This window comes from Rissa tridactyla, chromosome W (assembly GCF_028500815.1).
Source record: "Rissa tridactyla isolate bRisTri1 chromosome W, bRisTri1.patW.cur.20221130, whole genome shotgun sequence".
Classification (NCBI taxonomy): domain Eukaryota; kingdom Metazoa; phylum Chordata; class Aves; order Charadriiformes; family Laridae; genus Rissa; species Rissa tridactyla.
In genome coordinates, this window is record NC_071496.1 from 11,867,141 (window position 1) to 12,155,498 (window position 288,358).

General features: G+C 42.3%; 1 protein-coding gene and 1 pseudogene across 1 annotated transcript; both read left to right on the top strand.

Annotated features, from left to right (window-relative positions):
• Positions 1–6,513: 6,513 nt before the first annotated feature.
• LOC128902115 (GTP-binding protein Rit2-like) lies at positions 6,514–179,308 on the top strand. The gene is made up of 6 exons (XM_054184505.1): positions 6,514–6,616; positions 33,058–33,114; positions 69,895–69,968; positions 88,245–88,372; positions 88,723–88,786; positions 179,081–179,308. Exons 1-6 carry the CDS (start codon positions 6,514–6,516, stop codon positions 179,306–179,308), a joined length of 654 nt encoding a protein of 217 aa, XP_054040480.1.
• Positions 179,309–200,140: 20,832 nt separating this feature from the next.
• LOC128901888 (uncharacterized) lies at positions 200,141–204,109 on the top strand (annotated as a pseudogene).
• Positions 204,110–288,358: the final 84,249 nt, after the last annotated feature.

Below are 288,358 nucleotides of genomic sequence, written 5' to 3' on the forward strand. Positions count from 1 at the left end.
TGTGACACACTGAGTCAATTTACAAATGACTAAATTGGAGAACAGAAAAAGGATGAGGATTACCTAAGGAAATCAGGGGGCCTGTAGCAGATGGGTGATTGAACCATTTTGTATTTGTAGTAGGATTCTGAATTACAAAAATACAGAGCTGCTTCTGTAGTGTGTTGGAGGTCCCTTAGCAATATGATTCAGAGATGCTCAGCATATTTAAGAATGAATATGTTAAGTCTGTTAATGTAAAATTTGAGTTTAAAATTTTTTAAGTCCCCTAGCAATTACTTTATTATGCTAGCTTTACTCAGAATTGATTAAGTTAAGCTAGTGTGCCAAATGCATTTTTTCTCAGGAGCAGATTGGATTAGTTCTCAAGTGCTGTGCAATGATTTCTGCATTAGCGCTCTTTCTTGTCATAGCAGCACTTCAGCAATTCAGCAAGGTGGGCTTATATGCCTTTTTTATGAGGGATACTTTTTACATTTCCTCTCTCTGCTGTGCCTAATATGTAAACATAAGGGACAAAAGAGTGGTCAGTGTTTCCATAATGGCATGGCCCTCAGTGGACTCACGCATAGTCACTTATTATTAAAGGGTTCACATACCTTTAAACCCATCACTTACTGGAGCACAAATCAGTCAAGATTTGCATTTTGCTTGCTATTCAAGTTTTTAAACTTATGAGCTCCCTGCCTAATGACAAGAATATTTATCCAGGTTAATTGATAAAATCTCAACATAAAGTGCTCTAGGAAACAATTTCAGAACATTTACATGTTGTATTAACATCTCATTATTTTATTCAACACCCCCAGAGCAAGCGGGGATGTAGGCTGAATGAAATGTATTTTCTAATGGTATTTTCTCTAGAAAAAGCTCATCTACTCATCTACTTCTCTTCTAACATACCTATCTCTATGTTGTCTTTTGCTTAACACCTAAGCATCCTTAAAGATCTAAGCTATTTCAATATTAACCATCAAAATATGAATTCAAACAAAGCAGTTGCTAGATTTTGAATACTGAATGCTTTCAGTTGATTGATGTATTTTAGAGTAAGTTTGAATAACAAATTAAAAAAATTAAAAAAAAATCAGCAGATTTGCTGTATGGTCATAAGCAATATGTAAACAGCAATAGAGTCCAAATTTGTTAAATAAATGATTCATTATAGGCTAGTACCCCAAGCTTTTTTCCCACCTTTGCAGTTGCTCTTGTTTACCTGAGGAGTTTTCTATGAATTTACATCATGATAAATGTGTCCTTAAAGCAGGGAAACAAAGAGATAAAATAGACAGTTGAAATTTGTTGTGGAATAAGTCACTCATTGTAAAAACTCTAGTATCTCAGGTTCGATTATTGTATTTTGTACTGTTTCTTCCTGTTGTCTGTAAAGCATTTACCCTGGTGATTTTTTTTTCTTATACTAAGTGTTTCAAACTGGGTCATTTCAAATCATCTCAGTATTAATTCTGTTGGCAGCAGACTGAAAGCAAAACCTTGTACTTTTATGCTCAGGTAGGAGAAGGAAGACTAATTGATGTTATCATAAATGGGATTAAAGCTAAATACTGAATTGAATGAAATTAGGGCAGAGTAGGTTGATTGTCAACAGGAAGTTATGAAAACCAATTAGAACAAGTCCTGCATTATAAATGGGAATGCAGTATCACCTTTTTAGGCTCTGGACAAGTCTCTGTGAAAGTTAGGAGGATATGTTTGTCCAAGTGTTTATATAATGTAATAATACTTATTAAACTGTTGAAGTTTAATAAACATGAATTTGTCTTTAAAGCAGATATTTTAAATGGTTAATCTTCATTCAACAGATAAAAAAAATTAATTCCACTTTTGCAGACATAAAACCACCATCTTCTTTTTTCTAGATTTTCTTAAAAGATGAGGAAGTGGCTTTCCATTTATTTCTGTCTTATTCTGCCTCCTGCTCTAACATAATTCCCTTTTGTAGCCGCTTCCATTTCTAATATTCCTTCCCTGCTTTCCAGCTCTAAACAAAAGAAACAAATTACTTGCCACTTTTCTCTGGAAAACACCAACTGGAAAAAAAATGACTAATTCTTATCTATTACTTATACATAATTTTCACTAATCTTTTTTGGAATATTTTGTTTATCTTGTCTTTTGAGTCATGCCCACAACCACTCATTCTCCTGACGTTTTAATGTCAGCCAATTGTTACTGACAGCTATGGGGGTTAAAAGCTCATGAGGAGGAGGTTGCTGTGTTGATGGGAGATTACCAGGAAAACCCATCTGTTCTAAGTAGTGGGTTTTGTGACATTATTAGTTTTGTCTAATGTATCAATACTGAGCACTTGAGAATGATTTTAATGAATGGAATTCTAATCACAACAGGGATTTACTGACCTACCTGACACTTTTTGCTGAAGTTCAATATTTAGACATCACATTATTACGTTCATAATTTCCTGTTTAAGTCCTATTTTATGCTCTGACAACCAAATCCTTCTGAATTCTGAGGTTTGCATCCAGGCATCAATACAGACACCCAGCCCTGACAGTACAAAGCTGCTCGCAGCATGGTTATTACAGAAATCCTGTAGGACAACAGTAGCAGATCCTGATTTTGGAGGAGTTCTCAGAGCACAGTGGCTCTCCCTCTGCTCTCTTTTTCTGTGTAGATGAAAACAGACTGTCATACTTTGATTCTTCTACTTGGTGTGAGTCTTGAGTATTTCTTAAGCAGGAGGTGGTGACTTTCATAGTCTGAAATGGATCTTGTATAACTTTGTATTTAAATTCTTTTTCATTACAAGTTCATTTCTACTGCCCAAAACATCAAGTGGCAAGAAGTTCCTTAAGTCAGCCATGACTCCTTGTGGTGGTTCAACCCACCCCCCCCGCTTCAGGCCACTCAGTACTTGGCATGATCTCCCTCCCAACCTGGGCTGCAGAACAACACAATGGACAAGAACGTAACATAATGGTCTAACACGAAAGAAAAGGTAAAGAGCAACAGACCAGAACACAATAGTGTGCCTAGTCCCCATGGCTCCTGCCATTTGAAGATAATAACTATAATCGATCACTCTTGACCTCCTGACACCATATGGATCTTGGCCACAGAGTGGGGGGAATATCAGGACCCCAAGATCTAGCAAGCTCTGGGATTGCATAACTATCGTCCAAGTCAGGCTGGAGTGGAAAAGTACCTGACAAAAGTCAATTGTTTCGGATCCTATAAGTAGCAATTCTAGTAAAGACCCTTTGAGCTCTTTTGGATTGCAGCAGGCTGTGGCCAGTAACTCCCCTGAGTTGAGATACCTCTCAGGCTGACACCTTGAGGCCAGGGCAGGAGAAGACCCTTCTCAAGCCTCAACTATCACCCATTGAGGAATGCCGATGCATCGTGTTTACCCTAAATCTGAGAAAGGGAAACTTTAACTATAGGTTACTCTCTCTCATCCACCTCTCCACCTGTATGTTGTGAGATACACATTAGCTTTATGGATGTGGATGCTCTTCTGTCCATCCATGCATGTGTAGGACCTAAAAGCGACACCTTTCAACTCACTAGCATTGCCTGCTATTAAGAAATTCCCAATCAGAGACCTGTATGTGTGTGTGTACGCTTATATGCTTTGCTTAGATATAAATATATATATGTATTAATCTGGTATTTGTACCTCTACTCATACATACTACAATATGTATTGATTCGGGATACCTTCTAGTAAGTTAGTGTGAATCTTGCCATCTTTGAATCTGTAACTAAGTTGCTGTTCAATTATTTTGTTTACTCACTTTGTAAACCCCTAAATCAGTTACTGATTAAGTGCTGCTAAAATTCAACCTCTCAATCTACCTTACATCATTAATAAATTTTGAATAGCTGCTAAATCATAACTGTGTCAAATATTTTAATCCGCAACACTCCTGTAAGTACTTTGGTTTCTGAACCCGGCTCCTGTCTGTTTCATCTGATGTTTCCTAATTTTTGTATTAGGAGGGAAAATGAGTATTCATGTTCTGTTCACCTTCTCCATTCTAATTATAATTCTGTTATCATACCTATGTGTCTCTTCTCTTTAATTGTGTATTTTCTTAGCCCATTACACCTTTCATACATGTGCCCTTCTATACCTTTTCCTCTTCTTCCTAACTTTCTTTAAATCATGTCCTTAATCAGGATATGATTATTTTTTTCTTTCCCTTTCAACTTTTAATTCTGTATTCCTGTGTAATGATGTATGTTTACTCACTGTGAAATAATTGGAGGAGCGGACAGACAGAGGTGTCTGACTTCCAAGATACTTTACTAGTTGCCTCTCCTGCTTCTGTTTCCCTGTCTCCTTGTAAGAGACAACTTGTAATTTCCCCTAAACAAAGAGTGAGAGAAGCAGCCTGAGGGAAGCATAGCTCTTGTCTCCCCACCCAAATCATGCTACACGTCACCTGGCAGGGGGGAGAAACCTGAGATGAAACTGCCCCATAGCAGTGGTGTGGGTGGTACAGATAGGGTGAACATAAAAGGGGAAAATAAGTGCCCCTAGGGAGATTTTACAGAGAGGAGGGCTTCTACAAGCTTCTACAGAAGACCCCCATTGGCTGGACAACACTGGAACCAGGACTGATGATCTCTTTATCTCTCTGTCTCGCTCTGTCTCTCCTTCTCTATCTCTCTGTTTCTTTTTCTTTTCTCTTTTCTTTTAAAGTTGTTAAGTAATGCAAGGCATACACCATAATTCATTGTATATCTGTTGTTAAGTACTGCTTGCCATAATTTCTTGTATATCTGTTGCTAAGTAACACAAGGCATACTGTACTGCTTGCCATAATTTGTTATATATCTAACCAATTATTGTGGACCTAGTTAAGACATATAGTAATCACTGTGGGAATTTAAGAAATGTTTGTATACGGACCTTGAGAGTTGTCTCACCTTAGTCAGCACCGCTGGGGATTTGCGAATCTAAGTCACTCACCCCCCTTCTTTTCTGAGTGAGTGGGGCGTGACGCTCCTTAATAGTTCCACCTGTCATGAAAGTCCAGCACTTTTCAAAGGAGAGCAAGTTTTTGCTTTCCACCCCTTTTGCAGTAGATGCTTATTGACCCTCAAAAATATTGCATTACAATTAAAGCTGGGCAAGTGTCTTATTATTTATCACAGTGTCGTGGTTTAGCCTCAGATGGCAAAGAACTACGCCACCGCTCTCTCAACCCCCCCCACCGCCATGGGGAGAATCGGAAGAAAAAGGCAAAACTCGTGGGTTGAGACAAAGGCAGTTTAACAGAACAGCAAAGGGAACAGGAAAAACAATAACACGGATAGAGGAATGTACAAACATGATTACGGTAGCACCGCTCACCGACCGGACCCGGGATGCCCCAGCCCGGTCCAAAGCGGCGACTTCCTGCTCCTGCTCCCGGCTACAGACTGGGCATGGCTCACATACAATAGAATACCTGTATCCCTGCTAGAGCCTGGGGAAAATCAACCCTATCCCCACCGGAACCAGGACACACATTCTTTAAATATGCTACATCTATTAAGGACAACATCAAAAATCAATGAAGAGCTGCAGTTTTTTGTTGTAAGTTTTCACTGAATAATTCTAATGGGAGATTTTCACACTGGATTTCATTCACAAATTTTTTGCTTTATTTTTTTTTTTTTATTTATTTGGGCTAACCAGGTTGGTTAGGTAAATCACTTGATATTAGTATGAAATACTTATAACAATTTGTTTTTATTCTTTGCTTACATGGACATTTTCTGGATTAATAGATCTTTCCCCCTCCCTTCAGTCCCAATCTCCTGAAATTGTGTGTGAGAAAAAAGAAAAACAACAAACAAACCTTTTTTTCAAAAGGTTTATTTCTGTAAATAATTGATGCAAACTGAACTAAAAGAGAATTGATCTGGGAGCAAACCTAACCTTAGAAAACTTCTCTCCTTTGCAGTAAGCTTCATGAGAAACAGAGACTCTTAAAAGTTGCTGCTTATTTCACTTCTAATAGTATTTAATGTAAATCTAGCAAACTTGATGAACATAGGATGAATATTTAACTCCAAGGTGGCAAGGAGGTTGTCTGTTCTGTTTTATTATTTAAGATTCAAGAAAGTGCTACATGGAATAAAAAGCATCATAATTAAGAAATGTGATCCATTTTCTTTTTCTGGAGGTTCTGCTCAATTTGATTCCAATGACACAGCAACACCCAGAGGTACCAGGGCTCTTGAGCCTCACAAAACTGCTTCTGTCCAGGAAGAGAAACACAGAGAATGATACAGAGCTGGGAGGGGGCAGAGAGATATTTTTATTGGAAGCTGTTAAAGTGGTTGCTATGAGACCTCCTCCAGCTAACACAGGCACAGCAGTGAGTGTGAGGCTGATAAATCATACCTCTTGCATTATACCTTTCCTTTCTGCTTTTTTTTCCTAATACAACTTTTATAGTTGTTTAAGATCAGAGAAAGCACCTGCCAGTTGATTTTTTTTCTTCTCTTTTGCTCCCTTCTTCTGCCTCGCGCAAGATGGAGCTAGAAAATGAAATGATCAGCTCCTCCAGTAATTCTTCAGCAGGCTACAGAGAGTACAAGGTGGTGATGCTAGGAGCAGGGGGAGTTGGCAAAAGCGGTAAGTTTGAGCAACAGCATTTTTGGGGAGAAGGGGTGAATGGGGAGTGTGGATGTAGCTTGTTTGCCTGCTGGTCCTTGTGCACAGGCAGAAATGGAACTAACCGTAAAGTCAGCTGTACAGTGGAAAGTGTGGAGGATGCCTACAGTGACTCTGTTTTCTTCCCCACATCTTCTTTTGACTTTTTTGATGAGTGTCGTTATGGCTCAGCTGGTGTTAGTCTCCTCTCCTGTCCGGACAGTTACAGAATGTGTGTTTGAGTCTCACTCCAGGAGATAAGGTAGATTTGCAGCATATTTTAATATTACTGTCTAGCGCTGACAAGATACATTAGTGTCTGACAATGGTATCTCTTCAGAGGAGTCATTATTTTCTCTGGACAATGTTTTCTTTTTCCCAGATATTATCACCTTTGATTTATTCTCACTGACGCTAGCATTCTCTGTTCTTAAAATGACTTTGCTGAATACGCAGTGTTTGTCTCAGAAGCCAGTGTATTGAGCTAGCCATACAACAAGCATTTGATTACATCTTCTGGAAATCCAAAAGAAAAAGAGAAGAAGAAAACAAACAACAAAAAAAAAGGATAATATAGCATATTTTTAAGACTAATTCATCAAAACAAAAGATATTACAAACTATACCATATTCACAGTATAACTGAATCATAACAGCCAAATTTTATATACACATTGAGGAAATTTTAGAGTTCCCATTTACTAATAGATAAGAGTTTTAAAGCATAAATGAAGTTTATTCAAATCTCCTTGTTTAGAAAATATTAGCTGTTGATTTCATGAGAATAAAGCCTTCAAATCTGTGGATTACACAAGGTAACGATACATCTCCAAAGCTGAGGATCACATAATTACTCAAGAAGAATTGGGTGTTTGTGTGGTCTAGAGAAATAAAAATAAGATGAAGTGGGTAGTTATGACATTCAGTGGGGTTTAAAGAAAAACCTTCTGTTGTTTTCACAAAAGTGAAACTTCTGGGGGAAAAAACAGCAACTGAGAATTAAGAGCCTAGAAGAAAGGAGGTGGGCTGTTCATCATTTACTGTCTATGAACTTCCAATGTGGAATGGGCATGAAATATTTCAGTAGAATCCCAAGAGATAGTCCAACTGATAGAATTCTTATAGAGATAAGGAAAAATTGATGTCATTCCACAAATCATGAATTCATTTTGACTGTTGTATAGGCAGGATTACTTTACACTGGATTAAATGCAGAAAAAGGCCCGAATGACTACTTTCATTCTCCAAGATGAGCTCTGCTTTCCCCTAATGACCTAGATTTGCTGTCCAGGAAATCATGAATTTAACCATAAAACAGTGTCAGAGTAGAATAAGGATGAGAGATTAAAAAAAGTTCAATTTCCAATTTAGAGTTTGACAGATAAGTAATATATGGGATGCTGTATTGATAATATCCTGGTTTCTTTCCCCTTCTTCTCCCTCCTCCTCCTCTTTTTAAATCATGATAAAAGCAGTAACAGCTGGGATTAAGTTGCTGAGTGGGAAACCTTTTTTGGATTAAAGCCTTTCCATTCCTCATTTAGTTCAATATTAAATAATTCAGGTTTGGAAAGAATTTTCCTAAAGAACCAAGCTGCAGAAATGTTAGAAGATTTCTTTTTGCCCTGGACGTAGTTCACTTCTAGAGATCCCCTGGGCATTTTGACCTTCTGTTTCCCAGCCTCTTCTGCTCTCTTACTGTGCCACTTCATATTGTGTGTATGGATGTCTTTGCATTGAAAATTGCATGCTCATTACAAGGGGCTGAGGGTGGTGATTGTATGCATGGACAGGGAGGAATGAGGAAAAGGACACCAACAGTGGATGTTCTTTTGATGTTGGTGTTTATAGAATATTTCCTTTGGATTGTCAGGCTTGTCTCTTCAGTTCTGTGCTCCAAGGTGGGAGACAATCCAGGAGGACAGCCAACCTCCTGTTATTTGGGCTATTCAGTGTAGTAGAGATTTCACAAGAATTGTTAATAGAAGATGTGCCTCTGTACTTGGCACTGGTGAGGCCTCACCTCGAGTACTGTGTTCAGTTCTGGGCCCTTCTGTACAAGAGGGACATTGAAGTGCTGGAGCGTGTCCAGAGGAGAGCTACCAGGCTGGTGAGGGGTCTGGAGACCAGGTCATATGAGGAGAGGCTGAGGGAGCTGGGCATGTGTAGCTTGGAGAAGAGGAGGCTGAGGGGAGACCTCATTGCCCTCTACAACTACCTGAAAGGAGGTTGGAGAGAGGTGGGTGTTGGCCTCTTCTCCCAGGTGAATAATGACAGGCCCAGAGGAAATGGTCTGAAGTTGCGGCAGGGGAGGTTTAGATTAGATATTAGGAAGAATTACTTTACTGAAAGAGTGGTCGGGCACTGGAACAGCCTGCCCAGGGAGGTGGTTGAGTCACCGTCCCTAGAGGTATTTAAGAAACGTCTAGATTTGGCACTTCAGGGCATGCTCTATTGGCAGAGATTGTAGGTTGGTTGTTTGTGGTGGTTTGTGGGTTGGGTTTTATTTGTTTTGTTTTTGGTGTGTGTATGGTTGGACTTGATGATCTCAAAGGTCCTTTCCAACCATGAAGATTCTATGATTCTATAAGATAAACTCGGCACATCCAAGTCTGATACCCACCACATTCAGAGTAATGATGTATAAACTGCAAATGATTTAAGAATTGTTACTTAAGGGTCCTCACATTTCAAAATCAGTGCCAGAAAAAAAACAAAAAACAACAAACAACCAAAAAAAACCACCTCTGCCAATATTTTATAGGAGGAAAAAACACCATCCCAAATCCCAGAGTTGGGAACAAATAGGAAATAGTGGTGTTTAATTAAAATGTACAAAGCTATATGTAAATTTCTCTGGTAATTTCTGTAACATAATTGTAGATTATAGATTCCCTAGAATGAGTTATCCCTTCTAAGACTTCTGAAAATAGAACTATTTTTGTTTTCAGAGCAATATGGTAATTTATTACTTTGTGTAGGTTGTGTCTGACATCAAGAACAGCTATACATTCTGCTGCAAGTTCAGAACAAAATTAGGCTAGAACCAAGAATTAAACTGAAATGAAATAAAACAAAATAAAAGTAAAATTTTCTACTGACTCTCATTTGATTATAGTCCATACCGAAATTACACATTTCTAATGATAGTTAAATTTTCATTAAAAAAAATATTTTGACACTCAGTCTTCTCTGGTTTGATGGCAAATCTCAGGTCAGCTCAGTACCGTTCAAACCTACCTCAAGTTGCCTGATGTAGGGTTTAAACCCTAAGAATCTTAGAGGTTTTGCTTACAAATACCTTCAGAGATCTGCATCTGGACAGTGAACCTAGTACTCTCATGGTCCCTAGTCTGATGCAGTTCAGACCTCTGCGTTTAGCTCTGTTTTTCAGTGTTACAAAAAATATACACAAAAGAGCCTCTAAATCCTGAGACCATGCATTGATGGCTTATATTTAGCAAACTAATTACACTAATAACAATATTTAACTGTAGCACATTCTCCAAAACATTAGCAATAATTAACTGAGGGATTGCACAGTGACTACCAAAAAGAACAAACAAATTGATGTACCTGTGCAACTGAATAAAGTAGAAAACCTCTGTCTAATGAAAAATTGTTATTATCTAGGAATCCTTCAAATGCTGATCAGATTGCATCATAATCTGACTTGGCTGAATGAAAATGTTATTCTAGTTTGTTTGTTTGTTTTTTCCCCTAATGCTAAAGTTGATATATTTAAGGGTGAAGATGATCTACTGTTATTCCCGGTAAATGGAATTATGTGTTTATCCATAGAATGGGTATATCATAGATGCAAAGTGAATTTCATGCTACCTGTCCTGTGAAATTTGGATTTCACAGGAGTAGAGGAATTTTTTTAAAAATTCAAAAACTAATGAATATTCATTGCTAGTAAGTTCTTTTTTTAATGTTAGAGATAATGTGCATTTTTCAAGATTTCTTTCTCAGACTGATTGCTATTTATTTGTTGCCACCTTAAAAAAAAATGAAGAGATTGTCAAATAATTACCCCAAGATTTTTGTAAAACTAATATATTTTTACTTTTAATATACAGATTTGGGAAACATTTAGATACATATTTCCAGTCTTTAATCATAAAAAATAAAAAAGAGGAGAAGAAAAGGAATTAAGAAAAGATTCTCTTAGGGTTGTTAGAGGAAGAGTATGCAGAAACATATTTCTCAGCCTGATCTGGTTAGGGGATGCATGCTTACCCAATGATTTCCTTTCTTTTTTTTTTTGCCAGCTTTGCACAAGTGCCATGTTTCTACAAATACAGATGACTCATCCAATTAATTTCAGGATCATGTGTACAAGTGTCATGGTTTTGGCCAAATTGGCCAATGACCAGCAACAGATGCTCTCCCCCCACCTCTCGCACACAGAGAGGAGAGGAAAGGTAGAGAGATTTACAAGTTTAGAAGGAACTAAACTACTTGAATGAAATATTAATAATATAAAAGAAATAATGAAACACATACAGTACATACAAAACCATATCAAGCTCCCAAGCATGACATCACTGGCAGGCACTGGGGAAGTCCCAGACTGGACTCAGCGATGGGTGGGAACTGGATTCCAAAGCTGGAGTTCGGAACACATGGATCGAGATCAAAGGCAGATGAACAGACAGGGTCCTCCTCAGACATCGGCCATTGAAGAAAAAGAGCTGTCCCTTTGATCCCTCAGCTTTTATACTGAGCATAGGGCAGATGGGATGGAATACCCCTGTTGGTCAATTGTGGGTCACCTGTCCTGTCCGCTCCTCCCTGCGGGTGGGACCCCTCTACGCTTTTCTGTTTCCGACCCTCCAACGGGGCAAATAACAACCAAGGTCAGCTAATTTAAACAAAATTATTAAACAAAATAAGAAGATTAGCTGACCTTGGTTGTTATAGCAATAAGTCTAAGCAAGAGCCTCTCTGCATACCATTCCTTGTCACTAACTGTAAACATTGGTCTTATCACTCTGAGAACAAACTGTTTTCTGCACAATATGCTGTTAATTTCAGAGAGTTAGAAGAGGCCTAGCTAAGACGTAAAATTACTGAACAGAAAGTTGGTTCTGTTTTACCTCAAACCAGGACAACAAAATAAGTTCCAAAATGTGTGAAAACAGCAATGGTTTTTGTGATGTGGGAATTTCTGTACTAGGAATTAGATTAAATCCCCAATTTTCTTTTATTTATGTGATCAACTGCTTTTTTTTTGACTGGTTTTACCTCTTATTCTGTCTAGATAAAGCAAATTCTGTGCCTACTCATTTCAAGCATGTCCTCATAACAGGAGTCCCCAGTAAATAGAGATAGCACCATGGAGTGTGTACTGGAGAACTGGCTCACTCCAGCTGTTTCTTAATCCTTTGGAGATAAATTACCATATGATCCAGGCTACACTGGAAAAGGATGAAGAACAAAAGTAGAGATTACACTGGCATCAAAAGAGCTGAGGTTTAAAAGTACCATTTAGGTCTGCTGATGCTGTTCTTACACCATCACAAGGCTCACTATTGTAGAACACACTTCATACATCAATCAAACAACTTCTCATTAGGAAGCTGAGGAAGTATGGGCTAGACGAGGTGACAGTGAGGTGGATCGAGAGCTGGCTGAGTGACAGAACTCAGAGGGTTGTGATCAGCGGCACAGAGTCCAGTTGGAGGCCTGTAACGAGTGGTGTCCCTCAGGGGTCAATACTTGGACCAATTTTGTTCAATATATTCATTAATGACCTAGATGAGGGGACAGAGTGTATCCTCAGCAAGTTTGCTGATGATACCAAGCTGGGAGGGGTGGCCGACACTCCAGAGGGCCGTGCTGCCATCCAGCGTGACCTGGACAGGCTGGAGAGCTGGGCAGAGAAGAACCTACTGAGGTTCAACAAAAGCAAGTGTAGGGTCCTGCACCTGGGAAAGAAGAATGCTAAGCACCAGTATAGGTTAGGGGCGGACATGCTGGGAAGCAGCTCTGAGGAGAAGGACCTGGGGGTCCTGGTAGACAGCAAATTATCCATGAGCCAGCAGTGTGCCCTTGTCGCCAAGAAGGCCAATGGCATCCTGGGCTGCATAGTGAAGACTGTGGCCAGTAGGTCGAAGGAGGTCATTCTCCCCCTCTACTCTGCACTGGTGAGGCCACAACTGGAGTACTGTGTCCAGTTTTGGGCTCCCCAGTTCAAGAGAGACAGGGAACTACTGGAGCGAGTCCAGCGTAGGGCAACCAAGATGATTATGGGACTGGAGCACCTCCCTTATGAGGAAAGGCTGAAAGAGCTGGGACTCTTTAGCCTGGAGAAGAGAAGGTTGAGGGGGGACCTGATTAATGTTTACAAGTATCTCAAGGGCGGGTTTAAGGAGGACGGAGCCAGACTCTTTTCAATGGTTCCCAGCGACAGGACAAGGGGCAATGGGTACAAGTTGGAACATAGGAAGTTCTCTTCAAATACATGGAAAAACTTCTTTACGGTGAGGGTGACAGAGCACTGGAACAGGTTGCCCAGGGAGGTTGTGGAGTCCCCTTCTCTGGAGATTTTCAAGACCCGCCTGGATGCAGCCCTGAGGGATGTGGTTTAGGCAACCCTGCTCTAGCAGGAGAGTTGGACTAGATGATCTCTAGAGGTCCCTTCCAACTCTGAAGATTCCGTGATTCCATGATTCTCAGTAGGGCTTTTTCGGGGGGGGGGGGGTGGGGGGGGGTGGGGGGTGTTCAGTGGGGTTTTGGTTTGTTTTTTGTTTTTCCCCAGTCTGTTTTCAGGTACAGCTATGCTTCCCTAAATGCCTAGTGAATGGATCAAGAGAAAGAGTCTGGCCTTCTACTGTCTTCTGAGCCAAACTGATAGCCAGAATGAAGGTGGAGGATTAAGTTGCTGCTCAGTGTGAGTTAAGGTGAAAAAAGTAGCCTTTCAAGTGTCTGAGCATGCTGTGGATTACAGTTAAGGCAAACCAAATTTCTTTTTTCCCCCCCAAAGTCAATATAAGCACAGCTTTTAGTGTCTAATGTGGTGCTCCTTCTCCTGTGACTGCAAATACCCATCTTTTTTTAACTGGAATAGAAATTGAGATAACCGATTAATAAAGACACACATCTGCATCCCTCTGAAAAGAAATGTTTGTTCCCTCGTCATCCTCTGTCTGAAAAAGAAAGGTAATTTGTATTTTTAAGGCCAAATATAAGACCTTATGAATTTCAGAGAAATAATTAATTATACTCATTCAAATGAAGAAAAAGAATTTAAAAAATGGGAAGGAAGAAAGGATATCTATTTGTTGATCAGAGAAAAACATCCTTGCTTGGTAATTATTCTGAAAGCTTAAGGGTATCGATCAGTCAAAATGACATATAAATTCCCTTGGTCACTTCATAGTAATGACTGTAACCTGACGTTTAAGTGTCAGTGCAAAGCTGGGAAAGGAAGAGGAGACAGCAAAATACTAACAGTGGTACAGCCCAAAAGACATAGTAATACTTCTTGACAATTCTGTATCCATGGAGAAAAAGTGCTAACTGAACATTGTAAGCCACCAGCTAAGTTTGTCACGTCTGAGATGCTGTAAACTGAATTACAGTCATAGTTCTTAGCCTTGTTTCAGATTTTTACTCAGAATGTTCAAAACCAAAACCAAATATTGTCAAATTCTTCATTGCTTCAGTTCAGCAGAACTGTAGCTTCTTAAATCATGCAGAATGCCAGGCGGGCTGTAAAATTTCCCCTTCTCTAAAATTTAGCCTGGAAATTTCTTAAATATAAATGATGTCTGGAGAGAGGAAGATTTTCCCTCAGTTGAGGAGGACCGGGTCAGAGACCACTTGGCCAATCTGGACATTCACAAGTCCATGGGCCCTGATGGGATGCACCCGCGAGTGCTGAGAGAGCTGGCAGATGTTATTGCTAGACCACTCTCCAACAAGGCTGTATCTCTGACACCATTCCTGATTCTCTTGTGATTCCTGTCTTATCACAGAATCTTCAGAGTTGGAAGGGACCTCTAGAGATCATCTAGTCCACCTCCCCTGCTAAAGCAGGATTGCCTAGAGCACATTACTCAGGACTGCATCCAGGCGGGTCTCGAAAGTCTCCAGAGAAGGGGACTCCACAACCTCCCTGGGCGGCCTGTTCCAGTGCTCTGTCACCCTCACCGTAAAGAAGTTTTTTCTCATATTTGATCGGAACTTCCTATGTTCCAGCTTGTGCCCGTTACCCCTCGTCCTGTCACTGGGAACCATTGAAAAGAGCCTGGCTCCATCCTCCTTAAACCCACCCTTTAGGTACTTGTATGCCATAATAAGGTCTCCCCTCAGCCTTCTCTTCTCCAGGCTAAAGAGTCCCAGCTCTTTCAGCCTTTCCTCATAAGGGAGATGCTCCAGTCCCTCAATCATCTTAGTTGCCCTTCGCTGGACTCGCTTCAGCAGTTCCCTGTCTCTCTTGAACTGGGGAGCCCAGAGCTGGACGCAGTATTCCAGTTGTGGCCTCACCAGTGCAGAGTAGAGGGGCAGAATGACCTCCTTCGACCTACTGGCCACAGTCTTCCCTATGCAGCCCAGGATTCCATTGGCCTTTTTGGCAACAAGGGCACACTGCTGGCTCATGGATAATTTGCTGTCTACCAGGACCCCCAGATCCTTCTCCTCAGAACTACTTCCCAGCAGGTCCACCCCTAACCTATACTGGTGTTTGGCATTCTTCCTTCCCAGGTGCAGGACCCTACACTTGCTTTTGTTGAACCTCATTAGGTTCTTCTCTGCCCAGCTCTCCAGCCTGTCCAGGTCACCCTGGATGGCAGCACGGCCCTCCGGAGTGTCAGCCACCCCTCCCAGCTTGGTATCATCAGCAAACTTGCTGAGGATACACTCTGTCCCCTCATCCAGGTCATTAATGAATATACGGAACAAAATTGGACCGAGTATTGACCCCTGAGGGACACCACTGTTTACAGGCCTCCAACTGGACTCTGTGCCACTGATCACAACCCTCTGAGTTCTGTCACTCAGCCAGCTCTCAATCCACCTCACCATCACCTCATCTAGCCCATACTTCCTCAGCTTCCTAAGGAGGATGTTATGGGAGACAGTGTCAAAAGCCTTGCTAAAGTCAAGGTAGATGACATCTACGGCTCTCCCCTCATCCAGCCAACCCGTTATAACATCATAGAAAGCTATCAGATTGGTCAAGCATGATTTACCCTTGGTAAATCCATGTTGACCACTTCCAATGACTTCCTGTTCCTCAACGTGTTTGGAGATGACATCCAGAATGAGTCGCTCCATTACCTTCCCAGGGACAGAGGTGAGGCTAACCAGTCTGTAGTTCCCTGGGTCCTCCTCCTTGCCTTTTTTGAAGATTGGAGTGATGTCAGCCTTCCTCCAGTCCTCAGGCACCTCTCCTGTTCCCCATGACCTTGCAAAGACAATGGAGAGTGGTCTAGCAATAACATCTGCCAGCTCTCTCAGCACTCGCGGGTGCATCCCATCAGGGCCCATGGACTTGTGAATGTCCAGATTGGCCAAGTGGTCTCTGACCCGGTCCTCCTCAACTGAGGGAAAATCTTCCTCTCTCCAGACCTTCCCCCTTGCCTCCAGGGTATGGGATTCGTGAGAGGCAGCTTTGGCAGTGAAGACCGAAGAAAAGAAGGCATTCAGTAGCTCTGCCTTCTCTGTGTCTTCCACCACTAGGGCACCCGTCTCATTCATCAGTGGGCCTACATTTTCCCTAGTCTTCCTTTTTCTGTTGATATACTGGAAAAATCTCTTCTTATTGTCTTTAACTGCAGTGGCCAGGCTGAGTTCTGATTGAGCTTTGGCCCTTCTAATCTTCCCCCTGCATAGCTTTGTTATATCTTGATAATCCTCATAAGTTGCCAACCCCCTTTTCCAGAGAATGTAAGCTTTCCTTTTTTTCCTGAGGTCCAGCCAAAGCTCTCTATTTAGCCAGGCTGGTCTACTTCCCCGTCGGCTCGTTTTTCGGGACACGGGGATGGCCTTCTCCCGTGCTTCTAAGAGCACCTGCTTGAAGTATGACCAGCCTTCCTGGGCACCTTTGCTCTTCAACACTGCCTCCCAAGGGACACTCTCAACCATGCTCCTAAACAGGCTAAAGTCTGCCCTTCGGAAATCCGAGGTGGTAGTTCTGCTGGCTCCCTGCCTTGCCTCTCCAAGAATTGAAAATTCTACCATTTCATGGTCACTGTGCCCAAGACGACCTCCAACCTTTACATCCCCCACAAGACCTTCTCTGTTAACAAACAGTAGGTCCAGTAGGGCACTTCCCCTAGTTGGTTCCTTCACCAGCTGCGTTAGGAAGTTGTCTTCCACACACTCCAGGAACTTCCGGGACTGTTCCCTCTCTGCTGTGTTATATTTCCAGCGGACATCTGGGAAGTTGAAGTCCCCCACAAGAACAAGGGCAAATGATTGTGAGACCTCTGCCAGCTGCTTATAGAATACTTCATCAGATTCTGCATCCTGGTTGGGGGGTCTATAACAAACTCCCACCACGATGTCTGCCTTGTTGGCCTTCCCCTTAATTCTTATCCATACACACTCAACACTGTCATTCACACTGTTAAGTTCCAGACATTCAAAACTCTCCCTAACATAGAGGGCCACCCCGCCACCTCTCCTTCCTTGCCTATCCCTTCTGAAAAGTTGGTAGCCATCGATTACCGCACTCCACTTGTGCGTGTCTTCCCACCACGTTTCTGTGATGGCACCTATATCATAGTTTCCTTGCTGAACAATGGCCTCCAGCTCGTCCTGCTTATTCCCCATGCTGCGTGCATTAGTGTAGATGCACTTCAGCTGGGCTAACTGTCCTGCTACTTCCTTGGGGGGACAAGACCTAATTCGCACCTGATCATGCTCGGACACTTCTGTAGTTCCCAAATTATCACTACCCCTCATGTCTTTGCTACCACACAAATCACCATCCCCCACCATCACTGAGACAGATTGCAAGACCTTGCTAACACTTGTACCCAGAAGCACTGGTATGCTGCTCCCAGGCACCACTTTTGTAGTCCTGGTTTCATCCCCATCCCCCTTCAAACCTAGTTTAAAGCCCTATGAATGAGCCCTGCTAATTCTTGTCCCAGTCTCTTTCTTCCCCTTCGGGTTAGGCTTCCCCCACCTGTTGCCAGCATGCCTGGTTTCCTGTAGATCAGCCCATGATCAAAAAAGCCAAAGTCCTGCGGGATGCACTAGTCTCAGAGCCAGGAGTTAATTTGCTGGCTCCTCCTATTTATCACCTCATCAACCCCTGCAACTAGTGGGATAGAGGAGAACACTATTTGTGCTCCCAATCCCTTAACCAGCTGCCCCAGGGCCCTGAAGTCATTCTTCATTGCCCTCAGACTTCTGGTACCTACCTCATCACCACCTACCTGAAATATCAGTAGTGGGTAGTAATCTGATGTCTGAACCAGGGAAGGGAGTTTTCTCCATATGTCCTTAATTCTGGCCAATTCCATATGATATGGAATATCTCTATAGTCAGTTTGTATCAGCTGTGTCTCCTCCCAGTTTCTTGCCTACCCCTAGCCTGCTCACTGGGGGCAGAGTGGAAAAAATAAAAAGCCTTGCTGCTGTGCAAGCACTGTTCAGCAGCATGAGAGACTGGAACCTCAAAATAATCATCTCAAAGCTTGCTTAAGCTTCTGCAAACTGGCTTGCAGGCCAACAAGAAGCTTGCTTGTATCTATTTAGCCCCTTCTGCAGACCATTCTTCTGCTTATCAGTCACCACCCAAGATTGCTATCAGCTGAAAAGGATGTAGATCTTTGACTATCAGAGTGGTCAGACCCTGTTTTCTCTGGGGCCTGCCTGGACCTGTCTTGTTAGCCCCAAACTTGCTGAGCCAAGTGCTGCCCAAGCAGCGGGGGGCAGGAAAAGCTTATACAGTGACCATGTTGAATGACAATTAGCTGGGCAAAGGCCACTGTCACACTGATTGGTCAAGCTACAGACTGACTTGGACTATAATTGGTGCAGTTGACCCACCACAATTTGAGAATCGGGACTGAGATCTCCACCACCATCAACCATGGATCAATGGGATGCTTCTGAAATTCTAGGGGACCCCCGAGACATCATCGGGCCTCTGGTGGTGACTATACTCTTGCTGTGTTCTGTAATACTGATTCTCCTTTCCTCTACTTCCACCTTTACTCTATCTCTCATCTCAGTGACTATTGCTGGGGAATAACAATAAACCTGCAGTGAGCGGTATCTGACCTTGTTTGTGTCTTAATCTCATGCTTGGAAATCATTGCGAACCTCTCTGGGGCCCAATGTAGTCAAACCAGGACATAACAAGCAGTAGCCAAAACATTGGTGTATTGTCAGCACTGGTTTAGTCACAGATCAAAAAACATAGCACCATACAGGCTGCCATGAAGAAAATTTACTCCATCCCAGCCAGACCCAGTACAGCAATTCATAGTCTGAAAAGGAGTAAAGGAGATTTAATTTTTCTTTGTAGTTTGTGTCTGTGACAACATGTTTACATCATATTAGCTGCATGTTGGTACTGCCATGCTCTTGTGTTTTGCGGAGTTGCTGCTGGAGGCCACAAAGCCAGTGGGGGCCATCATTATTTTCCTTCTCTCTTCTCCTTGTTTATAATTTTGCTGTTGAAAAACTATCTGTTGTTTCTTTGTTTCCTCCCTTTTTTTAGAAACATCTTAGTTGGAATAACTACAGATGGGCGTCTTGGTGTCATGGAGGTGTTTCTGCTGTATGCCTTGCACAAGTAAGGCTTACTTGTAGGCCATCTCTGTAGTATACACAGTGGTTCAGAAATATTTGCAGTCCAGCTGCAGTCCAGTCACATGTTCCTGGGGAGCACCAGCATTTAATCCATCTGAGCCTTACAGTTAGGTGCTAAGGTACTTGCAGAGTTCTTGTAGCTTTTTCACACAAGAGGAAATTTATGGCATGCTACTTCTTTTTTGCAGTTGAAATGAGGAATGCCATATTTATGGCATCATTAAATCATCATTAGCAAAACGTGGGTCAGTATCCCTAACATTTGGTGACACTACTAAAATATCTATAGTTCCAAGGACACTTAAATCAATTTGAAATGTCTTTCCTGGAAGGAATCTGTTGTAGCCCATAGTGCAGGTCAGAACTGGCCAGTATTGCAGTCATCCTCCACACCAGGTCTTCAATTCTATCTCAGGATTCTCCATGCTGCACAGTATTTGGAAATCGGTCTGGGAAGCCAAACTGCTTTTGAAGTCTAAGACCATTCAATTTATCTGTTCTAATAAAGCTCAGTAACGCTGAGCCAATATCAACCACATAGAGAAATCAGACACAGTGCACCACAGCTGAGACAGTGGAATGGGTCAGCAGCAGTCTCCCAGGCAATTTTGGTGCCATGCAGGATAGACACTAGAGCAGGACAGCAGTGCTGCCTTCCCACTGCAGCTCTAGTCTTCTCTGTGATACTGGCTGCACTTCTCAATGCCCAGGTGGTATTTTTCAAAGTGTGATAGTTTCTTGGCCTGGTCAGGATTCTTGGCAAATCTTTATATCTGCTCTGTGGCAGGGAATGGCCAGTTCTGAATGGTGATTCCCAAAGATCATTGGCACGTACTTAACAATCCCAGTAGTCAGTATCAAAGTATGCAGTGAACAAAATAACTGAAGTGCCAGTTATTAAAGGCAGGTGAGGTTTTGTCCTTCCTTCTTTCAGTTAAGTTAATTTGACAGACATAAATGCAGTAAAATAAAAAAAATGTATTTTCTTCACTATTTCATCTGATCTAATGTAGTGCTTATGTTATTGTGGCAGCTGATGCATGTGCTAGTGGAAGTCAGAAAGATATTGCAAGCATAATACATGAGTAAATGTAAATATCTGTAAAGGCCTTTTTGGTCTAAGTTTCCTAATGCTCTGACACTGGAACATGGGGCCATGTTGCTACTGATTAATGGCAAAAACTAAGCCTTTTATCTGATTTCCATATTTTATACTGTGTTTTATGGTCTAGTGTACACCCCATCTCTCTGCTTCTGTTTCCCATCTGTAAAAAGAGACCAGAGATATTTGCCTTCCTTTGTAGGTAATAAGCTTTCTGACAGTCAAATGCAGAATACTTTTCAAAAGCTATTAAATGATATATCTTAGTAGATTCTTAAGCCACAAGTGTTGTTCCAAAGCGGGGTCGTTTACCCGGTGTGCAGATGCCAATATACACACAAAGTAGAGGTATTATCTATTTATTTCATTTCTGCAGAGATGGGTGCTAGGTGGTAATCCACAAAGCTAGCACACTGGCCTACAAACTCTTAGGAATATTTATACGGTTCAAAACACAGAAATACACACCCTTAATTATAATTCTTGGTTAGTACCTTACCTTAACAATTTCTATTGGTTAGTACAGTCTCTCACTTTCGTTTAAAGTTATAAGGTCCTTTAATTGATGTGCGCATGCTCCAGCACCATGGGGGGGTAGTCTAATTCAGTCTCCAATTGAGTTGGTGGTCGTGATATCCCACTGCCACCTTTACTTTTCCCCCAGTTACTGCAAATCTTTGTTGACTTTATGCCTTATCCAGCAGCTGTCTGGTTTTCATCCGGTTTTGGTGCCTCCTGTGGTGAGATGTTCCTTATCATCAACCTTCTGTTCTTCAAGGGTATATTCATTAGTAAGGCATTTATTGTTTATACCAAGTGTCTGGTTTCACAGGGCCTTGTGACCTTTTTACAGCTCTTTATTCTTACTTAATGAGAGATTCTACCTTCTAAAATATATTTTACCTTTTTAAAAGTACATTCTACCTTCTTAAAATACATCACAAGGAGTCATCATGTGCAGCATAGTTCTGTGACTGGTACCAGGTGACAAGTTCTTTGAATTTTATCCAGTAATTTCTTTAGAGTCCATGTCATCTCAATAAGCAATGTCACAACTAGACACAATGATTCAAGGAAAGAGAGTCTATAACACATTTTGGTAAACTAAGCAATCAGTGAAATTAGTGTATGTCTCTTCAAACAGAAAAGGAACCGTGAATGCCTACTTGCTACAACTACTGAATTATTGAGCAGATGAGGAGGCACAGCCAGTTTCTTTGCCATGTTTTGGGCAGGGCCCAGTACTATTCCTCTTAGAGAATTTTTCCCAAATTGAAACTCCAAAAGACAAACAATAGTTTATTTTAAACCTTGATAGACCTAAATATGAAAGGCCTAATTAGGTGTTAAAGATTGAGGCAGCTCTGAGATTTCCCATAAAGAAGCATGCAGGAAATTCTGTGGGGAGAAATTTAGGTTACAGTGCTAAAATTCATCTTGCCTAATTTCAGCTTCTAAAAATGTTATCTAAGTCTAGATATGTAGGGTATCTCTACAGTTGATGGAGCGAGGTGCACAATCCTAGAGATATTTAATGCCTTCTATTGTTTGAGAGAAGCCTAGATGACTGGGCAACTAGGATGACTAGTTGCCAAACGATAAGTGGGAATAGCCAGAATTGAAATGGCAGGGTAACATGGCAGGGTTGGCAGGGTAACATGGGAAAAAGTACTGGAGGGATGAGGGGCCCAAGAGAGCTGGTTAGTATTCAAGGATCACCTCCTCCAAGCTCAGGAATGGTGCATCCCAAGAATGAGGAAGTCAGGCAAAAAAGCCAGGAGGCCTGCGTGGATTAACAAAGAGCTCCTGGACAAGCTCAAAAGCAAAAAGGAGGCCTACAGAGGGTGGAAGCAAGGACGGGTTGACTGGATGGAATACAGAGAAACTGTCCGAGCGACCAGGAACCAGATTAAGCAAGCTAAAGCCCAGATAGAATTAAGTCTGGCTAGGGGCATCAAGGATAACAAGAAAAAGTTCTATAAGTACGTCAGTGATAAAGGCAAGACTAGGGAAGATGCGGGCCCTCACAGAAAGGAGACAGGAGACCTGGTCACCCAGGATATGGAGAAGGCTGAGGTGCTGAATGACTTTTTTGCCTCGGTCTTCACCGGCAAGGGCTCTGACCACACCACCCAAGTTGCAGGATGCAAAGGCAGGGGCTCTGAGAATGAAGAACCACCCACTGTAGGAGAAGATCAGGTTCGGGACCACCTGAGGAACCTGAAGGTACATAAGTCCATGGGACCAGATGAAATCCATCCACAGGTCCCGAGGGAGCTGGCAGATGAAGTCACCAAGCCGCTTTCCATTATATTTGAAAAGTCGTGGCAGTCTGGTGAAGTTCCCGCTGACTGGAAAAGGGGAAACATAACCCCCCTTTTCAAAAAGGGAAAAAAGGATGACCCGGGGAACTATAGACCAGTCAGTCTCACCTCTGTGCCAGGCAAGATCATGGAGCAGATCCTCCTGGAATCTCTGCTAAGGCACATGGAAAATAAGGAGGTGATTGGTGACAGCCAACATAGCTTCACCAAGGGCAAATCGTGCCTGACAAATTTGGTGACCTTCTATGATGTTGCCACAGCATTGGTAGATAAGGGGAGAGCAACTGATGTCATCTACAAACGCTTATGCAAAGCGTTTGACACTGTCCCGCACAACATCCTGGTCTCTAAATTGGAAAAGCATGGATTTGATGGATGGACCACTTGGTGGATAAGGAACTGGCTAGATGGCCGCACTCAAAGGGTTGCAGTCAATGGCTCCATGTCCACATGGAAACCGGTGATGAGTGACCTTCCTTAGGGGTCAGTACTGGGACCAGTGCTTTTTTTAACATCTTTGTCGGTGACATGGACACCAAGCTGTGTGGTATGGTCAACACACTGGAGAGAAAGGATGCCATCCAGAGGGACCTTGACAGGCTTGAGAGGTGGGCCCATGCAAACCTCATGAAGTTCAACCAGGCCAAGTTCATGGTCCTGCACCTGGATCATGGCAATCCCAGGCACAAATAGAGGTTGGGCGGAGAATGGCTGGAAAGTAGCCCTGAGGAGAAGGACTTGGGGGTGCTGGTGGATGAGAAGCTCAACATGAGCAGGCAATGCGTACTTGCAGCCCAGAAAGCCAACCGCATCCTGGGCTGCATCAAAAGAAGCATGGCCAGCAGGTCGAGGGAGGTGATTCTGCCCCTCTACTCTGCTCTGGTGAGACCCCCCACCTGGAGTACTGTGTCCAGCTTTGGAGTCCTCAGCACAAGAAGGAGATGGACCTGTTGGATTGGGTCCAGAGGAGGGCCACGAAGATGATCAGAGGGCTGGAGCACCTATGCTATGAGGACAGGCTGAGAGAGTTGGGGTTGTTCAGCCTGGAGAAGAGAAGGCTCCAGGGAGACATTATAGTGGCCTTCAAGTACCTAAAGGGGGCCTACAGGAGAGATGGGGAGGGACTCTTTATCAGGGAGTGTAATGACAGGACACGGGGTAATGGCCTCAAACTGAAAGAGGGTAGATTTAGATTGGATATTAGGAAGAAATTCTTTACTGTGAGGGTGGAGAGGCACTGGAACAGGTTGCCCAGGGAAGTTGTCAATGCCCCATCCCTGGAAGTGTTCAAGGCCAGGCTGGATGGGGCTTTGAGCAACCTGGTCTAGTGGGAGGTGTCCCTGCCCATGGCAGGGGGGTTGGAACTAGATGATCTTTAAGGTCCCTTCCAACCCAAAACACTCTGTGATTCTGTTAAGTCAACATTCTGATTTCCAGACATGAACATTTGAAAAGATCATACATTTTATAAGACGATACCTGTAGTCTTGTGGGTTTGAAACCATCAGAAAGACCAGAACTGTTCAAACTATACAGTACTTCAGAGACAAAACAGTAGTAATAAAGTGCTTGTCTAGTTGCTGAAATAGTCTAACTTTGATATTGTAACATTTTTATGTATTTATTTATACACAAACATGTTATCAAAAGAATAAAATCAGGTATGTTCTGAGGGGAAATAACTGGACTCCAGATGATCCAATGTGAATCAACAGGAGCCGTTTATTAAGCACAGATCATCATCTTTTCTACCCTGTGTTGTAGCTGTACACGCGATTCGCTTATTTCTGATTAGCTAGTTACACTGTCCACGCGCTGTGCATGCAGTTTGTTCACACATCAGATTAGTTACAAGAATTCTCATAGTAAATTGCTTAGTCATTTCACAACATGTTTTCTACCTTCTCAGTTCCCGTTTTTCCCATGTACTAATTCCATCTTCTACCACCTGTTTTGCTCTTAATCTAATCTCTCATAGTAGGGAGGCTGGCTCACATGACCATTTTCTCTCAGATGCATTCCTACAATGTTCAACATGCCCTGGCCATTTTTTTAGAAAGTTATTTAATTTTACAGGTTGACAGAGGCAAGGATGTCTCTTAAGATTTTAGCATATTTATCACTTTTTCTTTTCTGTGACGGTCTCTTCCTATGGTGCATTCTTTGTTAATATGATCTACTGTTCTTTTTTTAGACTGTAAAGCTTCTTTGCCACCTTTACCATTTTTATATTTTTTTAAGCCCATCTTCTATGCTGTTGTCTTTGAAACCTCAGTGTTTATAAAAACACAAGTTAAAGATCCACTGGAATAGTGGATCTAAACTAAAGTGAACCAACCATATGGAACCACAGATCTCTGAGTTGCAACTACTGTGATCATTTTGTTAGACTGTTTAAAATGTAGGATTTTGTGATGAGGATAAAGATTCTTTTGGAAATGGATTAATATATGATCATACACAGCACCCAGAAGAGTATGAATATGTGAAGGTTCTTGGGTGAATAAAGAGGGATGGGAAGCTCAGGATGAGATATTCACATCAGGGATACTATTACCATAAAGAATATTGTGTAAGGTCACAATGTACTCTCCAGCCTTGAAAAATATGTATAGGACTACTTTCAAAGCTGTTGGTATAAGTTAAATTTAGAACAAATTAGTAGGACAGTGGGATTCTGCTCTACCTGCTCTCACAACCACATGGCTATTGAAGCATTTTTTTTGTTGGTCTGTGGGCCCACACAAACATATCTATTTTAAAAAGCTGATACCTTGTTTACGTGAAAATTAATATTGCTGCACTGATCAAAAGGATGCTTTACAATGAATAATATAATAAGAATAGAATAATAATATAACCTCAGCCTTTTTCTAAGCATGGCATTTCCTACTGGGAGGTAAAAAAATATTATTAGGAAGAGAGTAGGAATTATATTGAAAGTATCAGACAGGACTAAGATTATTATTCATAGAAAACATATATATTTCAGTGTCAGCATAGGTATCATGTATACTTTTCCATATAACATTAGATAAGCATAGTTGGAAACAACTAAAAATTAAATACAGCATCTGAACCCCTTTTTTATTCTGAAAACACAAGAGAACTTACAAGTTACATACTCATGCATATCAGGCTTACATTTATTCAGATGAGGCAATCTGCACTTGCTTAGCCACAGATGGATATAAAGAAGGTACTATTCATCTGGAACAATGATCCTTTTACTTATCATATTTTCCATGTGATGTACATGTCCCATTTAAGTGGAATGATCTTCACAGTGTTATAAAATATTCATTAAAAATTTTCAGGCAACTTGCAATTCAAAATGTTTCACAATATTTGCTATGGATTAAAAGGTTTTTGTTTTTTTTTTTTTCTTTTTTTTACCATTTTTTAACTGACTCTGCTTTTTTATGGTACTGAGCTGTGTTTCAGTACCAATTACCTCTGAAGCAGCTCTAACTCCTTCATATGCTGCCAAGATTTCTTTCTCAGTTGGAGTATAGTTGGCTTCAGATCCTCTGTATCCCCGACTCCAAAATACCAGGGGTCGACCTTGAGTCTCCCCTGGTGCTTTCTGCCAGAGGCTCCAAGCAGGGCCATTGTCCCCGGCTGCACACTAGAGCACATTTTTAATGTCCTGTCCTGTTCAGACTGGTCCAAGGGCTACTGCATGCACAATCTCTTGTTTCATTTGCTCAAAGGCTTATCGTTGCTCAGGACCCCACGTAAACTCATTTTTCTTTCGAGTCCCTTCATAGAGAGGTTTCACAATCTGACTATAACCTGGAATATGCATTCTCCAGAAACCCACAACACCTAAGAAGGCCTCTGTTTCCTTTTTGTTAGTAGGTGGGGACATAGATGTTATTTTGTTAATCACATCCAGTGGGATCTGATGACGCCCACCTTGCCACTTAATTCCCAAGAACTGGATGTCTCATGCAGGTCCCTTGACCTTACCTCTTTTTACAGCAAAACCTGCTTTCAAAAGAATCTTGATTATCTTCTTAGCTTTCTTGAAAACTGCTGCTGCTGTGTTACCCCACACAATGATGACATCAATGTATTGCAGGTGTTCTGGAGCTCCACCCTTCTCCAGTGCAGTCTGGATCAGTCCATGGCAAAGAGTAGGGCTGTGCTTCCACCCCTGGGGCAGTCCATTCCAGGTGTACTGGATGCCTCTCCAGGTGAAAGCAAACTGTGGCCTGCATTCTGCTGCTAAAGGAATAGAGAAGAATGCATGAGCAATGTCAATGGTAGCATACCACTGGGCTGCCTTTGACTCCAGTTCATGCTGCAGTTCTAGCATGTCTGGCACAGCAGCACTCAGTGGTGGTGTGACCTCATTCAGGCCACGATAGCCTACTGTTAATCTCCAGTCTCCATCAGACTTTCACACTGGCCATATAGGGCTGTTAAAAGGTGAGTGAGTCTTGCTGATCACTCCTTGGGTCTCCAGCTGACAAATCAGGTTCTGGATGGGAATCAGGGAGTCTCAGTTGGTGCAATACTGTCATTGATGCATTGTGGCAGTAGCAATTGGCACCTGCTGTTCTTTAACCTTCAGCAGTCCCACCACAGAAGGGTCATCTGAAAGGCCAGGTAAGGTAGACAGCTGTGTAATATCCTCAGTCTCTACAGCTGCTATACCAAAAGCGCACCAATACCCTTTCAGGTCTTTGAAATACCCTCTCTTGAGGAAGTCTATTCCAAGGATGCACGGAGCATCTGGGCCAGTCACAATTGGGTGCTTCTCCCATTTCTTCCCATTTAGGCTCACTTCAGCCTCCAGTACAGTCAGTTCTTGAGACCTACCTGTCACTCCAGAAATAGTGACAGATTCTGTCCCTTTATGATTTGATGGCAATAGGGTACACTGTGCACCAGTGTCCACTAGGGCTGTATATTTTTGTGTCTCTGATGTGTCAGGCCATCGAATCCACACAGTCCAATAAACTCTGTTGTCCCTCTCCTCCTCCTGGCTGGAGGCAGGGCACCTCTAATGTTTGTAATTAGCTGATGAGTTTCTACCTGGACCAGAGAACCACCCCCTGCGGACTGGAGCAGCAGTCCTCCTGGAATAATTTGTGCTTCTATCTGCTTTACATTGCAACTCACTTACTCGTGCCTGTAGGGCTGAGGTAGGTTTTTTATCCCACTTACTCGTGTCCTCTCCATAGTCACAGAGGCAAAACCACAGGATATCTCATAGTGTGTTCTGTTTCCTCTGAGTCGGTCTCGCAGGAGGGGCTCTTCTCCTAATGGGGTCCGCACAGGGGAAGAATAAGATCTCTCCTCCATCCTAGATAGTTTATCAAACAGTTTATCAAACAGTTTCTCATTTTTCTCAATCATTTTATCAGTTAATCTTTCCACAGCTGCTACAGTGAGGGGATGAGAGAGACTGTCTTCATACTGTCGCATTCTGCTAGCCACTTCATTTACAGTTAGTGAATCATCATCACCTCCTCCCCAGATCAGTACTGTATGGGAATACATTGGTGGTGCACTCTGTACAAACTTTCGCAACATAGGTCGTCTACATGGCATTTCATCAGGATCTACATTCACTTCCCAGTCACCATAAATCACCTCTTTCACAGCCATTTCTCTCAGATACTTAATACCCTTCTCTATGCTGGTCCATTTAATCAGGCGGCATTCAACATCATCCTTAAAAGGATATCTGCCTTTTACGGCTGATATGAGTCGCCTCCCGAGACTGAGAGTCTGTGATTTTTTTCCCCAAGAGCTTTATCTATACCACCCTCTCCGGCCAGGTTTCCTAACTGCCTGGCTTTGCTACCATCTAACTCCATGCTATCAGCCCCATTATCCCAGCATCGGAGCAACCAGGAGACAAGTGTCTCACCATCATTCCGGGTAAAATCCTTTCTCGTATTTCGCAGATCCTTCATAGAGAAGGATTTGATGATTACCTCTGTATCTGATTCCTCCTCCTGTGCTGACGCAGGAGCCTCTCCCCTATCGTCTTTAGAAGAACTCTTTCCTCGATCTTCATCAGAAGAGTCCTCCCCCCTGCTATCTGGCCTTACTTGGTCTTTGTCACAAGGGACAGAGGAACTTACTGACCTCTTCTTTTTCCTTCTGGTCACCGGGGCAGCTTGTACTGGTTCCAAAGGAGTTCGAGTAGTGTCAGTGCGTATTGTACTACACCTACTGCACCAAGATTTAAAGAAAAACCACCCCTGCAACGCATGCAGGAAAATCGACACCAAAAACATGATTTTAGGAATGTAACTGTCATTCACGATACCCAAAGGAGATCCCTCTCCTGGCTCTGATGGTGACAATTTGACATAAGAAGTAAAGAGCGAAGTAAACATATCCATGGTAAAATTCAAAGTATAATTAGTATAAGTAGTAACAATCCATTACATAATGCCCAAGGTATGAAGGTAAAGAAGCTATACATTCAACCACAGCCTGGATCAGAATTAAACACAGCAGCAAAATAGCACGTTTGAACCACCGCATACAGACAGAAAGAGCAAGCAAGCAATACAGCACATAAGCCAGCTAAGCATTGTTGTATCAATTAACTTTAACAATTAACTTTAAAGAAATCCCTACAAAGAGACGATAAAATAATCTGTTTAGCAACGACATGATGTGAGCTGTCTGTATCAATCTCTGAGCAAGCTGGAATTCAAACTATTCAGACCATCTATCAGAACTCTGGTAGTGCCACAGTTGGGCCACAATCGTGCCCCATGTTGCGCACCAATAATTCTGTCGTGGTTTTGGCCGGATTGGCCGATCAGAATGACAGATGGCCCTCCCCCCCCATCTCTCCTCAGAGAGGAGAGGAAGAGATAAGGAGATTTACGAGTTTAGAAAAAAGAACTAAACTACTTCAATGAAAATAATAATAAATAAGGAAATTATAAATAATAGTAGAATAATAAAAATTAAAGAAAAAAGTATACAGTATATACAAAAACGTATCCAGCTCCCAGGATGATGATCGTGTCACCAGCAGGCACAGGAAAAGTCCCAGACTGGAGTCAGCGATGGACAGGAGCTGAATTCTGGAACTAGAGTCAGGAATGCTCGGATCGGGATCAAAGGCAGATGAACAGACAGGGTCCTCCTCAGACGTCGGCCACTGAAGAAAGAGCGAGCCAGAGCCCCCTTTGCCCCTTTGATCCCTCAGCTTTTATACTGAGAGTGTGATGCATATGGGATGGAATACCCTGTTGGTCAGTTTTGGGTCACCTGTCCCGTCTGCTCCTCCCTGCAGGTGGGACCCCTCTACGCTTCTCCGCTTCCGACCCTCTAACGGGGCAAGCAGCGAAGTCAGCTGACCTTGGTTGTTATAGCAACAAGTATAAGCAAGAGCCTCTGTGCATACCATTCCTTGGTATAATCAAGTCTTATCACTCTGAGGGTGAACAGTTTCTGAACAATATGCTGTGAATTTCAGACTTTAGTCAGTTAGAAGAGGCCCAGCTAAAAAGTAAAATTACAAATCAGAAAATTGGTTCTGTTTTACCTCAAACCAGGACACCCTAGCCAGCTGACTGTAAGATGGTTTCATTTCATTATGTAGAGTGCTTCTGTGAACACCTTTCGCAAATTCTGTACCTCTCCCAATTCATTTTATATATACCCAAATCAGCTCATGTAGAGCTCTGGACTAAGACATACATGTCAGGCATATACAAGTCAGTATTGTTGCGCTTGACATTACAAGACATAAGTTCCTCTTCTGATCTGCCTCTAAAGCACTGTGTGCAGCCTAGGTTCCTGTGAAGGTTTTAATGATGCATATTCACACACAGACAGTGGTCTGGGAGATATTTTGCATGTTACAGTAGAAAATCAGTAGGATGCTTCCAAATTATTTCAGTCCTCTTACACCCTGTGAATTTAATGAGGATATAAATGATGTATTGATTTGGGGATGTCTCAGGAGAGAGGAAAAATGTTTACCATAAGTTATGGGTGTCCTCTGAGAATTTCCGTTTCGGCTGTAACAACAGATTTTGTGACACAGGCATAGCTCCAAAAGGAAACAGAATGAGATCAGATACAGAGTAGTTTGTGTTAAAAAAAAAAGCTTGGCAAGAAAAAGCAGCAGGTAGTGAAACAAATTGAATTAATTTGTGTTACAGGCCCTCAGAAAGCTCAAAATGTGTAGGCATAAACCATATGCACAGCATCTCTGCTAGCTGCCTCTGCTTCTCAGAGAAAACTAGGCAGATCACATTAGGCATCAATTTATTCTTCATAAACCACTAACGGTTATCAGATGGAGGTGCCTAAAAATCTGTTGTGATTAAAAAAACAGATGTCCTGGAAATTAAAGTGTCCAAACATACACAGTACTTAAAAGTAATGCATCTAACAACAGATAATATAGAAGACATGAGTGTCACTGCACGTAGATTTATTCCCTGATAATATATATAGACTGAATGAGGATTTTTAACACAGTTACCCTCTCTGAGTTACTATGAATTTATTATGCTGCTTCTTAACATTTATATTTGTCTACACTAAAGATGCAATAATGTATTAACATGGTAATAAATGTTTAATGCTTCTTGTCTGTATCATTTTGTAAAACTATCTCCTTAACCCCCTGATTCTTAGAAGTATAAGGAGGATAAACATTAAACTAAAACAATACTGCTTTAAAAATGGGTGTATTTATGTGCGGAATTTTTAAAATGTCACATTTCTTGTTCATAACCTCTGATTTTGAAGGTAACTGAGGTGTTCAAGACAAAAGGCAGAATCTCATGTTTGGTTTAACATGTTGTGACTGAGAGTTATCATTCAGTTATCATTACTTTTTTGAAACAAATGGCCACATAACATCTATAGTGGAATGCAGGCGTTAAAAATATGAAAAAATAAAATAATGAAATTGGCTTAAAAATCAAGCAATACTTTAAAAATATCTTTTAGGTCTTTTTTTTTTCCTTCTGTTCAATTGGAATTCACCTGTTTCACTTTTGGAGGTCTTTTCTTCTCAGCTCTCAGTGTTAGGTAGATTCCTCTACTTTTCAAATGAGCTGAGATTCAAACTCCTGAGCAAAGACATCAAAGATAACATAACTTCCCATGTTGTTCTGACGACTGATGGTGTTAGTGTGAACATTGGATGCCCAAATCTACTTTCACGGTTGTTCAAAGCCTATGAACTTCAGATGGCATGTTGGAAACTTATGGTTGAACAGGAGATTAATACTTCTGTCTTTCTACATAAACTGGAATTTCACAGAATCACAGAATGATAGGGGTTGGAAGGGACCTCTGGAGGTCATCTAGTCCAACCCCCCTGCCAGAGCAGGGTCACCTAGAGCAGGTTACACAGGAATGCATCCAGGCAGGTTTTGAATGTCTCCAGAGACGGAGACTCCACCACCTCTCTGGGCAGCCTGTTCCAGTGCTCTGCCACCCTCAAAGTAAAGTTCCTCCTCATGTTGAGATGGAACTTCCTATGTTCAAGTTTGTGCCCGTTTCATCTTGTCCTGTCCCTGGGCACCACTGAAAAGAGCCTGGCCCCATCCTCCTGACACCCACCCTTTAAGTATTTATAAGCATTGATTTCATTTCCAGAGCACCACCTGTTCCAAATGATGGAAATCAATTTTCCTGAAGACTAATGTAACTTTCCTAAAATTTCTGAAAGCAAGCTATATTCAGCCATACAGTCTGTTCAGAAGAAACCAAGCTCTAGGTGGTGAACAGCATTTGTCTGCTGCATCAAGTTTAATGAGTTAGGTATTCCTAAAATGCACCAGAAATCAAATCAGGTACTGCAGTTAGTGGCATTTTGTAACATCATGAAAACTTTTATTAATCAGCTTTGTAAATTATATTTTATGTTTTCTTCATGTCAATTTTTATCTGTGGACAATATCGTGTTAACAGTGTTTACCAAGTGTTAAAAAGATGTAAGATTTTAATACAGCAATTGATAAAATACAGTTTAAAAAGGTAGAAATCAAGACAAATGAAGAAGTTTAATTCATATTTTTTCCATTTATCGGTTCTTGATTATCACTGTAATGCCAATGCATTCTTGCAGCTGTAGACATGACCAACTTTTGATTCACTTTCTAAGATGATACTTGGACGAGTGAATTCTCTACATGTTCTTTTCCCTGTTGTCATTTAAAGACAGTAATATCATTGTTTTTTCTTCCCTCTGCCTTTCTCCTCTCCAGCAATGACAATGCAGTTCATAAGCCATCGGTTCCCTGATTATCATGATCCAACTATAGGTGAGTAGAGGCTATTCTCCCTTCATCTCTTTCAATCTCTGCTTATTCAAGATTGCCGTACAGTGAGAAGCTGCTCCTAAATAGCACTTAGATAGAAGCAAGATTTGTCAACTTTAGATTAAACCTTAATTTTGTGATGACAGTTAAATTAGTCATGGTCATACCATAGCTATTTTTTCCTGAAATACTTTGTACAAAATTTTTCAACAAATTTGTGGCTTCATGCTCTTTAACTATTAACAGCTGTGCAATTATAACCACAGAAACCAAAAATCTTACAAGATAGAAAGCAATCTTTCAAAATACTAAAATAATGTAAAAACTCCATTTTGGAGTATGTTTTTAAAAGTTTTGTTATTTTAGTACTCTTTTCCACTTTTAAACCCTTAGTTGACCTCTAGAAAAATCAAGTGCCTACTGAATTTAATATACCAGAGTTGTGCTCTGGGATCACATACTCTGCTAACTCCATTTGGTTTACCTGCATTATAAACCTAAGTAATCAGAAATATTCACATGTATCTGCAATACACTGAAAGTCATCATCTTCAGATGCTGACCATTGCATGACTATATGGCTGGAGTACAATGAGACAGTGAGCTGGAAGAGAGATCTGCAATGAATTCTGGTTGACTGAACTGAATTTCTATTTCTAAAACAGTTAATTCAAAAAGGCTTTGGTAAAAATTGTGTCTCATTAAAACATTTCAAATGTTTTCCCCCCTTCTAAGCTGGGTACAAATTTGGAAGATATTTACAGGGTATAAACCCAAGTAATGTAATGCCTTGAACAGCCCTGGATTCCTGTTGTTGCATTGGGTATCATCTACTGATATCCTGCTGGGCACCTGGTGGACATCAGGTTGAGCATGAGCCGGCAATGTGCCTTTGCAGCAAAGGAGGCTCATGGTATCCTGAGCTGCATTAGGAGGAGTGTTGACAGGAGGTTGAGGGAGGTGATCCTTCCCCTCTACTCAGTACTTTTGAGGCCCCACCTGGAATACCGTGTCCAGTTCTGGGCTCCCCAGTACAGGAGAGCATTGGCATAGGTTGCCCAGAGAGGTTGTGGAGTCTCCATCTTTGGAGATACTCAAAACTGTATAGTCATAGTCCTGGGCAGCCTGTTCTGGGCAGCCTGTTCTAGGCAGCCCTGCTAGAGCAGAAGTTTGGACCAGATGACCTCCAGAGGTCCTTGACAACCTCAACCATTCTATGACTCTATGATGTCAAGAATGGTTGTCAAAAAGACTAGTTTTTTTCTTGCTGTTGAACATCTTTTGGGCAGTACTATATTAATATGAATGAATGCAGTAAAAGATGTATGTCACATTGAGGTAGAAATCAGCACAACTGAATGTTTATTCATTTAAGGATTGCTTTATTAGTTAGCTTTACTTATACTAAAAAGCCCTTGCATTTATAGGGACTATCCATATGTAATATTTAGTTATACCTAGGAGATGGCAGAATCTGGGCCTCATAAGTGGCAGGCACTAAAAATATTAATATTTACAAAGATTGCTTTGGGAAAAAAAATAGTTTTTTCCAACCCCCTCAGCCAAAACATTTTTTTGTTATCTTTTCAAATTTTATCTTTAAATTTTCAAATATTTCAAACTCAGGTTTAACCTCTATAAAATGACTGCATTGCTAAGTAGAGCAGCTAATGGTAGTATTTCTTTTGATTTGTTATTTCTATAGTATCCCACATTTCCTGGATATTAACTCCTGGCAAATGGTGGTATTTTAATGATAAGAAAACCCCCATGTATAAACTCTTCATGCCATTAGTAATTTTATAACCATTAAAAATATTACAAAATAAAAATGAGATCTGTCAACTCTAAAGAAAGTAAAACTACTATGGAATTGCTACAAATTGTTGCACTCAGGAAAAAAATAATCATTAGATCTAATTGGAAAAGAGGAGCATTAGTAGTTACTGACACCATTAAGTTATGTACATACACCCATCTTTATTATTAGCTAGCCACCTGCCATCTGTATTTATCCATATATTGTATCTTGTCATAATCCTAACTTATTGGTCTCTAGACACTACCATAACATGAATAATAGATAATCATAAAGAGAAGGAAAGCTTATGATGCATTATAAGTACATACTGCAGGAATGCATAGAGGACCTAATCAAGATTAAGGTCTCCTTGAGTAAGAGACAGCTTCTACTCAGTAAAACCAACGCTCTAAATAGGAGAAGAGAGAGGGAGACAGAGAACAGAGACATGAAATATTGAATTCAAACTCACACAGATGGCTAGAGGCAGAACTAGAAGTATGACTGTTGAGTTTTATTTGTTCAGCACTTCTGTCTCTCAGAACATGCTGAGGACATCCTGAGAAAGGCTTATTTCTATTCATGCTCTAAAACATGTAGCAGAGTACAATCTTGGGCTAAGTATGTATGTTTCCTCTTGGATAAATATGTGGTATGAACCCTCAAAATTGGACATAAAACCAAAAAACAAATAGAAGGAATCATTTGTTATCTGACCTGTAATAACAAACAAATATATTTAAAAATCTCAGTACACTGAAAAAGTGTATACTGTTGAGATTGCTATTACTACTTTTGAGACCCTGGTTTCAAATCACAGAATTAATCTCTGCTTTTTTTGTACATCCACTGGTAGGCATATTTAAACTATTTTCCATCAGTCTAATAAAATATTATTCAGAGAATTTTCTGGACTATCAGAATGAAAGGTGATCCAGAATGAGCATATCCAGGGCCAAGGCTGTGCTGATACCAGGAGTTGCCAGAGGGGAGGTTATTCCTTGAAGGTTGCAAGGAGTAAGCCACAAATAGATGGTTTGTGTCCCAGGGAAGTTATCATGTTGGGGTAGAACAGTGATCTATCTAGCCACAGTTTTGTTTCTCAAAGTAACCCATCAGCGGACGATGAGGAAAGAAAAAAACAGGCCACACATGAAATATACCTTTACTCTGGCAGAGTGGCAAAGCACAAAATTGAATGTAGCTTTTCAGCTATGTCTGAGATCACTGCTCTCTCTGCATCTCAATATGTAGCCTTTCTTTTATGTCATACATTTTAGGCCATTTTCATTCCTCAGAAATTTGTATCCTGTTTATGGGACTCATGAGCTGTCACACAGAATCACAGAAACATAGGGTTGGAAGGTACCTCTGGAGATCATCTAGTCCAATCCCACCTGCCAGAGCAGGGTCACCTAGAGCAGGTTGCAAAGGAACATGTACAGGCAGGTTGTGAATGTCTCCAGAGATGGAGACTCCACCACCTCTCTGGGCAGCCTGTTCCAGTGCTCTGCCACCCTCAAAGTAAAGAAGGTGGAACGTCCTATGTTCAAGTTTGTGCCCGTTACCTCTTGTCCTGTGGCTGGGCACCACTGAAAAGAGCCTGGCCCCACCCTCCTGACACCCACCCTTTAAGTATTTATAAGTGTTGATAAGATCCCCCCTCAGCCGTCTTTTTTCCAGACTGAAGAGACCCAAATCCCTCAGCCTTTCTTCATAAGAGAGGTGTTCCAGTCCCCTAATCATCTTCATAGCCCTTTGCTGTACCCTCTCCAGCAGTTCCCTGTCCTTCTTGAACCAGGGAGCCCAGAACTGGACACAGGACTCCAGGTGTGGCCTCACCAGGGCAGAGTAGAGGGGGAGGATGACTTCCCTCGACCTGCTGGCCACACTCTTCTTGATGCACCCCAGGAGGCCATTGGCCTTCTTGGCCACAAGGGCACATTGCTGCCTCATGGTCATCCTGTTGTCCACCAGGACTCCCAGGTGTCTTTCCACAGAGCTGCTCTCCAGCAGGTCAGCCCCCAACCTGTACTGGTGCATGGGGTTATTCCTCCCCAGGTGCAGCACCCTACACTTGCCCTTATTGAATTTCATAAGGTTTCTCTCCAGCCTGTCCAGGTCTCTCTGTATGGCGGCACAGCCTTCTGGTGTGTCGGCCACTCCTCCCAGTTTTGTGTCATCAGCAAACGTGCTGAGGGTGCACTCCATCCCTTCATCCAGGTCATTGATGAATATATTGAACAGGACTGGACCCAGTACTGACCCCTGGGGAACACCACTCATCACTGACCTCCAACTAGACTCTGTGCCTGTAATCACGACCCTCTGAGCTCTGTCTTTCAACCAGTTTTCAATGCACCTTACTGTCCATTCATCTAGCCCACACTTCCTAAGCTTCCCTATGAGGATGCTGTGGGAGATGGTGTTGAAAGCCTTGCTGAAGTCAAGGCAGACACATCTACTGCCTTCCCCTCATCTATCCATCCAGTCATGCCATCGCAGAAGGCTATATCAGATTAGTCAGACATGATTTCCCCTTGGTGAATCCGTGTTGGCTACTTCCGATAGCTTTCTTTTCCTTCACGTGCTTTGAGATGATGCCCAGAACGAGCTGTTCCTTCTCTGGGCACACTGACCTCAGATTTTAGTGTGCTCCTCTGGAAATAATGTATTCTGCCTACCTGTGGTTTTATTCATCTTTGGACATTTAAAATAAAAACAATTTCTGTAGGTGTCACTGAGAGGATGATATTCTCTGGAAATAAAAAAAGTTCTATGATGTGTTTGAATAATAATCCACGGATTTCCAGTGTTAACCAACCTGTTGAGTCTACTGCGTTCCAGTTGAGCTTTAAGATAAGGTCTATTGTTTCTTTTGCTTTACATGGATATAAGAATCTAATAAATACCTACATATTTTTCCTAATGTTCTTGCACTAGCTACTCTATTCTCTTTGTTTTCTATGGTGTGAGATTGTCCACTTTGTCCATTTTAACTTTTCATTGTCCACTTTAAGCATTGACATGGGAATGGAATAATAATTTCATATGGTTTTCATTTCTGTAGATTCTTGTGAAATATATTTGCTTCTAGAAGACAGGGGACAATAAACCATTCCCAAAGCACATGAGCATAGGACTGATATAATCTGGTTGATATTCTAGTTGAAAAGCAGAATCAAACCACATACAGTACATACAAAGGGTCCACAAAACCATCTTGTATGATCAGTTAGGAACACATAAAAAACCTGAAACAAGGAATGTACAATAGTTTTTGCTTTGATTTAAAAATAAATGGCTGCCTATTTGTTTTCATTTCATAAAAGCCCGATTATTTTTAATCTTAAGAAATATCTGAAGTTTGATACTTTTGGTATAATGAACACATTTTATACCCATGGGCAATTGACTTCTGAAGATTTTTAGAAGATTTTTTTTATCTCCTGATTTTATTTTTATTTTGTATTTCATCTGTAAACTGATAAGACAGTGAGCTTTAAGGGGAGTCTAAAGATGAGAATGTATTTCTCTTTTTTCTTGTCCAACATGATGCTATGGTGAAAATTCCTTACTGTTACTGACCAGAGAATACAGGGCAGTCCATTCACTTTAATATGATGCCAAATGTGCTTCCCCTTCCCACTTCTGCTTCCCTCCAAACACACAGTTAGGAATTTATCCTAAACATTGTGCAGTAATAATCATGTAGCTTTAAAAATGCAGAGGTATTATTTTTCCCTTTTTTGTGACAGTCCCTAGGAAGACAGATATTCCCTATCATTCCTTTTCATTGTGGTTTGACATTATGTTGTGGAGGAATGGCTGAGTGAGAAGGGACATGACCTGATTGCGATGAACAATCCAGCCTTTCACATGAGCCTTGAGGAGAAGCCTGTTTAACTATAGGCCCGAACGTGACCGTGAACTCTCCTTGAAATTCTTCAAGGAGCAGAAGTAACAAGGTGGTAAATAAGATAAGAGAAACCACATCTGTGAATAGAGAAAGTTGTGCTACATAGCAAGGGGTGGACACAGGACGTGTACCAATGAAATAATTGCCTTAATCACATAAACATAGGTTGTAAACCAATCACATATCTGTTGCTAACGCTTGTTCTTATTGCCTGTCTATATATACTCTGTGAAAACTTGAATAAAGGGAGAACGATCATACTCATATTGAGACTCCATCATTACTCCGGGTCCGTCTCCCACTCCAACATCTGGTAGCAGAGGATGGTTCAGTGCAACTGAGTTCTCCGAGACTGCGGTAAGCAGCTAGAGGAGGGGAGTGGGAAACTTCGGCTGGGAGACGTGCTGCTTAGGCGCATCAGCGGGAGCAGACAACGGCGTGAGGTCGCTCCTCACCTCCCAGGCGCAGCTATGGAAACAGAAGCTGCGGCCACACTACTCGCTGGGATCCTCTCTAAGAGAGGGATTGAAACACCAGCGAAACAGTTGCTCAAACTGATTAAATTGGGACAAAGGTGGGGTCACTTTTCTGACACACATATGTTGTTTTCGGTCTCGGAATGGCGGGAATTTGGAGGGACAATGCGGTATAAAATAATTGAAGGAGATGAAAAAGATGAAAAAGAAATAAAAGCCGTCCGTGGGCTATGGAATACAGTGTTAGAGACTTTGAAAGCCATGAAAGCGGAGCGGGAAGTAGCCTGTGCAGCAGCTCAAATGTTAAGTACAGGAGCCGCTGTTACACCACCTACAAGTAAGCCTGGACCTATTGCGCAGCTTTTCAGTCTGCCCGCTGTCAAAGGAATGACTGGGACAGTCTGTCAATCTGTGGCGGAGATTCGAGCGAGAGAGATTCCGGGTCCGACCGAGAGAGGGAAGGACTTGTTGCCTGACCCTTTGCAAAGCGCGGGGAAAGAGGAAGTGGCTGCGGCGAAGCCAGAGTCAAACAATAACCATCATACGGAAGTGCCGCCAACAAAAACTCCAGTAGGGGAGGAGGTAAAAGCCACATCTGACCTCATCGATCTGGGAGGAGCGACGTGCAGACCTCCGTCTGCAGCACCGCCCCTGTCAATTTCAACAACTCCGCCTGCGGCGCCGCCTCTCCGGTCGCCTCTCCCGGCGACTCTGGCCCCCTTGTATCCACCGTTGCCCTCGTCTACTGAATCGTCTAGGCCGCCGACTCCACCTGCTGGCAGGAATAGGACATCGGCACCCAACGCCACAGATGGACTGTTACAGTCGGTGCTACAGCGGCTTGAGAAGTTAGAAACAACTATTAAACCAACAAATAATAGACCTTCCTGGTTAATGAACCCTACAGTGCCTCCAAGAACCACGCGATGGAGTGGTATCATTAGAGACGCTATACTAGAAGGACAATGGGGGGCAGCTGCTAGCTTGGGCAGTGCTCCACCGCTTGCCTGTCCTGTTGTGCATGCTAATGGCACGGGAAAGTGGGAACCACATGATTGGAAAATCCTGCAGCAAGCACGTACCACCATTTCAACCTATAGAGTAAAATCTGAAGCTACCCGACAGATTGTTAGCTGGATTTTTTCGGTTGACCTGATGTGTCCATATGATTGTCGTAATCTGATGAGACTGTTACTTACTCCAACACAATTCCTGCTGTGGGAGTCGTCCTGGCAACAGCGAGCTATGAATGAAGCTGCTTGTCGGCAGGGAGAAGGCGACCCTCTGAGAGGAGTAACAGCCGATATGTTTACAGGAGCTGGACCGTATGGCAATTTGGATGTACAATTGACGTTCCTGGCAAACCTGCTGCAGCGATCTGCGCAGCTAGCTCTGGAAGCCTTTCTCGGCCTACCCAGATCTGCCAGCCCATCATTTAGTATGATGATGCAAGGAACTACCGAAAAATATAGTCATTTTGTTGACCGGTTGTGGGACGCTGTCATGAATCATCCCGATTTAGATGATAATAACAAACAGTAAATGTTTAAAATATTGGCCTTTGACAATGCCAATAAAACGACCAGGCAAATTTTAGCCAGTCTGCCTAAAGGAGCAGGCGTTGAAGAAATGTTGATGAGAGTAGAAAGAGCTGAAGCTCAGCGGCAGAGTTCTACGGTTGCCGCCGCCGTGCAAGGAGCTGTCCGAGAAATTGTGCAGCCTTTGGCCGCAGTCGTACAAAAGAAGTCATTGAGGTCATCCGGTGGACCCTTCCGCGGGAACTGTTACCGTTGTGGGGAGTCCAGCCACGTTAAACGTCACTGCCGCAAAGTCGTATGGTGCGATAAGTGTCAAAAGACCACTCATGTCACAAGAGCCTGTACGGGAAACTGGAAAGCGAGCACGGAGAGCGGCCGCGTGCAGACACAAATAAACCCTCAGAATGAAAAAAAGGTTTTCTTCAACAACACCAACCAGCAACCCGAGGGAGTATGGGGATCGACGTGGAAACTACAGTAGATGTTACTCTTATCGACTCTAAAGTTCAAAAAGTTCCCAGTAACGCAATGGGGCCTTTATTTCACCAGACCAGTGCTATTGGGGGGCTGTTACTGGGTCGATCATCAGCAGGAATAAAAGGACTGATTGTATTGCCTGGCGTAATCGATGCTGACTACACAGGTCGCATTTACGTTATGGTTTATACTGTTTGTCCTCCCTTGTTCATTCCTAAAGGTAGCCGAATTGCTCAAATAATTGCCATTGATAATCCATTAGGCTATCCTTCAGAATCAGAACTTTATCGTGGTGATCGAGGTTTTGGATCTACGGGACCTGCTGTCTGCTTTACCACACAGATGAACCAGCGTCCCGAGATAGAGATAACCATCTCACAAAATGGCCAAGCTAAAGAGATTCTTGCCATGCTAGATACAGGAACTGATGTTACAATTATAAGTCGAGATATATGGCCAGTAGGTTGGTCTGTAGAACTGCCAACGTCATCTATTAATGGCATTGGAGGGCACTCCACACCCTGGATCAGCAAACAGCCAATACAGTTGAAATTCCCGGAAGGTCAACAAGTAAGCCTGAAAGTTTATGTGCTACCGTTGCCAGGGACATTGGATGCCTTGATCGGTCGTGATGTATTAAGTCAGATTGGAGCAGTGTTGACAACGAACCATTTTCCATCATGGGCACTGGTGAGCAGTCGCCCAACCCACCGTTGACTTGTATTTCCGATGCACCCGTGTGGGTTGACCAGTGGCCCATGACAGAAGAGCGACTGCAAATCGCCAGACAACTAATTGCTGAGCAGCTTGCAGCTGGTCATATTAAACCCTCGGTTAGCCCTTGGGATACACCCATTTTTGTAATCCCAAAGAAGAGTGGAAAATGGTGACTTTTACATGATCTACGCAAAGTTAATGCGCAAATGCAGACTATGGGTGCATTACAGCCTGGGATGCCATCTCCAAGCATGCTGCCAAATGGCTGGCACATTTTGATAGTAGATTTAAAAGACTGTTTCTTCACCATTCCTTTGCATCCTCAAGACACGCAGCGATTTGCCTTCTCAGTACCAGCAGTTAACAAAGCGTCACCTGTAGACCGTTATGAATGGATTGTATTGCCACAAGGGATGAAGAATTCACCTACCCTATGTCAACTTTATGTGGCATGGGCGTTGCAGCCACTGCGGAGCCAGTGGCCAGAGACAATCATCTATCATTATATGGATGACATTCTCTGTTGTCAAAAAGAGCCCTTTACTGATGAGTCTTTATGGCAGCTCACTGACATATTGTCAAAAAAAGGACTTGTTATTGCCCCTGAAAAGGTGCAGCGTACGGCTCCTTGGAAATATCTTGGTTGGTCTATCATAGACTCTAAAATTCGACCTCAAAAGACGGAAATAGCTACCCAGTTGCGCACCTTAACTGATGTCCAGACACTGCTAGGAGATGTTCAATGGGTGCGGAACTGCGTAGGCATCTCAAACACCAATATTGCCCCCTTGACAGAATTGCTGAGAGGCAATCATCCAGCGGATAGCGTCATTTTAACACCGGTGCAACAAGCAGCGCTACAACGCATCGCGCAAAAGCTGCAATCGACATGGTCGTCTCGGCGCCTCTTACTGTTGGCTATATCCTTACTCATATGTAATACCAAAGAGTCACCATATGCCGTCATTTGTCAGTGGCAAAACAGAAAGGAGGACGTGAATCCTCCCGCTGCCTCTGTGGGTGATGCCACTGACAAATGTGAAGGAAAGAGAACAAAAGAGGATATGTTCCATGTTTTGGAATGGGTATTTCTAGGGGTACAACCAAAAACGAGTATTCAAACGAGAACTGAAGCAATAGGGGAACTGATACGGAAGGGTCAATCCCGAATTATAGAAATCAGTGGTAAAGAACCAGAGGACATTAGCATACCTGTCAACGCCGGACACTTAGAATGGTGGCTGCGCAATGACATTACCATACAAGAGGCCTTGTTAGGATATAGCGGGAGAGTTCATTCACAACAGCCCCAGGGAAAGCTATGGCAAGTTTTAAAAAGAAATCAGTGGATAGAAAAACCTAAAGTACGGGGAGACCCACTGTCCGATGGTATCACTGTATATACAGATGCAGGTAAACGCTTGCGGCGTGCAGCCTGTGTTTGACAGGAAAAAGATCAATGGTGTCAGCATATCATTAACGGAGACACCCGAGATTCCCTTCAAACATTGGAACTAACCGCGGTAGTTTGGGCCTTGAATAACTGGCTGAACGTTCCCTTGAATGTGGTAACAGACTCTTTATATGTGGCTGGAGTAGTGCCACGCCTGGAAGATGCTCTACTCAGAGAAACCGCTAATCATCGACTGGGGAGTTTATTTATCCAGATGAGATCTGTCCTTGACCAACGAACAGCCGCCTGTTGTGTTGTACACATTTGTAGCCATCAGTTGAATTTAGGATTAGGCCAGGGCAACCAACTTGCTGATAGCCTGGTTAGTTCCGCTTGCCATGTGCCTCCAACGGATAAATTCCAGCAGGCTAGGCAAAGTCATGAGAATTTTCACCAGAATGCTAAAGGGTTAAAAAGACAGTTTAATTTAACAAACAATGAGGCTCGAGGCATCATTCAAGCTTGTCCAAAATGCGGGAACCATGGTCCAGGGATAGGGGTAGGAGTGAACCCAAAAGGGCTGAAAGCCTTAGAGTTATGGCAGATGGATGTTACGCACATATCAGAATTTGGTCGTTTGAGGTATGTGCATGTGACCATTGATACTTTTTCAAAAATGGTTTGGGCAACTGCATTACCCGGGGAAAAGGCGCATCACATATGTAAACATCTGCTTACCTGCTTTGCAGTATTGGGTGTACCTGAGCGCATTAAGACTGACAACGGACCTGCTTATGTTAGCCAAAAGGTTAGGGCGTTTTTGCAAAGATGGGGGGTCGAGCATACAACGGGAATCCCGCACTCACCTACAGGACAAGGGTTAGTGGAACGCATGCATCAGGTATTGAAAGACTATTTAGATAGACAAAAGGGAATGGAAACGGATGCCCAACAAAGGTTACATCGCGTGCTCTTTACATTGAACTTTCTCTGTCTCATGGGTGATAGGGAAGAGTCACCAGTGGTAGTTCATCACCAGAATCTTAAATTCAACAGTGCAACAATAATCCCACAACTTAAAGTAATGTATAGAGACCCAGCTTCTGGAGTCTGGATGGGACCTGTCCCAGTTATATTTAATGGTCGAGGTTATATGTGTGTTTCCACAGATCACGGTCCAGTGTGGGTGCCCAGTCGGTCCGTAAAACCTGCTCTGACTCAACAGGATCCACCTGACAACCAAGATGCTCAAGATCCTGATCCTAGGGATGATGACCCCGACGGTAATAACTCTCCACAAGATTGAACCCAGGGAAAACACGTGGGTTACCTGGGCGAACAGAACAGGGCAACAAGCTTTTTGCTTATCGCTTGCTTCTGCTACAGAGCCTTTTAGAACATGCTTGATAGGAATACCCAGCTTTAAGGTAGAAGAATTTCGCTCCTATAGTACCAATAATTGTAGTGCCTCCTCAAGCGTTAGTCAGTGTAGCGCCAAACTTGTTGGTGGCTTGAATGTTACATTGCCCTGGGACCCCCAAGAGTTGGATCTGTTAGGGTCTATGAGAATTGGCAATACCTCAAAAAATTGGACTCAAACTTGTATATTTTTTGGAGGACCTGGCGTCAAGGGTTTGAATGCTTTTCGAACATTAGATTGGACAGGATGGACAAATGTTACGTCTAAGGCACACTATTATGACTATCAAAATCGAAATTCCTTTTGCGGCACGAATGATACAAGCAGAGATGGCCTGGGAGCCTATGGGGCTGAAATGAAACGACCAATGCCCCTCTGGAACAATGGCACCCCAAAAGCTCTGCCACCAAATGTGTTCTTAATATGTGGTGACCGAGCATGGCAGGGAATTCCGAAAAACGTGGTGGGTGGTCCATGCTATTTTGGTAAACTAACACTATTAGCCCCAAATATAAATTGGTGGAAGAACGTAACCAAGGATTCCCATTCCAGACGCCTAAAGCGCAATGTTATGGGTCTCACACCGAATTGCAATGATGAAATAACCTTACTTAGCGCTACTGAAAGAGTGTTTTTATCTTTATTTGTGCCTGGAGTAGCGGCAGGCAGGGCCTTAAAGGACGTAGGACGGTTGGCTTGTTGGGCTGAGAAACAAGCGAATGTCACCACGGAGATTATAGAGAATTTGTTGGAAGATCAAAATAGCATGCACCATGCAATTTTGCAAAATAGAGCAGCAATCGATTTTTTGTTATTAGCCCAAGGGCATGGTTGTGAAGATTTTGAAGGTATGTGCTGTATGAATCTGTCTGATCATAGCGAATCAATTCACAAACAGTTGCAGTGGCTAAAAGAACATGCAAACAAGATTCGTCAAAGTCATAACTTTCTAGATGAGTGGCTAACTAATTTGTTTGGAAGGATGCCACCATGGCTATTAGGATTGCTTGTTGAAGGCTTGCGCATTATACTAGTTCTTGTAATCATAGGTTTGTGTTTATGTATAGTCCTTTCGTGTATTAAGAGAGCTATGTTAAAAGTAGTAAACCAAGCCTGGATTGTTCAAAAACAAGAAGGGGGAATTGTGGAGGAATGGCTGAGTGAGAAGGGACATGACCTGATTGCGATGAACAATCCAGCCTTTCACATGAGCCTTGAGGAGAAGCCTGTCTAACTATAGGCCCGAATGTGACCGTGAACTCTCCTTGAAATTCTTCAAGGAGCAGAAGTAACAAGGCGGTAAACAAGATAAGAGAAACCACATCTCTGAATAGAGAAAGAAAGTTGTGCTACATAGCAAGGGGTGGACACAGGACGTGTACCAATGAAATAATTGCCTTAATCACATAAACATAGGTTGTAAACCAATCACATATCTGTTGCTAACGCTTGTTCTTATTGCCTGTCTATATATACTCTGTGAAAACTTGAATAAAGAGAGAACGATCATACTCATATTGAGACTCCATCGTTACTCCGGGTCCGTCTCCCACTCCAACATTATGTTACCAGTGCATTAGAGTTTGCTATAGTGACTCATATCTCTAGTAATATAGTAGAAATATACAATTCAAATATAATGGTGCTTTGTACTTACAACATTTTTCTCTTATCCACTGACATTTATCAAATATTACAGGAGATCTTGATCACAGAAAGCTGCTGCTACAGTAAAGTGATGCAGAATTTTTGATAAAATGATATTTCAGTTACACAGAATCAAAGAATCACAGAATGGTTCGGGCTGGAAGGGACCTTAAAGATCATCTAGTTCCAACCCCCCTGCCATGGGCAGGGACACCTCCCCATAGACCAGGCTGCTCAAAGCCCCATCCAGCCTGGCCTTGAACACATACAGGGAAGGGGCATCCACAGCTTCCCTGGGCAACCTGTTCCAGTGCCTCTCCACCCTCACAGTAAAGAATTTCTTCCTAATATCCAATCTAAATCTACCCTCTTTCAGTTTGAGGCCATTACCCCGTGTCCTGTCATTACACTCCCTGATAAAGAGTCCCTCCCCATCCCTCCTGTAGGCCACCTTTAGGTACTTGAAGGCCACTATAATGTCTCCCTGGAGCCTTCTCTTCTCCAGGCTGAACAACCCCAACTCTCTCAGCCTGTCCTCATAGCATAGGTGCTCCAGCCCTCTGATCATCTTCGTGGCCCTCCTCTGGACCCAATCCAACAGGTCCATGTCCTTCTTGTGCTGAGGACTCCAAAGCTGGACACAGTACTCCAGGTGGGGGGTCTCACCAGAGCAGAGTAGAGGGGCAGAATCACCTCCCTCGACCTGCTGGCCATGCTTCTTTTGATGCAGCCCAGGATGCGGTTGGCTTTCTGGGCTGCAAGTACGCATTGCCTGCTCATGTTGAGCTTCTCATCCACCAGCACCCCCAAGTCCTTCTCCTCAGGGCTACTTTCCAGCCATTCTCCGCCCAACCTCTATTTGTGCCTGGGATTGCCATGATCCAGGTGCAGGACCATGAACTTGGCCTGGTTGAACTTCATGAGGTTTGCATGGGCCCACCTCTCAAGCCTGTCAAGGTCCCTCTGGATGGCATCCTTTCTCTCCAGTGTGTTGACCATACCACACAGCTTGGTGTCCATGTCACCGACAAAGATGTTAAAAAAAGCACTGGTCCCAGTACTGACCCCTAAGGAAGGTCACTCATCACCGGTTTCCATGTGGACATGGAGCCATTGACTGCAACCCTTTGAGTGCGGCCATCTAGCCAGTTCCTTATCCACCAAGTGGTCCATCCATCAAATCCATGCTTTTCCAATTTAGAGACCAGGATGTTGTGCGGGACAGTGTCAAACGCTTTGCATAAGCGTTTGTAGATGACATCAGTTGCTCTCCCCTTATCTACCAATGCTGTGGCAACATCATAGAAGGTCACCAAATTTGTCAGGCACGATTTGCCCTTGGTGAAGCTATGTTGGCTGTCACCAATCACCTCCTTATTTTCCATGTGACTTAGCAGAGATTCCAGGAGGATCTGCTCCATGATCTTGCCTGGCACAGAGGTGAGACTGACTGGTCTATAGTTCCCCGGGTCATCCTTTTTTCCCTTTTTGAAAAGGGGGGTTATGTTTCCCCTTTTCCAGTCAGCGGGAACTTCACCAGACTGCCACGACTTTTCAAATATAATGGAAAGCGGCTTGGTGACTTCATCTGCCAGCTCCCTCGGGACCTGTGGATGGATTTCATCTGGTCCCATGGACTTATGTACCTTCAGGTTCCTCAGGTGGTCCCGAACCTGATCTTCTCCTACAGTGGGCGGTTCTTCATTCTCAGAGCCCCTGCCTTTGCATCCTGCAACTTGGGTGGTGTGGTCAGAGCCCTTGCCGGTGAAGACCGAGGCAAAAAAGTCATTCAGCACCTCAGCCTTCTCCATATCCTGGGTGACCAGGTCTCCTGTCTGCTTCCGGAGAGGGCCCGCATCTTCCCTAGTCTTGCCTTTATCCCTGACGTACTTATAGAACTTTTTCTTGTTATCCTTGATGCCCCTAGCCAGACTTAATTCTATCTGGGCTTTAGCTTGCTTAATCTGGTTCCTGGTCGCTCGGACAGTTTCTCTGTATTCCATCCAGTCAACTCGTCCTTGCTTCTACCCTCTGTAGGCCTCCTTTTTGCTTTTGAGCTTGTCCAGGAGCTCTTTGTTAATCCACGCAGGCCTCCTGGCTTTTTTGCCTGACTTCCTCATTCTTGGGATGCACCATTCCTGAGCTTGGAGGAGGTGATCCTTGAATACTAACCAGCTCTCTTGGGCCCCTCTTCCCTCCAGTACTTTTTCCCATGTTACCCTGCCAAGCAGGTCCCTCAAGGGGCCAAAGTCTGCTCTCGTGGGTAGTGAGCTTGCTGCATGCCCTCCTCGCTGCCTGAAGGATCTTGAATTCTACCATTTCATGATCTCTGCAGCCGAGGCTACCCTTGAGCTTGACACTCGCCACCAGCCCCTCCTTGTTGGCAAGGACAAGGTCCAGCATAGTTCCTCTCCTCGTTGGCTCCTCTACCAGTTGCTGCATTATGTGATACATGTGCTCATAGATTTGAATGTCATACATACATGTATTTCAAATGTGCTAATTTTGATCCTAAAAAGCTATGCAAATAGATTTAGAATTCTTTACGTGTTTTTCTTTCTGTGTTTATAATTTATAGAAGGCATACCTATACTTTTGGATAATTTACTGGATTTCATGATGGATAGTCCAACACTTTTTTAAGTCCAAGACTTTTAAAAAGACTAATATGGATTTATTTGAGGGAAGAGGCTTTTTGTTCTGTGGTTTGTGGTTTCTTTTGTGTAACTGGTGCATTTTTGTTCCAATAGGAATTTATTCAGATAAGTCCTCTGTACAGTGTGGATCAGACATATGGTGTCAAAGTAAATAATCACATCTTCTGATGTATGAAACTGTCTTTTATTTTAGCTAGTTGTCTTAGTTTGGAAAAGCTGATAAGATCTTGAAAACCTGAAAGTGAACAAGTCCATGGGACCTGATGGGATACACCCACGGGTACTGAAGGAATTGGCGGATGAGGTTGCTAAACTGCTCTCTATTATATTCCAAAAGTCATGGCAGTCTGGTGAGGTCCCCACTGACTGGAAAAGGGGAAACATAATCCCCATTTTCAAAAAGGGAAAGAAGGAGGAACCAGGGAACTATAGGCCAGTCAGTCTCACCTCTGTGCCTGGTAAGATTATGGAGCAGATCTTCCTGGAGGCACTGCTGAGGCAGAAGAATAACAAAGAGGCATTTGGGTACAATCAACACGGCTTCACCAAGGGCAAATCGTGCCTGACAAACCTGGTGGCCTTCTATGAGAAGGTCACAACATCAATAGACAATGGGAGAGCAACTGACGTCATTTACCTGGACCTGAGCAAAGCCTTTGACACTGTCCCGCATGACATCCTGGTCTTCAAGCTGATAAAATATGGCTTTGATGGACTGACAATTCAGTGGATAAAGAACTGGCCGCACCCAAAGAGTGGCTGTCAATGGGTCCATGTCCAAGTGGAGGCCAGTGACAAGTGGAGTCCCTCAAGGATCAGTACTGGGATGGGTCTCGTTTAACATCTTCGTCAGTGACATGGACAGTGGCATAGAGTGCACCCTCAGCAAGTTTGCCGATGACACCAAGCTGTGTGGGGTGGCTGACACGCTGGAGGGAAGGGATGCCATCCAGAGCGACCTTGACAGGCTGGAGAGGTGGGCCCATGCCAACCTCATGAAGTTCAACAAGGCCAAGTGCAAGGTCCTCCATCTGGGTCGGGGCAATCCCAAGCACCGATATAGGCTGGGCAGTGACTGGCTTGAGAGCAGCCCTGAAGAAAAGGACTTGGGGGTGCTGGTGGACGAGAGGCTCAACATGAGCCATCAGTGTGCACTAGCAGCCCAGAAGGCCAATCGTATCCTGGGCTGCATCAGGAGAAGCGTGGCCAGCAGGTCGAGGGAGGTGATTCTCCCCCTCTACTCCACTCTCATGAGACCCCACCTGGAGTACTGCGTCCAGTTCTGGAGCCCGTACTACAAGAGAGATATGGACGTGCTGGAACATGTCCAGAGAAGGGCCATGAGGATGATCAGAGGGCTGGAGCACCTCTCCTATGAGGACAGGCTGAGGGAGTTGGGGTTGTTCAGTCTGGAGAAAAGAAGGCTCCGAGGAGACCTTATGGTGGCCTACCAGTATCTTAAGGGGGCCTACAAGAAAGTAGGTGAGGGACTTTTTAGGATGTCGGGTAATGGTAGGACTAGAGGGTATGGATTAAAACTAGAGATGGGTCGATTCAGACTGGACGTTAGGAAGTTGTTCTTCACCATGAGGGTGGTGAGACACTGGAACAGGTTGCCCAGAGAGGTGGTGGAAGCCCCATCCCTGGAAGTTTTTAAGGCCAGGCTGGATGGGGCTCTGAGCAACCTGATCTAGTGGGAGGTGTCCCTGCCCATGGCAGGGGGGTTGGAACTAGATGATCTTTAAGGTCCCTTCCAACCCAAACCATTGTATGATTCTATGATTCTACGATCTTGAGAAATTCAAACTGCAGAATTTATATACAGATATAAATAAATGTGCATACACATAAATACAGAAATAGATGTGTCAGTATTTGTTTAAAATATAGAGTAAACCTTGATTAACAAGTTAAATTCTACCTGCAGTGCTAATTTTAATGCTGTCACTTTGAGTTTAATGCCACTTCAAGATAAAGCAGGAATAATGACTGTATTTTAGGCTTTCTTCAAACATTGCAGTTCAGAATTTTGAGAAAGAAACACAATATTTTTGTAAGTAAATGGGGAGGGGAAGGACGAAATTCTTTTAGTATTAGACCGTATGTGGGCAAAATTTCAGAGGTTATCACTTCATGAAAATGAAATTATTTCAGCACACATTTAATATTTAATTGTAGTCAACAATAGGAACAAGTTCCAAGTGGTTGTGGATGTTATAATTTTCTGGAACAAATGGATAAGAGCAATTTACACTCTGTACAGTCTTTGGCAATATCACAGAGAGTTAATGCAAGTAGAGTGGCATAGTATAGCAAACTGGACAGCCTCCAAGATGCTCATTAGCCATGTGACTAATCTTAAAATGAATACATAATGCAAATGAGATGTGAAAGCACCTTCCTGTTTTGATATCACTGCATGAGATTGTGTCAAATGAGCAGTTGAGGGCATTAAGGTTGTGTCAATGTCACACTTCAACTGAAGTGAGTGTGGGATGGGAGGCACTAAAATGCATTAAGCACATGAATTTCCATGAGGTTTGCTAACAAAGTAATGCATTCACCAATGCATCAAATAAAATACATTTAAACTCATCTTTAATAAAATGGTGGAAATGCGTATGTGAATTTGAGAAAAAAGATAAAATGTGACTGAGAACATTCTTAGGTTATATAATGCATACCAAAAAATATCTGTGTGATAAAGAATATTATATCTGTTTTCAAGGTACAAAAATGAAAACGGATAAAGCAAGGGAAATGTGAACTCATTAGTAATGACAGAGTGAAAGAAGACAAAGATGGCACACATCAGATCAGGTGAAGGATATCTTGCCACAAAAGTACTATTCAAATTCATTTTTAGGGTACAAAAAGTTTCTAGATCATTTCTACAGTTATCTAAGATGTGTATATGTGTATACTCCATCCCTAATTTCATTCTCATTCTCATTTTTCCATAGCAGGCAAAATATTTAGATTGGACTGAACAAGCCACAACTGGATTTGAGCACCAAAATTATTGGGTTTTGAAAAATTAATATGACTGAAAGCTAAATAGTCACCACTGCCTTTCATTCATCATTCCCCATACATTTAGTAGCCTTATCTGAGACTAAATAAACAACTCATATAAAATGATCTGGAAACAATCACAGAATGATAGGGGTTGGAAGGGACCTCTGGAGATCATCTAGTCCAACCCCCCTGCCAGAGCAGGGTCACCTAGAGCAGGTTGCACAGGAATGTGTCCAGGCGGGTTTTGAATGTCTCCAGAGATGGAGACTCCACCACCTCTCTGGGCAGCCTGTTCCAGTGCTCTGCCACCCTCAAAGTAAAGAAGTGCCTCCTCATGTTTAGGTGGAACTTCCTATGCTCAAGTTCGTGCCCGTTACCTCTTGTCCTGTGGCTGGGCACCACTGAAAAGAGCCTGGCCCCACCCTCCTGACACCCACCCTTTAAGTATTCATAAGCATTGATAAGATCCCCTCTCAGCTGTCTTTTTTCCAGACTGAAGAGACCCAAGTCCCTCAGCCTTTTATCCTAAGAGAGGTGTTCCAATCCCCTAATCATCTTGGTAGCCCTTTGTTGTACCCTCTCCAGCAGTTCCCTGTCCTTCTTGAACTGGATAGCCCAGAACTGGACACAGTACTCCAGGTGTGGCCTCACCAGGGCAGAGTAGAGGGGGAAGATAACCTTGCTGAGGGTGCACTCTATCCCTTCATCCAGGTCATTGATGAATATGTTGAACAGGACTGGACCCAGTACTGACCCCTGGGGAACACCACTCATCACTGACCTCCAACTAGACTCTGTGCCCCTAATCACGACCCTCTGAGCTCTGTCTTTCAAGCAGTTTTCTATCCACCCCACTGTCCATTCATCTAACCCACACTTCCTAAGCTTCCCTATGAGGATGCTGTCGGAGACAGTGGCAAACGCCTTGCTGAAGTCAAGGTAGACAACATTCACTGCCCTCCCCTCATCTATCCATCCAGTCATGCCATCGTAGAAGGCTATCAGATTAGTCAGATATCAGTCAGATTATCAGATTCCCCTTGGTGAATCCATGTTGACTACTTGCGATAGCTTTCTTTTCCTCCACATGCCTTGAGATGATGCCCAGAACGAGCTGTTTCATCATCTTTCCAGGGATGGAGGTGAGGCTGACCAGCCTGCAGTTTCCTGGGTCTTCCTTCTTGCCCTTTTTGAAGGCTGGAGTGACATTGGCCTTCCCCCAGTCCTCAGGCACCTCTCCTGTTCTCCAGGACCTTTCAAAGATGACGGAGAGTGGCCCAGCAATGACTTCCACCAGCTCCCTCAGCACTTTCGGGTGCATCCCATTGGGACCCATGGACTTGTGGATATCCAGTTGACCTAATTGATCTCTCGCTTGATCCTCCTCAACCAAGGGGAAGTCTTCCTTCATCCAGACTTTCCCTGTTACTTTCTCCAAAGTCTGGGACTCCTGAGGGGTGGCCTGAGCAGTAAAGACTGAAGCAAAGAAGGCATTCAGTAATTCTGCCTTCTCTGCATCCTGTCTCACTATGGCTCCTTTCTCATTCAACAGCGGGCCCACAATTTCTCTAGTTTTCCTTTTGCCTCCAATATACTTGAAGAAACCCTTCCTGTCGAGCTTGACATCCTGATACAATTTGTCTCCAAAGACTGTCTCCAAGGGTATTCAGACAGATTGTGTAGTCATAGCTAAATTGCCTATGTTTGTGTTCCATATTCAACATCATTTAAAATGAGAAATGGAGAATATATAAGAATAATGCTGTATGAATTTGAACCATAATCTTAAACCTGTGTTTTATTATTAGTTTTCATTTTTCTATCTGTTGGTATTATCTGCATCATACATCACATTAAGAGGTTAATACTTTCGGTATAAAGCATTTTAATTTACGTACATGAAGAAGAGCAAACAGAGATTATACCTACTATGTTGGGACTAAGCCTTAGATTCAGACACCTAAATTAAAATGTCTACACATGAGTTGTGTATCTATGTTCCAGTTCTGTGGGATCCAAGGAGATTTAGGAGTGGAGATTTAGGTCTTTGCTCATTTCCCTTATCATAGGTTTTGAGAGCCATTTGAGATGTCCTTCAGTACCCTGCTTGGATTCAGGTTCCTGATCCAGAATGCTGTGGATCTCCCACAGGTCATAGAATCATAGAATCATAGAATTGCTGAGGTTGGAAGGGACCTTTAAGATCATCAAGTCCAACCTCTAACCTACCCTGACAAAAGCCACTTCTAAACCATGTCCCTAAGTGCCCCATCTACCCCTTTCTTAAACACCTCCAGGGATGGTGAATCCACCACCTCCCTGGGCAGCCTATTCCAATGTTTAATAACCCTTTCAGTGAAAAAATGTTTCCTAATATCCAATCTAAACCTCCCCTGACGTAACTTGAACCCATTTCCTCTCGTCCTATCACTTGTCATCAGGGAGAAGAGGTCAGCCCCCATCTCTCTACAACCTCCTTTCAGGTAGTTGTAGAGGGTGATAAGGTCTCCCCTCAGCCTCCTCTTCTCCAGGCTAAACAACCCCAGCTCCCTCAGTCGTTCTTCATAAGGTTTGTCCTCCAGACCCCTCACCAGCTTCATTGCCCTTCTCTGGACATGCTCCAACACCTCAATGTCCCTCTTGTACAGAGGGGCCCAAAACTGAATGCAGTACTCGAGGTGGGGCCTCACCAGTGCCGAGTACAGGGGGACCATCACTTCCCTAGTCCGGCTCACCACACTATTCCTGATACAGGCTAGGATGCTGTTGGCCTTCTTGGCCACCTGGGCACACTGCTGGCTCATATTCAGCCGGCTGTCCACCAACACTCCCAGGTCCTTTTCTGCCGGGCTGCTTTCCAGCCACTCTGCCCCAATCCTGTAGCGCTGCATGGGGTTGTTGTGACCCAAGTGCAGGACCCGGCACTTGGCCTTGTTGAACCTCATACCATTGGTCTCAGCCCATTGGTCCAGCCTGTCCAGATCCCTCTGCAGAGCCAACCTACCCTCAAGCAGATCAACACGCCCACCTAGTTTAGTGTCATCTGCGAACTTACTGAGGGTGCATTCGATCCCTTCATCCAGATCATTGATAAAGATATTAAAGAGAACCGGCCCCAGCACCGAGCCCTGGGGGACACCACTTGTGACCGGACACCAACTGGATTTAACTCCATTTACCACCACTCTCTGTGCACGGCCATCCAGCCAGTTTTTTACCCAGCGAAGAGTACACCTGTCCAGGCCATGAGCAGCCAGTTTCTCCAGGAGAATGCTGTGGGAAACAGTGTCAAAAGCTTTGCAAAAATCCAGGTAGATAACATCCACAGCCTTTCCCTCATCCACTAAGTGGGTCACCTTATCATAGAAGGATATTAGGTTTGATAGGCATGACCTGCCCTTCACGAACCCATGCTGACTGGGCCTGATCACCCTGTTCTCCTGCATGTGCCGTGTAATGGCACTGAGGAGGATCTGTTCCATGACCTTCCCAGGCACCGAGGTCAGACTGACTGGCCTGTAGTTCCCCGGATCCTCCTTCCGGCCCTTCTTGTGGATGGGTATCACATTTGCTAACCTCCAGTCAGCTGGGACCTCCCCAGTTGTCCAGGACTGCTCATAAATGATGCAAAGTGGCCTGGCGAGCACTTCCGCCAGCTCTTTCAATACCCTTGGGTGGATCCCATCCGGCCCCATAGATTTGTGCACCTCCAGGTGCTGAAGCAGGTCCCTCACCATTTCCCTTTGGATTACAGGGGCTTCATTCTGCTCCCCATCCCTGTCTTCTAGCTCAGGGGTCTGGGTACTCAGGGAACAACTGGTCCTACTGCTGAAGACTGAGGCAAAGACTGCATTAAGTACCTCAGCCTTTTCCTCATCCTTGGTCACTATGTTGCCGGCCCCATCTACTAGAGGACAGAGATAATCCTTAGTCCTCTTCTTATTGCTAATATATTTATAGAAACTTTTTTTGTTGTCCTTGACAACAGAAGCCAGGTTTAGTTCTAGCTGGGCTTTGGCCCTCCTGATTTTTTCCCCTACATAGCTTCACTACCTCTTTGTAGTCCTCTTGAGTGGCCTGCCCTTCCTTCCAGAGGCCATAGATCCTCTTTTTTTCCCTAAGTTGCAACACTAGCTCCCTGTTTAGCCAGGCCGGTCTTTTTCCCCGACGGCTTGTCTTCCGGCACATGGGGACAGCCTGCTCCTGCGCCTTTAAGACTTCCTTCTTGAAAATCATCCAGGCTTCCTGGGCTCCTTTGCCCTGGAGGACTGCCTCCCAGGGGACTTTGTCAACCAGGCTCCTGAAAAGCCCAAAGTCCGCCCTCCGGAAGTCCAAGGTAGCAGTTCTGCTGACCCCTCTCCTTGCTTCTCGCAGAATCGAAAACTCTATCATTTCATGGTCACTGTTCCCGAGACAGCCTCCAACTTTCACATCCCCCACAAGACCTTCCCTGTTTACAAACAACAGATCCAGCAGGGCACCTTCCCTAGTTGGCTCTCTCACTAGCTGTGTCAGGAAGTTATCCCCAGTACATTCCAGGAACCTTCTAGACTGTTCCCTCCCTGCTGTATTGTATTCCCAGCAGATGTCCGGCAAATTGAAGTCCCCCGTGAGGACAAGAGCTCGCGATCTTGAGACTTCTCCCAGCCATTTATAGAATATTTCATCTGCCTCCTCATCCTGATTGGGCGGTCTATAACAGACTCCTACTACGATATCTGCCTTGTTAGCCCTGCCCCTGATTCTTACCCATAAACACTCAGTCTCATTATCACCATCATTTAGTTCAAAGCATTCATAACACTCCCTGACATACAGGGCCACACCCCCGCCTCTCCTTGCTTGCCTATCCTTCCTGAAGAGCCTATAGGCATCCATGGCAGCACTATAGCTATGTGAGTCATCCCACCACGTTTCTGTGATGGCGACTACATCATAATTATCCTGCTGCACAATGGCTTCCAGCTCCTCCTGTTTGTTGCCCATGCTACGTGCATTAGTGTATAAGCACTTCAGCTGGGCTATAGGTCCTTTCTCCTTTTTACTGGCGGGAGCCGAAATTCTGCCACCCCCAGACTTATTCCTAAGGAGCCTGGTTACGCCCCCTATCTTTTCCAAGTCTAGTGCCAGCATGCCACCTTCAGGCTTTTTGCTAGCAAGCTTGGATCTATCCCCATCCCCCTTCGAATCTAGTTTAAAGCCCTGTCAATGAGCCCCGCCAACTCCTGCCCTAAAACCCTTTTCCCCCTCTGAGACAGGCTTTTGCCGTCTGTTGCCAGCAGGCCTGGCGTCCTGAAAAGCAGCCCATAATCAAAGAACCCAAAGTCCTGCCGATGACACCAGTCTCTGAGCCAGGCATTGAACAGCTGGCATTTCCTATTAATCTTCTCATCAATCCTCGCAACTGTTGGGATAGAAGCAAACACTACTTGTGCCCCTGTGGATGTGACACAGGACCTATGGGGCACCAGATCCCATCTAGTCCAGTTAAGGAAAGCCAGAAAAAATTACCAAGAGCATAAAAAGTAGCAAGAGTCATGTGGGCAACTGAATAGGGTCTATACTTCCATTAAGTGTAAGGGGATTTTAGATACCTACCTTGCATGTAGACACATATCTTGTAGTTGTCTAAATGTAGGTGCCTGAGTCTGAATTGCAATGCCTTCCCTGACAGCTCATCAGAACAAGGGCCTTCACAGATCATGATGATATCTCTCAGAGTGTCTGGATAGATGTCCTGCAGTGAAGGGAGGAAAATGCAGAGTGGGGCTCACTATGCAGAATCCTTCTTAAGGTGGCAACAGAAAGGAGAGCATTGGCACATGTCTAGCAGCATGGGTGCTCCCACTGTAAGATTAAAAAAAACCCCATGAATAGAAAAGGAGGGAGTAGTATTAAGAAATTAAGAATGCAAGAAGTGCCTAAATGCTCAGTTAGTTTAGATTTCAATGAGGCAACAAAATACCTTCTGCTTAGTCTTGCTATTATATCCTGCCATGAAGGGAAATAGAAATAATTTGAAGCCATAGACAACGGAGACTGGAAAATCATAGCAGATATTTCTCTCTATGATGGAAACAATTTGATTTTTAAAAAAATATAATCCCATTTCTCTTAGAAAGAATTTTTTTAAAAGGTGGTAGTTTCCCTCTAAAGAGCAGATTAATGACAGTTGGATCATTTCTCAACATTTCAGTCTGAGCTATATCCTCTAACTTGGATGCATTTTCAGCTCAAGATGAGCTTTGATTCTTTGCCCCTTCCTCTGTTGAGAATGTCAGTATTTTCCTCATTAATGAAACAGTCTGGCCCCATTCTACATACGCTGTGTTACTCAGATTCATGATCTCTAGCTCTGCTGTTAAACTTACTTTCTTGGGGACTTTGCTTTGATAAGCCAATTATTCAGTCCTAAACAGTTTGCAGACTTCATGTAAGAAATAACCAAAGCAAACAATTACATTTCCCTGTCCACACTCAAGATGAATCACATGTGAAATCCTGAACACACACTTAATGTCTGCTACTGTTTTGTCACATTCATATTTTCTTACAAATGCAACTCATCATGCAATTATTTGAGGGCTGTTTACACCATGTGACAGCTCGATGTCACTTAGCATTTTCAGAGACTTGGGAAACAGTGCTTAATCTAGTAATTTTCCTTTGCTAATATCTCCGATATAAACAATAACAGACCAGCAAATGCAGTCTATGTCTTTCTAGGGAGTAGGTTACCCAGACAGCTTTTCCTGCAGTTGTTATTTTCTCCCTATCATTTCACCTAACACCTGCTGAAAGGTTGGAGGTTAATCAGAACACCTTGATGAGCATTTAGGCGTGCAGTTTAGTCTTGGAAATGCAGTTGTCTGTGTCCACCACTCATGCCCTTAGAAAATGTAACATAGCAGCTATGTTAGCAGATTCACTTCAGCCACAGTGGTACCAGACAGTAGCTCCAGTTGTGAGTCTCTGCAGCGCGCTGTGAGGTCTCAGGGAAGGAAATAATGTATAGAGGAGACTTGGTGTAGAGATATCTAATTTCTTTACCTTAAATCACAAACAAGGAATGATGCATGAACTATCACTTGGTAGGAACAGACTTTGGAGGCTCTGCAGCAGACTGTAGTTTTGTGACATGAGATGAGCCAAATCTAACAGCTCATTTGTGTGGAAAAGGAGAAGTCCCACTCTTCGTCTCTACCTTTCTCCCAGCCTTATTGGCTCTCTGGCACTCATCGAACAATTTTTCAAGCTGATTCAACAGTAGTCCAGAAGAAAAGTAAGCCACCCCAACACAGAATAGTTGTCTACCAGGTTAGTGAGTTTAATCACTTTAGTAAAAACAATTCAGCAAGCTCAAAAAGTGGCAAAAGAGATAGCATAGAAGCACCTATGTGGAAATGAGAGTATAAGCGGGGACGAAAGAGGAGAAAAGAGATTCTTTTATTTCTGGGATAGGCAAGATGTGAAAACTGAGTCAACCATCTCATGCAGAGTCATTCTCAAACACCAGCCCTTGAGCCAAAATTCCTTCCTAAGTTAACCTCTGTTATCAAAGACAATAGGGATAATTACCTGTGCCAAAAATGTAGATGGATTCAAAAATCATTTAGGTAAACTACTGGAGGAAAAAAAAAATCCATCAAGGGCTGTTAAAACCAAAGATTCTCCTTCCAGTTCAAAAAGGCCCTTGAGGTGCAAATAACTGGAAGCTGAGAGAATACGCCAAGCAAAAATCATTGCATGGGATTCCCTGGACTATTGGTCACTCTCCAAAAGAGGAAAATGGATTAGATGGACTGTCAATCTTCTATGGCTCTACTTCTTATATTTTCGTTTGAAACATTTACCTAATCTGAATGACCTTAATTGATAGTCTGGCCAGTGATCTGACTTCCCTTTCTCCCCTGTTTCAGAAAGCAAGCAAACAGATGAACAACTCTATTTCTCAAACATCTCTGCCCAACATCTGCCTACCGTGGCTGGAACAGGAGAGAAAAGTGTTTCTCCTGCATGTTGCCATGAGAGATCTATGCTGCATGTTCACATGCTAAAAAGCACTGAACTCCCTTAACTGTTAATGGTTCATACTTATTATTTTCTATACTCCATTAACAATTTGTGTTAGAAGTAATATATATTCCTGCCGTGGACATCTTCTCTTCTCCACTGAATAAAGTATTAGTGGAGGATCAAAGCATGGCATATAACCCTTCTATTTCTACTAGAAACCTGAGTTTAATTGTATATATGCTAAACATATAGAGAAGAAAAATAACCACAAACTGTATAGAAGTATAACCTTGTGGTTGCTATTCTTAAGCACTAATTAGCCAGATTAATATTTAGGAAGGGAAAAAGGGCTTTTTTTAAAACTGTGACAATCTCAAAACATTTCTGTAGTATATTTTTAAATAATAGTAATATTACTAATAATGATAATAATGAAACAATTTATTATAATTCTTTCATAATGATATCTACCATATTTGTAATCTAGAAAGAGTCGGCCAAGAATAGAAACCATTGTTAAAATATTTTTGTCTGTTCTACACAAAATAGGCTATTTATTTTTTTCATATCAGCTTCATACAGGCAAAAGACCTCTATCTCAGCAACTGGTGTTTTTGATTTGACTCAATCTGACAATCCTCACCTCCCCCTGCTTTGATTCACCGAGTCTCTAATTGACCCATCTAATAAACTGAAGTGGCAAAAGTAGTTGAAGAGTGCTGCTGCTTATCACAGAAGAGCTTATTCTCAGAGCTGAGCTCTTCAGGCAGAGGCCTACAGTGATACTCCAAACATTGACCTATCATAGAAAATTGGGACAACATCTCTGTCTTAGGTTCTTAGCTACTGTAGGGTTTTTAGTAGAGTTTCATATACACGCTTTCATCGGATTGAGACACTGATATAACCTGGGGAATTCAGCTCCTAGTCTATAGATTCTGACTGGGTAGAGTGTGAGCAAAGTGTCCATCTGGCTGGTGACATTAAGGCGGGAGATTTTATACATTTATCCAGAACTATAAACCACAGTGATGTTACATGCAGGTTGTGGTCTCTAACTCATAACATAAACGTACTGAAGTTCTAGAGCATGACTCATCTCACCTAACATGGTTGTGATCATAGGTATCACAACCCACATACAGTGATGGTAATTATGATTAAGATCATGAACGTAGAAGGAGCTGAAGTGAGTACTTGCAACCCCATGAACAGGGTCAACAGTGGAAAACTTGCTTACCTATTCCCTGTATATCATGACTTGTAAAAATATCCCTTAAATGATTTTTGAAATTGGAAGAGGCACTCATGCTATGGTTTCCTTGAGGTGGATGATTTATCATGCTCCATTCAAAATTCTTCATCACAGGACAAATGTCTCCATTAACCTTTCTTTCAAGGAAGCCAGGAGCCATCTACACCTTACTAAATCCAAGGCACCGTCCATGCTAATGGCCATGCAGATGTCAACTTGTTAATTACTCCCCCTGAAATGACAAGAAGTTAATTTGTAGCTGTCAGATCCTCCCACTCAGTAGCACAATCATGGACTTCAGAGAGTAGTGAAATTGCTACCTGCTATTCTTGTTCCCCAAGATAAGGGTACTTGGACTCCTGTTAATTATCATGTTTTGATTAAACAGGAGTACTTTGCTTACTTTGTTCATATGCATCTTTGAAGTAAATGACATTTTTCTGGAAGCAGAGAAAGCAATGATATGCCTTTATTAAATATTAGTAGCATTATCTATATTGCAAGTGGTTTCTAACAGAAAAGCAAATGCTACAGCAAAGTTTTGCCTAGGTATCTTCATCCCTGATTTGCAAAAATGTGAACATTTGTAAGAAATGGAATTTTCTCTTCAAGAGCTGGTTCTGAGAAAAATATATGTCACTCAAATAGTCTTACTCACATGGGTGGGACACTACAAGCAAAATTTAGCCTGTTTGAAGGATTGTAGTACAAGGTCTGAAGAAGAGCTGAGTGAGTTTTCTGGGCAGCAAGTCATATCCTTTATAATTGTTTATATAAATTTAGCCACATCTGTGCATGCTTGCAAATTAAAAGCACAAAATGGTGGCTTTATTGACAACAACATTTGCGTCATAACTGATAGTTACTGCACTGGGCCAAATTATTCACATAGACTTTGTCAGTCTTATCCAAATCTCTGCTGTATCCCAGCCTCTCTGCAGAAGCCCATCATTTATAGGAGGTGACTATTCTACATCCAGGTGAATCCTACATTTCACAATGTGTTGTACATTGTGCTTTGTCTCCTCGATGAATACATGTAGATGAAAACCTCTCCCATGCAACACTGCAACAAAATCACTCTTAATTTTGGTTCTTCTTGAAAGCCACCCAGGCCATTGTCTCCTTTCCAACTATTTTTTTAGTAAACATCACGATAATGAGGATCCAAAGGGAAAAGACAAACCAGATTTAACTGACTCAAAGTTCAATTCACTCAGATTTCTGTTCACACAAAACCTTTTAGAGTACAGATAATGCTTCTTTTTTGTGCCTACAACAGACTAAGTGAGATTAAGTTGCTTTTGCTTCCCCTGCTTTTCAGCAGAGAATGAAAGGGTACCACAGTAATGAAACTTCAAGCTGACATTGAGAAAGAGGTACTGGTACATATCTATAAGTATCTATAGAGGGGGGAAGGAGACAGAAAGTGCAATGGATAACCCATTTCCCAATTTGGAAGGCACTGAGTGCATTTCAGGTCATTGAGAAAGCTGCCATGTAAGTACCCAATGCTAAAAATCAATCAGGCTCCTTCAGCAGCTGTGTGTTATCAGTCTTGCCCTGCAGAGCACAGATCTGAAACATTAGGCAGCCCAACAAGAAGGAGAAACTTAATTTGAGAGCAGCTGTTTTAAGACAGATACATAATGGCATTAAAAGAGGAGCACTGTGGTAAGGTGAGAACCAAACAGAATACTCATTAGGCTGAGGAAGCTTTTGGTTTTATTATTGTAACTAGAAGCAGACAGAGTACGGTCAATAGCAGCCAGAGCCTAAGTTAAAGGAGTGAGATGAGAGTATGACAATGAAGATGGCTCAGTTAAAAACTACTAATAAGAAATAGTCAGGCTGCATGGGACTTACTGGGCCTAAACTCAAATCTTTATTATACTGCAATGATTTTGGATGTTCAACAGGTAATTTAGGCCCTGCCCCCCTCCAGGTATTTGGGCACCACTTTTCACTGATGGTAGCAGAATTAAGTGTAGAGGTTTATTTGAGGATCTGGGCATAGTCCAGTTATGCTTCTGCTTTCCACTGAAGATATTAGCGCTGCTTATTTCAGGAGGACAAAATCAACTAAAAGTTATGAGGTGTTCTTCTGTTCTTTTTTTTTCAGGCTTACAGAATAGAAGTAATTTGTATTTCTATTTGCATTTTTACCCCTTGAAATAATGAATTATTTTATGAACACTGAAGGATTTGTTTTTATGTGCTGCTGGAAATGCAGGAACCTCTAAAACAGAACATGGCAGTTATTTAAGAACATGTCATAATGCTGAACAAAGACTAAATAAAGGAAACAAAGAATTGCATCTTCAATTGAAATTAATGAGGGGAGTTGAAATGTACAACAGTAATATGCATTTGAATTTAGCAAAGCCATTTAAAAACAATGTTACAGAATCTTTTCTGATGACATATGTGGCCAAGACCTTGGTTTAATATCTTATCTGAAAATATGTTTATGGTAATTTGAATGCTAAAAGGAAAACTGAAAGATAGAAAGTGCTGTGTTTCTCATCATACAACTGAATGTATAATGAATAAATGTATGAATTCCTTTTACGATAAGTACTTAACATGACTAATGATTTGTTTTTTCTCAGATTATTTTAATTTTCTCAAGGCCTACACTATAATCTTTTTATAAGAATAAGGCTAGAAGAGAGGTACTATCTACAGTAAATGCTGCATTACTTACCTGCTTCTCTTTCATAGAAACAGCAGAGAGGTTCAAAGTGTGTGGTTATTGAAGAAAGAGTTTCTATCTGTAGGTTTGGAAATGTAGCGGTCATTTTTTCTCTGTTCAGCAAACCATCATCAAGACTCTTCTGCCTGGAATGATGTTTGTTATCAACACTTGTATAGGTGGGAGCAGGCAACTTGTATTGTTAAAACTGAGCAAAACCTGAAAGACCTGACAAAGCTGAACAAATGATAATATAATGGCAAATGCAGTTCAATGTTGAGAAAGAAAAAGCAGCAGCACTGGAAAGAATAATCTGAAGTATTGTTAATTGCTGATATAATGTAGAATTATGTAACACTAGGCAGAACTGGAAATGGGATATTTAAGTATCCTATCTACTAGTCTAGTACTAATTTTCCTACTTGCCTTATTTTAAAGGAAACTGCTATCTACATGAGTATTCACAGAATACAAGGCAATCAAATCTGTCAGTTCTAGTCTTCTAAGCCATTCATTGCTTATCATGTGTGCATAGTTCATAGGAAGGCAACCTCTGTGACTTGATGTCCTTGTCTGCAAAATGCTGATAGCAATGCTCACCCAAATTATAAAACACTCATACTCAAGGAGAATAATTATATGCTAAGGGAAATTGTAAAACCAATATATTTTGATGGGCAATTTCTATGACGTATATTTTTATCTCAAATGGAAGTTTATGTGCGTTAGTTAGTACAGTGATTTAAGCCCCTGTTCATCCACTCTCTTTTTATTTAAAAATTCCTTGTTGTACATAGAAATAGCACCCATCCAGCCAAACACCCATCCTACATTCAGGAGTGTGAAAAATAGTGAAGGTATTGCTGGCTTTTGCCATAATAACAAGGCTATAAATCTTTGACTTATAAGGATAACTAACCTTTAGTAAATTAGGAAACATGAGAAACCTCAAAGATAACAACTAACAGCAACTATGAAGAAAAACATCATGAAGAAAAACATCCGAGAGAAACAAAAGAGAACTTCTCCAAAAGACCCCACAAGTGATTAACAGAAGGAAACAGATGCATAGGAGAAGGGAGTTGATGATAATCGATCCTACCAGAAGGAAACAGATGCATGGGAAAAGGGAGCTGATCCTACCAGAAGGAAACAGATGCATGGGAAAAGGGAACTGAAGATCATCGATCCTCAGAAACAATTGTCAGAAGGAAACACACAAATAGAAGAGAAAAAGGACTAATAATAATCAATCATCATAAACAATTACTCTGTCTAAAATAGTGAATACATATGCAATATTGAATGTATATAAGACATAAGACATGGTTGAAGTGTTAGCTGGTGTGCCTCTGACTTGAGTCATGCACCCAGCGCTGTGCTTTTGCTTTATTGACTTTGTCCCTATAATAAAATAAGTGCCATTTCTGTTTAAGGGATCTGGCTATTTATTACAAGGAGCATCTCTGGATTAAAATGCGTGTGTAGCAGATAATCTAAGCACACCATGAGCTGGGTCTCCTGCTGTCTCTTTGGCACACAGGGAGAACAAGAAGAGGCAGAATTCCACGTGTGGCTGACTGAGCTTGGACTTTCTTCTGATGTTTTGGCACCTCCTTAGCCAAATAAAATATATTTTGGCTCATCAATATATGTGAGAATCTGATTGGTTTTAACTGCAATTGATGGTGTGTAAGACAGAGAAGAGGAGAGACTATTTATTTAGAAGGAATATAAGCAGAATTAACAAATGGAAGAAAGAAGCAGCTGACACATTTCAGGGACTGTAACGTGTCTGTGATGCAGATGAAAAGCCCATTCCAACTCCCCTTTAAATTGTATACCATCCAAATCTATTTGTCATGAAGCAGTTTCATAGCTGAAAATGTGCTTTGATATATTTTTTATGAATCTAGCTTCTCCAGTGATAAGATAACTGATTGCAACACAGCCTTGCATTAATTATTGTACTTCTGTCTGCAGAATGATGTCCTATAAAAAGGAAAGGTGAAAAAAGAGGATGTATTCATTTTACAAAAAAAATGCCAGGTAACGAAATGTTTAAGGAATATTTTTTTCTTTACTTTCATAATACTGCAAAGGACAATCAAACAATTTAAAAAAGTTTAAAAGTGCCTTTTAAAAAAACATTTTTTTCTTGGTTTAAATGAGATATTCAGTAAAGGAGGAAAGACTTAATAATAAAAAAGAATAGGTGCCATTCAGAAAACAGTTGGAGCTGTATTTTGTTTTTTCCCACCCTGGAAAACAGTAAACAGTCAATAATAATTCAAGCCAAGTAGTATAATTTTTTAAGATGAAATTTTAATCTATTTTCATTTTTATATTTAATGTTTGTAGGAAATAAAATTATTAAAGAAGCACATATTCTATATGGAAAAAAATAGAGAATAATTCTCTTTAAAAATTAAGTTTTATGAGGTATTTTAACTATCCAGTTCATATATTCATGTAGTGTGTAGATTGTAAGGATGCAGGAGTTTTTATTTAATTATTCTCTTTAGTACTTACAAAATGCTAATTCTTGCAGTCTGTGTTAGCATCATGGTTACATCTCACAGCAATATCAACAAACTCCATCCACAATTTTTTCTTATAATACCCTATATTTCTACTGCTTTTTACTTAAACAAAAAGCTGGGACCTTACAGTTAGCCTCACAGAGGAAGACTAATACTGAACTTAATATAAGATATATACTTATTGTCTGATTTATTGTCTGATGTCTAATTATTATTCTCATCTCTTTTTGGTGCCTTACCTTAATGTTTTACTGAAATGGCAGCCAGAGTTTGGCCTTTTAATAAATATCAGTTCTTAGAGCTGTAGGATGTAAAATCCAGATACACGTGGCTTAGCAGCTCCCAATTAACTTTTTGTTGTGGTTTAGCCTCAGACAGCAACAAAGAACCACGAGGCCGCTCTCTCAACCCCCCCACTGCCGTGGGGAGAATTGGAAGAAAAAGGCAAAACTCGTGGGTTGAGACAAAGGCAGTTTAACAGAACAGCAAAGGGAATAGGAAAACAAGAACAGTAACACTGATAGAGAAGTGTACAAACGCGATTACGGTACCACTGCTCACCAACAGGACACAAGCTCGACTTCCTGCCCCCTCCCCTGGCCAGCTCCCAGCTATATACTAGGCATGATGGTATGGAATACCGGTGTCCCTGCCAGCTCCTTGGGAAAATTAACCCCATCCCCACTGGAACCAAGACACTTTCAAGGGAGCATTATATTAGTATTATAAATTTATTAGGTGAAAGACAATGTAATGTGCTCAACCATTGTAAGTAGTGTAAATATACCAGACAGCATTTGTAATAATGTGAATAATTTTTAAAGAGAGATTAGACAGTGAGTTTGCTAGTACTCATGATGAAAACTTTCCTGCTTTGTTTTATATATACAGTCAGATGCTATGTCAGTGGAATATCTTCACTTCTGTAACTTCATGTAAACAGCATGTTCCTCTCAGATCTCAGGGGTTTTGTTTCTTTAATGTGACCGTAATGTGTACTATGGTGCCTGGACTAAAAAAGACTAGCCACATAGTCCCTTTTGAAATCTTTTTAGAAGCATTTGAAGACTCCAGGGTTTCTGCTTAGCATTATAGCTACTAATAAAGCAAAAAATATGTTAACTGAGTCCAAGATACAGACATATCCAACTCTTAATCTCTAGGAGGTTGTTTCTTTCCAGGTTAATGTCTGTGCCCCATAGTCCAACTGAATAAAACAAAGATGTTTGTCTATGAAATCCCTCGCTCAGCTCTATTTCCATTACTTCCTGAGATGAAATCCCAGTTTAAAAGTATTAATTGTAAACCAGAACTAAATGGTACAGCTCTTCTGCTCTTAGCTTGTCTTCTCAGTCCATACAACATGAGATGGGAAACATGGTTTTCAGTTTATGCATCTTTCTTCTATATCCTGCACTGGAAAAATTCATGGTCCTAGTAGTCCATGAGATCAGTGAATACACAGGATAAATGTTAAGATAGTGTCTCTCAGAAGACTGGTTGTACTTGAGCATTAAGAAGCTGATAGGTCATAAGTGGGTGCTATGATCTGGTCTCTGGTATGAAGGTGTTGGCTTAAGATAGCAATTCCCTTGATAAGTGTGGGCTTTAGGACTTCCTCTTAAATGAGTGCCTTAAGAAAAGTAGACATTAATCTCCCATCTATTTTCCATTCACATACAGGTTGAAAATACCTCTGCTTATCCTACCCCAGTTAAGGATATTTTTAAACTTTTCTAAATTATCTGTACTATCCTGCTTATTCAGGATAATCTAAGGATTTCTTATTCAGCAATACCAAAAGAGAGATGTATTGACTGAAACATATGCTGGTTGGAATGCTCTGGCTTTCTCAGCAAGGCAATGTATCATACAGTTAATTAAGCCTCTGGGTCACCCTAATATCAATGGGACTAGGTATTTGTTTAAAGCAAGGCATGTGCCTAAGTAATTTGCTGAACTGAGGCCTAAAAGAAGCAGGAGAGTCATGGAAATTACTGTATGCGATTATGTTATTAAAGATAGCCTGCCACTGACTGCGCAAGAGTGGGCTGAGTTAAGGCCATCCAGAATCCTTCATATCTGAATGCTTTAGTTTTTCCTTTGTGTAGGTGGAAACCAGATTTTTACATGCCTTTATAAAGCGTCATATGATGCAAGATATAAAGGGTACAAATTGGACCGTCTTGAGAATTACAGCTACCTGCAGTATAATCCCAATATTATCTCAATAATCATTGAAAGCCTAGTCCTGAGGGTCTCTGTCAGCCAGGGCTTGCAGGATTGAGTCTTTGTACAGGGCTTTATGATGATTAATGACACTTCTCAAATGCATTAAATGCACTTGTCTTCACACCTCAATGCACAGCCAAAGCATAACATCGGTCACCAAAAGCACTCGGGCTGCTATGCATTATTATTTAATTAAACAACACAGATAATTTCCAAGACTGTTTCAAGTATAAACATGGCCTGGTATCTAAGCTCTGTTTAACCTTAGGAAGAAAGTACAAATGTTGAGGGGAATGAAATTGAAATGTGAGGAAAACAATTTATGCAAATAGTAGTTCACCTTTTTTGGTTTTCTCCTTCCAAATTTAGGTTGACAAAATCATGAGCTAAGGGAATGGTCCACCAAGCACAGTTTTTTCCTCCTCCACCCCCAGCCATGATGAGTGTGAGGACACTGATTACAGCATTTATTTTAAAAAATCCATTTGTATCCTCTCCGGAGATATACAGAGGTCTAATTAATTGCTCTGACATATCTGAGACAGAAGCCCTCTTCAGCCACAGGGAGACTTTCCCAGTAATTTAGACAATCTTCAGCTTGAAACTATTTGCTGGAAAAACTCTATGGAAGTGTGATTGTGGTAAGTAAAAACCACTCTGCTGCATAGCACCAGCACAACACCTCTGAAGCTTTGTGACTTAAACACCACCTGTGGTCTGTGCTATCCTTTTAAAAGGAGGCAAATTTACTTCTTTAATATTTTGAGGTAGTGTAATAGAAAAGACTAGATCGCTTCCTTTTGCTAATACTCTGCAGTGATGGTAGGATTGCAGAAAGTGTCTTTTTTGACTCAAAAGCAAGCAAAGTTAGGTCAGACTGGAGAGCTTTTGAAAAGCCTACTCCAAACTAGCAAAGCTATTTCATTTTCCATTCTCTGAGCCACTCCCATGCTTAGTCGTACTGCACTGTGTTTTTCAGAGGATGCCTATAAAACTCAAGTCCGAACTGATGACGAACCAGCCTATTTGGACATTCTAGACACTGCTGGACAGGTGAGTAGTTTCCCAATGTGAACTATTCAATCAGAGATAAACCCAAAGATTTTAACCTCAGATATATGGATCACAGAGCTAGAAGCCAAGCTTCCCTATTCAAACATAAAGGGAGCAGTAGCAGAATAACACTGAGTAATTAACAAAGGAGAAGATTAAAGGAGTGCTTCAGTGGTATAGCGTAACTTCAAAATCTGACCAGAAGAGACAGACAAAAAATCTGACCAGAAGAGACAGACAAATTTAATCATGTAGAAGATAAAAAGCTGTTTGTTCCTTTTTCTCTTGTATGCAGAAACATCTATCACCATCATGGAATGAATAAATAATATTGTTGGTTTGTCTTACATGTTTATCATTCCTGCTTTTCTATATATTACAGGAATCTTCTGATCTACTTGTAGATCAAGTATTTTGTTACCATTCTTCTCCTTCCCACATTATATTTAAACATCAAATACTCACCCATAGGGAAAAGATCTTAATGCCAAAAGTAACACATAGTGTACATATAATGTGTATATGCATGTGTGAGCATCAGTCAGGGAATTAAGTTTCACATACGGTAAGGCAAAAGGAGGAGTTAAATGCAAGAATTTCTTCTACCTGACTCAGTTCGTTCCCTTTCCATCTTAAAATGTTTTTAGTGTTTAATCAAAATCTTGCAGCTGGTTGATCTTTTCCTGAGGTATGCATCAGGTTCTGTTTGAATGCTTTGATAGTTTCATATTTCCATAGTGTATGTGCACCTTGTACAGGAATGAGTCAGTCAACAAGGATGGCAGATCCTTAAAACAAACAAACCAAAAAAGATTTAGGAAGTATAAGCCTGGAAACCTTGATCTCGGCTTCCCAAACATCTGAAAGCACCTTAGCTGGGCACTGCAAATGGTGGGAAAAGCAGTCTGCTGCCAGGAATTAGAATGGCATCAAGTTATACAAGTTGAATGTAGTTCAGGGGGATTGTGGCATGAGTTTTACATGTGAATGAAATATAGGCCAATTTCAAAGTGAACTCAACCCAGTTTCAGGAATCAAAAGATGCCCTGAATTATTCTTCCTTGACCCAAAATTATACAGTCTCAGCAGTTAACCAGTGACTTGCTGCTGAGTCTCTTGTGAAAGTGTTTGATTCTCCAGAAAATTTAAGATAAATTTCAAGGAATGTCTCCAAATCTGTGAATTTAATTGACCTAGAATTTATTATTATAACAGGCCAAAGAAGTTCCTTATGCATAATAGTCCTAGCATAGCTTCAGCAATGATTTGGCCGGGAAAAGAAGGAACATCATAGTTGCTACTCAATATGTCTGAAAATATCTGTACTTCTGTTGGAGAAGAGGAAGCAACATCTTTTCTTACTCAGGAAGCCTGAGCCTAGTAATTCAGCCCTATGTTGTCATTAGTACACAATCACTAGGGGAATTATATCTCCAGCTGTTTAGTCTCGAAAGGCTTTAGTGTTAGGGACCATCTGTCTTATCCTTTAATATTGTTCACTGTCTGCATCTACTTCATTCTACTCCTAAATTCACTTTAGTCCTATTTTGTAGAGTTAAAATGCTAAAAAGTAAAATACTGTCTTACCCAGAGCTGAAGAGAAATGATAAATCACAGTTTATGTGTCCAGCTTTTTGCTAATGGAAGGAGGAACAAAATCTTATACAGGATTTCTTCATCTTCATAGTTGTGTTCCTAATTTGCTGTGGAGACTTTGAGAGAGTGCAGGAGTTAAACTCTGCAAACCATAGAAGAGGGTACAGTAGGTACAGAGCTCCTTGCGTTGTGCTCCCGCTTACAGATCTGTGCAGAGAAGACGAGCTACCTGATCCTAAATTTGCATCAGTAATGCAAATATTATTTATACAAAGGAAATAAAGCAGCTTAAAATCAAAGAAAAGAATGGATGATGAATGAACAAAGAATGGATCGTGTGCTTTTATTTTGACTTGGGGAGTAATATGTTGTTGTCCTGGTTTGAGGTAAAACAGAAACAACTTTCTGTTCAGTAATTTTATTTCTTAGCTAGGCCTCTTCTAACTCTCTGAAATTAACAGCATATTGTGCAGAAAACAGTTCATTCTCAGAGTGATAAGACCAATGTTTACAGTTAATGCCAAGGAATGGTACGCAGAGAGGCTCTTGCTTAGACTTATTGCTATAACAACCAAGGTCAGCTAATTTTGTTATTTGCCCCGTTGGAGGGTCAGAAGCAGAAAAGCGTAGAGGGGTCCCACCTGCAGGGAGGAGTGGACAGGACAGGTGACCCAAAATTGACCAACAGGGGTATTCCATCCCATCTGCCCCATGCTCAGTATAAAAGCTGAGGGATCAAAGGGTCAGCTTCTCTTTTCCTTCAATGGCTGACATCTGAGGAGGACCCTGTCTGTTCATCTGCCCTTGATCCCGATCCGTGTGTTCCTGACTCCAACTCTGGAACCCAGTTCCCACCCATTGCTGAGTCCAGTCTGGGACTTCCCCAGTGCCTGCTAGTGACATCATCCTGGGAGCTTAATATGGTTTTGTATATACTGTATCTATTTCATTATTTTTCTTTTTATCTTATTATTAATATTTCATTGAAGTAGTTTAGTTCCTTCTAAACTCATAAATCTCTCTTTATCTCTCCTCCTCCTCTCCGTGCATGAGAGGCTGTGGGGGAGCATCTGTCGCCGGACATTGGCCAATTTGGCCAAAACCACGACAGTTGTAAAAACCAAGAGGAATAATTTCTTCTACTTTGATTTTTTTTCCATTTGTTTCTGCTACTAGAAACATAAAAGTTTGTGTTGTTGATAAAACAATTATAGAATCAGATATTGAGTTTCCTTCTCTTCCTAAGCCCCCACCAAAATCAAAGCCTCTATTTTTTCTTTTTTTTTTTATTAGAACAAATATTTTTAAATGGTATTTCATTTTCTGTCAACTTCTTTCAAAATGAAGAAAAAAACAAAACTGGAGAGCAACCTTCAATCCCTTTGAAAATTTTTTTTAGATCCAGGAAAAAGGAAAAAATATCCTTATGCACTGGCCTTTTAAATAGCTGAAAATATGGTGTCTTCCAATTTAAACAAAGCTCTTTTTTGCCAGTCATGTTCACTTCTTAGGAAAAATTCCACATGAAACTGTATGATTTTTACAGGATTTTTGATTTTTAATCATATAAAAAAGCTAGAACAAAACCTCATTTTTAAGGGGAGAGGGGGATTTATTGCCAATATTATGAATTTTAGCAGAACTGACAGTTGTAAGGTAAGAAAAGAAATCAGAATAATGGAAACAGTGAAAGCTGGTGAGAACAATAGTAAAGAAAGAATGAAGAGTTTTAAGTTTTGTTTCAAGAAGGGACCAAATTATCCATAATATTAGAGGCCCATGGCATGTAATGACCACGTATTGAAATGTGCTGCAGAGTATTTGGAGCAAGCAGAGACCTGTGGCTGTAGCACCACACTCTGCAAATAAATCACCCACACACACTCTACAGACTGGACATAGCTATTCTACCTCAAGATCCAAGCTGAACTGATACAAGAAAATATCTGCTTTAAATTTCCCCATTCTTCCAGTGCAGACTGTCATCACTGAAACATGTTTCAGTGTTTCTCTGCTAGGAAGCTCTTCTCACTTTCCTACACCCCTGTTTTTCAGAAACTGTCCATTCTAAGTATCCTACATTTAGCTGCTTGTCTTTGCAGATGTCTTTGAATTTGTTGCCTTTATATCTGCACTACACACCTCCAGAATAAATCAAGACCTAATCCAACTCCCATTGAAGTCAACAGTTACAATAGCCTCTTTCCTCATAGAGGGCTTAATGCCACTCTCACTGAAGTTCAAAATTAAATCCTACTGTGACTTTGGTGACTCAGGGTGAAAATCCAAAGCGCCCAGTTATGCTGGTGATGGTGTGCTCTGATGGTACCTCACCGAGCTTCATGTTAAAGCAGAGATGATGTTACAGCTGCTAAATCACGTAGTGGATATCTCATTTCTCTCTGAGTGTCCTTGCACTCATAAATACTTCATCATCAACTTTGAATAATGACTTTAATCACTTCAGAAGATCAAGGAGCTAAAATTGTAATGTGCCACATGCTTCTCTCTGTCCCTTAAGACTGGGAAAAGTGTTGGCGGGGAGGTAGTTCCTGGAGTTTCCCTTTTCTTATCCAATGTGTCATCAACCTCATGTGCTTTTACATATATTTGATTTAAACTTCTGTAAACTCTTTGACTTCCAGGAAACTTGTGGGTGCAAACGGAAGGACATTCAGACCTCAAGTCCTTTATACTGTGTTCAATTCCCTTCATAATTATTCTCAGACACTGACAACCCCCATCTACTCCAACCGTGTACAAAAAGCCTCCACACATTTATAGAAACCGTCTATTCTCTCATTTACGATTTTTCACTCTCTCTTCAAACTTAAAAATATGTTGCTACTTCTGGAGCAAACGAATTCCTCCTCATGGAGCATACACAGCAGTTATCTCTCCTGCTGTATTTATAAACTGCTGACTGACACAGGAGCTTTTATTCTTGCCACAGCTTTCCTCCCAGTGACACGTTACCCAACCTCCCTGTTTAGACCTCACACCAAACGTTAAAAGAGCATCAGACAGCATTCCCATCACCGAAAAACAATCATTTGAGATGACCCTATGTAGAAAATGTAAACTTGTTTTAAGACATGAAGCAGGCAAATATGCAGAAAAATGGATTTCTGTACCTGTCAGTGAGACAGTACATTGCAAAATTATTGCACCAATTTTTGCTTGTTAAAATGTGAGATTTTTATGATAAACTTAGTGTACCAGTATATTTCCCAGGTGTGAGTCAGAGACTTGAAAAATTGGCCTTAAAATATGATGACATGCCATTTCAGGGAGATTTTCCTTTGTCTGGAGCTGTGTGCACATGAATTAATTTCCGGGCAGACACTTTTCAAACTGACAATAACAGTGCGCTCTGTAGTGAGATCCATCTTTCAAATAGCTAGCAAATCATAGGACATGTTTATCCTGCCAACCTCCAGGACTATGATTTTTGCTCCCTGCTTCAAGCTTTGAAGAAGAACCATATTAGTCCCAAGAGCCCTTCAGATAAACACACTTTCTCAGACTAAACACTATAGTCTGATGACTCAGGCTGTTATCTGAGATGCTTCTGCTTATTATCTAAACATACTGCTCTAATCCTGAATCAATGGAAGTCGAATGTCAAACTACACTACTATAGCTTATCTCAAGGAAATGCAAAATGCCTTTTTGACAGTAATTATATTTTAATGGTCCTTTACAGCATGTTCTTTTAACGGGAAAATAATTTTAGTGCACTTTCTGCTAGGTACTGTAGTGAGTAAATGAAATCCATTTTATTTTTAAAGCACAGTGGTATTGAACTAAGTAGCAACCATTAACACAGTGTATTAGGTGAAGATCATTAATTTTATTTTCTTTATGTGTTGTTGTTTCTCATAGCACTGAAAATCTGGTGGATTCTCAAGACAAGCTGTTCTGTACTTTCTAGGGAGAACTGAAATCTCTCCCATGATCAACTCATTTTATTTGGGAATGGACAGATTTTGAAGAAATTTCATTTGGCACAGATGTGGAGTGAAAAAACAGTTACAGTAAATCATAGCTGAAATTGCAGATTTGACTCCAATTTTCTTCAAATTATGGACAAAATATTCTTTGGCTTCAGTGGGAAAAGATCTAGGCATATACTGTCAAAAAAAAGAGCATATTAGTTCAGCAAGAACAGGCAGCTAACAACTAAGATTCACGACTTCCTTTCCCATCCCTGTCAATGAATGAATCACGGTTCAATAAAGGATGAATCAGTTTGTATTTCTAGGTCTCCATTTATCTTTCTGACAAACAGGTGCAATAAGAGGCTGCAGAGAGCAGGAATTTAGGATGAACATGAGGGTTGACTGAGTCTAGTGATACTGCTCTCCTACCCCTCGCTATCATTCCACTTCAGTAAAGTCAATGCTAGTGGTTCCATATTGCAGGTAGAAGAATACTTCCCAGTGTTGTCTGTTCTATTTCAATAAATTATTTTATTCCCTTGAAATGCTTTCCCTCTTGCTATTCTTTTGTCTTTCTTTAACTAAGAACTTCCAAAAATAAGTATACATTGATACTGCTGAATGATTTATGACTTTAAAAAAAAAATAAGAATCACACAATCACAGAATGATAGGGTTTGGAAGGGACCTCTGGGGATCATCTAGTCCAACCCCCCTGCCAGAGCAGGGTCACCTAGAACAGGTTGCAAAGGAACGCATCCAGGCGGGTTTTGAATGTCTCCAGAGAAGGAGACTCCACCACCTCTCTGGGCAGCCTGTTCCAGTGCTCTGCCACCCTCAAAGTAAAGAAGTGCCTCCTCATGTTTAGGTGGAACTTCCTATGCTCAAGTTTGTGCCCGTTACCTCTTGTCCTGTGGCTGGGCACCACTGAAAAGAGCCTGGCCCCATCCTCCTGACACCCACCCTTTAAGTATTTATAAGCGTTGATAAGGTCACCCCTCAGACGTCTTTTTTCCAGACTGAAGAGACCCAAATCCCTCAGCCTTTCTTCATAAGAGAGGTGTTCCAGTCCCCTAATCATCTTGGTAGCCCTTTGCTGCACCCTCTCCAGCAGTTCCCGGTCCCTCTTGAACTGGGGAGCCCAGAACTGGACACAGGACTCCAGATGCAGCCTCACCAAGGCAGAGTAGAGGGGGAGGATGACCTCCCTCGACCTGCTGGCCACACTCTTCTTGATGCACCCCAGGAGGCCATTGGCCTTCTTGGCCACGAGGGCACATTGCTGCCTCATGGTCATCCTGGTGTCCACCAGGACTCCCAGGTCTCTTTCCACAGAGCTGCTCTCCAGCAGGTCAGCCCCCAACCTGTACTGGTGCATGGGGTTATTCCTCCCCAGGTGCAGCACCCTACACTTGCCCTTGTTGAATTTCATAAGGTTCCTCTCTGCCCAACTGTCCAGCCTGTCCAGGTCTCTCTGTATGGTGGCACAGGATATATTTCAGATATGTATTTTTCTTACTTCCATAAGAGAAAGCTTGCATAGCTTGCACAGATGTTTGTGCCTGCTTTTATTTTGTGCCTAATGGCTAAGGACAATAAATTGTTGCCACGGGAGTACCATGTCATTATCAGAGCAGCGGGATGATGTGCAACAAACCATGCCAGGGAGCAAACCTTTCTTTTAAAAAGACAAAACACAAAAGCTTAGCAGTAGCTGTGTTGGCTGTACCTGCATAAGAAATCACAGAATCATACAATGGTTTGGGTTGGAAGGGACCTCAAAGATCATCTAGTTCCAACCCCCCTGCCCTGGGCAGGGACACCTCCCACTAGACCAGGTTGCTTAAAGCCCCATCCAGCCTGGCCTTGAACACTTCCAGGGATGGGGCATCCACCACCTCTCTGGGCAACCTGTATCCACTGAGTGGTTCATCCATCAAATCCATGCCCCTCCAATTTAGAGACCAGGATGTCATGCGGGACAGTGTCAAATGCTTTGCATAAGTCCAGGTAGATGACATCTGCTGCTCTCCCCTTATTCACGAATGCTCTAACACCATTGTAAAAGGCCACCAGATTTGTCAGGCATGACTTGCCCTTGGTGAAGCCATGTCACCAATCACCTCCTTATTTTCCATGTGCCTTAGGAGAGTTTCCAGGAGGATCTGCTCCATCATCTTGCCGGGCACAGAGGTGAGACTGACCAGACTGTAGTTCCCCGGGTCTTCCTTTTTTCCCTTTTTAAAATGGGGGTTATGTTTCCTCTTTTCCAGTCAGTGGGGACTTCACCAGACTGCCATGAATTTTGGTGGATAAGGAACTGTCTAGATGGCCACACTCAAAGGGTTGCGGTCAACGGCTCAATGTCCAAGTGTAAACCAGTGACAAGTGTCGTTCCTCAGGGGTCAGTACTGGGACCAGTGCTGTTTAACATCTTTGTCAGAGACATGGACAGGGGGATTGAGTGCACCCTCAGCAAGTTTCTCGATGACACCAAGCTGTGTGACACGGTCGACACGCTGGAGGGAAGGGATGCCATCCAGAGGGACCTGGATGAGCTGGAGAGGTGGGCCTGTGCGAACCTCATGAAGTTCAACCAGGCCAAGTTCATGGTCCTGCACCTGGATCATGGCAATCCCACATGCAGAAATACAGGTTGGGCAGAGAATGGCTGAAGAGTAGCCCTGAGGAGGAGGACTTGGGGGTGCTGGTGGATGAGAAGCTCAACATGAGCAGGCAATGCGACCTTGCAGCCCAGAAAGCCAACTGCATCCTGGGCTGCATGAAAAGAAGCATGGCCAGCAGGTCGAGGGAGGTGATTCTGCCCCTCTACTCTGCTCTGGTGAGACCCCACCTGGAGTACTGTGTCCAGCTCTGGAGTCCTCAGCACAAGAAGGAGATGGACCTGTTGGATTGGGTCCAGAGGAGGGCCACGAAGATGATCAGAGGGCTGGAGCACCTCTGCTATGAGGACAGGCTGAGAGAGTTGGGATTGTTCAGCCTGGAGAAGAGAAAGCTCCGAGGAGACCTTATAGCGGCCCTCCAGTACCTAAAGGGGGCCTATAGGAGAGATGGGGAGGGTCTCTTTATCAGGGCATGTAGCAATAGGGCAAGGGGTAATGTCTTCAAACTGAAAGAGGGTAGATTTAGATATTTAGATTAGATATTAGGAGAAATTCTTTACTGTGAGGGTGGTGAGGCACTGGAACAGGTTGCCCAGGGAAGTTGTGGAGGGTCCATCCCTTGAAGCGTTCAAAGCCAGGCTGGATGGGACTTAGAGCCACCTGGTCTAGTGGGAGGTGTCCCTGCCCATGGCAGGGGGGTTGGAACTAGATATTCTTTAAGGTCCCTTCCAACCCAAACCATTCTATTATTCTGTGATTGTATGTTGTGGAATTTTTAAGGTAAGCACATTTGTTATGGAAGTCCCCATGAAAGAAATTATATGCAAGCCAGAGTATAATTTGCAGTCATTTATCAGAGCAATGAGGTGTCTGATTCCATAGCCTCCTGCTTCCCTTCTGCAAGGCTGTATAAGCCTCACTGGGAATGATGGCAAGTCTGCAATCTCTATATAAGCTGACAAGAGCTTATTTAAATCCCTGGCGAGCCCTTGCTTGCAGCTGCAGTCATTACCTCTTCACTAGTGGGTTGTCTTTATTTTTTCCTCTGCTGTTTAATAAAATGTAATTACCGAGCTATTAATTCTTTCCCTTTACAATTTATGATGCATTTGTGATAAAAAATGAAAATTGGCTTTATTCTTTTTTGTATACCAATGAGGAGGGGGGAAAAGTAAAAGTACAGAGTAAACCAAATGCAGTTGGGGGGTTTAGAGGTAGTTAACAGTGAAGATTGCTTCAGTGCTTGCATTTATGAGAAAATTGCTAAGGTGTCTATCCCTAAGAGAGAAACCATTAGCATTATTATGAAAGAAACAGATAGTTCTCTGAGTTAGAGAGTATAGCACCAAGGCATTTTTACTGGCGTTGTGGAGAATTGATATGGTGATTTCATTCATATTTTGGGGTCAATGAAAAATAGATATCATCTCCCAGGTGATGGACTGCATATTTTAATTACTGCATATGAAAAACCATCTTTGGAAGAGCAGAATTAATAAAGTTAACAAAAGCACAGTTGCAGCAAACTGGCAAATATATTATCAACTGAAGGCAGGAGGGCAATTAGAGTGGGAACATTGGCAACATCGGCAACATCGGCAACATCAGTGCAGAGAAGCAACTTCTGGAGGGAGGGTCTGAGTGCCAGTTTAGGTTATTTAGTAGTTCCTTAGTGAGAAAGAAGGGTCGTTATGTGATGCTGTTTTTTGAAGTCCCGAGTTGTTTTATTGGAAGGTCTCATTTGTATTGTTTTCCTTATTTATTTTTCTTTACTTATTTTTTTTCTACCAGGCTAATATGGTTCAATTTTACTTTATAAGCCAGCCATGATGCAGAACAGTGCGTGAATACAGAATAGGAAGTGCATACAAAATGTTCTGCAATTAGCGAATGTGGCAGTGCAATAGTGATCCATCAGTGTTCAGGGTGCGAAGGAACATCTACACCTGCCTTTCATGAGTCTTAATCCTGCATGGTCTGTGACTGTGAGCAATACCAGGTACGATGGGAAGAAATATCATAGCTGAAAAGAGAAGGGGAACCTGAACCTTTAAACCCACATGTGGGAAATGACATAAATTCACAAGTGATGAAAACAGATTGTGTCCAACAATTATTTAAAGAAGTCAGTAATCAAACTAACTTCACAAACTGGTGATTTTCAGAAATGGTGAAAATTTAGACATACCAGTTCAAAGTCTCAGACTCATCTGAACTAAAATGAGACTAATGTCCTCATGAATTAACCTGATATAGTAACTCAGATTAAGAAATGAAAGTCTTTATTTTTAATTAATTCATTCTTTATATTCAGGACTTAGGAGGTTCATAAAGTCTCTCCAGTAGTCAGAGATTAAAGATGTATTAACCAGTGTGAAGGAATCTATCTCTTTCCATGCAAATACATTAGTCTTCATAAAGAATCCTGAACTAAGGTCTAGTGTAATCCCAGCTCCTGTCTGGGACTGAAGACCTGTTTCTAGAGGGAGCAGGCTGATGCTGAAGAACATAAGTGTGGGGGAAGGGTAGGAGAGGGAAACTATTTTAGAAAGTTTTTGGCCAAAATTTAGTGAAAATTAGGGATTATGCTTGCATTTCATGTTCAGTGTGAGTCTAATCATGTTTCTTAAATTGCCAACCATCCATTCAGTTTGCTCACTCAGCTTGGACTATTTTCTTGCCCATAGGCAAGCTCTTGAGGTGCTCCCTGTCATTCAGTCTGCCTAGGTGAGCTTAGCTCCTCCATTTCCAGAGTGTACACTGACCTCCAGAAAACCCTGGAAATTAGGAGCTAAGAAGTAATGCTGCTATTTGTTACAAAAGTGAAAATTATACCTGTGTTTTCCAGCAAAAATCACCTGTCATGAATATTCTCCTTCTTCCTGCCTGTTTCCCTTTCCAGGTAAATAAATTAGCTTAAACAGGGGGAGGAGTGGCCAGATAAATAGGCATTGATTTCAGTAGAGTTGATATTGTTGCTGCTGGTTGTCATCTAAATTACAGATTAATTTCAGTATCTGTTTCAGCTTTTTACTTGTACATTCCCAGAGTTAAGAAAAGGCTACTGGTTTTGTACAACGTGGAGTTCACAATATTGCCTTGGAAGGCTGTCAGATTAAGTTCAGAAAGACATTAGTCTGCTAGGAACATGGACTGCATCTTTTATGTTATCTTTATACTGTTTCTTCCCATCATCAGTGATGTGCATTTTGTTCCCAGTACAAATTCACAGAAGGAAAGGGATATTGCTGTTTTATAACAGAAGCAAGGATTCCTTCCTGTAATTATAAGGCATGAGACACTGACTGATCATTAATGAAGAGACTGATTATAATAATAATCCACTTCCAGTGCAGGTTTATGGGCTAATTCTCATTTATACTAATCCCATTTTGAACTGCTCCTGGATCATTACTAGAGCAGGCAAAAAGGGTTATGAGAGGGGTTTGATGTACAACCAGAACAGTGTAGAGACTTGACACAGAGAAGAATCAATCCCTGTCCTGACACCATTTCCCACTGCTGAGTGAAAAATCCTCTATGGCTTTAGGCACTAGATGTTATATCCTTTTGGCCTTTTGAACTCTGTTGGAAATAAAACAGCCTTGTAGAAACTAAATTAAAAGTTTAAAATGAAGAGGAGGACAAGCCTTATCATCCAAATGCATGAAGAACATGACTGGGCAGGGGCTGTGGTTGATATTGTGGACCTCAGAGGCTGGGATTGGTATTTAGTCTCTGTTGAGGTAGTGAGAGAGGTACAAAGGAAAATCATCCCTGGTATCTTAAACACTTCTCTGAGGATGGGTTGAATTACTCTCTGGAGTCGATCATCTCTCTCTCCTGACTGTACAGAGAGAGACTTGGAGACTAATGTAGAATAGGTGACTACCTCTTCAGTGGCAGAAACCAGATGAAACAAAGCCCATCCTTTGCATCTAGATTATTAGTGGTATTATGGTGGTTATAAAATACAATATCTACCCAACTTCCCATATGGATGCTTTCTCGTTTGAAATGTAACTGCTGCAGGTTTCTTGCTGCTTGCTTTTACAAATAAGCTTTTAAAAGCTACTTGCTTTTACCACCCACCCCCCAAAGACTAAAAAATTAGCGAAAACCAAATAATTGTCACAGCACTTCTCATCAGTGTACTTTCCTTAGGTAATTCTATTTCAGGAGGTAAAAGCAAAGCAAAGCACACTTTATAACAAGGAGTGCCAGGTGAATGATATGTAATCCCAGTGAAGTCAACTGTGATGTTTATGTGTGTAAGGGAATTTATTCACAGAGAGATATGAGGGTTGCACTTTGGCTTTAAAAAAATAATTTGCTGATAAAAAATAATCTTTGACCATATTGGCAAAAAACTTTCCTGAGATAGAAGAAATTCTCAACTTCTTTGTAACCAAAAATTCTGATTTTTTTTGAAGCGAATAATGCATTTTCACATATTTCTTTTATGTTGTATAGTCTTTACTTTTGATTTTCTCACTCACTATTTGAAAGATTCCCCCCCCGAGTTTCCTGTGTCCTTTTTGTTCATTTTACTCTTGTTTGTTCATTGTCACAGATGAACATTATCCTGCCTGTTTCCAAGAACATACCCCTCCTCCCCCAGTGATCACTATAAATGTAAAAGAAACCCATTCATAATAAGAATGACCCCCTGTGGTAATCAGGGAGACAGCTTTGATTAAGAACATATGTTAGCAGATTCCCGGTTCTAAAGTCAAGCAGAACATAAGACAAGAAGATATGGAAAGTGGCATTTCTCAAACTGTGAGGCTGGCCTCCCCAGGGAGACTCTGACCTCTTCCAGACAGACAAGCCAAGATCATAAAAAAAGAACAGACATCAAAATGTGTGAAGTGTGTGTGTAGTTTGAAAAACATGACACCTTTGTTTCTGAGGTGCTGCATCCTTAAATTTCTAAGCACTACACTTCTGAGGGGTGTGGAGAAGAACTGCACATCTAAGCATTGTACTGTGTTTACTCCTCAAACAGGTCACCACACAATGAAAAAGAAGGGACAGACATGGTGACCCCCTGCTCATTGCCTATGTCCTTTTTTTTGTTAGTTCTCTTCCCCCCCTTTTTCTCTTATCCTTTTGGGGCTGACAAGGCTATCTATTAGCAATGAGTAACATGGGGATTCAGGAGAATTGGCTTCAGTTTTGAGTTCTGCTGGTGTAAAATGGTGATGTGGAAGAGGTTGCTTCTTAACAATTTCTATTCTGAGTTGGATAAAAGCTTTTCTAGCCCAGCACTCTTTCTCCATCATTGTTCAGGAGGAAATACTTAGGAAACTAATAGTAAAGAACCAGGCTTGGCTTTGGTGAACTTTGTGGTACACCTTCCTAGATTTTTTCAGTTAACAAGGTAAGGTTGTCCTGAGCTAAACATTAGATCCAGACTGTTCTTTTTCATAGCAACCCATAAACTAATCCTTCATAGGGATCTAGGTACCTAAGTATAGTCTATCTGACTTTGCTGCTCAATGCCTTTGTTTCCTCTTCTGGAGACATTAGGATACTGATCTTATTTGGAAAGGATTCTAATCTCTAATAAAAAAAAAGAAAACATACAAGTTCTATTTATATTTCTATGAAAAAATATGAATTTTAAAACTAATTAAAAATATTGCTCTTTATTAAAAGCTTTCTCTTGCTCGTTATGAAAAGTGGGATAAAAGAGGATAATTCAAGATGACAGAGAGAAAACAGAGGTTTCTTTGCTTAGTTGTTCTTCTAAAAGCTAATAGAAAAAGCAGGCATATACAGAAGGATGAAATATGGAAACAGGGATACCAAGGAACAGTATGGAAGTATTTCTTGGGCATGAATGGATTGGATTATGAAATACAAAGTGTAGCTAGAGTTGAAACTTTTGAGAGATGTAAAAGGCAAAGAGATAGGTTTCTACAGGTACATTGGCAACTAAACACTAAATGAAGACCAGGAAAAATGTGGGGCTGCTGCTGAAACGAGTGAGTGGCCTAACGATGAGGAACATGGAAAGGACTAACACACTTAGGACTTTCTCTATCCTAGCCTTTACAGGCAAGCTGTGCTTTTATGCCTCCCAGGTCTTTATGACTGACAGGAAAGTTTGAGGAAGAGATACACTACCCTTAGTAGAGGGGGGTCAACAAGGGACAAGTTAGTTAAGCTGGGTGCATGCAGTTCGATACAACAGGATGGGATGCATCTGACCATGTTGAGGGAGCTGCTCTATGTCATTGTGAGGCCATTCTGTTATCTTTGAAAAACTAATGTGACATCTACTTAGGAGCAATATAATCATTGAGAGATTTTCTTCCTAACTTTCTTCAATGACAGGTAGACATATATAATCGTATGAGGATTAGTATCATGTTTTTATAATGGAAAAAAAGGAAAAAGTTATGCTGCCTTATTTCAACTTTTAGAGAAGTTTTATTTTGTTTCTATCCAGACTTGATGCTTGTTCTCAACTATAACATCTCTCCCAAGAAGAATGGTGATTTTGTTTCAAAAGATTTCTTACCACAGTTATCAGTTAAGTCTTAGTCATAATACACAAGAGAGTATTAGAGACTGATGTCAAGCTGCAAAGTGCTATAAGCATGACAAATCTTCCCTTCAATTCTTAGAATTTATTTCCTTTTGAGGAGGTGTGATTTCCCTCTCTCTCTTCCCTTTGGCATTTACTGACTGGGGAATGTTTCATATTTTCCCCTTATTGAGTAGCAAATAGCATCTAGTAGTATTCCTGAATAATTTTTTAAAACACCACTTTTACAGCAGGAAACAATTAAAGAAGATATTAGCGTGCCAGCTGCACAGATACACTGTTGCTTAATTTATAAGAGAACCAGGCAAAATATAAAATTAAAACCACTGAAAAATCTGTAAAACCTTTGAGTCTATTTCCATCTACCTCTGAACATCCACAAAACCCAGGTGAACTTGGATTTTGGTTCTGCTTACTGTAGAGATACATGTAAACTGTGAAATCTGGAGTAGGACTTGAATGAGAAAATGAACAGAGAGATTTAATTACATCTTTTGTCTTGTCTATATAATATGCATACTTTATTGTAAGGCTTATAGTATGTTTATTGGAAATTGTATTTATTCTTTTTTTTAGTATACATTATTATGTTGGGGTTCTCGGTAAACAGAGGAAAACAAACACACACTTTTTTTCAAATCCAAGAAAAGGCTTGTTTATGTTTGACCTTGGAGTCCTTGGCTCTGTAATGAGCAATCATGCAAAGAGGAAAAAGCTGAGAAGTGAAAGTGAACATCAAAAAATAAGAATGGAAATGACTGAGTTAACAACAGAAAACCAAGTGGATGTCCCCAATCCAGTTCACGTAGAATAATTAATGCCTCTGAAAATGGATCACTGCAAACATGACACTAAAGTATTTTGGCTGTTTAGTCTAATACATCAGCAGCAATAACATGTCATAATAAAAAATTGCAGAAGTAAATTAAATTCATTCATATCCTTAAAGTCATAATTATGCCCAGGCATGAACCAGAACACATAGGTAAATGACTCTGACTCAAGAATGGCAAAAACTGAGCATTTTGTCCCTTTGGAATGTTTCAGTGTGTAAAATTAGAAACCCAGAGTCTCCTGGTAGTCAAGGAAAGCCATTAAGCATTCCTAGGCATTGATCCTGGGAGTCCTCATGCTGCAGGAAGTCACTTACTGTGAGTAACTTAAACAGGGATATGTGACCTAATTCCTTCTTAGTTTGCCATAAATGGCTATAAATGAGCGTACAAAGTTCTGAGCATTTCCTAGATGTGGATCAACTCACTAAGCAGAGATCATTCTTTGTAAAAGGCTGTGCAGAATAATCATACAGTGTTACAGTAGTTGATTTATGAAATCTCTGACTTGGAAAGACAGGTCATCTGGGCTGGCATTTAGGTTCCATACCAAAACATCTACTTTTAGGTGTCTACATGGGAGCTAGCAGCTCCATTCAGTTGTATAAATGTTCAGCTCACTCTAAAACCAAAAATAGATTAAAAAAAAATTAGATAACTAAAGAGATAACTATTTTTCATCAGCAGAAGCAATCTGTAGTCCTTTAATTGCATTGACTAGTTTACCATTATCTATGATGGGAGCTTAGATAGTGGCCTGCAGCTACAAATAGACAGCTAAATTCAGGAGCCTTAATCCACAAGTTTAACTCCACATAAGGTTCCCATTGTCTGCTGGACAAGGGATCCTGGCCTTGTTCAGCTCCTCCTACAAAGGAGACTATCCTACTAACCATGGTGCAGAACAGTTCTAGGTGACTGATGCAAAGAGAAGAAAGTCATGGGCACAGGGGAGTGGGGAGAGACCCTTGTTCTGGCAGGAAAGCTTAGGATCTGAGGGTGAGTAAGGGACAAGGAGTGTCTCTGTGTTTAGTCATTAACACTCCCTGCCCATAACTTGGAGACCTTGGGTATGGTCTTCAGCTTGGTATTGCATTGTTTATTAATCCAGTGGCTATCTAATGGAGATAGCAGGCAAAGACCTGGGAACAGAGACAGATTTCCAGGCATTGTCTCGCCTGAAACAACAGAGCGTAGAATCCTTTTTGGTTGATATCTTCTCTGTTTCTCCCCACTGCTGCCCTACTTCTTACACATCCAGTTTCAAGACAACGAGACAGAATATGGCCTGAGCCACTCTATGCTGTAGCTCACTAGTTAATAAACTCTCCTGGGATGCCAGTGGTGATAGTTTAGAGATTTTGAAATTTCAAGTAAGTCTCAAAGCAGAATCCTACCCTTAAATTGCCTATTAGTCTGCTATTTTGGAGCTTACTCTATGAACTTTTTCCTGTAGCAGGTGAAACATTTTGAATGATATATAGGAAAGCCCTTGGGTAAAAGATACATCATGAATAAATGATAATAGTCAACATGAAAGTCTATTCACAGGAAGTATTATCCATCAACATGAGTGACTATTGAGAGAGATTTAAGGCTGAGACTTCTAAAAGAGCATAAGCAATCCATTTCCCTTCAATTTTCAGCAAGAACTGAGGATATATATATAACCTAAACTGTTTTAAAAATCCTAGCCTAAATTCTTAACAGAGTAAAAAATACAGGACTTGATATTTCATCCTGCTGCTCATAGAAATGGTCCAATGTTGATATGTGTCTTCCTTGCTTTATCAGACCTTCCTGCACCTTAATATCTCTGTAGAACTGATTCTGTCAGGAGGATTCTGATCCTGACCGACTGTTGCCATGGTATTGGGTTATTCTGGGCTATGATCAAGAAGAGCAAACAAACTTGAAAGAGAAACTGCCTTTAAAACATATTTTCAAGCCACAGTGCCTGAGACTAGTTTTGGAAAACTAAATCTTGATTTTTTGTATGATGCGGCACTTGTTAAACACTTCTAAAAAAACATACCGATAACCAGAAGTGTTCCTGTGACAATAAATATATACACAAATAGAGGAAAATTCAGGAGGAGAAAACAGGGCCAATTCTCACACTATTTGAAATTGTTGATTTTCATTTAATGGTATATCCCACACTGAACTGAAACTCCCAGCTTCTCTGAGAGCATTTGAAAGAGCAAAACTTTGCAGATTAGATTCCTGTTTTACTAGGCATTATTCCAAAGCTGGTGGGAGTCAATGAATGTCTTTTTGAAATTAATGAGCTTTTGAATTGAGTGCATAATAAGGAGTTTGTACCTGTCTCCCATCCCTAGATAGTAATATAGCTCTTCTTTTACACCTGTTAGTATTCATTCAATTGCAAGTCATCTATGTGTACCAAAAGTGCTGCAGAAGGTTCTAGAAATACATGAGACAGTACTTTCTGTATGCAAAAGTTCATATTCTTAGAGGACAGAGTTCCCTTGATGGGAAAAGGAAAAAAAAAGATCCTAAGAGAAATCCTGGTGATGTGTTATCCAGGATGATGACCCCAGAAGGATGGAAGGATGCACAGGTTTCAGCAAACAGTATTTAAAACAGTAAACCAAGCAATGTGAAATTATGTAGGGAATGGGGGAAGTTTTCAGCAAGTTCATTATTTACAGATAGAAAATTTTGTTTGCCAAATTACTGAGCATGTTCCTCCTATTCCACAGGCAGAATTCACAGCCATGAGGGACCAATACGCGCAAGGTGGAGAAGGCTTCATTATCTGCTATTCCAGCACAGACCACCAATCCTTTCAAGAAGCTGCTGAGTTTAAGGAACTCATTTATCGTGTCCGGCACACTGTCCTGGTTCCAGCGGGAATAGGGTTAATTCTCCCCAGGACAGGTATTCCATGCCGTGTGAGCCAGGCCCGCCCTGACCTGCCGGGGGAGGGGACAGGAAGTCACCGCTTGGAGAGGGCTGGGGCGTCCCGGCTCCGGTTGGTGAGCGGCGGTTCCGTAATCGTGTTTGTATATTCCTCTATCTGTGTTATTGTTGTTGTTTTCTTGTTCCCTTTGCTGTTCTGTTAAACTGCCTTTGTCTCAACCCAAGAGTTTTGCCTTTTTCTTCTGATTCTTCCCGTATTGGGAAGGCCCGAGTGAGCGGCACGTGGTTCTTTGTTGCCATCTGAGGCTAAACCACGACACACACCTATGACACCCCCTTGGTGCTGGTGGGAAACAAAATAGATCTTGAAGAGTTCAGACAGGTAAGCAACTTCTTTGCTGTTTTTGGCTTGGTTTTCCTTGGCTACCTCAGGGATTTCTGTAGCATATGTTGTACAGTACTACTGAGAATTTTTAGCACAAGATGAGGTTTAATCAAGGAGCAACACGTTAGAATTGGTGAATAAATTAAGGATTTAGCAGTACTTTTCATTCATATTTTATGGATCTTAAAGTGACATTGGACAATCACATCCAAATGTTCTTTGTTTTTACTTGAAAAGGAATCCCACTGTTTTTGTTGGAAGTTATATATATGTTCAACATAGAAATATGTTCAGTATAGAAAAAGATTCAGTCAGGATCTTCGTGGCAAAAAACCTGTTTTTTTCCGAAGTTACCAGTCATTAAATACAGGGTTTTTTTTTCAAAAATGTACTACATTTAACTAAAGGTTACTCAAACTCAGACTGAAAAAAAATCTAGTTAAAATAGAGAAATACATATGAGATTATCTTTGCGTGAAAAGCCAGTGGCTGTGTTATTAGAGTGTTCAGATAAGATAGGGACATGCAAGACTCGAATTCACTTGGATTTGTATCCAAGATTTGAGCCGACACCGCCCATAGAGCAGTAGATTTCTTTGACTATGAGGGCATTGACAGTGGTTCTCTCAAAGTCTTTAGTAGTCTTTGCTCACTCTTTTCCTTTTGCTTCCTCTCTGCGTCCACCTTACTGTTTGTATTGATATGTGTGTGTGTGCGTGTTGTGAGAAATAAGTTCCGGTCCGAATGAAATAGGCTCAGGCAGAATCCTCTGTGAAGCACATTTTTATTCACGTTCTTGCAAGAGCGGGTGACCTAGCAAGTAGGCACACTTCCAGTTCTTGAAACACACCTTTTTATTCCCTAATCCCAGATGAATTTTTCCCTCCCCTGTTTCCCATTGGTTAGGTACTCCAGGGTTCACAGTCTGTCCGAGGCACCTGAAATTCTTCCCGGATGTCCTGCCTCTGTTTACTTCTCTTTATGCTACACCTAAAGGGATTGTCTGACTAGTTTATTTCTTTCCTTTTTGGTAAAAGATTGCTCAATGTCATTAGCCCTGGTTAAATGTTTGACTACCCTTCTAGACACTAATCCAGTAGGAATCAGTTTGTCCTTTTGTCTGTGTGATAAGAGATGTTCTACAAGCCTTTGCTGGAGCCTCTTTGCCCTAGTCATTGCCTTATCATGCCACCTCTGATGGAAATGGCTTTTCTCCTCTGCAAAAGCAATACCTGCCTTTCTTACAACTTCCCCCTTTCCTTTTTCATAATCTTATTGTCTTTTGCATTTCTAGGGCATGGTTCCGTGAGGCCTCTAGGGCCGACAGCATGATGTTGCATTCTTCTTGAGAGTTTTTATTTTCTTCTAGATGAAGCATTTTTCTAGGGTATGGGGGAGGGGTCTAATTCCATTCGTTTCGTTAGGGCAGTTTCAATTAATCGTTGAACTAATCCTCGCACACAGGGAATGATACAGCATCCTGCAGCCACTAACATTCCCGCTACCATTATAAGAGAAGTCAATATTGATACCACCATACCTTTCTGTTTCCCAAACCAGGAATCCAGCCAACCTGTCAGTGAGGTGTCTATTCCAGAGCTCTCAGCTAACTCATCAGCTAGAGTGGTGAGCCCTTGAAGGGCTTTAGTTATAGTATCATCTGGAGCTGTGTTGTTGGGGATGAAGGTACAGCACCGATTCCCTAACATTACACACACACCTCCCTTCTCTGCTAAGATCATGTCCAGGGCGATCCTATTTTCCCATGCCATTCGTCTGGTTGCATCCAATTGTTCAGCTATTCCTTTCAATGCATCCCTGGTATAATTAATAAACCTCTGTTGGTTATAGTAAATATAATTTATCCAATCTACATTTTTGTTTATAGTTGCCCACCAGAAAGAGACAGATTCGAATCCTGCTCCTACCCGATTCCTTGCTTTGTGTTCATCTGGGACTCCTCTAGGGACTCCAATGGGATCTATATATATCCGTTCATCAAAGGATACCCCTAAACTCCTTTCTACTCTATTGCCTGAGCTCAGGGATCCTCTTCCTTTTTCAAATGCTAGGGTGAATGGTATTGCCAATTGTACTATTCCACATGTACCTTTCCAGTTAGCCGGCAACACAGATCGCAAGGTCTTCCCTCCACAATACCACCAGAGATCCGCCCGAGGCACTCGTAACGCTGAGTAGTTTCCTTTCACATCCTTGGTCACATTCAGAGTTTCAGTGCACAGGGTAAATCCCCCAACAGGTTTGGCAGCCTTCACACCGTTGCATGAGAGGCACGCTGTATTGCTGTGGAAAATGCTGGTGGCACTTTAACATCTCTAGACTCCAAGGCAGGAAACAGTAAGGAAAGTGAATGCCAAGTCTCGTTTCCCCAGGCGGTCTTTTCTTGGTATAATGCTATCATACACCACATCCCTATGGAATCTTTCCTCCACCCTAAGGGAAAAGGGACGATCTGTGTTGGGGCCTTCCTGAGGCACAAGCAGAGCAATTGCTTTGGTTCAAACTATTAACAGTATATTTTACCCATTCTACCCAAGCATTCGTCTCACCGTACCCTGTCTCAATCTCAAATGTTTGTCTAAGATCTTTAATCTCAGTAACCGTTACCAAGGCTGGATCATTCGGTGGTTCCCACTGTTGTATTACTGGGAGTTTCCTTCCATTTGACTGCTGTTTTCCAGTACAGCTATTCTAAATCTTCCCCTTGGATCTCTTCCAGACACATCTGCTCCTATTCCATATATTAGGTTAGCCATATCATCCACCTGGGTTATAGTTATCAACAGAGGATTACATTCAAAAAGGCCACACTGTGGGGAAGGTGATCCTTTGTAAAAATGTATTTTCTTTTTGAGAGGGTACTAATAAGAAGACTTGATCCACTTGTCATCAATGGTCCACCCTCCAATTTGGGTGGTCCACCACACTTCACTCCATCGATCACAAGGTGCAGCCTCGTGATATCCCTCTGCGACCCTCCAAATTTCTGGGCACAGGTAACTGTTTTCACCACTCAACCATCTTTGGGCCTCTAGGATCCCCACACTTCAGTACTTGACAGGCATCAAGGCGTACAGTCTGTGGGGTATTTCCTTTAGTGATATTTATGATAAGCCTAACCGGGTAATCTGGGTGTGCACTTCGTATGTGATCTAGGCGTACAACACCGCCCCTATGACCAGTATCATCGCAAAATGCTTCTTAAAATTCATGCCGTACACAGATTTATATCTCCCAACTGGATCATCCCACCCCAACCCACGGCTTATTGTCTCTTTAGGGTTACTCGCAGCAGGCTGTCAGTAGAATGTACAGTCCACTGTTCTACCGGATCTGTTGGCGGGGGTTCAACTGGTCCTTTTAGCTGAGTGCAGTGAGTCCAACCCCTGTCGGCCGTCCTCACTGCAGTCTCAGTGGTCAGTAACACTTGGAAGGGGCCTTTCCATTCTGGTTGGAGCTTGATTTCCTTCCAGGATTTGATCAAGACCCAATCTCCTGGTCAGAAGGCATGGACTGCAAATTCCAATGGGTGGAGTTTGGGCAAGAAGTCCTTTATTTCTGAGGAGAGAGAAAGAAGACGACAACCCCAGTATACAGTTCTTAAGAAACACATCTTTAGTTTCCAAAGTGGGCAAGTCTTCTCTGTTACCCATATAAGGTAGTTCAAAAAGCATCTCATAGGGCAAGAGACCTGTATCTTTTCTAGGAGAAGTCTGGATCCTCAACAGTGCTATTGGTACACATTTAGTCCATGGTAATTTGGTTTCTAAAATCAGTTTCAACAATAGTCTCTTAATGGTCTGGTTCATCCTCAACTTTTCCTGATGATGGGGGATGCTAGGGGACATGAAATTCCCACACTATCCCTAAACTTTCCACAATTCCTTGAAGGATTTTAGAAGTAAAATGACTGCCCTGATCTGGGTTTATATTCTCCACTAACCCATATCTGTGAATAATTTGTTCTAGTATTATGTTAATCACCCCTGCTGCAGTAGCTGACACCAAGGGGTAGGCTTCCACCCACCCAGTAAGACGGTCCACTAGGACTAAAAGATCTTTTAGCCTGCCTATTGGTGGTAGTTCAGTGAAGTCTACCTGTATACTTTGGAATGGTCTCAAGCCGGGCTCTCTTCCTCCTGAAGGTTGCTTTCTCAAGGCTTTCTTGTTTACTTTCTTACAAATAATACATCCCTCACAAATTTGGCTATTGTGTATATGCCAAAGCATCTGTACTTCCACAAAACTATTCGCACATTGCATGCATTCCCCAATGGCTTCCCTGATGTAACACTGTCACTATTTCTCTCATTGTTGACCATTTCCCTTCCATCAGGCAGAATCCATTTACCACATTTCTCCACTGCCCCTGCTTCTGTCATTGCTTCTCCTGCCCCAAGGCTGCCTCTTTTGCCACCTTGTCCCCTAATCTGTTTCCCCTTGCGGTAATCAAATTGCCTCTCTGGTGACCTTTAACATGTAAAGCTGCTATTTCAGTTGGTATTAATATATTACCTAACACCTGCTTTGTAAGTTCTTAGTGTAAAAGTTCTTTCCCTTTGCTATTTATTAGTCCTCATTCTTCCCAAATTTTACCAAAGGTATGCACTGCCCCAAAGGCATAGCGAGAGTCTGTATATATTGTTCCTTCCCCTTTCTCCAGTTAATTTAAGTGCCTGGTTTAAGGTATACATCTCACATGTTTGAGCAGACCATGCACTAGGTAATTTTTCAGATGCTTTTACTTGTTGGTGTCGCGTTAAAAGGACTGTAGTTTCGATACTTGTCTGTCAGAGTCCCAGGACTTTCACTGATTCACTATCAGAGTCCCACCAAAGGACTTTCACTGAATCAGATTCACAAATAATCAAAATCAGTTATTTTATTGAGAGCGACAGTTGCAGATTCGAGATTGCCATTGATAAATTCACTAACTACAATAGCGCTAATTACTTAAGGTTAATATTGCTAGCAAAAATAATGATAGTACAACAACCCGGGGTAACATTCACCAGAGGGTGAAAGGCGCAGCGCTTACCCAGAAAGGCGTCCCTGCCTGGGGTGGAGGGAGAGAACGCAGCCCGTCGACTGGTCCGTCAGGTATCAAGTTTCTTCTCTCCCAATTTAACAGTCATTTTCTCCATCCTTTTATCCCCAAAATGACGAGGTTTCCCTCCCCTAGGTGACGTGTAGTATGATTTGGGTGGAGAGACGAGTGCTATGGTCATATATGTTTAGCATGATCTCTAAAATCTTCATTAGCATATACAGGGGTGTCAACTTTAATATGCATTTCACAGGTAATGAGGCAAAGGTCAATTACCAGGCATGGCAGCCTCTCAAGGAAACAAAGAGCTACACAAGGTCTCTGTTATCTTGATTTTACTGTCTCTGCTGATGAAAAGCAAGGCTGTCCTGGCTCCCCAAGACTATCCTGTTATTTATGTATCCTGTGATAGCCGGACAAGCCTTCACTCCCCTGGGCTGCACAAGAGATAGCAAAGCGAGTCTTAATTGCTCTTTGAGCACAGAGACTTCATCTCATTATCCAAATTCCACAGTTGGCTCACTCCATGCACCACCGCATATCCATTACACCTCTTTCCTTCTATCACTCTTGAAGAACCCTCTACGAACAAATGAAGACCCCCAGATAGGGGTTCTTCCCTTAAGTCAGGTCGTATCCTAGTCTGGTACTCAATTACATCTATGCATTCGTGGGTAAGTTCTTCATCCTTTGCCTCTATTTTTTTCCACAAAAAGCTCACTGGGTTAAGGCAAGGGCTGGTAGTTAAAATCAAATCATCCTTTTCAATTAAAATTCCTTCATACTTCAGTATTCTTGAATTGGTTAGCCGTTTTCCCGTGGTTTGGGCTAAAATGGTTTTTACTTGGTGAGGGGTGCTAACTTCTATCATTCATCCCCTGGCCACCCTCGGGAGACCAGATCTAAGAGTTTAGATAAATAGGCCACTGGCTGCCGCTTATCCCCCCACCACCACTCTTGAGTTCCTAACACAGCCCCTTTGTCTAGAGTTAACAAATAGTTGAAAAGATTTCTCCAAAGAAGATAAGGCTAAAACTGGAGCTCTGATTAGGCTCTGTTTTAAATCTTCCACTAAATCCTCCTCTTCTTCTGTCCAAACCAATACATTCGGTTCTTCAGCTAACAGTTTGGAATATAGTCCTTTAGTCTTTCGAGCATACCCCCTCTATCCACAGTCTACAGTACCCAGTCAGCCCCAAAAATGTTCTCAGTTCCCTCTTGGTCTTCGGCAGAGGTAAGTCTACTATTCCTTTGACCCTCTCAGGATTTATAGGATTTATTTTTTGACTCCCTTCACTGACTAGATGTCCCAAGTACTTCACTTTTGTTTCCACCTATTGCAATTTTTTTTTTTTTTTGAGACCCTCAAACCTTGCTGTCCCAAAAAGTTCAGTAACTCATTCGTGGCTTCTTTTACCCTGCCTTCTTCCTCTCCGGATACCAATAAGTCATCCACATACTGAAGCAGGGCTACTCCCAATGGAGGGCCGAATTGTTCAAGCACTTGTTCTAACACTTGCCCAAACAAATTAGGGGATTCTGTAAATCCCACAATGATAACACCCTACTGGTGAACCTCGAGCTGCTGGTAGGAGTGGTCGGGGCAGTCCTCGTCCCCTGTTATTCACCCCTCTTCCTCGCCCCCAAGTAACAGTCTAAGGGGTCCCACTTTGGGGATTCAACTTCTTTGTCGGTTGAAACATCACCAACAGTCTGGGCTGGGAACATATAAAATGGATTTGGGCGTCCCCGAATCCTGAATCTCTTCATCTTGACCCAGCAAAAAGCATATTCACCTTCTTCTAATTCCTTATTATTCCTTATTATTCACATACATGTTTAAAGTTTGACAGACCTAATCTTCATCAGACCCAAATTTGGGCCAAAATACACTAGGAGGTCTTATGGGTTCTTTGGTCCAAACAAATTCAAATGCAAATGCAAACATGTCCCCCCTGGGACACCTCTGGGATCCTCTAAGACAGACACAGGACCCCCTAGGTCCACCCCCGGCCCCTCCGGGATGCGGTCCGAACAAAACAAATCATTTTATCTTTATCCCTTGTACAAGAAGAATCATTCCGAAACCTCAACATTCTCCCCTAAAGGACTGTCTGGGGGAATGTTCCCGGGGTCTTTCTTATTATCCCCTTTTTCATCCCTAGGCCTAGAATCCTCATTTCCCATTCTGAACAGAGTCTTTTCTTACACCCCTTCCTTTCGCTTCGTCCTTCGGCTGCGCCCCTCGTGGGACTACAGAACCGTGGATCCGGACTCCACACTCGCTTCGTACCGCAGTACGTCTCAGTCACTCACACACAAGTCTCTTAGAATGTCCCGACCACCAAGGCAATACTTTAACAGTCCAATTTTTCTTACCTTGGTCCGTGCACGGAGTTGCCTGGTCGTACTCTCTGTGCCTACTGCACCTATCCCTTTTCCCCCTGTGGTTCACAGAGTCTGCTGTACAACTGGGTCTCGAGATCTTAGTCGATTCCTCCCGGAATCCCTGCCGATGATCCACAAGACCGTTGAAATCAACGGGACGTGTCTTCCCGTCCTTCGGCGACAGGGACTCCCAAGAAGATGACTTCTTATCCCGGACGAGCCCCCAAATTGTGAGAAATAAGTTCCGGTCCGAATGAAATAGGCTCAGGCAGAATCCTCTGTGAAGCACATTTTTATTCACGTTCTTGCAAGAGCGGGTGACCTAGCAAGTAGGCACACTTCCAGTTCTTGAAACACACCTTTTTATTCCCTAATCCCAGATGAATTTTTCCCTCCCCTGTTTCCCATTGGTTAGGTACTCCAGGGTTCACAGTCTGTCCGAGGCACCTAAAATTCTTCCCGGATGTCCTGCCTCTGTTTACTTCTCCTTATGCTACACCTAAAGGGATTATCTGACTAGTTTATTTCTTTCCTTTTTGGTAAAAGATTGCTCAATGTCATTAGCCCTGGTTAAATGTTTGACTACCCTTCTAGACACTAATCCAGTAGGAATCAGTTTGTCCTTTTGTCTGTGTGATAAGAGATGTTCTACAAGCCTTTGCTGGAGCCTCTTTGCCCTAGTCATTGCCTTATCATGCCACCTCTGATGGAAATGGCTTTTCTCCTCTGCAAAAGCAATACCTGCCTTTCTTACAGTGTGCAAGGAAGTAAGTTAGAGAGAGAGCATCTTAGAAGTGGCTTGGTTGTGATCTGGTACTGAATGGAAAATATCCTTTGTCTTAAAGCAGAAACTTTGAAAAGGGGGAAAAAAAGATTTTCCTATATGGAAATCTTAAGAGGCTCTTTATACACATTACGATTGCTTTCAAATGACTGACTTGTGTGCAGACATATGAAACAGTTAAATAAAACGGTGTTTTTCAGTTCATTAGCATCTGTGCTCACATGATCCTGTCTACTCTTTTCCACTTATCCTGTCACTCTTCTCCCAATTTCTTTGTCTTCTTTCTTCTACCTGAAGAAAATCCAAGGCAGTGGATTATTCCTGAAGATCTGAGGATGTACATTTAAAACTTCACATCTCTTTCTGTATCATTGACTTTCTCCCTAAGTCAGACTGTGACAAAACCTTAATGGTGACAATCCAGCTGCAGTTTAACATGCAGCTTGAGGATTCAAACAACAATGCCATGTGCAACATGCGGTACAATCTGTGCAGCTTCTGGGGTACTTATATACCAGATGGGGAGGGATGTGGATTCAGTTCTGTTGAGAGAACAGGACATTGCACCTGATCCCAACAGAAATGGGATATGTTTGATTACCTACAGTTGCCTATAGATGAGGTTTTCAGGAATACTCTATTCACTAAGTGATATGAAGGCTTTCCAGAATATCCAGTGATATTTGGCATTACCTCTTTCTGATCTTATGTTTTGTTGGGCTTTTATATTTTAATCACTATCAATGCATATAAAAATATATGCCTGAATGAAATGTTTTACATGCTCCTTGATGATCTTGTCTGATCTCCCAAACAGGAAAATTAGTGTGCATGAATGTCTGAATTAGATATCACAAACAGCACTCAAGATTAAAGGGCATGGGGAGGCTCTTGGGAACGATATTAGAAATTATGTCTTTGAGATTTAACAGGCACACAAAAAACTGATATACAAGGTTGTCACTGAAGATCCTGCCTGGATGTGTATCAAAGCAATTCCAAATTGTGGTCCTATGTTTTTTTGAAAGCTTTCAATGATTTAGATCTTGAGAATCTTTTCCTCCATAAGCCCTCTACAACTGTCAACAAGTACGGCAATGTCAGAAGGGTTTTCTCAAATATTCTGCAATCCAAACTTTGAGCCATGGGACACCCTTACATCAAAGACTAGTGAAATAATACAATGCAGATCTGTTCCTTTGAATAAAGCACTTGAACATGACTATGTCTATATATGCAAGTAGTATGAACCAACAGGAGTAGAGCTGTAGAACAAAACAGTTTATTCTGAAGTCCACATTTTGGGAATTTATTTTTAACTTTGGACTAGCTCTATTCCAATGCCGTTGTCTCCATGATAAGCTGGTGCTGAGGTGTATGAGTTGTGCTCCTGGAGCCTATCTTCACTTAAATTTCATCCATAGTTCAGGTCACATTCTCAGAGACCACTCCACAATTCAAAGCAAAGCATGGTTAAGTGGAGGTGATTAGGAGATACTGCTCCGAGAGCCTCTCTGACCCAAACCAAAGCACTAGTGTGTGGGAGGTCATCTCTGTGCCCAGCTTTGAGTGCATTTAAGCGGCAGATCATTATTTTAGAACTGGGACATGAGGTTGTGCTGTATGTTTAAAAAGCACTGAAATAAGTTATATCTATGCCTACTTGTTAGGTTAAGCAATATCTAAGTAACTTGTTGAACTGTGGGAAGTCAGATTGAAAGGAATCTTTTCTAGGTCATGTACCTTAGTTACGGCTTCATTAAAAGTGCTTGGATGGTCAAGAGTGGTAGCCAGCTAACTCTGGGGGGACAGACAGCAATGAGCTGACAATGTATGGCATTAACATATCAATGAACAAACATTGAGGTACACAAACATACCAAATTCAAACAACTGAGAAATAGTAGGTGTCAGAATGCAATTAGCCAGATTAGAATTTGGCCAGGGCACCAGGGCTAATATTGTTGCTTTGTTTAACAACATTTTTTTCCTATGAAATTCATTAAAGCTACTGTAATGTTATTCATGGTATTTGAAAACATAATATTAAAGTTCAACATATTCAGGCATCATTTCCATTTAATGACAATTGTGCAACAATCAGACAGGCTGTAGTAGCTCGGTCAGACAAAGCTCTTGTTTGAAACGTGGTCCCCCCCACAATACAATTAATAATGTATGTCATTTGCCTCAAATCTATCAACAGGAGTACAAGAATAAAACTAATCTGCAATTAAAGTTTTGTGTTAGGAGAAGCACTACTGAAAAACAAAACCAATAAGCTTATTATTTTTAAATAATGTTTTTATTTTCTGATGGCTTCAGTGAAATTATCGTTGTCTTTAAGTATGCCTGTCATTTTTAATGTCTAAAGAAATGGTTTTGTCTGTACTCCTTCTTAAAACAAGTTTTAATTACATTCATCAGCCTAAAGAATAAACACTTTCCATTTTCTCTGAAACAATGTGGGGGAACAACTGTGTAAAAACTGTGGGGAAAAACATATAGAATCACAGAATCATAGAATGGTTTGGGTTGAAAGGGACCTTAAAGATCATCTAGTTCCAACCCCCCTGCCACGGGCAGGGACACCTCCCACTAGACCAGGTTGCTCAAAGCCCCATCCAGCCTGGCCTTGAACACTTCCAGGGATGGGGCATTGACAACTTCTCTGGGCAACCTGTTCCAGTGTCTCAATACCCTCATAGTGAAAAATTTCTTCCTGATATCCAATCTAAATCTACCCTCTTCCAGTTTGAAGCCATTGCCCCTCATCCTATCACTACATGCCCTTGTAAAAAGTCCCTCTCCAGCTGTCTTGTAGGCCCCCTTTAGGTACAGAAAGGCTGCTATAAGGTCTCACCCGGAGCCTTCTCTTCTCCAGGCTGAACAGCCCCAACTCTCTCAGCCTGTCCTCATAGCATAGGTGCTCCAGCCCTCTGATCATCTTCGTGGACGTCCTCTGGACCTGCTCCAACAGGTCCACATACTTCTTGTGCTGAGGACTTCAAAGCTAGATCTTGATGTGTATATCTAATCTGGTGGAAAGGCTCCCTCTATCCTCCATTCCCTTCCACCCATTTGTACTGCAGCTGCATCTGGTCCTTTCTGACCTTGTTCTGTTTTGTGTTCAGAGATTCACTGGGAAAGTGAATGGGCATGAATGGTTAAGGCATTCATCTGTGTCCATTCCTTGGTTTTTAGCCATTGCTCTAAGAAATATTTAAGTATTATATGTATTTTATCCCATAGATGTTTGATGTAAAAAATAGAGCAGTAAGTGATTGATTAGGTATCATTTTAATTTCAGTGTTTTCTAACACTAAAATCATTAGATTAATAAAGATAGGCTGTATGTCTTTTAATGTCATTAGAGTTTCAGAAACATTTAGGACTAGCTGATATGAACTAGAATAGATACTTTTACTTCAGGTAAGCTTTGTTGCTTTACCCCAGATGAACATCTGCTCCTTACTGAAGTTTAAAATCTGTATAATAGATAAATATCTAATTGAAACATATTCCTCTTTAAAAAATACAATAAACAACTGATTCTATTTGAGTTCATGCCATGCTAATGCTACATTGCAGCTTTTAATTAAAATATTTTATAATTGTCGTGGTTTAGCCTCAGATGGCAACAAAGAACCACGTGCCGCTCACTCGGGCCTTCCCAATACAGGAAGAATCAGAAGAAAAAGGCAAGACTCTTGGGTTGAAACAAAGGCAGTTTAACAGAACAGCAAAGGAAACAAGAAAACAACAACAGTAACATGGATAGAGGAATATACAAACACGATGGATGACAGAACAGTTCCCCGCTCAGCCCGAGCTCCAAGTGGTGACTTCCTGCCCCCTCCCCCGGCAGGTCAGGGCGGGCATGGCTCACATGGCATGGAATACCAGGAAAAATTAACCCTATCCCCGCCGGAACCAGGACATTATCCACCCCTTATTCCATACCATCTATACCACGCCCAGATCTTACAGGTTCCAATGAATTGCCACCACTTTCCCCTGTCATGTATAATTTAATCCATGGCTTTGGTCTCCATCTGTTAGAACAGTCTCTCAGGGCAGGTGAGATGCTGGGTGGTGCTGGCCTGTTGCATGCTGTATTTTTCGGAGCTTGTGACTGGTGCACCCGGTGTGGCTCATGCACACAGTCCGTGGGCTGAAGATGTAGATCTCAAGGAAGTTGCTGGGCGCCAGCTGCTGAGGTCAGTTCTTATCCCATCATCCCTGTGCCTTACTCGTAGTACAACTGATAGCAATTATAGCAATGAGGACATACAGTGACAGGGTTACTTAGCAATTAACAACACACAATCTGATTCATTGGCTGTTCTCACCCAAAATCAGATCCCCATGAGGTACACATCGGACTTCCCCATCCTTCCGCATCACCCACCAAGTGCACCCAGGTCCTTGGGCAAAAGCAATCCCACGGATGGGTTTGCCTTTGCCTGAGGCAGGACTAACCCAGACTGTCTTCCCTAGCATATTCTTCATGTGCACTACGGGGACTTTATCCCCTTCTACAGTACGTGGAAGTTTTGATTGGGCAGGGCCAGCCCGATTGGTAGATCCCCTGGTGTTAACTAGCCAGGTAGCTTTTGCTAAATGTGTATCCCAGTGTTTTAAAGTCCCACCACCCATTGCTCTCAGTGTAGTTTTTAACAGTCCATTGTATCGTTCTATCTTCCCAGAGGCTGGTGCGTGATAGGGGATGTGATACACCCACTCGATACCATGCTCTTTGGCCCAGGTGTCTATGAGGCTGTTTCAGAAATGAGTCCCATTGTCCGACTCAATTCTCTCTGGGGTACCATGTCGCCACAGGACTTGCCTTTCAAGGCCCAGGATAGTGTTCCGGGCAGTGGCATGGGGCACAGGGTATGTTTCCAGCCATCCAGTGGTTGCTTCCACCATTGTGAGCACATGGCGCTTGCCTTGATGGGTTTGTGGCAGTGTGATATAATCAATCTGCCAGGCCTCCCCATATTTGTATTTCAGCCATCGTCCTCCATACCAAAGAGGCTTCAAACGCTTGGCTTGCTGGATTGCAGCGCATGTCTCACATTCATGGATGACCTGTGCAATAGTGTCCATGGTCAAGTCCACCCCTCGGTCATGAGCCCATCTATATGTCGCATCTCTCCCTTGATGGCCTGAGGAGTCATGGGCCCACCGAGCTATGAATAGTTCACCCTTATGTTGCCAGTCCAGATCCATCCCCAATCCTAGCAGCCCGATCCACTTGCTGGTTGTTCTGATGTTCCTCCGTGGCCCGATTCTTCGGTATGTGGGCATCTACATGGCGTACTTTCACAACCAGATTCTCTATCCAGGCAGCAATATCTTGCCATAGGTCAGCAGCCCAGATGGGTTTGCCTCTGCGCTGCCAGTTGCCCTGCTTCCACTGCTGTAACCACCCCCACAGAGCATTTGCCACCCTCCATGAGTCAGTGTAGAGATAAAGTACTGGCCATTTTTCTCGCTCAGCAATGTCCAAAGCCAGCTGAATGGCTTTCACCTCTGCAAACTGGCTCGATTCACCTTGTCCTTCAGCAGCTTCTGCAACTTGTCGTGTAGGACTCCACACAGCAGCCTTCCACTTTCGATGCTTTCCCACAATCCGGCAGGACCCATCAGTGAACGGGGCATATTTCTTCTCATTTCCTGGCAGTTTATTATATGGTGGGGCCTCTTCCGCACACGTCACCTCCTCCTCTGGTGACATTCCGAAATCCTTGCCTTCTGGCCAGTCCATGATCACTTCCAGAATTCCTGGGTGACTGGGGTTTCCCATTTGAGTTCGCTGCGTGATCAGTGCAATCCACTTACTCCATGTAGCATCAGTGGCATGATGTGTGGTGGGGACCCTTGCTTTGAACATCCAGCCCAGCACCGGCAGTCGAGGTGCTAAGAGGAGCTGTACTTCTGTACCAACTACTTCCGAAGCAGCTCGAACCCCTTCATATGCTGCCAATATCTCTTTTTCTGTTGGAGTGTAGCGGGCTTCGGATCCTCTGTATCCCCGACTCCAAAACCCTAGGGGTCGACCTCGAGTCTCCCCTGGTGCTTTCTGCCAGAGGCTCCAGGTAGGGCCGTTCTCCCCGGCTGCAGTGTAGAGCACATTTTTAACATCTTGTCCTGCCCGGACTGGCCCCAGGGCCACTGCATGGACTATTTCCTGTTTGATTTGTTCAAAAGCTTGTCGTTGCTCAGGACCCCATTTAAAATCATTCTTCTTCCGGGTCACTTGATACAGAGGGCTTACAATCAGACTGTAATCTGGGATATGCATTCTCCAAAAACCCACAATGCCTAAGAAAGCTTGTGTTTCCTTTTTACTAGTTGGTGGAGACATAGCTGCTATTTAGTTGATCACATCCATTGGAATCTGACGGCATCCATCTTGCCATTTTATTCCTAAAAACTGGATCTCCTGCGCAGGTCCCTTGACCTTACTTCGTTTTATGGCAAAACCAGCTTTCAGAAGGATTCGGACTATTTTACTCCCTTTCTCAAAAACTTCTTCTGCTGTGTTTCCCCATACAATGATGTCATCAATGTACTGCAGATGTTCTGGAGCTTCACCCTGTTCCAGTGCAGTCTGGATCAGTCCATGGCAAATGGTGGGGCTGTGTTTCCACCCCTGGGGCAGTCGATTCCAGGTGTATTGGACGCCCCTCCAAGTGAAAGCAAACTGTGGCCTGCACTCCGCTGCCAAAGGGATTGAGAAGAATGCATTAGCAATGTCAATTGTAGCATACCACTTGGCTGCCTTTGACTCCAGTTCGTACTGCAGTTCTAGCATGTCCGGCACGGCAGCACTCAGCGGTGGCGTGACTTCATTCAGGCCACGATAGTCTACAGTTAGCCTCCATTTCTCCATTAGATTTCTGCACCGGCCATATGGGACTGTTAAAGGGTGAGCGAGTCTTGCTGATCACTCCTTGAACCTCTAGTTGACGAATCAGCTCATGGATGGGAATCAGAGAGTCTCGGTTAGTGCAATATTGCCACCGATGCACCGTTGTGGTAGCAATCAGCACCTGCTGTTCTTCGACCCTCAACAACCCCACAACAGAAGAATCCTCCGAGAGACCAGGCAAGGCAGACAACTGTTTAACTTCCTCCGTCTCCAAGGCAGCTATGCCAAAGGCCCAGCGGTACCCTTTTGGGTCCTTAAAATACCCTCTCCTGAGGTAATCTATACCAAGGATGCATGGAGCCTCTGGGCCAGTCACAATGGGATGCTTTTGCCACTCATTCCCAGTTAGGCTCACTTCCGCCTCCAGTACAGTCAACTCTTGGGATCCCCCTGTCACCCCAGAAATACAAATGGGTTCTGCCCCTCTATAGCTGGATGGTATTAAAGTACACTGCGCACCCGTGTCCACTAGAGCCTTATACTCCTGTGGGTCTGATGTGCCAGGCCATCGAATCCACGCAGTCCAATAAACCCGGTTGTCCCTTTCCTCCACCTGGCCGGAGGCAGGGCCCCTCTAATACTGGTCATAGTATCCATTACTCACTTCTTGCATAAATGACTTGGAAGTTCCTTCAAGAGGATCAGAAGCAAGATCAGGCCTTCTGCTTTGTCTGGGGAACGGCCCACTGGAAACTGGGGCGGCACTTTTCCTGGAGGGATCCCCTTTTGTGGTTGTCCTTCCTTGCAACTCCTGTACCCGTGTCCGCAGGATCCAAGTAGGTTGTCCATCCCACTTCCTCATGTCCTCTCTGTGGTCACGCAGGTAGAACCACAGGGTGCCTCATGGTGTGTACCCTCTGTGCTCTCTCTCTTGAGTGGGGAAATGCCTGCTCCTAATAGCTGAGATGCTGGCCCATACAGGTGGGGAGTAGGAGATATTCTCTTCAAGTTGCTGGACCTTCCGGTACAGTTTCTCCACAGCTGAGACAAGGGGAGAAGAGAGACTTTCTTCAGATCGCCAGAGCCGGCCAGCCACCTCATCCACCGTTGGTCCCTCTTCACCTTTCCATTCCATTACTGCCAGGGAGTTGGCATATGACAATGGTGTGCTCCGTACAAACTTCCGCCACATGGGCCTTGTGCATCGCACCTCATCAGGGTCTGTGGGTAAGTCTGCATTGTCCAAGTCATAATAAATCGTCTCCTGCATGGCTAATTCTCTCAGGTACTGGATGCCTCTTTCCATGGTGGTCCACTTGCTTGGGTGACATACAACATCCTCACTGAAGGGGTACCTCTCCCTCATGCCTGACAGGAGTCACTTCCAGAGGCTGAGGGATTGGGTCTTCTTCCCAATTGCCTTGTCAATGCCGCCTTCCCTAGACAGGGATCCCAGCTGCCTGGCCTCCCTACCCTCTAATTCCAGGCTACTGGCCCCATTATCCCAGCACCGGAGCAGCCAGGTGACAATGTGCTCGCCTGAAAGTCGGCTAAAATCTTTTTGCATATCCCACAGCTCACTCAAGGATAGGGATTGGGTGATTATCTCTGGTTCTGCCTCTTCCTCCTGCTCTCGTGATGACCCTGGTTCATCATCATCTCTTACTAAGCTAACTGATTTCTTTGTGTACTTCTTCTTCTGTATGGGGGCAACTGATACTGGCACGGGTTGGTTCCCTGGTGGTTCCCTGGTGCCTGCCGCAGGGGTTGGAGTAGCTGCAGTGGCTGCCGCAGGGGTTGGAGTAACCGCAGTGGCTGCTGGTCTGGGTTCCATCTCTTCCCCCTGAGGGTGCTGCATAATTCTGAGCAGTGCCTGGTAGATACTGGCCAGGGCCCAGCACAGCGCGGTGAGTTGTGCCTCTCTAGAATAGCCACAGCATTTTCCCTTCAAATATTCTACTACTTTATCAGGGTCCTGTAATTGTTCGGGGGTGAAGTCCCAGACCATTGGAGGTGAGTAGTTCTCTAGGTACCTGCCCATGTTCTCCCACATGCCGTGCCACCCCTGACTATCCAGCCTCGGGGCAGATCTCTGGGTGGTAGTCTTAAATAGTTGTTTAACCCTAAACAAGACCTGGAACGTATTCAGGAGACATAGCACTAGGAACACGCTGGTTTGAGTATCCCAAGGATATTGAAAATTCTCAAAAGCTGTCATACCTGACCCGAAGGAGAAAAGGGAGGCAAAAGAGCTGGGGAAAGTGTCCCCCCCTGTTTCCCCTACAGACTGGGTGTAATTATTAATAAATTCTGAGAGACGGTGCCCAATGTATGGACAGGACAGCAATACCACATAAACGCCCCAAAGTAACTAAGAAGTGATGTTATCATATCATAAGCCGATATTGCACAGGACAACAAAATGATAATCCTCATCCCTCTCCCAGAAGTAACAAAAATCATTGGAAGGAGTACATAAGCCATATAGGAATTCACATAACACAGCCATGAGAACAAACCAAGCAACATGGTGACCAGTGACTATTTGCCTAATACAATAAATGCATACAACAAATTCATTTTTCCAAGCTCTAGTTGGATTCTGTCGTTATCTCAACCCTTCAAGCCCCATGTTGGGCGCCAAAAAGGACTGTCGTGGTTTCGCCTCAGACGGCATCAAAGAACCACGGCAACAAAGAACCACGTGCCGCTCGCTCGGGCCTTCCCAATACAGGAAGAATCAGAAGAAAAAGGCAAGACTCTTGGGTTGAGACAAAGGCAGTTTAACAGAACAGCAAAGGGAACAAGCAAACAACAATAACACGGATAGAGGAATATACAAACATGCCCACAAACATGCCCGCTCCAAGTGGTGACTTCCTGCCCCCTCCCCCAGCAGGTCAGGGGGGGCATGGCTCACATGGCATGGAATACCAGGAAAAATTAACCCTATCCCCGCTGGAACCAGGACAATAATAAAGGCATGTGGCACTGCTGAAAGGTTGTTTAAAAAAAAATATACATAAGACTTTGCCTACTGATCATTACATTCAGCAATTCAGAGAGGAACTAACCGTATAAGCTCCTTTGAACAATGTGCTGTAGCTCTTAGCTGGAAAGAATTGATATTTTCTAGCAGCTTTTTCAAACTTTTAATGTGGATGCAAGAACCTCTCTGGAAATTCTACCTATGTAGAAATTTCATAGCCTTCATGGAGTAGTTTTTCCTATACGTTTTTGTTTGACCCCAGAGGAATAAGCTGCAGGCTCAGTTGAGTCCATGGATAACATGTTGATGTTCATTGAGTCCAAGGTTATATGGGCAGTTCATGCTTCATTCATCTCTTGGTCTCTCTGTCATCAAAGTTGTTAGTACAGTCTTGGTCCTAAAAGGAATTATGCAGTTGTTTACCCATCCACACATGAGCTGTCTTATTGGCTTCAAGCACAAATCAGAGCAGGAGCAGTGCTTTTGAAAGCATTTCATTCCTTCTCTCTCCCCCTACAGACTCCCTCCTTCAGTAGGAAATATGAAATCAATATGAAAACTCTTTAATATGGAACAATATCTTATTTGGAGTGCAAATTAATTACATGGGCTTAATTATATTTTCTTTCTAAGGTTTTATTATACCATAAGATAATTCTCAAACCAGGATTACGGTGGCTCAGTATATTCTCATGATCTGAACCAGCTGCCCACAGAACAGTCTCACTTTGATGATGTTTTACTCTGGAATTTTTTCAAGATATGCTGACTGGTTATCAGATACTGTGAGCATCAACTTTTAGACTTCTAATTTTGACAGTTGCTCTATTTTCATGCTGGCTTCTAAAACCTTGAAATAGCTGTTGTGTCTGAAGACACATTAAAGAGCAATACTTAGGTGAGATGAAGACTAACAAAATTGTTTGTGACATCCTTTCAGTTGAGAATGTAAACTTACTGATTCATTCTGTTGTTGTTGCTGCTAGCTACAGACTAGACTTTTGAAGCATGCTCAGCTTTCCTTTGTTTTTGAATGAATAAAATCTAATAAACAGGTGGTGCTCCCTTCTAAAGATCAGCGTGAGCTGTGATCTTACAGTTTCTCATATGTATTCAGGCAGGTTTACCCTAAATAATGACTACAAAAACATAGTGGTATCCTTAATGGAAACAAACCAGATGAGAATATGGCACAAAAGAGCAAATTCTTCAAAACTATTTATTTGAATGTTGCAATGAATTTTTAGATTAATTCATTCATGCATCTTGATGTCATCTTGGCTGCTCATTTTCAATGGACATCCATGCAGTTCCATTTGCTATCATGAATGCTTGCTGAAAATGAATTACATTTGTAAGGAGCTGCCTTCGTCACTTACATTTGCTTGCCTACATATTGCCTTTCCCACATGACATCACATCATATTCTTCCTTTGCTGAATAATGTAAGCCATTCTTGCTGTTTTGATGGAGCTATGACAGTTGTGTGAATATTTGGAACTAAAACAACTGAAGTTGTCATCATGTTTTATTATCTTAGAAAACTGGCAAATCTTTGATAATCACTTTCTTACATTTCCAAAATATGTATCTGGATTCTGTCATGTTCCTCTACACCTCTAATTTCTATTTATTTTTAATTGATTTTGATTTTTCAACATTTCTTTCACACCATTCACTGTCCTAAGAATTCTTCCTTATATCGTTTAAATAAAATATTTCAGTGTTAGCCTCCCCCCCCCTCAAAAAAAAAAGGTGTGCTTTTCTATGCCAATGCAATTGTAGAAGTCAGTTTGGCAGTTGTAGTCTCTTGGAATGAAATTCTATTATTATTAACTGAACTTTCTCTAGCAAATGTTCATTTATACATAGTTTACCTCTTTGTCATTACAATGCTTTTATATTTCCACAAAAAAACCCAAACCACAGCTTCATATTACCCAGGCTGCAGTAAATGCAATCAGACACACAGGCATTTGTAATGAAACTGTTGGCTCATTTTTCAATTCATAATTGTGTTAACCTCTAGTGAACCATCCAGTAAGCTTTGTAATCCCTTCAACACAGAGCAGAAGACATTTGAAGGGGACTAAAATGCAGATAACAAGCTGCTCTATAAGAGAACAAACAACAGAGAAACAATAGCTGAACTGCAGATCAAAAACTTTTTATAGCAGAAAGCCTGGATATGTAGAGATAAAAATTGAGGCAACTAATTGCTTGTAGCCAAAGCAGGACAACACAGGACATGTAGCAAGGGGTATACACTAGGGATGGTGCTGCAAGGTCACATCATAGCTAGGGATATTAAACAGCAACACAGTATATTCTTTTAAAAGGCTCCCAGTACTTGTTACCTCTACCTGCTTTACCTTCGTCTCCACCTCAGAGATTTTTTTCCTCCCCACGTACCAAATCCTGACTTGGTGTGACCATGTTTGACTCCAGTGGGAGAATGCATTGGAGGAGAGGTGTGGAGCTACAGACTCTCTCACCTCTTGTCTTCTTGATTCAGATCACAGAATCACAGAATAATAGGGTTTGGAAGGGACCTCTGGAGATCATCTAGTCAAACCCCCCTGCCAGAGCAGGGTCACCTAGAACAGGTTGCAAAGGAATGCATCCAGGCGGGTTTTGAATGTCTCCAGAGATGGAGACTCCACCACCTCTCTGGGCAGCCTGTTCCAGTGCTCTGCCACCCTCAAAGTAAAGAAGTGCCTCCTCATGTTTAGGTGGAACTGCCTATGTTCAAGTTTGTGCCCATTACCTCTTGTCCTGTCCCCAGGCACCACTGAGAAGAGCCTGGCCCCATCCTCCTGACACCCACCCTTTAAGTATTTATAAGTGTTGATAAGATCCCCCCTCAGTTGTCTTTTTTCCAGACTGAAGAGACCCAAATCCCTCAGCCTTTCTTCATAAGAGAGGTGTTCCAATCCCCTAATCATCTTGGTAGCCCTTTGTTGTACCCTCTCCAGCAGTTCCCTGTCCTTCTTGAACCGGGGAGCCCAGAACTGGACACAGGACTCCACATGCAGCCTCACCAGGGCAGAGTAGAGGGGGAGGATGACCTCCCTCGACCTGCTGGCCACACTCTTCTTGATGCACCCCAGGAGGCCATTGGCCTTCTTGGCCACAAGGGCACATTGCTGGCTCATGGTCATCCTGCTGTCCACCAGGACTCCCAGGTGTCTTTCCACAGAACTGCTCTCCAGCAGGTCAGCCCCCAACCTGTACTGGTGCATGGGGTTATTCCTCCCCAATTGAGATTGCTCCTCAAGGTGAACTTGGACTATGAGATTTGTCTGTTTGGTCTGTAGATTGGGAGATTAGCTGTCATGAAGACTTTTATGCACTTTTCATTTGGCAGCCGTTCTGGCAGGATCTTTCTTTTTAACTGAAGCAAGCAAGTGCTGTTGGAAAACACAAGCCTACTGCAAAGAAGCCTTATGTAAGGGCTTGTCTGTGGGTAAGTTCAGGATGCTGTTGCATACCTCAGAGCCTCTCAGAGGGAAACCCATTGGTTACACAGTGATCACACTATGAGATAAAACTTGCAGAGAAATCCTCACTGGTATCATTTGGTTGGGTGGCTAGGGCTTAGTTAGGAGCCTGTACAGATTCCTGTGCTGGAATGCAAAAATTACGAGAAAACTAATTATCCCTGAAGGACTTCCATAGGCATAAGGAGAGAGCTGTGTGTGACTCTCACTACAGAACTGCCCATCGTAAGTGAAGATCAGGTTCGTGACCATCTGATGAACCTGAAAGTGAACAAGTCCATGGGACCTGATGGGATACACCCACGGGTACTGAAGGAACTGGCGGATGAGGTTGCTAAACCGCTCTCTATTATATTCCAAAAGTCATGGCAGTCTGGTGAGGTCCCCACTGACTGGAAAAGGGGAAACATAATCCCCATTTTCAAAAAGGGAAAGAAGGAGGAACCAGGGAACTATAGGCCAGTCAGTCTCACCTCTGTGCCTGGTAAGATTATGGAGCAGATCCTCCTGGAGGCACTGCTGAGGCAGAAGAATAACAAAGAGGCATTTGGGTACAATCAACACGGCTTCACCAAGGGCAAATCGTGCCTGACAAACCTGGTGGCCTTCTATGAGAAGGTCACAACATCAATAGACAAGGGGAGAGCAACTGACGTCATTTACCTGGACCTGTACCTGCTGGACACTGTCCCGCATGACATCCTGGTCTTCAAGCTGATAAAATATGGCTTTGATGGACTGACAATTCAGTGGATAAAGAACTGGCCTGACGGCTGCACCCAAAGAGTGGCTGTCAATGGGTCCATGTCCAAGTGGCGGCCAGTGACAAGTGGAGTCCCTCAAGGATCAGTACTGGGACGGGTCTCGTTTAACATCTTCGTCAGTGACATGGACAGTGGCATAGAGTGCACCCTCAGCAAGTTTGCCGATGACACCAAGCTGTGTGGGGTGGCTGACACGCTGGAGGGAAGGGATGCCATCCAGAGGGACCTTGACAGGCTTGAGAGGTGGGCCCATGCCAACCTCATGAAGTTCAACAAGGCCAAGTGCAGGGTCCTCCATCTGGGTCAGGGCAATCCCAAGCACCGATATAGGCTGGGCAGTGACTGGCTTGAGAGCAGCCCTGAAGAAAAGGACTTGGGGGTGCTGGTGGACGAGAGGCTCAACATGAGCCATCAGTGTGCACTAGCAGCCCAGAAGGCCAATCGTATCCTGGGCTGCATCAGGAGAAGCGTGGCCAGCAGGTCGAGGGAGGTGATTCTCCCCCTCTACTCCACTCTCATGAGACCCCACCTGGAGTACTGCGTCCAGTTCTGGAGCCCGTACTACAAGAGAGATATGGACGTGCTGGAACGTGTCCAGAGAAGGGCCATGAGGATGATCAGAGGGCTGGAGCACCTCTCCTATGAGGACAGACTGAGAGAGTTGGGGTTGTTCAGTCTGGAGAAAAGAAGGCTCCGAGGAGACCTTATGGTGGCCTACCAGTATCTTAAGGGGGCCTACAAGAAAGTAGGTGAGGGACTTTTTAGAATGTCGGGTAATGGTAGGACTAGAGGGAATGGATTAAAACTAGAGATGGGACGATTCAGACTGGACGTTAGGAAGAAGTTCTTCACCATGAGGGTGGTGAGACACTGGAACAGGTTGCCCAGAGAGGTAGTGGAAGCCCCATCCCTGGAAGTGTTCAAGGCCAGGCTGGATGGGGCTCTGAGCAGCCTGATCTAGTGGGAGATGTCCCTGCCCATGGCAGGGGGGTTGGAACTAGATGATCTTTAAGGTCCCTTCCAACCCTAACAACTCTATTATTCTATGAGTCTTTTAATCCTATTTTCTTTCCATATGAAGTGAACGATGATAGCCTGTGACTACAAGATGACTGGTGATGCCAGTTAACCTTTTCAGGATCATAATGCTCTAAAACCGGGAGGGGTTTAGTTTGATTTGATTGTGTGTATCTGCAATTGTGAGAATCCCTGAGATATGTCAGAAAAACAGAGAAATGGGAGAGTTATAGAGATCATAGATGAGTCAGCAACCCTTTGTGATCACTGAGACTGAAACTTGAAAGTCCTTTGGAAATCATCAGGCAGGACTTCAGACATGGTGATGACTGCAAAAAAAATCGTTCTTGAGCCCCTGAATAATTGCTGTATAAGAACTTAAAAGTATTTAATGTTACCGTAGTTCTGACTTCAGAGACAAAGAGTATTTCACTGCTACATCTGATGTCTTTGCTCTTGCTAGAGTTTTGTACCTCATTTGACAAACATTTGAACCCATGAGAAGGAAAAAGTGAAATGTGGGAAGGGCTCATAGGTCTCAGTACATTAATTACAGTTTTTCCTTGCTGAAAGCATATGCTTCATTCCTTTGTGTTTTATTGAGAGGGAACCAGTACAACAGAATTTGTCGATATAACTTATCAAAAATTCAGGGAAGACAGTTGTATTTTGTTCTTCGAACTTGGTGGAATCTGGAATATAAAGCCATGGCTAGATGGGACAATAGTAGAAGTGCTCTTGTACTCTCTTCTGAAAATCTTTCCTGTCATTCTTAGTGTGAAAGACTGGAACTTTAAAATAATTGTCTCAAAGCTTGCTTAAGCTTCTGCAAATTGTTGGCAGGCTTGCAGGCCAATAAGAAGCTTGCTTGTATCTATTTAGCACCTTCTGCAGACCATCCTCCTGCTTGCCAATCACCACCCAAGATTGCCATCAGCTGAGGAGGGTGTGTTGCTCCCCCCAGCTGGAAAGGGTGCAGGCCTCTGGCTATCAGAGTGGCCAGACCCTGCCTAGCCTGGGGCTCACCTGAGCCTCTGTTGTTAACTCCAAAATTGCTGAAGCACAATGACTGTGCCAAGCACTGCCCAAGCAGCAAGGGGGCAAGAAAAGCTTATATGGCAACCATGTAAAATGACAATTAGCTTGGCAAAGGGCACCATCACGCTGATTGGTCAAGCTACAGACTGACCCAGGCTACCTGGACTATAACTGGCGTGGCGACCCACCACAATTTGGGAATTGGGACTGAGACCCTCACTACCATCAACCATGGATCAATGGGATGCTGCTGAACTTCCGGAGGACGGCTGAGATGTTGTTGGGCCTGTGGTGGTGACTATACTCTTGCTACGCTCCGTAATACTGCTTCTCTTTTCTGTCTTTCCTCTAGTTCTGCCTTTACTCTGTTGCTTGTCTCAGTGACTTTTGCTGGGGAATAACAATAAACCTGCAAACCTGCAGTGAGCGGCATATGACCTCATTTGCATCTTAATTTCACACTTGGAATCATTGCGAACCTCTCCCAGGCCCAATGTAGTTGGACTGGGATGTAACACTTAGTAACAGGGGTGAAAAATTTAAAGGTAATAAGAACTTAATTTTCGTCTATGCGAATGCTCTGTCTATCTGAGGTGCAATTAGTTTTTCAGAACATGCTGGAGAATCAGAGAATGACACAGAATCACAGAATGGTAGGATTGGAAGGGACCTCTGGAGATCATCTAGTCCAACCCCAGCTGCCAGAGCAGGGTCACCTAGAACAGGTTGCACAGGAACGTGTCTAGGCAGGTTTTGAATGTCTCCAGAGATGGAGACTCCACCACCTCTCTGGGCAGCCTGTTCCAGTGCTCTGCCACCCTCAAAGTAAAGAAGTGCCTCCTCATGTTTAGGTGGAACTTCCTATGCTCAAGTTTGTGCCCATTACCTCTTGTCCTGTCCCCGGGCACCACTGAAAAGAGCCTGGCCCCATCCTCCTGACACCCACCCTTTTAAGTATTTATAAGCGTTGATAAGATCCCCCCTCAGCCGTCTTTTTTTCCAGACTGAAGAGACCCAAATCCCTCAGCCTTTCTTCATGAGAGAGGTGTTCCAGTCCCCTAATCATCTTGGTAGCCCTTTGCTGCACCCTCTCCAGCAGTTCCCTGTCCCTCTTGAACTGGGGAGCCCAGAACTGGACACAGGACTCCACATGCAGCCTCACCAGGGCAGAGTAGAGGGGGAGGATGACCTCCCTCCACCTGCTGGCCACACTCTTCTTGATGCACCCCAGGATGCCATTGGCCTTCTTGTCCACAAGGGCACATTGCTGCCTCATGGTCATCCTGGTGTCCACCAGGACTCCCAGGTCTCTTTCCACAGAGCTGCTCTCCAGCAGGTCAGCCCCCAACCTGTACTGGTGCATGGGGTTATTCCTCCCCAGGTGCAGCACCCTACACTTGCCCTTGTTGAATTTCATAAGGTTCCTCTTTGCCCAGATCTCCAGCCTTTCCAGGTCTCTCTGTATGGTGGCACAGCCTTCTGGTGTGTCAGCCACCCCTCCCAGCTTTGTGTCATTGGCAAACTTGCTGAGGGTGCACTCTATCCCTTCATCCAGGTCACTGATGAATATATTGAACAGGACTGGACCCAGTACTGACCCCTGGGGAACACCACTCATCACTGACCTCCAACTAGACTCTGTGCCCCTAATCCCGACCCTCTGAGCTCTGTCTTTCAACCAGTTTTCAATCCACCCCACTGTCTGTTCATCTAGCCCACACTTCCTAAGCTTCCCTATGAGGATGTCGTGGGAGATGGTGTCAAAAGCCTTGCTGAAGTCAAGGTAGACCACATCCACTGCCCTCCCCTCATCTATCCATCCAGTCATGCCATCGTAGAAGGCTATATCAGATTAGTCAGACATGATTTCCCCTTGGTGGAATCCACGTTGAGTACTTCTGATAGCTTTCTTTTCCTCCACATGCCTTGAGATGATGCCCAGAATGAGCTGTTTCATCATCTTTCCAGGGATGGAGGTGAGGCTGACCGGCCTGCAGTTTCCTGGGTCCTCCTTCTTGCCCTTTTTGAAGGTTGGAGTGACATTGGCCTTCCCCCAGTCCTCAGGCACCTCTCCTGTTCTCCAGGACCTTTCAAAGATGATGGAGAGCAGCCCAGCAATGACTTCCACCAGCTCCCTCAGCACTTTCGGGTGCATCCCATTGGGACCCATGGACTTGTGGATATCCAGTTGACCTAATTGATCTCTCGCTTGATCCTCCTCAACCAAGGGGAAGTCTTCCTTCATCCAGACTTTCCCTGTTACTTTCTCCAAAGTCTGGGACTCCTGAGGGGTGGCCTGAGCAGTAAAGACTGAAGCAAAGAAGGCATTCAATAATTCTGCCTTCTCTGCATCCTGTCTCACTATGGCTCCTTTCTCATTCAACAGCGGGCCCACAATTTCTCTAGTTTTCCTTTTGCCTCCAATATACTTGAAGAGGCCTTCCTGTTGAACTTGACATCCCTTGCCAGGTTTAATTCCAAGGAGGCCTTTGCTCACACTGTTTGTACCACTATTCTGTGGACAGAAAGAGTGCTTCATTCTCCAGGGCTGTCAACCTAGCACCGTTTATGTCCTTTAAAATTAACACACACACACACAAAAATACTGCTTTTACTAATTTTGGAACCGTAACACATAAAAATAATTTTATATTTGTCCTGATTGCCTGACATTTTCAATATGGAATGTCTGTAAAAGAGAAATTGCTTTTTATGGAGCACAGGTAGAAAGGCCATAAGGGAAAGAGAAGACAATTAATAAAATTGAAAGAGAAGACAATTAATAAAAAAATTCATAAAAACCTATAGAATAGTTTTGATAGGATTTTTTTTATTCTCCTTGTTAAAGGCTTACTGTTATGCCAAAGTTACACAGTAGTACAGAAATCTTCTTTATTTTTGTAATTAGCAAGTTCCTTAACCTTGTGACTAGGAAGTCCGCTTCCTTTGGAAATGTGTTTCATTAAAGAAAAATAGGATTGGAATGGCTGTTTTCCTTCAAAAAGTAAAACCGGAAAGAAGCAGCAGAAAGCTTCATGGTATTCATAGTGACCATGAAATGATAGAGTTTATGATAGAGTTGATAGAGTTGATAGAGTTTTCAATTCTTGGTGAAGGGAGGCGGGGAGCCAGCAAAACTGCCACCTTGGATTTCCGAAGGGCAGACCTTAACCTGTTTAGGAGCATGGTTGAGAGTGTCCCTTGGGAGGCAGTGTTGAAGAGCAAAGGTGCCCAGGAAGGCTGGTCATACTTCAAGCAGGTGCTCTTAGAAGCACAAGAGAAGGCCATCCCCATGTCCCGAAAAATGAGCCGACGGGGAAGAAGGCCAGCCTGGCTAAATAGAGAGCTTTGGCTGGACCTCAGGAAAAAAAGGAAGGCTTACATTCTCTGGAAAAGGGGCTTAGCAACTTATGAGGATTATCAAGATATAACAAAGCTATGCAGGGGGAAGATTAGAAGGGCCAAAGCTCAATCAGAACTCAGCCTGGCCACTGCAGTTAAAGACAACAAGAAGAGATTTTTCCAGTATATCAACAGAAAAAGGAAGACTAGGGAAAATGTAGGTCCACTGATGAGAGAGACGGGTGCCCTAGTGGTGGAAGACACGGAGAAGGCAGAGCTACTGAATGCCTTCTTTTCTTCGGTCTTCACTGATAAATCCGGCCCTCACGAATCCCATACCCTGGAGGCAAGGGGGAAGGTCTGGAGAGAGGAAGATTTTTCCCTCAGTTGAGGAGGACCGGGTCAGAGACCACTTGGCCAAGCTGGACATTCACAAGTCCATGGGCCCTGATGGGATGCACCCGCGAGTGCTGAGAGAGCTGGCAGATGTTATTGCTAGACCACTCTCCATTGTCTTTGCAAGGTCATGGGGAACAGGAGAGGTGCCTGAGGACTGGAGGAAGGCCGACATCACTCCAATCTTCAAAAAAGGCAAGGAGGAGGACCCAGGGAACTACAGGCCGGTTAGTCTCACCTCTGTCCCTGGGAAGGTAATGGAGCGACTCATTCTGGATGTCATCTCCAAACACGTTGAGGAACAGGAAGTCATTGGAAGTGGTCAGCATGGATTTACCAAGGGCAAATCATGCTTGACCAATCCGATAGCTTTCCATGATGTTATAACTGGTTGGCTGGATGAGGGGAGAGCCATAGATGTCATCTACCTTGACCTTAGCAAGGCTTTTGACACTGTCTCATATAACATCCTCATTAGGAAGCTGAGGAAGTATGGGCTAGATGAGGTGACAGTGAGGTGGGATTGAGAGCTGGCTGAGTGACAGAACTCAGAGGGTTGTGATCAGCGGCATAGTCTAGTTGGAGGCCTGTAACCAGTGGTGTCCCTCAGGGGTCAATACTCGGTCCAATTTTGTTCCGTATATTCATTAATGACCTGGATGATGGGACAGAGTGTATCCTCAGCAAGTTCGCTGATGATACCAAGCTGGGAGGGGTGGCCGACACTCCGGAGGGCCGTGCTGCCATCCAGCGTGACCTGGACAGGCTGGAGAGCTGGGCAGAGAAGAACCTAATGAGGTTCAACAAAAGCAAGTGCAAGGTCCTGCACCTGGGGAGGAAGAATGCTAAGCACCAGTATAGGTTAGGGGTGGACCTGCTGGGAAGTAGTTCTGAGGAGAAGGATCTGGGGGTCCTGGTAGACAGCAAATTATCCATGAGCCAACAATGTGCCCTTGTTGCCAAAAAGGCCAATGGAATCCTGGGCTGCATAGGGAAGACTGTGGCCAGTAGGTCGAAGGAGGTCATTCTGCCCCTCTACTCTGCACTGGTGAGGCCACAACTGGAGTACTGTGTCCAGTTTTGGGCTCCCCAGTTCAAGAGAGACAGGGAACTGCTGAAGCGAGTCCAGCGAAGGGCAACTAAGATGATTGAGGGACTGGAGCATCTCCCTTATGAGGAAAGGCTGGGAGAGCTGGGACTCTTTAGCCTGGAGAAGAGAAGGCTGAGGGGAGACCTTATTATGGCATACAAGTATCTAAAGGGTGGGTTTAAGGAGGACGGAGCCAGGCTCTTTTCAATGGTTCCCAGTGACAGGACAAGGGGTAACGGGCACAAGCTGGAACATAGGAAGTTCCGATCAAATATGAGAAAAAACTTCTTTACGGTGAGGGTGACAGAGCACTGGAACAGGCTGCCCAGGGAGGTTGTGGAGTCCCCTTCTCTGGAGACTTTCGAGACCCGCCTGGATGCAGTCCTGAGTAGTGTGCTCTAGGCAATCCTGCTTTAGCAGGGGAGGTGGACTAGATGATCTCTAGAGGTCCCTTCCAACTCTGAAGATTCTGTGATAAGACAGGAGTCACAAGAGAATCAGGAATGGTGTCAGAGATACAGCCCATCAATCCTGACTTCTACTAATCAGATCAAATACCAGATAATGTTGTCTCCCTCGTGCATGATTATATGCTTTGTGTCATTATATGCTTTTGTGTCATTTCACAGCATAAAATAACAAGTAGAAGAGATTCAGTGACGCATCCAAGGAGGCAAGCTTCACTAGCTGGATGATTTCCCATCCTGGACTACTGGCCCATTAAACCTGTCTTTTATTGCTGTCATGGTTTGGGCCGCATTGGTCAATGACAAGATGACAGATGCTCTCCCCCACCTCTCACTCCAAGGAGAGGAAGAAGAGAGATAAAGAGATTTTTGAGTTTAAAAAAAAATTAAAGTACTTCAATGAAATATTAATAATAAAATAAAAAAGGAAATAATGAAATAGATACAATATATACAAAACCATATCAAGCTCCCAGGGAGATATCACCAGCAGGCACTGGTAAAGTTCCAGACTGGACTCAGTGACAAATGGGAACTGAAACACACTGACCAGGATCAAAAGGCAGATGAGCTGACAGGATCCTCCACAAACATCAGTCACTGAAGACAAAGAGCCATTGATGAAGAGACAACCTAACCCCTTTCATCCCTCAGCTTCTATACTGAGCATGGCAGATGGGATGGAATACCCTATTGGTCAGTTTGGGTCACCTGACCTGTCCACTCCTCCCCACAGGTGAGACCCCTCCACAGGGTAAACAACCAAGTCAGCTGACCCTGGTTGCCACAGCAACAAGTATAAGCAAGAGCCTCTCTCACTGAACAGAAAGTTGGCTCTGCTTCACCCCAAACCAGGATAATTGCATAGTCATAAACCTGAATGACAGAAAATAAATAATTAAAAATAGTCAAATAGAAGGCAAAAGATCTACGTGACCCCATTTGTCTAAGATAGTGAGGGACAAATTGGAATCTAAGGGCTAATATAGGGAAACATAAAAAGTGTTTGTTTTCTGTAGCACAGAGCTGAGATATTTATAGCAATGTGGGAAAAACACTAGGTGCAGTGACAGAGCTATTATCCCAATTATCCGACGTGCCAGGAAGGAAAAATCAGGAACGCTTCCTGTGCTCTTAGAGTTGCAATCACCTTTCTCCCAAGAAGAGAAGCCTACATAAGATTGCCTTTGAAGCTGGATGTTTAGTGATGGGGCATTCTTAAAAGATTAGGCTTGAGGAAAAATCCTTGATTTCTGTTACATATCAAAAAGTCATCTGAACTTTTGGAGCCAACATTATTGAATTGAAAACCTTGCAAGTTCAAGCTTACACTCCCCATAATTTGAAGTACTTGACCATCATGCACAGTTAGAAATAAGTGAAGAACAATGTCCTGCTATGCTTTGTCTTTCTATTTAATAAACTGTATAGTCTATATTTTTACTATTGTTACTTTCTAGAGGTCCTTCTTCAAAGACAAAGAAATAAATGTAGGGCTTTCCTTTAGCTTCAGCATACTTAAAGACAAACCTTCAGCAAATCAGAAGCGATTCGAGTTGTTTGCTACAACACTATTGCTCCTTCAGTCAGGAGGAATAATGAATAAAGTCAGCAGAACTGAATCTTCAGTATCATGATGCAAGGCTGTACATAGTTAACAAGTTAAAAGATACAAATGTTTTATTGCCTTTGAGCTGCACCTTTGACTACAGAGACATATTAGAGATGGTTGGAAATTGACACTTCATTCTCATTTCCCAAAGCTGCAAACAACGCCGCTGCATTCAATTGTTCAGGAAGAGTATGTATGATTTGAGTCATTATCCTGGTGTGAAATGCTGTGTTTTTAAAAGCAGATTACTTTTGCTGAATAAATGTTAATATTTCAGGCAAAGTTGAGATGCTCATTCTACTCTGCCTATTTCTTTATGCAGTTTCTTTTCCTATCATTTACCATCCTGTAAACTTTTTATCAGATAAACTCCATATATATATATTACAGCATCTATTTCATTATTGAAATCCAATATGAATTTCTGAAGTTGCTAGTCATACTAAATAATTGCAGATATTCACAAGATGTACTGTCATGTACTATAATGTACTATAATGTACTATATCTCACTATTTTTTGCTTTAGCTTCTCAAAATAAAGGCTGTGAATCTGGATCAAGATTGATGGCTTGGGCCTAAAAAATAAGTCTAATCTAGTAGTCTTGAATTTTAATGAGCTGTGAATTTAATACTGTTTCTGAGACTGTGTAGTCTGAGATCAAAATCTGTCTTTCATTAAGTGTTTTTGTGGTATCTATAGCAGAATGGTCTTCTGGTCAATATAAATTAGGTACCTATGAACTGGCAGCAGTAATATAACTGTTTATATGTTGCCTCCTCCTCCTACAAACATCTCAAGGAGTGGATTGGCTTCCTTTGAATGCACTAATATTTTGGATTCCATGTGAGAATTGCACCTAGTAATCCCATTTTCTGAGTCCCATACATTCTGGAAGAACTCAGTAATCTATACAATTCAGTTCAACAAAAATCACTAGACATGTCATTCATACAACTCCAGAAAGCCTTCTTTCCTAAGAAAGTGTTTCCCCCAAGTATTAGGTGTCACTCCAGGTTACGCAAGGCTTTCCTGGAGGGTTTTCTTTATTTCAGTCCCTTAATTCTTGCCTAAATGGTGAACTGGAGACTATCAGATGATGTCAGTAATAACAAAACCATGGTCTTTTAGATTGGTTGTGTTGGAGTATGTTACCCAGCTGTTGCCTGAGTCCTGTTTTACTCAGACATGTGGGTAGTGTGGCTTTTTCCATGACTGATCCTCAGATTTTGTATTTGTGGCCTGCATTATGATCAATCTTATTAAGAATCAGTAAATAACTGTGAGTGTTTCACTGAAAAAGATACAGTTAAAAAAAAACCTTCAGCAACAATAGGCCATTAATTTGGAAGCTGATAAACCTTGTGTACAATTTCTGTTAACAAGTTTCTAGTTCTTCCTTTCATTTTTTCTTTTAATTCTTTTTCTTTGAGCTTTCTCTTGTGTTTGCTTCACAGAAGCATCATTAACAGGCAAAGCCTGGAAAAAAATTAGATTATTTCTTTTTAATAGAAAAGAATATTAATTTGTTGTGCTGTAGACAAAATAACATTTTAATGATAATTAGGGGTATATAAATAGTTTTCAATAAGAAAGATTAATGCACTTTCGATAACCATTATAGCAAAATATTGAGGGCAAACTGCTAATACACTGGCATCACTGATTTTATGAACTCATTTTATTTCAATTCTTGCTGTCATACAATAGAGTATCTTTGTTGCAGAAGCATATATAAATATAATTTTCTGCACAAAATAGAATGGTTAGGAATATGCGGTGAAAAAATGTCTGAACAATTATGTAAATTGTTGTGATTCTTGGAAAGCAGAGTCTAACTAAGCATTTAAGTTTTACTGTGATATTTTTATTATTATTATTTCACCTTTAATGGAGGCTATTTTGTGCGTGGGTGAACCAGAAGATTATGTTGTAGCTAGCAAGAATGTTAACATAATTTTTGGTACACTGCATTAATAAAACAAGTGTAATGGGCCTTAGTGGTATGCAATATCAGGTTAATGTGAGAATTAAGCTGCAAGTAATTATAATACTAAGATTGGTTGTATTCTAATTATCCTATGGCTAATAGTACAGGGACATTTGGCTGAAACCAAAATTATTTGGGCTGGAGTAGTTTTAGTACAGATGAATATTAGCTGTTACATTGTCATTGTGCTTCCATGAAACAATATGGTAATTTATTTTTCAGTAAAAAAAATAAAATCATACGTCTCAAAGAAGCAGTTAAGTTTTGCTTCTAAATTGAAATGAAAAATGTTGCTAGATTGTGAGAAGCAATGAAACAAAGTCCCTGCATTTATTCTAGGTTTTATGTTTTAAGTGATGTTAAACAAATATGTATTCCATGTATCTCATAATGCAAGAACATGACTGACAAAATGAACCCCATGAAACTAGTAATTACCAGAGAGAAGCAGTAGATGGATATAGTTATATTCTGAGCACAAATTGGACACCAGTCTTGAGCGCAAACTTACTTCATGCACAAGCAGTTTGAATGCAAGCTTATTCTCAGCTGGGAACCTTAGGAAAATTTCCAGGCATACTGAAAAATGGTGGGGGAAGAGTTTGTTACATTAACATGTCATCACTAATGTAAAAGCAACGGTCAGAAGTAGGATTCACCTCATCTGACTAACCTGAGGTAGCTACAATTAGTTGTCTAAAGCTGATCTGATCACCCATTCCCTTGGTGTTCAAGAGGAGAAACAGATGTTCTGTGCAATCAGATAGTCATCCGTCCTATTTAAGAATCTTTTCTTGGGATGTGGTAAATGCCTATCTGACACTGACTGTTTCATACTGGTGATTATAAAACATTTATGACTGGTTTAGTCTTAGAAGCTTTTAGACACTTTATATAATGCATCTGCCTGTAAGGAATATCACATGTTTAATAGAAGGCAGAAAGGTCAGCCACTTGGTTCATCACTGGCACATGCAGCTCTTTAGATGAGAACATCTAGATTACGCTAAGCTATAACTGCCCTACACTTGGCAGCCAGATACAGAGAATCAGGTCTGCAAAGTATACTGGACTTTGGTTCTCTTTCTGGCTTATAATTTTGAGAATAGAATAAACATAGGCAATGCAGGGGAAATTAAATAAAATAGAACTAAAAATATGTATGGATCACAAGTCTGTCCTGGAGAATATGAGCTGTGGCGGGGGTCTGATATTTGAATTGTATGTTCTGCAAATCATCTAGGTTTAGTAAGCAAAACAGTTTGGCTAGGTGGAAATTTTGCCCAAAGGAAACGGTTCCTAAAGGGACCATCCTGCAGAGGTCCCTGCCCCATCCCCAGGAGCAACTAACACACACTGTCTTTGTAGTTTAATCGGTGCTTTGAATGAGTATGTAAATTTATTTAATATATAACTTTCACAACAATGTTCTCAAACAGTTTTTATCAACATTGGAATTTTCAGCAAATTTATCCCTCTTTCTCATTGTAATTTATCTGTGAACAAGCTTTTCCTTGCATGAATCTTTTTATTATTCAAAATCTCCATAAAGATAAGAATGCAGTTTATTTTAGAGATTGTTCATCAGTTTTGCTCCAAGACTATTACAAAGAATACTGGCTCATCGTAATTTGCAATTCATGCTGCTTAATGGATTGCATCACTCACAAGTTTCTGATTCTGTGCCTTGTTTATTTCCCCATTAAGAGACTTATAAGCAGGAGTAGAAGCAGAAGCAGACATGCATGTCCCCACTGCTGGGACCTAGGGAGATACTATCCTACTAGGATCCTCTCTCATTTTGAGGAGCCTCACAGTAGAGATTACCAGCCAATTCTCCTCATTTTCTAAGCTGATGAGGATCCAGGTAATAAGTAAGTTTTCTACAAGCAAGGAAAGTATTCATGAACAAATTCTTGTTATTGAAGTAAATGAAAGATCATTACGTACATCAGTGACTTCAGCATAAAAACCAGCACTGGGCTAGTTACTGGTGTAACTACCGAAGAGCAGGATGGGCTGGCTGCTCTGTTACAGAGGGGAGGGGAGCCAGGAGTCAGGAGCCAGGAGCTAGGCACTGTCAAAAGGCAGTGGCTTTGCCAACACAGGGTAGTCCCACAGCACCCGAGTAAGGTGAGCAGAGCATATACAGAGACGGGAACCAGGGCTGGCTGAGAGTCCAGATCTTCAGATGAGTCTGTGGTGAAGAGGCAAATCCAAGGAGAAGAAACTAGGAATAGGAGCCACAAAGTCAGAGACAGGATCAGATCTGGTGACAGTGACCAGCATCAGACAGAATCCAGAGATCATCAGGCAAGTCCATAGAGATGAGGCTATTTCATATGTGAAATTATCTAACAGGAAACCTTGTAACAACAAGTTATGCGTAAATTACAGGTAAAACCAGATTCCAAAGAGGAACACACCAATCCCAACATTCTTATCAGTTCTTTAAGTTCTCCATCTCTTTGAAGAGTCTAAAATAAGTAGTAGATCTTAGCATCTTAGTATATCTGCATTCAGTTCATGAAGATGCTAATGTGCAAGTGATGTGGGTGAGGAAACCTCTCAGAGCACTTTGTAACCAGCAGGATTGCAGTTGAGTTTCATAAAGGTTAGTGAAGCTGGGAAAAGGATCTTAGGCATCTGAAGTCAGATCATCTTTCTCTCCTCTGTTTTCAAACTTATTTAATACACTAGAATGTGAATGATCCAAGTCATTACATTAAAACTATAATAAGCAGTCATCTAGATTGTGTGTGTTGGGGCACTGGGTGGAATGCTAAGCAGGGTTGTGGAAAACACTTGTATTTTATGGTTATACTTTGCACATTTGTAGTGTTTTGATTGTTTCCATTTTTAATGGCAATTAATACCTATGTCTGAATCAAAATCTTTGCAAAGAAGCTGTAACTTATGTTATATATAGTGATGATTTTATTTTCATTCTGTATCATATACTGTGAGAGTGATAGTGTAACTTCACTGGAACTATGAAAAAACATACAGAAGGGATTTTTTCCTCTTTTTATTTCCAAGCTTCCTTCACAGTTCTGTCTTGTTAATTAACACAATACAGACAGCACTGATCCTGATATTTAAAAGATGGTTATTGATATCTATGTGTCTTGGGCTCAATAATATGTAGATTCTGGGTTTTTTTAGGACAGTAGAAATGGAATTTAGAAAAAGATCTGGATTCATAACTAATAACACTGGCTACGCAATTCCATTGCTTTGCAATTACCTTAGAAGAGACAGTCCATTAGACTTGTAGGTACATCCTGTTTAACATAGGCTCAGAAGAATATAGGCTTTTCTCCAGAAGGAGAGTCACTTTTCATATCATTTAAGAAAGAAAACAAAGAAAGAAAAGTATAAAGAAAATTCTGCAGTCTATATTGCAGTTTAAGGGCTTTTCACCCCAGTAAAACTAGTAGTTTGTCACATTCAGGTTAGTGAAATTAATATTATAGAGCTTCCATCAGGAAATTTGTAAGAGCACGCCATTTGGTTTTATTACAGACTCAGAAGACAGGTTTTCAACAAGAGAGGTCTGGGTCTGGGTCTGCTATATAGTCTTCTCTCTTCTCCCAACCTCTTATATACATTCTATAGAAGTGATAATCTGCAAGCCTGTAATCAGCTAGAGAGATGGAGAATAGAATAGAATATTTTCAGTTGGAAGAGACCTAGAATGATCATCTAGTCCAACTGTCTGACCACTTCAGAGCTGACCAAAGGTTAAAGCAACATATGCATTAAGCAATGTGGTTTCTACCATTTACTAAATTATTATTAGCAAGGATTTTCCCACTCTTCTTTGAATGCTATCAAATTAACAGAACACAGCTCACTTTGCCTAGCTGCAAGATAGCCGGACAAAAGCTATTGCTTGGGAGTTGTGTAGTTTCATCTATATGACACCATGTCTGCTCTGTTAACATCTGTATTTAGATTCCAAGTGAATGTTTATTCTTCCATCACTACATGCGTGTGGCCGGCATACAGAAGGAAACTGAGGTCTGCCTAAGTAGACATATCTCCTATATTGTGCTTACAGGGTCAGATCTTAAATTCGCATCCATTAACATCATTAGGGTTGGGACTAATCTCTCCTAGCTTTGGAAATCTAAAACATAGAGCTCTACAGCAGGATGAGTGGCATCCTAAAAAGGTTATCTCTGAATGAACCATATGCGAGAATGTTGATTTCTTTTCACTGATAAAGAGAAAACAGAGTCAAGATGACTAGCTCAGATGTAAGATTATTATGGTTTATAGCAGTTGAAAAATCTCATCTATCTTAACTATTCTTAAAAGCTAGGATATGTCCATATAAAATCCCAGTGAAAATGAAATTCACAGCAGCCCATCTGTCAGAGTCTACAGGTAGAAACTGCTGTATTATTCCTCGTGGCTTTTTGTGTTTGTATTTTTGGATGGTGTGTGTGGTGTGTTTAAAGAAAGTAATTGTAAGAACACAGCACAATAGATGTTTAATCAAGAGCATCCATAATAGACAGAGAAAAATTAGGGAGACTCTGAATGGTATACAGAAACAATCTGTTAAATAGGATCATAAATAATAACACAGTAAAGTGGAAATCCTTTGTGGCTAATTTCCTACCAGGTGCACCTATGGTTTAAGAAGGACAGTGATGAAAATGCTATTCACTAATTGTTTCCTACTGAACTTTATTGCAGAGTCAATCACCATCTGGAGAAATAACTAGATTTTAAGAAAACATCCACAGATGTGGATAATAGTAATAATAACAGTGCATACTTATATCGAGTTTAACATTTCGGAATCACAAGCACTTCATAAATACAGTGAAAACTTTCAAAACCACAGTAAGGAAGTTGCATAAAAAAAAAATAGGAAGTCCTGTGGGTCAAGCAGAAAAAAATGTTACATTTATCTGTTAATATTTAAAGTGACCCTTGAACTGTCTGAGGTTTTCATGGACTTCTAATTAGAAGATTTTAGCCAGTGAAAACTTCTGTTCCAAGGAACGGTCTGCTCTTCTCTGAACTGTTTGTGATGTAGTTGTGCAAATAACAATTATGTTTCTTTATTCTGTGTCCAAACTGAAGGTGAATAATTATTTAGAATGACTTGATATTAATGCATTTCTTAAAGATTAAATCCAACCAAAAGTGTATGTCAAATGAGGCATTTTGACCAAAGTGAAAACACTATTTTACAGCACTTCCAAAAGAGTTAAAGCTATGGAGTTGTCAGTGTTGTATGCACCTCCCGCTCATCCCCTTTGTTGCTGATAGTTCTCACAGAATGACTATATGAAATATGGATGATCTGTATTCAGGTTCATTTTTTGCTTAATTCAGAAGAATATCTCAAAATCTCTCAGTTTTCATAGGGGCAAAATGGTCCCAAGGTTTGATCTATTACCAGGATATATTCTGAACCTGGGAATGAGCCTCAGAATAACTATTTTAGGAATATGAATCTACACACACACTTCAATAATCATAGGAAATGGGTTATTCCATAATAAGTTATGTATTTAATTTATTAATTTATTTAATTTCACTCCTTTCCAGGTACATATTTAAATGACTCTCCCTGATGTATTGTCTGAGGGGTTTCCTGTAGTACAGTAAGCAAAATGTTCACCATCACATGTGGCTCATTCTTAGCATAGGAGGAGTGATATATGATCAGCTGAGTGTCTTGTTTTGGCAATGTTTTGTTTTATCTCATTTTTAAATACATTCTGCTGTATATTTCATAGAATCATAGAATGGTTAGAGTTGGAAGGGACCTTAAAGATCATCTAGTTCCAACCCCCCTGCCATGGGCAGGGACACCTCCCACTAGACCAGGTTGCTCAACCTGGCCTTGAACACTTCCAGGGATGGGGCATCCACAACTTCCCTGGGCAACCTGTTCCACTGCTTCACCACCCTCACAGTAAAGAATTTCTTCCTGGTATCCAGTCTCAATCTACCCTCTTTCAGTTTAAAAACATTACCCCTCATCCTATCACTGCACTCCCTCATAAAGTGTCCCTCCCCATCCTTCCTGTAGGCCCCCTTTAGGTACTGGAAGGCTGCTATAATGTCTCCCCGGTGCCTTCTCTTCTCCAGGCTGAACAACCCCAACCCTCTCAGCCTGTCCTCATAGCATAGGTGCTCCAGCCCTCTGATCATCTTCATGGCCCTCCTCTGTACCCATTCCAACAGGTCCATGTCCTTCTTGTGCTGAGGACTCCAGAGCTGGACACAGTACTCCAGGTGGGGTCTCACCAGAGCAGAGTAGAGGGGCAGAATCACCTCCCTCGACCTGCTGGCCACAGTTCTTTTGATGCAGCCCAGGATGCGGTTGGCTTTCTGGGCTGCAAGTACGCATTGACGGCTCATGTTGAGCTTCTCATCCACCAGCACCCCCAAGTCCTTCTCCTCAGGGCTACTTTCCAGCCATTCTCCGCCCAACCTCTATTTGTGCCTGGGATTGCCATGACCCAGGTGCAGGACCTTGCACTTGGCCTGGTTGAACTTCATGAGGTTCACACAGGCCCATCTCTCAATTTTACTCTGCCAATCAGATCCCAGAAGAGGCCAAAGTCTGCTCCTCTGAAATCCAGGGTAGTGAGCTTGCTGCGCACCCTCCTCGCTGCCCTAAGGATCTTGAACTCCAGCATCTTATGGTCACTGCAGCCAGGGCTGCCCTTGAACTTCACATTCCCCACCAGCCACTCCTTGTCTGTGAGAACAAGGTCCAGCACAGCACCTCTCCTCTCTGGCTCCTCTATCACTTGGAGAATTGAGTTATCATCATCAATGCATTCCAGGAACCTCCTGGATTGCTTATGCCCTGCTGTGTTGTCTCTCCAACAGATAATGGGGTGGTTGAAGTCCCCCATGAGGACCAGGGCTTGTGAATGTGAGGCTGCTCCTATCTGTCTATAGAGGGCCTTGCCCACTCAGTCTTCTTGGTCAGGTGGCCTGTAGCAGACCCCCACTATAACGTTGCCTGTCCCTATCCTCCTTTCAATCCCGACCCATAAGCTCTTGGTCAGCTCCTCATCCATTCCCAGGCATTACAGCTGGTCGCTGATCAGGTGAGACACCCCCTCCTGTCTTTCCTGAAGAGCCTGTATCCTTCCATTCCAAAACTCCAGTCATAGGAGCCATCCCACCACATCTCCGTGATGCCAATAAGATCATAGCCCTGGTGGCATGCGCATGTCTCTAACTCCTCTTGTTTGCTCCCCATGCTACGTGCATTTGCATAGAGGCACTTAAGTTGGGCCCTTGATGAAGCTGACTTACTGGCTGGAGGGGATGGAATTCCTTTGTGCTGCACTCCAGGTGCTCTCCTGCTGACCTGTGATCCTTCTCCAGGCTCTGGGCATCTATTGCTGGCACTGGCTTTGAACTGGTAGGAGTGGGATGGATTGATGTTCCCCTCCCCTGGCAACTTTAGTTTAAAGCCCTCTTCACCAGCTTGGCAAGCCTATAACCGAAGATGCTCTTCCCCTTCTCCGATAGATGGACCCCATCAGCCCCCAGTAGACCTGGTTTCTCAAAGCGAGTCCCATGGTCTAAGTAGTCAAACCCCTGGCTGTGGCACCAGTCCTGTAACCATTTGTTGACTCCCCAGATTTGACTGGCCATTTCAAACACCCTCCCTTTGACCAGGAGGATCGATGAAAAAACTGCCTGTGCTCCTGAGTCCTTTACCACTGCTCCCAGGGCTCTGTAGTCCTTCTTGATACTCCTCAGACTGCTCTTGGCAGTATCACTTGTGCTTATGTGAAACAACAGCAGCGGATAATAATCAGTGGACTGTACGAGGCTTGGTAATCTCTCGGTGACATCCCTGATATGAGCACCCGGTAAGCAGCACACCTCTTGAAAGAGTGCAGAAAAAGTGGAAAAGTAGAAAAAGTAGTTTAAAGAAAAACTACTTAGAAAAAGTAGTATAAGAAAAATAATCTTGGTCTTGAAATGAACCATGAGATTTCAGTGTTAGATTCTTAAAAAAAAGTTATTTCTAGAGAAAGCTTTGGATAAAGCTTTGTTGTTGCTGAACAGATGCTTAATGGTGGTTTAAAAATCCTTATTGCATTTGAGAAGCAAAGTCATCATCCATAGTCCTTATTCAGGTACTTCAGATAATGTTTCAGATATTATAAAACTGTGTGTGGAATAATTACTAAATTGGCCAAGAATACAAAAGTACAGCATTGTTCACACATTAAGGAAAGTCATAAAATCAAGAGGCTTCTGAGGTAGAATACAGCCACGGCTGGCACACGAAGAATGCAACATCTGCGATTCCCTGTACAAGGTTGTTTGTGAAACTACACAAGGGATGTTATGGAACGTGATTGTTCCGTGGCCTTCCCTTGTGACGAATAGCAGATATGGGAATGAGATGGTACTACGGAACAGATAAGCTGCCTACTTGCTTACTACGAAACAGATAAGCGGCCCTACTCGCTACCCAAGCCAACATTTTGTCAAATTTTGATGGAATGCTGTCCTTTGTGCGAACTTTGCTCATTACAATGTACCAAAACACACCTCTATCCCGGAGGCTAACCGCCCCCAAGGTGCAACCACTCCTCCTTGAGTACACCAATCATAATAAAAGTATTTATGACTAAAGTCACTCAAACTCCACTTTGAAGAAAAAAAAATAGGATAAAAATAGCCCGAGAGAGGGGGAATATCAGGGAAGACACCATCACGAACAAGTCAGGAGAACTCCATCATTGACTTCCAGGACCAGTCGACGAGCTGAGCCTTTCTTCCCCCCTCATAGGGATGCCTTTGGGTAAGATACAGTAAAAGTCCTTCCCTCCTCATCTTCTTCCTCATCTTCACTATTAGACCAAAAATCTCCGGTCTAGGTTCCAGAATTTGGATAACGTTAACTTATGAATTTGTTGGACCTGGGTCAAGGGCTGCATTTTATCTAAGAGCCCAGTCACCCTTTCCAATAACATTTTAAGTTGGTGATTTTCATTCCCGAGTCGAGCATTCCGGTTTCCTAAACATTCATTCTCACTCACAAGCTTATCAACTTGAGTTCTTAATTTTTCTCCTGTCTCCTTTTGCAAGGCTAATGATGACTTCAGCACCTCATTTTCTGATTTCAGAGTTGCATATTCTACAGCTGAAATCAGATTAGGAGCAGGGGTTTCCCTAGCTTCTTGTTGTGCACAAGATAAACAGGCGCCTAACACCGCACAGATCACACCTTTGCCTTTCCCCGCTCTGAGCTTCTGTGAAGCCCGACACTCTTCAATACGTTCCACCACTTTCTCTTCATCCTTCCAAAATTTATGGGCCCACTCCTTCCCAGCCTGTGAAGCAGCGGTTTATCCATGGCAATCCTGCCGACTATGCCAAAATTCTGTTGCGTGAAAGGGGCAAAGCGGTTTTGGCAGAAAATAAATCCCCTTGCGTTCTAACACTCCTCACCGAGGTGGGAGGCTAGGTGCGGCTAGGTTTAAATTCTGAGTGATGCCCAATTCAGCACTATCAGTCCAGTCGCGTTTAATATGTATTAAACTATTACGATTTGGATACACTAATAGTGGACTGCACCTTCAGTCTAGTCGTGCTCATGAGCTAGCACGGCCACTCTCGAGTCTTTGGTTGCGTTCAGTGAGAAACCAAAACGACTAGCTACTTAAACAGTGCAGTTTACTTAAACAACAGATATATAGGTTCTTTAGGATTGCCGGTGATAAATACACTGTCTGCAAAGCACGTGCAAATGGAAGTATTGTTACATATACAAAACGCGCGACAAAGTTATAAACGATACAGCCTGGCTATAAATGTAGCAAAGAGAGTCTCTAGAGAAATTTCTAAATTCCTCGAGGAAGCACTCTGTATAATCTAAGTCTTACCCAAAGGCGTCCCTATGGGGGGGAAGAGAGGCTCAGCCCGTCGACTGATCCCAAAAGTCAGTGATGGAATTCTTTGAGATGGTGTCTTCCCTGGGTATCCCCCCTCTCTCGGGCTATTTTTATACTATTTGTTATCTTCAAGGTGGAGTTTGAGTGACTTTAGTCATACATACTTTTATCATGATTGGTGTAAATTTTTCTCGCTTCACAATTAAAGGTATAGTTGACGAGAAATTCAGGGCGCAGACTCAAAAAGGAGTGGTCGCACCTTGGAGGCGGGTAGCCTTCGGGATGGAGGTGTGTTTTGGTATTATAATGACATTATAATGAGCAAAGTTCGCACAAAGGACAGCATTTCATCAAAATTTGACAAAAAGTTGGCTCTGAGCATCTAGCGGGCAGCTAATTGTCAGCTTATCTGTTTCATGGTATCATCCCATTCCTGTATCCGCTATACATCATAAGGTAAAGCCGCGGAATAATTGCATCCCGTCCTGTACCTCATGTAGCTTATCAGGGAACCACAGGTGTTGTGTCCTTCATGCCAGCTGCGGCTATTTTCTACCTCAGAAGCCTCTTGATTTTATACTTTTCCTTAATGTGTGAACAATGCTGTACTTTTGTATTTTTAGCCAATTTAGTATTTATTCCACAATCACTCAGAATTTAAACCTAGCCACACCTAGCCTCCCACCTCGGTGAGGAGTGTTAGAACACAAGGGGGTTTATCTTCTGCCAAAACCACTTTGCCCCTTTTCACATAACAATTGGACTAGGAAAAAAAAAACCCTCAGAACTTTCACTCCTTCATTCTCACATGAAACAGTCTTCGAGATTCCAAAGACTTCTCCCCACATAAGGATGCTGCTTACTAGAGGAAGAGCAGCATTTAGAACTCTAAAAGAAAAACTAAAAAAAAAATTTTTCTTGGTGTCCTAGGACTGGATCATTAGTAGCACATCTGGAAAATGTACAAGAAAACCAGTTATGACTATGATTTCACCTAATTTTTCAATACGGCAAAAGTTGTGTCATTTGGATAAAGCATTTACACTTCTCAACAGAGATCTAAAATCACTCCTAGCAAAATCAGAAGCAATATCAAATGGGTACTAATATTGCAATTGGACAACAGGCTCCTGTTAATCTTCCCTAAAAAGCAGATGAAACATAATTCCTCACATAAAGCTAATTCAGTGGTTTCCTGGTTCCTGTGGACTATACTAGCAGATGGTATCAGCAGCATCCCTTCAGCTTTGTATGAGAGTCAGCTTTTCATTTCAATTTGTCTCACTTTAATTTCAGCTATGGGCACTATATACAGTAACTGCTCAAGTTAGTCAACTAGTTATTGCAAAATACCATTTGTGGTGAAATTTAATATCTACCTACTGAACAACAATTTGCAGATAACTTTTTTTTCTCCACAGCCAGATACAGAGACAATTCAAATGAACTTTCTTCATAAGCTACCCAAGGCAGATCCATGCAGTGTCACAGAGTGTTCATCCTTCCTAACATTTTGGGTCTGTTTTGCTGTGATACCTTTCAAGTACCTTTCCATATTAGTCATGGGCCCAACTGGCAATGCAAAGATCCTTAGAACCTCGTCTGAGCATGGGACTGAGGAAGAAAAGTTTGTATCTGGCATTGTATCTCCTCATCGATAGAGATGATTCTCCAGGAGATATATGTCTCCCTCCAACATCTTAGCTTCCCACAGCCTAGACCTTATTTTCTTCAGCCCTTGAGAACAATCTGCCTGTTCTCAAAAGCAGAAACCATACCTCTGTCAATGGTGGTGGTGACTCCACGGGGCACACTCCCTTTCTTAGCTTGCTCACCGTTGAAGGAGAGCAAGCAGAGAAGTCAAAATGAATGGAGTGAAATTTTCCAGGGTAGGTTTGCTTTCTTCATACAAAATAAGAATCACTGTCAGTAGCCACTCTCTGCTTTTTACGGATGATGACAGAGAGGATCAGACAAGTAGGGATGACAAAGGAGATTACCTTTCTTGACTATTATCTGAAGAACCCCATTCTCTGCATTTCCATAAGTGGTAGGGATGTAAAGCTACAAGAAGACTGATTATACACCAGTACAGACATCATTAAAATGAAGTCAAGTACGCTCAGTAAAAATTTGGAAGGTCTAGCTAAGAAAGTATTACTGATTTCTATAACAAGATTGCACAGAAAGATGGGCAGAATTAATATTGCATGGAAAATATGATATGATATATAAAACTATTTTTAAAAGTGAACATTTGAGAATAAGCATTTTATTAGTGGTAATTTTTTACAGAATAATGTTCTTTGTAGAATCCTTTGTATTATATACATAAAATCAAACATAATTAATGGTCAGAGGCTGTGGGAAAGGGGACCGTAAACCAAGTGGAATGCATGAATATAAGCTATAACTTAAGGATAACAATTTCACAGAATCACAGAATCACAGAATGATAGGGTTTGGAAGGGACCTCTGGAGATCATCTAGTCCAACCCCTCTGCCAGAGCAGGGTCACCTAGAGCAGGTTACACAGGAACGCGTCCAGGGGGGATTTGAATGTCTCCAGAGATGGAGACTCCACCACCTCTCTGGGCAGCCTGTTCCAGTGCTCTGCCACCCTCAAAGTAAAGAAGTGCCTCCTCATGTTTAGGTGGAACTTCCTATGCTCAAGTTCGTGCCCATTACCTCTTGTCCTGTGGCTGGGCACCACTGAAAAGAGCCTGGCCCCATCCTCCTGACACCCACCCTTTAAGTATTTATAAGCGTTGATAAGGTCCCCTCTCAGTTGTCTCTTTTCCAGACTGAAGAGACCCAAATCCCTCAGCCTTTCTTCATAAGAGAGGTGTTCCAATCCCCTAATCATCTTCATAGCCCTTTGCTGTACCCTCTCCAGCAGTTCCCTGTCCTTCTTGAACCGGGGAGCCCAGAACTGGACACAGTACTCCAGGTGGGGCCTCACCAGGGCAGAGTAGAGGGGGAGGATGACTTCCCTCGACCTGCTTGCCACACTCTTCTTGATGCACCCCAGGATGATGATCACAGTTTGATCTACAGGACACCGGGCCTGCTCGCTAATGGGAAAACCCTATCCCGAAAGGGGAAAAGGGTACTAGGCCAAGAGTTAGCAAGGCTCATGGACAGGGCTTTATACTAGAATTGAAGGGGGAAGGGGATAAAACCAGGCCCACTAGTAATAAGCCTAGGGATAAAGGGCCAAGGATGGGGCTGAAATCGGTAGCCCAGATCAAGTGCATCTACACGAATGCACGTAGCATGGGCAACAAACGGGATGAGCTGGAAGCCATTGTGCATCAGGACAACTATGATGTAGTCGCCATCACGGAGACGTGGTGGGATGACTGTCATGAGTGGAATGCTGCGATGAATGGCTATAAGCTCTTCATAAGGGACAGGCAAGGGAGGAGAGGCAGGGGAGTGGCTCTGTACATTAGGGAATGTTTTGATTAGATAGAGCTAGATTCCAGTGATGATAAAGTAGAGTGTTTATGGGTAAGGATGAAGGGGAAGGCAAATAAGGGAGATCTTGTGCTGGGAGTATGCTATAGACCACCCGGCCAGGATGAGGAGACAGATGAAGTATTCTATAAGCGGCTGGCTGAAGTCTCGCAATCGCCAGCCCTTGTTCTGGTTGGGGACTTCAACCTGCCAGGTATCTGCTGGAAATACAACACAGCAGAGAGCAGGCAGGCTAGGAGGTTCCTTGAGTGCATGGAAGAGAACTTCCTGATGCAACTGGTAGGTGAGCCTACCAGGGGAGCTGCCTCGCTAGACCTACTGCTCAGAAACAGAGAAGGACTAGTGGGAGATGTGGTGGTCGGAGGCCGTCTTGGGTTTAGTGATGATGAAATGGTCAAGTTTTCAATTCGTAGTGATGTAAGGAGGGGGGTTAGCAAAACCTCCACCTTGGACTTCCGGAGGGTGGACTTTGGCTTGTTCAGGACACTGGTTGAGAGAGTCCCTTGGGAGATAGTCCTGAAGGGCAAAGGGGTCCAGGAAGGCTGGACGCTCTTCAAGAAGGAGATCTTAAAGGCCCAGGAGCAGGCTGTCCCCAAGTGTCGCAAGTCTAAAGGGCGGGGAAAATGGCCAGTCTGGATGAATAAGGAACTTCTGATGGGACTACTTAGGAATAAAAGGAGGGTTTACCACCTTTGGAGGAAGGGACAGGCAACTCAGGAGGAGTACAGAGATCTCGTTAGGTTATTCAGAGAGAAAATTAGGAAGGCAAAAGCCCAGCTGGAGCTCAACTTGGCCACTAACATTAAGGACAACAAAAAAAGCTTTTATAAATACATCAACAAAAAGAGAGCCAGGGAGAATCTCCATCCCTTACTGGATGCCGGGGGGGAAAGTTGCAACCAAGGACGAGGAGAAGGCTGAGATACTTAATGCCTTCTTTGCCTCCATCTTCAATAGTCAGACCAGCTATCCCCAGGGGGTTCAGCCTCCTGAGCTGGAAGATAAGGATGGAGAGCAGAACAACCCACCCATAATCCAGGAGGAAGTAGTCAATGATCTGCTTCTGCACCTAGACGCACATAAGTCTATGGGACCGGATGGGATTCACCCAAGAGTACTCAGGGAGCTGGCGGGAGAGCTCACCGAGCCTCTCTCCATCATTTATCAACAATCCTGGTCAACAGGGGAGGTGCCAGATAACTGGAGGGTGGCCAATGTGACGCCCATCTACAAGAAGGGTCGGAAGGAGGGTCCGGGGAACTACAGGCCTGTCAGCCTGACCTCGGTACCAGGAAAGATCATGGAGAGGATCATCTTGAGTGAGCTCTCACGGCAAGTGCAGGGCAGCCAAGGGATCAAGGCCAGCCAGCATAGGTTTAGGAAAGGGAGGTCCTGCCTGACCAACTTGATCTCTTTCTATGACCATGTGACCCTCCTTCTGGATGTGGGGAAGGCTGTGGACGTTGTCTATCTGGACTTTGGTAAGGCCTTTGACACCGTCCCCCACAGCATTCTCCTGGAGAAGCTGGCGAATCATGGCATAGACAAGTGTCCTCTTTGCTGGGTTCAAAACTGGCTGGATGGCCGTGCCCAGAGAGTTGTGATTAATGGGGTGAAATCCTCTTGGTGGCTGGTCACCAGTGGTGTCCCTCAGGGCTCAGTTTTGGGGCCAGTTTTGTTTAATATCTTTATCAATGATCTGGATGAGGGGATTGAGTGCACCCTCAGTAAGTTTGCAGACGACACCAAGCTAGGTGGGAGTGTTGATCTGCTTGAGGGTCGGAAGGCTCTACAGAGGGACCTGGACAGGCTGGATCGATGGGCCAAGGCCAACTGTATGAGGTTTAATAAGGCCAAGTGCCGGGTCCTGCATTTCGGTCACAACAACCCCAAGCAACGCTATGGGCTTGGGGAAGAGTGGCTGGAAAGCTGCCCAGCAGAAAAGGACCTGGGGGTGCTAGTGGACGGGACGGCCAGCTTAACATGAGCCAGCAGTGTGCCCAGGTGGCCAAGAAGGCCAACAGCATTCTGGCTTGTATCAGGAATAGCGTGGCCAGCAGGAGCAGGGAAGTGATGGTGCCTCTGTACCATCACCATACCCATGTAGGGCATTCTCTAGTGACAGAGATTGTAGGTTGTTTTTTTTGTGTGTGTGTGTATGGTTGGACTCGATGATCTCAAAGGTCCTTTCCAACCATGAAGATTCTATGATTCTATGATTCTGTGATGCCATTGGCCTTCTTGGCCACAAGGGCACATTGCTGCCTCATGGTCATCCTGGTGTCCACCAGGACTCCCAGGTCTCTTTCCACAGAGCTGCTCTCCAGCAGGTCAGCCCCCAACCTGTACTGCTGCATGGGGTTATTCCTCCCCAGGTGCAGCACCCTACACTTGCCCTTGTTGAATTTCATAAGGTTTCTCTCCACCCAACTGTCCAGCCTGTCCAGGTCTCTCTGTATGGTGGCACAGCCTTCTGGTGTGTCAGCCACTTCTCCCAGTTTTCTATCATCAGCAAACTTGCTGAGGGTGCACTCTATCCCTTCATCCAGGTCATTGATGAATATATGGAACAGGACTGGACCCAGTAATGACCCCTGGGGAACACTACTCATCACGGACCTCCAACTAGACTCTGTGCCCCTAATCATGACCCACTGACCTCTCTCTTTCAACCAGTTATCTATCCACCCCACTGTCCATTCATCCAACCCACACTTGCTAAGCTTCCCTATGAGGATGCTGTGGGAAACTGTGTCAAAAACCTTGCTGAAGTCAAGGTAGACAGCATCCACTGCCCTCTCCTCATCTATCTAATTTGTACCTTCTAATTTGTTTTATTGATCTCATGTTGAGATCCTTAACCTTATTCTGCATAATGCATCCAGTCTAATTTTTTTGTTTTTACTGATGGGATTATAATTTTATAGTTATTTTTAAATTTATTTTTATCTGGAAACAGTGACTGTTGATAGCAAATGAAAAGGCCCATTATTTAACTCTCAGAGCCATACTTTACTGTAGAAGAAAAATCATAGAATCATAGAATAATTTAGGTTGGAAAAGACCCTTGGGATCATCGAGTCCAACCATCAACCTCACTCTACAATGTTCTCCCCTACACCATATCCCCTAACACCACATCTAAATGACTCTTAAACACATTCAGGGATGGTGACTCCACCACCTCCCTGGGCAGCCTATTCCAGTGTCTGACCACTCTTTCTGTGAAGAATTTTTTTCCTAATGTCCAGCCTAAACCTACCCTGCTGCAGCTTGAACCCATTCCCTCTTGTTCTATTGCTAATTACCTGTGAGAAGAGACCAGCACCAACCTCTCTACAATGGCCTTTCAAGTAGTTGTAGAGAGTGATGAGGTCTCCCCTCAGCCTCCTCTTCCTCAAACTAAACAGTCCCAGCTCCTTCAATCGTTCCTCATAAGATTTATTCTCCAGGCCCTTCACCAGCTTCGTTGCCCTCCTCTGCGCTCGCTCCAGCACCTCGATATCTCTCTCGTATTGAGGTGCCCAGAACTGGACACAATACTCAAGGTGTGGCCTCACCAGTGCTGAGTACAGGGGGACAATCACCTCCCTCCTTCTGCTGGTCACACTATTTCTAATACAAGCCAGGATGGCATTTGCTTTCTTGTCCCCCTGGGCACACTGCTGGCTCATGTTCAGCCACTTGTCAATTAGAACCCCCAGGTCCTTTTCTGCCAGGCAGCTCTCCAGCCACTCTTCTCCAAGCCTGTAGCGATGCATGGGGTTGTTGTGGCCCAAGTGCAGGACCCGGCACTTGGCCCTGTTGAAGCACATTCCATTAGCATTGGCCCATCGGTCCGATCTATCCAAGTCTCTCTGTAGAGCCTCCCTATCCTCATGCAGATCAACACTCCCGCTTAACTTGGTGTCATCTGCGAACTTGCTGATGATACACTCTATGTCCTTCTCAAGGTCATCAATAAAGATGTTAAACAGAAATGGTCCCAACACTGAGCCCTGAGGGACACCACTTGTGACTGGCTGCCAGCTGGATTTAACTCCATTGACCACCACTCTTTGGGACCACCCATCCAGCCAGTGCTTGATCCAGCAGATCGTATGCTCATCCAGGCCATGAGCAGCCAGTTTTTTCCATGAGAATTCTATGGGGGACAGTGTCAAATGCTTTTCGAAAGTCTAGGTAGACAATGTCCACAGCCTTTCCCTCGTCCAATAATCGGGTCATCTTGTCATAGAAGGAGATCAGGTTCGTCAGGCAGGACCTGCCTTTCATAAACCCATGCTGACTAGGCTTGATCCCCTGCTTGTCCATTATATGGCTTGTAATGGCACTCAAGATGATCTGCTCCATGACCTTCCCTGCTCCCGAGGTCAGACTGACAGGCCTATAGTTTCCCGGATCCTCCTTTCTGCCTTTCTTGTAGATGGGCACTACATTTGCTACCCTCCAGTCCATCGGGACCTCCCCAGTTAGCCATGACTTCAGGTAGATCATGGAAAGTGGCTTGGCGAGCACGTCTGCCAACTCTTTCAGCACTCTTGGATGTAACCCATCCGGTCCCGTAGACTTGTGTGCATCCAAGCGGTGTAGCAGGTCACTGATCGATTCCTCTTTAGTTGTGATGACCTCGTTCAGCTTCCCCTCCCTGTCTCCTAGCTCATGAGGCTGGATGCCCAGGGAACAGCTAGTTCCGCTGCTATAGACCGAGGCAAAATAGGCGTTGAGCACCTCAGCCTTTTCCTCATCCTTTGTGGTGACTATGTTTCCCTCTGCATCCAATAAGGGAGGGAGATTTTCCCTAATCCTCCTTTTGTTGTTAATGAATTTACAGAAACATTTTTTGTTATCCTTAACAGCTGTAGCTAGGTTGAGCTCTAGCTGCGCTTTGGCTCTCCTAATTTTCTCCCTGCATAGCTTCGCTATATCCTTATAGTCTTCATGAGAGACCTGCCCCCTCTTCCAGAGGTCATAGACTCTCCTTTTGTTCTTGAGGTCCAGTCACAGGTCCCTATTTAGCCAGGCCGGTCTCCTTCCCCGCCTACTTGTTTTTCCGCACACAGGGACAGCCTCCTCCTGTGCCTTTAAGACTTCTCTCTTGAAGTATGTCCAGCCTTCCTGGGCTCCTATATCCTTCAGGGCAGCCTCCCAAGGGATTTTGTCAAGCAGTCTTCTGAACAGGTCAAAGTTTGCCCTCCGGAAGTCTAAGGTGGCAGTTTTACTAACCCCTCTCCTTGTTTCTCCAAGAATCAAAAACTCAGTCATCTCATGATCACTGCGCCCTAGACGGCCACCAACCTTTACTTCCCCCACAAGTTCTTCCCTGTTCACAAGAAGCAGGTCCAGGAGGGCACCTTCCCTCATCGGCTCACTTAACAGCTGTGTGAGGAAGTTATCCTCCACAAAAGGGTTAATTTTAAATGACAAGGAAAATTCTGAATTTTTGGCTTTTACTGTTTTTCATCAGGACAATAACTGTGTATTAGTAAAATTCTGCCTCTAGGCTTATGATAAACATAATGCCACACAAACCTTTTATCCTGAAATTATGAAGAGTATGTATTATCTCAGTCATTTTAAATTACATTAAAGTGTCCAGTGATATTAAAATAACAGCGTTTTCCTTCCTAAAGCAACAGCATGAATTTAGTTCTGTGTGACTGTCTTTATATACATTCCTTAGGGTACCCCTTAAGACCTTTTAAGAAATAGAAGGTTGGTGCTTGTAGGAATGTGTCTGAGAGAAAATGGTCACGTGAGCCAGCCTCCCTACTATGAGAGATTAGATTAAGAGCAAAACAGGTGGTAGAAGATGGAATTAGTACATGGGAAAAACGGGAACTGAGAAGGTAGAAAACATGTTGTGCTAATGACTAAGTAATTTACTATGTGAATTCTTGTAACCAACCTGATCTGTGAATGAACTGCATGGACAGCGCGTGAACAGAGACTGTAAGCCAATCATATAGCTGCCGCTAGCGCGTGCTCTTATTGCCTGTCTATATATACTCTGTGTAAACTTGAATAAAGGGAGAACGATCATACTCATATTGAGATTCCATCATTACTCTGGGTCCGTCTCCCACTCCAACATCTGGTAGCAGAGGATGGTTCAGCGCGACTGAGTTCTCCGAGACTGCGGTAAGCAGCTAGAGGAGGGGAGTGGGAAACTTCGGCTGGGAGATGTGCTGCTTGGGCGCATCAGCGGGAGCAGACAACGGCGTGAGGTCGCTCCTCACCTCCCAGGCGCAGCTATGGAAACAGAAGCTGCGGCCACGCTACTCGCTGGGATCCTCTCTAAGAGAGGGATTGAAACACCAGCGAAACTGTTGCTCAAACTGATTAAGCCGGGGCAGGAGATGGGGCAGCAAGTAACAAAAGAAGAAGGGACAATATTAAGACTTCTCCTGCATATCCTCTCTAAGAGAGGGGTGAAATACGATGAGCGTATGCTCCGAAGGTTGTTAACCTGGTGCAGAGAGAACGGATTCGCACCAGAGCCCCAGACAGCTTTTAAACTAGAAATACGGGAGGCTGTTGGGAAAAAACTGTGGGAAGTGATAAGTAAAGGAGACAAAGAGGCATCACCGTTAGCGACGACATGGTGGTTGGTGTTATCGACCTTACAAGATATGAAGGCGGAGTGAGCCACAGCAGCCGGGGCTTTTGCAGCATTACAACCCACGGGAGGGGGATCGAACAGGCCAGGTCCGAAGGTCTGGGACGATCCCCTGCTGATCCCCTCTGCTCCACCTGAGGCTGATGGAGGAGGCAGAATGTCAGCAGAGAAGGACAGAGCCGGAGCTGTTTGCTCCTGACATTGCCCGCCCGCCACGCCCCCTCCCCTCCCCAGTCGTCTCCCTGAGATAGAAGTGCTGGTTTTGTATGTCTGCTGTGTAAGTGTGTGTGGGCGCCAGCTTATACCTGCTGATCAGCATGTGTGCTACTGTTTGCTTTTTGTTGTGTGCAGTGTCGTTAGGTGACTCCACTTGAGCAGGTGTTCTGCCCGGTGTGGTACTGTTCTCGTACGCAACTAGGGCTGACACTCCGTCAAGTGAAGAAGTTTGTGTATACACAATGTTTAGACGTAAGGCGAGTGCACCCCAGGTAGATAGACCAGGATGGGCTGTAGAACCGATGGAAGTCCTGAAATATTGGGGGAGTTTTCAGGAGCCGACACGCTTACGCTCTAGGGAACGGCTCGCCCGTGCAGGGCGTATCGCTGGTTGTTTGTTGTTTGTCTATAAGATCATGGTTGATTGGGAAAAGGAGTTGAGACAAAGTCTATAGGATGCTCTGTAGGAAAATGAGAAACTTAAGGAAAAATGAGAAACTGAGCTCTTGTTGCAAAGGCAGACTTTTATGTCAGTCGTAAGTGATGGAAGGAAAAAAAAAAAAAGAAAAAAGAAAAAAGAAAAAAAAAGAAAAAAATGAAAAAAAAAAAAAGAAACCAAACAGGAACAATTAGATGGGAAATGTGCCACGTTAGCACAAAAGTATGCCATAAGCATTACGAGAAAGCATCAGAAAAAGAGAAATAGGACACCTGATTCAAAGCAGTACCACAGAGATATGTTTTTGGGTTTTTTCCTATATGTGTATATGTTATTGCATGCCTTAGTAGATTGCTCTGTGTTATACCCTGCGAGACTAAAATGAACCCCAGCAGAAGCGGTCTCTTGAGCAAGGGGGTGGAATATGGGAAAGCAACAGAAAATCGGCGAGGAGGACTGTAAATACACTCAAGGGACTCACACCTGGGTGCTGGAAAACACATATATCACACCAATTGTTATTCAGTCTTGGGTGCTTGCAAGAAAAACATTTGGATGACATAAGCCTGTAATGGACTCACAGACACCTTATCTAGCTGCTTGAGAATCTTGGCCTGTTGTGGAAGAAGATCAAAGCACAGTACCAGCAAGAACAGGGAGTCTGCATGCGCTCTAGCTAACAAGGACTCTTTTGCTGCCAAGGATTTGTGATAACAAGGACTCTCTTGCTGCCAGGGATAAGTTTAACAATGCTACTAGTACAGCTATTTCTGAGTTATTGCTAGATGTAGATAGTATTCGATATGCGATGTTGCAAAACAGAGCTGCTACTGATTTTTTGCTTTCAGCTCACAGACATGGTTGTCAAGATTTTAAAGGACTGTATTGTATGAATCTAAGTGACCACTCCAAATCCATCCATGCCCAGCTGCAGGAACTGCACCGACCGAACCAGCAACTTGTGGAGACCACTGGGTGAAATCTCTTTGCTGGATGGACTTGGGGGTGGGGTTGGTTGAAGCAAATTGTACTCATTGCCTGTGTGGAAGGAATTTGTCTATTATGTTTGGTATGCTGTTTGCCGTGTTTAATAAGCATTATACGATCAGTTGTAAATGCCGCTTTGCATCGTACCCTTGTACGAGTTGTAGAATATGTTGCTCTAAAAACTATGTGTGTATCCATGAGAACCTGACCTTCACAGAAGAAGATAACAAGAAGGGATTACAACAATGTAGTCACGTATCAGACAGCTGCTGTTAGCAAAGCTGGATCATGAGTTTGGTGAGACTCGCTGCATACGCTGGCCACGTGTGCAGTGACTCTAGCCTGTACTTTTCTACTCAGTCCAGTGCAGGAGAGTCTGGTGGGACTCGCTGCATGCACTGGCCATGCATGCAGTGACTGTAGCCTGTACTTCTCCACTCAATCCAGTGCAGAATATAAGGGGGTTGTCTCGGGTCAGGGAGGGGGAGAGAGACATGAGCGCACTTTGAAGGTACAGGGGATGCCCGGAAGCACTGTGTCTGCCCCCGACCCCCCCATAAGTTTTATGTTCATTAACCCCAACAGCTCAGAAGGCATTACAGCATGTTGCAAGATAAGATATAGTCTACTACTGCTGCAAGACACATTGAACACCTTCCTACAAGAATTTCAACTTTATGCCCTGATAGGACAGTGGGATGATGCATTGGCAAAGAGCCTGACTGCGTTAGAGTGGGTATTTTTGCCACATACCTTTTCAAAACCAGTAACTATGATGATCGAAATGTTACCACGATTTTTTTTCCAGGGTCGTTTGTGCTGTCACCAGCTTTCTGGAATGGATCCAAGCCACATACATGTCCCCATCAAAAAGGATGACCTTGACCCTTGGTTATCACAATTTGACATGTTGTTGCAAAAAAAAAAAAAAAATAAAAAATTCGTCCTTTACATGATCAGCTAAAAGCTCAAATACTAAAGATTCAAGACTTAATGAACCACAATGTATTTGAAACATTACAAAAGGATTTCTCGTGGGTAAATCCAAAGAAATTGGCTTTCTGGGCTAAATTTAGGAATCTGGGTATTTATTGCCTTAGCAGGGTTCTTTTTGATTCTGTTTTTAATTGTGTTTAGTATATAACCATCTAAGAGCGTCACAACGAGTAGAAGCACAAGTCATGGCGACCTTGTTAATAAATGGTCTGGTGTTAAACAAAAAAGGGGGAGATGTGGCAGATCTACGAGCAGAGGCCTGCATACGGCCAAAGATACAGTGAGCAGAGCACACAGTAACCACAGAGCCAAGAGAACAGTTCATACCTTCACTCCATTCTGTGACGACCATATAACATTCCCGAATCTCGGACAAAGAATAGGGCTAAGTATTCTCCCTTCGCTAAGAACAGCAACGACATTAAATATGTTGAATAAGATAGGGTGTTGTGCAAGTAAACAGATAAACCTTACAACTGAAATCATATCTAGCTTGCTTACTGATGCTGATAGCATTCGGCATGCTACGTTGCAAAATCGAGCGGCTATTGATTTTTGCTGTTAGCTCAGGGTCATGGATGTGAAGATTTTGAGGGTATGTGTTGTATGAACCTTTCTGACCACTCATCATCCATTCATAAGCAGTTATGGGAGCTGAAGGATAACATGTCCAAATTAAAAGCGGTTAAAAATGGTTTCGATGATTGGTTAAGCTCATGGGGTATAACAGGATGGTTATCAGACTTACTAAAGCAAGGGCTCATGCTACTGTTGGTTATATTATTATTGATTATGGTAGCCTCATGTGTTCTCCGCAAAGTGACTGACATGATAGAAAATGCCGTGCATAAGGTCTGGCTGGCTCAAGAAGAAAAAGGGGGTATTGTAGGAATGTGTCTGAGAGAAAATGGTCACGTGAGCCAGCCTCCCTACTATGAGAGATTAGATTAAGGGCAAAACAGGTGGTAGAAGATGGAATTAGTACATGGGAAAAACGGGAACTGAGAAGGTAGAAAACATGTTGTGCTAATGACTAAGCAATTTACTATGTGAATTCTTGTAACCAACCTGATCTGTGAATGAACTGCATGGACAGCGCGTGGACAGAGACTGTAAGCCAATCATATAGCTGCCGCTAGCGCGTGCTCTTATTGCCTGTCTATATATACTCTGTGAAAACTTGAATAAAGGGAGAACGATCATACTCATATTGAGATTCCATCATTACTCCGGGTCCGTCTCCCACTCCAACAGGTGCTCAGAAAAAAAATCCTACAACTTTCTTTTATTAATTTTAAAGTTTTTAGACGTGTAACTCTGCCCTTGTCTTGATGACATTCATCAAATATTTACCAAATGTGTCCTTCCACATAATCTTGGTATGTAACTGATGAAACATTAAAAAGCTGTCAACAGTGGTATATTTATAATTTTGCCTGCAAAAGCATTACATTGCCTATAAATGTTGCCATTGTGCACCAAACCATTCCTATGCAGTAAAAAAAGGAGAGAAGGTCCCTCTGGTATTTTCTGGACAGGTATTCTGGGTTGTTCAATTAAAAGTTTGATTTCACAAGTGCCAGGTCTCCTGTTCACCCACTAAAATATGGAGGTAATGCTGGGGAATACTGGATGGGAGTGTCAGTTGCATTGTATAATTACTGACACTTGCGTTAGCACTTTAATGATCAGGACCAGTCAAAATTATCTCCTTAATATTAAGTCAAATATCACAATACTTAACCATCTCCTTAATATTAAGGAATATAATGAGTATCTCCTCAATATTGAGCAGTGTTTATCTGCTTTTCTGAATCAGAACTACAACTGTTATCTATGAACCTATTAGGAGGGTAAGGAAGGAGAACTGGTTAGGTAAGCAGAAGGACAGGTGATCAGCTGCGGCAATGGATGATCAGTTTAAAGCAGGCAGATAGATAAGAATAAAAAGAGTTAATAAGTGAGAAGATGAAACTGAGAAAAAGAAAGACTCAATAGCAAGAATAAAGTTCCTAGCAGTAAAGTCCATTAGTATATGAAATTATCTGCTGTAGGAAATTATAGACGTTCTATTTTTTTGACTCACTGCACACTAGATGGGATAAGGTAGTCATAAACAGATAATAGTAGGAAAAAAATCCTGTCCTTACAAGCAGAAAGACAACAAAATAACCTTAACAAGGATTTCCAATTTTGTAATTTCCTTTGTACTGTTTACATGACTTAGTGGCAGATACCGCAGAGCAGTCAGTCTGTCTGAGATTTTTAATAGGTGTTTTAATAAGCCTTTCTTTTCATTTGTGTTTCTGATATGAACAGCAATTACCCAGCCAAGAAATGAGACTCTAATGAACATGTCTTTCCTAGATTACTTTAGAAATTCATCAGAGAAGCCTGATAGCATTGTAAAACTAAAATCTGCTTTTTTTCCCTGTCACGACACATCTGATTGTTCTACTAGGTACTTTCTACATGACTAATTGAGAGCTTAAAGATAAAAATATATATAGGTGTGTGTGTATGTGTGAACATGAAATGTATGTTATTTCTACTTACCACTATTTGTATTATAGTATGATATAGAACAAATAAATAAATTTGTTTCTGCACACAATCTGATCCAAATATGTGCATCGATATATTTTTTTTCACCAGTGGTTTCACATCGAAGTGTATCATCTCTCCTATGTACAGGAGGGAGTTTTCTTTAACAGAAAGGTGAAAGTGAAGAGAGGGATGTTCCTTCCAAGATGCAGGAGCTCCTCTTTATTATGAAATTCAGCAGATACAGCAGGTGTATTTTTCTGGGATTATTTCTATCTCTTTTTTTGCCTGATCTAATATAGTCTTCGGGGCAGGGTGAAAAAACAGTAGCTTCCCTTTGAATCCTTTGAATCCTGAATGTGCTTTTTACCTACATGTGGCTGGCTTGGTTTGGCTGCTGAGGAATGTTCGGATGGAAACACAGTAGACTTGTCTTCTGGGCCTGCTCTATGGTATGGTGATCAGGGATTATAGGAAATGCCGATTTGAACCCCTGAAGTTGAGGAGACATTTGAACCCCCATCCTAAAACTAAACATTTGAATCTAAATTTGAAAATTACAAAGTTAGGTGGAATAGTACTTAATAGAGAGCAGGGCATGGATTTTTTAGTCTAGATAGTTTGGGAAACAGCATTATTCAAGTATTATGAATTTGGCAACTAAATGCAAAGCTGTGGAAGATCTACCTGCAAAGAGGATCTGAGGGGAAAATATTATGGAGAAGTATTTCTGAAAAAATATACATAATTAGAGAACATAAACAAGGCTATGAACTTCATCTCAATGCAGTGCCATAAAGGACTGGCACTATACAATGAAGAAAGGAAAAGTGGGGTGATGATTTACCTCTGCTTGCAATAGGTATGAGCAATAATCCTGACTCATTGGACTACATAACAAAATTTCTGTACAACCAAGTGTTGCAAATCATGCACCATAGAACTTAGAGGGATAAAAGGCTAGTAGTTTACTGAAAAAAAAAAGGACAGTGCTACACATCCTTTTCTTGAACTGTTTTGGACATTTATCTTACAAGGGGATGAAATACATCCTAGAAGGGCTTATTTCTCTCTCTTAATGTACAGGAAGTCTTGTGAGACTAATTCTATTGTTGAGGTCCCCATTACAGAGATCAACATTTGATCAGAAGAATCCTACCACAAACAAAAGTTTATGAATGGTGTGACTCAAAAATTTTCACGATAAACAAGTCTTAATTTAAGCTATGAGACAGGAGTTTCTTTTATAGGGCAATTAACGTATGCTTTGGGTATGCAGCAACCTCATGACTTCAACTGCTCAAGATTTACCTTTAGGCATGCAACAAACTAATGCTGTGATTTGTTTTACTGTGATAAAATTTAAAGAAAATTTCAATTATTTTGGTAAGGTTTTATCTTTTGCAGATGATTTATTAATTTACTGATTTTTTCGTTTGTTTTAGTATGTCTTTTTCTCTCACAATGTGTCCTATAAAAAGGGAGAGAAATCAGAATAGAGAGAGTTGATGCTATTAATTGGAAATAATTTTTTCTTTATCATATCTACATGTTTCCCAAACAGATTTTCTTTACAGAAAATTACTTGATAACAATGTGGTCAGAATTTAACGTCATTTCAGTCACATGAGCTGCTCATATTAAATGATGGTCTGAACTCCAGGTGGATGCATTCCTGGTTTAGGAATTTGAATTCCAGTTTTAGGCTTTAAAGCTTTTAAGATGTTGATTGCTAATGGTGGCTGTGCTTTTAATGCCAAAAAGGAGGAGAAAAAAAAAGTTTAAAACCCAGGAATTTTTAGTTTTGTTTTCCTACAGGCAGTCAATAGAAACATGGAAAAATAGATACTGTTAATTATCCTGACACTGCTCAAATAAAAATCACTGATACCTTGTCTCAAACAAGATTCCATGTAAAAAATATTAATTCAGTCAAGCTGCTTTGACTAAGGAGAAATATGAATAAGCAACAGCAAAAATCCCCTTTATCCCAGAGAGAGACCTGGGAACCAGATTCCTAGACCAAAGGCCCCAAAACTTTTCCTCCTAGAACTCAATTTCTTTCCTGTGAGTTAGAAATTACACTCCTTTCAAAGTATGTAATTGTTGAGATAAACAATTCAGGAACAAACCTTACCTTGCAAATTGATGGCTGCAGATTGCTGGTGTACAATTACAAATGATGACTCTGCTCTGGATGTGTTAGCAAGCAGAGAAATAGAGGAAGGGATAGGTGCATCAAACACTTAAATTGCATTGAATAATGCAACTGGTTTTAGTCAATAGTAAGTAGAAAACATTATAAAAAGGAGCCAGTGGTTTCACAGAGTGAAAAGAATGGGACAATATAAGAGAAAGAAAGGCTGTAAGGCTTTGGAGTGTATGTGCACAGAGAAAAAATTGAAGTGTTTGCAGAAGAACAACAAGAACAGCAGGAAAGATACAACATAGGTGATGGAAGGACAGTGACAACTATTAATTTTAATGAGAAGTTACTTGGACTGTATCTTCACTGCATTAAAGTTGTGATCACTGGAACAGCATAGACTCAAGCATCTGAGTCCAGTAAATGGAGATTATTATCAGCCAACAAATTAAATCTTGCAACAAAAGGAAGTGCAAGTGCATGTTTGGACTTGAAATTCACTCTTGGAACCAGATCATTTATGTTAGTACCCTCCATCACCAAACATCTCCACCCATGAGTGTACAACTTCAAATGCCACCATATTGCCAGATTGACCAGTGATATCAGCAATTTAAAACTCTTAGGTGAACAGAAAATATAGAGGAAGGGAAATCATAAGAAAAAATATAGTTTTAACAGATAAATATTTGCATGCATGCTTTTTTGACCAAAATATATTTTGATCTTTTTTTTTATAAAAGGGGGACACATTCTTCTCTTTTGATTTATTCTATTTGACAACTAAATATACTTTTCAGGGAGTTCTAAAAATAGTTGACAGACTTTTAGTTATCTTTTTTTTCTATATCTAGTTCATATAGTACCAGATACTTTGTAAGTACTTGAAAACATTAAACAATGGTAATTTTACAAAATGAGACTTGAAACAGTTCTTGTAATATCCTGACAGTTTTGCTTTGCTTCATGGAAAACAAATTACAAGAAAAGTGGTGTTGCTAGTGAACAGTGCTACAGAGTGCTGAGCTAATGTAAATCCCTCATTTATGTAAAATAAAAGGTGAAGAGAGATTTAGTGAGTGAACTCAAAAGTCATACATAAGAGAAAACAGGCTTCAGAATTGACCTGAGCAGGATAAATTGTGGCATTGCTCACAAAATGCATGCAGGGAAATGGATTATCTATAAGAAAAGCAATAACAAAGATATTCTTATTAAATAAACTTTCTGTGTTCATCTCAGTATTTTTCCACTCAATTATGACAATAAAAAGAACAGGAAAGCTTATGCAGTGGACCTTTCAAAATGCCAGTGTCTTGTGTACACTTAGTACAGCATTTTCTTAATCTTGTTTTCTTCACTTTATGTTTCATTCCTTGGGGTACTGCTTTGTGTAAATTGTCAAAGTAATTGGCCATTCATTTACTTAGTATGTACAGTGGCCCACACAGGGTAGAAAACTAAGGCAAATTGTGCAACTGGACATCACTGTTAACTGTTGTGTTATACATCATCAATAATCATAGCCTTGTGAAAGCTTTGAAACAGAAACCTTTTAATTTTAGAAATGGTTTTTGAGATAATCTTTTCCTGCTATTTGGAGGTCACTAGGATTTTCTCTGAGATGTTGAACCAAGATATAGGTCTTCAGCTCTTGTTACTTTCTGTAATTTGTGTATTGGTGTGACTGACATGTTTAACTCACTGTTTATATCTGAACCACTGTTTTGTTTTATACAGGCAAATTAAACTGGGTATGTCAAAGCCCTACATCCCCGTAATCTCTGTAGAAATGAACCGAGATGCATGACACTTACTACTGCAGTAAATTAACAAGATTAATGGGAGATTTCTTCTTACCTTGTGAACCCAAAAAATCCATCTCTTTGTTCACACTAGATTAATTTTCCTCTTTGCAAGTGGCCCTTTCCTAATTTTACATTCTTCAAAGATTATGAATAATACCAGACTGTAAATTTCTGATTCAGCACTTTAGTGGGATGCCCTCTGGGATTTTGTTTCAATTCTACCTTGAGACTCGAAGTGCTATCTTCATCCAAATATGTACTGGTCTCTGGTTCTGCATATACTTATCCTTTGTCTCCAGATTCAAAGCAGATTTACATGGTGCAAAAAATCCTCACAAAAATAAAACTCAGAACATGGGAACCACTGTAGTCCAGGATGCTTGAATCTTGTTGCCACTGTGGAATAACTATTTGGCTTCTTTGTGTCCAGATGCAACTGAAGCAAGTTGCTCTCAGCTCAAGTAAAGATAACATTATGCAGAAGTTTGTCCTTTGGCAAATTATACTTGCAACAGCTTACTACTTTAGGTATGTGGAATTTATTGTTCTAAATGGAGCGGTACAATGAGCTACTATGAGATGCGTTTTTTTCTGAACAGGTGAATAATTTAATAAAAAGAAATTTTATTTTATTCATAGAATCACAGACAGTCTACTTGAGGCTCAGAGGGACCTCTGGAGATCCTCAAGTCCAACATCCCTGTTCAAAGCAGAGTAAACTAGAGCAGGTTGTGTCCAATTTTGAATATCTCCAAGTATGGAGACTACACAACTTCTCTGGGCAACTTGTTCCAGTGTTTGACCACCCTCACAGTAAAAAAAAATCATCCTACCCTTAAGTGGAGTTGATTCAGATTCAGACAAATAAATAATAAGTTCAGATGCGGATAAAGGTGGGAGAAAGCTAGTTTTTCAATGGTCAGTGCATTTTTTTGAGGGAACAAACTTGATACCTTTTCTCCATCACTCCAGATGATGTTGTAATTCCAATCTATTTTAGAATGATATTGCAAAGGTGATGGGATTAAAAAATATTACTTCTATATATAAAACCCATGCCAAATCCTTATTGTAACAACTAAGTGGAAACTCAACCAAGTTTAGGTTCTATACTTGCCTTTGCTAGGAGACAACCCATGTCATAAAGAACCTGGAAGTTAATAACTGTTCCGATACATGTGAAAAATGTGAAAGTGTGTGGTACAAGCATAAATATGAGCAGATCAATAGGAATCTAACTCCAAAGGGGCAAGAAATATGTATTTGTCCTATTTTATGGATGTAGAACAGTGTCACCATAAAAGTTCATCCCGCAGATCAGTAGACCAGATCTGGAAGCTGGAATCAAATTTATAACCTGTTTTGTTTAGAAAAAAATCTCCAGTAAAACTGTGAAGTACTTTTGTAATAAACTTCTAGTCTAGTATATTCTGATCCAGGTCAAGACTGTTGCATGTAGTGATAGGACAAGGGGTAATGGCTTCAAACTGGAAGAGGGTAGATTTAGATTAGATATTAGGAAGAAATTTTTCACTATGAGGGTGGTGAGGCACTGGAACAGGTTGCCCAGGGAAGTTGTGGAGGCCCCATCTCTGGAAGTGTTCAAGGCCAGGTTGGATGGGGCTTTGAGCAGCCTGGTCTAGTGGGAGGTGTCCCTGCCCATGGCAGGGGGGTTGGAACTAGATGATCTTAAAGGTCGCTTCCAACCATTCTATGATTCTATGATATATTAACTTCTTCCATTACTTAAATAGCCCCAGAAATGTAATAGATTTTTTACACAAATATGACAAGACCTATTCTCTTTTTCTTAGAGACTAGATGTTAGATGAAGCATATTGAGTGACAGTAATAAATGAAAAGGAAGGATTGGAACTGTAATGGCAAAGTCATATACTTAGGTTACAATATGAATTTCTAGATTGAATAGACATAAAAACATTAAAAATATTTACAGAACATAGAATCCCCAAAATTCAACTCCAGAAAAGCTTTCCTATTTTCTTCCCTTCCCATTGATCTAATTAGATATGTTCCAGAAACGAGACTGGAATTTCCCTTTTCAGATAATGATCTGAGAAATTTATAGCCGCTTATTTATGATCTAGAAGATGACAAAAATGCAAATACCTACTCATAAAGTTTCCAGCAATTTTATAAAAGGATTAAAGGCAGACTTTAGAGAGTGATTTTTTCACACGAATGAAGGTAAAGAAATTCAGATGAAATTCCTTTAAATCATCATCACCCATTCTTCAAAATCCATAGAAAACCATGATTATATACCATCTGATATTTGGGATTTATGACAGCAATTTGAAGGATGAATAAGATGTGGGTCCAAATTTCATAATAGAATCTCATGACAAGAGCTATTTTCATGAGTGTTCATAAAGGTATAAAGATGAGCTTCAGCCTAGATTAGGTCATTTTTTTAGATAATTGAAATATTGTATGTAGTTACAGATGAAGTTGTGGCTTCCTCACCACTAGAGGGGAAGCCTAGGTCCTCCTAAGAGCAACTCAGATGTTAGTTGCACTGACTGTTACCTGTTGTTAACTGTACAGGGAACAAGAGGTGATTATGTCATTAAGTTAGTTAAGTACTTAAAGTTCTGGGTTGAAAACAGACCTTTGTATTCAGTATGTATTCTGAACCAAGGATATTCTCAATTTTAGGTCCTTAGCTGAGATTTAATCTAAATATTCCGTCTCTCAAAAGATCTCTGAGGTTCAATTTGTGGCCAACTCTAAGGCACACAACCATCTCATATGTAAGACAAATATGGAAGTTCAAATGTAAAATGAAGATGAGATCTTCAGAAAGACAGAGGAAATCAATGTAATGGCACTAATTAAAACTAAAACACTTGAATACCAGGTTGAGGCGTCAGAAATTGGAATTGTTTTTTTCTTTACCCTCTAAGTATTTTTTACTCAATATATTAAATTTCAGGTAATGAAATCTACATGAACTCTTACTTTCTAGCAAAGCTATAGAAATAGTTTTGCTGATTTTTTTCTCCTTTCTGCTATACTGCAGTCTTGAAGACAATGGATAATATTTTCTTAGTTCACTGTTATCCTACAGAGAAGAGAATTGGTATAATAACATTACACCCCAAACTGGTCCTGAGTCTATAATAAGATTCTAATTTTGTTGCACTTTCAGGTCATAGAGCTTTCTTGTAAGGGTAAATTGTCAGGAACTCAAGTTATATTCAATCTGGTTTGAAAATTACCACTAAACAAGATAGAAGAAAAGCTATTTTTTATATTGTACTTGGCTACTATAGAACCAATCAACAGATACAAACCGCAATCTCCAACATTTCAGCAAGCTCCAAATTGCTTTCTATTTGGCTACTTTTTCACAAATTTACTTTTTCATTGCTTTGCTTTCCAGTTTTTTTATCTCTCTCCCTCTCTCCTCCATCCAAAACAAAAGGAAATGCTTATGAAAGTGTGTGTGTCTGTATGTATGCATGTTTGAAAAAGGCCAGCAGATTGCAATTTTGTACTCAAGACATTTGAAGAATTCTTAGAGAATATTGCAGTTTATATTCAAATGACCTGACTTCCAATACCTGAATCATTGTCCAGATAATCCAAAACAGAGCCTAAATTTACGTCTTTCTTGATATTCTTTATGTTTCATTTATTTTAATGATTTTCTTCACTATTTCTCATTATTTAGCTAATAAAAAATCTTGTATAATTTGATTAGGTGTCTAGAATAAGATTCTTACTCTGGCTCACTGTGTCTCTTAGAGATAAACATGTTAAAATTCCTGTAATCTGAGGAGAAGCAAATCTGATGTTGAGGAAAAGTTTTAATATTGCTTCCCAAGCACTGTGCAAATCCTGAGGGACTGGATAAGCATCACTCACCCAGTGAGAATGCACTGAGATGGGAGGTAGTTTCATGGCAGACAGAGCAGTCTGGAGTGGCTTTTGCATATTGAAGCATTCAGAAATCTTTATGCTACAAAGGTCCTTGCTTTACCCAGCCTAATGCTGCCAACAGCCATCTCCTGACTCATCTTTAAGATCTCCCGACTCATCTTTAAGATCTCTATGATCTTAAAGGTCTTTTCCAACTTAAATGATTCTATGATTCGATGATTCTATCATCTGTGCATAACTTTTCTTGGCTATCTAGCACAAGATTTTAATGCCATGTTTGACATTAGACTCATTCAACTTGAACTTGAGCTTTAAGCTGATATTTGTCCATCCACATTCATTTTAATTCATAAAAAAAAGCACCTTCTCAATCATGGTATTACTGCAATATATGTCTTCCTAGGATAAAAGATTAAGGTGCCATATTTTCACAACATATCTTTTGTAAATTGCCTGACAGTTATTTCTCTCATTATTATTTATCATGTTTTACTCCTCATAAAGTGTAAAAAAAGGTTTATTTTCAAGTTAACAAGGTCTAATAAGAAGATGTCTCTTGATAAATTACAGGACACGAATCAGGGTATATTGCACATTGTGAAACATTTTCCTGTAGTAAAAGTGCAACAAATAATAATTCTATCAATCAGCTTTATTGGATATTGGTTGTTACTAGAGTTGCTCAGACTCATATGTTAAATGGATCTCTTAGAGCAGCCATCAAACCCAGTATAGCTGTAAAATACACATCCCTAAGCCTTCAACACCTGTTTTTATATGAGAAGGTAAGTATAAGACAGAAATACATTGCAAGAAGGCTATATCAAGCAGGGGAAACAGCTGATACAGTGTACCAGAGGAGTGAGGAAAAATAATGTAGACTTAAAGCAAGGATGTACTTTCTAATTGCAGATACCAGGAACAAAAACTTCCTTGGCAGAAACAAAGTCCATGGTAGCGACTACAGTTAAGTCCACAAAAGTGACTGCCTCCCTGGTTTTAACTAGAGTAAATGAGTAATAATAATAACAGTGATGGTGATGATGATAATAATAATATCAACAATCATACTAGTACTAGGTCTCCTGAGTAGGAGACACTCTTGGGAACTGCTCAGAGACCTCTGCCTGGACTAACGAGCAAGTTTGCACATCACCACGTACCATCCCAGTGTCTGCAGCTCTCCTTTGTCCTCTCTCCCCTGACAGCAGTCCTGAGCAACAAACACAGTAACAAACTAAAGAAAATCCACCCAAATATCTGCCACAACAATCCGAGGTATTCCACAGCACACATCATACTTGGGCAGCAATTCATCCTATTTGTAATGAGATAATTGAGGCTAGGAGGCAGCCTGTCTCAGCCTCTTCGCAGTCGGGGAAGGCATCTCCAGAGAGTGGTTTAACACTGTGTCTACTAATTACAGCAAGATCCTAGAGTGAGCAGAGGTCCATAGATAGGTTACTCCATTTGGAGACAAGTTTGTGTGATCCCACTTTGTTAGGCACAGCTTATATCAGATAAGCATAATGACACAGAGATTGATCCAAGATCTATTCTGACATTTATGGTTAGGGCCAAGGAGTGGGCTCAAGCACTGATCCATAGTTATTTGTGCTGGTTAATAGTTAGAATGCTCACTTGGAATTATTGATGCATGGGAAGTAGCAGCTTCCAGTATGATGTCCACAGGTGATTTGGAGGGAGGTAAAGGCACAAGCTATTTTTGCTAGGCAATATAGGCAAGAGGACATTTCTTTGGGGTGCAAAGAAAGTTTAGCTATATAAATTTAGGATTAGTGAATGGTCTCTAGTCCATTTTATTTATTTTATTTATTGGGATAGATTTAGACTGGATAAGTAATTTCTTTAAAAAAATAACTTACCTAAAAGACGGTCTACATAAGTCAATAAATGGTTGATACAGTTTGTTCCCTGCCTCCAGGGCTGCCTGACATTGTTAGTCTCTGGATGTAGCTTTTGTGGTCATGCATTAACAATAAAACATTTGCCATTCTTGTCCATCTGTAAGTTTTTGATAATGGGAATACTCTCTAGTACAAGCCATTTCATGAAGTCGTCTCCACCCACTCGCTAATCAACCTTAGAGAGAGTGTGTTGACAGGTAGTTTACAAAACAAGAGTTACTCTAAGTATGTTTCCTGGGAAAAAGTGAATTACTCTTTTACCTTCCATCTGTTTTTCCACACCCATATGGTAGGGCACAATTTGAGGAAGAGACTAAAGGCAGTAAAGCCCCAGTGTAGGCATCAGAAGCAATCTGTATATTACATATTATATAGAAAAAAGAACACCCCAACAACAACAACAACAACAACATGTGATTTAATGCATCCAGCCTGTTTAATGTGGGATTTCCAGGTCCTCTTCTGATAGCAGCTGGCCTTGGTGAGAAAGGAGAGTCAATCACCACTGCTCTTTCTGTGCTGTTCTCATTTGTGCTTCAGAGACATATAAGGAATATGTCCAAGACCACTCAAACACTGCAGCTCTCAGAGCAAAATCAGACATACCCACTAGAAAAATCCAAAACGCTATACACCAGCACAGTGACTGAGCAAAAGAGATCTTTATCTCAGGCATCAGTGTTTATAGAACACATTCATAAATTAATTTAAAGCAAAAGGGAAGCAGGAGGGGCAATCCACAAAGCTACTTTTTATTCTCAGCCCTCTTATACCTGTTCTGTGAGTTAAGCAAGACATTTTATCTCTTTGTGTCTTTTTCTAGCTCACCTCTCTTTTCTTTGGCCTCTGTAGACTGAGTCCACTGACCTCTAGGCTGTGTCTGATAATGGAGTATGAAATCTAGCCCAACACTGGATACAGCCTCTAGATACTGCTGCAATAAAAGATCTACTCATTTTCACATTGTGCTTTGCTTTAGAATCAAGTTATCTTCAGTTCAGTTGTCCAGTACTACTATGTCCCTGTTCCCTGTTTTTTGACTGCTAGAACAACTTCTGTATCACACTGCTATTGAAGCAGAATCAGTCTAAAAAAGAAAAATTATTTTTTCATTTCATAAAATATATATCATCCCAGGGATGAGGCCTACAGGACATACATTGCTATGAGAGACTTAAAGAGCTCAGTCTGTTTGCTTTATTAAAAAGAAGGTTGAGAGGTGACTTGATCGCAGAGTTTAAATACTCCAGGGGGAGTAGAGATGGGGATAAAATCCATGCTGATGTTTACTGTAGCCAGCATAGAAACAAGCAGCAATGGCTTGGAGCTAAATTCAATTACAGTTAAAGCCCCTTCATATATGAAAGGAGGCTCAGCATTTTCAGCAGTGCTGCACCACTGCAGCATGCCACCACAGAAGCTTCTCCTTCTCTTGCCTCCTTCCCGCCAAGGTTGGATACTTTCCTTTGTAGATGATTTTTAACACAAGGTACTGAGAAAAATGAAACTCTATAGCTTGTGTTACTCTGGAGGAGGTCTGATTAGTTAATTGTACCTTAAAATCTATAAATATTATATATTATTATGTCTACATACTACGTTCATTTGAGACTGTGGTAATGAGAAAAATACTGAAGCAGATTACATGTTTGTTGGCACCTCTATTCCTTAATTGTTGAATAGAGTCACCCATAATAAATAAATAGGTGCAATTGGAGGCTTAAAGAATCCAAAGCTGTGCAAGGTGTGGCAGTGGAAAGAGCTACTTATCGGTATCATTATTGCCTTTATGGGACAGAGGCTTTTGCTTAGAAAGCAGATCTACAGACTGTGAAGAAACTTATACTGACTGATTATATAAAAAGGATGATTATTAATTTCTTTCAGTGACAAAGCAGCAGCTTGCCTTATATAAGCATAATGGTTCATAAAACACCTTTTCATGACTGCTTTATCTGATAACCACAATTACTTACAATGGCAAATGGAGGGTGACATGTTTCTATGTTAAGAGAACTCACCAACTCTAGAGATGATCTACTTTACCTCTAAAATACTCTACTTTTTCTTTTCTTGTGCTCCATGCCTCTAAATATCTGAAAAGATGGGGGAGTTCAGAGAACAAGCAAGTGAAAACACTCTTCTGCAGAATACATCACAAATACTGCACAAAAAAAAAAAAAATGGTAAAGATTAAATCTTTTCTGATAAAATACTTAATATTGATGCCTATTTGCCTCTATCATTTTAATATATTGTTTTTTAAAAAATATGCATGACACCACATGGAACTGGCCAGATACAAGTGAGTGTCCTTTCGACCTTTGTTTGGTTGATTAGGTTTTCTTTGGGTGACTGATGACTGTAGTTAATTTTAAAGTGACTCTGATGATGATGTATGTGTGATGCATGTCTTAATTTTCAAAAGCACTTCTTATTGGCCTCTCTCTAAGTATTACAGGTCAGTCATACAATTGTAGTGTGAGTAAAGTACTGATGAGTAAATGAAAGAAAAAATCCATATTCAGTACATTTTGGGAGATTTTTTTAGGGAATATTTAGAAAGCATCTCTTATTCAGAAAAGACTGTAGAAGCTGATCATCGAAAATTAGGACTAGTCAGCAGTTCTCCAATCATAAACCAAACAATGGAGATAGATAACCAAAATAGATAGTCATTTCTGAAAGTATTGGCAAGACATGGAGAGGAAAGAAAGAGGAAGATAACATGCTCAAAATGTCTGTCAAATTCTATTTCAGTAATGAGCAGGCAATGCAGTGATATGCTCACAGAGCTGAATTCACCTTGCATAAATTTGAGTGAAACTACATTATTCAGAGGCCATGGTATTCTGAAGGATGGCTAGACTTGATATTTATTTTAACAACCTGCTGCTTTCTAGCACAAAATGAAAGAAACGATATTACTGAGACTATATTAGGCAGACTGGTCAGTCAGTACGTTTCTGAATCTCTGAGCACTGTGGAAGAGCATCCTATAGTGAAGACTGCCAAAGAGATTATAATGCCTGTGTAATTCCTTAATCATTTTTAAACTTATCTTTCAAAAGATGTGAGTACATTTAGGCCTCATGGAAGTACTGAAACTCACCAAAACATCTGTACTCAAGAGTAGTTTGGAGAAATGCTGTGGAAACATCCCAACATAGAGCCTTGCCAGTACAATTAATTCCTGACCTCATTATAATGTCTAGCTTCTTTCCAGCAAAAACTGCACAAGTCTGCAAAATTCTGCCAGTACATGGTGGTTTCATTGCACAGACTCAGACGAGATGCCAAGCTAATTCCTATGTGTGACCCATGTGAAATGAAGTTTGAATGAAAAGAAAATATTCCAACAGCCCCCTTAGTACATGGTAGGGTAAATAGGATATTCTCAAAGGCTAAATAAAGGAACGGGGAATCTATTCTCTACAGACAAACAGGTATGACATCATACTGTGCTTTTGTGTGGTGGTTACAACTGAAGCTGGAATATTAAATTTAATACAGTTTATTGATTATTTTAAGGATGAGAGTATAGGTGGAAAATTATTTTATTTCCTTCTATCTATTCCTCACTATCCAAATATGGTATGGACACTTATCACTGGATTTGGCAGGTATTAGGTATTATAAGATTATACCATATAACAGGTTGGTATAAAATTTAATTGGATATCTGCAAAGTGCTTTGAAGTTAAAAGGAGATGTGCTGTATAGTATACTCTACATGGTATACAGAAGTATTATAGAATACAAAAGTTAGAAATTTACTCACAAATTCTTATCTCTTCAAGGACAGTCTATGCATACCTAAATATACCTTTTTTTAAAAAAAAAATCATCTTCGGCACTTAGTTTAAAAAAACCCCACACAGCATTTATCTCTCTCATCTCTTAGAAAAAACAAAGTATAGACAAATAGTGGCCCAAATAGGGATGATACTGTGGCAAAACATAGACAAATAATATCTTTAAATGACTTAATAATTGTTGGATTTTTCTGTTGTTTTGTTCTGCCATTTTTTATTTCATTTGTTGTATAATGGAATTCAGTGTACTCTCTTGAGAATGACATTACAACTGTGTTGCCAGAGGCAAACAAACAAGGTACAGATGCTTAAGGGAGATTAAAAAAAAGCTAATATTTTAGTGATGTTAAAAAAAAAAGATGTCAGGGCAGGAGCTGTGTTCAGTGCTTTTTTCTGTGTTAAAAAGAGTAGTTCTCCCATATATGGGACAGTTACAGTTTTAAACACATAGATTTTATTTCTGTGGGGTTTAGTGTTGGGGAATGTGACAAAGTAGTTTCTGACAAATTGCCCTGAGCATATATCTGATCTTTCCAACTGCTGCCTCTACGGTTCACTGAGAGGAGATCAGAAGGCCTGAGGTTGGCAGGTAGCAATGCAAAGCACACAAACAAAAGGGTTGTCTCTCACGGCTTTTCTTTTTTTTTTCTTCCCCCCCCCCCTCCCCCCCCCCTTTTTTTTTTCCTCCTTATCACTGGCTTCCAACAGTTTGGCCTGTACAAATCCCCATCTGCTCTATCCCTGTCTCCAAAAAATGGCACTTAGAAGCAAGACTGTGCAGTTTATTCATATAGAAGCCTCAAAGTGTTGGATTATTGGAATTATAACTGCGCTGCTGACTAGTGTGGGACATGAACCAGAGCCCCCCATTGTGCTAGGAGCTGCACAAAGGGCTATTCGCAGAGTGAGGTGTCTGGAGCAGCACAGTTTCATGGCTCCTTGCCATGGAGTGTTTAGTGTCAGTCAACTCAGTATTTTCACATGGAAAGTAATGCCATTAGACTATTTTCACCCAATGTAGCTGGGAAGTCACAATCGCACATTAATAGGGACAATCATCCAGCATTTCATAAATGAGCCTTTTCTCCACTATTTTCCTTATAACTATAACAGATGGGTTAGTTGAGATGGGCCAATGGAGATGGGTGATTTACTGGCAAAAAAAATTATGATAGCTGGATTGCACACATATACAACCACACACACTCTTAAATTTAAGTAACATTTTAGTAAGGGAGGGTTTGATTCTGACCCCACCAGTTGGAACTGGATCTACCCTCTAAGAATATTAGGTATTACCCTTCAATTTGCTGATCTTTAACATTTTCATGAACGACCTAGGCATAAAAATGCAGCCGTGTACTGACACAATTTGTTGATAACACAAAGTGGGAGCATTTTCTATCTAGAAGAGACAGGATTATTGTAGAGGAAAAGCTGTGTGACCCAGAGGAGTGATAGAAGTGGAATTAAATGTAATTGTAAAAAGTGCAAGGCCACGCCCTTAAAGACTAATAGCAAGACTGTTTGCTATAACACATTAGCTGGAAGGCAGGAGAGAATGTCTTAGATATATCAGCCACTTACAGGGTGATTATAAACTACAAACCTCATGTAACTGTGCATAAAATAAATGTCACTTCAAGAGGTATTTGGAGTGATATGTTTATCAGTGGCATGGAAGCATCAAAGGTATTATAGAAAACACAAGTGAAATCTCAGTAAAGATTAGCTGTAGTTGCTTATGGATGATGATGGCAAATTTAAATTGGAACCAGTGCAGACAATGCGTATCAGACTGGTCCTGTTAGAGGAAATTAAAGATAGCTTAATTTCTTTAGCTTAGGTAAATGAAAGTAGAGAGGTGATAAAAGTACTATGCATATGTTGATAAGAAGCAAAGGGACATAAAGAATTGTGAGGAAGAATCATTTAAAATAAAGGACAATGATGGGAAAACATCTAATGGATCTAAGTGGCAAGGAACACATTCTGCCTAGAAGTTAGGTGATGGTTACTGATCATCTCATGACAGTAAAGAAGCTCCAGGACAGCCATTCAGTGAGAATGAAATGGGGCACAAGCTCTCCTCTCCTCTCCACTCCTCTTCTGTTTTTGAATGGGGTATATAGTGTCATTGCCAGAAACACTGAAGGACTGAAATAATGACAAGGAGAATTTAAAGGCCTATGTCATTCTTCTGAGCATCCTCCACACGTGCTACAGTACCTATTTCTCTACAGTGTGTAAATAATTGATTTCATTAAGATAAAATCAGAGTAATTGTCCCTAATCAACTTTAACTTGAGGTTTGCAGCTTCTGATTTAGACCCAAAACCCAGATGGTATAGCTTAAAGTTTTTCTATGGTTTTTTTTTCCAGTTATATCAATTGATTCGACAGATAGAATATTGCATCTCCATTGCTTTCTGGACTGTATCAATGAGTGTTGAAATAGTGTTCTAAACATAGCTTTTCATATACCCATGACTGCCAGTCCTAGTAGGATTACCTTCAATAATTATTTTTTATTCTTTATTCATCTTATTCTTTGTTCTGTCTTCTAATTTTGTAGGGCTTTCAGACATATTTATAACATCTGAAAATGTTGCTCTAGAACTACAAAGCTACTAAATTAATTAACAAAGAGGAAGAGAAAGGTAGGAGGAGATGCCATATTTGGCATATTTCACTTGAATCCTTTAATTGGGCATCAAAAAACCCTATAAATTCTGGACTGTTAATGTTTTATCTGTGGCTACATGCAACTCCAACTTTAACCTTTCGAGCCCATCCATTTGCTCACACAAGACCCAGGTCCACTTGTGCAGGTGGAATGCCACTGAGATACATCTCATGGTCTCCTGTTAGCAGTGCACTCAACCTGCTGACACACAGCTGTGGAATAATTACTAAATTGGCCAAAAATACAAAGGTACAGCATTGTTCACACATTAAGGAAAAGTATAAAATCAAGAGGCTTCTGAGGTAGAAAACAGCTGCGTCTGGCATGTGAAAAAATGCAACATCTGCGGTTCTCTGTACGATGCTTGAGAAGCTACATGAGATACAGGACGGAAGATAATTATTCTGTGGCCTTGTCTTATGCAGATACAGGAACAGGATGGTACCATGAAACAGATAAGCTGACAATTAGCTGGCCGCTCGATACCCTGAGCCAACATTTTGTCAAATTTTGATGAAATGCTGTCCTTTGTCCGAACTTTGCTCATTATAATGTCATTATAATACCAAAACACACCTCCATCCTGAAGGCTACCCGCCTCCAAGGTGCGACCACTCCTTCTTGAGTCTGCGCCCTGAATTTCTCGTAAACTATACCTTTAATTGTGAAGCGAGAAAAATTTACACCAATCATGATAAAAGTATGTATGACTACAGTCACTCAAACTCCGCCTTGAAGATAACAAATAGTATAAAAATAGCCCGAGAGAGGGGGGATACCCAGGGAAGACACCATCTCAAAGAATTACATCACTGACTTCTGGGATCAGTCGATGGGCTGAGCCTCTCTTCCCCCCTCATAGGGATGCCTTTGGGTAAGACTTCGATTATACAGAGTGCTTCCTCGGGAAACTTAGAAATTTCTCTAGAGAATCTCTTTTCTACATTTATAGCCAGGCTGTATCGTTTATAACTTTGTCGTGCGTTTTGTATATGTAACAATACTTTCATTTGCACGTGCTTTGCAGACAGTGTATTTATCACCGGCAATCCTAAGAAACTATATATCTGTTGTTTAAATAAACTGCACTTTTTTAAGTAGCTAGTCGTTTTGGTTTCTCACTGAACGCGACCAAAGACTCGAGAGTGGCCGTGCTAGTTCATGAGCACGACTAGACTGAAGGTGCAGTCCACTATTAGTGTATCCAAATCGTAATAGTTTAATACATATTAAATGTGATTGGACTGATAGTGCTGAATTGGGCATCACTCAGAATTTAAACCTAGCCGCACCTAGCCTCCCACCTCGGTGAGGAGTGTTAGAACGCAAGGGGGTTTATTTTCTGCCAAAACCGCTTTGCTCCTTTCACGCAACACCAGCTCAGCAAATTTTTGTTTTGGTTGTACCCAAGAAAGTTGAAAGGACAGAGATCCTTACCCAAGACAAGAGAACTATTACAACTGATGTGTAGAGTCAAACATCTGTATTTTCTATGAGTAACCCTATTGATGTCACAGGACTACATGATTTACAAATGCACAGAACACTAGTAACAGAAAAGAAAGTGAGTCAAAATCAAACAATCCCTGGAAGAACAAAGAAATTGAAAACTGTTAAATCTTATTGCGTATGAGCTGTAGTGTAATTTTTAATTTAATCTATTTACTCATACCATAGGTACAGCTTTTCTGCAGTCTGCAGTGTGCCCCACCATCAGATTATGGACTGCAAAGTTCAGCATATGTTTCAGAATGAAAGCAGTATTGAATAGTGGATATAGATCAAAACACTTTGTCTTTCACTAGAGACATCAGAGAAAAGTAACTGTTGCCATAAATGTCAAATCTGCATAAGAAAGCAAAAGCAAACCACCTTTTTCATGAGTAGGTCTCAGTGTCCAGAGCTGTATATGAAAAGATGCAGTCATTCTGGATTAAAACCAAACATTCTCTTGGATCATTTTAAGCCATCTGTGGTCTAAGCTGTTCCCTTCTTTCACTTCCCCCTCCTCCCCCCACTTTTTATTTTGTATACTCAGGTATACCACCTGTTCAGAGATGGATGACTGCTTGTTACCAGACTGTTTCTCTAGGACCTGAACCAAGGTGTAATAGAAATTTTTCCATTTACTTCAGTAATTTTAATTTATTTGCTCAAGCCTCTTGCCCATATGGCATGAGAATTGAGGACTTTTACTCTCTTTTTCATTGTCTCAGGGTGGGAGGCTGTATTCTGCCCTCCTTGATAATATGTGGTCTATTTTGGATTTACACTGCCCACTGAATGGGGAACTTGCCAACAGGACAAGCTAACAGCAGATGTACGAACAAGTTACCACAGAAACTATCCAAGTGCATGTTCTTAGCCTGCAGCAGAAGTGAGGTAATTTGAGTGAGGTTAGCAGGCAATAAGAGAGCTTGTTATGTCTAATTAGCTAAATGCATTCTTACAGCTCTTCCTACCCACTGGCCATTTAAAATTTTTCATTTTTCTCCCTCAGCACATTCATTTATCATTGTTATCCCCTTCATATGTAGTTCTTCAGATTCAACATTTTATTATGCATTGTCCATGCTGGCAGATCACATCATGATGGAGCTAAGTGGATGCTCCTTATGCAGCTGTCATTCCTGTTTTAAGGTTCCTATCTCATGGGCCTCTCTCTTTCAACGTTCCTGTGTCCAAGAAAAGACCCTTTACTCATTCATGAGCTCTCCTTTCAGCACATTAGAAAGGAGTTGAAAAGGAAGACTCCAGTGAAGCTCCCATTAATTTTTTCAGTCAATTCATATTCTGTAAAAGTGTAATATTTTGCCTGAAGTAATATTGACATGGGGAAGATCAATGTCATTAGTTTAATAAAGATACTGTGCAAGTATTTCCCATAATGAGATTGTTTGACAAACCTTCCCAATAAACTTCAAAAAATTACTAAACTCTCAAAATTAATTACATGGTCCAGGAAAAAAAACCAACAGCTCTCCATCCACATTTCCTGATATAACATCCCCCTCTTGTTGCATCGAGTAACTTTTTCTTTGAAAAGCAACCCATGTAATAGGTGGAAAGGTGAAGCATTGTTCTGTAAATTGTGCATAAGGCACTTTGATACCTCATACATTTGCAACACTTGCTTACTTCAGCAAACAACTTCTGAAAAAAATATTAAATTATTCCATTGCAGTCCAAATCTCTATAAATCCATTATGAATTCTTTCTCTGCCTCCTTTCTGTTTAATACCCACTTCAGCAGCCTGGACAGAATCACACAGAATCACAGAATCACAGAATCTTAGTGGTTGGAAGGGACCTTTGAGATCATCAAGTCCAACCACATAAAAAAAAAAAAACAAAAACAAAAACAAAAAAAAACACACAAAAAAAAGCACCCACCAACTAAACTCTACACCCACAACCCCACACACAACACCCCACCACAAACCAATAATCTTGGGCACTAGAGCATGCCCTGAAGAGCCATGTCTACACGTTTCTTAAATACCTCCAGGGATGGTGACTCCACCACCTCCCTGGGCAGGTTGTTCCAGTGCCTGACCACTCTTTCAGTAAAGTAATTCTTCCTAATATCTAATCTAAATCTCCCTTGCCGCAACTTCATACCATTTCCTCTGGTCCTGTTGTTATTCCCTTGGGAGAAGAGGCCAACCCCTGCCTCTCTACAGTTTCCTTTCAGGTAGTTGTAGAGGGCAATGAGGTCTCCCCTCAGCCTCCTCTTCTCCAAGCTAAACATGCCCGGTTCCCTCAGCCTCTCCTCATATGACCTGGTCTCCAGACCCCTCACCAGCCTGGTGGCTCTCCTCTGGACACGCTCCAGCACTTCAATGTCCCTCTTGTACAGAGGGGCCCAGAACTGAACACAGTACTCGAGGAGAGGCCTCACCAGTGCCGAGTACAGAGGCACCATCACTTCCCTACTCCTGCTGGCCACACTATTCCCAATACAAGCCAGGATGCTGTTGGCCTTCTTGGCCACCTGGGCACACTGCTGGCTCATGTTAAGCTGGCCGTCCACCAGCACCCCCAGGTCCTTTTCTGCTGGGCAGCTTTCCAGCCACTCTTCCCCAAGCCTGTAGCGTTGCCCAGGGTTGTTGTGACCAAAATGCAGGACCCGGCACTTGGCCTTATTAAACCTCATCCCATTGGCCTTGGCCCATTGATCCAACCTGTCTAGATCCCTCTGTAAAGCCTTCCGACCCTCAAGCAGATCAACACTCCCACCTAGTTTGGTGTCGTCTGCAAACTTACTGAGGGTGCACTCAATCCCCTTGTCTAGATCATCAATAAAGATATTGAACAAGACTGGCCCCAAAACTGAGCCCTGAGGGACACCACTGGTGACCGGCCGCCAAGAAGATTTTGCTCCATTAGTCACAACTCTCTGGGCATGGCCATCCAGCCAGTTTTTTATCCAGCGGAGGGTACACTTGTCTATGCCATGATTCTCCAGCTTCTCCAGGAGAATGCTGTGGGGGACGGTGTCAAAGGCCTTACCAAAGTCCAGATAGACAACGTCCACAGCCTTCCCCTCATCGAGAAAGCGGGTCACATGGTCATAGAAAGAGATCAAGTTGGTCAGGCAGGACCACCCTTTCATAAACCCATGCTGGCTGGCCCTGATCCCTTGGCTGCCCTGCACTTGCCATGAGAGCTCACTCAGGATGATCCTCTCCATGATCTTTCCTGGTACCGAGGTCAGGCTGACAGGCCTGTAGTTTCCGGGATCCTCCTTCTGACCCTTCTTGTAGATGGGCGTCACATTGGCCACCCTCCAGTCATCCGGCACCTCTCCCTGGATCTCAGCAGATGACAATTGCACGGAGATGGAGGGAGAACAGAGCGCTTTGTTGCAATTTTCTTTTCACTGCCAGGAACGTAGCATGGTGTTCTCTGTTTGCCTGCAAGCTGTGTCTGGGAGTATGTTTAAACGTGAAAACTGTTCACCAGAATATATGTGCATTGCACTCCACGTAGTGTGAAGCAATATGTGGTGTCAGGACACACAATGCTATTTACTGCATTTGGAACAGATATTTTTTGTGATCTTTTTATTCTAGTGTTGGAAACTCATATTCAGCTTAAGCATAAAGGGAACTTTCAGAACTTAATTCCAGTAGTCTGTTCATGTCTAAAAATTACATATTTAACTGAACATAAGTTTTGGATACTTTGGCTCAAAAGATTATTTCAGTTGTGTGAATCACCAATAGTTTTGTTCATTTGTGTGGGGTTTTTTACTTCATTTACAGTTCTCCTTTGTGACTATATGTACAAACACACGCAAATAAATATACAGCTGTTTCTGCCTCTTCCTTGTCTTCTATTTAGCTCTCTGGATTTCTTTCTGATCGCTTTCAAATTTTTTGTATCACATTTCCCAGTCTTCAGGAGACAACTGTGGAAAATACCACCCTAAAAGCAGCATCCTGCTCTGCCCTCCTCACTGACTCCTGCTCTGTTTTCTGATCTTCTCATGTCAGTGGAGTGTTTTCAGGACAAAATATTTCTGTTAGAGGCTGTGTTACTCCCATCTTCAAATTAATATAATGACAGAGAGATTTCCATAGGTTACCAATTATTAAGTGGCTTTACTCAGTACCCAGTCTGCTTAGTGCCTAAGTCCTAATGAAGAACTGAATTCAAGTGACTGGCAGAATTTTAATGCCTCAAATAAATGAAAGTAGCCTACACCAGTCTATAGATAGATAAAAAATATGGGGGCTGGCCATACTGGACTGATAGTTAACACATGCTCACAAAGCAATAGAAATCACTTGCAGTGTTAAAATAAGAGTTCAACACCACTAACTTTCTATTTGCTTAAAAAAAAGTCTAAAAGGTATATTTGCAGCTTTTTTTACATGTAAATTTTTTTAATAACCATCTGTTGTTAGCAGATTATAATTGATTTTTTGTTGTTGCTTATAAAAAATTGAAAAGATTTTCCTCTCTTGTGAACTTAAAACTGCAATTCTGAGATTTTTTCCCTAAAAAATCCTGGTCTCCTGTGAATGTTCCAGGCTGAACTGATGCAGAAACATCTGCTTTTTGCAACCATCTTATGGTCATCTATGTCTTCAGCTGAGTGTTGCAATCAAAGTACCTTTAAAGATGATGGACAATTTTGAAAATTGTCAGATCTCTGAAAAATGCTTTGAGGAATTGACCCGTACTTGTTCATCTTGAAGACTGATGCTAAGGATTTAACACTTCCACATTCTCTTCAAATTAGACCCAAAGCTTCTGCTGACTGATGCAGGATCATGTGGCTTTGAGTATCCAATTCAGTCAGATCCTGAGGCCATATCTCTAGAAACATTTCCTGGTATAAAGATGGTTTAACCCACTCATCAGCCTTGCTTTTGACAAGATAAAGCCGGAAGAGTACAGTCTGTAGTAGAGAACAACTTCAGAGTCTAACCTGCAGAGAGCACCCTGATTCCATAGTGATTTTTACATGAAATGAGACATAGATTTAATTATTTAGCATTACAGCAGTGAAATAAAGAAGTAACATTATCACAAGTTGGAAATAATAGACCTGGGAGCCTCACGTGTTGCACTTCCTTTGCAATTATCCAACTGCACAGATGATGTTTCTCTTGACTCAAAAAATTTGTGTAAAGCAGGAATAAAATTACCTGGAGACATAGCTCCTGTGTTACAAGGATATTGTGGATCAAAGTGTGGAAAAAAAATCCAAAAAGAGAGAGAAAGACTAGATATAAATAAGTGCTGTGCAGTAATCTCCATCACAAAAGATGCTAAAAATCTCCGGAAATTATTCAAGTGTGAATTAGCATTGGATCTAGAATTTTTTCATATGAAAAAGAGTGAGACAGATGCATTTAATGAAATAGCCAGTGAGAGCTTAGAGTTTTCATATAAGAGTGTAACAATGACCATAGCAGATCAGATAAAATATCAGTCTACTCTAGCAGTGGCCAATAGTGAAGAGCATAAGGATAAGTGTTCAGTGATGCTTCATCAATTACTTTCTCAGCCCACAACAATTTGCAGTTCCCTTGGATCAAATGAGAGTATGACTCTTCCTGGCTCAAAACAGGGAGTTTAAGCTGTGTTTCATGTCCCGCCTTAGTGACAAACTAGGTGAGAAGGGCATAATTTGGGACAGATGAATATCTCCAGTTCTGTCCAGAAATTATTTTTTCACAAGACAATTATAGAATCATAGAACCATAGAACAGTTAGAGTTGGAAGGGACCTTAAAGATCATCTAGTTCCAACCCCCCTGCCATGGGCAGGGACATATTCCACTAGACCAAGTTGCTCAAAGCCACATCCAGCCTGGCCTTGAACACTTCCAGGGATGGGGCCTCCACAACTTCCCTGGGAAACCTGTTCCAGTGCCTCACCACCATCACAGTAAAGAATTTCTTCCTAATATCCAATCTAAATCTCCCCTCTTTCAGTTTAAAACCATTACCCCTTGTCCTATCGCTGCACTCCCTCATAAAGTGTCCCTCCCCATCCTTCCTGTAGGCCCCCTTTAGGAACTGGAAGACCGCTATAAGGTCTCTGGAGCCTTCTCTTCTCCAGGCTGAACAGCCCCAACTCTCTCAGCCTGTCCTCATAGCATAGGTGCTCCAGCCCTCTGATCATCTTCGTGGCCCTCCTCTGGACTCACTCCAACACGTATGTGTCCTTCTTATGTTGGGGGCTCCAGAGCTGGACACAGTACTCCAGGTGGGGTCTCACGAGATTATACACTTTGCCTTCAAAAATGGATAAAATTAGTTTTACAGTCTCACACTCTCCATCCCCTAAAAATAAGCCACAAAGCTCATCACAGAAGCCCCAGAGGATCCTATTATTTTCTGCATTGCTAAAGCCACATTTTCCTTCCTGTCCAAATGCATAGGTCAGGTTACAAGAGGAAGGGAAAGAATATTTAGCCTCTGTAATGTAAATGTCTTCAGAGGTTGGAACAGCTGATGGTGTGAGATGTGTAGTACTGTGTGATGTGCTATTTCCATACCATCCAGTCTGTTCACACAGCAAGACTGCCTGGATGTGTTCCTGTGCAACCTGCTCTAGGTGAACCTGCTTTGGCAGGGGGGTTTGACTAGATGATCTCCAGAGGTCCCTTCCAACCCCTATCATTCTGTGATTCTGTGATTCTGTGATCTCCTCCTTGGCCCGGTCTGCTAATCCTGTCTACACCCATGGCCATTCATGCTAGACCCCATTTTGGTCACTAATAATTCTTAAGTGTGAAACCAGTAAAAAGTATCACAGACTGGCAAGGCAGGAAGGAAAACATGGAAAACTCTTACAAGACAACAGTTTTCACGTAACACCGGGGAGGGAGAAAGAGGGACAGAACTAATTGCAATAACCTCACAATAACGATTAATTGTATGGCAGCTTTTATCTCATCTAGCCTTGTAATCTAGAAACCCAGCAAAGCTGAGCCTGCAGAATTGCCTGCCATGAAGTTGGAGTGATGTTTGTTCAACTAATTACATCTGAAGGCTTCCAAATGGATTTAGGAGTAATGGTGTTGACATGAAATTCTCCTCTCACGTTTCTGTGGCATGTTACTCATTTACTGATCGGGCTGCTGAAAAGAGGTATCTGCTTCCCCAGGGACTGAGTTAAAAAATAAGGTGCACGTTTGGTGGAATGAAAAATGCTGGTTTGTGTCAGCAGAAACTAGTTGTGAATTTTAGTGGAATCTCAGTCAAATCAAATTGGTAGCTGCAGTGTATACATTTGCAAATATGATCATACACAAAGGTTAAAATGTTAATGTTTGCAGAAGGAAAAGTTTCAACATTCAGTTGTTAAGCAATAATTCATTTTAAAATTAATTTAAAATTCTGAAACAAAGCAGAATGTTTGTGTCGAGGGAGATGGAAACTGGAGATTTTTAACACCAAGGATTTTTGTTTTACTTTTGCATTTACTGTGCATTCATTTAGACCTGAAACATAGTCATATCGAATATCTGTCCACAAAGAGGAAACACTGGTTACTCACAAAGCCTAGTCTTCAACATTTCTTTCATCATGGATTGATTTCCACTTGATCTTGTTTTTTCCTCTCCTTTCAGGGATGTCATTGCTCAGTGGCAAGAATATGATAGACAGTTTATAAATGTAAATATCTGAAGAAAGAGAAGAAGGGTAAAAGGGCTTGGAACATTTTTTTCTTCTTTTTAAAAAAATATTCCATCACAAATATTATGTGAACAAATAACAACAGTACTCCTTGTCTTAAAAAGACAGGAAGATTGATTTTTCTGTTTTATCTGGTTTTGCTCAGGTTTTCAACACCAGCCACTGCTGTAATATCCAAGTATTTGAGTTTTGACCTGAACAATAGTATTTCACACTTGGAAAGATCCTTATACCAGCCTGTAGAAAGTCTCTGCCACCATGCCTGTTGATACAACACTTGTCAAAGGAAAAAATGAATAACTCTCAAAAATTACATAAGCATAATAGATCTGCTTTGGGGTTATTGGATTGGGTTGCATGTTTCTCAAAACAGGAATCAAATGCTTACAGTGAAAGCCTTTGGCACCAGGAAAGGCAGGTGGCAATGTAGGAACACTCAGCTCAGCCTTCGCTGGACCTAATCCCATCTATCAAAATACAGAGCTTGTCCCTGTCCAGATTACTAGGTAGGTTCCTGATGCTTGTCAGTGCTGGGTGGACAAGCACCACCTAATTTCTTCCTGGTACCTTAGACACAGAGTGATGAACTGAGACTAGTGAAAGTTGGTCAGTCCTGGTTATTGTTCATCATTAATGAGAAATCTCTCAGGTGTTGTGCGGGAGTGCCTTCAGCATAAACTCAGTGGTCAGTGCTGGGATTAAAAAAATTATTATTCATGTCATATAGGCAATACCCATTTTTTGCTTTTTGTTGTCCAGGATGGCATTCACTTTATAGACCTATGAGATTATTTTTCTCGTTTCCTCTTGGCAACTTTGCTTATCGGAGACCCAGGAAATCGTCAGTACCTTTGATCTCTCCAGCTTTTTCCTGTGGCATATTATAAGTTTGTGCCTTATTAGGTTTGTTCTGATCTTCTGAGGGAGTGGACTGTGATGGGAAGAGCCGTGAATGTTTGTGTGGATTCTTCTGTATCGCTTGCTTGTCTCTAAACTGATATCCAGGTGCTAACACATAGCCTGGTATTTGGATGCTTGTTTTCTGCGATGGGGCCTGTCAGGAAACAGAAAATCCACCAGAGATGAAGGGAAGAGATGTGGATCTTTTCTAGACATCATTCAGAGTTCTCATGGCTTTTCCTACTCCTCTTATTATTTGCTGTGGTACAAACAAGGCTGCTCAAGATGCTGCATCCCTCCCCTTATGTTCTTAAACAGTTATCTTTTGTTTACAGCTCACATAAACTATTGCCTATCAAAAATACAGAACTTGATCAAAACCCACTGGAATTCCTCCTATTAGCCTCAGTGGGATTTAGATGAGCACTGTGTTGAGCAACGTGTCCCCTTCTGTCTCTGATTAGTGATCAAGACCTCATGTCTTCAGCAAAAAACATTCACAGAAGGAAGCTTTTGGATCTATAATTATTACTCTGTTTCCCGTTGTAAAGTTAATGAGAGCTGCCAGGGTGGAAATCTCTGTAACAAAAATTTAGGAGAAACCTTGCAACCCTTAGCACTCCACCTGCAGCCTCCAGAGCTCTCCATGGCATGGAGGCCCCAGTCACAGGGGGAAAGCTGCAGAAGCCATCTCGAGTAGACCATGCTGTTGCAGGGATAGAATCATAGAATCATCGAATCGTCTAGGTTGAAAGGGACCTTTAAGATCATCAAGTCCAACTGTTAAACTAACACTACCAAGTCCATCACTCAGCACCACGTCTACCAGTCTTTTAAATACCTCCAGGGATGATGCCTCAACCACTTCCCTGGGCAGCCTGTTCCAATGTTTGATAACTCTTTCAGTGAAGAAATTTTTCCTAATATCCATCCTAAACCTCCCCTGGTGCAACTTGAGGCCATTTCATCTTGTCCTATTGCTTGTTACTTGGGAGAAGAGACCGACCCCCACCTCTCTACAACCTCTTTTCAGGTAGTTGTAGAGAGTGATAAAGTCTCCCCTCAGCCTCCTTTTCACCAGACTAAACAATCCCACTTCCCTCAGCTACTCCTCATAAGACTTGTTCTCTAGACCCCTCACCAGCTTTGATGCCCTTCTCTGGACATGCTCCAGCACCTCAATGTCTTTCTTGTAATGAGAGACCCAAAACTGAACACAGTATTCAAGGTGAGATGCATAAGTGGAAATGCATTGCTTTCCTGCATGAAGACCATCACTGGATCACCCAAGGTGATGCTGCTGACTTTGCTAATATGATCTCTGTCAATGAATTCTACTTTGGGATGCTTCTGTTGCTGCCTTGACCAAAGGAGAGACAAAGCTGAATACAAAATAGTCTCATCCTGATGGAGATTTGTCAGCTAATGACAGTCCAAGGGCAGAGGTAGATTATTGATCTATTTAGTTTCATTGCACTTACTTTTTCAGATCCAGATATTTTTATGTTCTGCCTATGGAGGCCAATAATTGTCAGTGCCTCCCCACCCACCATACAGCCTGGGTGGCTTTGTGCTCTCCTTTTGGTTGTGGAGGAGCTGACCTCAGCGAGGAACTGGCTGTCTTAAAGATGGCAACTCATCCATCATGGCTTTCACAGGCTGTCAGCATCGCATTTAATCTCACTTGTAATTTTCCAAGGGAGGTTTGCAAAAGCCACAAACAGAATCTTAATGCTATAAAATGCAGTTTGTAGCCAGTGAATATTTCCTGTCTGTATGAAGCTGTGCTGTATTCCATCTGCCCTGAACTATCCAGAGATGAAAAACTCCTAAATTCAGCCTACAGTCCCATGTGCTATCCACAGTCCTCATGCTGTTGTAACTGGTATATCTTCCCTCTCAACTCACATGCACCCAAGTAGACACTCAGAACCATGCACTTCGCAAGGAAGATGGGAGAATACTGTTTTCCTGGAGCTCACTCATCATGTTCATGAGGTTTCATTGCCCATTTTATGGACTTGTCCTTCTGGGGGATCTTGTTTTTTGGTCACACTGCAAGCTTCAGTGCCCTGCTTCTGTAAGTCCTTATCCAATCCCCTCACCACCCACAGGCAATCACAATTTTTAAAGTTTGGATCAGACTCAGGAACGTTCTGCCAGCTGTTAAATTTTCATTTTTCATTATCTTCACTATACCGGTCTTCCACCTTCATTCCCTTCTTAAATTTTACCAGCAAAAGAACAAGCTAAATTGGAATCAATATAACCAGAATTATACTCTGGGAAACAATGTCAGTTTCAATCACAGAGGGTTACTCTAAAGATGAGATATAAAGCCCTGCTTCCCAGATATATGATCAATAGAATGACCTCTCTCCCTGACCTGTCCGTGTCACGCTGACAGTTCATATCTTCTTCTGGCACAGACCCACAGAAGCTGCAATTTGTCAACAAGTCCCTGAGCTGTGCAGATCTGGAATGGATTTCTATGACATAGTTTCTCTTCTGGCAATAAGATGGGAACAAGGTAAATCCCTAGAATTATGTGGGCATCAGTGACCTCATCAAGGGCTTTATCCCTTGTTTCTCATTCCATAGGTGTCTAGCCTCTTGACTGAATTATGAACCAAAAGAAAAATGTCTATTTTTCCTCTAGACATCTCTCTATATTTACAATTTCTTCAGCAATCAGATTAATTACATTACTATAGCTATATTTTCATTGGTGCTGGAAACAGTAGTGGTAATTATGACAGCATTAGATTTCATAGATGCCTGTTTTCAGCCTTGAAGCTGAAAAACTTCAACTAAATGTCCTGAATTGTGCCAGGTGTCCTCCTCATGCTGAATTAGTTAATAAAATTTCACCAAAGCAGTTAATTAGTTCCCGAGGGCAAGATTTAAGAAAAATGCCATGCTTTGAAATGAACCATTGCCATTAATAACTTTAATGTTGTCTCTTTAATCTGGCAGGAAACTGGAGTCCAAAACCAAACCTTTGCTGCTTTTTATAGAAATCCAGGCAAATTTGGCCAAGTTACAAGCCTCCAGCCACACAGAGACTGGGAGGATGTTTTTCTGCACAATTTATTTCTCCTGAGTATTCTCCAGTTCTCACAGCTCTTAGCAGTCTTGTTTCATTACAGAGCATAGCATATCTTCCCTGCAGTTGTTCTTCCTTGCAGGTGGGAGAAAAGAGTTTTGATCCTAGAAAAGAAAGAAAAAAAAAAGAAAGGAAAAAAAGAGTGGAACAAAGGAGGAATTAGATGGGCAGAGACTAGAAAATCATGGAGCAAAGGAAAGGGCAATTTTTTATATTTGAGTATTGCTGTGCTTGCACCGTAATTATATTTACGACCTTAGCATTCCTTAACATAAAGATGTTTCAATTTATGTGTGGTTTTTTTTCCCTTTTAGGTAATGAATGCATAAAATCTTCACTGAAACTGCAGCTTTGTGTAATTGTTTGCTCAGAACTGCAGTGTTTTTAACAAAATAAAAAAATCCTCCTTCAGCTCAAACAAGTTATAGCAAGGAAAAAAATTATTATAAAGTCCAAAATAGACCAAAATAGTCTTCTATCCAGACAATCAATTTTGCAATGGTGCCCAATAGACATATTGAATCATGCATTTTGCTTACACAGCTGCCCAGAGAAAAAACAAGGACCATATTGCTACCCATCACTTTTTGCTTAAGGTTGGCAATTATAGCAGTTGGAAAGCGGTAACAATCTTTCATTGTGTCAGTGAGTATTATTCAGGTTGGCATACAACCTCCCTGCTTACCCTTATAATATTCTTAATTAAATTAAGATTATACCTGTAACATAGAGGAATGATCCTTCTAACGTTACAAAGTTTGTGACTCAATGCAAAGGTAACAGGGAGGAATTCTGTGGTCTGTGTTATGCAGGTACATGCTCAGTGCAGATTTACCACCAAGCTGGAATGAACTGATTTTCTGTTTCATCCAAAATCCTGTTTCACACTCTGTCCAGCTTTGCGGATAGGTACAAAAAATGCATGGTGATGTCATAACTTTATCATAAAGGGCATTTTCTTCATGGTAGGTATGAGAGAGTTTGTTTGTATCTTGAAACATCAGTGGTTTTTTCCCTATTAAATATAAATGGCACCTTTGGGTGCATGAAAGTAGAAATAAGAAAAAAAACCCAAGATTATTCTTGTGGTAGACAGTAGCAATTGAGACTTTCCATAGCCTATTATGCAGCCTTTCACAAGGCTGTCTCAAAGTACTTTTTTGTCTTTTTATCCAGATGGTTCGTAAGTTACTTGAATAAATCATGATATCCAAATACAAATAAAAACAAAGTCTAGAATTTCTGACCTAGAATTTGAATATACACCATACAGTTCATTCATACAGTTCATTCATTCAGTTTTATGTTCAAATACTGAAAAGAAAGGATAGTCTACTGGCTGGAAAGCTATCTTAATATTTAGAAACTCATAGGGTTTGCTCCTTGTTTTGCTGCAGACCTACTACACGTTACTGGATGAGCTCCCAAAGTGTAAAAAGTACCTTGAGTGGTAGGCAGTGGTACTCCTTATGATAAGCATTTAAACTCTATTTAAACCACACATTAATCAGCATGCTGAGCACCCTTCTATTTACCAAGCTGTCAGGTCAAATTCCAAGAAGTAGCCAATATGGAAATTTTAGCAATAAGATGCCTGTTTCAAAATTCAGGCAAAACGAAAAAGAGCTGCCTTGGATACCTCTAGATTCATGGTAATTCCTCCACTTACAGTTTCTCAAAATACAAAGACACATTTCCTCCAAATATTATGAGAACAGTAAGTACACGAGGGCACTTAGGGAAGAAGAGCTGAAAAACAAATAGATTTTGGATCTTTGTACAGCTCAGGCATGAGCTAAGTGATAGGATTACAAGCCTGCCAAGACCAAAACACCTAAAGGCGTGGTCAGAAATTAACGTGACTGAAAAATCTTATGGTATGAAAGCTGGTGTGCTTAGTCAAGTTGCCTCCAGGATTAGGTTAATGCTGAACAGGGATTTTCTAGGACCTTAATTCTATGTAAGTCTTTTTGGCCATCCGTTCCAGTCTGTGGAATAAAGGTACAAACACTATCAAACTGTACAGGATTAATACATTAAAGAGAGGAAATGCATGGAAAAATCGATGCATCAGAATTAGGGAAATAACATACCTGAGCACATGAATATTGTCAGTATGCTCTGTTCAAACATCTCATGGATTCAGTCTGATCCTTTCACTCTTGAGTCTTCTCTGTCGGGTACTGTTAGAATATTTTCCTGTAAAATTGAAGGTCAGTGATTTGTGGCATCCAAAAAGTCAGACTACATATACTGTAATGTTCTCATGTTGATTCATGCTCTGTGCATTAGGTGACATTTATGGACTTTTCTTTTCCTTGTAGGTCTCGACTGAAGAAGGAATGAGCTTAGCCAGAGAATACTCCTGCTCCTTTTTTGAGACTTCAGCTGCACTCCGCTTCTACATTGATGATGTCTTTCATGGACTAGTGAGGGAAATCCGAAGGAAAGAGTCCTTGCTGCCCATGGTAGAGAAGAACATGAAGAGGAAGGATAGTCTGTGGTGGAAACTGAAAGGATTCCTGAAGAAAAAAAAGGAAAGTTCAACCTGATGGCAATTCCCCATGAGCCACCCACCCATCAGGAGCTGACCACAGTAACACGGAACACTTCAAAAAGGCAGCATTGACACAGTATCTTCCAGACCAGGTCCTGGAGTACCTTCCCTTCAGCCCTCATGCAGAAATAGCTCCTTGAAGGCCAAATTCATGGTTGCCCTGTGTCTCCTCTGTAATATAGATAAAGTCACTTAGCATACCCTCTCATCCCTTCTCTGCAAATCTGAGTTGAAAATATACTGTGGTTTTTTACCTGTGGTCCCTGGCTGGTCTTCAAATGCTAGGAGTTAAGCCAGTATCCAAAGCAGAACCAGCTTCCACCAGCTCTAGGACAAGGAATGCATTTATTGCCTCCTCTCTACATGCATGGATCATTTCACCATCCCAGGAATTAATAATATTGATTTCAGTTGACATTTTGACTGTTTAAGGACTCTAGAATTTGACCTTCAGCTTTGCATTCACATGTAGGTTTAGGGTTAGACTGTGCCCAACCCACACATGCGTGTCTGTGTGCGAATGTATGTGTGTGAACTAGGCCCAAAGGGAATGCTGGGGGCTCCCAGTTTTGACCCTGCAGAGCCCTATCCTCATTGTGACCTTTCCATTTAGCAGGAAGGGTTGGCAAGCATAGCACAAGTCACGCACCAGCTGTCTGGAGGCTGCAGGGCTACTGCTCTGTCTCCTCTGCTCATTACTCACCAGGACTGGCTAGCAGAGGTCCCATGTCCTACAGACATGCAGTACATTAGAATCATAGAATAGTATGGGTTCAAAAGGACCTTTAAAGGTCATCTAGTCGTGTCCCCCGCCTTGAATGAGCAGGGACATCTTCAACTAGATCAGGTTGCTCAGAGCCCCATCCAACTTGGCCTTGAATGTTTCCAGGGATGGGGCATCTACAACCTCTCTGGGAAACCTGTGTCATTTGTGTCTATCCTGAAGTGATAATTAATATCATTAGAAAAATATATATTCGTTAGTAAATGTTCATTTTTTCACTTTTCTTATTTGACTATTTTGCAGGGTTTAAACTAATATTTCGGATGATCTGGGGGGCAGTTGATTTGTTTTGCACTGTTAAATTTGAAAAGGTTATGGTTTCATGAAGAATTTCAGTTCATTAAAATCTAGTGTTTTGTTCTCCACTTTCCCTTCCTTTCAAGAAAATCCAGTGATATTTTTTGACTTGTCAAAAATTCTCCATCAAAAGTACTACTTTACTGTATATAGTTAGATAATATGTTGTGGAGATAGAGAGCAGCATAGGAGGTCTGTTCGACCTTGATGAGACAAGGCTGAGTCCTTGAGAGAGGGCTTGAGAGAACAGAAAAACAAGTATCAGGGAGTATCAGCAAGAAACAGGACGTGAGAGTGAAGTTGCTGTGGGAGAGTGAAGTTGCTGCTCCTCATGAACAGACAGCAGAAACCAATCGGAAGAAGTAGAGAAGCGCGTGGCAGTCGACCTTCAACCTATCAGCAGGACACAACTTGCGCATGGAGAGTGTGTATAGCTATAAAGCCTGTCAGATTGTTGCAATAAAGGTCTTTGGTCTGTACCCCGCCAGAGTCCATGAATCCATGCTCCACAAATCGTGCCCGAACAGGGACATGAATCGTAGGAATGTACGACCGGTGGAGCAGCCCGGCTGAACGAAAAAAAGCAGCGGTATCGGAGAGCTGCAGTCCAGACAAATAATCACCAGGAAAAGGTGAGCAGCCAGGGATGTGTGAGGATGGGATCGAAAATGTCCTCAGAGGAAAAGGCAATTGTATGTATATTAGAAAAGTTTTTAAGTAGAAGGGGTATTCAATACGATGAAGGAACTCTTCAGCTTTTACTGGCATGGCTAAAAAGCAAAGGTCTTCCTGCTGATTCTACAATGGCTTTCCAATTATCAAGTTGGGAGCAAGCGGGCGAAACTTTATTTGAGACTGCAACAAAAGGGGATGTGACTGCCACAAAGGTCTTGACAACCTGGAGGTTGATTAAAGATACTTTACAGCAGGTAAAATCCGAATGAAATGCCACAGCAGCCGCTGCTGCAGCTGTGGCACCGGACAGCCCGATTACCACTCAGACAGAGGGGGGGAAACCTGAACCCCCGAGCTGTCCGTCTGCGCCATTAGCACCCCCGCTAGATGTGACGTTGATACCACCGTGGTCTCCTGTATTACCGGGTTGGGGCGATTCCTTGCCAAGTCCGGCACCAAGTCCGGCAGTCACTGCAATTTATAATCCTGATCAACACTGGCAAAATTTACATAAACAGGCATTACAGGATGGCGATATGGAAGCCGCTACTGCCATCGCCTGTCCGGTACTGCTTTATCAAAATGGACCAAACACCTGGGAACCGATAAGGTGGGAGCTGGTTAGAGAAATGCAGAAAACGATTATGCAGCATGGACTAACCTCCCCTTATGCACAAGGACTATTAAATAACATTATGAAAGGATACATACTGACTCCGTTCGATATCAAGCAGCCAGCTGAAGTTATTTCTACCCCAACACAGTGAGTTCTTTTTATGGATCACTGGAGAGATGTGTGCAACGTCGCCGCAGTAGATAATTTGTCAAGAGGGGACGGCGATCCGTTGCAGGGAGCAGGCATCCCTCAATTGTTAGGGGAAGCGCCTGTTGATACCCCACAGCTGCAGGTGAGATTAATTCCAGAGATACTAAGACAGTCAGCAGACCTTGCCTTACAAGCTATCGTAAAGGTTCCTGACACGGGAAAGGCAACTCAAGCTTTTACAACTGTCAAGCAGGGTCCTAATGAACCCTACATGGCATTTATTGACCGCCTGCAGGAAGCTATTCATAAACAAGTGGAGAACATAGAAGCCAAGGAAGCACTGACGTTAAAGCTTGCGGTGGAGAATGCTAATGTCGATTGTAGGTGTATCTTACAAGCCTTAAAGAATCCAGGCTTAATAGATATGATAGAAGCTTGCAACCGAGTGGGATCTATCTCTTATCAAACCGATTGGCAGCAAATTCTAGAGATGATATGGAAACAGGAGGATATCAGACAAGCTGCGAGCAGTAACGATGCTGCTCCGTCTGGGGCAACCACCGCACCTCCTAATTTTAAAGCAGACGATTGCCCCCCAGTCTTGCTGAGATCAGAACATGCCGAAGGGAAAGGAGGCACTCAAGTTCACTCTACCCTATTCTGTAATAGCCCTGAGGATGATCCTGGGTGCCCCTTTGATCCTGGTCCAATAAATCCAGAGACTGAACCTGATTTATATCCACCTTTAACCCCAGTTAAAGCTATGCCTGCATCTGCTCCAACTGCGGAGGAGATTTTACAGCAACAGCGATGAAAGTTGTTATCGCCCTCCTCCGTTCTTAACCCTTCTCCATTTGCGCCAGGTACCGCGTCTGTTCCTCCTTATCAACCACTTATACGTGCGCAGCCGGAATTGGGGTATTGCGGTATATTGTCAGAATGTCAGCAGAGAAGGACGGAGCCGGAGCTGTTTTGCTCCTGCCATTGCCCGCCTCAGCCCCTCCCCTCCCCAGTCGTCTCCCTGAGATAGAAGTGCTGGTTTTGTATGTCTGCTGTGTAAGTGTGTGTGGGCGCCAGCTTATACCTGCTGATCAGCATGTGTGCTACTGTTTGTTTTTTGTTGTGTGCAGTGTCGTTAGGTGACTCCACTTGAGCAGGTGTTCTGCCCGGTGTGGTACTGTTCTCGTACACGACTAGGGGTGACACTCCGTCAAGTGAAAAAGTTTGTATATACACAATGTTTAGACATAAGGCGAGCACGCCCCGGGTAGATAGACCAGGATGGGCCGTAGAACCGATGGTGCTGGAAAACACATATATCACACCAATTGTTATTCAGTCTCGGGTGCTGGCAAGAAAAACATTTGGATGACTTAAGTCTGTGATGGACTCACAGACACCTTATCTAGCTGCTTGAGAATCTTGGCCTGTTGTGGAAGAAGATCAAAGCACAGTGAGAAAACTATACCAGCAAGAACAGGGAGTCCGCATGCGCTCTTGCTAACAAGGACTCTTTTGCTGCCAAGGATTCGTGATAACAAGGACTCTCTTGCTGCCAAGGATAAGTTTAACAATGCTACTAGTCCAGCTATTTCTGAGTTATTGCTAGATGTAGATAATATTCGACATGTGACACTGCAAAACAGATCTGCTATTAATTTTTTGCTTTCAGCTCACAGACATGGTTGTCAAGATTTTAAAGGACTGTATTGTATGAATCTAAGTGACCACTCCAAATCCATCCATGCCCAGCTGCAGGAACTGCACCGACCGAACCAGCAACTTGTGGAGACCACTGGGTGAAATCTCTTTGCTGGATGGACTTGGGGGTGGGGTTGGTTGAAGCAAATTATACTCATTGCCTGTGTGGAAGGAATTTGTCTGTTATGTTTAGTATGCTGTTTGCCGTGTTTAATAAGCATTATACGATCAGTTGTAAATGCCACTTTGCATCATACCCTTGTACGAGTTGTAGAATATCATCGTGTCCAAAGTACAGACCACGGGGTGGCATGTGTAAGGGATAATAGAGGATGGTCTGAGTGAGACACGATGGAAAATTACTAGCTGAACCAAACCCAGTACTGTTGCTGCAAAAACTGTGCGCATACCCATGAGAACCTGACCTTCACAGAAGATCACAAGAAGGGATTACAACAATGTAGTCACATATCAGACAGCCTCTGTTAGCAAAGCTGGATCATGAGTTTGGTGAGACTCACTGCATGCGCTGGCCACGCATGCAACGACTCTAGCCTGTACTTTTCCACTCAATCCGGTGCAGGATATAAGGGGGCTGTCTCAGGTCAGAGAGGGGGAGAGAGACATGAGCGCACTTTGAAGATACAGGGGACGCCCTGAAGTGCTGTGTCTGCCCCCCCCCCATATTGTGATATTTGTGATAAACAAAATAGCTGCCAGTGGGCCTTCTTGTAGACACAGTAAACAAAGGCACCTTATGCAGTCACCTCAGAAGGTGATATTGAGATGATGATGTCAGCTGTTAAAAATTAAACTGAAGACCATCAATTCATTTCACATAAATCACACAAAGTTTACAGTTAGCTATAGGAATGTACCAGTGTTTGCCTGAATTTGTACTGGCAATTGAAAGATGGATGTCTAGCATAGACAATTATGCTAATATAATTCAATTAAGTATACTTACAGTAGTTAGCCATATTTAGACATCCCCCTCAGGGACTATTATTTATACAAGTGTGCATGATGCACACTGCTCATTGTTTATGGCTCTGAAAAAAGTCCCTGAAAATTAGCAGAGGAAAGGCAAAATTACAGAATATGACTTTAATACAGCATTAAATTCTCTGTTGTCATAAAATGGAATGACAGTTGAAAAGAGTAGCGTCTTAGACCAGTTCTGATCATCCTCCTTTTCAGCACTGTTTCTAGCTTGATGTGTTCCTTCAAGTACATGGAGCTCCTTAGGATGTCTTCCTGGTAGAATGATTTGAAATGGGGATGGAATTGTCTCACAGATGCTGTGAAAGTCACCCCAAGTGGCATTACCCTGCACCTCTAGCCTGATTTATCACTCCCTGATGCTCCTGGTTCTAAGCCTCCTCAATTTGAGCTTTCCAATCTTGTTACATCACTCTGTGAGGTTGTTTTGTGATGAGGACAAACGTCCACTGAAGATCATCAAACTCATTTTATGATCTGAACTTTTCCCCCAAGAGGTAATAAAACAAGAACATCCAAAGCCATTGCATCACCTACTGTATATATTCTCTCAATAGATAATTAATATGACAATGGGAGTTTCCCATTCTCACACTTTGTCATGCATCATTTTTTTTACAGTCCTTTTAGACTTACAACTGCTTCAACAATTACACGACCAAGCTTGAAAGCCATTATTTTTCATGGCTGCAGTTGGAACAGAATTCCAGTTAAAGAACAATGTTAGGAGGGTAAAGTAAAACAAGTCTTTTAGATTAATATTATATTACCTTTATTTGTATAAAAGAAAACAATATAATTTTACCCTTACAGTTTAAGTATAATTAATAGAAGAGGAAGGCAGTCTATTTCACATCTATGAAATTCAGTGGACAAAAGTTTTATATTTGTCTGCTCTTTCTGCATTCGACAAACAAGATAGTTTGGAATTCCTGGTCCAGGAAAGAATAAATCAGGATACAGGTAGTAGAGTCAAGATTTGTTTCATAAATTATGGTTGCAACTTCATTCAGTCCCTTCCAACATTGTAGCCTGAAGAAGATTCCTAAGAAGTTCCTTCCATTAGTTTCTCTACAACCCCAAAACATCAAGGCTAACCTCTCCATCTTGAGCTTCATCCAGATAAACTCACTCTTTTTCATTTTTATTGCACTTGTTCTATTGTGTCACTGTCAGCAATGTAAAAGACAGTCTCGAGTGCTTTTAACAAACTAAAGACACTGGATCTTCTGCCTTCTTCATAAATTTCCCCTTAATTTAATGTTCATATTGAGGAGAATGAGTAATATTTTTAATGATAAAGTTCTGCAAAGTCACTCAGCTTTCTGAATAAGAAGCTGACAGTTCCTGCAAACTGACTTTGCAAACTGTCACTGCTGACTAATCACAGATGCCTCTTTATCTAGGACACTGAATGAATAAGTTTGAACACTTAAGGTATTCAGTCAGTGTAAGTGGGTAGCTCTTCTGAAGGCAATGGAAAACCTTACAGTTGATTCACATCCATCTCCAGAAAAGAATTACGCGTTATCACATGATGATGAATATACGTCAATCAGATAGAGGAAGATGAGGTTTCTGTCCCTGAGAACTTACAAAAGCCATAACTCAAAGCAAAAGACAATTTAAGGAAGACATAATAAACAGACTATTAGTAATGGGAAGGATTACAGTTGCGGGAAAAGTAGGAAGCTGTCTGTTTGTCTACCTTTCATCCCAATCTGCATATTCCTGAAGGTAGATCTAGAATCCAGTTTTCATCTGTTGCTGAGTCCAGCCTGGGACTTCCCCAGTGCCTGCTGGTGATGTCATCCTGGGAGCTTAATATGGTTTTGTATGTACTGTATCTATTCCATTATTTTCCTTTTTATTTTATTATTAATATTTCATTAAAGTAGTTTAGTTTCTTCTAAACTCGTAAGTCTCGTTATCTCTCCTCCTCTCCGTGTGCGAGAGGTGAGGGGAAAGCATCTGTTGCCAGCCATGGGCCAATTTGTCCAAGACCACAACATCCACCTTTGATGCTTTCCTACAATACGACAACAAGCATCAGCGAACAGAGCATACTGTTTCTCATTATCTCAGAATTCAGTATATGGTGGGGCTTCTTCAGCATGAGTCACCACCTCCTCTGGTGGAGTTGGCCTCAGAGCCTTTATATCTTCGACTCCAGAATCTTAGGGGTCGACATAAAGTCTCCCCTGGTGCTTTCTGCCAGAGGCTCCAGGTAGGGCCCTTGTCCCCAGCTGCAGTATAGAGCACATTTTTAATGTCCCATCCTGATCGGACTGGTCCAAGGGCCACTGCATGCACAATCTCTTGTTTCATTTGCTGAAAGGCTTGTCGTTGCTTGGGACCCCACATAAACTCATTTTTCTTTCGAGTCACTTCATAGAGAGGTTTCACAATCTGACTATAACCTGGAATATGCAGTCTCCAGAAACCCACAATGCCTAAGAAGGCTTGTGTTTCTTTCTTCTTAGTAGGTGGGGACATAGCTGTTGTTTTTTTAATCACATCCATTGGGATCTGACGACAACCATCTTGCCACTTAATTCCCAAGAACTGGATGTCTCCTGCAGGTCCCTTGACCTTACCTCTTTTTACAGCAAAACCTGCTTTCAGAAGAATCTTGATTATCTTCTTAGCTTTCTTGAAAACTGCTGCTGCTGTATTACCCCACACAATGATGTCATCAATGTATTGCAGGTGTTCTGGAGCTCCACCCTTCTCCAGGGCAGTCTGGATCAGTCCATGGCAAATAGCAGGGCTGTGCTTCCACCCCTGGGGCAGTCCATTCCAGGTGTACTGGATGCCTCTCCAGGTGAAAGCAAACTGTGGCCTGCACTCTGCTGCTAAAGGAATAGAGGAGACCAGCTCCAGTGCAGGTAATTCCGCACTGGGGAAGGGAAGCACGGCAAAAAAGGGCCAGCTAGGGGCTTGTTTTTGAGGCTTTTCGAAGCCGGGAAAAGCGTCCAGCCCGGACCGGTACCCAGCAGTTCCGGGGGTGGGGACAGATGAGGAGGCGTGGGCGGAGCCAGCACCCCCAGCAGCAGATCTAAGCGAGACATAATTTCCCCTCTCTGCCCAACCATAAAAGAAGTCTTTCGGGAGTGCAGCGACCTGGTTGACCTGGTCGCTGGGCACTTGAGTAAACAAGCAGTGAGTGGGTGTCACCCAGGGCAGGACCTGAGAGCACCATGACAAGGGTCCCACTTTCGAAGGAGCTTATCCATGGCTTCCACCCAGAAGAAGGTTGTGCGCTCAACCTTAGCCAGAAAGGATGTGGGAACCCAGACAGAGCTCCCACAGGAACATGCATCTGTCCAGGTGTTGTGTGAAAAGGGGCAAAGCGCTTTGGCAGAAAATAAACCCCCTTGCATTCTAACACTCCTCACTGAGGTGGGAGGCTAGGTACGGCTAGGTTTAAATTCTGAGTGATGCCCAATTCAGCACTATCAGTCCAATCGCATTTAATATGTATTAAACTATTAAGATTTGGATACACTAATAGTGGACTGCACCTTCAGTCCAGTCGTGCTCATGAACTAGCACGGCCACTCTCGAGTCTTTGGTCGCGTTCAGTGAGAAACCAAAACGACTAGCTACTTAAAAAAAGTGCAGTTTATTTAAACAACAGATATATAGGTTCTTAGGATTGCCGGTGATAAATACACTGTCTGCAAAGCATGTGCAAATGAAAGTATTGTTACATATACAAAACGCACGACAAAGTTATAAACGATACAGCCTGGCTATAAATATAGAAAAGAGAGTCTCTAGAGAAATTTCTGTTTCCCGAGAAAGCACTCGGTATAATCGAAGTCTTACCCAAAGGCATCCCTATGAGGGGGAAGAAAGGCTCAGCCCGTCGACTGATCCCAGAAGTCAGTGATGGAATTCTTTATGATGGTGTCTTCCCTGGGTATCCCCCCTCTCTCGGGCTATTTTTATACTATGTGTTATCTTCAAGGTGGAGTTTGAGTGACTTTAGTCATACATACTTTTATCATGATTGGTGTAAATTTCTCTCGCTTCACAATTAAAGGTATAGTTTACGAGAAATTCAGGGCGCAGACTCAAGAAGGAGTGGTCGCACCTTGGAGGCGGGTAGCCTTCGGGATGGAGGTGTGTTTTGGTATTATAATGACATTATAAAGAGCAAAATTCGCACAAAGGACAGCATTTCATCAAAATTTGACAAAATGTTGGCTCTGAGTATCGAGCAGGCAGCTAATTGGCAGCTTATCTGTTTCATGGTATCATCCCATTCCCATATCCGCTATACATCATAAGGTAAAGCCACGGAATAATTGCATCCCGTCCTGTACCTCATGTAGCTTATCGGGGAACCACAGATGTTGTGTCCTTCATGCCAGCTGCGGCTATTTTCTACCTCAGAAGCCTCTTGATTTTATACTTTTCCTTAATGTGTGAACAATGCTGTACTTTTGTATTTTTTAGCCAATTTAGTATTTATTCCACATAATCCACCCCGTGACTACAGTCACTCAAGCTCCACAATACTCAATACTGATAGGAAAGATCACATGTGCTCTTGTGGTGAGGGATATCAAGTGCAAATACATCTCGTGGAGTGATCAAACGAGTTAAACTTTTCATCATAATCCAAAGTCTAACATACAAAACAATTGTCAAAGCGAAGCACAATACAGTGAGTACTAGTAAAACGACAACAGGATGGAGCATCTTGTTAAAAAGTCCTGTAACTGTCGGCGACCATCCGAAAAGAGTATCTCCCCATCCATGTCCTCCGTCTCTCTTGACCCTTTCCAGCACTTGGTGTATTTCTTCAACATCATGATGGACGGTAATCAAAGTTCTCTGTCCATTTCCTTGGGCCTCTTTCAACAGTCGCTTCAATTCATCGTGTTGTAGCAGCTTCTTCACCAGTGAGAGATTCATTCCGATAGGGGTAGGCAACAAATCTCGAATCAATGTATAATTAGATTGTAGCAATTGAAAAGACGTAACAGGAGCTGAATAATTGAAGTCACATCCGATAATGTTAGTAAAGTTACAAACACAAAGATTGGAGTGATTACTTATATCAACTACTATGTCATCTATGAATACAAGAGTACAGGGAGACCTCATGCAAACGCACCCTTTCCCAATATATACAAGCACAGTCTCTGGGGTTTCATCAGGTTGTATCTCAAAGTGACAAACATTCTGGTTGGTGTCAAGACAAATGTCTTGTGCTTTGAGGGTATTACTCTCACAAATGAATCCTTGTTGGTCTCGTGAAACGCATGCGGCAACATCAACAGTTTGCCATTTATTCTCATTTTGTTGTGCCCACACTCTGTGCTCTATTGGATAGAGTATGGCTCCTTGGTGATTCAACCCCAGTGCGATGATTGGGTATATGGTGTATACCAAAGCATTGCGTATTGTTAAGACAAAAGCTGTGGCCTTGCTCTCAATGGGATCATAGGTGAAATTAACCAGATACCACCAGGACTGAAATTTTTTCTCAAATGCAATTGCGTTATCCCATATTACTTTTTGAATTTCGGTGGGCAAGGTGCCTTCCTCACCTTCCCTTATGATTGCGGCTGCCATAGATTGCATCCACAATTGGGCTTGGATACAACTAAGAGCCAAGGAAACATTGTTTTAGGTTGTACCAAGTGCATCTGTGATCAGCTGATGGTCTTTTTCACCCGTTTCTTCCCACTGAGGCAATATATTCGATAAAAGCCATTGGTGGTTTCCCAATGCTGATAGAGAGGACTGTAGGGGATGTCTTAATTTGTCCAGATCAGTAGTGGTTGTGACTAGTTTGTTGGCAAGTATCTCAGCATCTGTACTATTTAAGACTCCCAGGCCTGTTCCTAAGATGCCAGTCACATCCCTCTTCAGTCGTTGTGAAGTGGCAAGAGTTCATCTGTGTAACCATGCTGACCATCCTGCATAAGATGTACTCAGGAATGGTAAACAGGTGGGTTTGATCGCAGAGATTTTAATCTGCATTGACAATTCTACTCGTTTGAGGGAATATGTGGGATTAAACAGTATCTGTTGTTGACCTGTGTGTTTAATAACATAAGGGCCAATGTTGAAAGTGTAAGGAGTTAGACTAATGGAGGGCTTAGAAGGTACGCCTTTGAGAGTTTGTGGGGGTGTAGGTTCTGGATTCATTTCAGCAAGTTCAGGTGTATTTGAGTCAATCATAAATTCAAATAACAATTCTGTGCCCTTGTAGCCCCAAATACAATACACTACTGTAGGTTTGATGAAAGTGAAATTGTGCCAGCAATCTGAATTTGGCTCCATAATTTTGTAACAGTCAGTGTTGTATTTGTCCGGTTTGGTAGAGTCTACATGGATGGTTTTAATTACAGTTGGCCTGTGGTGAGTAGACCCATTGATAAATCGGCAACCAATGTGTATTCTCCTTCCAAGGGCGGCCTCGATTTTAGCCATTCGAAGTGATTCATTCCATCTCCATTTATCTCTGGAATATACTTCACTTCCTTGTATAACCAGAGTGGAGAGATTTAAACCCCTTTTGTTTTCTGGTGTTCCAGTGCTTGCAGTGTACCGTGACAATGCATTATCCCAAAGCTCAGGTGCTATGTCTATCTTGAATTCAAATAGCAGTGCTATTTCATCCTGTTGCCAACGACAAGTTACAAGAGTGGGTTCCACAAGAGTAAAATTATACCAGCAATCCCACTCGTCGGTGACACAGTGCTTTGTTGTCATTGAGCGTGGGTTCTGAGGGCGAAATATCTCTATTCTCATGGCCTTCTCATGGTTTGAGCCGTTGATCATTCTACACCCTACTTGGGTTTCCACCCCTGCCTTACCTTTCAGGACTGGGTACCAACTATTCCAGGTCCACTCATGTAACACCTCATTTTCCTGTAGAACTACAGTGGCCAAACTCAATTCTGCCTTTCTAGTACCTGCCATCGCATTGTGTTTCACAAAGGCTTGAGACCATGGCCACTCTGGGTCTCTCTGACTACAAACAACAGGGAATAAAAAGGTAAAACTGAATAGCATCAATTCCATCTGCCAATTCGTCATTTTAGAATTTGGGCCTCCAGATAGCCATACATAATAAAAATAGTATTATTGCCAGGATCAATGTCAGGATTCCCTGGAGACACTCAAAGGTAGCGTAGGCCAATCCGTCTGTACAGCTCATCCAAGGTTCCTGTAAGACACAAAGGAAAAGAAAATCTGCTCGGTCTTATTCGACCGACGGGGTTAAAAAGAGCGCGAGATCCACCGGGTGCTGATCCGGTGTATCTTCCCTGAACAGTCTTTGGCTTCCCATGCATAGGGATTTTTGGGAGTAGCTAGCACCATTGGTACCGTCCCAATTTGAGGCATTTTCACTAGCACAGGTTGCCCAGGGTGAAATCTTCCTGGGTATCTTCCCGGTTCATTGGGAGCCTTTGGAGAGATAATATTGGCAGATACACAGAAAGCTTTCATTTTAGGACAGCCATCTCCACTCCATCTGTTATTTAATTGATAGATGGCATCGTCCAATCACAAATGCCAACCAGGTTCATGAGTTTTTGCAAAACGCTTAACCAATCCGTGCGTTCAACAATGCCACTAGCCTGGGGATAATAGGGAGTATGAAATACCCATCGAATCCCTTCTTCTTTGGCCCAATCTTGTACCACCGAAGCGGTAAAGTGTGAACCGTTATCACTTTGGATTTCCTCGGGAAGGGGAAGTGTGCTGAACCACCCTTTTAGGCCTTTCACTGTGTTGTCCCCGGTAGCTGATTTGAAACTGCTGGCCATACTGAGGCTGGAGATAATCTCCACTCCTACCAGGGCATATCTTGTCCCACCTGATGATCTCAAGGGCCCAATATAATCAATCTGCCAGGAATGCCACAACGTTTTCTTGTCCCGAATGTGTAAGGGAGGTGCCTTACTTGGATGACCTTTACTGAGTCGTAGGCGACATTGTGAACAGGCAGTTACTATTTGTTCGCACAGCTTAACCGACACAGGCCACCCCCGGGCTAGACCTTCCTGATACAGGTCAGAACAGCCTGTGTGGCCACGCTTAACATGTAACCATTCGAGTAAGCGTTCCCATTCCCGACCATCATCTACAATGTCAATTTGCTGTAGCCGCGTGAGGCTATCTACCTGTTGGTTGAATTGAGCAGTGATCGAGTTTGAACGATCATGGCCTTTTACCCAAGCAATGTGCAATGTTCTCTGTCCTCCTATTTCTAACAGTTGCTTCCAACTGTCCGTCTCCCAAATCGGGACTCTATTCACCTGCCAATCGTTGGCTGCCCAGTGACCTATCCATTCAGTGGCTCCTTTAAAAACAGCATATGAGTCAGTGTAAATGGAGGTGGCCCCATGTTGTGCAGCTAGTAGGACAGCTCTGAGTTCCCCTACTTGTGCACTACCCTCCCCTGTTTCAATCGCTCTTTCTCCCGTTGCTACTTCCAGTGCTACGGCCTTATATTTCCACTTATTGTTTTCACAGTGAGATGACGCATCAGTAAACCACACTCCTGTAAGATCACTGCCTTCCTTCAAAGGAGGTGCTTCTTGGATCGGAGATGGTCTGTTTGGTGGGGATTGGAACAATAGGGCACCATCTGTATCCTTTTGGAGCTTGGATACTTTAACACTGCCTTCAGAGACTGGCATGATTTCATTAATGCCTTCTAGATAAGCATACCACTTTCGAACTGTGGGTTTCTGGGCAATGCCAGCTGGTGGTGTTGTCCCTTTACGGACCACATCTAGGAGGCGGAAAGGTCCCCGAATGATCACACTCTGTTCTCTTCTTATCTGCTCTGTTCGTTGCAACGCTCGCACTAGGGACAGTAAACCCTTCTCAAGGTCTGAATATCTGCTCTCAGTATCATTGAAGGAGTGGGAGCTAAATTCTAATGGTCTCTCCGGTCCTGCTGGTCCCTTCTGCCATAAATTACAATGGGAACCATGTTCACTGAACCCCCATTCTACGGGGACAGGGTCAGTTGGATGTATGGGGCCAAGCTGTTGGAATAACCTTAGCTCCTTTATTAGTAATTGCAGAGCATTAGTGTGTTGTTCAGTCCACTCCCAGGATCTACCCTTTTTGAGCAAACTATAAAGGGGGCGAGCAATGATGGAAAAGCCAGGGATGTGTTTACGCCAATAACTTAAAGTTCCCAGACCTTGCTGCAACTCCTTCACGCTGGATGGATTCTGTCCATGCTCTATTTTTTCCAGGGTATCCTGAGGGACAGAAGCAGCTCCCTTAATCCACCAGACCCCCAGGAATTTAACTTCCTGTGCAGGTCCCTGACACTTTGAGTCTGGAATTTCCAATCCTAAATCAAGTAATGTTTTTCGGATGTTTTCCATCATGTCTTTTACACTTTCTTGGCTCTCTCCCCCTATTAGGATGTCATCAATATATTGGTATACCGTACATCCCTGTGAAACAGGAAGCTCTGATAGCACTTTAGCTAAAGCATTATGAGCAATGGTGGGGGAATGTTTGTATCCTTGTGGAAGTCGGTTAAAGGTATATTGGACTCCTTTCCACGTGAATGCAAACTGCGCTTTGTCCTGCTCAAGGAGGGGAATCATAAAAAACATGTCTTTAACATCTAAGGCAGCCATCCAAGGATGGGCAGCTCCTTGTATCATTGTCACAATTTCCGCGATTTTGGAACTGTGGCGGTGAGGGGTGCAGTGTTGGCATTCAACTTTCGGTAATCTACTGTGAAACGCCATTGCCCGTTTGGTTTCTTTACTGGCCACACTGGTGAATTATAAGACGAGTGAGTCCTCTTAATGATGTCTCTTTTTTCTAAATCTGATACCACCCCATCTGCTCCTGCAAGCGCAGCTGCAGGCAGTGGATACTGCCGGACATTAGTGATTCTAGAGGGAGGTAAAGGCATGGAAGTTTCCAATAGACTCAATTTCACTGTGTCTGTTACTTTTTCGCATCCTGCAAAGCTCCACACAGTTCCATCTGGGAATTTCCACATTCGCCCACGCAGCACGTCAAATCCTAGGAGGTTAGTACGCGAGGCACCCACTAACACTTCCGCCCTGGTCATTCGCTGCTCTCCCGGCAACCAGAGGTTAATTTTTGCAACGGGGCATGTTTTTACCACACCATCAATTCCTGCGAAGTTGACTCTGCGTCTGGTGGGATTTATACCTAGAAGTTGTGCCGTTTTGTTAGTGATTGCAGACATTTGGGCTCCGGTATCAATAATAAAGTTTACCGACATCCTCCGGGGTCCGACAGAAATGGCGATAATAGGTTCAGAATCTTTATGGGAGAGCCATTGAATAGCTAGTACCCGCCAGACAGGGTGGCTCACTGCCCTCCCCAGGGATAGGAGTTTTTTGACTGGGACTCTGACAAATCAATCAAATTACACTCCGGTGCAGAAGGCACAATTTTCTCACGGCTTGGGGATTCTCTGGTTAGACTTTTCTCCCCAGCCGAATTATTCTTTCTAGTTAGAGATTGGACCAGCGTATGGAGATCTCCCATAGGGACACCGTGCAAGAATTGTTGGGGTACCCCTAATTGTAGGGCTTTACGCCACAACTCGTTCCGGTCCTTATCAGGCTTAAACCTTTCCACCGGTTTGGGGTTTTGAGTGTGAGTTCGGACTTGGCGAACCTTTCGGGGGTGTTCGGAGGATTTTTCGCTAGTTAGGCTGGCCCAGCCCATTCGGCGCCCATATTGGTCTATTTCCTGTACATATTCATTCCAGGTGGGCATGTAGCGACGCCGGCCCTGCCCATGAGCATCCCGAGCCTCTCGTATGCGATCTTGAGTACGAACAACGAATGGTTTCAGGCAATCGGGAAGACCACGGATGAGAGGGGCTAATCGATCGGGGTCGATAGCGGCTGACATTGGGGATTTCCAATATTCCTCTCTGTCATACATGGCTTGCAGACAAGCTGCTTTCCGTATCGCCGCAAACAGTTCAGAGTAGCCTGTAGCTCTAATCTCTAATGGCTCTCCCCTCTCTCGCGGATCCATACCACCTGCCCAAAAGGCTGCTCAAGCGGTTAGGGAATAATTATGATCCCCGTCCATTGTAGTTAAAAACACTCCTGGTCCCCAAGAGTCTCCTGCTTCTTCCTCACTCAACATAATTCTATCTCCTCCTTCAGAAGAAACTCGCCACACATACTCAACAGCTGATTCTTCTGGCCGCCTCGAATATTTTTCCCTTATTTTCGCTAACTCTGTTGGTGTCCATGGAATAGTACGCACAGTGTTGCAGACTTCCTCATCATCCTCATCAACTGTGGTTTCAGTTTTAATCAGAGGTCCTAAAGGAAAGACTCGAGATTTCACAGTAAAAGTCCTTCCCTCCTCATCTTCTTCCTCATCTTCACTATTAGACCAAAAATCTCCGGTCTGGGTTCCGGAATTTGGATAACACATTAATTTACGAATTTGTTGGACTTGGGTCGAGGGCTGCATTTTATCTAAGAGCCCAGTCACCCTTTCCAATAACATTTTAAGTTGGTGATTTTCACCTTTAAGTTGGAGATTTTCACTCCCAAGTCGAGCATTCCGGTTTCCTAAACATTCATTCTCACTCACAAGCTTATCGACTTGAGTTCTTAATTTTTCTCCTGTCTCCTTTTGAAAGGCTAGTGATGACTTCAACACCTCATTCTCCGATTTCAGGGTTGCATATTCTACAGCAGAAATCAGATTAGGAGCAGGGGTTTCCCTAGCTTCTTGTTGTGCACGAGATAAACAGGCGCCTAACACCGCACAGATCACACCTTTGCCTTTCCCCACTCTGAACTTCTGTGAAGCCCGACACTCTTCAATACATTCCACCACTTTCTCTTCATCCTTCCAAAATTTATGGGCCCACTCCTTCCCAGCCTGGGAAGGGGCACAATCATATTTTTGCAGCAGTTTATCCATGGCAATCCTGCCGACTACGCCAAAATTCTGTTGCGTGAAAAGGGGCAAAGCGGTTTTGGCAGAAGATAAACCCCCTTGCGTTCTAACACTCCTCACCGAGGTGGGAGGCTAGGTGCGGCTAGGTTTAAATTCTGAGTGATGCCCAATTCAGCACTATCAGTCCAATCGCGTTTAATATGTATTAAACTATTAAGATTTGGATACACTAATAGTGGACTGCACCTTCAGTCTAGTCGTGCTCATGAACTAGCACGGCCACTCTCGAGTCTTTGGTCGCGTTCAGTGAGAAACCAAAACGACTAGCTACTTAAACAGTGCAGTTTATTTAAACAACAGATATATAGGTTCTTAGGATTGCCGGTGATAAATACACTGTCTGCAAAGCACGTGCAAATGAAAGTATTGTTAAGTATACAAAACGCGCGACAAAGTTATAAACGATACAGCCTGGCTCTAAAAGTAGAAAAGAGAGCCTCTAGAGAAATTTCTAAGTTTCCCGAGGAAGCACTCTGTATAATCTAAGTCTTACCCAAAGGCGCCCCTATGAGGGGGGAAGAGAGGCTCAGCCCGTCGACTGATCCCAGAAGTCAGTGATGTAAGCGGGCAGCTAATTGGCAGCTTATCTGTTTCATGGTATCATCCCATTCCCGTATCCGCTATACATCATAAGGTAAAGCCGCGGAATAATTGCATCCCGTCCCATACCTCATGTAGCTTATCAGGGAACCACAGGTGGTGTATTCTTCATGCCAGCTGTGGCTGTTTTCTACCTCAGAAGCCTCTTGATTTTATACTTTTCCTTAATGTGTGAACAATGCTGTACTTTTGTATTTAGTATTTATTCCACATCAGGTCACAGGCTGCAGGGAGTGCCAGAGCCTTTCACTAGCAACGGGAGGCAGCTGTGAGAACTGCTGCATATGTTGTGAACAGGTAAATGATCTGCTCAGCCTGGTGGCAGAGCTGAGAGAGGAAGTTGAAAGGTTAAGAAGCATCAGGGAGGCTGAAGAAGTAATAGACTGGTGGAGCCAGGCTCTGCCCTCCTTTGAAACAGAAACAGGAGCACCTGGTAGAAAGTAGCCAGGATCAAGGGGCCCCTGTACCCTGCTCCTGTCAGGCAGAAGCCTAAATGAAAAGAGTGAATGGAGGCAAGTTCATGGTCAGGGCAGCGGGCAAAGTCTCTCCTCGCCCACCCCGCCCCCCCCTCCACCCCAGTACCTCTGAACAACAGATATGAGGTACTGGATGAGGAAGGGCAGTCAAATGAGGATGTGGATGATGGGCAATCTACACCAGAGATGTCTCCACAGTCAGAAAGGCGTACCGCTCATATCATCACCACATCCACAAGGAAGAAAAGAAGGGTTATAGTCGTTGGTGACTCCCTCCTGAGGGGAACAGAGGGTCCAATACGTAGACCCTCCTCGCAGGGACGTCTGCAGTCTTCCTGGAGCCCGGGTTAAGGACAGCACCAGGAAACTCCCTAGCTTGTTACAGTCCTCAGACTATTACCTGTTACTGATTTTCCATGTAGGTGGAGACGAAGCTGCAAATTGTAGACCAAGATCAATCAAGGGGGACTTGAGGGCCTTGGGAAGGTTGCTGAGGGAGCCTGGGGCACAGGTTATTTTCTCCTCACTCCTTCCAGTTGCAGGCAGTGACATTGGAAGGAACAGACGGATCCAATCTATTAATACATGGCTCCGTGGCCGGTGTCGCCACCACAATTTTGTTTTTTTTGACAATGGGATGGCCTACTCAGCACCAGGCTTATTGGCATCAAATGGGAAACACCTTTCTCAAAGGGGGAAGAGGGTCTGTGCCCAAGAGATTGCAGGGCTGATCGACAGGGCTTTAAACTAGATGTGAAGGAGGAGGGGGATAATAACATCAGGCTTGTCTGTGACAAGCTGTGGGATAACACATCAGGGTTAGAGGGATGCTGGGGATGCTGCATCACAGCCAAAGTCTTATGGAGACAAGCCAGGGGCTCCTGAGGTAGTCCGAGTCAACAGGGAAACACCCATGAAACACCCCAAGGGGTACTCCTCTAAGAAGGTGTGTAAGGGATAATAGAGGATGGTCTGAGTGAGACACGATGGAAAATTACTAGGTGAACCAAACCCAACATACGTGCCAAGGAAAAAAAAGAACTCAGTACTGTTGTTGCAGAAACTATGTGCTTCTCCCTGAGAACCTGACCTTCGAAGAAGAAGATAACAAGAAGGGAGGACAGCAATGTAGTCACATATCAGACAGCTGCTGTTAGCAAAGCTGGATCATGAGTCTGGTGAGACTCGCTGCATGCGCTGGCCATGCGTACAGTGACTCTGGCCTGTACTTTTCCACTCAATCCAGTGCAGGATATAAGGGAGCTGTTTCGGACCGGAGAGGGAGAGAGAGACACGAGCACACTTTGAAGATCCAGAGGACGCCCTGAGAAAGCGCCGTGCCTGCCTTCCCTCTGCCATACCGATGCGGCTCCTCGTTATTCTGCTGCTCAGCGCTGCTGCTATGATCTCTGGGTTGGTAAGACACTCTTTTAAGTAACTTTTGTAACTTTTGGGAACTGCTTAGCAAGGCTTTGCAATAACGCTGAATTAACTGCTTTTTTCTTTCACTGTAGCAAGGCTTCACGATAAAGCAGAGTTAACCTTTTTTTTTTTTTCCCTTGTGTGGGCTCTGGTTTGTATGTTGGAATCTCTTTAAAAAAAGAACCGGTTACATAATTAGCGATGAGGATGGGATTCCAAAAATACAAAGCAGTGAATTGTGGACAAAGCTTGCTCAGTGGAGCGCACAGCTGCACCAAGATTGCGCTGTCCCCCACACCGGTGAATAGTGCATGGGACTTGGTCAGTAGAGAGCATAGCTGCCCCAAGATTGCGCCCTCCCTCTATGGGGGCATTGGAACTGCACATGGTCAGAGCATTGTCTCCCTGAGATAGAAGTGCTGTTTTTGTATGTCTGCTGTGTAAGTGTGTGTGGGCGCCAGCTTATACCTGCTGATCAGCATGTGTGCTCCTGTTTGGTTTTTGTTGTGTGCAGTGTCGTTAGGTGACTCCTCTTGAACTGGTGTTCTGCCCGGTGTGGTACTGTTCTCGTACGCAACTAGGGCTGACACCCCATCATGCGAAGAGCTTGTATATACACAATGTTTAGACGTAAGGACAAGGAGGAGGCGAGCGCGCCCCAGGTAGATAGACCAGGGTGGATCATGGAGTCATGGTGTACCTTGTGAGATAAGTGGGAAACCTGCACTTGTGTGGGGCCGGAACCCTGGGGGGCTGTAGAACTGATGGAAGTCCTGAAATATTTGGGGGGGGTTTCACCAGACGACACGCTTGTGCTCTCGGGAATGGCTCACCCATGCAGGGCGTATGGCTGGTTGTTTGTTGTTTGCCTATAAGATCATGGTTGATTGGGAAAAGGAGTTGAGCCAAAACCTACAAGATGCTTTGCAGGAGAATGAGAAACTTAAGGCTGAGCTCTTGTTGCAAAGGCAGACTTTTATGTCAGCTGTAAGTGATGGAGAAAAATGACAGGAACAATTAGAAGGGAAATGTGCCACGTTAGCACAAAAGTATGCTGTATGCGCTGTGAGAAAGCAACAGAAAAAGGAAAATAGGGAAAGAGACATCGGACCGCGCATACAGGCGATTATGAAGGATCCCAATTGGGACTCCAAGACTTGGGATGGAAATATTTGGAACACGAGCGATAGTGATGAGGAGGATCAGGACCACACAGAGGAAAAAACACACACACACCCCGAGGCAGGTGTGCGAGCAGCCCCAGTGTTTAAACATAAACTCTTGATGGAGGGAAATGGGCAACAACTCTGTACAGATGAGTTAACTGACTTCAGTCCCGAAGAAATAAAAAATCTACTGGAAAAATACAAACAGAAGCCTGGGGAAAGGCCACAAAATTGGTTAGTGCGATTAATGGAGGAGGGAGGTGACACTGTTTTGGTAGACGAGGTACATGTAAAAAAGTTTATGGCTCTTACCCCGGATCCCTATGTACAGTCTGCTTTAAGATGCGTAGGTGAAAATCCAAGAAATATCGTGGAAGTGGTGGCAGATGGTATGTCCGATCGGTACACTAATGATGGGGCCTGGCCTCCTGGTCCACGCAAATGGACAACCTTACGACAAGCCTGCAGATTGTTATAAAACAGAAGGCATGAAACTAGCCGTGTTGATGGGGTCACCCGAATTGTATTTGCAGCAGCCATTAACCCCCGTCATCCAGAACATCATATTGGAAGGATGCCCAAAGGGGTGGAAGCTGTATTTGATTCCTGTTTTGTTGGCTGAACAGGGGAACCCTATTGAACAAATAATTGAAAAACTAAACCAACTAGGGGATCTCCCCGGACTGGACAGTACTAGCGGGAAAGGAGATAAAGGGAAACAACAATCACGGCCACCCCGTAGGGATGATAGCGACCTAGGGGAGCATAAAAAACTGTTTAGGCTGTTAGTAGAAAGGGGATTAGACCGCAGGGTGATAGATGGGGAACCCTTGCATGTGTTAAGACGGCTAGCACAGGAAATGCACCAGAAAAAGATACGAAACATTGCTTATGGAGGGCAGGGGGCAGACGATGCGGCCTCCCTTTCTCAGAAATTTACAGAAATATCATTGGGGCATCCAGATATCCCGTCTTTTGGGGCAGTTCAGCCATCTGCGCCCCCAGAGGTCGAGCCCTCCCTGTATCCATGGAAAGATGCAAGGGAGGTGCAACAGCGCCTCAAAGAGGACTGAAGGTTAGACCAAGTCCCCGTGCTGGATTGCCGTGTATTACGATATGACCCTCGACCCTTTACTCGCTGTATCATATGGTGGTCTTCTACCAATAAGCAAGGGGTCAAGGCATTAGTAGGTACGGGGGCGGAGGTCACAATTATACACGGGAATCCACAGAAAATGAGGGGCACTACCAGCCCGGTATGAGGGTTGGGGGATCAACCAGTGATCGGCACCTTGACCAAATTAAAATTACAGATTGGGGATTGGGACCCCCGAGTTTACCAGGTATTAGTGGCCGAGATTGGAGAATATATTCTCGGGATGGACATACTGAAGGGGACAACTATGCTACTAGAAGGGACATTATGGGCTTTTGGCACCACCCGATGGCTCCATTCTCGAGCCATCACAGTGGGCAAAGTTCAGGACCCAGCTCCTATACCTATTGCATCCCAGGTTGTGAACATGAAACAATATAAGATACCGGGAGGATGAGAAGAAATACAGAATACAATCAATGAATTGTTGGAAGCAGGTGTGGTTAGATATACCCATTCACCGTTTAATAGCCCTATATGGCCGGTGAAGAAACCTGATGGCAGCTGGTGTATGACAGTGGACTACCGAGCTGTAAACAAAAATACCCCACCAATTACAGCAGCTGTACCTGAAGTAGCTACCTTGGTGCATCAAATACAAGCCCATAGTGGTACATGGTATGCTGTTATAGATGTGGCCAATGCATTTTTCACTCTACCAATCCCTACAGAAACTCAGGATCAATTTGCTTTTACCTGGAATGGCAATCAGTACACTTTTACCAGACTACCGCAAGGCTATAAGCACAGCCCGACCTTTTGCCATCAAGCTATACATCAAACATTAAAAAAGGTTGTACCCGAGACTGGTGTACAAGTTCTCCAATATATTGATGATATATTTGTACAAGGACAGACTTTTGACCAAGTCCAAACCCAATTGGATGCGATTATTAAATTACTGAGACAAGACGGGTGGGCAGTGAACCCAAAGAAAACTCAAGGACCTGCACAGGAAGTAAAATCTCGTGAGACCCCACCTGGAGTACTGCGTCCAGTTCTGGAGCCCCTACTACAAGAGAGATATGGACGTGCTGGAACGTGTCCAGAGGAGGGCCACGAGGATGATCAGAGGGCTGGAGCACCTCTCCTCTGAGGACAGACTGAGAGAGTTGGGGTTGTTCAGTCTGGAGAAAAGAAGGCTCCGAGGAGACCTTATAGTGGCCTACCAGTATCTTAAGGGGGCCTACAAGAAAGCTGGTGAGGGACTTTTTAGGATGTCGGGTAATGGTAGGACTAGAGGGAATGGATTAAAACTAGAGATGGGACGATTCAGACTGGACGTTAGGAAGTTGTTCTTCACCATGAGGGTGGTGAGACACTGGAACAGGTTGCCCAGAGAGGTGGTGGAAGCCCCATCCCTGGAAGTTTTTAAGGCCAGGCTGGACGGGGCTCTGAGCAACCTGATCTAGTGGGAGGTGTCCCTGCCCATGGCAGGGGGGTTGGAACTGGATGATCTTTAAGGTCCCTTCCAACCCTAACAACTCTATGATTCTATGAATTGTCTGGAACCGTGGGGTACAACACACACCCAATAAAGCATTAGAGACTATAAGAAATTGGCCACAACCCGCTGATAAGAAGGGAGTGCAGAGATTTTTAGGCGCAGTCGGGTACTGGCATTCATACATTCCAGGGTTAGCAGTATTACTAAAGCCACTATATAGAGTCACGAGGAAAAAGGCGCATTTTGAATGGACCAATGTGCAGCAACGTGCTTTTGAGCAAGTAAAGGAAACTATTCAACATCACATGGAATTACACCCAATCCAAGCAGGAGCTGTAGAACTCCAAGTAACCTTAGAACAGAATGTGGCTCTGTGGAGTCTGTGGCAATTACAGGAGGGACGCAAGCGACCACTAGGGTTTTGGTCAAGAAGGCTTACAGGAGCTGCAGAAAGGTATACGGCCTTTGAAAAAGCATTACTAGCAGTCTATTGGACTCTATTAGATACAGAAGAAAGGACAATAGGGCATGAGGTACTAGTGCGATCAGCAGTACCCATTGTCTCGTGGGCTTTAGCGCCCACAGTTAGTCATAAAATAGGACACGCTCAAGAATCCACAATTGTAAAAATGAAATGGTATATTCAAGAACGTGTGAAACCCGTCACTCAGGGGGTACACCAGTTACACGAATTAGTGAGTCAAGGCGTCGTAGGTGAGGCCGAAGGGAAGCATAACTAGCATAATTACCAAATTGGGCGTTGGGGCATGCCATATGAGCAGCTCACAGATAGTCAAAAGCGACATGCCTGGTTCACCGATGGTAGTGCAGGAATAAAACATGGTAAACCGATGTGGAGGGCAGTTGCTCTCCAGCCAGTTTCGAAAACACATCTAAGCATGGAGGGTACTAATGGAAGTAGCCAGCTAGCAGAATTAATCGCTGCATGGCAGGCGATAGAAGCCACTCCAGAAAATACCATTTGTTACCTTTACACAGATTCATGGGCGGTGGCTCAGGGACTAGTTAATTGGTTAAGCAAATGGCAAGCAGATGACTGGCACCTTGGTACCAAAGAAGTCTGGAGAAAAGAATACTGGATAAGAATTTGGGATCTTTTACAAACTTGGGAAGTGCGTGTTTTCCATGTAAACGCACATGTTAGAGAACAATCAGAAACCACGCAGTGGAATGCTGAAGTAGATCAGCTGGCACGTGTGGCAGTGCGAACAGCCACACAAAATAAGGATGAACAAATACAGCTGGCCCGGTGGGCGCATGATAAGGCTGGGCATGCGAGCCGGGACGCTACATTAGCGTGGGCTTGACAACGCGGAGTCCACTTACTTCAGGATGTAGTGACAGAAGTGTTACACCAATGTGAGGTATGCTCGCAGCTTAAGGCACGATTGTTCACTCAGCCCCTAGGCCACATAAAGCGCGGCCTTCAACCGTCTGAAATTTGGTGAATTGATTACATAGGACCACTACCTGAACAGACGACAACGATATATATGTGTGGCTGTTGATACCTACTCTGGAGTGTTGGTAGCTGTAGCCAGCATATATGCCAATGTGTACACCACAATTCGTTGTCTAGACACCATTGAACTGTATTATGGAACTCCAATCGCAATGCAATCGGAAAATGGATCTCATTTTAAAAACAACAAGGTAGCACAATGGGCTGCTGAGTGGGAGGTACAATGGGTATGGCACCCGCCATACCACCTGCAAGGTGCAGGCCTTGTAGAACGTTTAAAGGGCATGCTAAAACAACAACTAGGGAGACTAGGAGAGGCTTTCGTAGCCGGGAAAAGCGGCTAGCTCGTGCCGGAACCGGCAGCTCGGGGGTGGGCTGCTGACGCGGCAGGGGCGGAGACAACGTCACACGCGGCAGTTCTAAACGGGCGGTCCCGGAGTCAGGACGCAGGTTACTGTGCACCCAGCACATGGGCAGCCAGTGGGCGTCACCACGACACCGCAGCGGGAGCGAGCGAACAGGGAGCAGCATTTCGCACGGTAGGTCACTGAAAGCCTTGCGTCTAAGCTGAGCACAGGCTGGGCAAGCACAAGCAGAGGAACATCGGCGTGCAGGGGCACGGGCTCACGGCGTGTGGGAAGCTGACAGCGGAGATTCATCACCTCCCGGCACAAGAGAAGAACACGGCCGCAAAATGGTCAAAAGCTGCTGCAAGAAAGAATGTGGGAACTCAGACTGAGCCCCCGTGCAAGCATGTGGCTGTGCAGGTCTTAGGCTGCAATGAGTGCCTGAGCCTGGCACTGCTCTCTCAGGGAGCCGGAGACACTGCCTGTATACGGTGTGATCAAGTAAATGATTTGCTCAGGCAGGTGGTTGAACTGAGGGAAGAGGTAGAAAGGTTAAGAAGTATTAGAGACTGTGAAAATGTAATAGATTGGTGGAGCCATACCCTGAGGCAAAGGCAGCAGGAAGAGGCTCTATCGGAAGTGGATGATCCCCTTCCCTCCTGTCACCAGGCAGAAGGAGAGGACTCAAGGGATAAGGGGGAGTGGAGTCAGATCCCTCCTCAGAGAGGCAAGTGCAACCCCTCACGGCCCCCCTCACCACCCCAAGTGCCCTTGCATGATAGGTATGGGGCTTTGGAAATCGAGGACCAGGCGATTGAGGATGGAGAGGATGATCCATCCAGTGAGTTGCCCAGTGCTAGTCACTCACCCCCATGCCTCAGGACTTCCTCAACCAAGAAAGAAAGGTGATTGTAGTAGGTGACTCCCTTCTGAGGGGAACAGAGGGCCCTATTTGTAGACCAGACCCATCCCACAGGGAAGTCAGCTGTCTCCCTGGGGCCAGAATTAAGGACATATGGAGAAAACTCCCTTCCCTGGTTCAGACATCAGATTACTACCCACTACTGATATTTCAGGTAGGTGGTGATGAGGTAGGTACCAGAAGTCTGAGGGCAATGAAGAATGACTTCAGGGCCCTGGGGCAGCTGGTTAAGGGATTGGGAGCACAAATAGTGTTCTCCTCTATCCCACTAGTTGCAGGGGTTGATGAGGTGATAAATAGGAGGAGCCAGCAAATTAACTCCTGGCTCTGAGACTAGTGCATCCCGCAGGACTTTGGCTTTTTTGATCATGGGCTGATCTACAGGAAACCAGGCATGCTGGCAACAGGTGGGGGAAGCCTAACCCGAAGGGGAAGAAAGAGACTGGGACAAGAATTAGCAGGGCTCATTCATAGGGCTTTAAACTAGGTTTGAAGGGGGATGGGGATGAAACCAGGACTACAAAAGTGGTGCCTGGGAGCAGCATACCAGTGCTTCTGGGTACAAGTGTTAGCAAGGTCTTGCAATCTGTCTCAGTGATGGTGGGGGATGGTGATTTGTGTGGTAGCAAAGACATGAGGGGTAGTGATAATTTGGGAACTACAGAAGTGTCCGAGCATGATCAGGTGCGAATTAGGTCTTGTCCCCCCAAGGAAGTAGCAGGACAGTTAGCCCAGCTGAAGTGCATCTACACTAATGCACGCAGCATGGGGAATAAGCAGGACGAGCTGGAGGCCATTGTTCAGCAAGGAAACTATGATATAGGTGCCATCACAGAAACGTGGTGGGAAGACACGCACAAGTGGAGTGCGGTAATCGATGGCTACCAACTTTTCAGAAGGGATAGGCAAGGAAGGAGAGGTGGCGGGGTGGCCCTCTATGTTAGGGAGAGTTTTGAATGTCTGGAACTTAACAGTGTGAATGACAGTGTTGAGTGTGTATGGATAAGAATTAAGGGGAAGGCCAACAAGGCAGACATCGTGGTGGGAGTTTGTTATAGAGCCCCCCAACCAGGATGCAGAATCTGATGAAGTATTCTATAAGCAGCTGGCAGAGGTCTCACAATCATTTGCCCTTGTTCTTGTGGGGGACTTCAACTTCCCAGATGTCCGCTGGAAATATAACACAGCAGAGAGGGAACAGTCCCGGAAGTTCCTGGAGTGTGTGGAAGACAACTTCCTAACGCAGCTGGTGAAGGAACCAACTAGGGGAAGTGCCCTACTGGACCTACTGTTTGTTAACAGAGAAGGTCTTGTGGGGGATGTAAAGGTTGGAGGTCGTCTTGGGCACAGTGACCATGAAATGGTAGAATTTTCAATTCTTGGAGAGGCAAGGCGGGGAGTCAGCAGAACTGCCACCTCGGATTTCCGAAGGGCAGACTTTAGCCTGTTTAGGAGCATGGTTGAGAGTGTCCCTTGGGAGGCAGTGTTGAAGAGCAAAGGTGCCCAGGAAGGCTGGTCATACTTCAAGCAGGTGCTCTTAGAAGCACGGGAGAAGGCCATCCCCGTGTCCCGAAAAACGAGCCGACGGGGAAGTAGACCAGCCTGGCTAAATAGAGAGCTTTGGCTGGACCTCAGGAAAAAAAAGGAAAGCTTACATTCTCTGGAAAAGGGGCTTAGCAACTTATGAGGATTATCAAGATATAACAAAGCTATGCAGGGGGAAGATTAGAAGGGCCAAAGCTCAATCAGAACTCAGCTTGGCCACTGCAGTTAAAGACAACAAGAAGAGATTCTTTCAGTATATCAATAGAAAAAGGAAGACTAGGGAAAATGTAGGCCCACTGATGAATGAGACGGGTGCCTTAGTGGTGGAAGACACGGAGAAGGCAGAGCTACTGAATGCCTTCTTTTCTTCAGTCTTCACTGCCAAAGCTGCCTCTCACGAATCCCATACCCTGGAGGCAAGGGGGAAGGTCTGGAGAGAGGAAGATTTTTCCCTTAGTTGAGGAGGACCGGGTCAGAGACCACTTGGCCAATCTGGACATTCACAAGTCCATGGGCCCTGATGGGATGCACCCGCGAGTGCTGAGAGAGCTGGCAGATGTTATCGCTAGACCACTCTCCATTGTCTTTGCAAGGTCATGGGGAACAGGAGAGGTGCCTGAGGACTGGAGGAAGGCTGACATCACTCCAATCTTCAAAAAAGGCAAGAAGGAGGACCCAGGGAACTACAGGCCGGTTAGTCTCACCTCTGTCCCTGGGAAGGTAATGGAGCGACTCATTCTGGATGTCGTCTCCAAACAAGTAGAGGAACAGGAAGTCATTGGAAGTGGTCAGCATGGATTTACCAAGGGTAAATCATGCTTGACCAATCCGATAGCTTTCCATGATGTTATAACTGGTTGGCTGGATGAGGGGAGAGCCGTAGATGTCATCTACCTTGACTTTAGCAAGGCTTTTGACACTGTCTCCCATAACATCCTCATTAGGAAGCTGAGGAAGTATGGGCTAGATGAGGTGATGGTGAGGTGGATTGAAAGCTGGCTGAGTGACAGAACTCAGAGGGTTGTGATCAGCGGCACAGAGTCTAGTTGGAGGCCTGTAACGAGTGGTGTCCCTCAGGGGTCAATACTCGGTCCAATTTTGTTCCGTATATTCATTAATGACCTGGATGATGGGACAGAGTGTATCCTCAGCAAGTTCGCTGATGATACCAAGCTGGGAGGGGTGGCCGACACTCCGGAGGGCCGTGCTGCCATCCAGCGTGACCTGGACAGGCTGGAGAGCTGGGCAGAGAAGAACTTAATGAGGTTCAACAAAAGCAAGTGCAAGGTCCTGCACCTGGGAAGGAAGAATGCCAAACACCAGTATAGGTTAGGGGTGGACCTGCTGGGAACTAGTTCTGAGGAGAAGGATCTGGGGGTCCTGGTAGACAGCAAATTATCCATGAGCCAGCAGTGTGCCCTTGTTGCCAAAAAGGCCAATGGAATCCTGGGCTGCATAGGGAAGACTGTGGCCAGTAGGTCGAAGGAGGTCATTCTGCCCCTCTACTCTGCACTGGTGAGGCCACAACTGGAATACTGCGTCCAGCTCTGGGCTCCCCAGTTCAAGAGAGACAGGGAACTGCTGAAGCGAGTCCAGCGAAGGGCAACTAAGATGACTGAGGGACTGGAGCATCTCCCTTATGAGGAAAGGCTGAAAGAGCTGGTACTCTTTAGCCTGGAGAAGAGAAGGCTGAGGGGAGACCTTATTATGGCATACAAGTATCTAAAGGTCGGGTTTAAGGAGGATGGAGCCAGGCTCTTTTCAATGGTTCCCAGTAACAGGATGAGGGGTAATGGGCACAAGCTGGAACATAGGAAGTTCCGATCAAATATGAGAAAAAACTTCTTTACGGTGAGGGTGACAGAGCACTGGAACAGGCTGCCCAGGGAGGTTGTGGAGTCCCCTTCTCTGGAGATTTTCAAGACCAGCCTGGATGCAGTCCTGAGTAATGTGCTCTAGGCAATCCTGCTTTAGCAGGGGAGTTGGACTAGATGATCTCTAGAGGTCCCTTCCAACCTTCATGGATTTTGTGGATTCTGTGACTATACCCGATGGGTAGAGCACCTGTCTACTGCTGTGAGGATCTTAAACAATCGCGTGGTGGCAGGAGATCAGACACCCTTATTGCTCATGAAAAGCCAACACGTTAGGCTGATGAGACTTCCACTTACCCAGGTACATTATAGTAGTGGCCTAGAATTTACAGTAACTGCCAAGAAAGGTTTTTTAGTCATTCATATCATGCAATCAGTAACGATTGCAGACAACCACATTCAATGGCTGTTCCCAGATGTGACTATTACGGTAGAATCAGAGCATCAGGTATTCCTTTTTTGTGTGTTACATCCCTGACACATAGCCAGTGGTTTCACACTAGTGAACCCAATGACTCCAAGATACCGCCGGGCCATTTCTTTGGGAATACAGAATACTACATCTACCAGTCGGGAATTGAGTACAGGGCCGTTGGCCTATATTTACTTTTGGGTAATGCCCCCACTTTGTATCACCAGCCCCCCCATACCAAAGATATTCACAGGTGCACACGTCTGGTATCAAGCCCCAGGAGAAGTGAGGCCCATTGCAGCTGAAGTAGCGGCAGCCGATGACACACAGGCAGTCACGATAGCGGTACCAGGAGAAGCACAGTGGCTACGCGTGCCTGCTCAGCAATTACGGCGCAGAGACTAAAAAAAAAAAAAAAAAAAAGAGGGGGGGACCGACTCTAACCATTTCTACTGTTTATATCGTGAACACACTACCCCTGTGATCAAAACATATTGTTGTGTCCCAACTACGGACCACGGGGTGGCATGTATAAGGGATAATAGAGGATGGTCCGAGTGAAACACAATGGAAAATTACTAGCTGAACCAAACCCAGTATACGTGCCGAGGGGAAGGGGGGGGGGGGGGGGGGTGGGGAAAGGAACTCAGTACTGTTGTTGCAGAAACTATGTCCTAATGCAGTGAAATGCCGAAGTTAAGACTCAATAGCCTTGGTGACTATTAAGCAGGTATTCTTTATTGCAGCGCCGGGCACACAGGGGATTGGTCCACCCAATGTGCGCTGACTGATTTAGTTGTACAGTTTAAATACATACTATGTATGCATATTCACTAGTTTTCCAAGAAATGATTACCTATTCATTAACTCATTATTACCGGTTACTGCCCACTCCTGCATGCGCACTGGAGTCTCTCGGTGGTCTTCAGAGACATCTGGTGGTCATTTACTTCCTCCATTCCTCTTCATCGTTGTGACTTCTGGGTGAACTGCAGGCCTCTGCTCTACTCCTTTATTCTTGCTGGCGCATCAAAAGTGTTAGCTTTGACTAGTCTCTGCATTCCTCAGTAACCCTGGGCCCCTTGTTTTGAGAGATAAGCTTCTACTACAAGGTTATATTGTCCTAAAGCATTCTTTCTTAAAAAAAAAAAAAAAGGAGATAAATTCTGACATTTAGTACAACTGTTGCATCTGCTCTTTGTACAGCCTTAAAGCATCCAGTCTCCTAAATTAAGCTGACACAAAAACAGAGATGGTACATTCAAATGCACTTTGGGCACTATTATAGAATCATAGGGTTGGAAGGGACCTCTGGAGATCATCTAGTCCAACTCCCCTGCCAGAGCAGGGTCACCTAGAGCAGGTTACACAGGAATGCATCCAGGAGGGTTTTGAATGTCTCCAGAGATGGAGACCCCACCACCTCTCTGGGCAGCCTGTTCCAGTGCTCTGCCACCCTCAAAGTAAAGAAGTGCCTCCTCATGTTTAGGTGGAACTTCCTATGCTCAAGATTGTACCCATTACCTCTTGTCCTGTCGCCGGGCACCACTGAAAAGAGCCTGGCCCCATCCTCCTGACACCCACCCTTTAAGTATTTATAAGCGTTGATAAGATCCCCTCTCAGTTGTCTTTTTTCCAGACTGAAGAGACCCAAATCCCTCAGCCTTTCTTCATGAGAGAGGTGTTCCAGTCCCCTAATCATCTTGGTAACCCTTTGCTGCACCCTCTCCAGCAGTTCCCTGTCCCTCTTGAACTGGGGAGCCCAGAACTGGACACAGTACTCCAGATGTGGCCTCACCAGGGCAGAGTAGAGGGGGAGGATGACCTCCCTCGACCTGCTGGCCACACTCTTCTTGATGCACCCCAGGACGCCATTGGCCTTCTTGGCCACAAGGGCACATTGCTGCCTCATGCTCATCCTGCTGTCCACCAGGACTCCCAGGTCTCTTTCCACAGAGCTGCTCTCCAGCAGGTGAGCCCCCAACCTGTACTGGTGCATGGGGTTATTCCTCCCCAGGTGCAGCACCCTACACTTGCCCTTGTTGAATTTCATAAGGTTTCTCTCCACCCAACTGTCCAGTCTGTCCAGGTCTCTCTGTATGGTGGCACAGCCTTCTGGTGTGTCAGCCACCCCTCCCAGTTTTGTGTCATCAGCAAACTTGCTGAGGGTGCACTCTATCCCTTCATCCAGGTCATTGATGAATATGTTGAACAGGACTGGACCCAGTAATGACCCCTGGGGAACACCACTTGTCACGGACCTCCAACTAGACTCTGTGCCCCTAATCACAACCCTCTGAGCTCTGTCTTTCAAGCAGTTTTCTATCCACCCCACTGTCCATTCATCTAACCCACACTTCCTAAGCTTCCCTATGAGGATGTCGTGGGAGATGGTGTTGAAAGCCTTGCTGAAGTCAAGGTAGACCACATCCACTGCCCTCCCCTCATCTATCCATCCAGTCATGCCATCGTAGAATCACGGAATCACGGAATCACGGAATCTTCAGAGTTGGAAGGGACCTCTAGAGATCATCTAGTCCAACTCCCCTGCTAGAGCAGGGTTGCCTAAAGCACATCCCTCAGGGCTGCATCCAGGCGGGTCTTGAAAATCTCCAGAGAAGGGGACTCCACAACCTCCCTGGGCAGCCTGTTCCAGTGCTCTGTCACCCTCACTGTAATGAAGTTTTTCCGTGTATTTGAATGGAACTTCCTATGTTCTAGCTTGTGCCCATTGCCCCTTGTCCTGTCGCTGGGAACCATTGAAAAGAGCCTGGCTCCGTCCTCCTTAAACCCACCCTTTAGGTACTTGTAAACATTAATCAGGTCTCCCCTCAACCTTCTCTTCTCCAGGCTAAAGAGTCCCAGCTCTTTCAGCCTTTCCTCATAAGGGAGGTGCTCCAGTCCCACAATCATCTTGGTTGCCCTACGCTGGACTCGCTCCAGTAGTTCCCTGTCCCTCTTGAACTGGGGAGCCCAAAACTGGACACAGTACTCCAGTTGTGGCCTCACCAGTGCAGAGTAGAGGGGAAGAATGACCTCCCTCGACCTACTGGCCACAGTCTTCCCTATGCAGCCCAGGATGCCATTGGCCTTCTTGGCGACAAGGGCACACTGCTGGCTCATGGATAATTTGCTGTCTACTAGGACCCCCAGGTCCTTCTCCTCAGAGCTGCTTCCCAGCATGTCTGCCCCTAACCTATACTGGTGTTTGGCATTCTTCCTTCCCAGGTGCAGGACCCTACACTTGCTTTTGTTGAACCTCATTAGGTTCTTCTCTGCCCAGCTCTCCAGCCTGTCCAGGTCACGCTGGATGGCAGCACGGCCCTCTGGAGTGTCGGCCACCCCTCCCAGCTTGGTATCATCAGCAAACTTGCTGAGGATACACTCTGTCCCCTCATCTAGGTCATTAATGAATATATTGAACAAAATTGGTCCAAGTATTGACCCCTGAGGGACACCACTCGTTACAGGCCTCCAACTGGACTCTGTGCCGCTGATCACAACCCTCTGAGTTCTGTCACTCAGCCAGCTCTCGATCCACCTCACTGTCACCTCGTCTAGCCCATACTTCCTCAGCTTCCTAATGAGGATGTTATGGGAGACAGTGTCAAAAGCTTTGCTAAGGTCAAGGTAGATGACATCTACGGCTCTCCCCTCATCCAGCCAACCCGTTATAACATCATAGAAAGCTATCAGATTGGTCAGGCATGATTTGCCCTTGGTAAATCCATGCTGACCACTTCCAATAACTTCCTGTTCCTCTATGTGTTTGGAGACGACATCCAGAATGAGTCGCTCCATTACCTTCCCAGGGACAGAGGTGAGACTAACCGGCCTGTAGTTCCCTGGGTCCTCCTTCTTGCCTTTTTTGAAGATTGGAGTGATGTCAGCCTTCCTCCAGTCCTCAGGCACCTCTCCTGTTCCCCATGACCTTGCAAAGACAATGGAGAGTGGTCTAGCGATAACATCTGCCAGCTCTCTCAGCACTCGCGGGTGCATCCCATCAGGGCCCATGGATTTATGAATGTCCAGCTTGGCCAAGTGGTCTCTGACCCGGTCCTCCTCAACTAAGGGAAAATCTTCCTCTCTCCAGACCTTCCCCCTTGCCTCCAGGGTATGGGATGCGTGAGGGACGGCTTTATCAGTGAAGACTGAAGAAAAGAAGGCATTCAGTAGCTCTGCCTTCTCTGTGTCTTCCACCACTAAGGCACCCGTCTCATTCATCAGTGGACCTATATTTTCCCTAGTCTTCCTTTTTCTGTTGATATACTGGAAAAATCTCTTCTTGTTGTCTTTAACTGCAGTGGCCAAGCTGAGTTCTGATTGAGCTTTGGCCCTTCTAATCTTCCCCCTGCATAGCTTTGTTATATCTTGATAATCCTCATAAGTTGCTAAGCCCCTTTTCCAGAGAATGTAAGCCATCCTTTTTTTCCTGAGGTCCAGCCAAAGCTCTCTATTTAGCCAGGCTGGCCTTCTTCCCCGTCGGCTCATTTTTCGGGACATGGGCATGGCCTTCACCTGTGCTTCTAAGAGCACCTGCTTGAAGTATGACCAGCTTTCCTGGGCACCTTTGCTCTTCAACACTGCCTCCCAAGGGACACTCTCAACCATGCTCCTAAACAGGCTAAAGTCTGCCCTTCGGAAATCCGAGGTGGCAGTTCTGCTGGCTCCCCGCCTCCCTTCACCAAGAATTGAAAACTCTATCATTTCATGGTCACTCTGCCCAAGACTACCTCCAACCTTTACATCCCCCACAAGACCTTCTCTGTTAACAAACAGTAGGTCCAGTAGGGCACTTCCCCTAGTAGGTTCCTTCACCAGCTGTGTTAGGAAGTTGTCTTCCACACACTCCAGGAACCTCCGGGACTGTTCCCTCTCTGCTGTGTAGTATTCCCAGCGGACATCCGGGAAGTTGAAATCCCCCACAAGAACAAGGGCAGGTGATCGCGAGACCTCTGCCAGCCGCTTATAGAATACTTCATCAGTTTCTACATCCTGATTAGGGGGTCTATAACAAACTCCCATCACGATATCTGCCTTGTTGGCCTTCCCCTTGATTTTTATCCATACACACTCAACACTGTCATTTACAGTGTTGAGTTCCAGACATTCAAAACCGCCCCTAACATAGAGGGCCACCCCACCACCTCTCTTCCCTTGCCTATCCCTTCTGAAAAGCTGGTAGCCATCAATTACAGCACTCCACTTGTGTGTGTCTTCCCACCACGTTTCCGTGATGGCAACCACATCATAGTTTCCCTGCTGCACAATGGCCTCCAGCTCGTCCTGCTTATTCCCCATGCTGCGTGCATTAGTGTAGATGCACTTCAGTTGGGTTAATTGTCCTACCACTTTCTTGGGGGGACAGGCCCTGATTTGCACCTGATCATTCTCGGACACTACTGTAGTTACCAAATTATCACTACTCCTTGTGTCTATGCTGCCACACAATTCACTATCCCCCACCATCGCTGAGACAGGCTGCAAGACCTTGCTATCACTTATACCCATGAGCACTGCTATGTTGCTCCCAGGCACCACTTCTGTGATCCTGGTTTCGTCCCCATCCCCCATCAAACCTAGTTTAAAGCCTTATGGATAAGCCCTGCTAATTCTTGTCCCAGTCTCTTTCTTCCCCTTCGGGTTAGGCTTCCCCCACCTGATGCCAGCATGCCTGGTTTCCTGTAGATCAGCCCATGTTCAAAAAAGCCAAAGTCCTGCCGGACACACCAGTCGCGGAGCCAGGAGTTAATTTGCTGGCTCCTCCTATTTATCACCTCATCAACCCCTGCAAATGGTGGGATAGAGGAGAACACTATTTGTGCTCCTGATCCCTTAACCAGCCGTCCCAGGGCCCTAAAGTCATTCTTCATTGCCCTTAGACTTCTGGTACCTACTTCGTCACTGCCTACCTGAAATATCAGTAGCGGATAGTAATCTGATGACTGGACCAGGGAAGGGAGTTTTCTCCATATGTCCTTAATTCTGGCCCCAGGGAGGCAGCTGACTTCCCTGTGGGATGGGTCTGGTCTACAGATAGGGCCCTCTGTTCCCCTCAGAAGGGAGTCACCTACTACAATAACCCTTCTTTCTGTCTTTGTTGAGGACGTCCTGAGGCGTGGGGGTGAGTGACGAGCACTGTGCATTTCACTGGATGGATCAGCTTCTCCATCCTCAATCGCCTGGTCCTCAATTTCCAGAGCCTCATACCTATTACGTAAGGGCAGTTGGGATGGTGAGGGGGGCCGTGAGAGGTTTCGCTTACCTCTCTGAGGAGGGATCTGACACCACTCCCCCTTATCCCTTGAGTCCTCTCCTTCTGCCTGGTGACAGGAGGGAAGGGGATCATCCACTTCTGATAGAGCCTCTTCCTGCTGCCTTTGCCTCAGGGTATGGCTCCACCAATCTATTTCGTTTTCACAGTCTCTAATACTTCTTAACCTTTCTACCTCTTCCCTCAGTTCAACCACCTTCCTGAGCAGATCATTTACTTGATCACACCGTATGCACACAGTGTCTCTGGATCCCTGTGGGAGCAGTGCCAGACTCAGGCATTCATTACAGCCCGAGACCTGCACAGCTACATGCTTGCAGAGGAGCTCAGTCTGAGTTCCCACGTTCTTCCTCGCAGAAGCTTTTGACTGTTTTGCGGCCATGTTCTTTTCTCGTGCCGGGAGATGGAGGATCTCTGCTGTTCGCTTCCCTCGCGCCCTGAGCCGGTGCCCTTGCACGCCGATGTTCCTCTGCTTGTGGTTGCCCAGCTTCTACTTACCTTAGACTCAAGGCTTCCAGTGACCCACCGTACGAAATGCTGCTCCTTGTCCGTTCGCTCGCACTGCGGTGCCGCCCTGGGTGACCCATACAGGCTGCCCGCGTGCTGGGTGCGCAGCGGCTGGCCACTGCGCTCCGGGACCACCCGTTTAGAGCTGCCGCGTGTGACGCTGACTCCGCCCCTGCCGCGTCAGCAGCCCGCCCCCGAGCTGCCGGTTTCGGCACGAGCTAGCCGCCTTTCCTGGCTACAAGAGCCCTCGAAAGAGCCCTCAAAAGAGCCCTTTGCCGGCCTTATCCGCCGCGATCCCCTTCCCCAGTGAGGCCTTACCTGCACTGAAGCTGGTCTCCACGGCGACTGTAGAAGGCTATATCAGATTAGTCAGACATGATTTCCCCTTGGTGAATCCATGTTGACTACTTCTGATAGCTTTCTTTTCCTCCACATGCCTTGAGATGACACCCGGGAATGATCCGTTTCATCATCTTTCCAGGGATGGAGGTGAGGCTGACCGGCCTGTAGTTCCCCGGGTCCTCCTTCTTGCCCTTTTTGAAGACTGGAGTGACATTGGCCTTCCTCCAGTCCTCAGGCACCTTGCCTGTTCTCCAGGACCTTTCAAAGATGATGGAGAGCGGCCCAGCAATGACTTCTGCCACCTCCCTCAGCACTCTCAGGTGCATCCCATTGGGACCCATGGACTTGTGGATATCCAGTTGACCTAATTGATCCCTCACTTGATCCTCCTCAAGCCAAGGGCAGTCTTCTTTCCCCATTACTTCCCCCAACTACTTTACAGCAACACGAGAACAAACAAACTGAAAGTATTATCACTCTGCTATCTTCTCAATTTACACTTTCATGTTAGGATGCTAATATGTGCGTAACAGAATAATGACAGAGTTAACAATAAGGTTATATGGGTCCTAAGACCCTGCACTCGCTTCGTTCATCTCCGGCCGCGCCCCTTGCGGGATAACTGAACCACAGATCAGAACTCCGCACTCGCTTCACAGCTATGCCGCGTCTCACTCAGTTTATTCAAACATAAGTCGCGACTCAGTCCACACACACGTAAGTACCAAATCCAAATCAATTTTCAGTAAACAATTCCTTATGAGTATATCCGAGTTCAATACCAATAAATCAGTACCGCCACAAAGTATGTTATTACAGAAGTATGTAGCTTACCCCCGTACCCGTACCAACATACTAAATACCAGAGTACACTACTCACAGGGAGCGTGCACAAAACCAAAAGTACAAACAAACACTTATGTAAGTTCTGTACTAATACCACATGTATACTCTCAGGCATTAGTAACCTGGTATACGGTGCCCTGCATAAGATGTCTCTTATGACTTATGGGAACCCCCTATTGACCAGTCCCTTAACCCAGAACACGTTTTACCTATATACCAAAAATTTAAAGAATATTTAAAGAATACCTTATTACATAGTCCTTGTCTGCTCCTGCAGCAGTCTGATTGAGGCGAGGAGTCCCTCCGGGAAATTCCCGGGGGTGCCCTAGGGAGTCCCAGAACCAGTGGGTCCTGCAGCTGAGCAGAGCGGGTCCCATCTGGGTCGCCAGAACTGATGCTGTGAAATGTCGAAATTAAGACTCAATAGCCTTGGTGACTATTAAGCAGGTATTCTTTATTGCAGCGCTGGGCGCACAGGGGATCGGTCCACCTAATGTGCACGCCGACTGATTTAGATGTACAGTTTAAATACATACTATGTATGCATATTCACTAGTTTTTTTACAGGTTACTGCCCACTCCTGCATGCGCACTAGAGTCTCTCGGTGGTCTTCAGAGACATCTGGTGGTCGTTTACTTCCTCCACTCCTCTTCATCGTTGTGACTTCTGGGTGAACTGCAGGCCTCTACTCCTTTATTCTTGCTGGCGCATCAAAAGTGTTAGCTTTGACTAGTCTCTGCATTCCTCAGTAACCCTGGGCCCCTTGTTTTGAGAGATAAGCTTCTACTACAAGGTTATATTGTCCTAAAGCATTCTTTCTTAAAAAAAAAAAAAAGGAGATAAATTCTGACATTTAGTACAACTGTTGCATCTGCTCTTTGTACAGCCTTAAAGCACCCAGTCTCCTAAATTAAGCTCCTAATTCAATTAGTTTAAAGCTTTAATATATCAAACCCTACTTCAGTGCTTCTCCCTGAGAACCTGACCTTCGAAGAAGAAGATAACAAGAAGGGAGTACAGCAATGTAGTCACATATCAGACAGCTGCTGTTAGCAAAGCTGGATCATGAGTCTGGTGAGACTCGCTGCATGCGCTGGCCACGCGTACAGTGACTCTGGCCTGTACTTTTCCACTCAATCCAGTGCAGGATATAAGGGAGCTGTTTCGGACTGAAGAGAGAGAGAGACATGAGCACACTTTGAAGATCCAGAGGACGCCCTGAGAAAGTGCTGTGCCTGCCTTCCCTCTGCCATACCGATGCGGCTCCTCGTTATTCTGCTGCTCAGCGCTGCTGCTATGATCTCTGGGTTGGTAAGACTCTCTTTTAAGTAACTTTTGTAACATTTGGGAACTGCTTAGCAAGGCTTTGCAATAACGCTGAATTAACTGCTTTTTTCTTTCACTGTAGCAAGGCTTCACGATAAAGCAGAGTTAACCTTTTTTTTTTTTTCCCTTGTGTGGGCTCTGGTTTGTACGTTGGAATCTCTTTAAAAAAGGAACCGGTTACAGAAGGTGACAGGGCCAACAGCCGAGCTGAAGTGCCTCTACAGACTGTACATGCCTGGCTGTGTGGTCTTCCCAGCAGATATCAGGGTGATTGAAGTCCCCCATGAGAAGCAAGGCCCGTGATTGTGAGGCTACTTTCAGCTGTCTGTAGAAGGCCTCATCTGCTTCCCCATCCTGATCAGGTGGCCTGTAATAAACACCCCACCAGTGGGGAGATGCTGGTCTCTTCCCTTTCTTGCTTGATTTCTTACACCTGGGGATCGAGAGCTCTTGTGCTCTATGGAAAGCATCCTTGAAGATCTGCCAGCTCTGTTCTGCCCCCTTGTCCCTGAGGACTGTTTCCCAGGGGGTCCTGTTGACTAAATCCTTGAAGAGCCGGAGGTTTGCTTTCCTAAAATTCAGCGTCCTGACTACGCTCCTCGTCTGGCACGTATCCCTCAGGATGGTGAACTCCGCCAAGTGCGTGGTCACTGCAGCCCAGGCTGCCTCCAATCTTGACATCCCTGATGAGCTCACTCGCATTGGTGACTATGAGGTCCAGTATGGCATCCCCTCGGGTAGGGCTGTCTATTTCCTGTCTTAGGAAGTTATCATCAAGGCACTCCAGGAACCTCCTGGATTGTCTACAGCTCGCCGTGTTCCTTGTCCAGCAGATGTCAGGGTGGTTGAAATCCCCCAGCAGGACAAGAGCCTTCAAGCATGATGCCTCCTGAAGCTGGAGGAAGAAGGCTTCATCAGTAGGCTCCCCTTGATCAGGCAGCCTGTAGTAGACACCAACCACAAGGTTCCCCATGTTGTCTTGGTCTCTAATTCTTCCCATAAGCTTTTAACTTCCTCTTGGCTGTTCTTTAGGGACATCTCTTCACACTCTATCCATTCCTTAACACAGAGGGCAACACCTCCGCCCCTCCTTCCTCACCTGTCCCTTCTGAACAGCCTGCAGCCATCGATAGCCACGTTCCAGTCATAGGATTTGTCCCTCCAGGTTTCAGTAATGGCCATCATGTCGTAGCTTTCCAGCAGCACGGTAGCTTCCAACTCCTCCTGTTTGTTGCCCATGCTGCGTGCATTCCTGTAGAGGCACTTCAGCTGGGCTTTTGGCTGCGATGCTTTCTTAGAGGAGCACCCCTTGGGGTGAGAAGATAGAGTTCAGTATCATGGGTGGTATGCACAAAGCAACAAGTAGGATTGCAACCTTGGACTTCAGGAGGGCTAACTTTGACCTCTTCAAGAAACTGCTTGAAGAGATCCCATGGGCTGGGGCTCTGGAAGGTAAGGGGGCTCAAGAGAGCTGGTTGATATTCAAAGACCACTTTCTCCAAGCTCAGGATCGGTGCATCCCTAAGAGCAAGAAATCAGGCAAGGGACGCAGGAGACCTGCATGGTTGAGCAAGGAGCTTCTGAAAAAGCTCAAGTGGAAGAAGGGAGTTTACAGCATGTGGAAGAAGGGACTGACCACTTGGGAATAATCTTGTCAGAGTATACAGGGAGAAAATAAGGAAAGCCAAGGCCTTCTTGGAATTAAACCTGGCAAGGGATGTCAAGCTCAACAGGAAGGGTTTCTTCAAGTAAAACAAAAACTAGAGAAAATGTGGGCCTGCTGTTAAATGAGACAGGAGCCATGGTGAGAAAGGATGCAGAGAAAGCAGAGTTACTGAATGCTGCCTTTGCTTCTGTCTTTACTGCTCAGGCCAGCCTTCAGGAGTCCCAGACTTTGGAGAAAGTAACAGGGAAAGTCTGGACAGAGGAAGACTTCCCCTTGGTTGAGGAGGATCAAGTTAGAGATCGGTTAAGTAAACTTTATATCCACAAGTCCATGGGTCCCGATGGGATGCACGCGAAAGTGCTGAGGGAGCTGGTGGAAGTCATTGCTGGGCTGCTCTCCATCATCTTTGAAAGGTCCTGGAGAACAGGTGAGGTGCCTGAGGACTGGGGGAAGGCCAATGTCACTCCAGTCTTCAAAAAGGGCAAGAAGGAGGACCCAGGAAACTGCAGGCCGGTCAGCCTCACCTCCATCCCTGGAAAGATGATGAAACAGCTCATTCCGGGTGTCATCTCAAGGCATGTGGAGGAAAAGAAAGCTATCAGAAGTAGCCAACATGGATTCACCAAGGGGAAATCATGTCTGACTAATCTGATATAGCCTTCTACGATGGCATGACTGGATGGATAGATGAGGGGAGGGCAGTGGATGTGGTCTACCTTGACTTCAGCAAGGCTTTCAACACCATCTCCCACGACATCCTCATAGGGAAGCTTAGGAAGTGTGGGTTAGATGAATGGACAGTGGGGTGGATAGAAAACTGTTTGAAAGACAGAGCTCAGAGGGTTGTGATTAGGGGCACAGAGTCTAGTTGGAGGTCAGTGATGAGTGGTGTTCCCCAGGGGTCATTACTGGGTCCAGTCCTGTTCAACATATTCATCAATGACCTGGATGAAGGGATAGAGTGCACCCTCAGCACGTTTGCTGATGACACAAAACTGGGAGGGGTGGCTGACACACCAGAAGGCTGTGCCACCTTACAGTGAGACCTGGACAGGCTAGAGAGTTGGGTGGAGAGAAACCTTATGAAATTCAACAAGGGCAAGCGTAGGGTGCTGCACCTGGGGAGGAATAACCCCATGCACCAGTACAGGTTGGGGGCTGACCTGCTGGAGAGCAGCTCTGTGGAAAGAGACCTGGGAGTCCTGGTGGACAACAGGATGAGCATGAGCCAGCAATGTGCCCTTGTGGCCAAGAAGGCCAATGGCATCCTGGGGTGCATCAAGAAGAGTGTGGCCAGCAGGTCGAGGGAGGTCATCCTCCCCCTCTACTCTGCCCTGGTGAGGCCACATCTGGAGTACTGTGTCCAGTTCTGGGCTCCCCAGTTCAAGAGGGACAGGGAACTGCTGGAGAGGGTGCAGCAAAGGGTTACAAAGATGATTAGGGGATTGGAACACCTCTCTTATGAAGAAAGGCTGAGGGATTTGGGTCTCTTCAGTCTGGAAAAAAGACAACTGAGAGGGGATCTTATCAACACTTATAAATACTTAAAGGGTGGGTGTCAGGAGGATGGGGCCAGGCTCTTTTCAGTGGTGCCCGGCGACAGGACAAGAGGTAATGGGCACAAACTTCAACATAGGAAATTCCATCTCATCATGAGGAGGAACTTTACTTTGAGGGTGGCAGAGCACTGGAACAGGCTGCCCAGAGAGGTGGTGGAGTCTCCAACTCTGGAGACATTCAAAACCCACCTGGACGCATTCCTGTGCAACCTGCTCTAGGTGACCCTACTCTGGCAGGTGGGGTTGGACTAGATGATCTTCAGAGGTCCCTTCTAACCCCTACCATTCTGTGAAATTTGGCTTAAAATATGGTAAAATGACAATTGAAATGCAGGAGAATGGTGGAAACTTATTATGAAACTCTTTTTCCATTCTTGATGTTATATATCTTAAATTTCTATGCCATTGTCTGGGAGAACAGCAGCACTTTTATTACATACCATCGCTATGGTTATACACCATGTTTCATCTATCAAATCTGGAGTATCATTGAGTTTATAATGAATCTTCCAGTGCCATAGCTGCATTTTCAGGTTCATACATTGAAGGCAAAAAGAAATTATAAAGCTGAAGTTGTCCAAAATGCATTTATCTTTACATAGCTTTTGTTCAAAGCACGTATGGGGGCATTGAAATGACTCAAGCTATAATGAAATCTTTCTCTTAGGTATTTGGAGAAACCTTCAACAGGATGGGTGGAGTCAACTACAATGAGAAGGATAACATAAAATTCATGGGAACTCCTACCATTTTCAGAAAGATAGGTACACCTCTGCACCAGATGAGAGAAGCCCCCCCCATCCCATGATGTTGTCTCTTAGAGCATAAGATAATTTGTTAAGCACTAAGAGAAAGAGGATATCTCTAGAAACCCTGTTTGCTCCTGCTTGAAAATGTTTGTAGGAGCCTCCTACTTACAGCAGATAACAACTTTGTGGGTTTTTTTCAAAATGACAATAATATATTTCTGCATTACTTGATGGCATCTGTGGTATTGTTAAAGAATATGACGACCTAAATTACAACATGAGGTTTGGATTTAAATTTTAAAACCACATTTGATATGATTTTATGAAATATTTTATCACCAAAAAAAATTTGTTAGAGAAAAATCTGCTTCAATTCCTTTTATTTTTCCTTATTTCTACAAGTTCTGCCAGGTGATGGAAGTGAATAACTTAGGAAAAAGCACATGTGCATCCCCACATCCATGAACACCTCATGTCATATCTGTCCTCGGCACATATAACTGAAGGCTGAAGAACAAACCAGACTTCATGTGAGAAGGTTTTACTCCCAGTCTGCTAAATCAGGTGCCCAAAGTGGGTTTCTAAATTCTTTAATCAAAGTGTAAGCACTGCTGGGAGATGAACAATGGGATTTAAAAGCCACCACTGATATATAATTGAACTAGCCAGCAGAAAGCAGTGTTCAGGGGGAGTGTATGAGATCCTGCTTATTTTGTGATTTAGTGGCCTGCTTAAAACTCCGAGTTAAACACCTGTCTTAAGCTGGTGTCATCTTCTGTATTTAAGCACCTAAAAGTGTTTATTCTTTCTTGAAATGTACTGAGAAAAGCAGACTACGATAGTAAGTAAAGATCACTCTGAATTCAGGATTCAGGGGCCGTGAGGTAGAGAGCTCATCCATCCACAGGCCCAAATTTATGCATCTGAGATGGCTCCAGATGTTTGTTGTCTTAGAAGTCTGGGCATACACCACATTAAGACAACTATGAAAGTTATTAAGAAGTAGCATACAACAAAGGAGTCAGGGAGGGATTTTGGTGCATGAATTTAAGCAGCAGAACAATGTTACCTTCCATTTCACAGGTCTTGATTTGGAGCATTTTATTTCTATTGCACAGCTTCTGTCAAAGTTTCATATTAAAACGTTGAGCGAATCTTGAGCAAGAGCATCAGGACTTCACTATTATCAATGACATTATTATCATTATTTCCATAACTTCTTTGTATGGTTGAAATTATTTCTTTATCTGTCTTTTTTGGGTGGGGGGTGGTGGTAATAAAACATTATTTACAAATGCTGTCTCCAGCCCCATCAGATGGCTAAGGAACTGTTTTAGTATGGATTTTTGCATGATGAGGTTCAATTGTGCACCCATATGTGTCTGTCTCTCTGTTGCATGTCTGTTATGGTAAGTGCTTAAATGTGAGAATATGCAAGAGTGCTTTGGGAGGAAAAGAGCTGGGTTTCAGCATTGTTTTTTCATGGAAAATGGCCTTTCAGAAGTTATCTATGTGTTTTATAGTCCTTAGTTGTTAAATATCCACTGCTAAATCTGCCCTCATGTATTGTCATATCTGTGAGCAGGAAGGCAAAATACTAATGATCTTAAGTCATAGATGCTACACCATGAGCAGCGAAATAAATCTTTTCTAAATAGTTTTATCATTTTGCTCCATGCAGCAGTTCTACATATTTTCTGATAAATTATTATAGAAAATTGGCATCCATTTGAAAATTCGATTTATTATTAAAATATTAAAATAACGATTTATTAGAGCCAAACATCATAGTAATTAACAATAAATTGAAAAATGCAGAGAAAATTCAGCTTTCTCATCACCTTATCCAAGCAGACTATGATGTTATAATCCAAACCCACCCTAATTCATATTTTATTCTCTTCAGTGCTGATACAAATAATTATATGGAATCAGATCTCTTGGGACTTCCAAATTTCAGCTTCATTTCAGTCCAAAATGTTCAATAACCTTGATTAAATGCCAGCAAAGGATCTGAGTCTGAAACATCACATAATAAAGCTGAGTCAAATATTAGTTCTGTACAATCCTGGTTCACTTTACACCACCTTTGGGAATGCTTTAAACTATTACTACACAGTGATTTCAACAGCATTGCTAAAACCACTCTGCTAGCATATTCCCAACACTGGATTTCGAGGATTGTGAAGAATGTGCAGAAGTTCCTGATTTACATTTTTTTTTCAGAGGGGCAGTCCAGCTTGGTTTACACAGAGTTTATATTCTGAGTGTGTCTGGTCATAATCCACGATAGTTATTTTTTTCCCATCGGCAAACCCAGGCTTCAAAGGAGGGGAAGGAAACGCAATCACACTTCCCTTGAAGGACTGTCACAGTGGTGGCAGGAATGTCAAAATCTTTCTTGATTTCCTAACACGTGGGGGGGAGGTTCCATCCTCCTGTTTTGCTCTTTTTAATTTAAGCTGACAAAAACCATCAAAAGCAAGCAAATTGCAATCAAGATAAATAAATGTTAGATTAAGTTTAAAATATTTTAATATGTGGAGTCTTTGCCTGTAACAGAATTTGAGATGAGCTGGGAAATATTCATAGGCACTGGAATATGATCTTTTATGCTTCTAATCTGACAGAACATTTACCAGCCTGTTCCAATGAGCACTTTCCCTAAATAATTCTTAGACATCATTTGGTGATTAGAATAGACTTTTCCCTGTGAACAATTAACATGCAGCCTCCATGTTTTTAAAGTTTGAAACATTTCCTGGCATAGACATGGGGTATTTGGTTCCTTTTGACCTTCGTGTCCTGGAACATTCCCATGCACACTCAATATACTAGTATTGAATTAACCTCAAATTACTTTATTCTGGAACCTTCTGGACTTCAATTCTTTTTCTGCAAGTATCTACATTTTGTCACATGGAATACTAATGTCTTGATCTTCTAAGGAAACAAAGCTACATCAATTTACAAAGCGAAACAAACCAACTATCTATGAGGAAGGGTCAGAACTAAGGAGTCTTGCTGTCTTATAGTTTTACTTTTTGGCATTATTTGATGTTGGCAATTAATTTCTTAATTTCTTCCATTCCAAAAATGAATGCATGAATTAAAAATTTTCTCACACACAGATAATTTTTCAGGGTTGTTCCTTGTGTGTAGTTTCTGGTGTCGATGAAAAGCAAAGCTCACAGTGTAGCCTGAACCTCAGCTGGAATACTGGCAGATTTTCTCTTCTTCTTGTCCACCTACTCTGATGAATCTTTTTAAAAGTTCATGTATCTAAGGTGCCCACTCTTTTGTCAAATATGGTTAAAATTTGACAAATTGATTTATAAGTTTAGAGCAGCAGGTAAACCAAAAAACACATAGACACGTGTGCACTCGTGCAGAGCTGTACTACACAAGCCTTGTTTTTCTTAGGAAAACCAGCCAATGACAACTCCTCTTACTATTTTTATTGTCTAGTTTATTCGGAGTCTCTTCTTCCAAGATGATAACACCAGGGACCTCATTAACTATTTAAAAAAAGTGAACGTTGCTGATGAATTATGAGCTCCTCTTTAGCCTATGGTACATAAAGTAAAAATAAAAAAATAAAAAAATAATAAATCAATGAAAATACCTCACCTTGTGATATATTTTCCCTTGGAGGTCCACAAACAAAGCTCACAAGCATCTTTGACTTCTGGTCCTGGATAGCATCAGTTATGAAGTTTAATGATGTAGAATATAACGTAGTGAACAAATAACTTTATCATACTGTCAACATCCTATCACAGCTCTGTATAGAGATTTATTATGCTTTGGGACTGCAGTGTTAACATGAGTCATTTCATCTTTTTGGAATTACATCTATTTCTCTGGTGATGCCAAAATCAAATGATGCGCTAACATTTGAGATTAAAATTTCAGAAGTTTCTTGAGATCATACACAAAGAGCAGTGTAAATCAATAAGAGTAATCTCCATTACCACTTGGATTTATATAGTATAGCTCTGGAAACCCAAGGATTGTAAAGTATTTTGCAAACATTAATTAATCACATCTCACTGCAACAACTCTGTGGAGTGAGTATGAATTATTAACCCTAGGTTTACACATGGAGGAACAAGCACTTTAATTTCTCCCCTCCATAACAATTTGTATTTGTGATCCAGTATATTCTGAATTATCTGAAAGGCTTCAAACTACTAAACGTGTGTGCTCTCTCTCTTTTTTGTTGTTTTTATTTATCCCCCAGTAGTTGTTTATGCAAAGAATGAGTATTCACATTTGCAACAAGATGGCTGTGTTGATTATTCCTGGAGAGCTGCTGCTCCACATGAGAGAGAAAATCTCTTTCCATCATTTCTACAGTTTAGTAATTGGTTTACTGTATCTTGCAGTTGTACATACAAATCCTGTTTCTTCAGCCATTCAGTCATACATCTCTGATGGAGTTTAACTGGGATGGTGTTTGACTATCCCTGTCTGTGGTCTAATTATGGAAGACAGAAATTGGTCTGTAAAATAATTGTAATACCTTTTTTTTTTTTTTAAGGTAGGGAGGAAATAAACCATATAAAGGAAAATGAAAGCAAATAAAATTACAAGTCAAAGGTTACCATAGCTATTATTCAGCTGCAAATGGAAAATAAAGTTTGGCAGTGTTACTGGGACGGTTAGTGGGCTTTTTAATTCTGGGGGCAGCTAGAAGGCTCTTAGCTTTAAAAGGCTGAGAAACACTGCTCAAGACACTGTGATTCTAACTTCTGACCTACTTCTGTCTAGGTGAGTAACCGAGAAAAAATAAATTTACTTCTTATTACTTCAATTTTCCTATCATTTTTAAGAGGAAAGTTATCTATTTTCTTCATTAAACAAAAAAAATCTATCCACTGAAAGGAATCTACGTTTTTGTTAATTGCTTTGCTGTTTTATACTAATAGTAGCTTCTCCAATTGCAGTCCCATGCCTATGTAATACCACTGTCAGAGGGCCAAATCCTTTGAGGTCACTTCCCATCCCTGGAAGTGTTCAAGGCCAGGTTGGATGGGACTTTGAGCAACCTGGTCTAGTGGAAGGTGTCCCTGCCCATGGCAGGGGCGTTGGAACTAGATGATCTTCAAGGTCCCTTCCAACCCAAACCATTCTATGATTCTATGAAAGCTAGGAAGGGCTGGATGAAGTCATATTTGTGCTGAGTCAGGATCTTGGTCAGGTATGTCCCAGCTGGGGACTGTGTGTGGTGTCTCCAAATATCTCTTGACTCAAAAGCGCCATTTTTAATCCCAGAAAGAAATGTGTGCTCATTCATGTTCAGTGAGTCCAGTGCTTTGCAGCTGCGAGACACTTACTATCTACATCTTCTCTTTGTGTTCAGTCAACCCAAGACATCCATGATGCACAGATCATTTGTTCTGGAAGTCTGACATTTCCCAGATGTATCAGGCTAACTGTAAATGTGCAGAGCTGTTTTTCACACATGCTGTGCATATGTCCCCAATTCCTGCATATCTAGCAGCCTTATCGAAGAAATTTTTCCTCCCAGGGAAAAATCTAGCCAAACAGCAGAATCTCCATTTATGTCCAGTCAGAATTTTCAGGGAGAGAAAAAAATAGCCCAGGCATAAGGTTGTGCTGCCAAAAATTTCCCATCTCTGCTCCCTAACTGCTCCTCCTCTTCCAGAGATTCTAAAAACTTCTGGAGCCCATTGGTCAACACTGTTGTTTAGGAAAGCGCGCTCCTTTCTCCTGTCTTAGATTTTGCACAGACTGGATAAACATATGCCTCATTTTTCAATTTTTACTTGAATATATTACAAAAAGGACAGTCTTAGGAAAAAAAGGAGTGTAATGAATGTCACACTGTCCTTTATCTCAGATATGGATGAGCTGAGATGTTCTGGGACTAATCATAAATATGTCCTGGACAAACGAAGCAGAGATGCCAAACTGTGTGCAAACCCCAAGTAGACCTGCTCATACCATCCAGTAATACCAGCTGCCAGTGGGTATTAATCATTGAAATGGTCCACAAAATCCTGACCAAGGTACCTCGGGGGACTTGTGACAATAATTGATATTTTTGGCTTACCTCCATTTATTATTTTAAACTTGAAATTTGAAAGACTTTCCTTCAGAAGTTGATGTCATCGACATACAATGGTGAATTTTTGTACCAATGGATCAAAAACCTTCTGACATAATGGTGTGCTTACTTGCTTTCTGCTAGGTAGCTTCTATCCAAAGTCATAACATGTCTCCGCTTTGTCATTTTCTGCTACTGGGTCGATTTTGAGCAATTTTCAAACACCAGTGGGATGTCCGCAATGAAGAGCGCTGCCTGTTTGATTATGTGTTCTGTCCTGGTTTGAGGTAAAACAGAACCAATTTTCTGTTTTGTAATTTTACTTTTTAGCTGGGCCTCTTCTAACTGACTAAACTCAGAAATTAACAGCATATTATAGAGACACTGTTCACTCTCAGAGTGATAAGACCTGATTATGCTAAGGAGTAGTATGCAGAGAGGTTCTTGCTTATACTTATTGCTATAACAAGCAAGGTCAGCTAATTTCGTTATTTGCCCCAGTGGAGGGTTGGAAGCGGAAAAGCATAGAAGGGTCACACTTGTGGGGAGGAACGGACAGGACAGGTGACCCAAAACTGACCAACAGGGTATTCCATCCCATATGCATCACGCTCAGTATAAAAGCTGAGGGATCAAAGGGTCAGCCCGCTTACTTCAATGTCCGGCGTCCAAGGAGGACACTGTTCATCTGCCTTTGATCCCAATCTGTGCATTCCTGGCTCCAGATTTGGAATCCAGCTCCTGTCCATCGCTGACTCCAGTCTGGGACTTTCCCTGTGCCTGCTGGTGACACAGTCGTCATCTTGGGAGCTTGATACAGGTTTGTATATATTGTATATATTTCATTATTTTTTATTATTATTATCTTATAATTTAATAATATTTTCATTAAAGTAGTTTAGCTTTTTTTCTAAACTCATAAATCTCTTTCTCTCTCTCTCTCCTTGGAGAGAAAGGTGGGGGAGAGCATCTATCATTTGTCTCAGTGGCCAGTCTGAACCAAACCACATGTTCTTTGACACATACACTGTGCCAGCATTAAACAACTCTAGAAAATATGCACTATAGACTTGACATTTATTGTATCTCAGCATGCGACTGTCTGTGGTTTTGATGGTTTTCAAACAATGGTATGTGAGCCAGACTGCATGAATAGCCTTGTGTTGTTGAACAGCAATAATGAGGATGTCAGTTGAGAGTTTTAAATGAGCTTTCCTTAGTCATTTAAAGGATTTATGTATGGATCCAGTTGTTTGTCAACTTCATGTTACATGAGATGAGTGACCAATATTTTTGTATCAATGGGATATACTTTCATGTTCAAACAGGATTAGAAGGGGAAAGTAGTGCAGAGTCCCAGCTATGCTCTCCTGAAAGGTAGCGTTGCAAACAAAATGAGAAAATAATGTAGATTCACTTATGGGTAAGGGAATAGCTGTAACTAGAATTACTTGTTTCCCATACACAATTATCTATATTTCACGTACTCTGTGCTCCACTGCTGCTGCTGCACTAACTATAAAACAATAAAACTCCCCATGTAGCATCTAATCACGTATACCACAAGCCACACTGATAAATATTTACAAGTGCAGTAAGTGCTGAGTCCAAAATACAAGTAGCACTTTGCCTTTGGAAAAGATGTTTGTTTTGAGGTTTTTATTTATGCAACCAAATGAGATGTTGCTGAGTGCAAAATACTCCATATAGTCAGAAGCCAAATATATGTTTGTTAAAAGTTTCATACCATTTCACACCTGCAGCTGGTAAAAATGAGCCAGAGCCCAGCAACCCAAAAAATCCAGGATCAGAAAGGGGAGAAACAGCAATAAGGAGAGGGATAGAGGAAATTAATTTCTTGTCTTTAATCACTTGAAAATCTGAACACACTATAGCACTAAATGGGTTTCAGTCAATCACTTTTTGGTTAGCCACAGGGGAAGAAAGAAAATCCCAACATGTAATATTTACTTTTTCACTTCTAAAGGTAGTTTTAAAGTAGGTTATTTGTTTATCCTCTATACAGTTTCCAAAGTCAGATATCATGTCTTTCTCTCACATAGATCAGATTTCAGGATGCTGTTTGAGAGTTTGCATACTCCAGAGGGAACAAGCTCTGCTCTGTGACTTTAGACACTCCTGGATGGATGGTGACTCATCTCTGAAACTTTTACTTCTCACTCTAATACCTGGGATTTCACCATGAACAGGTAAAAGGTACGTGGGAAGAGTTACAGTAAAAACCCATGAGAGAAAGAAAAGTAAGGGAGCACAAAAAAAAGTACTAGTGGTACATAAAATATTCTCTTCTTTTTTTTTCCCCCCTCTCCTCTCTTCAGGGGAAAAAGCAGGGAAGGGAGGTTTTCTGATAAAAAAAATTTGTATTTCAGAATTTCTTTGAAGATCATCCAGAACAGGTAATCTCTAAAAAAGTTTATTTTCTCCTTGTTCTAAGAAAAATAAATAAATCCGCATTTCCCGATGTGATCTAGGTTATTATCACCAACTTCTAATGCAAAACCAAAGCACAGAGAGATTACATTTCTAGCCCAATGTCACAGCAAGGATTTCTTTCTTAGCAGATGCTCCCTCAGAAAAAGATTGTAAAGATCTTGACTGTGGCCAGGAAAATACATCAGACAACCTTCTGATGGCTGTGTCCTTGTTTGTCTCTCTCTCTTTATAGAAAAAATGGGGTCAAGTCTGGCATGCAGATCTTTAAAATACCTCCATCATATTTCCCCACCTGCAGGTATTATGGGGTCAGGAGACCGAGGTGATATTTATCACTATTTCTGTAAACTTGCATTACTCACTTTTTAAATATTTTAGGAATGATCTCACTGGAATCTGAATATCATAGTAAAGTGACTTTCTCCTTAAATATTAATGAAAAGGAAAGCTGAAGGAAACAATGCGGCATAAAAATCATAAGCTATGTAAAAGGGAATTTTTATGTGCACCCGTGGCTAGTAACATAACCCCATGTCATAGTTTGGGCTGGGCTGGCCAATGAAAAGACAACAGATGCTCTCCCCCACCTCTCACTCCAAGGAGAGGAAGAAGAGATATAGAGTTATGAGTTTAGAAAAAAACTAAACTAATGAAATATTAATAATAACATAAAAAATAAAATAATGAAATAGATACAATATATACAAACATACACAAAACCATATCAAGCTCCCAGGGAGACGTCACCAGCAGGCACTGGGAAATTTCCAGACTCGACTCAGTGTCAAATGGGAACTTGATTCCAGAACACACTGATGGGGACTGAAGGTAGATGAACTGACAGGGTCCTCCTCAGGCATCAGTCATTGAAGAAAGAAGAGCCAAAGAAGAGCCCTGTGGAGAAGAATTAACCCTTTGATCCCTCACCTTTTATACTGAACATAGCAGATGGAATGGAATACTTCATTGGTCAGTTTGGGTCACCTGATCTGTCTGCTCCTCCCCACAGGTGCAACCCCTCCACAGGGTAAACAATCAAGTCAGCTGACCCTGGTTGCCACAGCAACAAGCAAGAGGAAGAGCCTCTCTCACTGAGTAGAAAGTTGGCTCTGCTCCACCCCAAACCAGGACACCCCACATTTAGAAAACATTAAAATAACACCCACAAGAGAAATCTTTCCATCAAACAGCCTGATTACAAAAAGACTGATTCTGAAGACACATCACAAACTTGTCTTTGATTGGTTTTGGTCTTGCTTAAAACAGGGATTTTGTTTCTTTTTTTTTTTCTATCTAACATTGCAGTTATTATCATGACTTTCGGGGGGTTTTGTTTTTCTCCCTCCACTCTGGTGTAAACCAAGTTAGATTCAGTCCCTGTAAGTAAAGTTTTCTGTTGCATTCTGGGTTCAATATGTGGAAATTAATGAGTTGGATATAAATAAAGCAAGTGTTAAAAATGTAGTTGAGAAAAAATATGTTAATTGACTTGAAAGGCTTTCTGTTCTGAGATAGGAAATACTGAACACCATTTGGAAGAGTTGTGTGGAAACGCATTTCCCATCCACTGATTTTTCCCCCCTCCAATCTGTCTCAGGAGTGTTTCAAGAGCTGTCAAATTTGCTATGAAAAACAAGGGTGAGAGCTGAATCTACCCATAACAGCTAATAGCCCAACCGTCACCTGCCATGTCAGAGAGCTATTTTACATTTCTTTTATGCCTTTTACAGATCAAAGCCTTGAACCTTCCAATGTGCGGTATCAATTCTTAAATATGCGCTGCAGAAGAAAGGTTTCTAATTCTCCCAGCTGAAAAGTTCCCAGTTTGCATAAACAGTTAAATACTAATTAAAGATGGAAATTAAACCCAGATCTCCATGCGAGATAAGATTTGAAAATTTTTCAAGGCAATCTTTGGCATTTTTTAGCTCAATTCCATTCTGGACCCAAAATTTCAAACTGGAAAACTATTTCCCAAAGGTGCCTGGTGATTTACAGCCCATAGTTTTGACCTTTTTATGTGTATGAGTAAACCTCCCCAAAATGTGTTCTCATGACTTAGATGTGCATGTTTTGCCCATTTTGACTCAGTCAAAATTACCCTTATTCTGTTGATTCAAATGCCCCAAGGTGAAGCATCCTCCTGGAGATTCAGCTTCAGTGATGTTCAGCCAATGAGAGCCATCTGCCTCAACTCTCTGAGGCTTGGCACAAAGAGGAAAATATAACATAGGGTGTCAGGAGGCAGGAATTGGGAGGATAGCCCTTTGAGAATCTGTATTATCACAAGCAAATTGAGTCATTTCTACATTTAATTTTTGCATGAGCCTTTTCATAGGCAGAGGTTTGAGAACATATTGTGTATGGAGAGGTTTTATGAGGTTACGTTTCCATCTGGAGCTGTAAAAAGGCACTTCTAATCTAAAATAGGGGCTACAACATGGAACAAATGGTGCTTTAGAACATTTTTTATTGGGAATCAACCTGGCCCTTTTATTCTGTTTTTGTTTTCCTAGGCCTAAAAGCATCAGCAGTGGAAAAGGCAGCATCTCCCATCATGCAGAGGCTGCTAACCTTAACCTCCTTCTGTGCAAAAATTGACTTAATTATTTAATATCCCCTTGCTGACACAGGATAGTAAAAAGATCAGCATGTTAATGCTCCTTTCTAGCACTTTCTTTCCAAAAGCCTTTAAGAAACTCATGAATATTTCATGCCTCTCAGTCAGTGCTGAGGAGATAGTACCATTAATGGTGAAACCAAATGCCAGTAGTTGTGTGTGCATCCCAGAGCTGCCTGAAACCTTCACTAATGACTCTGCCCTCACAGCTCAGCCTTTACGACCAAGCACTAAAGGACCAGGTTTTCTTTGCCCTCTCTTTTCCTCTTTTTCCCCCCTCCTTTTTTCCCCATCAGGGAAGGAAATGGATCACTCGATGGAAGAATCAACCCATGGCCATGTATATTATTTTTAAGTCTGACATCTGTTCAAAACCGTGTAAATGGGCCCATGTTAACGTATAAGAAGTACAAAAAGTATTCAGACTTAAACACAGGGAAATTATGTTCACTCACCAGGGAACAGCAAATCTAGCTGGTTTTTTTTTTCTCCTATGTACATCAGAGAAAATCCCCATCTTTTTGCTTGGCACACTGTATGAATTTTCTAAGGTAGGAGTGGCTGATTTTTGATATGTATGTAGTTTATGCACACGGTAATGTATGTGCTTTACATTTTGCTTTTCTTGAAAAGAAATAAGCAGAATAATCCACCATATCCATATGCTTAAGAGGATCAACGTTTGCTGTAAAGTAGAAAGTGCTCGCATTAGATTCTGTAACAAAATGCCAATCACTTTTTTTCATGAAGCTGGGTTTTTTTCATTGAAAATATCCACAATGAAAAACACCATTTTGCTAACCCAACTTGCCTTATTTCAAATAAGGACCCAATAATCTGACTGAAGGTGGCAAATTTCATAAGGTTTTGCATTGCATTCTGAAAATGGTGGTTTGGTTGTTTCCTGTCTTTACACATCTCTGGGGGCACAGTCTGTGGAGAAGTACATGCTCAAGGAAACACCATGCCTAACCTACTGTTACTTTCCTCACTTCTCTAAAAGGGTAAAATAATGCAAATTATTATTTGATAAGACAGCCTGGCCCATAAATGTGATATAAGGAAAAGGAATTCAAACTACATTAGGTTGCACAGAACACTTGAAAAAATTAAGATAGCAGCATTTTCAAACAGCTAACCAACTCCATTATTTGTTTAAAATTTAATCCTAAACCTATTTGAAGATGAATCAACATTATTGTGAGTTTTCTTACTTTTTAATTAAAATATTAAGGGGGTTTTAATCCATAAATACAGCTGTTAATTAAAAAACTGTTGTCAAAATGACAGATTTTTTTTTTTAATCTTTCCTTTCAACTCTAACTAATCCTCAGAAAGGACAGGACCCAAGATTGCAAAAAGGCTGCTGTAAAAACAGAAAAAGACAAACTGCCATCTAATAAGATTCCCATGAAAACACTCTTCTGACTCTGCTTTTGATTTTAATGGACAAATAATAATATAATATATTGATAGACAACTAATATTATAAACCATAATCTCCAAAATTCAGTACTTGTGAAAGATTTCCTATGAGCTTTAAGATATAGTTTGATTGTCTATCACCAACCCATGGGAAGAGATAGGGAGGGAAGGCAATGCTGAACCTGCCCCCATCACCAGGCACACGTGTAATGCGTGTCACTCAAAATCTGATGGTATGTTACTCCCCATCCAAGTGAACTGGGTACACATCCTGTTTGTGTGAAACAAGCTTTTGCCACGCACACAGGAGTTATTTCAATTCCTCTGCTACTTCAGAGTACTGAGGCCACCCCGGTGGAGACCAGTATTATTTGGGATAATACGGCAGCACGGTTAGGTCCCTAAGACATGATGTTGGAGAGTGGACACTGCAACCATTTTGGAAACAACACTCAAGTTATTTGATGTGTTGCATGACTCAATTTTTCTTCTGCAATATTCACAGTACCATCAAGTTTTGTGGTGAGGCTGAACAAATTAAAGATGTGAGAAGTTTAGATACAGCGGAGTATGTGAAGTACGTTGCTCATCTACTTCCTCCTTTTCCAGACAAACAAAAGTAAAATGCAATAAAATAGATGTGCAGCAAAAAATTGTGGACTGAAGACCAGCTACAAAAGAATGTGATCCTAGAAGATTTTTCTTTATTTCTGATAGCTTTGTGCAACCAACGGTGCTTTCGTAATCCATTTGAACAGGACTACTGGCACTGCCTCCTAGGTCCTGGGGGATGCTTTTGACCTAACAAGGCATTGCCATTATTAGAAAGGCTGTGGTATAACTACAACATCATTGCATTCTGTCAATTTAGTTTTGCATGAACCACTTGGCTCGTGAAACTCTAAATTTAATACTGTGCTACAGATAAACTAGAAACAGATATTTGATAAATATTGTAAGAACAAAACTGTCACAGAAACACACTGCGAGTGTTTCAACTCCATTCAAAGGCCTTTCACTATAACTGTCTCTGACAGAAGGCTCCTGTACAGTACTTTGTTTGCCAATGACCTTAAACACTATTATCATTAGCTTTCTTGTAATGCTGCCTCTCCCTTGAATTCAAATTACTGTGCTTCTCAGATGGTTTTGTAAAGAGAGTTCAGCGTTGTAGTTAGCATAATTCAGTCTATTTTAATCAATGCTGTGTCCTTTGTAAATAAAGCTGCGTTCTGAAATACGCTCTATAATAATTACATCCATAATTTATTGAAATAATTTTGACCCTAGTAATTTGAATTACTGTTGCAAAGAAGCAGTAAGGAAATAAGCAGGTAATAATTTATGCTGATATATATATTAGCACCAAACCTAAAAGTGTGTTTTGTTTAAACCAAACATTTGAATAATTAAACCAGGTTTCAGAGGCAGTAAAGCTACCTTGACTTGAGAGCAAAACTCCCCTATGACCTCTAAACCTTTCTAATCTTAAAAGAAAATAAAAACGTGTGCCTTTTTCTTGCCTCCACTAAAAGTACACAAAGTTGATGACTTGACAAAGGCTGACCAGCACACAGTGAAAGAGCAGAGATCCCATCAGCCATAGGATGGCTCTGTGGGAATTTGTTTCCAGCAGTGGCTGGGGCATGTTAATTACTATGGGGAACCTCTCATGGTGTAAATCAGTAAGTAAAAGTCCTCTAGAAATAATCCTCTTTAGACAAATTTTAGAATTTAGTAATTGCAAGGTGTGGAATAATTACTAAATTGGCCAAGAATACAAAAATACAGCATTGTTCACACATTAAGGAAAGTCATAAAAACAAGAGGCTTCTGAGGTAGAATACAGCCACGGCTGGCACACGAAGAATGCAACATCTGCAATTCCCTGTACAAGGTTGTTTGCGGAACTACATGAGGGATGGAACGGAACGCGATTGTTCCATGGCCTTCCCTTGTGACGAATAGCAGATATGGGGACGAGATGGTACTACGGAACAGATAAGCTGCCTACTTGCTTACTACGAAACAGATAAGAGGCTCTACTTGCTACCCAAGCCAACATTTTGTCAAATGTCGATGAAATGCTGTCCTTTGTGCGAACTTTGCTCATTACAATGTACCAAAACACACCTCCATCCCGGAGGCCCCCAAGGTGCGACCACTCCTCCTTGAGTACACCAATCATAATAAAAGTATTTATGACTAAAGTCACTCAAACTCCACTTTGAAGATTAAAAAATAGTATAAAAATAGCCCGAGAGAGGGGGGATATCAGGGAAGACACCATCGCGAACAAGTCAGGAGAACTCCATCACTGACTTCCAGGACCAGTCAACGGGCTGAGCCTTTCTTCCCCCTCATAGGGACGCCTTTGGGTAAGACTTAGATTATACCGAGTGCTTTCTCAGGAAACTTAGAAATCTCTCTAGAGAATCTCTATCCTACATTTATAGCCAGGCTGTATTGTTTATAACTTTGTCGCGCGTTTTGTATACTTAACAATATCTTTATTTGCACGTGCTTTGCAGACAGTGTATTTATCACCGGCAATCCTAAGAACCTATATACCTGTTGTTTAAATAAACTGCACTTTTTTTTAAGTAGCTAGTCGTTTTGGTTTCTCACTGAACGTGACCAAAGACTCGAGAGTGGCCGTGCTAGTTCATGAGCACGACTAGACTGAAGGTGCAGTCCACTATTAGTGTATCCAAATCTTAATAGTTTAATACATATTAAATGTGATTGGACTGATAGTGCTGAATTGGGCATCACTCAGAATTTAAACCTAGCCGCATCTAGCCTCCCACCTCGGTGAGGAGTGTTAGAACGCAAGGGGGTTTATCTTCTGTCAAAACCGCTTGGCCCCTTTTCACGCAACACAAGGCACAGAGGCACTAAAAATGAGAGAGAAGCAAGGATTGCCACAAACCCCATTTTCCAGCAGCCATCTCATATAATCCCTTTCATAATCCAACCTCTTAAATGTAATATATTTATGTTCTTGTTATCCTAAATGGACAACTGTTTCCTGAATCTCACTGTTTTTATTGCTTGAAACATTCTAATTTTCAGCCTAAACATATTCATTTATTATTATTTATTTTCAGCTTATCATTGTCCTTTTGCATAAAATTTCTTCTCCTTTCCTGGTATGCTGTAGGGTACATTTTTCATGACCCAGGACACACAGGTGGTAAAGGCTATAATTAAGATCAGTAGGAATTTTATGAAATTATTTCCTTAGAGAATTAATCGTTATTAATGAATTAATTAGTGCTTATTGAAAAACTAGTTTTACTCTTAAAGATATAACATCCAGATGTTACACTTATGTGTTACTAGAAAGTAATTGTATGGTGTATTTACCTCTGTTTTACTGAACTTAGTCATATATATTATTAATTTGATTGATTTTATACCAAAGACATCTATAAAAATAAAAAAATAACAACAACAATCCCTATCCTGAATAGTCTTGGAGAAACACCATTAATAACTCTTCTCCAGTAATAAAATTCAACTTTCAAAAAGCTAATGGGTGCCTGGGTAGCCAGCTCCTTATCCATCATGCAATTATAATATTCATCCCTTTCTTCTCAAATATCAGTGGCATTTCCTATGTGCACCATATCAAATGTTTTACTGAAGTCCAAACAAATGAGATCTATCATATTCCCCAGAGGAAATCAATTATCTTCTCAGTGAAAGATACCCAGCTAGTTCAAATTGGTTCAAATCTGATGTTAAATATTATAACAAGGCTTCTTTCTATGACTTTATTTGTTAAATCTCTGAGGGCAAGTTACCAGGCCTATGGCCTGCTGTAAAAAAAATGAACTTTTTCCCTTTTCTCAGATACGGTACTGTGTATTCTGTGCAAGGCATACAATACCATCTCTATATTAGTAAGGCATTGCATTTTTCTTTCTTATTTATCCCGAGGTATATATGCAAAAGATTGACCTTTTCTACTGTTAGCCTCACTTGCACGCAGATTAAGTTCCTCAGATCCCATCACCAACAATTTAATGGAGATTGGATGTGGTTTTGTTTTGTATTGTTTCATTTTCCTCCCTAAAAATTAAATACTAATTCAAAGAGGAGTCAATTCAGGGGGTTAAACCAGATCGTTATAAATTTCTGTATCTATAACTTGTTAACCTGGAATTTTAGTTTTTTCTGTAGACATTAAGTTTTACCTGTAACAGAATGCAGGCAGGGACATCCAATGTTAAAAAATTATACCTGGTAATGATGTTTCAATTTAGGCATCCAAAACCTGGATATTCAAAACTGGTTGGGTTTTTTTGGGGGGTGTGTTTCTTTGGTTGGTGTAGGAATGTATCTGAGAGAAAATGGTCATGTGAGCCAGCCTCCCTACTATGAGAGATTAGATTAAGGGCAAAACAGGTGATAGAAGATGGAATTAGTACATGGGAAAAACGGGAACCGAGAAGGCAGAAAACATGTTGTGCTAATGACTAAGCAATTTACTATGCGAATTCTTGTAACCAATCTGATGTGTGAATGAACTGCATGCACGGTGCGTGGACAGTGTAACTAGCTAATCAGAAATAAGCGAGTCGCGTGTATGGCTACAGCACAGGGTATAAAAGATGATGATCTGTGCTTAATAAACGGCTTCTGTTGATTCACATTGGACCATCTGGAGTCCAGTTATTTCTCCTCAGGTTGGGTTTTTGGTTTTGTTTTTAAGGACTTGCTGATAAATTTCATGGTCTTTAGATTTAAAACATTATGGTAACACAATTTCCAGACATTATTCTCAGTGCTACAAAATCACAGAGGTCAAAATTCATCAGTGGGACCCATACTTTATAAGGAGAAGGCTCACCGAACTATTGGAGAGCAGTGCAACATTACTTATTGTGTTCTCTATTCCTTCACCTCCTTTTCCTCCACTTCCTAAATTTAGAAGCCAACCTGGATGAAGCATTTCCAAACAAAAAACATCCAGACATTATTTGTGGAGGGCAAACTTTGTATCTCAGACCTTTGCCATCCAAGCATATGCATGAGACACTTTACCCATGTGCAGGTAGATGATAGATGGGGACTTTTATCATTAATGCCATGTGGCCTACTGAAGCATCCAATTTGCATCAAGCCAACCAAAAGCCCAAGTGATAAAATGGCTGAGCATTAACTCTGTTTTATTAGCCAGCTGTGTTCTCATCCCAAGTCTCACTGGAATGACTTAATGTCTTTTCACCATGAAGCTGCTAGGTGGTACTTATCTCCTAAAGGGAGAAGTAAGGAGAATTTGCTTACAATGAGGAATTTGCTTGTGATGGAAACAAAAAAAAAAAAATCACCAATAGCTATAAAATAGCAGGCAGTAAAATTTATGATGTCTGGACTTGTAATTTCACTCACTTCCTCTCAGAGAAAGTTCCTTCCCTCCCAGCCACTTTCTCAGGGGTTCAGTCTCCTTGTTTTGCTCCCTGAAGCGACAGAGGAGCCACAACTTTTCTCAGCAATGCAAGAATCTATATCAAAGATCTTCTTTTATGGAAAAAACAAAACAAAACAAAAAAATACCAATAGCTTACCAGGGCAGGAAATGCTGCAATCTTTCATTGTCTCTTCCTCAAGAACCACAGAGAAGCAGAGAAAGTCTAAGTTGGGGCCATGGGTGGTTATCCTCCTACTCTGATTCAATGCCTTCCCAGCAGTGATTTAAGACCACACAGCCTGGCTAAAAGCAAGGAAGAGAAAATAATTTTTAAGAAAAGGATAATATACATATCCTTTCTAACATAAGGGGGTACAAAAACTCTTCTGCCTACAGATAGTGCACAAATGCCTTGCATGAAAACAGCAGGCTCTTCTGCCTTCTCTATAACTGTTGAGCTGAAGCATTTTATTTGCAAATACATATTATGTATTGGATTTTTACAGCTACAATTGCAAATAAGACAAACATGGTGACCTTTTGGTAAGGAGATTGTGTTACTGCAATGTTAAATGAAGGGGATAGTTTTATCAAGGTGGCCATGAAGCTATGTATAATAAATGGGGAAAAACACAACCGCTGCCTACCAGGATGTCTCATTTTCTTCCATACTTAAAGGGAGAAGCTATCAGAAGTAGATTAATGCTGCTGGGTCTTCTGCTAGAGTCCAGATCAAAATGCTATATATCAGCTGGAGAGAGCTGAGGAGCATTTGGCTACAGCAACTTTTTATGTATTGGGGTGGGTTTTTTTCCAAAGCACTCTTTTCACCTGTTAGGAGATAGTGTAGAAACCAGTCACACCAGCTTTTTGCTCGTTAGGATCCCCTATGTGAGAGAGTGTGACTGTCATAAAAAGACCATTTTCCTCTCCCTTTTGTGCTGGCTCTGGATCATTATGGAAGTGCAGTGCTATACAGACATGTTTTTTCGCACGTGATCAACATCATTGTCATGTTCTGGTATCCTGTCCTCAGTTGTTCCTGCTATTTATTCTGTCACAACCTTCCCAGATACTCTGCAATATGCATTACTCACCTTTTCTACTATTCAGTGTTTTTCCTCTTGCTAGGAAATGAGATGGTTTCTATCAGTGTCCAGTCTGAAATGTCTCCCTTGGGCCTTGAACCAGTCTTTGTTGACTAGCAAAATGTGGCTGCTGATTCTCTCTTTAAACATCCTCCTTTTTACAGCTCAGACATCTCCTCTCTCCATTTACCATCACCTCAAATGCTGTACCCTTTATATAGCTCTTGATGATTGAACATCTATAATATTTTTTTCTTACTTCTTTTACAAGTAGTGGTGTGGGCTGCAAAGTGAACTCATTTCCTGAGAGCTGACCAAACTCCTAATGACACACAGAACACAATGCTCTCCTAATGTTTCTTTCCTCTACACTTACATTTTTATTAATTTAAATTCTCTGATGCCCTTCTCTTGTCTCTTTCTACCCAGTTCATCTACCCAGATGTTTACATCTGCAGCATCTTTTATCTCTTTGCTACCTCTTTTTCAGTTTCTCTCTTCCTGTAGAAATCTCACTGGCATGGCTTCTTTGTCTTTTTGAGGCATTGATATAATTTTTTTTTTTTTTAATGTCAGCTGCATATCCATTTTTTTAACACATTTTTCTTGACAATTTACAGCATCTCTTCCTCTGGGCTGTATGTGGTGCCAGTACAGCTGAACTATCTTCTCTGATATGCTCCTTTTTTTATATTTATATAATTTGTGTTTTCATTTCACCATTTCTCACTTGTGTTTATTCCACTGGAAATTTTACTTAATAAATCAAAAAATTGATTTAAACTTTGGCTTTTTTGAACATGGGCTGATCTACAGGAAACCAGGCATGCTGGCATCAGGCAGGGGAAGCCTAACCCGAAGGGGAAGAAAGAGACTGGGACAAGAATTAGCAGGGCTTATCCATAAGGCTTTAAACTAGGTTTGATGGGGGATGGGGACGAAACCAGGATCACAAAAGTGGTGCCTGGGAGCAACATAGCAGTGCTCATGGGTATAAGTGACACCAAGGTCTTGCAGCCTGTCCCAGCGATGGTGGGGGATAGCGAATTGTGTGGCAGCATAGACACAAGGAGTAGTGATAATTTGGTAACTACAGTAGTGTCCGAGAATGATCAGGTGCAAATCAGGGCCTGTCCCCCCAAGAAAGTGGCAGGACAATTAACCCAACTGAAGTGCATCTACACTAATGCACGCAGCATGGGGAATAAACAGGACGAGCTGGAGGCCATCGTGCAGCAGGGAAACTATGATGTGGTTGCCATCACGGAAACGTGGTGGGACGACACACACAAGTGGAGTGCTGTAATTGATGGCTACCAGCTTTTCAGAAGGGATAGGCAAGGGAAGAGAGGTGGCGGGGTGGCCCTCTATGTCAGGGGCGGTTTTGAATGTCTGGAACTCAACACTGTAAATGACAGTGTTGAGTGTGTATGGATAAAAATCAAGGGGAAGGCCAACAAGGCAGACATCGTGATGGGAGTTTGTTATAGACCCCCTAATCAGGATGTAGAAACTGATGAAGTATTCTATAAGCGGCTGGCAGAGGTTTCGCGATCATCTGCCCTTGTTCTTGTGGGGGATTTCAACTTCCCGGATGTCCGCTGGGAATACCACACAGCAGAGAGGGAACAGTCCCGGAGGTTCCTGGAGTGTGTGGAAGACAACTTCCTAACACAGCTGGTGAAGGAACCTACTAGGGGAAGTGCCCTACTGGACCTACTGTTTGTTAACAGAGAAGGTCTTGTGGGGGATGTAAAGGTTGGAGGTCATCTTGGGCAGAGTGACCGTGAAATGATAGAGTTTTCAATTCTTGGTGAAGGGAGGCGGGGAGCCAGCAAAACTGCCACCTTGGATTTCCGAAGGGCAGACTTTAGCCTGTTTAGGAGCATGGTTGAGAGTGTCCCTTGGGAGGCAGTTTTGAAGAGCAAAGGTGCCCAGGAAAGCTGGTCATACTTCAAGCAGGTGCTCTTAGAAGCACAGGTGAAGGCCATCCCCATCTCCTGAAAGACGAGCCGACGGGGAAGAAGGCCAGCCTGGCTAAATAGAGAGCTTTGGCTGGACCTCAGGAAAAAAAGGATGGCTTACATTCTCTGGAAAAGGGGCTTAGCAACTTATGAGGATTATCAAGATATAACAAAGCTATGCAGGGGGAAGATTAGAAGGGCCAAAGCTCAATCAGAACTCAGCTTGGCCACTGCAGTTAAAGACAACAAGAAGAGATTTTTCCAGTATATCAACAGAAAAAGGAAAACTAGGGAAAATAAAGGTCCACTGATGAATGAGACGGGTGCCCTAGTGGTGGAAGACACAGAGAAGGCGGAGTTACTGAATGCCTTCTTTTCTTCGGTCTTCACTGATAAAGCCGTCCCTCACACATCCCATACCCTGGAGGCAAGGGGGAAGGTCCGGAGAGAGGAAGATTTTCCCTTAGTTGAGGAGGACCGGGTCAGAGACCACTTGGCCAAGCTGGACATTCATAAGTCCATGGGCCCTGACGGGATGCACCCGCGAGTGCTGAGAGAGCTGGCAGATGTTATCGCTAGACCACTCTCCATTGTCTTTGCAAGGTCATGGGGAACAGGAGAGGTGCCTGAGGACTGGAGGAAGGCTAACGTCACTCCAATCTTCAAAAAAGGCAAGAAGGAGGACCCAGGGAACTACAGGCCGGTTAGTCTCACCTCTGTCCCTGGGAAGGTAATGGAGCGACTCATTCTGGATGTCGTCTCCAAACAAGTAGAGGAACAGGAAGTCATTGGAAGTGGTCAGCATGGATTTACCAAGGGCAAATCATGCCTGACCAATCTGATAGCTTTCTATGATGTTATAACGGGTTGGCTGGATGAGGGGAGAGCCGTAGATGTCATCTACCTTGACCTTAGCAAGGCTTTTGACACTGTCTCCCATAACATCCTCATTAGGAAGCTGAGGAAGTATGGGCTAGACGAGGTGACAGTGAGGTGGATCGAGAGCTGGCTGAGTGACAGAACCCAGAGGGTTGTGATCAGCAGCACAGAGTCCAGTTGGAGGCCTGTAACGAGTGGTGTCCCTCAGGGGTCAATACTTGGACCAATTTTGTTCAATATATTCATTAATGACCTAGATGAGGGGACAGAGTGTATCCTCAGCAAGTTTGCTGATGATACCAAGCTGGGAGGGGTGGCCGACACTCCGGAGGGCCGTGCTGCCATCCAGCGTGACCTGGACAGGCTGGAGAGCTGGGCAGAGAAGAACCTAATGAGGTTCAACAAAAGCAAGTGTAGGGTCCTGCACCTGGGAAGGAAGAATGCCAAACACCAGTATAGGTTAGGGGTGGACCTGCTGGGAACTAGTTCTGAGGAGAAGGATCTGGGGGTCCTGGTAGACAGCAAATTATCCATGAGCCAGCAGTGTGCCCTTGTCGCCAAGAAGGCCAATGGCATCCTGGGCTGCATAGGGAAGACTGTGGCCAGTAGGTCGAGGGAGGTCATTCTCCCCCTCTACTCTGCACTGGTGAGGCCACAACTGGAGTACTGTGTCCAGTTCTGGGCTCCCCAGTTCAAGAGGGACAGGGAACTACTGGAGCGAGTCCAGCGAAGGGCAACCAAGATGATTGTGGGACTGGAGCACCTCCCTTATGAGGAAAGGCTGAAAGAGCTGGGACTCTTTAGCCTGGAGAAGAGAAGGTTGAGGGGGGACCTGATTAATGTTTACAAGTACCTAAAGGGTGGGTTTAAGGAGGACGGAGCCAGGCTCTTTTCAATGGTTCCCAGCGACAGGACAAGGGGCAATGGGCACAAGCTAGAACATAGGAAGTTCCGTTCAAATACACGGAAAAACTTCTTTACAGTGAGGGTGACAGAGCACTGGAACAGGCTGCCCAGGGAGGTTGTGGAGTCCCCTTCTCTGGAGATTTTCAAGACCCGCCTGGATGCAGCCCTGAGGGATGTGCTTTAGGCAATCCTGCTCTAGCAGGGGAGTTGGACTAGATGATCTCTAGAGGTCCCTTCCAACTCTGAAGATTCCGTGATTCCGTGAAATGCACGGACAAACCAGCCATATACTTCCACTCTGACATGAGTCTGGATTGCCAACCATCTGGCTTAATTTATAAAGAATTTTTCTTTTTCTCTTTTTTAATTCAGCCCGTATGCCTGACAGAACCAACTGCTGGTCCAATCCAATTTCATCTCTATTGCAAACCCTTGTTTTGCAAAAGATGAAAAACATATCCTGTAAATCTTCAGTAACTTCATAGCAGGTTTGAAGGATTTGAAGGATCCTTCTTATCTTTCAGAAGCGTTCAGCAGCTGACAGTTCTTACAGGCTACTCTACTGCAACAAACGCTCCTCAGTGCTCAATATCAGCCATGTAATTTCTTGCATGTGAGCTAAACAGCAAGACATTGACTTTAATGTGCAAAAAGATTTTCCATATCTTATATGTATCTTTGTCTAAGTTTGAGTATCTGGAGTACTAAATCCATACAAAATTACCAGACAGTTTCAATCAATAATCACCCAGTGGAAAATCACATCATGAAATCACAGAGAGTCACCACATTGTAATTAGCACTGTTCTGCATTGGTGAGTCAGTGCATTCGGTAAGAAGTTCCTGGCGCTGCAGGTTGAGTGAATAAATTGTGCATATTTATTTAAACTGCATATACATGTATATGCTAATATTCAACTTTGATTTACATCTCTCTCTGTGGCCAGGGTCAAAGTCAGGTTAATTTGTAGCAAATGGGCCTCCAACAATCAAGCTGCTCTTAGGTCTGAATCCTTGAATCTTTTTGTCTTTTTCAATACTAATGGTTAGCAACCACTTTTTCCTGTTTACCAAAGCCAAAGGAATTCAGCTGCTTTGTAGATCTAGTTAAGAAAGAGTTTCAGGAAGGAAAAATTAGTATTCCCATTTACACTTTCTATTTCACTCCCTTCTATGAAATCGTAAAAAGTCCAGGGAAGAACTGCTTTCTAATCTTAGCCATACTCTAAGACAAGATACAGAAGTTGTAGATGACCCTGTGATGTCATTTAGGACCTTTAAATTATAGTAGATGATTCCACTGATTTAAAAGAGGCTAGGAAGATTTTCATCCACTTAAAATTTTAACCATGAAATCCTGACTGGGGATATACATGTTTCAAATTATTTATTGGTGTAAAAGTTACTGTAAAAGTTCCATTCTATAATGTCTATAGACTCCTATTGGCTTTATTTTTTATAAAAACTATTTGGATAGTTGACATTTTTCAGAATAATTTGCACTTATCTGTCAAAATCTCTTTAATAAAAAGGAAAGACAAAAAGCTTCTCTGTAAAATTCCCATTTCCCACATTCTCTACTCTGTATAAGCCAAGATGACTCTATCAGTCTCCCCTCTTCCCACAAGGATCTCTGTCTCCTGCTGACTTAGGTACAACAAGAAAGTTTTTATACAGCTTTATATAATCTGCTCAGTGACATGGCATGGGCTGGGTTGGCCAATGACAAGAGGACAGATGCTCTGCCCCACCTCTCACTCCAAGGAGAGGAAGAAGAGAGATAAAAAAAATTTATGAGTTTAGGAAAACACTAAACTACTTCAATGAAATATTAAAAATAATAAAAAAAAAGGAAATAATGAAATAGATCAAATACATACAAATATACAAAAAAACATATCAGTCTCCCAGGAAGATATCACTGGCAGGCATTGACAAAGTTTGAGACTGGACTCAGTAACAAAGGGAAAATGGAACACACTGACCCAGATCAAAAGGCAGATGAGCTGACAGGGTCCTCCTCAGACATCAGTCACTGAAGAAAGACAGCCAGTGAAAAAGCAGCCCATTGGAGAAGAGCCCTTGAAGAAGAACCAAAGAAAAGCCAACCTAACCCCTTTGATCCCTCAGCTTTTATACTGAGCATAGCACATGGGATGGAATACCCTGTTGGTCAGTTTGGGTCACCTGACCTGTCCACTCCTCCCCACAAGTGTGACCCCTCCATGGGGTAAATAACCAAGTCAGCTGACCCTGGTTGCCAGAGCAACAAGTAAGAGCAAGAACCTGTCTCACTGAACAGAAAGTTGGCTCTGCTTCACCCCCAAACCAGGATGTTCCACTCCTTATTTCATACCATTTGCACCATGCTCAGATCACGAATACTTCTTATCCATCAAATATATACATATACAGATATACACATATATATACAGATCAGTCATTTATGATTTATATATATACACACAAGTTCATTAAGTCCATTCAGTCCATAATTGCAGTCTCTCATCTATTATAGCAGACTTGGGACTGAGTCTTCTCCCCCAGGGTCAAATTTCCTTGGGGTACACATTGAGCTTCTCCATTCTCCAGCATCACCCACCAAGTATATCCAGGTCCTTGAGCAAAAACAGTCCCACCAATGGGTTTGCCTTTGCCTGAGGCAGGAAAACAAACAAACAGTTTTCCCCAGCATATTCCTTTCATGCGCCGCAGGGACTTTACCCCCTTCTACTGCATGTAAAAGGTCTGATTGAGCAGGACCAGCTCGATTGATGGATCCCCTGGTGTTAACTAACCAGATAGCTTGTGCTAAATGCTGGTCCCAATTTTTAAAGGTTCCACCACCCATTGATTTCAGGGTGGTATTTAATAGTCTGTTGTATCGCTCAATTTTCCCAGAAGCTGGTGCACGATAGGGGATATGATATACCCACTCAATGCCATGTTCTTTGGCCCAAGTACTTATAAGACTGTTTTTGAAATAAGTCCCATTGTCTGACTCAATTCTTTCTGGAGTACCATGTCGCCACAAGACTTGCTTTTCAAGGTCCAGGATGGTATTCCGGGCAGTGGCATGGGGTATGGCATAGGTTTCCAACCATCCGGTGCTTGCTTCCACCATTGTAAGAACATAGCGCTTACGCTGGTGGGTTTGAGGGAGTGCGATGTAGTCAATTTGCCAGGCCTCCCCATATTTATATTTCAGCCGTCATCCCCCATACCACAAAGGTTTTAACCATTTAGCTTGCTTGATTTCAGTGCATGCTTCACAATCATGGATAATCTGCTCAATAGTGTCCATGCTTAAATCCACCCCTTGGTCACGAGCCCATTTATATGTTGCATCCCTTCCTTTATGACCTGAAGCGTCATGGGCCCACAGAGATAAAAATAGTTCACCTTTATGTTCCCAGTCCAAATCTGTCTGGAAAATCTTAGCAGCCTGGTCCACTTGCTGCTTGTTCTGATGTTCATCAGTGGCTCGACTCATGGGTACGTGGGCATCTACATGGCATACCTTTATGACTAGTTTCCCTATACAGTCAGCAATGTCTTGCCACAGTTCAGCAGCCCAGATGGGTTTACCTCTGCGCTGCCAGTTGCTCTGCTTCCACTGCTTTAACCATCCCCACAGAGCATTTGCCACCATCCAAGAGTCAGTATCTAGAGTATTGGCCACTTCTCTCCTTCAGCAATGCCTAAGGCCAGCTGGATAGCTTTTACCTCTGCAAATTGACTTGATTCACCTTCTCCTTCAGTTGCTTCTGCAACTCGTCGTGTAGGACTCCACACAGCAGCTTTCCACCTTTGATGCTTTCCTACAATACGACAAGACCCATCAGTGAACAAGGCATACTGTTTCTCATTATCTGAGAGTTCATTATACGGTGGGGCTTCCTCAGCAGGAGTCACCACCTCCTCTGGTGGCATTGTGAAGTCTTTGCCTTCGGGACAATTTGTGACCACTTCCACGATTCCTGGACAATTGGGGTTTCCTATTCCAGTTCGCTGAGTGATTAAGGCAACCCACTTAGTCCAGGTAGCATTGGTGTCATGATAAGTAGAAGGAACTTCACCCTTGAACATCCAGCCCAGTACTGGTAATCGGGGCGCCAGGAGGAGCTGGGCTTCAGTACCAACTACCTCTGAAGCAGTTCTAACTCCTTCATATGCTGCCAATATTTCTTTCTCAGTTGGGGTATAGTTGGCCTCGGAGCCTTTATAGCCTCAACTCCAGAATCCTAGGGGTCGACCTCAAGTCTCCCCTGGTGCTTTCTGCCAGAGGCTCCAGGTAAGGCCATTGTCCCCAGCTGCACGCTAGAGCACATTTTTGATGTCCCATCCTGTTTGGACTGGTCCAAGGGCTACTGCATGCACAATCTCTTGTTTCATTTGCTCAAAGGCCTGTCATTGCTCAGGACCCCACATAAAATCATTTTTCTTTTGAATCACTTCACAGAGAGGTTTCACAATCTGACTATAACCTGGAATATGCAGTCTCCAGAAACCCACAATGCCTAAGAAGGCTTGTGTTTCTTTCTTCTTAGTAGGTGGGGACATAGCTGTTGTTTTTTTAATCACATCCATTGGGATCTGACGACAACCATCTTGCCACTTAATTCCCAAGAACTGGATGTCTCCTGCAGGTCCCTTGACCTTACCTCTTTTTACAGCAAAACCTGCTTTCAGAAGAATCTTGATTATCTTCTTAGCTTTCTTGAAAACTGCTGCTGCTGTATTACCCCACACAATGATGTCATCAATGTATTGCAGGTGTTCTGGAGCTCCACCCTTCTCCAGTGCAGTCTGGATCAGTCCATGGCAAATAGTAGGGCTGTGCTTCCACCCCTGGGGCAGTCCATTCCAGGCATACTGGAATACTGTATACTTGAAATACCCTCTCTTGAGGTAATCTATGCCAAGGATGCATGGAGCGTCTGGGCCAGTCACAATTGGATGCTTCTCCCATTTCTTCCCATTCAGGCTCACTTTGGCCTCCAATACAATCAGTTCTTGAGACCCACCTGTCACTCCAGAGATAGTGACAGATTCTGTCCCTTTATGATTCGATGGCAATAGGGTACACTGTGCACCAGTGTCCACCAGGGCTCTATACTTTTGTGGCTCTAATGTGCCAGGCCATTGAATCCACACAGTCCAATAAACTTGGTTATCCCTCTCCTCCTCCTGGCTGGAGGCAGGGCACCTCTGATGTTGAAAACAACATCTACAATTAACAGATGAGTTCCTATCTGGACTGGAGAATTTCTTACCGTGGACTGGAGCAGCCACTCTCCTGCAGAAATTCTTTCTTCCATCTGCTTTACCTTGCAACTCAAGCACTTGTGCTTTTAGGACCAGAGTAGGTTTCTTATCCCGCTTACTCATGTCCTGTCCATAGTTGCAGAAGCAAAGCCACAGGAAATCTCAGAGCGGGTCCTGTTTCCCTTGAGTTGGTTTTGTAGGAGGGCATTTTGTCTTAATGACTGAGACAGTGGTCCGTTTAGGGGAAGAGTGGGATTCTTTCTCCATCACAGACAGTTATTCAAATAGCTTATGATGATTCTTAGCTATTTCCTCATTTTGCTCAGCCATTTTCTTGGTCATTTCCTCTATTTTCTCAGTCATTTTCTCCATGGCTGCCACAGTAAAGGGACGAGAGAGACTGTCTTCATATTGTCGTACCCTGTTAGCCACTTTATTTACAGTTGGGGCATTAGCATCAGATCCTCCCCAAACCATTGTTGACAATGTATGGGAATACATCAATGGTGCACTCTGCACAAACATCCTCAGCAAAGATCATTTGCATGGCATTTCATCAGGGTCTACGTTCACTTGCCAGTCACCATAAATCACCTCTCACACAGCCAGTTCCCTCAGGTACTCCATACCTTTTTCCATGCTGGTCCATTTACTTGGATGGCATTTGATATCATCCTTAAAGGGATACCTGCCTTTTACAGCTTATTGATAGCAGTTGCCTCCAGAGACTGAGAGTGTTTGTCTTTCTCCCAGTCGCTTTATCAATACCTCCATCTTTGGACAGGTTTCCTAACTGCCTGGCTTCTCTGCTGTCTAAATCTATGGAATCAGCCCCATTGTCCCAGCATCAGAGCAACCAGGAGATAAGCGTCTCTCCTTCTTGACAAATAAAGTCCTTTCTCATATTTCGCGAATCCTTCATAGAGAAGGATTTAATGTTTATCTCTGCATCTGAGTTATCCTTCTGCATTGACACTGCCCGAGAAGGACCCTCTTCTGGATCTGCTTTAGCAGGACCCTTTCCTTTATCCACTTTAGAAGGACCCCAATCACATAGTTACTGTACTGCCTTACGCTACATGAGAATATGTTGGTTTTGATAAGCTCTTGGTATCTGCTTCCAAACCAAACACAGCTTGCTTTATTATTTATTCCAGCCAAGTACACATTGCATCTTTCCAGTTCACTCACCAGCAAGTTTTCCTTCAGTTTTGGTTCATCAGCACCGTAGTTCCCCAGTCTGCCTTTCCACTTTGCATTCAGCTGTGTTTTCTGGCTAATAACTGTCACACCACATCTCAGAGCCTGCCATGAGAAATCAATCTCCTCCTCCAATTCGCCCCCACCCCAGTCCTCCGCATCCCAGATCAGTGATTTCTCATCTACAGGGAAACCTCTGCAAAGGCTCCAGGTTTACTCTGCTGTCTGAATGTTATTTTCATTCACTTGCTCTGTTTTATTGGGGATGATGAATGTCTCCTACTTTCCATACCCAATGGTGACTTGTCTGAGGAAAACAAACAAAGAAACAGCAGCAATAATAAATACAGCAGGGTAGTCGAGTCTTTATTCAAATGTTGGCTCAGATTTCCTGGGAAGTCTTTGCTAGTACAATAAAAGGACAGGCCGTTCTCCTTACAATTTGCCTTCTAAACCTAACACAGGAGACACACACAGAGTAAAAAAAAAAAAAAAGGCAGGGTAGAGCATGAGAAAACAACAAATAATGAAAATATATGCATTGGTACCCCTACATCACCAGAGCTATCATTGATTCATGGGTCACTTTGTGATGAGCTGCATAAGTATAGGATTTGGGAAAGGGAAGGGAGGAGATGGAGTTACTTGCCAGAAAGACAAGAACACCTGGTACCTCTCTTTTGCTGAAGTTCAACTCTGTTAAACATAAAAATCTTAAACTGATCTAAGTTCTTTAGGTGAGCTTCTCTTTACAGCTAATATATTCAGTAGGTGCATCTGCCTAGCTATTCAGTTTTTAGTTTGAAACAGCTACTTTGGTTCTCTCTGTAGTCAGCCACACTGTTGTCCTGGCTTGAAGTAAAACAGAACCAATTTTCTGTTTTGTAATTTTACTTTTTAGTTAAGCCTCTTCTAACTCTCTGAAACTCTCGAAATTAGCAGCATATTGTGCAGAAACTGTTCACTCTCAGAGTGATAAGACCAATGTTTATAGTTAATGCCAAGGAATGGTATGCAGAGAGGCTCATGCTTATACTTATTGCTATAACAACCAAGGTCAGCTAATTTCATTATTTGCCCCGTTGGAGGGGTCCCACCTGCAGGGAGGAGCAGACAGGACAAAAATTGACCAACAAGGGTATTCCATCCCATCTGCCCCATGCTCAGTATAAAAGCTGAGGGATCAAAGGGTCAGTCCTCTTTCTTCAATGCTTGACATCCAAGCTATTCCACCGCCCATACCGGCACTTGCCACCCCCCACAAAAACCGGCACAGACCACGCCCCCAGACCATACCAGCACAAGCCTCGACAACACACGAGCACTGTCACTACTCCAGCTGTTTCCACAAGGAGTACTGCTGCTACTCAAATTCCATCAGAACTGGTACAGGTTGCCCCGGTGACCAGGAAGCAGTAAAGGATGTCAGCTTGTTTCCTGCCTCTTACGACAACTGTCAATTTCACCTGTTTTACAGAATCAGCCTGGCGAATTCTTCAGGAACCCTCAGTGAGAGAGATGGAGTAATTCTTTCTAAACAGTAGAGCATACTGGTATTAATTTTGACTATTTTTTTAACTTTATCCCTGTCTATTTTTGAAAGGCCTTAAGGAGCTTAAAAATGCTTAAAACTAAGATTAAAAGTTGGTCCCTGACTCCCAAAATGTAACCAAGAATGACTGCCCCCCACCTCCTTTCCCAAGTGGCATGGGAGCACTAGAGTTTTCATTATCTAATCCAAAACTAACAGAAACCAGCTTGCCACTGCTAAAACTAATGTAAATGCTGCTTTGCAGCTATATATAAAGATCTGGGCCTGCAGTCATGAGCGTTTATAGTAGGTTTATTAGCCAGTAAAGGGAGCCTGAGGATTTTGTTCCTTCTTGCCTCCATGGGCCCTTTGCATTTTTCAAAGTTATTGAGGCATTAGGTTTAATTGAATGTGCAACTTCATTTCTGGGAGCCTCTCAGCCCAGAACATGTGCTGTGCACTCGCAGTTTGATGCATCCACAACCACACAACTTTGCAGGAATACTACTTATCAGGGATGAGTGCTCCTTGCTCCTGAGAGAGGCAATTCTCACACCTCCTTCCATCCTTGTCCCAGTAAATCTGCTCTTAGGACATCTGAGGGATGACTCTTTGTGTGCGATGTTCTTATTTTTCCTACTGATACTCACATTTCTCATGCAGAACATATGTCCGATGTATACCAGGTCACCTCAGCCAAGGTATTTACCAAATAGGAAATAAGAGTACTTGCAGCTGAGCTTGTTTTTGGCACAGAGAAAACACAAAGTCCCTTTAAAAAAATCTTTTGTCATACCATGAGGATACTTGCCTGTGGAAGATAAAAGTGCGGAGGTCGTCTTGGACAGAGTGACCATGAAATGATAGAGTTTTCAATTCTTGGTGAAGCGAGGCAGGGAGCCAGCAAAACTGCCACCTTGGATTTCCGAATGGCAGACCTTAACCTGTTTAGGAGTATGGTTGAGAGTGTCCCTTGGGAGGCAGTTTTGAAGAGCAAAGGTGCCCAGGAAGGCTGGTCATACTTCAAGCAGGTGCTCTTAGAAGCACAGGAGAAGGCCATCCCCATCTCCTGAAAGACGAGCCGACGGGGAAGAAGGCCAGCCTGGCTAAATAGAGAGCTTTGGCTGGACCTCAGGAAAAAAAGGAAGGCTTACATTCTCTGGAAAAGGGGCTTAGCAACTTATGAGGATTATCAAGATATAACAAAGCTATGCAGGGGGAAGATTAGAAGGGCCAAAGCTCAATCAGAACTCAGCTTGGCCACTGCAGTTAAAGACAACAAGAAGAGATTTTTCCAGTATATCAACAGAAAAAGGAAGACTAGGGAAAATGTAGGCCCACTGATGAATGAGACGGGTGCCCTAGTGGTGGAAGACACAGAGAAGGCAGAGCTACTGAATGCCTTCTTTTCTTCGGTCTTCACTGATAAAGCCGTCCCTCACGCATCCCATACCCTGGAGGCAAGGGGGAAGGTCTGGAGAGAGGAAGATTTTCCCTTAGTTGAGGAGGACCGGGTCAGAGACCACTTGGCCAAGCTGGACATTCATAAATCCATGGGCCCTGACGGGATGCACCCGCAAGTGCTGAGAGAGCTGGCAGATGTTATCGCTAGACCACTCTCCATCGTCTTTGCAAGGTCATGGGGAACAGGAGAGGTGCCTGAGGACTGGAGGAAGGCTGACATCACTCCAATCTTCAAAAAAGGCAAGAAGGAGGACCCAGGGAACTACAGGCCGGTTAGTCTCACCTCTATCCCTGGGAAGGTAATGGAGCGACTCATTCTGGATGTCGTCTCCAAACAAGTAGAGGAACAGGAAGTCATTGGAAGTGGTCAGCATGGATTTACCAAGGGCAAATCATGCCTGACCAATCTGATAGCTTTCTATGATGTTATAACGGGTTGGCTGGATGAGGGGAGAGCCGTAGATGTCATCTACCTTGACCTTAGCAAGGCTTTTGACACTGTCTCCCATAACATCCTCCTTAGGAAGCTGAGGAAGTATGGGCTAGACGAGGTGACAGTGAGGTGGATCGAGAGCTGGCTGAGTGACAGAACTCAGAGGGTTGTGATCAGCGGCACAGAGTCCAGTTGGAGGCCTGTAACCAGTGGTGTCCCTCAGGGGTCAATACTCGGTCCAATTTTGTTCAATATATTCATTAATGACCTAGATGAGGGGACAGAGTGTATCCTCAGCAAGTTCGCTGATGATACCAAGCTGGGAGGGGTGGCCGACACTCCAGAGGGCCGTGCTGCCATCCAGCGTGACCTGGACAGGCTGGAGAGCTGGGCAGAGAAGAACCTAATGAGGTTCAACAAAAGCAAGTGCAAGGCCCTGCACCTGGGGAGGAAGAATGCTAAGCACCAGTATAGGTTAGGGGCAGACATGCTGGGAAGCAGCTCTGAGGAGAAGGATCTGGGGGTCCTAGTAGACAGCAAATTATCCATGAGCCAGCAGTGTGCCCTTGTCGCCAAGAAGGCCAATGGAATCCTGGGCTGCATAGGGAAGACTGTGGCCAGTAGGTCAAAGGAGGTCATTCTGCCCCTCTACTCTGCACTGGTGAGGCCACAACTGGAGTACTGTGTCCAGCTCTGGGCTCCCCAGTTCAAGAGAGACAGGGAACTACTGGAGAGAGTCCAGCGAAGGGCAACCAAGATGATTGTGGGACTGGAGCACCTCCCTTATGAGGAAAGGCTGAAAGAGCTGGGCATCTTTAGCCTGGAGAAGAGAAGGCTGAGGGGAGACCTGATTAATGTTTACAAGTATCTAAAGGGTGGGTTTAAGGAGGACGGAGCCAGACTCTTTTCAATGGTTCCCAGTGACAGGACAAGGGGCAATTGGCAGAAGCTAGAACATAGGAAGTTCCGTTCAAATACACGGAAAAACTTCTTTACGGTGAGGGTGACAGAGCACTGGAAGAGGCTGCCCAGGGAGGTTGTGGAGTCCCCTTCTCTGGAGATTTTCAAGACCCGCCTGGATGCAGTCCTGAGTAATGTGCTCTAGGCAATCCTGCTCTAGCAGGGGAGTTGGACTAGATGATCTCTAGAGGTCCCTTCCAACTCTGAAGATTCCATGATTCCATGATTCCGTGACCTAGAAAGCCCTTCCTGGACTTCCTTTGAGCTAGGCAGGGATGATTCTTCACCACAAAAATATAATGAGAAAGGTGTCCATATTCTTCTTCAAGAACAGAGGAAAAATGTGGAAAAAAAAGGGAATAGAAGATTTGACATGCATAAAATACATTCATAGCTTCACTGTTATGCAGAGCATTCATAAAGTCATACAATACAATTGCAAATGCATTTATTAAGGCATGTTTCCTACTGTGTCTTCAAACCATATTTGGTTCTTTCACTAGGATGACAGACATCAGCGGAGCAGCGGAGGCTCAGCACTAATGCGGGGAAACATAGCTCTTTTACAAATGAAGGAGACATTTAACAGATACTGCTAGAGCTGAGCTTAAAATTTTCAAATATATTTTTCCTCTCGCATTTTCTGCTTCCCCTTCTGTCTTCCACGCATCCTGTGCTGCCAGTGATCTTTCCAATCACTAGAAAATATGACATCCGAGCCAGGAAAACATGGTGTCAGCATTAATTTATTCTTCTTTCTGCATAGGAAGTAAGCCAAGCTGAAGGGTTTCCAAAAGCTTCTCTCCCTCCCTTTCTTGTTTTTTTTCCTTGTTTCTTCCAGACGGTGAATTTACAGAAACAGCTCAAAAAGCAATGGCTGAAAGGTTCCCAGAGCTGAACCTATTACTGACAACTGATGGTATTCACCTGAACAGAAGCTATAACACTGATATATGGTGTCAGCAATAAATATGTTAAGAACAAAAAAGTGTTGAAGAAAAAGGTTTAACACGGCTTGAAATTCTTTTGCCATCTGTCCACTGTGATAAGGCCATGGTCCTTAGAGCCGGTTGGCTCCATGTAACAACGCCTGTGATTAACATTAAATGAGCAATTTGAGACTGAAGTTGCTGCATACTTGTGATTGTGGGGATTTAAAATTGTTCAAGAAAATCCTATGTTCAGCCAAAATATATTTATGTTGTGGGTCAGTGCAGTTAAAAATATGCCTAAACTTCATCCTAATTAGACAATTAATTTTCAAGTCCTAAATATATAAAACAGACATGCAATTAAAAATATATTCTGCTCAGAATTCCATTTTTTAATTCCATCATTGCTGAAAATGTTCCTGCCATGGCAGATATTTTACGAAGCTTTTGCTTATCACAACCATCAAGAAATGTTCAAATATAATTCTTTGCAATTAAAATCATGAAAACATTTTTTGAACCTTCAAGAAGTCCTGACTTGAAATTGAAGCAAATGAAATAACCAATTCTACAGTCATTTCAGTGTGATTTCCTATTCAAATTTAAAAAAGGAAATTTCTAAACTCCTTGGCAGTGTGTGAATATTTATTCATTAGAAAAGTTTAAGCTGAAAACTCTAAGTCACCAGAAGAACTGCAGATGCATGCATTTATCTTTTCAATAAGGCGATATTCAGGAACACTAAGCATCTGGCCTTTTATTTTCCCACTCTTGTATGTACATTTATTCAGTTGTATGAAAATTATGTACGGAGTTTGATGCTCATGCTTGCACCTGGAATTTGCCCTGTACAGTTCTCTATACCCCACAAGTTACATTATATATGTATTTTAAAGTCAATGGCATGCCGGCTTTCATCTTCTTTGTCAAGCTAGGTCCGTTCTTAAGAAATTGTTTTCTTCTGGGTAATTAATGACTTGTCCAATAAAGACCAGTAAAGTTGCAAAAGTTTTTGTCCTTTCTCCATGTTCATAATAGAAATAATCTTGGGAGCTTTAGGAAAACACAGCTTTATTCTTCTATGTGACTAAATGTACCATAAAAGGAGATTTCTCTAGATGCTAATGATGTCTATTATGTGCTTTAAGAAAAGGACCAGAGAAAGCAATCTGCTCATTCAGTGAGACATTATCACTACTGGCATTCTGACACCTTCGATAAAAACAGCAGCAGCATCACTATAAAATCTTCTTTAAAATATCATCATTTAGCAGGAGAAAGCCGTAGACATTCATCTTGCAGGACCTTGCTGGCACCTCTGATTTCCTCTGAAAGGTTTTAATTGAGGTCATCAGGTGCCATGAAATTTAGCATAAATACAGTTTAGGAGAATTCAGCTCTGTTTAAGAATTACACAGTTAGCAGAATTGACTGGGGCCCTTTTGTCCCTGCCAGACCTTTCGTTCATTCCGGGGCTTAGCAAGGTTAGACACAATAATGTTGCTCTGTAATTGATGGCAAACTCTGCTTCATCCTAAATCAGCTCATCAATTAAATGTGACTCCTACAGCCTTGAGGAATGACTGCCTGGTAAGTAAGACTTGGGTTTATGAGTCTGACATTTCTCTCTTCTCTGCCTCTACCTCTGCAGCTTTAGATAAGCCCCTGAACTTCTTGCTGTCACAATTTCTCCAGCTGTAAAACAGGAAAAATCATGCTTTATTTGTCCATTTATATCAAAAGATGTTTTTGAGTGAATATCACCTACGGCATTAATTTTCAGTATTTAGAACAGGTGGGTAGCCATGGCATGTAGGAGAGGTGCTGGGGACAGGACAGGGATGACCACTGTTCATAAGGACTGTCACTCCTGGACTGTGAAAAATAAAGCAATGTTCCCTGCTTGAAGGACTTTAATGTGAATAAAGCACGAACAGGAGACAACTGCACTCAAGACTACAGCCTTGGATGATTTTTGTTCATAGGTGCTAGGTGAAGTGTTAGGTCTCTGACCACGACTGTTGGAGCAACACACTTGAACAGCTGGATTTCAGCAATGAACTCTCATTTCAGCAGAGCTCAAAACCTTATAACTTCTATGTGTTTCAAGTCAGCTTCTGGAGCCTGAAAGATGGTTGAATTGTGACATAGATGTAGATGATAGCATAGGATAAAAAGCCTATTCTTCGAGGGAGTTTTATTTCTTTACCCTAAAATTGGGGTCATCTTCACTGAAGTGAAAATATTAATAAAATATTCCCAAAATCATAAACTCCTCCAAAGCATCTTGGTAAACTATATTATTATAGCAGTCTAGCAGCAAATCCTTGATACACTGAGTCATAAAATTCATTATGCCTGCAACTGGCTGTGGGAAGGATTCCTGTAATTCCATGGGCTGGGAAGGAAAGGGGAGGACTTCTCTCTGAAGCGAAGAAATTCTCAACTACAATAAAATATCTTATGCATCAAAAAAGCCAGCCACTATTTATGGAGATTGATGACAAGTGGTGTCCCTCAGGGGTCCATATTGGGACCAGTACTGTTTAATATCTTCATCAACGACACAGACAGTAGGATAAGTGCCCCCTCAGCAAGTTTGCAGATAACACCAAGCTGTGGTGCAGTTGACACGCCTGAGGGACGGAATGCCATCCAGAGGGACCTGGACAAGCTCAAGAAGTGGGCCTGTGTGAACCTCATGAGGTCCGACAAGGCCAAATGCTAGGTCCTGCACGTGGGTCGGTGTTGGAGTGGGAGACGGACCCGGAGTAATGATGGAGTCTCAATATGAGTATGATCGTTCTCCCTTTATTCAAGTTTTCACAGAGTATATAGAGACAGGCAATAAGAGCACGCGCTAGCGGCAGCTATATGATTGGCTTACAGTCTCTGTTCACGCGCTGTCCATGCAGTTCATTCACAGATCAGGTTGGTTACAAGAATTCACATAGTAAATTGCTTAGTCATTAGCACAACATGTTTTCTACCTTCTCAGTTCCCGTTTTTCCCATGTACTAATTCCATCTTCTACCACCTGTTTTGCCCTTAATCTAATCTCTCATAGTAGGGAGGCTGGCTCACATGACCATTTTCTCTCAGACACATTCCTACAGGTCGGGGCAACCCCTGGCATCAATACAGGCTGGGGGATGAAGGGATTGAGAGCAGCCATGTTGAGAATGACTTGGGGGTTCTGGTGGATGAAAAGCTGGACATGAGGCAGCAATATGCGCTCGCAGCCCAGAAAACCAACCGCATCCTGGGCTGCATGAAAAGAAGTGTGGCCAGCAAGTTGAGAGAGGTGATTCTGCCCTTCTGCTCTGCTCTGCTGAGACCCCACCTGCAGTACTTGTATCCAGCTCTGGAGTCCTCAGCACAGGAAAAACATGGACCTATTGGAGCAGGTCCAGAGGCGGGCTGTGGCAGATCTACGAGCAGAGGCCTGTGTACGGCCAAAGACACAGTGAGCAGAGCACACAGAAACAGGAACGCAGATGTCGATATGGATAGAATGAAGAGAAAGTGGTCCAATATAAACATGGAACAAGAAAACAGCTTTGCGTGCTTATTTTGGTGGGAACTGAATAAGGCGACTGGGTTAGTGATCTGAAATATGTGTTTACGTGCCTAGCAGGTGCATGGAAAGTTTAAGAGCTTGGGTATAAAAGCCGAGGCTTGAGAAGCAATAAACGATTTCTTGCTTATCACAGCCAGAGTCCGTGCCCTCATACACCACAGCAGGCCACAAAAATGATCAGAGGGCTGGAACACCTCTCCTATGAGGACAGGCTGAGAGATTTGGGGTTGTTCAGCCTGGAGAAGAGAAGGCTCTGGGGAGACCTTATTACGGCCTTTCAGTACTTAAAGGGAGCTTATAAGAAAGATGGGGACAAACTTTTTAGTAGGGCCTGTTGCGATAGGACAAGGGGTAATGGTTTTAAACTAAAAGAGGGTAGATTTAGATTGGACATAAGGAAGAAATTGTTTATGCTGAGGGTGGTGAAACATTGGCACAGATTGCCCAGAGAGGTGGTAGATGGCCCATCCCTGGAAACATTCTAGGTCAGGTTGGACGGAGCTCTGAGCAACCTGATTTAGTTGAAGATATCCCTGCTCATTGCAGGAGGGGTTTGACTAGATGACCTTTAAAGGTCCCTTCCTACCGAAACTATTCTATGATTCCTATATGGGACATTGATAGGGACTAGACTATAACCAGGACTTTGGAGCATGACTTGAGAAACAAGTGCTTCAATTAGGTTTTTAATATACTATTTGGGCATCATCCTGACTTTCCTAAATTATCCTTCATTGGGGGAAACTAAAAGTGTAACCCAGCCTTGTGAATTTCGAAAGCGTGTTGATTCAGCTCAATTCATGACAGAATTACAACAGACTCCTAACTTCTCTAAACTGGGGGTCTGAAAACAACAAAGATTGAAGCTGCATTTTCTGCATCACAGAAATCACCATGGTTTTCACATCGTGTTGGCAATTTCAGAAGTCAAAGAATGGAGAGAACTGTTGAAGTATTACAGCCATGTAGTTTATTTTATTTTAGAATGTAATTTTCTTAAAATTTCATTCCAGGTTAGTATCAAGTTGTATATATTTTGCCACTTCCTTACCCTCTGTCTCACTGTAAACAAAATCCCAAGTAATGTGTTCAACACATTTCAGAGCTGCTGCTTCAGTGACCAAAGACTGTCCATTCACAGAAGTCACTGATAGTATATGGTACATATGTCTCCCTACATTCTAACCTATGACTGAGACTTTCTACTTGTTTTCCACTTCTGAACCCAACTCTTTTGCATAAAAAGGAGCATTGTTTACTCCATTGGAAATAATTTTGGCAAAAATTAGAAAGGTCTGGGGGAATTTGTTGCTTGCTATGCAAGAGTATCTGGAGTCAGATGGCTTTTTCTCGGCCCTGCTTGGCCCATCAGTAACGGCATGGTGGCCTGGAAATCAGGAGCCACCCAGCGAGGTATGCAGGACTCTGAAGCTTGCAGCTCTCCAGAAAGCCTAATTCTTCATTAGTCCTGTAATTAGTCCAGCCTTAGACAGGTTTTAACATCTTGACAGGAATTATTACCACAACTTTCATTTTCTAGACACAGTTGTAGAATTTCATGAGGAATCCATCACCTGTTGTGTTCCAATAAGCCTATTGTAAGGAAATCTAATATAACTTTTTTTGTGTTTTCTAAATTTCCAAAGAACAAGGGTTCCAGTATCTGACTGGGTCTGATTTTATTTTATGAAGACTCATACTCCAATCTCTCAAATTCCCCAAGTGACAGAATAAAAAAGTCTTGCAAAAGATGAAAACCAGTGTGAATTCCAAATAAATGATTTCTGACCAGCTGGTGCAGAAGCCTCTCAGTTCAGCAAGAAGCAAAGGAGCTGTTAAACTGTGTGAATCTACAGATCGAGCTTTGGAAAACTGCAGTTTTGAAAGCTCCCACGGTAACCAAGCCAAAATGGAAGCTGTCACACTGTCTGCTCCCCGGCACCATGATGTCTTGACCCAACAAGCTCTGTAGGTGATAATAGTGAGAAACCCTGGGGGCACTGACAGCAGTGTTAGGTGCAGTTTTAAAACAAGGTGCAAAATACAAAGCTCTGCTTCGGAGGTCCCTCTCTAAGGCATCACTCTTTTTTCTCTGTGGTTTCGTGACTTATGGACAGCCTGGTCAGCACCCTGCATGAGGCAGCAAGGAGAGGAGATGGAGTCAAGACCTCATGTTTCTTCTTCATACCCTATAGAGGAGTGTGAGAGAGCTATGTCATGTCTTCTCTCTCTTTCATGGGCAGATAATCTATGTTACAACCTGACCCTTAGAGAATGATTCACCCAGGCGGATACCAATGCACACAGAGGCTGGTTAGAGAAATTCCCTCTCCTGTCATCACACTTTTCCAAGGACACTGCCCTGGCACAGTTCTTATTCACATGCAGACTGTCCCAAGTGCACAGGTATTATTTTTTCAATCTTAAACCTGCTTTGTATTTTAGCTTTCCCCTACTGAACTTCTTTGGGCCATTGTAACAGATGTTTTGAGAATGGCTTAACTTCCGGCTATATTTATATAGTTTTCATTTGAGAACAACAACAAAAAAAGTTTTGTTCAAAATCTGTGTCTTAAATTTTTTCACACTAAGGTTTTGAAAAATTTTCCTTGCCTTTTCTGTCTCCCTCTTGTAAAAAAAGTGAAAATATTCTTTAGCCTGCAAAAGGACATACAGAAAAAGCCTGACTTCTACCAGTAGCTTATGAGGACATTTGAAACAAGATTCTTGTGAGTTAAAAGCTTTATTTTAAAGGTCCCATCTTAAATTAATAATCAGAAAATGACAAAATTCTTTCATTATATTTTTTTAAATTTCAAAATTCCTTTTCATATTAAAATGAAGTCAAATTGAAAAAAAGTCTAATTTATCTCACAACAGTTTATATTTTCATATTTCCAAGTTGATTTACACAGCCTTGCTCCTTATTGACAAAGGAGAATTTACTCCCAGAAAATCTGGCTGAAAACATCTTCAAAATCTGCTTTTCTCCACAAAATTATCAAAGCTTTGGTAAAAAAAGAATAAAACCACACACTCACAAACATAACTGAATACATATGTATATGTATGTATGTATATCCTTTATGCCTTTAAAAAAGGAGATCTCTGGCACGGCTTGGCTTACCTTCTTTCCAGTGCTATCAGATATACTGAACTAATTGAAACCTCTTTTCCATGTAGGCCTAAACAAAGCGCTCTCAGCTTATAGAAAATGCCCTCCCTGAGTTCAGCAGACTTTGAAATTGGGGCCTTGAAATACACAAGAGTAGGCATGTTGCTGGTATGGGTATTCCTACTGTACACTAGGTTTGAAAGGATGAAAGAGCCCATCACTACAAGAGCTGTAAATGAAGTTAATTTGCCCAGGTCCAAACACTCAGAGAAGACTGCAGCCTTCCTCTGGAACAAATAACAAACATACAAAATTGCCATCTATCTGCAAGATGCCAATAAATGGAACAGGAACATACCATTGCACATCACAATAAAAATAAATACAATTCAATATGCAATATATCAGAAGAGATAATTACACATACCCCCAAGGCAAGCAGAATTTAGCAAAAAGACTATTTGATACTATTCATAGCATTGCTTGGTGGGCTCTGTGAAATAGCCATAAATCCTCTCTTTCCCTGGCAGATGGAAATAAAGCCAAAGTGATGCATCTGTTAGCCTCAAAATATGTACACTGATATTCATCTAGTTCCAACCCCCCTGCCATTTGTGCTTTGGTGTTGCTGCACAGTGCCTGTTTGTTTCTGTTAATCTTAGCACTATTGCTATAATACATTTGTTTTAACCACTGAGCTTCCTTGTAACAGAAGACCCTGGTTGGGTTGCCTCTGTTAACTAAGAATAACTGTCAAGGAAATTACATCCTAAAGGCCTCTCTCATTAGTTTCTTTTGAACTTCTGAATGCTTTCCCAGGGATTTGATTGATTTTAGACTGGGACTTCCTAACAAAGCTTTTGATGTAAACTTTCATGCCACTGTTACTATGACAATAGTGTAATGCTGCAGCAGCATGAATTGGAATTTTGATTATTTCTTTGGCTCAGAAGACTATGTTTTAATAACTGGTTCAACTGTGCTTTAGAACAATGCTGCAAGGTAAAGCTGAAATCTTTATTTCCAGTAAATTTTGAATTAACAGAGCTGCTGAAAAGGAAGAAATGGAAGATGGAAGTGTCATCATAATGTCAACACATCCAGTATTCCTCACTGTTGTTTATGTGAGTCATGACAACTAGTCCTTAGATGCAAATTTTCCTCCATGCCAGTAAATTCTTACATAGCTTTCCATACTCTTCTACCTAAATTAACTTTGATACAGGTGGTAGAAATGATGAAAAAGCATAAATGTGAATTCCTTATAAGAAAGTATAATATGTTTATGTTTGATCTGGAGTGGACTGGAGGAACTTTGCAAAGGCACCAGTTACCATCTCTGCCGGTTATTAACATTCTTCATTTCTCAGAATTTGAAGTTGCAGCATATAACAAGGCAAGTCATGAAAGTCTGATGAGAAATATTTTTTTCCTGTTCCAGCTTTATATCAAATCCCCAATTAGATATTGCCAAGAGACAGAAATTAATAGTATCACAAAATTAATTAATCATCTCATTCAATGTTTTTCCACTAAAATTAAACTCCACTTCTAATTCTCAATAATTCATCGTATTATCACTATATGTGTGTATACATATACATCTCTCTCTACTGAAACAAACCTGGACATCTTTTAAGCCAAATTCAATATATTTTTAGGTTGTTGCACAGGACTTTTCAATTCCTTCTAGTTTTTCATTTATATTTCCATATTCCAGCCAATATCTAATTCCTGGAAATGGATTGCAGCAGGACCAGAAAGAAGTGATTTCCCCTCAGAGGTTTCCAGCTAAATCATGCAGGCTCAATTTTTTTTTCTTTTTCTTTTTTTTTGTGTTTTTTAGGTAAAGATAACAGTTTGAGAATCTCCCAGCAAAATTCTTAAATTTTGGAGATTTTTCTTCCCTGATGTCCTGGGTTGAACGACACAGGACTAATTTCTCTTCTAATGCTTGGGAAAGCTCCACTTTTGGAAGACTCTAGTGTCTGAATTCATGAAAATATTTACTTTATAGCCAGCTAGGCTATGTGGGATTCAAGGTCTCAGTGTTTTTGAGCCTTGCCAGGTGCAGGGAGGAGGAGGAGAGAGGCCTGGGCATTTGACCCAGGCTGGCCAAATGGATTATTTCATACCATGAATGTCACATTCAATATAAATTAGAAAGTTTGCTGTGTAGTGCTCTCTCTCCCTTTATGGCGGCGGTCCAGAGAATGCCTTGCCCCGGTGCCGGACCCCTGAGGCCTTCCCTTCCTCCCAAAGCCGTAGCATTCAGTGTCTGACATTTACTGTCCACTGCTGGGAGTGCATAGCTTCCTACTGATATAATGGGCTGAGTATAATCCTTGTCTATTTTATATTAGTATCGGGATCAATACCGGTTCTTTACTATTGTTGTTAATTATTTAGTCTTATCCTATTAAATCTATTTATATTTCAACCCTTGTGTTTCCTTGCTTTCCCTGATTCCCCTTTCTGGGTGGGGAGGGGTCATTGGGTGATAGAATGATTGTCTAAATGACAATAAATTGTTATGGGTTTTCTCAAACAATAACACCCGATGAAGAGAACATACTGTCAGGAGAAAACCACACCTATTTGTGTCATGGTCTAGCCATGTAATGTAAAAATCTTCATAGACATAGAGGCTGATGAGTTATTTAGCCTGTTTATCCAAATCATTGATTTAACCTATTTGCAATATTAGAATAAAATGCTGGTCTTTGGAAGCTTCTTTTCAGAGAAATAAAAACAATAATCTAAATTCTTCACCTACAAAAGCTATAGTCACTATTCTGTTCAGGTTTTTTTTACCCACAATTAAAAAGCTCTTAGTAGTCTAGTCCCCAGAACTTACTGATGTCAGTGTAACCAATATACACATATAATGTTATAAAATATTCTACCTTCTAAGCAAAATCCAAAAACATACATAGGGATTATTTTTTTTTATTGCAAAACCTGTTTCCCTATTATTGCAGACATGTAGGGATGCATATCTTCAAAAAAATCAATGGGAACTGTCTTGAGCAGTTTGATCAATGACTACCCCCGCCCATTTCATATTTGTCTCCTGTTGTTCTGCACACAGTTTACAGATTAATAATGAAACATAAAACCAAGTTAGTGGTAACATACGAGCAGGGGAGAAGCAAAGCTGAACATCTCACATTAAGGGCACTCTACACTAGCAATCCATCAGGCTGGTTTACCCCACAACATTTGTATAGTTCCTTGTGCCTCCCCAGTAACATCCACAAATAAAGAAATACAGCTGTTTTCTAGGAATCCCTCTATTTAACTTATGAAAATGAAACCACTGCCCTTTTAAAGTGCAAGTGCAATTGGCCTGATTCAGTCACACAAAGTAGATCAAAAACTGTGATGATTTACATTGGTTATTAAAAGTAATTATTCTATGTCAAATCCAAGAGAGCCTTTACTTCTTTTTTTAATTTTGAGGCTTTTTCCACGATACAGGAACAACAATACTACTGTGAAGGGTGGTAAGGTAAATAGCCTGCTGGGATCACCTGTATCAGTTATATGAATATGATATGACCTAAGCTAGAACAATAAACTTCAAAATTTATCCTGCGAAGACTCAGGCCATTTTAACTAGATTTTGCTCTAATCATTGATCATGAACTATTTCAATGTCCTTTCTTCCTCAATCCAATCCTTATAAAAAATGAGTAGACCTAATATTTTTCTCTTTAAGGTAAACACAGAGAGAAGCTACCAGTCTCTGACTCCTTAACTCTGATGTTATTTCTTATGTTCACACATCAGCTGTTCATTTTGGCTATCAACTTTACAAGTTTGTCAAGCAAGGCCGCATGCGTCAAGCCTTTCTCTAAAGCAGCTGACACACTATCACCGCACAGCAGATGCTAACTGAGACAAAAATAAAACATTTAAAAATTCAACATTTCACTACCAATATCAAAATTAGAAATAGGAAAACAGAGAAGGTTGTGAACAACAACAATTTATTTTAAAAGTTTTTCAGAAGAGCTACTGAAGCAATTTCATTATTTTTAATATACATAATTTATATGAAAAATTGGGCTTGAAGTCTTTAGCAAAAAAGAGAAAATCAGTCCAGTGGCACACTAATATAAAATACTTAGATGTGGCTACTGTCTGCATATTCCATCATCTGCTAAGACTGCATTTTTGCTGAATATAAAATGGTTGTCACAGTAAGGATATTCCAGGTTATAGGGTAAAAATAGCAAGGATACCTTTCCAGTTATCTCCAAATCAACCAATTATTCTAACTCAGTCATAAATATTTTACTCTAATTTCCCTGGGGTTCCCTAAAGATTTCCTGGAAATCTATGGTTTGGGACCAGTAATGGGGGCAAAAAAAGAAGACTGACATTTTCTTTTAAAAACCATTCACATCTGCTCGAATGAATTTGCCTTGCATTTTCATCTTCCTGGCAAAGCTAATAAACTGCAGTCAGAAATCATAAGTGAATCAGACTCTATTAAACATATGCAAACAGCCAGGAAAAGTGGGCATCAAGAATCCTTGTGACATTTCACTTGCACAACGCTGTGGAAGTAGCCAGAAAGAGCAGACTACAGAAGCCCACACTCTACAACCCAACAAAGACTTAATCCACTCAAACCACTGAATTAATACCTCTTAAAAAGACTGAAATGCAAATTGTGATTATTTAGGGGATTACATACAGATTTGGGTTTCGTCTTTATGTTGGCCTCCCTATTTTGGTAATGCGGGGTGAATGTCATTAGCAAAATTAGCAGTCAAATACAGAGATCATCTTAATAGTTGCAAAGAAGCTTTTTGACAAGATTAGTTGCCTTGCATGACCTGTGGGGGAGATTCACCATCCCATCTGCTCAGTGTATGCATTGGTCTTTTGGGTTCTCGGCCCACCACTGCAAACCCACTGCATTTAATAACTGTTGGCCATCTCAATGTCTCAGCTCACCTGCTAGATGAAATGCTGGTAAAGCATGTGATTGCTTCCTATATAAACTCATTTTTCCCTAAAGGTTTAGTAACCATTGCCAAATATAAATCAAAATGAACTGATGAGGCTTTCAGAAAATGTAAGAAAGAAAAAATAAGTGGAAAGATGCTGAAAGCTTTCGTTTCTACCTTACCCTTGCAGCTTCTGCTGATGGAATGAATTCAGGGATGGATTTGGTACGATGGGTATGAGCAGTTTGGCCATTTCCTCTTTTTTTTTTTTTTACTTTGAACCAGAAAGACAGGAAATAGGCAATTTCTGTATGGTTTGACTGTAAGAGAGTAATATAGCCGTGAAGTGTATGAATATCTCAACTGCCTATTTAGATCTTATAAGGCCCATTGTTAAGCATTTATAAGGGTTGGTAGAAGGATAGACAGTCATGTATAGCATCACCTGAAAATTCAGGCCTGATTCACTCTGCAGTTTACCTGTGGGCATGCAAAAGTCTGTGCTGTCTGTTCACTGGAATTGTGTTGGAGGGCTTCAAGTTTAAAAGCACAACAAAACAAGAAAGAAAAGAAAGAAAGAAAGAAAGAAAGAAAGAAAGAAAGAAAGAAAGAAAGAAAGAAAGAAAGAAAGAAAGAAAGAAAGAAAGAGAAAGAAAGAGAAAGAAAGAAAGAAAGAAAGAAAGAAAAGAAAGAAAGAAAGAAAGAAAGAGAAAGAAAGAAAGAAAGAAAGAAAGAAAGAAAGAAAGAAAGAAAGAAAGAAAGAAAGAAAGAAAGAAAGACCCCCTATTCCAAAAGGGTGGGAGGAAAAATAGCCAAAGCTGGAAAGGGAAAGAACGTGGCAAAGTTTCAACTTTTTTGAGAAGTACATGATCATAGAAAAATTGTATAGCAACTAATTCCCTCTCTCTTTTGAGAAGATTAAACAATTTTTTTTGTCATTTTTGGTTAAATATCTTGAGTTACTGGTATTGCATCCTATAATGGATGTTTTAAATGGCTCCAGGATGATTAGTGAAGAGTGGCTCTGCTCAGAGCTGCATCCCTCCAGAGCATGCTGCTCAAGCCATGCTTCACAGCACTTCACGCAGGCTTGGGGTGCTCTTGTAGTACTAAGACATCACTTTTGTCGTTGCTTAAGAGCAGCAAAGTTTAAACAACCACTATTCAAATCAAATGTAACTGAAAATGAACAGCTAACAGTTTAAATCCTCTGAAAAAGTTATATAAAAATCATATCATGACACTGAAAGTATTCTCTTCACTTACTGGCTCAGCTTCAGAATAAAGTCTTGTAGATAATTAAACACAGTCACACTTGTTGAGAAGTCCTAATGCAATACTCACCAGAGCTAGTTCAAATGTGGTGTCATGAGACTGTACATCAAAAGAGGTTAAGGTCACTATCAACAAACATATATGAGTGGTCAACAGCATCATTGGCCAATTAAAAAGGAAGAAGGCTGCAGATCCTCTCACCTGCCTCCATAGCAATGTGGATTTTCAGATGCTTGCCTGATTTTTTTCAGATTTGGAAACTTGAGTTGGAAAGCTAAGTAGAAATAATTACAGGTGGGTTTTTTTTTCTATTCCTATCATAGAGTGCCTTAACTGGTATTTTCTATGGTATTTTGGCTTTTCTTGTCACAATCATGTATCCCTACTTGAGGAAAAAAAAAGGCACAATGAAATGGATAATTGAAAGTGATATTTTTACAATCATTATACAAAGTGATGTGAATGTGTCAAAACCTCAGCATAATCTGCTTTCTATCTTGAGTAAAGGTAGGATGAAAGATTCTATGTTCAGAGATGTTCTGCATCCCTAAGCCTTAATAATTATGTGAAATATCATGGAACAGAATTATAGTGAGAATGCTGTTTTCTGTCACTTGGACTTACAAATAAAAGAAAAAAATAATCTGCTTATTATTTTTTTCATCTCTTTTCATTGAATTCAATCCAAATGTACTCCTTCCTTTCTGTAGCCATGTCTGTGTGTCATGGTTTTGGCCAAATTGGCCAATGGCCAGTGACAGATGCTCACCCCAGCCTCTCATGCATGGGGAGGAGGGGGAGAAATAAAGAGAGATTTACAAGTTCAGAAGAAACTAAACTAATTCAATGAAATTATTATTAATAAGATTAAAAGGAAAATAATGAAATAGATACAGTATATACAAAACCATATTAAGCTCCCAGGATGACATCACCAGCAGGCACTGGGGAAGTCCCAGACTGGACTCAGCGACAGGTGGGAACCGGGTTCCAGAGCTGGAGTCAGGAACACATGGATAGGGATCAAGGGCAGATGAACAGACAGGGTCCTCCTTGGATGTCAGCCATTGAAGGAAGAGAGGCTGACCCTTTGATCCCTCAGCTTTTATACTGAGCATGGGGCAGATGGGATGGAATGCTCCTGTTGGTCAATTTTGGGTCACCTGTCCTGTCCGCCCCTCCCAGCAGGTGGGATCCCTCTACGCTTTTCTGCTTCTGACCCTCCAACGGGACAAATAACGAAATTAGCTGACCTTGGTTGTTATAGCAATAAGTATAAGCAAGAGCCTCTCTGCATACCATTCCTTGGCACAAATTGTAAACATAGGTCTTATCACTCTGAGAACGAACCGTTTTAGATACAACATGCTGTTAATTTCAGAGAGTTAGAAGAGGCCTAGCTAAGAAATAAAATTACTGAACAGAAAGTTGGTTCTATTTTACCTCAAGGCAGGACATTCCACCCCTTATTCCATACCATTTGCGTCATGCTCAGATCACTAATACTTTATCAAATCTATACATACACCATATATATATACAGAAATAGATATATGCATGTTACTCAATTATGATTTTATCTACAAAAGTTCACTAAGTCCATTTAGTTCATAACTGTAGGATTTCATCCCTCATAGCAGAATCTCAGGGTAGGACAGATGAATGAAGTTCTCAAGAATGAATGAAATGTCTCAGGAATGTTTCAGCCATCATCCCCGATACCACAAAGGTTTTAACCATTTAGCTTGCTTGATTTTGGCGCATGTTTCACAATCGTGGATAACCTGCTCAATAGTGTCCATGCTTAAATCCACCCCTTGGTCACGAGCCCATTTATATGTTGCATCCCTTCCTTTATGACCTGAAGCGTCATGGGCCCACAGAGATAAAAATAGTTCACCTTTATGTTCCCAGTCCAAATCTGTCTGGAAAATCTTAGCAGCCTGGTCCACTTGCTGCTTGTTCTGATGTTCATCAGTGGCTCGACTCATGGGTACGTGGGCATCTACATGGCATACCTTTATGACTAGTTTCCCTATACAGTCAGCAATGTCTTGCCACAGTTCAGCAGCCCAGATGGGTTTACCTCTGCGCTGCCAGTTGCTCTGCTTCCACTGCTTTAACCATCCCCACAGAGCATTTGCCACCATCCAAGAGTCAGTATCTAGAGTATTGGCCACTTCTCTCCTTCAGCAATGCCTAAGGCCAGCTGGATAGCTTTTACCTCTGCAAATTGACTTGATTCACCTTCTCCTTCAGTTGCTTCTGCAACTCGTCGTGTAGGACTCCACACAGCAGCTTTCCACCTTTGATGCTTTCCTACAATATGACAAGACCCATCAGTGAACAAGGCATACTGTTTCTCATTATCTGAGAGTTCATTATACGGTGGGGCTTCCTCAGCAGGAGTCACCACCTCCTCTGGTGGCATTGTGAAGTCTTTGCCTTCGGGACAATTTGTGACCACTTCCACGATTCCTGGACAATTGGGGTTTCCTATTCCAGTTCGCTGAGTGATTAAGGCAACCCACTTAGTCCAGGTAGCATTGGTGTCATGATAAGTAGAAGGAACTTCACCCTTGAACATCCAGCCCAGTACTGGTAATCGGGGCGCCAGGAGGAGCTGGGCTTCAGTACCAACTACCTCTGAAGCAGTTCTAACTCCTTCATATGCTGCCAATATTTCTTTCTCAGTTGGGGTATAGTTGGCCTCGGAGCCTTTATAGCCTCAACTCCAGAATCCTAGGGGTCGACCTCAAGTCTCCCCTGGTGCTTTCTGCCAGAGGCTCCAGGTAAGGCCATTGTCCCCAGCTGCACGCTAGAGCACATTTTTGATGTCCCATCCTGTTTGGACTGGTCCAAGGGCTACTGCATGCACAATCTCTTGTTTAATGTGCTCAAAGGCCTGTCATTGCTCAGGACCCCACATAAAATCATTTTTCTTTTGAGTCACTTCACAGAGAGGTTTCACAATCTGACTATAACCTGGAATATGCAGTCTCCAGAAACCCACAATGCCTAAGAAGGCTTGTGTTTCTTTCTTCTTAGTAGGTGGGGACATAGCTGTTGTTTTTTTAATCACATCCATTGGGATCTGACGACAACCATCTTGCCACTTAATTCCCAAGAACTGGATGTCTCCTGCAGGTCCCTTGACCTTACCTCTTTTTACAGCAAAACCTGCTTTCAGAAGAATCTTGATTATCTTCTTAGCTTTCTTGAAAACTGCTGCTGCTGTATTACCCCACACAATGATGACATCAATGTATTGCAGGTATTCTGGAGCTCCACCCTTCTCCAGTGCAGTCTGGATCAGCCCATGGCAAATAGTAGGGCTGTGCTTCCACCCCTGGGGCAGTCCATTCCAGGTGTACTGGATGCCTCTCCAGGTGAAAGCAAACTGTGTCCTGCACTCTGCTGCTAAAGGAATAGAGAAGAATGCATTAGCAATGTCACTTTTAGCACACCATTTGGCATCCATTCATCCATGGCATGCTACAATGTCAATTGTAGCATACCATTTGACTCCAGTTCATACTGCAGTTCTAGCATGTCTGGCACAGCAGCACTCAGTGGTGGTGTGACCTCATTCAGGCCACGATAGTCTACCGTTAGCCTCCAGTCTCCTTCAGACTTTCGCAGTGGCCATATAGGGCTGTTAAAGGGTGAGTGAGTCTTGCTGATCACTCCTTGAACGTCTAGTTGATGAATAAGGTTCTGGATGGGAATCAGGGAGTCTCGGTTGGCACGGTACTGTCATTGATGCATTGTGGAAGTAACAATTGGCATCTGCTGCTCTTTAACCTTCAGCAGTCCCATCACAGAAGGGTCATCTGAAAGGCCAGGTAAGGCAGACAGCTGTGTAATGTTCTCAGTCTCTACAGCTGCTACACCAAAAGCCCACCCATACCCTTTCATGTCTTTGAAATACCCTCTCTTCAGGAAAGCTATGCCAAGGATGCATGGAGTATCTGGACCAGTCACAATGGGATGCTTCTCCCATTTATTCCCATTCAGGCTCACTTTGGCCTCCAATAGAGTCAGTTCTTGAGACTCCAGAAATAGAAACAGATTCTGTCCCTTTATGATTTGATGGCAATAGGGTACACTGTGCACCAGTGTCCACCAGGGCTTTATACTTTTGTGGCTCTAATGTGCCAGGCCATTGAATCCACACAGTCCAATAAACTTGGTTATCCCTCTCCTCCTCCTGGCTGGAGGCAGGGCACCTCTGATGTTGAAAACAACATCTACAATTAGAAGATGAGCTCCTGCAAGGACTGGAGCCTCACTTACCATGGACTGGAGCAACCCTCCTCCTGCAGAAATTCTTTCTTCCATCTGCTTTACCTTGCAACTCAAGCACTTGTGCTTTTAGGACCAGGGTAAGTTTCTTATCCCGCTTACTCATGTCCTCTCCATAGTTGCAGAGGCAAAGCCACAGGAAATCTCAGAGCGGGTCCTGTTTCCCACGAGTTGGTCTCATAGGAGCGTGTTTTTTCTTAATGACTGCAATGAGGGTCCGTTCAGGGGATGTGTAGGATTCTTTCTCCATCCCAGACAGTTATTCAAACAGTTTTTCAAACAGTTTATCATTCTTCTTAGCTATTTCCTCTTTTTGCTCAGCTATTGTCTTGGTCATTTCCTCTATCTTCTCAGTCATTTTTTTCTATGGCTGCCACAGTAAAGGGACGAGAGAGACTGTCTTCATATTGTCGTACCCTGTTAGCCACTTTATTTACAGTTGGGGCATTAGCATCAGATCCTCCCCAAACCATTGTTGACAATGTATGGGAATACATCAATGGTGCACTCTGCACAAACATCCTCAGCAAAGATCATTTGCATGGCATTTCATCAGGGTCTACAGTCACTTGCCAGTCACCATAAATCACCTCTCACACAGCCAGTTCCCTCAGGTACTTGATACCTTTTTCCATGCTGATCCATTTACTTGGATGGCATTTGATATCATCCTTAAAGGGATACCTGTCCTTTACAGCTGATAGCAGTTGCCTCCAGAGACTAAGGATGTCTGACTTTCTCCCAGTCGCTTTATCAATACCTCCATCTCTGGCCAGGTTTCCTAACTGCCTGGCTTCTCTGCTGTCTAAATCTATGGAATCAGCTCCATTATTCTAGCATTGGAGCAACCAGGAGATAAATGTCTCCCCTTCTTGACGACTGAAGTCCTTCCTCATGTTTTTCAAATCCTTCATAGAGAAGGATTTAACAGTTATCTCTACATCTGAGTCCTCCTCCTGTGTTGATGCTGCCCAAGAAGGTCCCTCTCCTGGATCTGTTTTAGAAGGACTCTTTCCCATGCTGTCTGGCTTGAGCTGGTCTTTGTCGTAAGGGGTAGGGGAACCAGCTGATCAGGCCCAGGCACAAAAGCTTGTACACCCAGCTCTCTAGTGAGGCAGAATACTGGTATTTCAACATGACTGTACATGCCACTTCTTATTGGTAAGGTACAACTTGAGGGAAAATCCTGTGACTGCTGTTTGAGTAATTCTGGTGTACAGCAATGTGTTTGTAAAGCACAACTGCCTCATTCAAAGAATGTATTTGGTTGTGGGCAGACTCAAACAGGAGGAAGATGCTGTTACAAAGCATCTCCTCTATTTCAGGTAGCAAAATTTTTAATTTATTATTACACTCCCCTCTCTCCCCCCTCAGTCCTCTTAGCTTAACTTGGCCAATACCTAATTTTCTCTGTGCTTTCAATTATCGACGCAGAAAGACTATTTCACATAAGGAAACTTATTTGTCTCTAACCACAGTTACAAAAAGATGTCACAAGGCCTGGAAAGGAAATTTCACAGGAACAGTAGTTTCAACAGGCACAGAGATGCCTTCTAGATGACATTGTAAGCAAGAGTGACAATATCGCTTGCTGAATAGTAACAGAAAAAGAAGAAATAGCAGGGAGTTTATAGAAGCAGTGTTAAATGTAGCCACTTGGTTATACTTCCAACTGGAAATAATTGCTCTTCTGTTCTTGTTTTCAGATCTGATGATAATGACTGTCACTATTATACAGTGTCCCATTTTCTTTTAATAACTGCAAGAACATGAGATTTATTTTACAGTATTGATAAATTCTTAAGAAAATGAAAACACAATTAACCTGAGTTGGTTAATCTCTAATACATCTTAATTTAGTATATTCTCCTTTCTCAGAGTGAGCTTGACTCTCGCATAATAGCCAGTGATTGCAAGGCCTGTGATGAAGAGACAGACAGATCCTTTCAGAGAGAGATAAGTGAATCCTGGAGAGCTGGAGGATTTGTAAAATCAATTCAACACTGAACCTTTCACCTAGTCCTCCAAAAAACCAACCCCTGTTAATGCAAAAAATAATTGCTCACAAACAAATGAGAACCCCCCCACCCCTGAAAAAAACTCCATCACATACTTAGCTAGAAATTAACAGAAGCACAGCATGTCTTGTCTTCTCATTCACAGCTTCTTTATTCTGCCTTAATGTAAATGACAATCAGGTCTTTGGCATTTATCTTCCATCCAGGTCATGCCATGTCTCTTTCCTCCCCCCCATCCCCTTTTTAACCTTGTTTTTAATGGCTTTTCTTTACCCTTTTGTGCATTGGTGGAGATAAATCAGGAATTAATTTGGACCTGGTCTTCCTCTGTATAGATGATGATTTGTATCATGCAAACTGAGCAGAATCACTTGGAGAAATAGGAGATGCCAGTCAGGAATATAAATAGGAATTTTCTCAAGAAGGTGACTTGTCTAAGACTATAATTTTCCAAATAGTGTGCTTGTCCTGAATAAGTATAATCAGATCATGAAATGTAATAGCTTTTATAATATCTTTTTAATGGCTTTTTGTTTGCATATTTTGAGAGATGTGCACTTCTGTAAACCTCTCTGAGAAAGGAAATAATAAAAGGCATTAGAAATGTATTGCTGCAGGTGCTTCCTGTAAGATATATCCAGACTAAATATTTTTATAAACCCATCCAATTTAGTAATACTTTACTAATATTAATCAAAAGTAACAGAATAGCACCCTAAAAATGTATATTCTTTTTAAAAAGTGTTTAAACGTGCTTGTCCCTGACACAAATACATACATGCCTTTGCAAAGTCAGGGCCAAGTACATGAGGAAAATCTGACTGTTGGGTCTTCTCTCCAGTCTGGCCTGCAGCTTTCCAGCTTCCCTCTTTTGCTACATTGTGTCTGGAATTCAAATTGTCTCATACTTTGAAAATATTTCAGTTGATGCAGTTTGAATGTCTACTGCAATGTTTGTCTAGAACAAAACTTCAGCATTCAAATCCTCCTGTGAAATGGAGGATTGCTTAGATGGAGTAAAATGCATGAGATGAGGCTTCCAGCCTCCTGTAGTGTGGCACCTTCTTATCAGCTTGAACTGGTCTTTTACAGAAACTAGAGAGGTGTGGAGGAACTGGAACTGCAAGTGCTTAAACATATTTGTGTGGTTCATCTGGTTCGTGGTGGTTCGCTTGGCCCTCTACTGACAACCTGTGTTTCTGTTGAAAGGGTAATCCCAGCACCTGCCCATCTTCTGTAAAGCATGTTGAAATCCTGTTTTATGCTTCGGACAGATGCTGTTATTGACTCAAAGGGATGGTTCCACCTGAGTGATGGGTGGCAGTGGGGGCCCTGCGCTGGGTCCCCAAGGCTTGGGCTACCCGTCACTCTGCTGTGCACAATGAGCAGAGTTGACAGGCCCTTAACGAGAATGGCTTTAGCAGGGAGCAGTCTAATAAAAGCAATCCTATTTACAGCCTGACTTGAGATGTTGCTGTGAGTTGAAAAGTTCACGTCTGGTGGTTTCCTGGGATTGTCACCTTTTCTGCCTTTTCCCTTGCATATAGCTCAAAGATGCGGGTTTTTATTAAATGTGAAATAGAAATAATAAAGGGAAAAAAATACAAACTAAAGCATGTTTTCGAATATGGCAGGAGTCCCATCTCTTGGAGTTTAATGGCAGCACATTTTTGTCTCTCTGTCAGAGAGACAAAGCAGTTCTTATAAACCTGATCTACAATTTCACATATCCTTTATATGTGGCTGATATTATTATCTCCTATTGATGGGCACTCAATCCTAACTTAATTAACTTGGCAAGCAGAAGTATTGTGCTGTGGCACAGTTGGTGTCTGTTATGCTCACAAACCATCCTACCCAGCTGGGTATCAAGACTCTTTAGCTGCCTACACTTGCTTTTGATCTGTGTGACATACAATAAATACAGTCAGAAACCTCATAGAGCTTGGTTCTATATCACCACTTTGATGAATGGACAGACTGCTTTTTTTTTTTTGCCTTTTCTCTAAAATTAAAAGCCTTCTCCGCTCACCAGATTAACCCAAATAAAGCCTTATTTTTCACTATTTGATTGTATTTCTTAAACCATTGTGTAGAAGATGAGAAAACAGGGACTAAGAATAGCCACTGGGATGACACATTAACATTCATACAGTAGTGGATTCAGATTTCAATTATGTAGCTGTAAAAACAGAGAAGAAGAATGGTCTGACATGCTTTGGCGCTCCAATGTGAATGAGAGAGACACTGGGATTGATTTAGATTTTAATTAAGGAAATGGGCACCCCGAACCTGACCCTTTTTTGAGGTTTGAATGATTTCCAGGAATCAGCATCTCCTCCATTCCCTCTCCATTGATGTTTGTTCATCCTTGTCATATTCTGATCTGCCAAATTTTAAATGGAGAGAGACAAGTGCTAAAATATGATGAAGATCTTTCAGCATGTCTGGAAGAAAATATCATCTTACTGTAGCCTTCCAGGCTATAGCAAATGAAGAAAGGGATCTTGTTAGATTATCAAAACTTTTTACTAAATTACCTTATTTTTGATAAATTTAAATTCATTTGATATTTTGGAAAAACTTTAATGGAAAAATCTTCCTAATTAAAAAAAAGTTCTTCACAAAAGTAACTTTTAGCAACCAAAATTTGACACTGTTCAGGTAATAAAGTAAACATTTTCAATTACAATCTCTGCCACCACATATACATACAAATTATGGGCGAGATCAACAGTATGTAAAATTTAGATATCATTTATTTAGAGGAGTGAAGCATTTTTGCTACAAAATCAAAAATAAAAAATTGTTAACATTTTTCATTAAAAATGTATTTGTAGATTTTTATATATAAAAATCGAATTAATTGTCAACAGATGCATTTAAATAGCAACACTGAGAATCAACAACATTAGGCTCTTTGTGGCATATATGTGTTGAACAGTAACTACTTAAATCTGAAAGTCCTATTACAGGAGAGAGAGGAAATTTGAACAGCTACCATGTGGGGGAAGGGAGGAATTTATTTCAAAATTTTCCGAAGGACTTTGTTATGGGACAAATTAAGATCAATACTTCTCATTCTCTGTGGGTGATGATAACTGTGTATCATAGGTTAACTAAAGTTAAAACAAAGAGCCATTTTTCTGTTTAGTCATTTCTGCAGGAAAAATTTGTTGCACTTTATGTGAAAGCAAATGGATATGTTTAGATAAAGAGTTACTTTGAGATGTTAAGCTCTGCTTGGTAAATCTACATTTAAATGTTAGAAGCAGAAGAGAAAAGCCAGTCTGCCTTACAGAGAGAACTCATAAAAATTGCTCTTTAAACTTTTGACACCACGACAGTTTTACAAGCTAATATTTTTAACTGAACTTAACTTTTATGGGTTCAAATTTGACTAGTGGATGTACATGTAACCTTATATCAAACTAAGATCACTAATTCCAGCAACAAAATAATTTGATTGTAAAACCTGAATATCATTTCAAACATTGTAACACCTATCTGATGTAAGCCAGGTATTTCTTAAAGCTGCTTCTGGTGTCACTTTGAGCTATAAGGGCTTCTAAATATTAAAAACGAGGATGGCCTGGGGAAAGGAGCAATCTCTCATTGTTGAATGACCAAAATAGGGAATATATGTGCTAAAAGCAGAAAAAAAAAGGTGGTTAAAATAGTAGATTCAAAATTGGGCTTTTCTAATTAGAAATGGATTTGAACAAAACTCCAGACAAAAAACCATTTGCACACCAGTCACTTTGGAATTTATGCCTTAAGAATGTAGTGGACCAAACTTTCCTAATAGCGACAAATTTATGTAAATACATACTTAGCAACTTCTCAGACACGATTATCTTTACTTTGTTACAACATCTGGCAGCTGAAAGCTAAAGATTAAGATGCATGTTGGGAGTTCACTGGGGACTTTGCCACTCATGCATTCCACCAAAATTGGGGTGAATTTGTAATAACTGTGATTACCCAGGGGTAATAATGATGCTAAAAAAGAAAGAGATTAAGCTGGCCCTTTTTTATTTTACTTTTTTTCTTACAGAAATATATTAACTAAAAAAAATAGTTTTTAAAAAATTGTATGAAACCAAAACACTGAAGACAGGATCATCTTGGTTGTATTTACCTGAAGGTATCCAGTCTAAGTAGTTGTTTAAGCTCCTTTCAATAGTCAATACTGAAAAATAAATGTTCCCAAACACGCTTCATCCTATCCTAATACAGATGTCTGAGGCCACTAATAACACCCTGAAGGTGTTGATAGCGCTCTTTTGAGGACATGTTGAACCTAGATGATGACCTTAGGTCAAATTTAAGGAGTGATTCATTGCATATCTATTAATTGTGCATTCTGCTGAGTGTCCAGCTCCCTCTTCGAGTGTTTTTTCCATAAGACCTGTGTTGTATCTGCCAGCTATGTCTCAATCGGAAGATATTTCTAATGGTACTAGATTTCTATCCCTGAGAAGAGAAAGTGAATCCTGTTCTTAGAGTGGGACTCAGATACAGGTATCTCCATTGTAAACTTCTGAAAGTAGATGCTTGAACCTACACTTGAAGTCTCCTTCTTCCTTGTCTATACTTCAGGTGAGATGACTCTTACTTAGATGTTCAAGTAAGGAGGGCAATAAGATGTAAGAGATTTCAGTTGGGATCCTTTATGTATGCTGAATGTTTGAGGATGAGAGTATGACTGAGAGGCTCCCCTAATCAGATGAATGAAGGATTTAGGGGTTTTGTTGTGTTTTTTTCCCCTTTAAATCCCTCAACTAGAAGGCTGCAGAAAGTTTCCTTTTCAGTTAACTTCTAAAGGTTTAGCTTGTAGCCTGAAGAGGTATGAAGACAGGTACTGGTATAAAACTGTTCCTTTCTATTCAGTCCAGCTGAAAACCAATCTTACACTCATTTGCTGTACATTTGTCCATAGATCTGTCTTATATCCGGGACATTATAGCTGTGCAGCAGGTATAGGGATAACTGAGCTGGATTGGGTCATGATGAAGTTGGAACTAGAGGTTATTTCCAAACGCAATGGCAACTTCATCACACTTTCTGCTCTAAGTTGGCTGTATGTGAATTGCTGGGGATACAAAAGTTATACAGATGCTTTGGTGCAGGTCCTCTTTTCCTTGCTCTGTCTGTGATAAAGACATGACCCAAGGGTCTTAGAAATGTTCCTCACACCACAACTTGCCATACTACATTCAGCCGAGAAAGCTCAGGGTCAAGCAGTCACCAGGAAAGCACTTAATTTGGCTGTCATTATCTCATAGCAGTGGAGATATGGTAAGCCTGACAGATGATTTCCTACAGGATTCTGTATTTAATTTTTTCCTAGTAATACACAAAGCCAAAAATACTCTCAATTTCTTCCCCCACCTCCCATAAACAATAGTTGGCACGGTTTTCTTTGGCTTCAAGACTTGCCCTTACAGCCATGGATCTCACCTACACAAACTTTAAAAAGTGAAAAGAAGGAAATGCAACCCTGCAAGGGAGAAGGGGGTTTACAGAACTTAAAGGAATCAAAGGCAAGCAAAACATTGAAATAGATGGTCTAAGTGTTCTATCCTGGCTAGATATTCTATTGGTTTTATTGTGAAATTTTAACACTAAATTAAAAGGCTAGGTGGTGAAAAAGCTGTTGAAGGGCTTTAAAATAAAAGGTAAATTAAAAGATATTCATGTCTGAGGAATACTGATGTTTTGCAAAGGAATAGTAAGCTTATTGCTAATTAATTCCACAAACCCAAAAAAAGTGAGTTGAAGAAAAATTCTTTATTACAGAGGAATTTTGTAGTGAGGTCTACTACCTTTCCTGAAAACTGAAGCTCCACATTTTTCCTTTGTAAAATCATTTCTGTTAAGTATCATTGCTAGTGTGGTATATGAAGGCACGGACTCCGGCTGTGATGAGCACAAAATCGTTTATTGCTTCTCAAGCTTCAGCTTTTATACCCGAGCTCTAAAACTTTCCATGCACCTGCTAGGCAAGTAAACACATATTTCAGATCACTAACCCAGTTGCCTTATTCAGTTCCCACCAAGATAAGCACGCAAAGCTGTTTTCTTGTTCCATGTTTATATTGAACCATAGAGAAACTAGAGTTTCTCTATTTTCTCTGAAATATCTTATTTTCACTCCCATACATTTACAATGTAGTATCCTTTATTGTGTAGTGAGTGTAATGACCAGGTCAGGACACTGATGCTTCAGAGGACTTTTAATTAACAGTAACTATGGAGAACATAATGAACTCACAACAGGTAATATTTGGCTGAATATCTGAAATGGCTTACTAAAAGGTCAAAGTCTTTTTGTGATTGAATTCCTTATGTGGCAGATACTGCAAATACAGAAATTGTCCTTTAGCTCTGTGTGCCTATTTCTGTGTGTGTCTGTATGTGTGTGAGCGAAAACCTGCATATGGGCATATGAGTAATTGGAGGATTTAATTATTGTTTTAATTCCCGGAGCATGAATTTTAAGATCTCTTCCAACATTTGGAAACATCATGTCAACTCTTTAGAAAATAAATAAACTTGGAAAACCCATAAATGTTTAGTAATAGAGACTACTAGACTATTGGGTTATTTATGTTTCTTGTCAATTTGCTGTAGGAAGCAATTTTCAACTAGCCATGTCTTAGTAAAGACTATTTTCTTTCTTTGTCTGGATCATATCACTATCAAGACCAATGAAGGAATGATGGCAGTTTTGGTGCATGAGGGGAAGTAGATAGAAGTCACACACAAAAAAAGAAAGCCAGTAGCAACTATAAACCCAAACAAAAATCTGAAGCTTATGTCTTTAGATGATGAAAGAATTGAAAATTAAGTTAGTATAGTGTATATCTTATCGATAAATGTGAAATGGAACATTCTAACGGGTATATCTCATACAATCTCAGAAGATCTCCAAAGCCAATGTATTCAAAAGAAGTGATACAAGAAGCCTGTAGCTCAAAATACAATGAAGAATAAGTGCTGAGTACCAGCTACTCACTGATCATGGCAAACAGCTGAGGTTTTTTCCTTCAGCTTTTCAGCAACATTCTTTTCCTATTCAGCTCTACTCTCTAAACCCTCCTTGCCATAGCCCATCTTCTGCAAAGATTTCACACGGATGCTGAAAGCTTATTTTAGAGTGAGTGTTGCATTCACAGCTGACTAATTCTATCAGGTTTCTGTGGATTTTTTCTTGTATGTGTGTGTTTTTCTTAACTAGATGAGATGAGAAGGCAATTGATTTTTCCAAAGGTTAATATATCTCACTGCTAAGTCACCAAATCTATTTAAACAAAAATAAAAATAATGTACCATTTGAACTATATAACCAATATATTTCAATATGGCAAATTATATATTGAGAATACAGACATTCATCTTTGTAAAAGCTTTAATTCAAAGCAAATCATGTGCTATTCAGTACTACTCAAAATTGTGGATGTTTTGCCCATATGAAGGTTGATAACTGTAGTCCAATAATTGTATATTTATACTGCTGTTTGTCTGCTTCTCGTTTGAGAAACACAGCTTAATTAGAATTCCAAGTGTAATCCATTTGTTTCACAGAAAAAGCTGCCAAGCACAAGATCTGATATTCCAAACAAAATCAATACTTTTGTAGAACATTTAAACATCTTGGGTAATATCACAGGAGCGAAGTAATTTGCATCATGTAGTAACACTCTAATTAAAGATGCAACAAGAGCAAGAATTGTATTTCTCCATTTTTCAGTCTGTGCTTTACTATTCAGTTCATACAAGGCTATTGATTAAATGTTCATATTTATTATAGCTCCCCCTCTCCAATCATAAGTGTGAGAAATGAGAGTTAGGGTAGATGAAAAAATATTAATTCCTTGTCGGGTATAAGAGACACTCAAGGTCAGGTCCAGAGAAGGAGAAGCAAGGAAATGGAAAGGTTTTGTTTAGTTAGTGGTAAACTATAGGTTAATCTCCCCCCCCCCACCCCCCCCGCAAGAAATATTCCTGAATTTCTGTCAAGGAAGTCAAGTATCAGTACAGTTCTGTTATAGTTTGAGAAACCCATAACAATTTTATTGTCATTTAGGCAATTATTCTATCACCCAATGACCCCTCCCCACCCAGAAAGGGGAATCAGGGAAAAACAAACACGAGAGTTGAAATATAAATAGATTTAATAGGATAAGACTAAATAATTAACATTAATAATACTAAAGAACCAACATTGATACTGATACCAATGTAAAATATACAAGGATTATACTCAGACAATTCTGTCAGTAGGAAGCTGTGCACTCCCAGCAGTGGACAGCAAATGTCAGACACTGAATGCTACGGCTTTGGGAGGAAGGGAAGGCCTCAGGGGTCCGGCACCGGGGCAAGGCGTTCTCTGGACCGCCGCCATAAAGGGAGAGAGAGCACTACACAGCAAACTTTCTAATTTATATTGAATGTGACATTCATGGTATGAAATAATCCATTTGGCCAGCCTGGGTCAAATGCCCAGCTCCTCCTCCTCCCTGCACCTGGCAAGGCTCAAAAACACTGAGACCTTGAATCCCACATAGCCTAGCTGGCTATAAAGTAAATATTTTCATGAATTCAGACACTAGAGTCTTCCAAAAGTGGAGCTTTCCCAAGCATTAGAAGAGAAATTAGTCCTGTCTCGCTCAAACCAGGACATGTTCTTATCTCTTTAAAAAGTGTTAGATTTGATGAGCTCATAATTTCCAGATCTAAAAGTTTCCCTAGCCTCTGAATTGAATCCTTAAGGCCAAACTGAGAAAGCTCATTTAGATGCCAAGATACCTCACTCTAGGTATGAACCTATTTCTCCCAGAGGAGCAATTCATGAATATAAAATATAATTTGATATTGACTTCAAAGGGTGGCAGAGACTTACAAAAAAGTCATCTTGTCCACCCTCTTGCCTTAACAAGGATGTTTGCCAAACTTCTAAAGACTTCCAGTGCAGGAATCCTATTCAGTAACCTGAATAGTATTTATTTCTTTAGAGAGGCTAATCTACAAATAAATGACCGCAAAAAATGAGAAACTGTTCAATGTGTGGTTTCTGGGGAGTTGCTGGAATATGTATGAGCTGACAGTGGAAGATCACTATGATAGGCTAATAGGGAATGAGCAAGACAATAAGACAAGAAGAAGATGGATTGCAAAATCCATTGAAGGGTAATATGTAGAGCTGTGCTGACCCTGCAGCACTGACTATCTTGCACCATTTACAGATCTGGAGATACAGAATGGGAGATACTTAGTTCCTCTAAGTCCATGAAGCAATGTGCTCTGGAAAAGGAGGAAGACCAGACTGGCAGGATGTGTAAGGACCATCTATGAATCCTAATCCCTGGCTACAAAGAATTACCATTTCTAAAAGGCAATAAGTTTTCTAAATATCAATGGGAGCAGAAGATAAGAGGCTGGATTCTGAGCAGGTGCAAATCTCTAAAACTCCTTTTGGGCGTGTTTGCTGAAAAATAAATAAATTTTAAAAAAATATCAGCAAACTGAAACAATTGCTTTTAATTCTGATCAATGATTTCTTCACTCAGAAGCCTCATTAGATGCAGGTACAAAATATCAAATTGTACTTTTTGCTGTACTTGTACAAAGGTTACTTAATGCACAGCAAGCATATTTATTCCCTGCTAAATCAGTTTAATTTACTGGCTATATTTCTGATACTGTTCGTTCTTCCTTATTTACATACTGAGTAGCCTGTAGTAATCTTTTACCCTTGATCTTGTAAACTTCTGGGCAGAGAACATCTTGGTCTTCTGAGCTGTACAGCATCTGTCACCAGAAGCCCCAGGACAACTGCTATGTTGTTTGCTTTGCATTGTAGGCAAACTTGAACCAGTTACCCTCAGTCTTGTTTAGGGAAAAGGAAAACGCCTTATGTATAAATCCAGGAATGTATTGTTGGTATAACTGAAATCTTAACAGTTTAATCCAAATTATTATTAGTCCAGATGTGATTAAAACAGAAAGGAATAATACTGATGTACTTTAAAAGGTAGAATGTATTTTAGAAGGTAGAATCTCTCACTAAGAAAGAGCAAAGAGCTATAAAAATGTTACAAGGCCTTGTGAAACAGGACACTTTGTATAAACAATACATGCCTTGCTAATAAATATACCCTTGAAGGAGAACAGAAGGCTGATAACAAGGGAACATCCCTCCACAGGAGGCACTGAAACCAGCTGAAAACTGGACAGCTGCTGGATGAAGCATAAAGTCAACAAAGATCTGCAGTAACTGGGGGAAAGTTAAAGGCAGCAGTGGGAGATCGCAACCACTGACTCAATTAGAGACTGAACAGGACAACCCCCTCACAGTACTGGAGCATGTGCACATCAATTAAAGGATCTTGTAACTTTAAATGAAAGTGAGAGACTGTACTAATCAATAGAAGTTGTTAAGATAAGGTACGAACCAATAATTATAATTAAGGGTGTGTATTTCTGTGTTTTGAACCATATAAATATTCTGAGGAGTCTGTAGGCTGGTGTGCTAGCTTTGTGGATTACCACCTAGCACCCTTCTCTGCACAAAAATGATTTAAATAAATACCTCTACTCTATGTATATAGTGGTGTACAAACGAGAAGAAGGATTTTTTTCACTTGCAGTTTGGTGGAATGATATATGTGCCTGCAGAGATGAAAAATTGCTGGCCTGATCTTAGTGGACATTAATAATGAGGAAGAATGTATCTAAAACATTAGGTGCTTATTAGTCTCAGAACTGTAAGATCCAGCTATATTAACTCTTTCTAACCAATACTAATTATGCTATTACCTAATTCAAGTAGCACCACAGTGACTGCCCCCATATGACATTTTCTGATATGCAGCTGGGTGAACTGTTTACTTAAAAGCAGTTTATTAATCATAAGCTATTCAGAGCAGTTTCAATTTTGCTTTTAGTTGATCATGTCTAATCCTTGATAAATTTAGTAAAAGATGGACTTTGTAACAGAAAAAAATCTTTTAAAAATTGCTACCTCAATAAAGAAATATCAGTACAATTAGGACAACTTCTGAATCTTCTGTGATATTTGAAGTGCTCTAAAGTTAAAAGTGTTAAAATAGTGTGAGAATAGATAGTGCAGGAAAAGGGGCTCTGAACTTTTTTAATATATTATTAGATCTTAAGTGGGGACAGAAAGCATCAATCAAAACCTTTATATTTTGAGGTTAGACAGATCAAATCAAATGAAATCCAGTGATACTTCAAATCAAGATGCTATGGGTTACAAGCTCCTGGCAAAGCATTTTTTCTTAGTAACTGACTATTTGGGAGATCCTAGAGAAGTAAAGGCCCCTCCCCCACCTTTTTTTTTTTAAGACCAGCTATTCAATCATGCAAGCTACACACACTTTAGTTTGTATGAGAAATGGTGACTTCTATGTTGCACCAACTGTGTTATTCATAATAATTTGTTCATATCTTAATATTCTGGAATGCATCTGAGATGTGCAAGATCTGAAGCAAAGATTTTTATTTTTTTTTCCCTGGGCAGTCATACAGTGAAACATGCAAGATCCTTCCTCATATTTTGTCATTTTGTTGCATACATATACAAATCTTCTCATTTCAAAGCCAGATACAAATTTAACTGAAATACTGTTTCCGTGTGGATCCAAACAAAGTATTTAGAAAGGTTTTGTATTTAGCACTCAGTAATTAAGAAATTATTTTGGTGCTGCTATTATGCTGATGTTGATTACTACACATTGTTATATAAATTCAGTCAATCTTACAAGCTGTAACTTTAAAGATCCTATTAAGTTTGAAGAAAACATCTCTATTCAGTACCTGAAGGAAA

Excerpts from the sequence above, each read along its gene's own strand:
- LOC128902115 (XM_054184505.1), top strand. The coding sequence starts at position 6,514 with ATGGAGCTAGAAAATGAAATGATCAGCTCCTCCAGTAATTCTTCAGCA. Across the intron at positions 33,115-69,894 it reads TTATCATGATCCAACTATAG|AGGATGCCTATAAAACTCAA; the intron begins GTGAGTAGAGGC and ends TGTGTTTTTCAG. Across the intron at positions 88,373-88,722 it reads GAACTCATTTATCGTGTCCG|ACACACCTATGACACCCCCT; the intron begins GCACACTGTCCT and ends CTAAACCACGAC.